Source organism: Sinohyriopsis cumingii, chromosome 3 (assembly GCF_028554795.1).
Source record: "Sinohyriopsis cumingii isolate HCF-2022 chromosome 3, ASM2855479v2, whole genome shotgun sequence".
NCBI lineage: Eukaryota > Metazoa > Mollusca > Bivalvia > Unionida > Unionidae > Sinohyriopsis > Sinohyriopsis cumingii.
In genome coordinates, this window is record NC_142963.1 from 109,390,716 (window position 1) to 109,679,073 (window position 288,358).

A 288,358-nucleotide genomic window follows, 5' to 3' on the forward strand; every position below is an offset into this window, starting at 1 on the left:
TTTAGGACGCTCGGTACTATGTTCCGTATAGTATCTGAGAAGAAACTGTCCATCGTATCCCGAGAAATTGTGAGCCATCACCGTGGCATGACGATGACAATCTCGGTAACATTGGATGTCCTCTTGGCTCCATGTCTTGTCGATGGGGTCTAAGACCTATCGAGCAAAATCGGCTAGCGTGTTTGGTCTCCGAAAGATTTTTTCACGTCCTCCAGGAATCTTGCTGCAGTGAGGGCAATGACTGAAGATAGGTTCTTGAATGCACTTCTCACACGCTCGATGAGCCACGCAGAAATTAGGAATGTGAATGCCGGTCTCTTGCATGCATTCGAAATCGAAAAAGATGAAATTGCCTTTCTTCTCCTTCTTGTGACCATCATCTTTCTCTTGTTGAGGTTGGTATTTTTGCATGTAGCATTGGTGTTCAAGTCCACGATTTGGTGACAAATGTGACATTTTTTCTTTCCTCGACATACGTGTGCCTTGGCAGTATTGGTACATATGCCTTGTCCACACGTAGGGCACAATCTCAGGAGTTGACAAGTACATTTCTGCTGTGAACCGTGTGTCTTGAGATGTTGTTGGTAACAGGCAGGGCTGACAAACGTGCGCAGACAAGTAGGACAATGCACTCTTTCTCGTCCTTGGTCCAGACAGGGTTGAGAGGCCAAACATCATGAGCATTTCGATCCGCAATGTTTGTGTTGTTCTCGATTGTAATAGCCATAGTCACATTTCTCACAGTAATAACTGTATCCCAGGAATGCGGTGATACTGGTAATGGTATCGAAATGTTCATCGTGATGATAGAGACGAATGTATTTTCCATCTTTAAAATCTTGACCTCTAAACAACAGAGGTCCGCGCACTTCTTGAGGGTGCACTTTCAAGGTGTAGCGTGGAGCTAGGGCAACTTGCAATTTTTGCATTTCAGGAATGCCACAGGCTGTGTATTTGGACAGACCGGCTTGTTGTAACAGGAGTTCTCCTTCATTTCGTTGTTTGGCTTGGTCCGATTTTTTAATAGTTTTCCAGTCTCTTTTCCATTCTGCCGTGTCGTTCTTGTTGGCATAGGTTCGTCCCACCACAATAGCCCTGGCTAAACACATCTGGTCTTGAATGTTGTGAATTTGGACGAGGCTACGCTTAATGCTGCGAAGGCCGTTCACAAATATCACTTTTTTGCGTTGTCCAGTCCCTTGAGGAGGAGAGACGTGGGTCATGGACAGGGTAGCTTTTCCATCGGTGATGTCAAATTGGTCATTGGATTGTTGCACGTGTTGAATCTTGTCCATGACTTTGGAAGGGGTCAATTCTGCGGGACTAGTAAATTCGATCCAAACAGGGGATTTCAAACCGTCGTGTTCTACGGAAAGTCTCAAGCGATCGTATTCTTCGGGTTGACATTGTCGCTTGAGTGTGGTGAGCAAAGAATCCCACATCTCGGTGATGAACCCTTCTGCTTTCTCCAAGGGTACGTCGGCCTTGAAATCTTTGAACTTCACCCTGTAAGTGTAAGCCGTGGTTCTAAATTTTCTAGAGGGGCGCTTTTCCGTCTCTAGAATGTGATAGTACTTTCCAGGGTTGACTGGTGAACTTGGGCTAGATGTAGACTCTCTGGGTTTGGATTCTGGTTCACTCATGTCCTCTTCAAAATCACTGGCATGAATTTGTGCCAAGACTTCAGCAATGGTAAGAGGCAATAGATCAAGTTTCTGTCTCTTACTTTCTTCTCCTTTCTTCACGAATGAATTGGATCGTTTCATCTTGACTGCAAAAGTCAAATGACTAAAGTTTAAACACCATGGGTCACTTTATATCCATGACATGCCAGCATATATAAAGGGTGTGTGTCTTGTCCTTCCACTATTCATTTCACTCTCAAACCGAGCAGAACAATGGACGAGACTACACAGATCGAACTTTTCATCAGAGCTTTGCGATGGGTCATCAGAAAATTTTCTTCAGACCAGCCGACGAACTACTCACCCTCCTTTCGAGATAAAAGTCAAGATACTTGCTATATCTGTAAGAAGAAAGGACATTGGTCTTCAGAGTGTCCAGACCGTCAAAAAACAAAACAGGGGTTAGAAGAAACAAAAGTCAAGATACCTGTTATCATTGTCAAGAAAAAGGACATTGGTCTCCAGATTGCCATAAGAAGCAACAGGAGCAAGAAGAAGAAGAGGGGAGTTATGGAGAGGAAGAAGAGGAAAAAAGCAGACAGGTGAAGAAACAGGAACAGGAGAAAAAAAAGGAGGGAAGAAAGTGAGGATGAAGAGGAGGAAAAAGCTGTGAAAGTGAAGACATTTTTTAAAAAAAAAGAGAGAGTGAAGACAGAGAAAGAAGAAGTCTATGAACTTTTTAAAATGTTATGTTGTGTTGTGATTTGGATTGTAAAATTTGTACCAGAATAGACAGTCTATAAAAAGTAAGTGTCTCTTGGTTTTGATTTTTAGAATAAGAATCTACACTCACGCACTCAACCATTCACACGTACTATAGGGGTAATAAAGGGGTTTTTGAGTTTTAATTGATGTTGGCAATTGAAATAGTATCTCTTTTCGAGAGACATGGGTGGCCCTGAAAAGGACCTTTGGGGTATTTGTTGATTCAAACAATCAACTTTAACTGTCTTAAGCCTTTGCCACGGCCAAGGCCTACTTCTGGAATGCGTACTGTCGATGATTTGGTAGAAATCACTAAGGGTGGTATGGTAGGTGTTGTCACTGGGTTGGGTTGTTTAGCTCGGGAAGGCCTTTTTCTCTTCGGTCGTAATAAAGAAGTCTGATACATTTGTTTCAGACTTCTTAACTCCGCAAAATGTCTAACAGTACCGTAACGGTGTGACTTTCACACCCTTGTTTCTTTACTGCTTCTTCTTCTTCTTGTTGTTTTTTTTTTTACCTCTTCTTCTTGCTGCTGTTGCTATAGGAGAAAAGCTTGTTCTGCTTCCTTTTGCTGCTGTATAAATTTCTCCAATTCTTCTTTCTGTCTCTGTTTAAAATTCTTCACGTGTGGTAAAGAAGGAAAAGGTGGCGAAGGTACTGAGTCCGGAACAAATTCTTGTGAGGTAAGAAAATCCACAAAATCCCAATTGACCTCTTCTGGAAGTAAATCCGGGTTCCCATGGGTAATCCCCACGGCCGGTGCACCCCAATTCATTGTCTTCTGAGTTTGCGCCATGTTTATGCTAACTGTCGCATGGATTGACTGCGCACAAGCGCTAGTGCCTCTATATAGGGAATGTGACGTCACGGACTGCTCTCTTCCGATTGGACGAATGGTGACTGAATTTTGTAACGCGTGTTTGGATTTGTCAATCAACTCAATCCGTTTCAATCCTCCCTCTCCCTATAAATAATCGCAGTTTGCTGCATTCCTTCACCTGTTCTCGTCACCAAGATGTGGACCGACGTAGAATCCTTTACTCTCGTCTCTTCAGTGCTGTTTAGAACGGACTTACCCATGCACGTACGATCCTCGTGGGTCATTGTCAGGAGGACGGATACCTGTGTGTGGAAAAGAAGAATATACGTAGAAAGACAAGGTTGTTTAAAGAGAGTGATGATTGATCTACGGTCCAGAAGTAAGACAGAGTGTAAGGACAAGAAGGAGACCAATGCGGTGCCATCTATGTTAACAGTATGGTATGTTAACATAAAACACAAAGGCCCTTTTCAGGGTCACTCCAATGTCTCGAAAAGAAATTACCTTTCATGCCCCAATTTTTTTCTTTTTTTTAAAAAAAAAATGTTAAATTTCCCTTGACACTATACAGTCCCACCATGTTCAATTTCCCTTGACGCTATATAGTCCCACCATGTTCCATTTCCCTTGAAGCCATAGTACAAAGTCACATTTCCTCCCATGTTCCATTTCCCTTGTCGCCATACAGTCCCATATTCCCATGTTAAATTCCCCTTGTCGCTATAAGGCATTCAAAATTTTCCCATGTTAAATTTCCATTGTCGCTATAAGGCATATCCCCTATTTTAACATTAAAGTCCCCTTGTCGCTACATCGTCCCTATTCACTACTAATGGCGAAGAAGTTCTCAAGTAGTGTTGATGTCACTGCAGAACTGCTAGACTAAGGGACAGAAGCTGAAATTAGAAAGGAAAAATATTTGTAGATTGTTAATTTGTTGAGTCTACTGTATTCGCACGCCCTCCCGTTTGTTTGTATCCCCTGCCGATTATAAAAACAAACGGCATCAAGGGTACTAAAAATGCACAAAACGTAGTCATTTCATTCACTGACTTTTAAGTTATAACCAAACATTCAACTTGCTCGCGTTACAATTCAAACAGGAGTTTCTTTATTAACACGGTCGCCGGGGGGCCCCGAGTGGCCGAGTGGTCTAAAGCGCTCTCCGTTACGGATCACTGCCATCTCACCTCTGTCTGCGTAGGTTCGAATCTCGGTTCGGCCAATGTGGGAATGTGAGAAAGCTTGCCAGTAGCTTCTCGAGGGTCGGTGGTTCTTTCCGGGGATTTCCCGGGTTCTTCCTCCACCATTAATACTGGCCGCCATGTATAGCCTATCTTGCGCTGAAAAATGGCGTTAAAACATACAACAACAACAACAACTGTCTGCGTGGGTTCGAGTCTAGGATTCGGCCAATGTGGGTACGTGGGTGAGCTTCCCAGTAGCTTCTCGTGGGTCGGTGGTTCTTCTCGGGGTTTTCCCGGTTTCTTCCTCCACCATTAATACTGGCCGCCATGTATAGCCTATCATGTGCTGAAAAATGGCGTTAAACCCAACAGCAACAACATTAACACGGTCGCCATATTTGTCTGGGCCATACTCTGTTTTCAAATAACAAATGTGATGTAGTTCACTGAATTGGAAAATCTCAGTATTTCAGTAAATTTTGGAGTTGAATCTTTTTGAACACATTTATACAAGAGTTCTTCTTTTTATCTGTTCAGTTTGTTTTAGAAATACTGAAACAAGGTATTGCAATTATTGGTCAGTAAGCATTATGCTTGATTACATCGAGAGCTTCCGTTTGATTTGAAACGCCAAGTCGACAGTGTTAGTGACCTCTTGCTGACAGGTTAGAAATTATTTATCAATGAATGGAATGACTAAATTTTGTAAATTTATTTTAATATCCTTTATGTTTTTCCTTTTTAAAATATGTAGGGGTGTGTACAAATAAATGGGAGGGTGTATGAATAATGTAGTTAGCTTACAAAGATTGTTTAATATGTGAATCGAATTGCAGTTGATAGTCAATTTCAATTCCTTGCATTTTCACAATTTCTTCACAGTTATGACAGCACTTTTTTATGTTAAGTACAGGCTTCAGACTGAATGTCTTTTTACCCCAGCTAGTGCTCCAAACTTTTCGGGGTGGACTTGCATTTTGTTTGCCTTGAACCTGTCAGTCAGAGTGTTGGACTATTAAGTGTATCAATCTGAGTGTCAACGTCCGGTGAAGAAAAGGGAAAAGTTTTATCATCAGCATAGTTATATAAAGAGCCATATTTAACGTAATTTTTTTTAAAAATGTCATTGATAAAAACATTAAAGAGTAAAGGTTCATAGATGACCTCTGCAGAACACCTTTTAGAATTTCCGTCCAGCGACTCGAGACACTATGCATCATACTTTGCTGCTTTCGATTTGACGGATAGCTCAGACACCTAATGTGCCAGCTGACATTCCATAAGCCCTTAGCTTGCAAAGCAGAATATCATGAGGGAGACAAAGAAAAGCCTTTGGTAAATCCGTCAAAACCACAGCTAGATTTTTGTTTTCATCAATCCTTCTTCCAGTCTTCTAGTAAACGTAACAGACTGGTCTGGCATCCAAGACTTGCAAGCACCGTTATTATCTGCATATAATTATGGTGGTAACCCTCTCCATAAAGCTGTCCTGTCTCATTTTACATCAGTTGCGTTATGTATTTAATACACGAACATTCCGCTTACCATGCGTGAAGAAGGTGAGTCAAGATGGACTGTCTCATTCAACACTGGGGGGGGGAGGGCGTATCATAACATTCCATTTACCATGAGGGAAGACGGTCAAGCTAGACTTGCTCATTTAGTATCGGTTGTGTATATTAGAACATTCCATCTATAATGAGTCTATATTTGAAGATTATATTTGCATTTGAAGTTTAATTTTAAAAGAAATGCCTTGCTAAATATAAAACATTTATAAATTCTGTATGATTAACATATCAATGAGTAACAAGTAATATTTTTTTCTTCAAATTTTTAAGGCCACGAACATATAATGAAAACTATACTTACATTGTTCATTTAGTTTCAGAAACCGATTATACATTATTGTGTCATAATTATTTTCGAAATGCTTTGTTCTTTTCGGAAAAAGAGAAACAAAATCTATCGCATTTTGTGAAGTTGTTCACGTAATCAGTCCCATGGGAATTCGATGAATTATTTTGTTTAACCAGCCATGATTAGAATGTGCAGTGTACCTGGTTCGCATCACTATTTTGATTCGGTTATCATGGCGCCCTCTGTTGTCGTAATGGGCCATTAATCTATATTTCATCTTGCGTCGTGTTAACAGCCAGCTTGCAACTTTGATAGTGCTACATTATAATTTTCAGTTTACATGAAATGCATCAAACAATAAAAGAAAGAAGAAAAAGAAAGAAAAAACAGCTTACATTGCAGCCATTATAGCTCCATAGCTACCAGGTAGAACATACGTTGTCACATCTCACAAAATATACTGGTAGCATTTTTATTGAAGTATTGGATGAAATATTTATTATGTCATAATCTAGCAACAAATGTGTGTATCTTGGTTCCCATGATAGCCAGGTGAGAAATATAATGTTCACGTCTTCAAAACCACTTTATTTAATATTATCAAATTGTCAAGAAATGTTCAAATGCGATATGGTTTAGTTATTTTTGTTTCGTATGCCTCGATAGCAACCAAACATCTTTGACATCAGCCAGGTAGAAACTTGTTTTAATATTTGTAAAAAATTTAGTGATAATTTACGTCAAGCTTTAGAAATAGAAGAAATACATTTTAGATTCTTCTACAATTGTTATATGTATTGAGAACAAAATATTCTCTGATAAGAGAAAAACAAATTATATTTTTCTGGCAGGAAGGAGACCTTGGATTTATTTTCAAACCAGAATTTTTTTCTCTATTACCTCAAGATACTAGTAGTTAATTCTTTTCATCTAATAAAACTGGGTATGATATGTTCTTTTTCCAGAAATTAGAGCGAGAATTTTTAAAAGCTATCTGAAGGCTAGAAATGTAGAGTTTTGGTGTTAAAATACCCCACCCCCAACAAAAATAAACTAAATTGGCACTCCTCGAGTTTCATGCACAAAAAAAGAGGGGAAGAATGTCTAAACCAAGACGAACCTGCACATTACTCATTTTCTTTAATATTATATTAATCTAAGCCTAGTGAGCCATACTTTGTTCCAGGCGTCAAGAGTTACAACCTATTAAATATAGCTCTGTTTATAATATCATGCTATTATGTTGGCGGCATAACGGATTTACTTTGTCCATCTATTTCAGTTGAATCATTTAAGTCCGTGGATCCATCTGTCTTATTTACCCATGATAAAACTCCTCTAAAGCTTCACTTATAGTACTGTGTGTGAATGGGGACAAGTATGTTTGTGTACCTTGTAAATAAACAAATAAGAGGGCTCATCCTTTCATTATTTTATTGAGAGAGAGAGAGAGAGAGAGAGAGAGAGAGAGAGATGGGGGGGGGGAGATGTTACAACGATCCCATTACATAACAAACTACTTGCTTTATCTACTGCTCTAAAACTTCATATCAAAATCGATATTCTTAAAGGAGGGCACATTACTATGTAACAAAACTATTTCACCCCATCCGTGACACCTACACATTGTTACAAATTTGATTTGATCCTATTAGCGTAGTCAAGCTGTTTTTAGACGAGGTTACCCCATGTACGTAGAAGTTTGGCTGTCTTTCAATGCAATTTTTAACCCTATTATAATGAAAATGACCTGGATTTTTCTACATTTAGAATTAGACAGAAAATGAAAGCAAAGTTAGGTTTTTGAAAATATATGCAGTAGAGCCTCTTTAACATATTTATTGATTCAAGCTAAAATACAAAATGTAACCAGAGTCACTGAAGCAATGACCTGCTTTTTCAATGAGAGTAGAACTCATTATGATGCATTCCTTCACCATGTTCATGTTTTAAGGTACAACATGTGTATACTGCCTGCAAAACCTACTTGGTCATGAACTCAACATAGAAACCAAACCCATGCCAGTAAAACGTGAATTGCAAGCCAGAGACCTTTTGTTGTAAGAATATTCATCTTGATGATTCTAGTATGAGCAGTACTTGACAAAATAAACTTAAAACAGAACTGAAAGTGTCAGTTAAGCAAGAAATAAGGAAACCATGTGATCATTTTGTTGAACTCATCAAGATGCATCTCCTCACAATATTTCATGATTCTAGATATAAAAGTAAGTACAGAAAGCAACAACAAAAAATATAATAAAAAAATTTGAATTTCCTGAAAGTGTACTTTCTAAGATTGTTCTGCAAATCCAAACGACTTGACCCATGTCGTGAAAAACATGATACATACCATAACTGTACTGTAATTTCCAACTGAAATCTTTCTCTTTACAGCACTGAATTGACCCAATAAATCCAGTCCATCATAATCAGAAATGCAAAATGGCGTTGGATCAAAAGAAAAATAGAATCCATCCATTCCAGACCAATTGGAAAAGTTTTTCAATGAACATTCTTCCAAAATATAACTCTAAATTTCAATTTTAAGTAGATCAAAAGAAGAATTTTTTGTAACTAATGTTGAGCACGCGATAAAGTCCAAAGGTTGCTGGGTGGTGCTATGTGCGAATTAATATTGTTACTGTCTATTAATGAATCTACGGTTGTGTGATTTGGATTTTTAACATAGCTTTAAAAAAAAACTTTCCCCCGTCATATCGCTACGATGTCTGCAGTGTGAAGTTTATAGGAATGTCTACTAATGGGACATCATGCTGCCGATATGTATTGTTATGTCGCCCCCTGTCATATTATTCTGATACTAGACCGACCAGTCCTAACACAAACCTCTTAATGCTGAGCGCCAAGTGAGTTAGCTGTTAGTACCATTTTTATAAGTTTTTGGTATGACTGGAAAGGGGTTCAAACCCGCGACCTCCCACATCCAAGACGGACCCTCTAACCACTTCGGCCACCGGAGCGGTCGTCAATCAGATGCGAAGAACTCTTCAATATTATGAGTGTATCTTGCTCATAACTAGTCCGAGATTCTGACGATATAAACTCACATACCAAATCCGATTAAAAATATGGGACCGCTAATACAAGCCTATGTAATCAATCTGATCAAATCCTGACCAGAAATATGGCCTCAACAGGTTTGCATGTTTGTCCAATTAGATGCAAGACAACCCCACTAATAAACATCGATGTTGCTTATATCTAAACTCATCTGAGATTATGACGGTATAGTTAGAAAGTGTTTAGAAACTATGCCAATAATAACCTATAACGCTTTATTAATGAGTGGTTGTCACTCATAATCGAACAAATCTGAGGCTTTGTCGAGGACGTCCATACAAGCTTACATCCGAATTCTGACCCAAATATGATCAGAAACGAAGCCTCAAGCGTGTCCACAAATGTGGATGGATGGATGACAAAAGATGCAGGGTCATACCATATGTGCTTGGCCTTCGTCCAAGCGAGCTAAAAATAGCAACAGTAGTTTTCTAATTTTGCATCTATTCTGTTCTTTCCAGGATTGTTACCGACTAGAAAATAAAGGTTAAAACTATTAAAGATCTTTGCTTAAAACAGTTCAGTTTTGCTTACACCTTGTACACAGCTCCCAATTTCTGTTCCTAGACCAATCGCGGTGATTTCATCGGGGTGGTGATGCCACGAGTGACAGTACAAACTGTTCCCATTTCACCAGCATATCTATTCAAGAAACGCGAAAGCCGTAGATTTGCTACAACTGAAATGCATTTTACAGATTCAAAGGCCCCATGCCAAGGTCGATTGCTATATAGGATCTAGTTTCCATTGCTAAGATAGAAACGTATTTTACAGATTAAAGGACCAAGGCAAAGGTCAATGGTATAGAGGAACTAGTTTCCATTTAACGAGAGTTCCATTCATTGGGACATCAGCCCTGTGAACAGCATTAAGCAGACAAGACAAATCTTTTCATGTCAGTTAAAAATTGATGGCATACACTAGTATTATCCTACATTTTCAGTTCAATACAACTGATGCAGAATATACAGCACATGACTTTAAAAAACATTAAAACAAAATCGTTAAAACTGTGGATACAGACTATAGGGCGATATAAAGGTCCGCTATTCAACAGTAATTTGTATACAATGAGTATTCCCTTCAGCTCTACTAGAATCATGATATTCCAAACAGTTAAATTGAAGTTTTCACAACAAGCAGACATCCTGAGCAAAAACATGACAAACTCGGTGGATTCATTGATAAGTTGGAAAATTATCTAATTTTCTATTTGGGTATTTGTCAAACAAAAGAGACATCACAACACTTCTGAAATTTTGAAATAGTAGATTTTTATTTTGCATTATTATAATTCTACCCTTATTAAAATGAAATAAAAGTATACAGTCATTTCATAGTCTGTTCACTCTTGCATTTCGGGCTCAAATTCCATGAATGAGCTTTAATCAGCAGAACATAATAGATGTTGAATCTTTATAAATATTGTACACTCCACATAACTGCCATCAAAAAACAATATCAAACCTCTAGACTTTAGTCCTTTTGGGTTTCCGATTTCTGTACAATCTGTATATAGGTAATGAATCTTTCATATTTTATATCACACAATTTTTACAGCATAAAATTTTGCAAATTTAGCAAGAAACTAAATTTGTGAATATATTATTAATGTTAAATAGTGATATAATTGTAACTGTATCGCTAACAAGAAAATCCAGGAAAATTTCATGATGCAGCAAAATACACACTTTTCATTAAGCCAGCATTTAATTCAGCTTAGTAAAAAAAAAAATCTTTAACAATGAGGTTAATTTAACACTTTAACACTGAGTTTAATAAAAACTTGAGTTCCAACAAAAATGATTTCTAAATTAGAAAAAATTAGTGACAAAAATTTTATTTTTTCCAGCATGATCTAAAATAAGTACATTTAATCCATCACATACATATTACAATGAACTGGAAATAAATTCACAATGATTCATACAGTGTTGAATATTTTTTCTCTCTAAATTTTGTACATCAGTAGAAAAGTCACAAACTTCATATTTGTTAAACAGGGGTTTCAAGGGTGGACCCATGATTTTTCCTACTTATATTCCATTTTGAAAAGGAATGGTTTGCTTTGCTTAAAAGAGCCAACTTTCTCCATTTTTTTTTAGTGAAAAGTGTACTATTCTAATTTGAACAGATCTCCCTGAGCCCACTCTGGATCTGCCACCATTCATTCCTAAAATGACAGCTTCATTTTACATAATCTACTAATGAGTGCAGTCTGCAATGTATCTGTAATGACATTTTAAATAAATGTCATTCAGATTGCCAGCAGCTGTTGTTAATGATTAAATGAAAATTCAAGTTTACCATAGCTATCACAACCAAATGCAGAGCATTTGAAAAAATGACAAAATGTGAACACATAAGATGAATAACTTTAACAATTGTAGTTACTCATGTCCAATCTGAAACAGTACCAATCTGAATGCTAATTGCACCGTGTTATCTGTAATTTGTTGAAATGTTCAAAATTATGATCAAGAAAATCTTTCAAAAAGATTCATTTCCTAAAGAAAACTTGCCAAACTGTGTAATTATCTACCAGCAGACCAGGAGAACCTGCAGATCCTCCTCAAATTTGTACAGTATCTTCAACAAGGAAATACTATACCTGTTCCCTCATTCAGGTCTTGTAAATATGTTAGAATGTTCTAATGAGAAAGAATTTACCAATATGCAATTAAAAGTAAGAATATCATGAAGGGCTCACACCACTAAAATATTTTCAAATTTTCATCACAGGATGCTGCAGAATACATTTGTTTATGTAAGAGAAAACTTTCTGAACAATCGAAATTAGTTGAGTCCTGGCATTTGTTTTGTATGTTCTTAAAGCACAACACTGATAAAAGCTGCCTTAAACAGCAGTCGTGTCACATAGGCAGCAGCTAAATTTAGCTTCCCAGAAATTAATAAAGACTATAAACACATACATAATATATGTAATTTAGTGGTTGAAAGTACTGAGAAATGTCTTAGAAAATTAATAAAGACAAATTCCAGGGTGATATTGCAGCTAAAGGCCTGATCTCGAAATAGTACTATCACTTAGAGGTTATCTTGCTCAATAAATAATTAGTGGTCTGAGTCCTATACCAAAAATGCCCTTTTACAATAATCAACCATATTAAAGAACATGTCATAATCAAACTGTGTGCAAACAAATGTATCTAGCATTCAAGGTTTTCTATAAATTTTAAGATCTGTGCAATTTTTTTTAACCCGTTTTGTAGAAACCAGTTTTAACATCTACTTCTAGAAACAACACATCTGGTCCTCCACTTGCTCTAAAAATGTAAATACAAGGATTTTGCTCTTAATGTTGGTTGTGTCTTGCAAAAGACAGGTTATGGAGCTAGTAAGCAGAAGACATCAACAAAGAGAGGTAATCTGCTAACTTTTTACTGATCCATCAGTGTAAAATGTTGCCAGCTGTGATGTGATTTAGCAACTATTCAATGCCATAGATGCCCCATTTTGTGTGTTAGCAAAATTCAGCATTCCACACATCGAGGTGTATACCTAGTTTACAATGGTGTCAGATATACACTTGTGAATGAGCTCTTAAGAGGGAGATAACTCTTCAAGACCACAACTCCCATCTCTCAAGAAGTCAAATACCACTCCATCTATAAAACTATGATGCTTTTGCAGCCTAAATAAAGACTATTGTGTGAAAGCATTATTATGAACTTTAGTTCTGTATTATGTTGCTACAAGGAGGACATCCCTGATACTGATCCACTCATAACATGGAAAAATTGGAGAAGGCTTAATGAAAAAAGGAAAATATTCACGAAATTCTATTTACATTACATGACAAATTATACCACCAAGTATGTATTGTAAGACCATAGATACTAACAACTATTGTTTAATATTGTTGTTATTACCATGTAATGGCCACCCATTTTCCATAAAAGGTTGAAAATGCAACATTATTTTAGCATTAGCATAAAAATGTGTTATTTTGAACTGCTTTCTTAAATTAAGTTTTGAATGGTGGACACAACACATTTTAGAAACAAGATTAGTATATTTTGCCACAAGTTTAGCTATGAGATCTCACTGAAGAATTCTATCAGTAATATAGCTTTCAATATGCAGGACAAGTCTTCACATATCTGTGCTGTAGGTAAAGAATGACTAGATTTTCATATTAAACAAAATCATATTTTGAACACTGCGCAACAAAATATGATATCTATATTTAAATAGATTACTACAGACAGTTTTGCAATGATTATCAGCAGGCTGGATCCATTTTGTCTGAGATGTGGTGAATGGCAGGTCTTTTTGCTCAGGGTAACCACTTGTTTATATTCCAAAGGTATCACTGTTAGAATTAAAGAAAATCAAACTAATTTTTTCAAACTAGATAACCCAGTACACAGCATTGGTTTTTCTTGATTAAAGCGCAAGTTTTACGAACAATCAAAACTAAGTGCTTGGCAGCTTTTTCTAGAGATAAATGACTCTAACGCAATGTACAAATAAAAGCTACTTTAATCAGCAGTCTCACACCGGGTAGGCAAGAAATAATTTTCACCTGCTGGAAGAAAAATTAATCATGTACATGTACCAACAGAATCCATTTTAGAAGCTGAAAGCACTGCTACAATTAAAATAGAAAAATTCCATGCTCATATTACAGCCAAAAGGCCCAATCTCTAATCATTAAGTGCATCATCCTGTGTCCTCTATTTCAAGACTGGTAACATACTTGATAAATTAGGGGTCAGAGTATTATACACCCTGACAGTGTTTGACATTCCTCTATGTAGGCACAAGTATGGTATCGATGACTCAGGAGATTAATGAACCAAGGATCTCAATGACCTGGGCCTGCAGTTTTGAACTACATTCACTTTGAAGAAATCATTTTCTTATTGGACTTACCATGACCATAACCTCCGACTTTCAGACCCAAGAATCTATATTTTTTTTAATGCCCAACACACATGGCAGCCACAATGTTTGCTCAAGGAACTACTCTGCAAACCCAATTTTCTTTTAGCCACAATAAGTCTTTTTCATACCTTAAGTGCATATCCTCCACAACTTTGGTCAATAAATGACTACAAGTCAAGTTCTTTTAAAAAAATTTTTTTTTAGGTTTTTTAGCTTTACTTTTGACAATAGGTTTCTTTATTACCTAATCAGCAAGTCATCTACAAAACTTCATTTCAAGGGCATGGTTAAGAAAAAATACATTTTGGTGCAGAAACCATTTTTCTTTTATTCAAAGACCCTGACCCATGATTTTTTGAACTTCAAAATTATTAGGCTTCTTCATTACCTCCAACTGCAAGCCATACACAAACTTTGGTCCAGTTCTACGATTTAAAACTAATGTTATTAAATAAAAACCCTTTTTCTTTTTTCAGTTTGTGACCTTGACCTTTGACTCAAAAACTAATACACTTTTCCCTTACCTCAAATATAATCCATCCACCATGTTTGGCCCATGCATATTTAGAACCAATATCACTGTGAAGAAACGATTTTTCTTTGTTCGGTCAGTGACCTTGACCTTAAATAAACTTTTTCCTTACACCATGTACAAGCCATGTACCTAGTCTGGTCTGTGTATATGATATATAGCTAATGTCATTGAGCAGAAAGCATTTTTCAGCCAAAGTGAACCTGGCTTTTGGGCCCCTAAAATTTGCTCTTTTTTTTAAAAACTCCCAAGTGCAAGCCGTCCAAGTTTGGTAACAGCAGATGTTTGAGAACTCAGAAATTCAAGCTGTTGTGCAAAGTGAATCTGGTAAGAGATGGCAGCATAACATCTAATAAAAATCCTAAAACACAATGTTCATATCAAAGTCAAGAACACACTTACTTTCCTGAGAATGGCCAAGAATGTGATGTAATCAATATTGCAGTGGAAAAAAAAAACAATGCTTACATTGCAAAAAGCCATCCTGGATACTTCTGTTGTATTCTTGGTGTTCTATTACTTTTTCAGAGTTAAAACTCACTATTGATGTGGTTACTGACCTATGCTTTCATAAATTGAACACAAATATTAATTAATTGCATCATTTTTTTCAATTTTTAAATGACAATTAAATGTCTACAGCGAAGCAGTATGAACAAGTTACAGAGCCATCAAAAGAAGGATGCTTCCACATATTAATCATCTTGAAACTGTCCGTTTTGACTGAAAGGAACTCAATTAGTCAAACCTTATTTATACACATGTATGCCTAAAGGCTTTGTCTACACAGGCAACCAAAGCACATGACTGAATCTATGACCATAAATACCTATTTAGTGGTGTAAACTCAAGAATATACAATATTCTGCAGCAAAATAATAAATACTGCAAGTAACAAGATATCCTTAACCTTATCTATTTGTATATCTCTTTTGATATTAATCACTTATTTATACAGAATTAAGTGCATGAAGATTGCCTAATTTTGCTCATTTATGTTAGTTGCATGTACGTGATGACATGCTGAAAATGTTTAAATGAAAATAAAGAAATACAAGAATTAAAATTTCAGTAATAAATTACCTCTACAACATGTTTCAAATCACTGCAAATAGAATTAGATAAAGACAAGATTAGAACCATTAATCCATTAAATATTCAACGGTTAATCAACTGCCCAGAGATTTTTAAAAGTACAGTTATAAAATACATGTACACCTCAAAATGTACATACATACACAATGTTGGTATACAAGTGCAATATCTTGTGAATAAATGTCATGTGAGCTGGGTTTGTGCATGTCAGTACTTCCCAGAAAGTTGATGGTTAAATCCACAACATTGCACACTGTTCATCATTCAAACAGTAACAATACATCTCTACAAAATGTAAGAAATATTTCATGTTTCCACATGAAGGAGCTACAGTAAGAAACGATGACATTTATTCAACAGTGAAGACAGTCAGTAATCAAGCTCATGCCAAAAATCAATGATGCTAAGGAAAAAGTTTCTCCCGAAATCCTGAAGCATGTGCAAGTAATCCATTCTTGCATTCAGCCATAATCAATTATACTCGAACAACAGATTCAAAAGTGTCTTATTCTATAACTTTTAGCACCTTCCCAATGGCTACTGTGCGACCTGAAATAAAAGAAAGAATTAAGATTACACTCAATGTGTAAACCAAATTTTGTTATAAATTTCAAACAATACAAATAATTTATGGTTAAGGAGGCAAGTCAGAACTAATTGCTTTTACTGTAAAGACCAAAATGTGGACACTTTCAATATCAATTATTTGACTGTTCTTAAAAACTTACTATGATTCATATGTATACAGGGTCGATGGTGCAATGCCATTTTTATAAAAGAGCAGATATACAACTATTAAGTATATAACTCACTAATGATTATACTAAACCATACAAAATCTGACAAAGACAATGATGTTCAACCATGTCAGTGTCATAAAAGATGTCAAGATATGCTAGCAATAACTTGCAGTTAGTAATGAGAACGTTTTCAGTTTACTTCTGAAATCCAGCTTCCCCACCCATGCTTTATGTTCATTCAGTTCCAGTCCAATTCACCTACCCTTTAACTCTTTACATTCTGCAAAAACTGAGTACTCTAGCTGCTGAGCCTGCTAACAAGTCTGCATTATAAAAGCTGTTATGCTTCTCACTAATTTGCTTTCTGCACATTTGTTAATATCAATTACTAAAGACATTATTTCCTTTCTAAATTTGATACGGAATAAATTTAAATCCTTAAATTTTCACTTCAATGAAATTTTATTCCTAAAACAACAGTCAGTCTGTGTCTTTTTGTTTTCTAAGCATACATTCTGATCATCATGATTCATAATTAGAGTCACTTAAATCTGAATGTCCAATCCTTCATATTGAAAATCAATGCAATTTGCAATGTCATCACTTTCAAATCCTTTAAAAAAAAAAACTTGTATCTGAATCAACAAGGTCACCATTTTGTCTCTCTCTACTGTGTCTGACCTCATTTAAAGTGGGAATTCCATCTGAAAACATTACCAATAATTTCAGAGTACATCCATTTGGTTGTAACTATCATTCTCTGCCAATTCCATTTCCCCACTATTCCAGAATGTGTAATTAACAATGTTTTCTATGACATCAAATTTCTCAGCTATGATCACAAACTCGTTCATTCTAATTGCTTTAACCTTTCCTTCTGAACTGAGAATGACCATATTTTGCACTTCTGCAACAACCAATTCCTTCACTGGCAATTATGCCACCATCAAACTAAAATGTGTTATAACACTAAATGCTGTTCACAAACAAATGAGTTCATCACATGATCAACAGTTTAAAGACTGGTACCCTTTCAAAATAGAAGAAAGACCATACAGTAAATAATGAAAAATAAAATGGGAACAATTTTTTTCTAGTAAATTGATGTATTTGGTATTCTGCATGACTTTAAAAGATATTTATTGGGACAGGGTCTCATCATCAGTCTCTGAAAACCCTCTTTAAAACATCTCAAAAGTCTTTCCTGATATCTGCTACTATGTCTAGTAAAATAACCATCTGTTAGAAGACATTCAAGTGAGGTAATTACCTTGGTTTATGGCATCATCATCATTTATATGAAACCTATTTGCAGAAAAGAAATGCAAGCCTATTTAAAATTTTACTTCTTGGCAACTGATCTTTCACTAGCCCAGAAAACATTTTAATAAGGAATTATTTTTTAAATTTGCTATGCAGTTATCTTCACTGGCAAGATGGATATAATTTGTTTCTTTCTTCATTCTCTCCATTTTTTGACAGCAGAAAAATGTAATAAATGTAATTACTTAGACACATACCTTCATCCCTCAATGTAAATCTTCCCATTTGTGGAAACTCTTTGAAGGTTTCCATACAGATTACTCCTCCATTGACTTCAAGGCGTGCAATTCCTATCTGGTCTTGTTTTATAAACTTGGGATTTAATTTAGTTTTTTCTCCAGTCTTCTTGTCAATGATACAAATAAGTGCTTTGATTGTAACCTCCTCCGCACAGCTGTGGATGTGCATCACAGCGCTGTACCCAGCACAGATAATTGATTTGTGTTCCAAGATCACAATCTGCAAAAAGAAAGGTATGGATTTATTAGGTGTGAGAGTATTTAAACTTAAACAGATTTTGCCAGATCACTTTGGCACTTTAATGTACCCTACATCCATGACTTACAATACTGAACAACCTATTTGGCATTAACTCTAAAAACTAAAAGAATGACCTTACTCTATGGCATGGACAGAATATATATATATATATATATATATATATATATATATATATATATATATATATATATATATATATATATATATATATATATATATATATATATATATATATGGACATTAAAACAACAAGAAAGAATAGAGGCATACTGATCTCTCCCCATCCACCAATCTCAATGGAATCAGTCCCATTTTTTCAAAATGTAACATTTTTTAATAAATTGCATTTTAGATATACTATAAAGATCCACCTTAGGTGACATAAAGCATTATTTTAAGCTAACAATAAATGCCAAGAAGAAATGTCCTATGTAACCAGTGTAATCATTACATCGCTCACCTCTGCTTTAGTTAGTCACTATGAACATTATCATGCAAAAAACCAACCAACAGACTAAAGTGATACTGACCCCTTTCCTAACCAGATTTGTTGGCAATTTGTTATCTTTACAGTAGAACTTTTAATCAACTTAAAATATGAACTCTGAATTGGCATTATATAACCAGTATTGTGCTGACAGCTCTTCCAACATATAAAACGTGAAACTTCTCTTGCTAAATAATAAAGACTTGTGCAACCAGTGTTCCAACATGTACTTGCTAATTTGGTTTCCAATCTGATCTGTGGCTGTGGTCTCAAATTCAAAGTTGACATTTTTATAAATATTGTTGAAAAGGATTCCAAATTTTGTTACAAGTTTAATAACTAGACCCCATCAAATGAGAATCATGCTCTAATGGCCAAAAGAATTTCCAAGAATCCAAAATAAAATAATCCAGTCCTAACACTAACCTCTTAATGCTGAATGCCTAGTGAGGCAGCTGTTAGTACCATTTTTGTAAGTCATTGGTATGACTCGGCCAGGGTTCGAACCCACGACCTCCTGTTTCCGAGGCGGACTCTCTAACCACTAGGCCACCGGAGTGGTCAAGACAAAGTGTATGAATATGGATAAGACAGTGTATGCATATGGATAAGACAAAGTGTATGCATATGGATAAGACAAAGTGTATGCATAGGGATAAGAAAGTGTATGCATATGGATAAGACAAAGTGTATGCATATGGATAAGACAGAATGTATGCATATGGATAAGACGGTGTATGCATATTGATAAGACAAAGTGCATGCATATGGATAAGACAGAATGTATGCATATGGATAAGACGGTGTATGCATATGGACAAGACAAAGTGTATGCATATGGATAAGATACCAGTCTTATTACAAAAAAAGATGGACAAATCTTGTCGATATTATCCTCAACAATAAATCATTTTTATCTCAACTCTCACATCCAAAAATATTTAATGATTTTATATGATAATTTTAGGTTTTTTTTTAAAACTCTGGTCCAAAGTCGTGGTTTTTACAGTTAAAGTTAGAAGAACTACTTTGATTCTGCATTCTTCTAGGCAGGCTGAGTCCCACATTTCCTCTTTGCCAAGCCACTATCGAAACACTGTTCTATCCAACAACTGTCTTTTCTCATGTTCAATCTTTTTTTTTCATTCTCTCAGATGAACCATCACTTTTCTTAACAAGCTATAATTAATTGTTCAGATTACACTTCAAGACAAAGGACTGGAGAAAAAAAAAACAAGACAAAGGGCAGGATGAAAAAAACTAAGATAAAAATCAGCTTGCAGAATACTTAACCTTCGTGTCTCAACTGTTGCACTGAGTAGTATCTTGCTGTATTACAGTTGTCTTTAACTTGAGCTTACTATGCACATGCTGGTATGATGAAACAACTGAATTTATATATAGTCATTACCTTCCTTGTCATCACTATTACAACAAAAGTGCCAACACTAACTACATACACGTAGTTCCTTTACCCAACATATAGTTATTTACTTTGTACATGCAAAGTATACATTACACATTGTAAAAACAATATAACTACTGACTATATAACTACTGACTATATAACTATTGATTTTATAAGTTTCTCTTATAACATGAAACTTCATTTAAAACTCGCTGCATTTTGAAGATGCAAGAAACAAAAAGAAAACTCACCTGAGCATCAAAAACCTTCCCTGTGTGACAAACATTATCAACTGGGCACAGCACAAAACCTGATGATACATCCTGAAAATAAATTCAGATAAATGTTAATGTCAGAGCCAATTTATATGTAAAAAATGTAAACTTAAAACCCATGAATAAAACCAATACAACAGACAAAATACCACAACTAATGTTCTTAAATCTTCCAATAATGACTGTTCCCATTTTTACTTCATTTTAAAAGCCATTTAGAGCGGTTCATGTTGACAATTATTTTATATCTTCCATACCTAAAAACCTTATACAAAAAGTCATTGTTCTTATAAAATTGGATTATTTATTCATTATTCCCTTTCAAAGTGTAAATCTAGAGATATGCCCTGCTGCTCCACTTCAATGTCACCATTTATCTTTTAACAGAATCTTTCACGTTTCATTTTATGTGTGCTACTCTTCTTTTTGGTTGATCGCTAAAACAAAATTTGAATGACACTGTGTTTTTGCAATTAATACTTCCATACCCTCTAAGATGGGACGAGTTTATTCCAATGTTCTACTTCACTTTCATTTTCCCTCTAATTATTGTCGGTATATGTCTAGATCCAGTTTCAATGTTTAGAAGGATTTGTGATTATTTAATTGCTTGTAATGTCCTGGGAAGAAAATTCAGAATAAGCAATCTTGCCAAGCTTTTTATCATAACTTCCCAGTTGACACATAGTATTAGCAGACTTCCATTTTCTACATTTTTCATCCAACAGAAATTTACGAAAGTAACAACTTCTTTCTTGCTCCTTTTGATTACAATTTGTAACAATATTTTGCAGAAGAAAAAAAGCAACATACTTTAAATGACTTTTTAATCAATACTACACTTCCATGATAGTCAACAGCCAGTTCATTCTGGTATGCAAAATATATCAAGAAACTGTGCTTAGGGAAAGGGAGGTACTGCATTGTACAATCTGACACTATAATTCTAATTTAGCACTAAATCTCAGCAATTTTGGTGGGAATTTATTTCACTGGATAAGGATGCTTTCAGGTGGCTGAGTGTCTAAAGCACTTGCCTTTACAGATCACTTGCACATATTACCTCTGTCAATGCAAGTTCGAGTCTCAGGCCAACGTCGGTATGTAAGAAAGCTTGCAAGCAACTTCTCATCGGTCAGAGGTTTTTACTGGGGTCCTTCTCCATGAAATATAATGGCTGGCATGTACAAACCTTCACATGGTAAGTGAATATACTAAACCTGAAAAAGCTACTTAAGATTTTCTCCATATTGTAAAATTTTAAAGAGAGATTGTGAAAAGAAAAATTTCATACTGAATTACTATGCTTAAAAGGGAAAGAGTTAGGTCAAAATATCATCCGAATTTGTGAGAATTTGTTAAATTTTCTCTCTGGCAGACCTGGGGAAGCACTCTTCTGGATGACATAATAGGCAACTAATGAAGGCAGAAGCTGCAGGGGCTGAGATTATCATCCTGGACTCGTGTCAAAGAGGGTGCAAGATTGAATGCTATCATCGGATCAGCCTAGGTCAGCTACAGTGGTGGGTCCATGGGCAATGCGCTTAACTCCAACTGCCTTGGCACTGGTAACCTACTTGTGTTGCTGTGCCATTAAACACCAAACAAAACCTGACACAAATTTTGAAGTTTTCCAAATCAGATAGCATCTGAATTTTACAGTATTGCTAACGTATATGATGTGCCTAAATGCAGATCAAAAGCTTTGTTACTCTACTTATTGTTATTCTACTTATATGAAGCATACCCCCCTCCCCGGATCTAAAAAGGTCATGGTAATACCCCCCCCCCAGTATTTTCCATGTTTCAAAGGTATTCCACCAAAAATGCTGGAGGAAAATCACTGAAATGGTCTTATTCAGTACTGATTTTTTTTCTTTTTTTTTCATCATTCCTTATCAAAAGATACAAGTGGCAATAACACTTTTTCAAAGGTAACAGAATGCATGATTAATTACATGTACCAATCTAAATTATACCAACAGTAATAAAACTCAGTAATTATTGTAAATATAGGAAATTTACAAGAAATTTTCAAATTTTGCTAGGCTTATGTTTCTTCTTCCCTCATGTGCTCCTTAAATTCCTTGGTTGAAATTTGATTATTAAAGGGCAGGATCTGTGTATTTGAAGGTCTTTTAAAAAGGATGCAACAACCAGTAAGTAGCTTTTAGTGTACTGTTTTGATTTTGTCCTTTTAAGAATGTAGTACTGCTAAAATGGCAGCAGTGTTAACTTGTCATTTGATTTTCAGATTTAATTTTGAGCAATAAAGTATAATAAGGTAATTATTTTAATTGACAACTTCTGAAACCTGTCAGAACTATTTGCAAAATAAATCTTTCTGGTAGACTGGGGATTCATCACATTGCTATCAGATGTTAAGTATGGTAACTTCTTGGATATGTGGATAATAATCAGCACATCATTTAGTATAAAAAAAGAATGACCCAGATAATGACAGCAAAGACAGTTCATGTTGGAAAAGGAAAGTCACTTCAGCCATACCCACTCAATGGCATGTCAAAACATTGTCCAGTGAGTGTAATCAGTGCTCTGAGCAATTCAACTTCTGTAAACAAAGACCTTCACAATAAACAGTCTTAGCTCTGGGCACAGGTGTATTGCCTTTTATGATCATAAAAATATTGAAATTAAACTAAGCACACAAGTACAGATTGGTGAGAAAAAGGCCAGGCACTTGTAAAGAATGACCTAGCGTGGGAAGGAAAAAATTGCCCAGCACGTGGGGAAAGAACAGCATGGCAAGGTGCAACTGTAAAATGATCCAGGGAAAAACAAATTTTTATAGCTGGTTTCAAACAACATCATGAATAGTACCTCCTACTACATTTAGAAATGTCTAAAAGCAAATGGTTTCACAGTTGAGCAAGAGTTCCTTTTACAGAAGCTCTAATAATGTCATAGTCCTATTTTCTGTTAATGCAGATAGTGTAGATTCGACTTACTTCAAAAAGGTCAAGACCATCTTAATGTTAAAATTGCTGCCATGTTATCATTTGGATTCATGGTTTACACATCTTTAGATAGTAATTTTCTCAGGAACTTTAAGAACTTCCAAAAGAATTCCTGGAGTTCTTTATCACTGCACACACACGCACGCACATGCACACGCATGCACACACACACACACACACACACAATTTTATATAAAAAAATGCACTGATGCTCTACTGGCCAAAACAAACTTCCAGGAATCCAAGATAAAACCATTTCTGCATTTTTAATTGGTGACCATATTACATTCTTATATTTGAGTTAACAAGTTCACAAAATAACTATTATTCAGAACAAAACTCTTTAACATGACCTTTGGCTTTGAACTTGTTATCATGGATAAAGGATTGACGAATTGTCTCTGACAATATCAAGATATAACCACATGCCATGTTTGCTTTAATCTGAAAGTATTAATTTTGGGGAAAAAAAAGAACCCCAATGCATTCTTCTGATACATCCACAAACAGAGTCAAAAGATACAAATCCATTCATACTCGTTTATGTTATCATGTTTACAAATCTGAACAGCTAAAACCAATTCACGACCTTTGATCTTAAACTCCATGTCAGAGTAATGACTACCAACTTGTTCACTGGAACACAAGTAAAAATGTTAACTTGTTTATGTTCAAGTCCCTGTGTGTTTATAATCTCAGGTATGGTATGGTTTTTAAAACTCCTTCACAAAAATGCAGTATTATTAGTGGTCAAATGTTCACAATATTCATTCAGAAGTAACTGAATATTGCAAGAAGAGCTTTAATAACAAGCCAATGTCAATACCACTATTAATGCACAAGCAGTGACAGAAGACCATCATTTTCAATAGAACAGTTACATATTGCTATAGTGTTTCTGTGATAATCCAATACCAATATGACGATTTAGGAGATGAGTCCATCGAAAGGACTGATGCTCTACTAAATGAAAAGAAATACTGGGAAGTCATAATAAGACCATTTCTTCCTTTTAACTAGCGTGTTGAAACTATTTTTTGATATGCTTCAGCAATAAAATAAAACTGAAATTAGCTCTTGTGGTGGACATATTGGATTAATTTTGACGTTTTCATTCAGGACCAACAAGGCATCATGCAGACAAGATTTTGGTCTTCCATAAAAAAAAAAAAGCTGAAAATTTTGTACGGGGGTTTGGGGGTCCTCCCCTGATGGGATCTTGAGGAGCAGTGCCCCTAATCCAGTTGGCTGAAGGACCCCGACCAAAAATGCATTTTACACTCATAAAAACTGCTCCTTGTGCAATTTATGATCATAAAACAAACCAAAATAATCATTTGAAAAACTAATAAACTTACCAAAAATGTTCAACTTTACTTCAATAATTTTAAAACAAATATATTGTCACAGGAATTTGTACTCCAATACTATTGATGCTGAAGTTATTTCATGTGCATATCAGTGTTAACATCGTAATTACAGACCTGTTTACCCATTCATTTTCTTCTCAGTATTTTAAGCAATGCCTGTCAGTATTTTTAGAAGGCAGTCAATATTTTCATTCAGTGTTTCTAGCATCTTAACACAGCACACATCACCTGTGAAACAGGACACAAATAGTAGACACTATAAATACACTATAATTACCATTATATAGTATTGCACGACATACTGACGATACAATATTCTACAAATAACTCCTGGTTTGTAAAGACACCCAATATTCAGGTAACTCTTGTGTTCTAGGCAAAATCTGCAGATATTGACCATTGACTTAAACATGTTTATATTATAGTGATAAAAACCACAAAGGAATACCTCCACACACCCAAATTCTTTGTTATTTACCTCTGTCACTTTCTCTAGAAAATGTTTTCTCAGCTTCATACATATCCAGAACATTTCAAAAAAAGCCAAATCTCTACATTTTACATGGTTAAGGAAGACTTAATACAAAACATTATGATAGAAATTTTTACCACCACCCATCCTCTCAGAAAATAATAAGTTCATCTAGATAGGTGAAGGCAATTGTATTTATTTCATAAAATCTGGTATCAGCTTTGTTAACATATACAGTAACAGATTGCTTCTAAATACCGTGTGCAATTTTGGAATGTGGGAACATATTTTTCATTGCTGCTGTTAACTTGTAAGTTCTACAATGTAAGACACAGCTTATATTGTTTTTGTTTTAGTGTTTTTCTGATGCCCACAACATAAATATCAGCATCAAGGTCTTACATGTAGGACTATTAACTTGTCAGCTGTGCTCAATGACAAATTCATATTTACGATCAACTCACATAGAATCGCCTCAGCACGTGTTATTTGCCTTTGAAATATGTGTGGATCACTGACTTGCTTTCCCTTCATCATTGAGAAAACATTTCTATTTCCCTTCACTAATGATTTCAATTTTGCACGATTTTCTGATTCCATGTGCTGTGAACCGTCATTCCTTCCACCATGTGCACAGGAAAGGTTTAAGGCATGGCCAGAGTATTACAGACTGGTAGAAAATGCTGCTCCATTTTCATCATCAGTTTCATGCTGAAACTTTCTCATCAGCGACAATTTTCTTTGTTCAAAAAACCAGATGTTGAGAATGTAAAAATCAGTGATGTGGCACAGACTGGACATGGATGCAGAGTGAAGAGACAATACGGCGAAACAAAATGGGATAAAAACACTTCAAAATTAATTTTAAAAATATTTCATCCTCAAATCGTATTTTCAGATCAATGATCATATGACCGTACTGATGGAGGTTATTCCGTACAAATACGGTAAATTACGGATGGGTAAACAGGTCTGTAATTAAGTCATAATAATTTGTCAATTTTTGCAGCAAATGTACTATACTTCTCTCTTTTCATAACAAATCTGTAAAATAAACACCCAAGTATATAAACTATATACAAATAATCACATACATTCACTTGTCTTTTTCTCCAGTGGACACAACCTGTTGATATGCCAGTCCAGCTTTTTTTGTGCTTTGGCAAAGATTTCTTATGCCTTCCTTTTTGTTACCACTAACTTTTTTGGCTTAATGTGCAATCGTTTCTTTTCATTCTCAATGACAACCTTTTTTCTTTCAAGCTGGTGCTTGTATTGGCAACATGCAGTGTGCATGTTCTGACAGAGGGCTACATCTGTTCTCTCATGCAATAAATCTTCCTTCTTAAAGTAATTAACTGCACTTTGTCCAGATGCCTTCTGAGCTTCAATTTTTCCGTATGCAGCATTTACTGTAGGTGCTGTTCCAAACTCTTCCAACCACGATTACCATAATTCAGATCTTTTTTGCAGAGGTCACAAAATGCCAGTCCTCATGCATTCAGTTTTCTTATAAATCAAAAAACTAAATTTCCATCAACTTTCTGCTCCAGCCATTCCCATTTCCATATATTTTTAAACCTTTATCTACACTTTTTGTGTCATGGCCTCCCTCAACAACTCTGGACAACATGTTTTGCAAACATGCTTCTTCTTTCCATTGCCATCAGTTTCCATTACACAAAGATTCATTAGATAAATTTAAACCTTTGACCAATCAGAATACTTTTTATGAGAGTCGTGTGCTAACTAATATGGAACAAATAATTTAAATGGGTTGTTGCGAAATGAGACCAGACAGACTGTTTTAAAAATTCAGATCGGAGATGATATAAAAAACAGACTATATCTAGTAAAATCTGATTCAAGTCGGCAGAAAAGTGGACTTCAGCTTTAAAACAGAAAAATCATGTCTGATCATAACAAGATTTTCCATTGTGGTCATATTGGCTATCAGAATGGCACCATTTTTATTTAGTACCAACCAGACATCATAAAAAGTCTTTTGATGAAAGCACATTTTGATATGACCAGCCATAAAGAAGCAGTTTTCAAGATGGCCATTGTGGCAGTTTAGAAACTGGATTGGCACCATTCATTTACAACCAACAAAACATCATAAGAAGTATTTCATTGAAAACTCCAGGCCAATATGACCATTCATTTAGGAGAAATAGTGATATGAAGATTTTCATGGTGGCCACTGTGTCTGGCATATTAAATGTCTGAATGGCACCATTAGGACCAGCTAGACATCGTAAGAATTTGTGCAGTGAAATGATCGTCCATTCTGGAGAAGTGACTATATTTTCAATATGGCCTCTGTAGTGGCCATAATGGACATCTGATAGTTTCATTTTGGACCAATTATGCACAACCAGTCTTCTGGTGAAAACTTCATGGCAATATTACTCTTCACTCGCGAGGATTAGCAATAACAAGATTTTCAAGATGGCTACTGGACATAAGATTGTCACTATGTAATGTGTCCTTAATGATCTCGAGTTCAGTTTCAGAAACTATATTTTCAAACACCATGGTCTACAATGAATTCATGCTACATATCAGCTTGACGTAATCTTTCTCTCTCTCAATTCATGTGGTGGTGGTTATTGCTGAACTGAATATTCAGATATTTACTGCATCATTTCTGTATGAGTGTGTTCACTTTTTATGTGCATAGCATGTCACTCAAACTTTGAGATAGCCCCCCCCCCCATGTAGTATCACTTAGAGACCATACTATGCACATACAAATTACATGCGTCTCTGTAAAGTTGGCTACCCAACAGGAGCCAAGTTTTTTTTCTTTATCAATATTCACAAAACACAAGAGATTAAATCTTGGCAACAACAAGAGTCTCTGAAGCTTGACATACTTAATAATAAGATCTGCCAAAAGAGGATTTGAGCCAAAGGACTGACCTTTTGGAGAATTCAAAAATGTCTGAAGGGTAGTCCAACAACCTTCGACTGCTGAGACTGAACAAGATCTTTCATCATAAAGGAAGAGTAGACAATCTGCTACTTCTGCAAGAAAGAGGGAGCTAGGCTGTCATAGGCCTAGATGCATAATGTCTCATGGCCTTGACAATGGAGTCAGTAACCTTGCTAGAAAACTTTGCCTGGCATAATGATCATTTAAGATAGGTAATTGGGAAGGTGGAGAGGACCAATATGAAACAAGAGTACCATAGTGTTACGAAAACGATTTCTTCCACATAGGTAATATCGTGGGTTGGTTGATCAGATGGTCAAGAAGATCGTTGAACCAAGACCTTTGAGGTCACAGAGGTGATATCTGGATAATCTGAGCTTTGGATGTCTCAACCTTGTAAAGTACCTGTGCAATGAACCTGAAAGGGAGGGAATGCATAAAATGGACAGTTGATCTTACCTCAGGCTGAAGGAGTCCACTGCAAAGTTTCTTGTCTAAGGTTGGGAAAACGTACATGGAGGTTTGATGGGTTTCACTACAAACAAGTCCACTAGAGGTTTCTCCAACAGAATGAGCACAACCTCTGCAACTGTTAGGACTACCTTGCCTGTTGTGGACAAACTGTCCATATTTCCTTTCTTGGAATGTGACAAATGAGTATAATTCCCTTCCAACTCTGCTCAACACAGAAGGTTCCAGTATAGCACACCTCCTTGTTGTCTGAGGAGACCATAATGCATGGTCAATACAGAGATTTAAAGTTGATTAAGATTTGTACACTGTGTGAGGTAGCTGTTACAGAATCATGGTGTCAAGTAGACAACCAAGACAATGCATTTAATGAAGAGCATCATAATAGTTATGTTGCTTTGCAAAGAACTAACAAGTCAAACCAAATCTGGTCTGATAGTAAGATTATTTTTTTCTTGTGGTCCTAACAAATAAATCGGTACATTTCAGTTTGCTTTAGTAATGCTGCTTACCTCTTCCTCTATTCCTGAAACCTTGATTTTGACATTTTCTCCTGGATTTGCAGAGTCAGTTTCCTCATCATCAGACCATAAAGTCATTACTTTCACAGGCATCTGACAAATATATTTAAAATTATATTTGGCACATAGCAAATGCACATATTCTTTTAACTTTCAAACTGTAAATAAAAAAATAACGTAAGAAATTTCAACAAATAAATTGTGTGAAAAGTGCAAGTTTTACAAATGTGCATGTTTAATTTTTGCCATTTTACAATTGTCCAACAATCTGTGGTCCAATTTGCATGGTAAAAGTTTCACAATTAGTGATGAGGTCAACAAAATCACAGAACTGAAACCATACTGACATTTTCCCATGTCTTTCAGTTAGGATTTTGGGAAAAAATCTGATATATAGTAAATCTGTATATAAATGACAGTTTGGTATAGTTTTTTTCCCCTTCTGAAAGTAAAGGAAAAAACATATTTTAATATTGTATTTTGTACATATTACATGCACATACAATTTTATTTCTTCCTTTCATTATTAATTCAGTAGAGAATGTCTTTACATTTTTATTTCCTAAACAGTAAATGCTAATGCAAATGAAAGCTCATATTTTTTCCTTGAACAACAAGAGTCACTTTTCTTGTAAAGCCTGCCTTTGAGCTAGCAGGAAAGTAAAAACAAACTTTGTCACTGAGCAAGATCTAGCATGGACAAACAAACAAACATGCACATTGACATTAAAGTGATTGCTATGCAATGAATATATGGAGTAACTTGGTTTAGCAGCTCTATATAATGAACACCTGTTTATAACATATTTATGAGTTCCTTTTCTGAACTTCTTTATGATTTACAACTTCAATATATAACAAACATTTCCACAAATCATATCATCCCTTAAGTACCTTTAATACATATATTTATGACAATGCCACATAAAACTGTCAATATTTATGCATTTATATATTTATCTATATTGCATGTGGAGGCCATGTGCCTGACAAATACCAAGCTCAAGGTTACAGTGCACAGAAAATTCAAGTTTTTCATTGACAACTGCCTACAGTGTGTGTGTGTGTGTAAAATGCTCATAAGCTTAATGAAGTATAAAAATTGCTTGAAATAACTTTTTACTTGCCCTCTGGGGTCAATTAGGTCTGGTTTTCAAAACTATTTTTAAAAAAATGAAGATAAATTGTTGCTCAGATCTGCATCATTATCATTCAGAATCAAATAATTGTTCGGAATGAAAACCTGCAAGAGCAGTAGGCTATGACAAGGTACTGATATGGTTCTATAGTGCCAAGTCTGAGGTCAGATGAATACCATTTTCATTCAAAACCAGCTACATACTGCTACATCATTTAAAGAAAAAACCCCAAGACATATAAAAATTTTTGTTACAGCCATCAAATTAACGATTTTGGCAGTTGAAGTAGCACTGTTTCAATACAGAAACAAATATAGACGGCAAGAAACAATAATTTTAACGAAATTATGGTAGCCATTCGTTTAGGAGAAGCTGTAAGGAGATTTGTCTTATTCTGGGATGTTACATTGGCATCATTTTCATTTAGGCCAAATTACATACAGGAAGAAGTGTTTTCATTTAAAAACCCCATATCCTTTAAAGATGTTCAGTGGTAACAAAACTGCTGGAGGCATGATCAGCACCAATTTTTTTTGAAGCAATTTTAAAACAAGTCTTTTAGTGAATCCTAAATCGAGTGCCAATACTGAGATAAATAACTTTATTATTGATAATATAAAATACTGACATTGAGATTAGCCTTGGGTATGGACAGACATACATATGGGCATAAGGATGGACATGCATGCCAATGTGATTGCTATGTCCAACTTTCACCAAGGCAGGTTCAACGTAAATATTATTTAAAATTGCATTTGATGTCACAAAAATAAAACAAATTTCAACAACCGTGTCAAAAACTTCAAAACGAGACAGGGTTACAAGACTTAGTAGGAAAAAAGGCTTACTCTGTTGGGCATGAGGAGCAGTGTCTGGTTCCGACTTACTACACCAGACTCAACCTTTCCTAATAAAATAGAACCCATATCCTGAAACATAAAGAACATAGTGATAGAACAAAGCACAATATTACTTGCTAAACCAATACAATACTGTAGAAAGCTGCCTTATTCTCTTCAAAGAAAGTTGAAAAATTGTCATAGTATTGACCCAGAGATTTTGTTTCCCAAATGACTGGATTGAAAACCTTTTCTTCTTTATAGGTAACCAGCATGTTCTTAAACTGCATGTCGCAATAATTTTATTTGAAAATCACACCTATGTAGCTTTCAATAATCAACATTCTGTTCATCAACATCCTCTGAACTGTAATTAAGCAGTGATGTTCCAATAAAATTTCTATTAACTCTGGCAGAGGGTTGTGCTTTTCTATCTAGCTGTAGATGAATTCGCTCTTGTCATATAAAATCCATTTATTTCCAAGAGGGCCTAAGACATACAGCTATGTGGATGCAGCCATTTAGTATTTGGTAATTTAGTCAATACCTTTTCGAAACAACTCTCAAAATTGTAAGAAACCAAGATTACATCAATTTTAGAAAATTATAAAACATAGACTTTGACATGAACTTCTTTCTAAAGCAGTCATTACTTGGCTCCTTTATGTCTGTGCTTGTTGCTATTCCTACACAAGTGCCAAACAACTCATTGTAGCTACACAGTAGTCCCCCTCTTGAAAGGCCCCCCTGACTAGCAGCCACCCGCTCCTTACAGCCAGAATCCATTGGCACCGATGAGTTTGTGTTCAAAAGTACCCCTCATGAAAGGCCACCTGGCTAAAGCGACCAGCATATTAGTGCAATAATATAAAATTTACCCCTCACAAGCGACCACATTTTATTTTAATATGCATCCAGAACCAGTATTTTATTCATAACGTGTGTTAAGTAATCCGATTTCTGTTTTCCAATGTCAGGTTTTCGTTACTGAAAGAAGTTGTTGACTAAAGTACATGTACCACTAAGGTTAATATTATATCATTTATGCCTCAAGAGAAGCCACATTTATTCCATAAAGTCGAGAAAGACTCAAAGAGCAATGATCCTTGCAGAAAACTGATGTCGGATCGTGAAAGATAAGGAAACAATTCTGCAGAAGTGGGAAGGTGAAATGGATGGAGAAAGGAAGATTGTTTGAGCCAGGAGATGTTTGTATCCTGATTTGAATGAAAAGAAAAGGCAACAATTTTGTAAGTTGAATTGGGATACGACAACTTTACTGCAAGTAACAGATGGTTGCACAGATTTCAAGTGCATCACAATATTAAGTGTTCTGCCCTTAGTGGAGAATCAGCTGATGTTAATAATGAAGTTGTCGAAGATTGGAACAAAACACTAACGATATATGCAGGGGATATGACAGCAAGGATAATTTTGCGACGAGACTGGTTGTTTTTTTTTTGACTGTTACCAACAAAGTGACAGATGATGTGATCTGTAACATAATTATAAAGACAGTTTTAAAATTAGATCAATGTTTATTCACAACATTCTTTTGAAAATGATGAAACAGTTTGTTTTACATTTATCTCACATTATCTCACTTCCCTGCTGCAATAGGGGTAACCTTATAAGAGAGGGACTACTGTACTACAGTCATGTCTAAAATCTCGATATTAATTTTGGTCAAGGTATGTGACCCAGAACAAATGAATGCAAAACACTTAAATTGAAAGCTGATGCAGAAATGTAAAAATAATTATTAGCTTTTTAGTGTGTGTGTGTTCTTGTTTTTTTTTAACATAGCTTTAACAATTTTGCAGTCATATTGCTACGATGTCTGCAGGGTGGCAGTTTATAGTGATGTCTAGCACTGGGGCATCATGCTGCAGACATGTAGCATGATGTCCCACCCAGTCACATTATCCTGACACTAGGCCGACCAGTCCTAACACTAACCTCATAATGCTGAGCACCTAGTGAGGCAGCTGTCAGTATCATTTTTATAAGTCTTTGGTATGACTCGGTTGGGGTTCAAACCCATGACCTTCCGCATCCAAGGCGGACACTCTAACCACTACGCTAATGAAGCAGTTGCTTTCAGTATTGGCCCTTGTAAAAAAAATCCAAAAATCCACACATAATTCCAAGAAATGTATTGCATATAAATAAGACACAAATACATACATAATTCCAAAATTTACTGCAGACTCCACCAGAATAAAAAATATAACCTTCAACACTTCTGATCAAAGAGTACTACGGGGAATAAAGCTACTTGCATTTATGGGCCAAAATTCTTTGGACTGGTGCTGGTCCTATAAATGGTATATTGTCAACACAAGTTCTGTCATTAATGATCCATTCGTATTTTTCTTTCTAGATCTTCTTAACTCTCATTATCACATGTGTCTTCTTTCTTGGGTGTTTGTACCTTTACCTCAAGCTGGTACCACATAACCACTATTGTGCTGAGGTGCTGTAAAAAGCTACCATGTACATATATTCTTCAATGGGTTATTTTAAGATCTCCGCTGCTGAAAATTCCAACAAGACTTCACCAGTATGTGATGCAAACACTTACTTTATATCTATCTACAATTGGTACTCGGACTGGCTGGTCTTGTGCTCTGCTTATTGGTGGAAGACCGTCAAGGTAATCTATCAATGAAGGTCCTCTAGAGAAGACAATAAAAAGAATTTTTTTTAAAAAAGTCATAGACAAATATAAGCTATACTGATTTAATAAGGAAACTCAATTTATAAGAATATCTGTAAATCGAAATGGAATTGTGCTCTACAGTTTGATAAGAATTTCCAGGAATACAAGACAAGACCATTCTTCCTTTTAACTATCGATTGTTGAAACCATCTCTGACATTCTACATCAAACACAAGATCGTTAAATTATCTGCTGTCATGGATATACTGGATGTCAGATTGGTACCATTTTCATTGAGGACTAACAAGACATCATTTAGGACCAATAGGACATGAAACAAAGTCTTCAGGTGGAACACCCACGTTGATATTATGTAGGGTTTCTTTGGAGTAACAATAACAAAAGTTTTAAGATGGCTGCCTTGATGGTGATACTGGATATCAAATTGGCACCATTTCCATTTTGGACCATCTGGTCATCAGGGATCTTTTGCATAATATCAATACGAACACCCAGCAATAGCAAGACATTCATAATGGCCATTGTAGCAGCCATATTCAAAGTCAGATCAGCACCATTTTCTTTTACAACCAACAAGATATCATAAGAAGCCTTTCAGGAAAAAAAACCCATATTAATATAACCATCCATTCAGTAGTAATAGGGATACAATTTTGAAGCTGGCTGCTATGGTGGCCACAATGGATGCACAAGAGGCATCTCTTTCATTTATGACAAATTAGACACCACAAGTCTTCTAGAGAAATATAAATTTTCTTTCAGGAAAAGTAGTGATAACAAGATTTTCAAGACAGCCGCTGTGTTGACTATATTAGATATCAGATTGGCACCATTTTAATTTGGGACCAATTGGACATCACAAGAGATATTTTAGTGAAACTCCCATATGGATACAACCATCCATTCAGACCAGATTGTCAAGATGGAAATCCTCCAAGTAGTTAGAAGTAACGACAACAAAGCGGTGATAACGGCTGGATGAAAGACATCAGATGACAAACAAAAGTCAATCCCGTGAGCTCTTCTACTCTATGGCCAGCCAAGCTAAATGTGTTTGCATACCAACAATTATATTCAAATTATTCTCATTTCAACTAATACCAAACAGCTTAGATGGAGATACATAATCAACAACATTTATGCTGATTTAAGTGTCAAACCTGCAAACAAAATTATGATGCAGACCGGCTTGTTGTAACAGGAGTTCTCCTTCATTTCGTTGTTTGGCTTGGTCCGATTTTTTAATAGTTTTCCAGTCTCTTTTCCATTCTGCCGTGTCGTTCTTGTTGGCATAGGTTCGTCCCACCACAATAGCCCTGGCTAAACACATCTGGTCTTGAATGTTGTGAATTTGGACGAGGCTACGCTTAATGCTGCGAAGGCCGTTCACAAATATCACTTTTTTGCGTTGTCCAGTCCCTTGAGGAGGAGAGACGTGGGTCATGGACAGGGTAGCTTTTCCATCGGTGATGTCAAATTGGTCATTGGATTGTTGCACGTGTTGAATCTTGTCCATGACTTTGGAAGGGGTCAATTCTGCGGGACTAGTAAATTCGATCCAAACAGGGGATTTCAAACCGTCGTGTTCTACGGAAAGTCTCAAGCGATCGTATTCTTCGGGTTGACATTGTCGCTTGAGTGTGGTGAGCAAAGAATCCCACATCTCGGTGATGAACCCTTCTGCTTTCTCCAAGGGTACGTCGGCCTTGAAATCTTTGAACTTCACCCTGTAAGTGTAAGCCGTGGTTCTAAATTTTCTAGAGGGGCGCTTTTCCGTCTCTAGAATGTGATAGTACTTTCCAGGGTTGACTGGTGAACTTGGGCTAGATGTAGACTCTCTGGGTTTGGATTCTGGTTCACTCATGTCCTCTTCAAAATCACTGGCATGAATTTGTGCCAAGACTTCAGCAATGGTAAGAGGCAATAGATCAAGTTTCTGTCTCTTACTTTCTTCTCCTTTCTTCACGAATGAATTGGATCGTTTCATCTTGACTGCAAAAAGTCAAATGACTAAAGTTTAAACACCATGGGTCACTTTATATCCATGACATGCCAGCATATATAAAGGGTGTGTGTCTTGTCCTTCCACTATTCATTTCACTCTCAAACCGAGCAGAACAATGGACGAGACTATACAGATCGAACTTTTCATCAGAGCTTTGCGATGGGTCATCAGAAAATTTTCTTCAGACCAGCCGACGAACTACTCACCCTCCTTTCGAGATAAAAGTCAAGATACTTGCTATATCTGTAAGAAGAAAGGACATTGGTCTTCAGAGTGTCCAGACCGTCAAAAAACAAAACAGGGGTTAGAAGAAACAAAAGTCAAGATACCTGTTATCATTGTCAAGAAAAAGGACATTGGTCTCCAGATTGCCATAAGAAGCAACAGGAGCAAGAAGAAGAAGAGGGGAGTTATGGAGAGGAAGAAGAGGAAAAAAGCAGACAGGTGAAGAAACAGGAACAGGAGAAAAAAAAGGAGGGAAGAAAGTGAGGATGAAGAGGAGGAAAAAGCTGTGAAAGTGAAGACATTTTTTAAAAAAAAAGAGAGAGTGAAGACAGAGAAAGAAGAAGTCTATGAACTTTTTAAAATGTTATGTTGTGTTGTGATTTGGATTGTAAAATTTGTACCAGAATAGACAGTCTATAAAAAGTAAGTGTCTCTTGGTTTTGATTTTTAGAATAAGAATCTACACTCACGCACTCAACCATTCACACGTACTATAGGGGTAATAAAGGGGTTTTTGAGTTTTAATTGATGTTGGCAATTGAAATAGTATCTCTTTTCGAGAGACATGGGTGGCCCTGAAAAGGACCTTTGGGGTATTTGTTGATTCAAACAATCAACTTTAACTGTCTTAAGCCTTTGCCACGGCCAAGGCCTACTTCTGGAATGCGTACTGTCGATGATTTGGTAGAAATCACTAAGGGTGGTATGGTAGGTGTTGTCACTGGGTTGGGTTGTTTAGCTCGGGAAGGCCTTTTTCTCTTCGGTCGTAATAAAGAAGTCTGATACATTTGTTTCAGACTTCTTAACTCCGCAAAATGTCTAACAGTACCGTAACGGTGTGACTTTCACACCCTTGTTTCTTTACTGCTTCTTCTTCTTCTTGTTGTTTTTTTTTTTACCTCTTCTTCTTGCTGCTGTTGCTATAGGAGAAAAGCTTGTTCTGCTTCCTTTTGCTGCTGTATAAATTTCTCCAATTCTTCTTTCTGTCTCTGTTTAAAATTCTCCACGTGTGGTAAAGAAGGAAAAGGTGGCGAAGGTACTGAGTCCGGAACAAATTCTTGTGAGGTAAGAAAATCCACAAAATCCCAATTGACCTCTTCTGGAAGTAAATCCGGGTTCCCATGGGTAATCCCCACGGCCGGTGCACCCCAATTCATTGTCTTCTGAGTTTGCGCCATGTTTATGCTAACTGTCGCATGGATTGACTGCGCACAAGCGCTAGTGCCTCTATATAGGGAATGTGACGTCACGGACTGCTCTCTTCCGATTGGACGAATGGTGACTGAATTTTGTAACGCGTGTTTGGATTTGTCAATCAACTCAATCCGTTTCAATCCTCCCTCTCCCTATAAATAATCGCAGTTTGCTGCATTCCTTCACCTGTTCTCGTCACCAAGATGTGGACCGACGTAGAATCCTTTACTCTCGTCTCTTCAATGCTGTTTAGAACGGACTTACCCATGCACGTACGATCCTCGTGGGTCATTGTCAGGAGGACGGATACCTGTGTGTGGAAAAGAAGAATATACGTAGAAAGACAAGGTTGTTTAAAGAGAGTGATGATTGATCTACGGTCCAGAAGTAAGACAGAGTGTAAGGACAAGAAGGAGACCAATGCGGTGCCATCTATGTTAACAGTATGGTATGTTAACATAAAACACAAAGGCCCTTTTCAGGGTCACTCCAATGTCTCGAAAAGAAATTACCTTTCATGCCCCAATTTTTTTCTTTTTTTTAAAAAAAAAATGTTAAATTTCCCTTGACACTATACAGTCCCACCATGTTCAATTTCCCTTGACGCTATATAGTCCCACCATGTTCCATTTCCCTTGAAGCCATAGTACAAAGTCACATTTCCTCCCATGTTCCATTTCCCTTGTCGCCATACAGTCCCATATTCCCATGTTAAATTCCCCTTGTCGCTATAAGGCATTCAAAATTTTCCCCATGTTAAATTTCCATTGTCGCTATAAGGCATATCCCCTATTTTAACATTAAAGTCCCCTTGTCGCTACATCGTCCCTATTCACTACTAATGGCGAAGAAGTTCTCAAGTAGTGTTGATGTCACTGCAGAACTGCTAGACTAAGGGACAGAAGCTGAAATTAGAAAGGAAAAATATTTGTAGATTGTTAATTTGTTGAGTCTACTGTATGCGCACGCCCTCCCGTTTGTTTGTATCCCCTGCCGATTATAAAAACAAACGGCATCAAGGGTACTAAAAATGCACAAAACGTAGTCATTTCATTCACTGACTTTTAAGTTATAACCAAACATTCAACTTGCTCGCGTTACAATTCAAACAGGAGTTTCTTTATTAACACGGTCGCCGGGGGGCCCCGAGTGGCCGAGTGGTCTAAAGCGCTCTCCGTTACGGATCACTGCCATCTCACCTCTGTCTGCGTAGGTTCGAATCTCGGTTCGGCCAATGTGGGAATGTGAGAAAGCTTGCCAGTAGCTTCTCGAGGGTCGGTGGTTCTTTCCGGGGATTTCCCGGGTTCTTCCTCCACCATTAATACTGGCCGCCATGTATAGCCTATCTTGCGCTGAAAAATGGCGTTAAAACATACAACAACAACAACAACTGTCTGCGTGGGTTCGAGTCTAGGATTCGGCCAATGTGGGTACGTGGGTGAGCTTCCCAGTAGCTTCTCGTGGGTCGGTGGTTCTTCTCGGGGTTTTCCCGGTTTCTTCCTCCACCATTAATACTGGCCGCCATGTATAGCCTATCATGTGCTGAAAAATGGCGTTAAACCCAACAGCAACAACATTAACACGGTCGCCATATTTGTCTGGGCCATACTCTGTTTTCAAATAACAAATGTGATGTAGTTCACTGAATTGGAAAATCTCAGTATTTCAGTAAATTTTGGAGTTGAATCTTTTTGAACACATTTATACAAGAGTTCTTCTTTTTATCTGTTCAGTTTGTTTTAGAAATACTGAAACAAGGTATTGCAATTATTGGTCAGTAAGCATTATGCTTGATTACATCGAGAGCTTCCGTTTGATTTGAAACGCCAAGTCGACAGTGTTAGTGACCTCTTGCTGACAGGTTAGAAATTATTTATCAATGAATGGAATGACTAAATTTTGTAAATTTATTTTAATATCCTTTATGTTTTTCCTTTTTAAAATATGTAGGGGTGTGTACAAATAAATGGGAGGGTGTATGAATAATGTAGTTAGCTTACAAAGATTGTTTAATATGTGAATCGAATTGCAGTTGATAGTCAATTTCAATTCCTTGCATTTTCACAATTTCTTCACAGTTATGACAGCACTTTTTTATGTTAAGTACAGGCTTCAGACTGAATGTCTTTTTACCCCAGCTAGTGCTCCAAACTTTTCGGGGTGGACTTGCATTTTGTTTGCCTTGAACCTGTCAGTCAGAGTGTTGGACTATTAAGTGTATCAATCTGAGTGTCAACGTCCGGTGAAGAAAAGGGAAAAGTTTTATCATCAGCATAGTTATATAAAGAGCCATATTTAACGTAATTTTTTTTAAAAATGTCATTGATAAAAACATTAAAGAGTAAAGGTTCATAGATGACCTCTGCAGAACACCTTTTAGAATTTCCGTCCAGCGACTCGAGACACTATGCATCATACTTTGCTGCTTTCGATTTGACGGATAGCTCAGACACCTAATGTGCCAGCTGACATTCCATAAGCCCTTAGCTTGCAAAGCAGAATATCATGAGGGAGACAAAGAAAAGCCTTTGGTAAATCCGTCAAAACCACAGCTAGATTTTTGTTTTCATCAATCCTTCTTCCAGTCTTCTAGTAAACGTAACAGACTGGTCTGGCATCCAAGACTTGCAAGCACCGTTATTATCTGCATATAATTATGGTGGTAACCCTCTCCATAAAGCTGTCCTGTCTCATTTTACATCAGTTGCGTTATGTATTTAATACACGAACATTCCGCTTACCATGCGTGAAGAAGGTGAGTCAAGATGGACTGTCTCATTCAACACTGGGGGGGGGGGGGCGTATCATAACATTCCATTTACCATGAGGGAAGACGGTCAAGCTAGACTTGCTCATTTAGTATCGGTTGTGTATATTAGAACATTCCATCTATAATGAGTCTATATTTGAAGATTATATTTGCATTTGAAGTTTAATTTTAAAAGAAATGCCTTGCTAAATATAAAACATTTATAAATTCTGTATGATTAACATATCAATGAGTAACAAGTAATATTTTTTTCTTCAAATTTTTAAGGCCACGAACATATAATGAAAACTATACTTACATTGTTCATTTAGTTTCAGAAACCGATTATACATTATTGTGTCATAATTATTTTCGAAATGCTTTGTTCTTTTCGGAAAAAGAGAAACAAAATCTATCGCATTTTGTGAAGTTGTTCACGTAATCAGTCCCATGGGAATTCGATGAATTATTTTGTTTAACCAGCCATGATTAGAATGTGCAGTGTACCTGGTTCGCATCACTATTTTGATTCGGTTATCATGGCGCCCTCTGTTGTCGTAATGGGCCATTAATCTATATTTCATCTTGCGTCGTGTTAACAGCCAGCTTGCAACTTTGATAGTGCTACATTATAATTTTCAGTTTACATGAAATGCATCAAACAATAAAAGAAAGAAGAAAAAGAAAGAAAAAACAGCTTACATTGCAGCCATTATAGCTCCATAGCTACCAGGTAGAACATACGTTGTCACATCTCACAAAATATACTGGTAGCATTTTTATTGAAGTATTGGATGAAATATTTATTATGTCATAATCTAGCAACAAATGTGTGTATCTTGGTTCCCATGATAGCCAGGTGAGAAATATAATGTTCACGTCTTCAAAACCACTTTATTTAATATTATCAAATTGTCAAGAAATGTTCAAATGCGATATGGTTTAGTTATTTTTGTTTCGTATGCCTCGATAGCAACCAAACATCTTTGACATCAGCCAGGTAGAAACTTGTTTTAATATTTGTAAAAAATTTAGTGATAATTTACGTCAAGCTTTAGAAATAGAAGAAATACATTTTAGATTCTTCTACAATTGTTATATGTATTGAGAACAAAATATTCTCTGATAAGAGAAAAACAAATTATATTTTTCTGGCAGGAAGGAGACCTTGGATTTATTTTCAAACCAGAATTTTTTTCTCTATTACCTCAAGATACTAGTAGTTAATTCTTTTCATCTAATAAAACTGGGTATGATATGTTCTTTTTCCAGAAATTAGAGCGAGAATTTTTAAAAGCTATCTGAAGGCTAGAAATGTAGAGTTTTGGTGTTAAAATACCCCACCCCCAACAAAAATAAACTAAATTGGCACTCCTCGAGTTTCATGCACAAAAAAAGAGGGGAAGAATGTCTAAACCAAGACGAACCTGCACATTACTCATTTTCTTTAATATTATATTAATCTAAGCCTAGTGAGCCATACTTTGTTCCAGGCGTCAAGAGTTACAACCTATTAAATATAGCTCTGTTTATAATATCATGCTATTATGTTGGCGGCATAACGGATTTACTTTGTCCATCTATTTCAGTTGAATCATTTAAGTCCGTGGATCCATCTGTCTTATTTACCCATGATAAAACTCCTCTAAAGCTTCACTTATAGTACTGTGTGTGAATGGGGACAAGTATGTTTGTGTACCTTGTAAATAAACAAATAAGAGGGCTCATCCTTTCATTATTTTATTGAGAGAGAGAGAGAGAGAGAGAGAGAGAGATGGGGGGGGGGGAGATGTTACAACGATCCCATTACATAACAAACTACTTGCTTTATCTACTGCTCTAAAACTTCATATTAAAATCGATATTCTTAAAGGAGGGCACATTACTATGTAACAAAACTATTTCACCCCATCCGTGACACCTACACATTGTTACAAATTTGATTTGATCCTATTAGCGTAGTCAAGCTGTTTTTAGACGAGGTTACCCCATGTACGTAGAAGTTTGGCTGTCTTTCAATGCAATTTTTAACCCTATTATAATGAAAATGACCTGGATTTTTCTACATTTAGAATTAGACAGAAAATGAAAGCAAAGTTAGGTTTTTGAAAATATATGCAGTAGAGCCTCTTTAACATATTTATTGATTCAAGCTAAAATACAAAATGTAACCAGAGTCACTGAAGCAATGACCTGCTTTTTCAATGAGAGTAGAACTCATTATGATGCATTCCTTCACCATGTTCATGTTTTAAGGTACAACATGTGTATACTGCCTGCAAAACCTACTTGGTCATGAACTCAACATAGAAACCAAACCCATGCCAGTAAAACGTGAATTGCAAGCCAGAGACCTTTTGTTGTAAGAATATTCATCTTGATGATTCTAGTATGAGCAGTACTTGACAAAATAAACTTAAAACAGAACTGAAAGTGTCAGTTAAGCAAGAAATAAGGAAACCATGTGATCATTTTGTTGAACTCATCAAGATGCATCTCCTCACAATATTTCATGATTCTAGATATAAAAGTAAGTACAGAAAGCAACAACAAAAAATATAATAAAAAAATTTGAATTTCCTGAAAGTGTACTTTCTAAGATTGTTCTGCAAATCCAAACGACTTGACCCATGTCGTGAAAAACATGATACATACCATAACTGTACTGTAATTTCCAACTGAAATCTTTCTCTTTACAGCACTGAATTGACCCAATAAATCCAGTCCATCATAATCAGAAATGCAAAATGGCGTTGGATCAAAAGAAAAATAGAATCCATCCATTCCAGACCAATTGGAAAAGTTTTTCAATGAACATTCTTCCAAAATATAACTCTAAATTTCAATTTTAAGTAGATCAAAAGAAGAATTTTTTGTAACTAATGTTGAGCACGCGATAAAGTCCAAAGGTTGCTGGGTGGTGCTATGTGCGAATTAATATTGTTACTGTCTATTAATGAATCTACGGTTGTGTGATTTGGATTTTTAACATAGCTTTAAAAAAAAACTTTCCCCCGTCATATCGCTACGATGTCTGCAGTGTGAAGTTTATAGGAATGTCTACTAATGGGACATCATGCTGCCGATATGTATTGTTATGTCGCCCCCTGTCATATTATTCTGATACTAGACCGACCAGTCCTAACACAAACCTCTTAATGCTGAGCGCCAAGTGAGTTAGCTGTTAGTACCATTTTTATAAGTTTTTGGTATGACTGGAAAGGGGTTCAAACCCGCGACCTCCCACATCCAAGACGGACCCTCTAACCACTTCGGCCACCGGAGCGGTCGTCAATCAGATGCGAAGAACTCTTCAATATTATGAGTGTATCTTGCTCATAACTAGTCCGAGATTCTGACGATATAAACTCACATACCAAATCCGATTAAAAATATGGGACCGCTAATACAAGCCTATGTAATCAATCTGATCAAATCCTGACCAGAAATATGGCCTCAACAGGTTTGCATGTTTGTCCAATTAGATGCAAGACAACCCCACTAATAAACATCGATGTTGCTTATATCTAAACTCATCTGAGATTATGACGGTATAGTTAGAAAGTGTTTAGAAACTATGCCAATAATAACCTATAACGCTTTATTAATGAGTGGTTGTCACTCATAATCGAACAAATCTGAGGCTTTGTCGAGGACGTCCATACAAGCTTACATCCGAATTCTGACCCAAATATGATCAGAAACGAAGCCTCAAGCGTGTCCACAAATGTGGATGGATGGATGACAAAAGATGCAGGGTCATACCATATGTGCTTGGCCTTCGTCCAAGCGAGCTAAAAATAGCAACAGTAGTTTTCTAATTTTGCATCTATTCTGTTCTTTCCAGGATTGTTACCGACTAGAAAATAAAGGTTAAAACTATTAAAGATCTTTGCTTAAAACAGTTCAGTTTTGCTTACACCTTGTACACAGCTCCCAATTTCTGTTCCTAGACCAATCGCGGTGATTTCATCGGGGTGGTGATGCCACGAGTGACAGTACAAACTGTTCCCATTTCACCAGCATATCTATTCAAGAAACGCGAAAGCCGTAGATTTGCTACAACTGAAATGCATTTTACAGATTCAAAGGCCCCATGCCAAGGTCGATTGCTATATAGGATCTAGTTTCCATTGCTAAGATAGAAACGTATTTTACAGATTAAAGGACCAAGGCAAAGGTCAATGGTATAGAGGAACTAGTTTCCATTTAACGAGAGTTCCATTCATTGGGACATCAGCCCTGTGAACAGCATTAAGCAGACAAGACAAATCTTTTCATGTCAGTTAAAAATTGATGGCATACACTAGTATTATCCTACATTTTCAGTTCAATACAACTGATGCAGAATATACAGCACATGACTTTAAAAAACATTAAAACAAAATCGTTAAAACTGTGGATACAGACTATAGGGCGATATAAAGGTCCGCTATTCAACAGTAATTTGTATACAATGAGTATTCCCTTCAGCTCTACTAGAATCATGATATTCCAAACAGTTAAATTGAAGTTTTCACAACAAGCAGACATCCTGAGCAAAAACATGACAAACTCGGTGGATTCATTGATAAGTTGGAAAATTATCTAATTTTCTATTTGGGTATTTGTCAAACAAAAGAGACATCACAACACTTCTGAAATTTTGAAATAGTAGATTTTTATTTTGCATTATTATAATTCTACCCTTATTAAAATGAAATAAAAGTATACAGTCATTTCATAGTCTGTTCACTCTTGCATTTCGGGCTCAAATTCCATGAATGAGCTTTAATCAGCAGAACATAATAGATGTTGAATCTTTATAAATATTGTACACTCCACATAACTGCCATCAAAAAACAATATCAAACCTCTAGACTTTAGTCCTTTTGGGTTTCCGATTTCTGTACAATCTGTATATAGGTAATGAATCTTTCATATTTTATATCACACAATTTTTACAGCATAAAATTTTGCAAATTTAGCAAGAAACTAAATTTGTGAATATATTATTAATGTTAAATAGTGATATAATTGTAACTGTATCGCTAACAAGAAAATCCAGGAAAATTTCATGATGCAGCAAAATACACACTTTTCATTAAGCCAGCATTTAATTCAGCTTAGTAAAAAAAAAAATCTTTAACAATGAGGTTAATTTAACACTTTAACACTGAGTTTAATAAAAACTTGAGTTCCAACAAAAATGATTTCTAAATTAGAAAAAATTAGTGACAAAAATTTTATTTTTTCCAGCATGATCTAAAATAAGTACATTTAATCCATCACATACATATTACAATGAACTGGAAATAAATTCACAATGATTCATACAGTGTTGAATATTTTTTCTCTCTAAATTTTGTACATCAGTAGAAAAGTCACAAACTTCATATTTGTTAAACAGGGGTTTCAAGGGTGGACCCATGATTTTTCCTACTTATATTCCATTTTGAAAAGGAATGGTTTGCTTTGCTTAAAAGAGCCAACTTTCTCCATTTTTTTTTAGTGAAAAGTGTACTATTCTAATTTGAACAGATCTCCCTGAGCCCACTCTGGATCTGCCACCATTCATTCCTAAAATGACAGCTTCATTTTACATAATCTACTAATGAGTGCAGTCTGCAATGTATCTGTAATGACATTTTAAATAAATGTCATTCAGATTGCCAGCAGCTGTTGTTAATGATTAAATGAAAATTCAAGTTTACCATAGCTATCACAACCAAATGCAGAGCATTTGAAAAAATGACAAAATGTGAACACATAAGATGAATAACTTTAACAATTGTAGTTACTCATGTCCAATCTGAAACAGTACCAATCTGAATGCTAATTGCACCGTGTTATCTGTAATTTGTTGAAATGTTCAAAATTATGATCAAGAAAATCTTTCAAAAAGATTCATTTCCTAAAGAAAACTTGCCAAACTGTGTAATTATCTACCAGCAGACCAGGAGAACCTGCAGATCCTCCTCAAATTTGTACAGTATCTTCAACAAGGAAATACTATACCTGTTCCCTCATTCAGGTCTTGTAAATATGTTAGAATGTTCTAATGAGAAAGAATTTACCAATATGCAATTAAAAGTAAGAATATCATGAAGGGCTCACACCACTAAAATATTTTCAAATTTTCATCACAGGATGCTGCAGAATACATTTGTTTATGTAAGAGAAAACTTTCTGAACAATCGAAATTAGTTGAGTCCTGGCATTTGTTTTGTATGTTCTTAAAGCACAACACTGATAAAAGCTGCCTTAAACAGCAGTCGTGTCACATAGGCAGCAGCTAAATTTAGCTTCCCAGAAATTAATAAAGACTATAAACACATACATAATATATGTAATTTAGTGGTTGAAAGTACTGAGAAATGTCTTAGAAAATTAATAAAGACAAATTCCAGGGTGATATTGCAGCTAAAGGCCTGATCTCGAAATAGTACTATCACTTAGAGGTTATCTTGCTCAATAAATAATTAGTGGTCTGAGTCCTATACCAAAAATGCCCTTTTACAATAATCAACCATATTAAAGAACATGTCATAATCAAACTGTGTGCAAACAAATGTATCTAGCATTCAAGGTTTTCTATAAATTTTAAGATCTGTGCAATTTTTTTTAACCCGTTTTGTAGAAACCAGTTTTAACATCTACTTCTAGAAACAACACATCTGGTCCTCCACTTGCTCTAAAAATGTAAATACAAGGATTTTGCTCTTAATGTTGGTTGTGTCTTGCAAAAGACAGGTTATGGAGCTAGTAAGCAGAAGACATCAACAAAGAGAGGTAATCTGCTAACTTTTTACTGATCCATCAGTGTAAAATGTTGCCAGCTGTGATGTGATTTAGCAACTATTCAATGCCATAGATGCCCCATTTTGTGTGTTAGCAAAATTCAGCATTCCACACATCGAGGTGTATACCTAGTTTACAATGGTGTCAGATATACACTTGTGAATGAGCTCTTAAGAGGGAGATAACTCTTCAAGACCACAACTCCCATCTCTCAAGAAGTCAAATACCACTCCATCTATAAAACTATGATGCTTTTGCAGCCTAAATAAAGACTATTGTGTGAAAGCATTATTATTTCTTAAATGAACTTTAGTTCTGTATTATGTTGCTACAAGGAGGACATCCCTGATACTGATCCACTCATAACATGGAAAAATTGGAGAAGGCTTAATGAAAAAAGGAAAATATTCACGAAATTCTATTTACATTACATGACAAATTATACCACCAAGTATGTATTGTAAGACCATAGATACTAACAACTATTGTTTAATATTGTTGTTATTACCATGTAATGGCCACCCATTTTCCATAAAAGGTTGAAAATGCAACATTATTTTAGCATTAGCATAAAAATGTGTTATTTTGAACTGCTTTCTTAAATTAAGTTTTGAATGGTGGACACAACACATTTTAGAAACAAGATTAGTATATTTTGCCACAAGTTTAGCTATGAGATCTCACTGAAGAATTCTATCAGTAATATAGCTTTCAATATGCAGGACAAGTCTTCACATATCTGTGCTGTAGGTAAAGAATGACTAGATTTTCATATTAAACAAAATCATATTTTGAACACTGCGCAACAAAATATGATATCTATATTTAAATAGATTACTACAGACAGTTTTGCAATGATTATCAGCAGGCTGGATCCATTTTGTCTGAGATGTGGTGAATGGCAGGTCTTTTTGCTCAAGGTAACCACTTGTTTATATTCCAAAGGTATCACTGTTAGAATTAAAGAAAATCAAACTAATTTTTTCAAACTAGATAACCCAGTACACAGCATTGGTTTTTCTTGATTAAAGCGCAAGTTTTACGAACAATCAAAACTAAGTGCTTGGCAGCTTTTTCTAGAGATAAATGACTCTAACGCAATGTACAAATAAAAGCTACTTTAATCAGCAGTCTCACACCGGGTAGGCAAGAAATAATTTTCACCTGCTGGAAGAAAAATTAATCATGTACATGTACCAACAGAATCCATTTTAGAAGCTGAAAGCACTGCTACAATTAAAATAGAAAAATTCCATGCTCATATTACAGCCAAAAGGCCCAATCTCTAATCATTAAGTGCATCATCCTGTGTCCTCTATTTCAAGACTGGTAACATACTTGATAAATTAGGGGTCAGAGTATTATACACCCTGACAGTGTTTGACATTCCTCTATGTAGGCACAAGTATGGTATCGATGACTCAGGAGATTAATGAACCAAGGATCTCAATGACCTGGGCCTGCAGTTTTGAACTACATTCACTTTGAAGAAATCATTTTCTTATTGGACTTACCATGACCATAACCTCCGACTTTCAGACCCAAGAATCTATATTTTTTTTAATGCCCAACACACATGGCAGCCACAATGTTTGCTCAAGGAACTACTCTGCAAACCCAATTTTCTTTTAGCCACAATAAGTCTTTTTCATACCTTAAGTGCATATCCTCCACAACTTTGGTCAATAAATGACTACAAGTCAAGTTCTTTTAAAAAAAATTTTTTTTAGGTTTTTTAGCTTTACTTTTGACAATAGGTTTCTTTATTACCTAATCAGCAAGTCATCTACAAAACTTCATTTCAAGGGCATGGTTAAGAAAAAATACATTTTGGTGCAGAAACCATTTTTCTTTTATTCAAAGACCCTGACCCATGATTTTTTGAACTTCAAAATTATTAGGCTTCTTCATTACCTCCAACTGCAAGCCATACACAAACTTTGGTCCAGTTCTACGATTTAAAACTAATGTTATTAAATAAAAACCCTTTTTCTTTTTTCAGTTTGTGACCTTGACCTTTGACTCAAAAACTAATACACTTTTCCCTTACCTCAAATATAATCCATCCACCATGTTTGGCCCATGCATATTTAGAACCAATATCACTGTGAAGAAACGATTTTTCTTTGTTCGGTCAGTGACCTTGACCTTAAATAAACTTTTTCCTTACACCATGTACAAGCCATGTACCTAGTCTGGTCTGTGTATATGATATATAGCTAATGTCATTGAGCAGAAAGCATTTTTCAGCCAAAGTGAACCTGGCTTTTGGGCCCCTAAAATTTGCTCTTTTTTTTAAAAACTCCCAAGTGCAAGCCGTCCAAGTTTGGTAACAGCAGATGTTTGAGAACTCAGAAATTCAAGCTGTTGTGCAAAGTGAATCTGGTAAGAGATGGCAGCATAACATCTAATAAAAATCCTAAAACACAATGTTCATATCAAAGTCAAGAACACACTTACTTTCCTGAGAATGGCCAAGAATGTGATGTAATCAATATTGCAGTGGAAAAAAAAAACAATGCTTACATTGCAAAAAGCCATCCTGGATACTTCTGTTGTATTCTTGGTGTTCTATTACTTTTTCAGAGTTAAAACTCACTATTGATGTGGTTACTGACCTATGCTTTCATAAATTGAACACAAATATTAATTAATTGCATCATTTTTTTCAATTTTTAAATGACAATTAAATGTCTACAGCGAAGCAGTATGAACAAGTTACAGAGCCATCAAAAGAAGGATGCTTCCACATATTAATCATCTTGAAACTGTCCGTTTTGACTGAAAGGAACTCAATTAGTCAAACCTTATTTATACACATGTATGCCTAAAGGCTTTGTCTACACAGGCAACCAAAGCACATGACTGAATCTATGACCATAAATACCTATTTAGTGGTGTAAACTCAAGAATATACAATATTCTGCAGCAAAATAATAAATACTGCAAGTAACAAGATATCCTTAACCTTATCTATTTGTATATCTCTTTTGATATTAATCACTTATTTATACAGAATTAAGTGCATGAAGATTGCCTAATTTTGCTCATTTATGTTAGTTGCATGTACGTGATGACATGCTGAAAATGTTTAAATGAAAATAAAGAAATACAAGAATTAAAATTTCAGTAATAAATTACCTCTACAACATGTTTCAAATCACTGCAAATAGAATTAGATAAAGACAAGATTAGAACCATTAATCCATTAAATATTCAACGGTTAATCAACTGCCCAGAGATTTTTAAAAGTACAGTTATAAAATACATGTACACCTCAAAATGTACATACATACACAATGTTGGTATACAAGTGCAATATCTTGTGAATAAATGTCATGTGAGCTGGGTTTGTGCATGTCAGTACTTCCCAGAAAGTTGATGGTTAAATCCACAACATTGCACACTGTTCATCATTCAAACAGTAACAATACATCTCTACAAAATGTAAGAAATATTTCATGTTTCCACATGAAGGAGCTACAGTAAGAAACGATGACATTTATTCAACAGTGAAGACAGTCAGTAATCAAGCTCATGCCAAAAATCAATGATGCTAAGGAAAAAGTTTCTCCCGAAATCCTGAAGCATGTGCAAGTAATCCTTTCTTGCATTCAGCCATAATCAATTATACTCGAACAACAGATTCAAAAGTGTCTTATTCTATAACTTTTAGCACCTTCCCAATGGCTACTGTGCGACCTGAAATAAAAGAAAGAATTAAGATTACACTCAATGTGTAAACCAAATTTTGTTATAAATTTCAAACAATACAAATAATTTATGGTTAAGGAGGCAAGTCAGAACTAATTGCTTTTACTGTAAAGACCAAAATGTGGACACTTTCAATATCAATTATTTGACTGTTCTTAAAAACTTACTATGATTCATATGTATACAGGGTCGATGGTGCAATGCCATTTTTATAAAAGAGCAGATATACAACTATTAAGTATATAACTCACTAATGATTATACTAAACCATACAAAATCTGACAAAGACAATGATGTTCAACCATGTCAGTGTCATAAAAGATGTCAAGATATGCTAGCAATAACTTGCAGTTAGTAATGAGAACGTTTTCAGTTTACTTCTGAAATCCAGCTTCCCCACCCATGCTTTATGTTCATTCAGTTCCAGTCCAATTCACCTACCCTTTAACTCTTTACATTCTGCAAAAACTGAGTACTCTAGCTGCTGAGCCTGCTAACAAGTCTGCATTATAAAAGCTGTTATGCTTCTCACTAATTTGCTTTCTGCACATTTGTTAATATCAATTACTAAAGACATTATTTCCTTTCTAAATTTGATACGGAATAAATTTAAATCCTTAAATTTTCACTTCAATGAAATTTTATTCCTAAAACAACAGTCAGTCTGTGTCTTTTTGTTTTCTAAGCATACATTCTGATCATCATGATTCATAATTAGAGTCACTTAAATCTGAATGTCCAATCCTTCATATTGAAAATCAATGCAATTTGCAATGTCATCACTTTCAAATCCTTTAAAAAAAAAAACTTGTATCTGAATCAACAAGGTCACCATTTTGTCTCTCTCTACTGTGTCTGACCTCATTTAAAGTGGGAATTCCATCTGAAAACATTACCAATAATTTCAGAGTACATCCATTTGGTTGTAACTATCATTCTCTGCCAATTCCATTTCCCCACTATTCCAGAATGTGTAATTAACAATGTTTTCTATGACATCAAATTTCTCAGCTATGATCACAAACTCGTTCATTCTAATTGCTTTAACCTTTCCTTCTGAACTGAGAATGACCATATTTTGCACTTCTGCAACAACCAATTCCTTCACTGGCAATTATGCCACCATCAAACTAAAATGTGTTATAACACTAAATGCTGTTCACAAACAAATGAGTTCATCACATGATCAACAGTTTAAAGACTGGTACCCTTTCAAAATAGAAGAAAGACCATACAGTAAATAATGAAAAATAAAATGGGAACAATTTTTTTCTAGTAAATTGATGTATTTGGTATTCTGCATGACTTTAAAAGATATTTATTGGGACAGGGTCTCATCATCAGTCTCTGAAAACCCTCTTTAAAACATCTCAAAAGTCTTTCCTGATATCTGCTACTATGTCTAGTAAAATAACCATCTGTTAGAAGACATTCAAGTGAGGTAATTACCTTGGTTTATGGCATCATCATCATTTATATGAAACCTATTTGCAGAAAAGAAATGCAAGCCTATTTAAAATTTTACTTCTTGGCAACTGACCTTTCACTAGCCCAGAAAACATTTTAATAAGGAATTATTTTTTAAATTTGCTATGCAGTTATCTTCACTGGCAAGATGGATATAATTTGTTTCTTTCTTCATTCTCTCCATTTTTTGACAGCAGAAAAATGTAATAAATGTAATTACTTAGACACATACCTTCATCCCTCAATGTAAATCTTCCCATTTGTGGAAACTCTTTGAAGGTTTCCATACAGATTACTCCTCCATTGACTTCAAGGCGTGCAATTCCTATCTGGTCTTGTTTTATAAACTTGGGATTTAATTTAGTTTTTTCTCCAGTCTTCTTGTCAATGATACAAATAAGTGCTTTGATTGTAACCTCCTCCGCACAGCTGTGGATGTGCATCACAGCGCTGTACCCAGCACAGATAATTGATTTGTGTTCCAAGATCACAATCTGCAAAAAGAAAGGTATGGATTTATTAGGTGTGAGAGTATTTAAACTTAAACAGATTTTGCCAGATCACTTTGGCACTTTAATGTACCCTACATCCATGACTTACAATACTGAACAACCTATTTGGCATTAACTCTAAAAACTAAAAGAATGACCTTACTCTATGGCATGGACAGAATATATATATATATATATATATATATATATATATATATATATATATATATATATATATATATGGACATTAAAACAACAAGAAAGAATAGAGGCATACTGATCTCTCCCCATCCACCAATCTCAATGGAATCAGTCCCATTTTTTCAAAATGTAACATTTTTTAATAAATTGCATTTTAGATATACTATAAAGATCCACCTTAGGTGACATAAAGCATTATTTTAAGCTAACAATAAATGCCAAGAAGAAATGTCCTATGTAACCAGTGTAATCATTACATCGCTCACCTCTGCTTTAGTTAGTCACTATGAACATTATCATGCAAAAAACCAACCAACAGACTAAAGTGATACTGACCCCTTTCCTAACCAGATTTGTTGGCAATTTGTTATCTTTACAGTAGAACTTTTAATCAACTTAAAATATGAACTCTGAATTGGCATTATATAACCAGTATTGTGCTGACAGCTCTTCCAACATATAAAACGTGAAACTTCTCTTGCTAAATAATAAAGACTTGTGCAACCAGTGTTCCAACATGTACTTGCTAATTTGGTTTCCAATCTGATCTGTGGCTGTGGTCTCAAATTCAAAGTTGACATTTTTATAAATATTGTTGAAAAGGATTCCAAATTTTGTTACAAGTTTAATAACTAGACCCCATCAAATGAGAATCATGCTCTAATGGCCAAAAGAATTTCCAAGAATCCAAAATAAAATAATCCAGTCCTAACACTAACCTCTTAATGCTGAATGCCTAGTGAGGCAGCTGTTAGTACCATTTTTGTAAGTCATTGGTATGACTCGGCCAGGGTTCGAACCCACGACCTCCTGTTTCCGAGGCGGACTCTCTAACCACTAGGCCACCGGAGTGGTCAAGACAAAGTGTATGAATATGGATAAGACAGTGTATGCATATGGATAAGACAAAGTGTATGCATATGGATAAGACAAAGTGTATGCATAGGGATAAGAAAGTGTATGCATATGGATAAGACAAAGTGTATGCATATGGATAAGACAGAATGTATGCATATGGATAAGACGGTGTATGCATATTGATAAGACAAAGTGCATGCATATGGATAAGACAGAATGTATGCATATGGATAAGACGGTGTATGCATATGGACAAGACAAAGTGTATGCATATGGATAAGATACCAGTCTTATTACAAAAAAAGATGGACAAATCTTGTCGATATTATCCTCAACAATAAATCATTTTTATCTCAACTCTCACATCCAAAAATATTTAATGATTTTATATGATAATTTTAGGTTTTTTTTTAAAACTCTGGTCCAAAGTCGTGGTTTTTACAGTTAAAGTTAGAAGAACTACTTTGATTCTGCATTCTTCTAGGCAGGCTGAGTCCCACATTTCCTCTTTGCCAAGCCACTATCGAAACACTGTTCTATCCAACAACTGTCTTTTCTCGTGTTCAATCTTTTTTTTTCATTCTCTCAGATGAACCATCACTTTTCTTAACAAGCTATAATTAATTGTTCAGATTACACTTCAAGACAAAGGACTGGAGAAAAAAAAAACAAGACAAAGGGCAGGATGAAAAAAACTAAGATAAAAATCAGCTTGCAGAATACTTAACCTTCGTGTCTCAACTGTTGCACTGAGTAGTATCTTGCTGTATTACAGTTGTCTTTAACTTGAGCTTACTATGCACATGCTGGTATGATGAAACAACTGAATTTATATATAGTCATTACCTTCCTTGTCATCACTATTACAACAAAAGTGCCAACACTAACTACATACACGTAGTTCCTTTACCCAACATATAGTTATTTACTTTGTACATGCAAAGTATACATTACACATTGTAAAAACAATATAACTACTGACTATATAACTACTGACTATATAACTATTGATTTTATAAGTTTCTCTTATAACATGAAACTTCATTTAAAACTCGCTGCATTTTGAAGATGCAAGAAACAAAAAGAAAACTCACCTGAGCATCAAAAACCTTCCCTGTGTGACAAACATTATCAACTGGGCACAGCACAAAACCTGATGATACATCCTGAAAATAAATTCAGATAAATGTTAATGTCAGAGCCAATTTATATGTAAAAAATGTAAACTTAAAACCCATGAATAAAACCAATACAACAGACAAAATACCACAACTAATGTTCTTAAATCTTCCAATAATGACTGTTCCCATTTTTACTTCATTTTAAAAGCCATTTAGAGCGGTTCATGTTGACAATTATTTTATATCTTCCATACCTAAAAACCTTATACAAAAAGTCATTGTTCTTATAAAATTGGATTATTTATTCATTATTCCCTTTCAAAGTGTAAATCTAGAGATATGCCCTGCTGCTCCACTTCAATGTCACCATTTATCTTTTAACAGAATCTTTCACGTTTCATTTTATGTGTGCTACTCTTCTTTTTGGTTGATCGCTAAAACAAAATTTGAATGACACTGTGTTTTTGCAATTAATACTTCCATACCCTCTAAGATGGGACGAGTTTATTCCAATGTTCTACTTCACTTTCATTTTCCCTCTAATTATTGTCGGTATATGTCTAGATCCAGTTTCAATGTTTAGAAGGATTTGTGATTATTTAATTGCTTGTAATGTCCTGGGAAGAAAATTCAGAATAAGCAATCTTGCCAAGCTTTTTATCATAACTTCCCAGTTGACACATAGTATTAGCAGACTTCCATTTTCTACATTTTTCATCCAACAGAAATTTACGAAAGTAACAACTTCTTTCTTGCTCCTTTTGATTACAATTTGTAACAATATTTTGCAGAAGAAAAAAAGCAACATACTTTAAATGACTTTTTAATCAATACTACACTTCCATGATAGTCAACAGCCAGTTCATTCTGGTATGCAAAATATATCAAGAAACTGTGCTTAGGGAAAGGGAGGTACTGCATTGTACAATCTGACACTATAATTCTAATTTAGCACTAAATCTCAGCAATTTTGGTGGGAATTTATTTCACTGGATAAGGATGCTTTCAGGTGGCTGAGTGTCTAAAGCACTTGCCTTTACAGATCACTTGCACATATTACCTCTGTCAATGCAAGTTCGAGTCTCAGGCCAACGTCGGTATGTAAGAAAGCTTGCAAGCAACTTCTCATCGGTCAGAGGTTTTTACTGGGGTCCTTCTCCATGAAATATAATGGCTGGCATGTACAAACCTTCACATGGTAAGTGAATATACTAAACCTGAAAAAGCTACTTAAGATTTTCTCCATATTGTAAAATTTTAAAGAGAGATTGTGAAAAGAAAAATTTCATACTGAATTACTATGCTTAAAAGGGAAAGAGTTAGGTCAAAATATCATCCGAATTTGTGAGAATTTGTTAAATTTTCTCTCTGGCAGACCTGGGGAAGCACTCTTCTGGATGACATAATAGGCAACTAATGAAGGCAGAAGCTGCAGGGGCTGAGATTATCATCCTGGACTCGTGTCAAAGAGGGTGCAAGATTGAATGCTATCATCGGATCAGCCTAGGTCAGCTACAGTGGTGGGTCCATGGGCAATGCGCTTAACTCCAACTGCCTTGGCACTGGTAACCTACTTGTGTTGCTGTGCCATTAAACACCAAACAAAACCTGACACAAATTTTGAAGTTTTCCAAATCAGATAGCATCTGAATTTTACAGTATTGCTAACGTATATGATGTGCCTAAATGCAGATCAAAAGCTTTGTTACTCTACTTATTGTTATTCTACTTATATGAAGCATACCCCCCCTCCCCGGATCTAAAAAGGTCATGGTAATACCTCCCCCCAGTATTTTCCATGTTTCAAAGGTATTCCACCAAAAATGCTGGAGGAAAATCACTGAAATGGTCTTATTCAGTACTGATTTTTTTTCATTTTTTTTCATCATTCCTTATCAAAAGATACAAGTGGCAATAACACTTTTTCAAAGGTAACAGAATGCATGATTAATTACATGTACCAATCTAAATTATACCAACAGTAATAAAACTCAGTAATTATTGTAAATATAGGAAATTTACAAGAAATTTTCAAATTTTGCTAGGCTTATGTTTCTTCTTCCCTCATGTGCTCCTTAAATTCCTTGGTTGAAATTTGATTATTAAAGGGCAGGATCTGTGTATTTGAAGGTCTTTTAAAAAGGATGCAACAACCAGTAAGTAGCTTTTAGTGTACTGTTTTGATTTTGTCCTTTTAAGAATGTAGTACTGCTAAAATGGCAGCAGTGTTAACTTGTCATTTGATTTTCAGATTTAATTTTGAGCAATAAAGTATAATAAGGTAATTATTTTAATTGACAACTTCTGAAACCTGTCAGAACTATTTGCAAAATAAATCTTTCTGGTAGACTGGGGATTCATCACATTGCTATCAGATGTTAAGTATGGTAACTTCTTGGATATGTGGATAATAATCAGCACATCATTTAGTATAAAAAAAGAATGACCCAGATAATGACAGCAAAGACAGTTCATGTTGGAAAAGGAAAGTCACTTCAGCCATACCCACTCAATGGCATGTCAAAACATTGTCCAGTGAGTGTAATCAGTGCTCTGAGCAATTCAACTTCTGTAAACAAAGACCTTCACAATAAACAGTCTTAGCTCTGGGCACAGGTGTATTGCCTTTTATGATCATAAAAATATTGAAATTAAACTAAGCACACAAGTACAGATTGGTGAGAAAAAGGCCAGGCACTTGTAAAGAATGACCTAGCGTGGGAAGGAAAAAATTGCCCAGCACGTGGGGAAAGAACAGCATGGCAAGGTGCAACTGTAAAATGATCCAGGGAAAAACAAATTTTTATAGCTGGTTTCAAACAACATCATGAATAGTACCTCCTACTACATTTAGAAATGTCTAAAAGCAAATGGTTTCACAGTTGAGCAAGAGTTCCTTTTACAGAAGCTCTAATAATGTCATAGTCCTATTTTCTGTTAATGCAGATAGTGTAGATTCGACTTACTTCAAAAAGGTCAAGACCATCTTAATGTTAAAATTGCTGCCATGTTATCATTTGGATTCATGGTTTACACATCTTTAGATAGTAATTTTCTCAGGAACTTTAAGAACTTCCAAAAGAATTCCTGGAGTTCTTTATCACTGCACACACACGCACGCACATGCACACGCATGCACACACACACACACACACACAATTTTATATAAAAAAATGCACTGATGCTCTACTGGCCAAAACAAACTTCCAGGAATCCAAGATAAAACCATTTCTGCATTTTTAATTGGTGACCATATTACATTCTTATATTTGAGTTAACAAGTTCACAAAATAACTATTATTCAGAACAAAACTCTTTAACATGACCTTTGGCTTTGAACTTGTTATCATGGATAAAGGATTGACGAATTGTCTCTGACAATATCAAGATATAACCACATGCCATGTTTGCTTTAATCTGAAAGTATTAATTTTGGGGAAAAAAAAGAACCCCAATGCATTCTTCTGATACATCCACAAACAGAGTCAAAAGATACAAATCCATTCATACTCGTTTATGTTATCATGTTTACAAATCTGAACAGCTAAAACCAATTCACGACCTTTGATCTTAAACTCCATGTCAGAGTAATGACTACCAACTTGTTCACTGGAACACAAGTAAAAATGTTAACTTGTTTATGTTCAAGTCCCTGTGTGTTTATAATCTCAGGTATGGTATGGTTTTTAAAACTCCTTCACAAAAATGCAGTATTATTAGTGGTCAAATGTTCACAATATTCATTCAGAAGTAACTGAATATTGCAAGAAGAGCTTTAATAACAAGCCAATGTCAATACCACTATTAATGCACAAGCAGTGACAGAAGACCATCATTTTCAATAGAACAGTTACATATTGCTATAGTGTTTCTGTGATAATCCAATACCAATATGACGATTTAGGAGATGAGTCCATCGAAAGGACTGATGCTCTACTAAATGAAAAGAAATACTGGGAAGTCATAATAAGACCATTTCTTCCTTTTAACTAGCGTGTTGAAACTATTTTTTGATATGCTTCAGCAATAAAATAAAACTGAAATTAGCTCTTGTGGTGGACATATTGGATTAATTTTGACGTTTTCATTCAGGACCAACAAGGCATCATGCAGACAAGATTTTGGTCTTCCATAAAAAAAAAAAGCTGAAAATTTTGTACGGGGGTTTGGGGGTCCTCCCCTGATGGGATCTTGAGGAGCAGTGCCCCTAATCCAGTTGGCTGAAGGACCCCGACCAAAAATGCATTTTACACTCATAAAAACTGCTCCTTGTGCAATTTATGATCATAAAACAAACCAAAATAATCATTTGAAAAACTAATAAACTTACCAAAAATGTTCAACTTTACTTCAATAATTTTAAAACAAATATATTGTCACAGGAATTTGTACTCCAATACTATTGATGCTGAAGTTATTTCATGTGCATATCAGTGTTAACATCGTAATTACAGACCTGTTTACCCATTCATTTTCTTCTCAGTATTTTAAGCAATGCCTGTCAGTATTTTTAGAAGGCAGTCAATATTTTCATTCAGTGTTTCTAGCATCTTAACACAGCACACATCACCTGTGAAACAGGACACAAATAGTAGACACTATAAATACACTATAATTACCATTATATAGTATTGCACGACATACTGACGATACAATATTCTACAAATAACTCCTGGTTTGTAAAGACACCCAATATTCAGGTAACTCTTGTGTTCTAGGCAAAATCTGCAGATATTGACCATTGACTTAAACATGTTTATATTATAGTGATAAAAACCACAAAGGAATACCTCCACACACCCAAATTCTTTGTTATTTACCTCTGTCACTTTCTCTAGAAAATGTTTTCTCAGCTTCATACATATCCAGAACATTTCAAAAAAAGCCAAATCTTTACATTTTACATGGTTAAGGAAGACTTAATACAAAACATTATGATAGAAATTTTTACCACCACCCATCCTCTCAGAAAATAATAAGTTCATCTAGATAGGTGAAGGCAATTGTATTTATTTCATAAAATCTGGTATCAGCTTTGTTAACATATACAGTAACAGATTGCTTCTAAATACCGTGTGCAATTTTGGAATGTGGGAACATATTTTTCATTGCTGCTGTTAACTTGTAAGTTCTACAATGTAAGACACAGCTTATATTGTTTTTGTTTTAGTGTTTTTCTGATGCCCACAACATAAATATCAGCATCAAGGTCTTACATGTAGGACTATTAACTTGTCAGCTGTGCTCAATGACAAATTCATATTTACGATCAACTCACATAGAATCGCCTCAGCACGTGTTATTTGCCTTTGAAATATGTGTGGATCACTGACTTGCTTTCCCTTCATCATTGAGAAAACATTTCTATTTCCCTTCACTAATGATTTCAATTTTGCACGATTTTCTGATTCCATGTGCTGTGAACCGTCATTCCTTCCACCATGTGCACAGGAAAGGTTTAAGGCATGGCCAGAGTATTACAGACTGGTAGAAAATGCTGCTCCATTTTCATCATCAGTTTCATGCTGAAACTTTCTCATCAGCGACAATTTTCTTTGTTCAAAAAACCAGATGTTGAGAATGTAAAAATCAGTGATGTGGCACAGACTGGACATGGATGCAGAGTGAAGAGACAATACGGCGAAACAAAATGGGATAAAAACACTTCAAAATTAATTTTAAAAATATTTCATCCTCAAATCGTATTTTCAGATCAATGATCATATGACCGTACTGATGGAGGTTATTCCGTACAAATACGGTAAATTACGGATGGGTAAACAGGTCTGTAATTAAGTCATAATAATTTGTCAATTTTTGCAGCAAATGTACTATACTTCTCTCTTTTCATAACAAATCTGTAAAATAAACACCCAAGTATATAAACTATATACAAATAATCACATACATTCACTTGTCTTTTTCTCCAGTGGACACAACCTGTTGATATGCCAGTCCAGCTTTTTTTGTGCTTTGGCAAAGATTTCTTATGCCTTCCTTTTTGTTACCACTAACTTTTTTGGCTTAATGTGCAATCGTTTCTTTTCATTCTCAATGACAACCTTTTTTCTTTCAAGCTGGTGCTTGTATTGGCAACATGCAGTGTGCATGTTCTGACAGAGGGCTACATCTGTTCTCTCATGCAATAAATCTTCCTTCTTAAAGTAATTAACTGCACTTTGTCCAGATGCCTTCTGAGCTTCAATTTTTCCGTATGCAGCATTTACTGTAGGTGCTGTTCCAAACTCTTCCAACCACGATTACCATAATTCAGATCTTTTTTGCAGAGGTCACAAAATGCCAGTCCTCATGCATTCAGTTTTCTTATAAATCAAAAAACTAAATTTCCATCAACTTTCTGCTCCAGCCATTCCCATTTCCATATATTTTTAAACCTTTATCTACACTTTTTGTGTCATGGCCTCCCTCAACAACTCTGGACAACATGTTTTGCAAACATGCTTCTTCTTTCCATTGCCATCAGTTTCCATTACACAAAGATTCATTAGATAAATTTAAACCTTTGACCAATCAGAATACTTTTTATGAGAGTCGTGTGCTAACTAATATGGAACAAATAATTTAAATGGGTTGTTGCGAAATGAGACCAGACAGACTGTTTTAAAAATTCAGATCGGAGATGATATAAAAAACAGACTATATCTAGTAAAATCTGATTCAAGTCGGCAGAAAAGTGGACTTCAGCTTTAAAACAGAAAAATCATGTCTGATCATAACAAGATTTTCCATTGTGGTCATATTGGCTATCAGAATGGCACCATTTTTATTTAGTACCAACCAGACATCATAAAAAGTCTTTTGATGAAAGCACATTTTGATATGACCAGCCATAAAGAAGCAGTTTTCAAGATGGCCATTGTGGCAGTTTAGAAACTGGATTGGCACCATTCATTTACAACCAACAAAACATCATAAGAAGTATTTCATTGAAAACTCCAGGCCAATATGACCATTCATTTAGGAGAAATAGTGATATGAAGATTTTCATGGTGGCCACTGTGTCTGGCATATTAAATGTCTGAATGGCACCATTAGGACCAGCTAGACATCGTAAGAATTTGTGCAGTGAAATGATCGTCCATTCTGGAGAAGTGACTATATTTTCAATATGGCCTCTGTAGTGGCCATAATGGACATCTGATAGTTTCATTTTGGACCAATTATGCACAACCAGTCTTCTGGTGAAAACTTCATGGCAATATTACTCTTCACTCGCGAGGATTAGCAATAACAAGATTTTCAAGATGGCTACTGGACATAAGATTGTCACTATGTAATGTGTCCTTAATGATCTCGAGTTCAGTTTCAGAAACTATATTTTCAAACACCATGGTCTACAATGAATTCATGCTACATATCAGCTTGACGTAATCTTTCTCTCTCTCAATTCATGTGGTGGTGGTTATTGCTGAACTGAATATTCAGATATTTACTGCATCATTTCTGTATGAGTGTGTTCACTTTTTATGTGCATAGCATGTCACTCAAACTTTGAGATAGCCCCCCCCCCCCCATGTAGTATCACTTAGAGACCATACTATGCACATACAAATTACATGCGTCTCTGTAAAGTTGGCTACCCAACAGGAGCCAAGTTTTTTTTCTTTATCAATATTCACAAAACACAAGAGATTAAATCTTGGCAACAACAAGAGTCTCTGAAGCTTGACATACTTAATAATAAGATCTGCCAAAAGAGGATTTGAGCCAAAGGACTGACCTTTTGGAGAATTCAAAAATGTCTGAAGGGTAGTCCAACAACCTTCGACTGCTGAGACTGAACAAGATCTTTCATCATAAAGGAAGAGTAGACAATCTGCTACTTCTGCAAGAAAGAGGGAGCTAGGCTGTCATAGGCCTAGATGCATAATGTCTCATGGCCTTGACAATGGAGTCAGTAACCTTGCTAGAAAACTTTGCCTGGCATAATGATCATTTAAGATAGGTAATTGGGAAGGTGGAGAGGACCAATATGAAACAAGAGTACCATAGTGTTACGAAAACGATTTCTTCCACATAGGTAATATCGTGGGTTGGTTGATCAGATGGTCAAGAAGATCGTTGAACCAAGACCTTTGAGGTCACAGAGGTGATATCTGGATAATCTGAGCTTTGGATGTCTCAACCTTGTAAAGTACCTGTGCAATGAACCTGAAAGGGAGGGAATGCATAAAATGGACAGTTGATCTTACCTCAGGCTGAAGGAGTCCACTGCAAAGTTTCTTGTCTAAGGTTGGGAAAACGTACATGGAGGTTTGATGGGTTTCACTACAAACAAGTCCACTAGAGGTTTCTCCAACAGAATGAGCACAACCTCTGCAACTGTTAGGACTACCTTGCCTGTTGTGGACAAACTGTCCATATTTCCTTTCTTGGAATGTGACAAATGAGTATAATTCCCTTCCAACTCTGCTCAACACAGAAGGTTCCAGTATAGCACACCTCCTTGTTGTCTGAGGAGACCATAATGCATGGTCAATACAGAGATTTAAAGTTGATTAAGATTTGTACACTGTGTGAGGTAGCTGTTACAGAATCATGGTGTCAAGTAGACAACCAAGACAATGCATTTAATGAAGAGCATCATAATAGTTATGTTGCTTTGCAAAGAACTAACAAGTCAAACCAAATCTGGTCTGATAGTAAGATTATTTTTTTCTTGTGGTCCTAACAAATAAATCGGTACATTTCAGTTTGCTTTAGTAATGCTGCTTACCTCTTCCTCTATTCCTGAAACCTTGATTTTGACATTTTCTCCTGGATTTGCAGAGTCAGTTTCCTCATCATCAGACCATAAAGTCATTACTTTCACAGGCATCTGACAAATATATTTAAAATTATATTTGGCACATAGCAAATGCACATATTCTTTTAACTTTCAAACTGTAAATAAAAAAATAACGTAAGAAATTTCAACAAATAAATTGTGTGAAAAGTGCAAGTTTTACAAATGTGCATGTTTAATTTTTGCCATTTTACAATTGTCCAACAATCTGTGGTCCAATTTGCATGGTAAAAGTTTCACAATTAGTGATGAGGTCAACAAAATCACAGAACTGAAACCATACTGACATTTTCCCATGTCTTTCAGTTAGGATTTTGGGAAAAAATCTGATATATAGTAAATTTGTATATAAATGACAGTTTGGTATAGTTTTTTTCCCCTTCTGAAAGTAAAGGAAAAAACATATTTTAATATTGTATTTTGTACATATTACATGCACATACAATTTTATTTCTTCCTTTCATTATTAATTCAGTAGAGAATGTCTTTACATTTTTATTTCCTAAACAGTAAATGCTAATGCAAATGAAAGCTCATATTTTTTCCTTGAACAACAAGAGTCACTTTTCTTGTAAAGCCTGCCTTTGAGCTAGCAGGAAAGTAAAAACAAACTTTGTCACTGAGCAAGATCTAGCATGGACAAACAAACAAACATGCACATTGACATTAAAGTGATTGCTATGCAATGAATATATGGAGTAACTTGGTTTAGCAGCTCTATATAATGAACACCTGTTTATAACATATTTATGAGTTCCTTTTCTGAACTTCTTTATGATTTACAACTTCAATATATAACAAACATTTCCACAAATCATATCATCCCTTAAGTACCTTTAATACATATATTTATGACAATGCCACATAAAACTGTCAATATTTATGCATTTATATATTTATCTATATTGCATGTGGAGGCCATGTGCCTGACAAATACCAAGCTCAAGGTTACAGTGCACAGAAAATTCAAGTTTTTCATTGACAACTGCCTACAGTGTGTGTGTGTGTGTAAAATGCTCATAAGCTTAATGAAGTATAAAAATTGCTTGAAATAACTTTTTACTTGCCCTCTGGGGTCAATTAGGTCTGGTTTTCAAAACTATTTTTAAAAAAATGAAGATAAATTGTTGCTCAGATCTGCATCATTATCATTCAGAATCAAATAATTGTTCGGAATGAAAACCTGCAAGAGCAGTAGGCTATGACAAGGTACTGATATGGTTCTATAGTGCCAAGTCTGAGGTCAGATGAATACCATTTTCATTCAAAACCAGCTACATACTGCTACATCATTTAAAGAAAAAACCCCAAGACATATAAAAATTTTTGTTACAGCCATCAAATTAACGATTTTGGCAGTTGAAGTAGCACTGTTTCAATACAGAAACAAATATAGACGGCAAGAAACAATAATTTTAACGAAATTATGGTAGCCATTCGTTTAGGAGAAGCTGTAAGGAGATTTGTCTTATTCTGGGATGTTACATTGGCATCATTTTCATTTAGGCCAAATTACATACAGGAAGAAGTGTTTTCATTTAAAAACCCCATATCCTTTAAAGATGTTCAGTGGTAACAAAACTGCTGGAGGCATGATCAGCACCAATTTTTTTTGAAGCAATTTTAAAACAAGTCTTTTAGTGAATCCTAAATCGAGTGCCAATACTGAGATAAATAACTTTATTATTGATAATATAAAATACTGACATTGAGATTAGCCTTGGGTATGGACAGACATACATATGGGCATAAGGATGGACATGCATGCCAATGTGATTGCTATGTCCAACTTTCACCAAGGCAGGTTCAACGTAAATATTATTTAAAATTGCATTTGATGTCACAAAAATAAAACAAATTTCAACAACCGTGTCAAAAACTTCAAAACGAGACAGGGTTACAAGACTTAGTAGGAAAAAAGGCTTACTCTGTTGGGCATGAGGAGCAGTGTCTGGTTCCGACTTACTACACCAGACTCAACCTTTCCTAATAAAATAGAACCCATATCCTGAAACATAAAGAACATAGTGATAGAACAAAGCACAATATTACTTGCTAAACCAATACAATACTGTAGAAAGCTGCCTTATTCTCTTCAAAGAAAGTTGAAAAATTGTCATAGTATTGACCCAGAGATTTTGTTTCCCAAATGACTGGATTGAAAACCTTTTCTTCTTTATAGGTAACCAGCATGTTCTTAAACTGCATGTCGCAATAATTTTATTTGAAAATCACACCTATGTAGCTTTCAATAATCAACATTCTGTTCATCAACATCCTCTGAACTGTAATTAAGCAGTGATGTTCCAATAAAATTTCTATTAACTCTGGCAGAGGGTTGTGCTTTTCTATCTAGCTGTAGATGAATTCGCTCTTGTCATATAAAATCCATTTATTTCCAAGAGGGCCTAAGACATACAGCTATGTGGATGCAGCCATTTAGTATTTGGTAATTTAGTCAATACCTTTTCGAAACAACTCTCAAAATTGTAAGAAACCAAGATTACATCAATTTTAGAAAATTATAAAACATAGACTTTGACATGAACTTCTTTCTAAAGCAGTCATTACTTGGCTCCTTTATGTCTGTGCTTGTTGCTATTCCTACACAAGTGCCAAACAACTCATTGTAGCTACACAGTAGTCCCCCTCTTGAAAGGCCCCCCTGACTAGCAGCCACCCGCTCCTTACAGCCAGAATCCATTGGCACCGATGAGTTTGTGTTCAAAAGTACCCCTCATGAAAGGCCACCTGGCTAAAGCGACCAGCATATTAGTGCAATAATATAAAATTTACCCCTCACAAGCGACCACATTTTATTTTAATATGCATCCAGAACCAGTATTTTATTCATAACGTGTGTTAAGTAATCCGATTTCTGTTTTCCAATGTCAGGTTTTCGTTACTGAAAGAAGTTGTTGACTAAAGTACATGTACCACTAAGGTTAATATTATATCATTTATGCCTCAAGAGAAGCCACATTTATTCCATAAAGTCGAGAAAGACTCAAAGAGCAAGGATCCTTGCAGAAAACTGATGTCGGATCGTGAAAGATAAGGAAACAATTCTGCAGAAGTGGGAAGGTGAAATGGATGGAGAAAGGAAGATTGTTTGAGCCAGGAGATGTTTGTATCCTGATTTGAATGAAAAGAAAAGGCAACAATTTTGTAAGTTGAATTGGGATACGACAACTTTACTGCAAGTAACAGATGGTTGCACAGATTTCAAGTGCATCACAATATTAAGTGTTCTGCCCTTAGTGGAGAATCAGCTGATGTTAATAATGAAGTTGTCGAAGATTGGAACAAAACACTAACGATATATGCAGGGGATATGACAGCAAGGATAATTTTGCGACGAGACTGGTTGTTTTTTTTTTGACTGTTACCAACAAAGTGACAGATGATGTGATCTGTAACATAATTATAAAGACAGTTTTAAAATTAGATCAATGTTTATTCACAACATTCTTTTGAAAATGATGAAACAGTTTGTTTTACATTTATCTCACATTATCTCACTTCCCTGCTGCAATAGGGGTAACCTTATAAGAGAGGGACTACTGTACTACAGTCATGTCTAAAATCTCGATATTAATTTTGGTCAAGGTATGTGACCCAGAACAAATGAATGCAAAACACTTAAATTGAAAGCTGATGCAGAAATGTAAAAATAATTATTAGCTTTTTAGTGTGTGTGTGTTCTTGTTTTTTTTTAACATAGCTTTAACAATTTTGCAGTCATATTGCTACGATGTCTGCAGGGTGGCAGTTTATAGTGATGTCTAGCACTGGGGCATCATGCTGCAGACATGTAGCATGATGTCCCACCCAGTCACATTATCCTGACACTAGGCCGACCAGTCCTAACACTAACCTCATAATGCTGAGCACCTAGTGAGGCAGCTGTCAGTATCATTTTTATAAGTCTTTGGTATGACTCGGTTGGGGTTCAAACCCATGACCTTCCGCATCCAAGGCGGACACTCTAACCACTACGCTAATGAAGCAGTTGCTTTCAGTATTGGCCCTTGTAAAAAAAATCCAAAAATCCACACATAATTCCAAGAAATGTATTGCATATAAATAAGACACAAATACATACATAATTCCAAAATTTACTGCAGACTCCACCAGAATAAAAAATATAACCTTCAACACTTCTGATCAAAGAGTACTACGGGGAATAAAGCTACTTGCATTTATGGGCCAAAATTCTTTGGACTGGTGCTGGTCCTATAAATGGTATATTGTCAACACAAGTTCTGTCATTAATGATCCATTCGTATTTTTCTTTCTAGATCTTCTTAACTCTCATTATCACATGTGTCTTCTTTCTTGGGTGTTTGTACCTTTACCTCAAGCTGGTACCACATAACCACTATTGTGCTGAGGTGCTGTAAAAAGCTACCATGTACATATATTCTTCAATGGGTTATTTTAAGATCTCCGCTGCTGAAAATTCCAACAAGTCTTCACCAGTATGTAATGCAAACACTTACTTTATATCTATCTACAATTGGTACTCGGACTGGCTGGTCTTGTGCTCTGCTTATTGGTGGAAGACCGTCAAGGTAATCTATCAATGAAGGTCCTCTAGAGAAGACAATAAAAAGAATTTTTTTTAAAAAAGTCATAGACAAATATAAGCTATACTGATTTAATAAGGAAACTCAATTTATAAGAATATCTGTAAATCGAAATGGAATTGTGCTCTACAGTTTGATAAGAATTTCCAGGAATACAAGACAAGACCATTCTTCCTTTTAACTATCGATTGTTGAAACCATCTCTGACATTCTACATCAAACACAAGATCGTTAAATTATCTGCTGTCATGGATATACTGGATGTCAGATTGGTACCATTTTCATTGAGGACTAACAAGACATCATTTAGGACCAATAGGACATGAAACAAAGTCTTCAGGTGGAACACCCACGTTGATATTATGTAGGGTTTCTTTGGAGTAACAATAACAAAAGTTTTAAGATGGCTGCCTTGATGGTGATACTGGATATCAAATTGGCACCATTTCCATTTTGGACCATCTGGTCATCAGGGATCTTTTGCATAATATCAATACGAACACCCAGCAATAGCAAGACATTCATAATGGCCATTGTAGCAGCCATATTCAAAGTCAGATCAGCACCATTTTCTTTTACAACCAACAAGATATCATAAGAAGCCTTTCAGGAAAAAAAACCCATATTAATATAACCATCCATTCAGTAGTAATAGGGATACAATTTTGAAGCTGGCTGCTATGGTGGCCACAATGGATGCACAAGAGGCATCTCCTTCATTTATGACAAATTAGACACCACAAGTCTTCTAGAGAAATATAAATTTTCTTTCAGGAAAAGTAGTGATAACAAGATTTTCAAGACAGCCGCTGTGTTGACTATATTAGATATCAGATTGGCACCATTTTAATTTGGGACCAATTGGACATCACAAGAGATATTTTAGTGAAACTCCCATATGGATACAACCATCCATTCAGACCAGATTGTCAAGATGGAAATCCTCCAAGTAGTTAGAAGTAACGACAACAAAGCGGTGATAACGGCTGGATGAAAGACATCAGATGACAAACAAAAGTCAATCCCGTGAGCTCTTCTACTCTATGGCCAGCCAAGCTAAATGTGTTTGCATACCAACAATTATATTCAAATTATTCTCATTTCAACTAATACCAAACAGCTTAGATGGAGATACATAATCAACAACATTTATGCTGATTTAAGTGTCAAACCTGCAAACAAAATTATGATGCAGACCGGCTTGTTGTAACAGGAGTTCTCCTTCATTTCGTTGTTTGGCTTGGTCCGATTTTTTAATAGTTTTCCAGTCTCTTTTCCATTCTGCCGTGTCGTTCTTGTTGGCATAGGTTCGTCCCACCACAATAGCCCTGGCTAAACACATCTGGTCTTGAATGTTGTGAATTTGGACGAGGCTACGCTTAATGCTGCGAAGGCCGTTCACAAATATCACTTTTTTGCGTTGTCCAGTCCCTTGAGGAGGAGAGACGTGGGTCATGGACAGGGTAGCTTTTCCATCGGTGATGTCAAATTGGTCATTGGATTGTTGCACGTGTTGAATCTTGTCCATGACTTTGGAAGGGGTCAATTCTGCGGGACTAGTAAATTCGATCCAAACAGGGGATTTCAAACCGTCGTGTTCTACGGAAAGTCTCAAGCGATCGTATTCTTCGGGTTGACATTGTCGCTTGAGTGTGGTGAGCAAAGAATCCCACATCTCGGTGATGAACCCTTCTGCTTTCTCCAAGGGTACGTCGGCCTTGAAATCTTTGAACTTCACCCTGTAAGTGTAAGCCGTGGTTCTAAATTTTCTAGAGGGGCGCTTTTCCGTCTCTAGAATGTGATAGTACTTTCCAGGGTTGACTGGTGAACTTGGGCTAGATGTAGACTCTCTGGGTTTGGATTCTGGTTCACTCATGTCCTCTTCAAAATCACTGGCATGAATTTGTGCCAAGACTTCAGCAATGGTAAGAGGCAATAGATCAAGTTTCTGTCTCTTACTTTCTTCTCCTTTCTTCACGAATGAATTGGATCGTTTCATCTTGACTGCAAAAAGTCAAATGACTAAAGTTTAAACACCATGGGTCACTTTATATCCATGACATGCCAGCATATATAAAGGGTGTGTGTCTTGTCCTTCCACTATTCATTTCACTCTCAAACCGAGCAGAACAATGGACGAGACTACACAGATCGAACTTTTCATCAGAGCTTTGCGATGGGTCATCAGAAAATTTTCTTCAGACCAGCCGACGAACTACTCACCCTCCTTTCGAGATAAAAGTCAAGATACTTGCTATATCTGTAAGAAGAAAGGACATTGGTCTTCAGAGTGTCCAGACCGTCAAAAAACAAAACAGGGGTTAGAAGAAACAAAAGTCAAGATACCTGTTATCATTGTCAAGAAAAAGGACATTGGTCTCCAGATTGCCATAAGAAGCAACAGGAGCAAGAAGAAGAAGAGGGGAGTTATGGAGAGGAAGAAGAGGAAAAAAGCAGACAGGTGAAGAAACAGGAACAGGAGAAAAAAAAGGAGGGAAGAAAGTGAGGATGAAGAGGAGGAAAAAGCTGTGAAAGTGAAGACATTTTTTAAAAAAAAAGAGAGAGTGAAGACAGAGAAAGAAGAAGTCTATGAACTTTTTAAAATGTTATGTTGTGTTGTGATTTGGATTGTAAAATTTGTACCAGAATAGACAGTCTATAAAAAGTAAGTGTCTCTTGGTTTTGATTTTTAGAATAAGAATCTACACTCACGCACTCAACCATTCACACGTACTATAGGGGTAATAAAGGGGTTTTTGAGTTTTAATTGATGTTGGCAATTGAAATAGTATCTCTTTTCGAGAGACATGGGTGGCCCTGAAAAGGACCTTTGGGGTATTTGTTGATTCAAACAATCAACTTTAACTGTCTTAAGCCTTTGCCACGGCCAAGGCCTACTTCTGGAATGCGTACTGTCGATGATTTGGTAGAAATCACTAAGGGTGGTATGGTAGGTGTTGTCACTGGGTTGGGTTGTTTAGCTCGGGAAGGCCTTTTTCTCTTCGGTCGTAATAAAGAAGTCTGATACATTTGTTTCAGACTTCTTAACTCCGCAAAATGTCTAACAGTACCGTAACGGTGTGACTTTCACACCCTTGTTTCTTTACTGCTTCTTCTTCTTCTTGTTGTTTTTTTTTTTACCTCTTCTTCTTGCTGCTGTTGCTATAGGAGAAAAGCTTGTTCTGCTTCCTTTTGCTGCTGTATAAATTTCTCCAATTCTTCTTTCTGTCTCTGTTTAAAATTCTCCACGTGTGGTAAAGAAGGAAAAGGTGGCGAAGGTACTGAGTCCGGAACAAATTCTTGTGAGGTAAGAAAATCCACAAAATCCCAATTGACCTCTTCTGGAAGTAAATCCGGGTTCCCATGGGTAATCCCCACGGCCGGTGCACCCCAATTCATTGTCTTCTGAGTTTGCGCCATGTTTATGCTAACTGTCGCATGGATTGACTGCGCACAAGCGCTAGTGCCTCTATATAGGGAATGTGACGTCACGGACTGCTCTCTTCCGATTGGACGAATGGTGACTGAATTTTGTAACGCGTGTTTGGATTTGTCAATCAACTCAATCCGTTTCAATCCTCCCTCTCCCTATAAATAATCGCAGTTTGCTGCATTCCTTCACCTGTTCTCGTCACCAAGATGTGGACCGACGTAGAATCCTTTACTCTCGTCTCTTCAATGCTGTTTAGAACGGACTTACCCATGCACGTACGATCCTCGTGGGTCATTGTCAGGAGGACGGATACCTGTGTGTGGAAAAGAAGAATATACGTAGAAAGACAAGGTTGTTTAAAGAGAGTGATGATTGATCTACGGTCCAGAAGTAAGACAGAGTGTAAGGACAAGAAGGAGACCAATGCGGTGCCATCTATGTTAACAGTATGGTATGTTAACATAAAACACAAAGGCCCTTTTCAGGGTCACTCCAATGTCTCGAAAAGAAATTACCTTTCATGCCCCAATTTTTTTCTTTTTTTTAAAAAAAAAATGTTAAATTTCCCTTGACACTATACAGTCCCACCATGTTCAATTTCCCTTGACGCTATATAGTCCCACCATGTTCCATTTCCCTTGAAGCCATAGTACAAAGTCACATTTCCTCCCATGTTCCATTTCCCTTGTCGCCATACAGTCCCATATTCCCATGTTAAATTCCCCTTGTCGCTATAAGGCATTCAAAATTTTCCCATGTTAAATTTCCATTGTCGCTATAAGGCATATCCCCTATTTTAACATTAAAGTCCCCTTGTCGCTACATCGTCCCTATTCACTACTAATGGCGAAGAAGTTCTCAAGTAGTGTTGATGTCACTGCAGAACTGCTAGACTAAGGGACAGAAGCTGAAATTAGAAAGGAAAAATATTTGTAGATTGTTAATTTGTTGAGTCTACTGTATTCGCACGCCCTCCCGTTTGTTTGTATCCCCTGCCGATTATAAAAACAAACGGCATCAAGGGTACTAAAAATGCACAAAACGTAGTCATTTCATTCACTGACTTTTAAGTTATAACCAAACATTCAACTTGCTCGCGTTACAATTCAAACAGGAGTTTCTTTATTAACACGGTCGCCGGGGGGCCCCGAGTGGCCGAGTGGTCTAAAGCGCTCTCCGTTACGGATCACTGCCATCTCACCTCTGTCTGCGTAGGTTCGAATCTCGGTTCGGCCAATGTGGGAATGTGAGAAAGCTTGCCAGTAGCTTCTCGAGGGTCGGTGGTTCTTTCCGGGGATTTCCCGGGTTCTTCCTCCACCATTAATACTGGCCGCCATGTATAGCCTATCTTGCGCTGAAAAATGGCGTTAAAACATACAACAACAACAACAACTGTCTGCGTGGGTTCGAGTCTAGGATTCGGCCAATGTGGGTACGTGGGTGAGCTTCCCAGTAGCTTCTCGTGGGTCGGTGGTTCTTCTCGGGGTTTTCCCGGTTTCTTCCTCCACCATTAATACTGGCCGCCATGTATAGCCTATCATGTGCTGAAAAATGGCGTTAAACCCAACAGCAACAACATTAACACGGTCGCCATATTTGTCTGGGCCATACTCTGTTTTCAAATAACAAATGTGATGTAGTTCACTGAATTGGAAAATCTCAGTATTTCAGTAAATTTTGGAGTTGAATCTTTTTGAACACATTTATACAAGAGTTCTTCTTTTTATCTGTTCAGTTTGTTTTAGAAATACTGAAACAAGGTATTGCAATTATTGGTCAGTAAGCATTATGCTTGATTACATCGAGAGCTTCCGTTTGATTTGAAACGCCAAGTCGACAGTGTTAGTGACCTCTTGCTGACAGGTTAGAAATTATTTATCAATGAATGGAATGACTAAATTTTGTAAATTTATTTTAATATCCTTTATGTTTTTCCTTTTTAAAATATGTAGGGGTGTGTACAAATAAATGGGAGGGTGTATGAATAATGTAGTTAGCTTACAAAGATTGTTTAATATGTGAATCGAATTGCAGTTGATAGTCAATTTCAATTCCTTGCATTTTCACAATTTCTTCACAGTTATGACAGCACTTTTTTATGTTAAGTACAGGCTTCAGACTGAATGTCTTTTTACCCCAGCTAGTGCTCCAAACTTTTCGGGGTGGACTTGCATTTTGTTTGCCTTGAACCTGTCAGTCAGAGTGTTGGACTATTAAGTGTATCAATCTGAGTGTCAACGTCCGGTGAAGAAAAGGGAAAAGTTTTATCATCAGCATAGTTATATAAAGAGCCATACTTAACGTAATTTTTTTTAAAAATGTCATTGATAAAAACATTAAAGAGTAAAGGTTCATAGATGACCTCTGCAGAACACCTTTTAGAATTTCCGTCCAGCGACTCGAGACACTATGCATCATACTTTGCTGCTTTCGATTTGACGGATAGCTCAGACACCTAATGTGCCAGCTGACATTCCATAAGCCCTTAGCTTGCAAAGCAGAATATCATGAGGGAGACAAAGAAAAGCCTTTGGTAAATCCGTCAAAACCACAGCTAGATTTTTGTTTTCATCAATCCTTCTTCCAGTCTTCTAGTAAACGTAACAGACTGGTCTGGCATCCAAGACTTGCAAGCACCGTTATTATCTGCATATAATTATGGTGGTAACCCTCTCCATAAAGCTGTCCTGTCTCATTTTACATCAGTTGCATTATGTATTTAATACACGAACATTCCGCTTACCATGCGTGAAGAAGGTGAGTCAAGATGGACTGTCTCATTCAACACTGGGGGGGGGGGGGGGGGGCGTATCATAACATTCCATTTACCATGAGGGAAGACGGTCAAGCTAGACTTGCTCATTTAGTATCGGTTGTGTATATTAGAACATTCCATCTATAATGAGTCTATATTTGAAGATTATATTTGCATTTGAAGTTTAATTTTAAAAGAAATGCCTTGCTAAATATAAAACATTTATAAATTCTGTATGATTAACATATCAATGAGTAACAAGTAATATTTTTTTCTTCAAATTTTTAAGGCCACGAACATATAATGAAAACTATACTTACATTGTTCATTTAGTTTCAGAAACCGATTATACATTATTGTGTCATAATTATTTTCGAAATGCTTTGTTCTTTTCGGAAAAAGAGAAACAAAATCTATCGCATTTTGTGAAGTTGTTCACGTAATCAGTCCCATGGGAATTCGATGAATTATTTTGTTTAACCAGCCATGATTAGAATGTGCAGTGTACCTGGTTCGCATCACTATTTTGATTCGGTTATCATGGCGCCCTCTGTTGTCGTAATGGGCCATTAATCTATATTTCATCTTGCGTCGTGTTAACAGCCAGCTTGCAACTTTGATAGTGCTACATTATAATTTTCAGTTTACATGAAATGCATCAAACAATAAAAGAAAGAAGAAAAAGAAAGAAAAAACAGCTTACATTGCAGCCATTATAGCTCCATAGCTACCAGGTAGAACATACGTTGTCACATCTCACAAAATATACTGGTAGCATTTTTATTGAAGTATTGGATGAAATATTTATTATGTCATAATCTAGCAACAAATGTGTGTATCTTGGTTCCCATGATAGCCAGGTGAGAAATATAATGTTCACGTCTTCAAAACCACTTTATTTAATATTATCAAATTGTCAAGAAATGTTCAAATGCGATATGGTTTAGTTATTTTTGTTTCGTATGCCTCGATAGCAACCAAACATCTTTGACATCAGCCAGGTAGAAACTTGTTTTAATATTTGTAAAAAATTTAGTGATAATTTACGTCAAGCTTTAGAAATAGAAGAAATACATTTTAGATTCTTCTACAATTGTTATATGTATTGAGAACAAAATATTCTCTGATAAGAGAAAAACAAATTATATTTTTCTGGCAGGAAGGGGGACCTTGGATTTATTTTCAAACCAGAATTTTTTTCTCTATTACCTCAAGATACTAGTAGTTAATTCTTTTCATCTAATAAAACTGGGTATGATATGTTCTTTTTCCAGAAATTAGAGCGAGAATTTTTAAAAGCTATCTGAAGGCTAGAAATGTAGAGTTTTGGTGTTAAAATACCCCACCCCCAACAAAAATAAACTAAATTGGCACTCCTCGAGTTTCATGCACAAAAAAAGAGGGGAAGAATGTCTAAACCAAGACGAACCTGCACATTACTCATTTTCTTTAATATTATATTAATCTAAGCCTAGTGAGCCATACTTTGTTCCAGGCGTCAAGAGTTACAACCTATTAAATATAGCTCTGTTTATAATATCATGCTATTATGTTGGCGGCATAACGGATTTACTTTGTCCATCTATTTCAGTTGAATCATTTAAGTCCGTGGATCCATCTGTCTTATTTACCCATGATAAAACTCCTCTAAAGCTTCACTTATAGTACTGTGTGTGAATGGGGACAAGTATGTTTGTGTACCTTGTAAATAAACAAATAAGAGGGCTCATCCTTTCATTATTTTATTGAGAGAGAGAGAGAGAGAGAGAGAGATGGGGGGGGGGGAGATGTTACAACGATCCCATTACATAACAAACTACTTGCTTTATCTACTGCTCTAAAACTTCATATTAAAATCGATATTCTTAAAGGAGGGCACATTACTATGTAACAAAACTATTTCACCCCATCCGTGACACCTACACATTGTTACAAATTTGATTTGATCCTATTAGCGTAGTCAAGCTGTTTTTAGACGAGGTTACCCCATGTACGTAGAAGTTTGGCTGTCTTTCAATGCAATTTTTAACCCTATTATAATGAAAATGACCTGGATTTTTCTACATTTAGAATTAGACAGAAAATGAAAGCAAAGTTAGGTTTTTGAAAATATATGCAGTAGAGCCTCTTTAACATATTTATTGATTCAAGCTAAAATACAAAATGTAACCAGAGTCACTGAAGCAATGACCTGCTTTTTCAATGAGAGTAGAACTCATTATGATGCATTCCTTCACCATGTTCATGTTTTAAGGTACAACATGTGTATACTGCCTGCAAAACCTACTTGGTCATGAACTCAACATAGAAACCAAACCCATGCCAGTAAAACGTGAATTGCAAGCCAGAGACCTTTTGTTGTAAGAATATTCATCTTGATGATTCTAGTATGAGCAGTACTTGACAAAATAAACTTAAAACAGAACTGAAAGTGTCAGTTAAGCAAGAAATAAGGAAACCATGTGATCATTTTGTTGAACTCATCAAGATGCATCTCCTCACAATATTTCATGATTCTAGATATAAAAGTAAGTACAGAAAGCAACAACAAAAAATATAATAAAAAAATTTGAATTTCCTGAAAGTGTACTTTCTAAGATTGTTCTGCAAATCCAAACGACTTGACCCATGTCGTGAAAAACATGATACATACCATAACTGTACTGTAATTTCCAACTGAAATCTTTCTCTTTACAGCACTGAATTGACCCAATAAATCCAGTCCATCATAATCAGAAATGCAAAATGGCGTTGGATCAAAAGAAAAATAGAATCCATCCATTCCAGACCAATTGGAAAAGTTTTTCAATGAACATTCTTCCAAAATATAACTCTAAATTTCAATTTTAAGTAGATCAAAAGAAGAATTTTTTGTAACTAATGTTGAGCACGCGATAAAGTCCAAAGGTTGCTGGGTGGTGCTATGTGCGAATTAATATTGTTACTGTCTATTAATGAATCTACGGTTGTGTGATTTGGATTTTTAACATAGCTTTAAAAAAAAACTTTCCCCCGTCATATCGCTACGATGTCTGCAGTGTGAAGTTTATAGGAATGTCTACTAATGGGACATCATGCTGCCGATATGTATTGTTATGTCGCCCCCTGTCATATTATTCTGATACTAGACCGACCAGTCCTAACACAAACCTCTTAATGCTGAGCGCCAAGTGAGTTAGCTGTTAGTACCATTTTTATAAGTTTTTGGTATGACTGGAAAGGGGTTCAAACCCGCGACCTCCCACATCCAAGACGGACCCTCTAACCACTTCGGCCACCGGAGCGGTCGTCAATCAGATGCGAAGAACTCTTCAATATTATGAGTGTATCTTGCTCATAACTAGTCCGAGATTCTGACGATATAAACTCACATACCAAATCCGATTAAAAATATGGGACCGCTAATACAAGCCTATGTAATCAATCTGATCAAATCCTGACCAGAAATATGGCCTCAACAGGTTTGCATGTTTGTCCAATTAGATGCAAGACAACCCCACTAATAAACATCGATGTTGCTTATATCTAAACTCATCTGAGATTATGACGGTATAGTTAGAAAGTGTTTAGAAACTATGCCAATAATAACCTATAACGCTTTATTAATGAGTGGTTGTCACTCATAATCGAACAAATCTGAGGCTTTGTCGAGGACGTCCATACAAGCTTACATCCGAATTCTGACCCAAATATGATCAGAAACGAAGCCTCAAGCGTGTCCACAAATGTGGATGGATGGATGACAAAAGATGCAGGGTCATACCATATGTGCTTGGCCTTCGTCCAAGCGAGCTAAAAATAGCAACAGTAGTTTTCTAATTTTGCATCTATTCTGTTCTTTCCAGGATTGTTACCGACTAGAAAATAAAGGTTAAAACTATTAAAGATCTTTGCTTAAAACAGTTCAGTTTTGCTTACACCTTGTACACAGCTCCCAATTTCTGTTCCTAGACCAATCGCGGTGATTTCATCGGGGTGGTGATGCCACGAGTGACAGTACAAACTGTTCCCATTTCACCAGCATATCTATTCAAGAAACGCGAAAGCCGTAGATTTGCTACAACTGAAATGCATTTTACAGATTCAAAGGCCCCATGCCAAGGTCGATTGCTATATAGGATCTAGTTTCCATTGCTAAGATAGAAACGTATTTTACAGATTAAAGGACCAAGGCAAAGGTCAATGGTATAGAGGAACTAGTTTCCATTTAACGAGAGTTCCATTCATTGGGACATCAGCCCTGTGAACAGCATTAAGCAGACAAGACAAATCTTTTCATGTCAGTTAAAAATTGATGGCATACACTAGTATTATCCTACATTTTCAGTTCAATACAACTGATGCAGAATATACAGCACATGACTTTAAAAAACATTAAAACAAAATCGTTAAAACTGTGGATACAGACTATAGGGCGATATAAAGGTCCGCTATTCAACAGTAATTTGTATACAATGAGTATTCCCTTCAGCTCTACTAGAATCATGATATTCCAAACAGTTAAATTGAAGTTTTCACAACAAGCAGACATCCTGAGCAAAAACATGACAAACTCGGTGGATTCATTGATAAGTTGGAAAATTATCTAATTTTCTATTTGGGTATTTGTCAAACAAAAGAGACATCACAACACTTCTGAAATTTTGAAATAGTAGATTTTTATTTTGCATTATTATAATTCTACCCTTATTAAAATGAAATAAAAGTATACAGTCATTTCATAGTCTGTTCACTCTTGCATTTCGGGCTCAAATTCCATGAATGAGCTTTAATCAGCAGAACATAATAGATGTTGAATCTTTATAAATATTGTACACTCCACATAACTGCCATCAAAAAACAATATCAAACCTCTAGACTTTAGTCCTTTTGGGTTTCCGATTTCTGTACAATCTGTATATAGGTAATGAATCTTTCATATTTTATATCACACAATTTTTACAGCATAAAATTTTGCAAATTTAGCAAGAAACTAAATTTGTGAATATATTATTAATGTTAAATAGTGATATAATTGTAACTGTATCGCTAACAAGAAAATCCAGGAAAATTTCATGATGCAGCAAAATACACACTTTTCATTAAGCCAGCATTTAATTCAGCTTAGTAAAAAAAAAATCTTTAACAATGAGGTTAATTTAACACTTTAACACTGAGTTTAATAAAAACTTGAGTTCCAACAAAAATGATTTCTAAATTAGAAAAAATTAGTGACAAATATTTTATTTTTTCCAGCATGATCTAAAATAAGTACATTTAATCCATCACATACATATTACAATGAACTGGAAATAAATTCACAATGATTCATACAGTGTTGAATATTTTTTCTCTCTAAATTTTGTACATCAGTAGAAAAGTCACAAACTTCATATTTGTTAAACAGGGGTTTCAAGGGTGGACCCATGATTTTTCCTACTTATATTCCATTTTGAAAAGGAATGGTTTGCTTTGCTTAAAAGAGCCAACTTTCTCCATTTTTTTTTAGTGAAAAGTGTACTATTCTAATTTGAACAGATCTCCCTGAGCCCACTCTGGATCTGCCACCATTCATTCCTAAAATGACAGCTTCATTTTACATAATCTACTAATGAGTGCAGTCTGCAATGTATCTGTAATGACATTTTAAATAAATGTCATTCAGATTGCCAGCAGCTGTTGTTAATGACTAAATGAAAATTCAAGTTTACCATAGCTATCACAACCAAATGCAGAGCATTTGAAAAAATGACAAAATGTGAACACATAAGATGAATAACTTTAACAATTGTAGTTACTCATGTCCAATCTGAAACAGTACCAATCTGAATGCTAATTGCACCGTGTTATCTGTAATTTGTTGAAATGTTCAAAATTATGATCAAGAAAATCTTTCAAAAAGATTCATTTCCTAAAGAAAACTTGCCAAACTGTGTAATTATCTACCAGCAGACCAGAAGAACCTGCAGATCCTCCTCAAATTTGTACAGTATCTTCAACAAGGAAATACTATACCTGTTCCCTCCTTCAGGTCTTGTAAATATGTTAGAATGTTCTAATGAGAAAGAATTTACCAATATGCAATTAAAAGTAAGAATATCATGAAGGGCTCACACCACTAAAATATTTTCAAATTTTCATCACAGGATGCTGCAGAATACATTTGTTTATGTAAGAGAAAACTTTCTGAACAATCGAAATTAGTTGAGTCCTGGCATTTGTTTTGTATGTTCTTAAAGCACAACACTGATAAAAGCTGCCTTAAACAGCAGTCGTGTCACATAGGCAGCAGCTAAATTTAGCTTCCCAGAAATTAATAAAGACTATAAACACATACATAATATATGTAATTTAGTGGTTGAAAGTACTGAGAAATGTCTTAGAAAATTAATAAAGACAAATTCCAGGGTGATAATGCAGCTAAAGGCCTGATCTCGAAATAGTACTATCACTTTGAGGTTATCTTGCTCAATAAATAATTAGTGGTCTGAGTCCTATACCAAAAATGCCCTTTTACAATAATCAACCATATTAAAGAACATGTCATAATCAAACTGTGTGCAAACAAATGTATCTAGCATTCAAGGTTTTCTATAAAGTTTAAGATCTGTGCAATTTTTTTTAACCCGTTTTGTAGAAACCAGTTTTAACATCTACTTCTAGAAACAACACATCTGGTCCTCCACTTGCTCTAAAAATGTAAATACAAGGATTTTGCTCTTAATGTTGGTTATGTCTTACAAAAGACAAGTTATGGAGCTAGTAAGCAGAAGACATCAACAAAGAGAGGTAATCTGCTAACTTTTTACTGATCCATCAGTGTAAAATATTGCCAGCTGTGATGTGATTTAGCAACTATTCAATGCCATAGATGCCCCATTTTGTGTGTTAGCAAAATTCAGCATTCCACACATCGAGGTGTATACCTAGTTTACAATGGTGTCAGATATACACTTGTGAATGAGCTCTTAAGAGGGAGATAACTCTTCAAGACCACAACTCCCATCTCTCAAGAAGTCAAATACCACTCCATCTATAAAACTATGATGCTTTTGCAGCCTAAATAAAGACTATTGTGTGAAAGCATTATTATTTCTTAAATGAACTTTAGTTCTGTATTATGTTGCTACAAGGAGGACATCCCTGATACTGATCCACTCATAACATGGAAAAATTGGAGAAGGCTTAATGAAAAAAGGAATATATTCACGAAATTCTATTTACATTACATGACAAATTATACCACCAAGTATGTATTGTAAGACCATAGATACTAACAACTATTGTTTAATATTGTTGTTATTACCATGTAATGGCCACCCATTTTCCATAAAAGGTTGAAAATGCAACATTATTTTAGCATTAGCATAAAAATGTGTTATTTTGAACTGCTTTCTTAAATTAAGTTTTGAATGGTGGACACAACACATTTTAGAAACAAGATTAGTATATTTTGCCACAAGTTTAGCTATGAGATCTCACTGAAGAATTCTATCAGTAATATAGCTTTCAATATGCAGGACAAGTCTTCACATATCTGTGCTGTAGGTAAAGAATGACTAGATTTTCATATTAAACAAAATCATATTTTGAACACTGCGCAACAAAATATGATATCTATATTTAAATAGATTACTACAGACAGTTTTGCAATGATTATCAGCAGGCTGGATCCATTTTGTCTGAGATGTGGTGAATGGCAGGTCTTTTTGCTCAAGGTAACCACTTGTTTATATTCCAAAGGTATCACTGTTAGAATTAAAGAAAATCAAACTAATTTTTTAAAACTAGATAACCCAGTACACAGCATTGGTTTTTCTTGATTAAAGCGCAAGTTTTACGAACAATCAAAACTAAGTGCTTGGCAGCTTTTTCTAGAGATAAATGACTCTAACGCAATGTACAAATAAAAGCTACTTTAATCAGCAGTCTCACACCGGGTAGGCAAGAAATAATTTTCACCTGCTGGAAGAAAAATTAAATCATGTACATGTACCAACAGAATCCATTTTAGAAGCTGAAAGCACTGCTACAATTAAAATAGAAAAATTCCATGCTCGTATTACAGCCAAAAGGCCCAATCTCTAATCATTAAGTGCATTATCCTGTGTCCTCTATTTCAAGACTGGTAACATACTTGATAAATTAGGGGTCAGAGTATTATACACCCTGACAGTGTTTGACATTCCTCTATGTAGGCACAAGTATGGTATCGATGACTCAGGAGATTAATGAACCAAGGATCTCAATGACCTGGGCCTGCAGTTTTGAACTACATTCACTTTGAAGAAATCATTTTCTTATTGGACTTACCATGACCATAACCTCCGACTTTCAGACCCAAGAATCTATATTTTTTTTAATGCCCAACACACATGGCAGCCACAATGTTTGCTCAAGGAACTACTCTGCAAACCCAATTTTCTTTTAGCCACAATAAGTCTTTTTCATACCTTAAGTGCATATCCTCCACAACTTTGGTCAATAAATGACTACAAGTCAAGTTCTTTTAAAAAAATTTTTTTAAAGGTTTTTTAGCTTTACTTTTGACAATAGGTTTCTTTATTACCTAATCAGCAAGTCATCTACAAAACTTCATTTCAAGGGCATGGTTAAGAAAAAATACATTTTGGTGCAGAAACCATTTTTCTTTTATTCAAAGACCCTGACCCATGATTTTTTGAACTTCAAAATTATTAGGCTTCTTCATTACCTCCAACTGCAAGCCATACACAAACTTTGGTCCAGTTCTACGATTTAAAACTAATGTTATTAAATAAAAACCCTTTTTCTTTTTTCAGTCTGTGACCTTGACCTTTGACTCAAAAACTAATACACTTTTCCCTTACCTCAAATATAATCCATCCACCATGTTTGGCCCATGCATATTTAGAACCAATATCACTGTGAAGAAACGATTTTTCTTTGTTCGGTCAGTGACCTTGACCTTAAATAAACTTTTTCCTTACACCATGTACAAGCCATGTACCTAGTCTGGTCTGTGTATATGATATATAGCTAATGTCATTGAGCAGAAAGCATTTTTCAGCCAAAGTGAACCTGGCTTTTGGGCCCCTAAAATTTGCTCTTTTTTTTAAAAACTCCCAAGTGCAAGCCGTCCAAGTTTGGTAACAGCAGATGTTTGAGAACTCAGAAATTCAAGCTGTTGTGCAAAGTGAATCTGGTAAGAGATGGCAGCATAACATCTAATAAAAATCCTAAAACACAATGTTCATATCAAAGTCAAGAACACACTTTCCTGAGAATGGCCAAGAATGTGATGTAATCAATATTGCAGTGGAAAAAAAAAACAATGCTTACATTGCAAAAAGCCATCCTGGATACTTCTGTTGTATTCTTGGCGTTCTATTACTTTTTCAGAGTTAAAACTCACTATTGATGTGGTTACTGACCTATGCTTTCATAAATTGAACACAAATATTAATTAATTGCATCATTTTTTTCAATTTTTAAATGACAATTAAATGTCTACAGCGAAGCAGTATGAACAAGTTACAGAGCCATCAAAAGAAGGATGCTTCCACATATTAATCATCTTGAAACTGTCCGTTTTGACTGAAAGGAACTCAATTAGTCAAACCTTATTTATACACATGTATGCCTAAAGGCTTTGTCTACACAGGCAACCAAAGCACATGACTGAATCTATGACCATAAATACCTATTTAGTGGTGTAAACTCAAGAATATACAATATTCTGCAGCAAAATAATAAATACTGCAAGTAACAAGATATCCTTAACCTTATCTATTTGTATATCTCTTTTGATATTAATCACTTATTTATACAGAATTAAGTGCATGAAGATTGCCTAATTTTGCTCATTTATGTTAGTTGCATGTACGTGATGACATGCTGAAAATGTTTAAATGAAAATAAAGAAATACAAGAATTAAAATTTCAGTAATAAATTACCTCTACAACATGTTTCAAATCACTGCAAATAGAATTAGATAAAGACAAGATTAGAACCATTAATCCATTAAATATTCAACGGTTAATCAACTGCCCAGAGATTTTTAAAAGTACAGTTATAAAATACATGTACACCTCAAAATGTACATACATACACAATGTTGGTATACAAGTGCAATATCTTGTGAATAAATGTCATGTGAGCTGGGTTTGTGCATGTCAGTACTTCCCAGAAAGTTGATGGTTAAATCCACAACATTGCACACTGTTCATCATTCAAACAGTAACAATACATCTCTACAAAATGTAAGAAATATTTCATGTTTCCACATGAAGGAGCTACAGTAAGAAACGATGACATTTATTCAACAGTGAAGACAGTCAGTAATCAAGCTCATGCCAAAAATCAATGATGCTAAGGAAAAAGTTTCTCCCGAAATCCTGAAGCATGTGCAAGTAATCCTTTCTTGCATTCAGCCATAATCAATTATACTCGAACAACAGATTCAAAAGTGTCTTATTCTATAACTTTTAGCACCTTCCCAATGGCTACTGTGCGACCTGAAATAAAAGAAAGAATTAAGATTACACTCAATGTGTAAACCAAATTTTGTTATAAATTTCAAACAATACAAATAATTTATGGTTAAGGAGGCAAGTCAGAACTAATTGCTTTTACTGTAAAGACCAAAATGTGGACACTTTCAATATCAATTATTTGACTGTTCTTAAAAACTTACTATGATTCATATGTATACAGGGTCGATGGTGCAATGCCATTTTTATAAAAGAGCAGATATACAACTATTAAGTATATAACTCACTAATGATTATACTAAACCATACAAAATCTGACAAAGACAATGATGTTCAACCATGTCAGTGTCATAAAAGATGTCAAGATATGCTAGCAATAACTTGCAGTTAGTAATGAGAACGTTTTCAGTTTACTTCTGAAATCCAGCTTCCCCACCCATGCTTTATGTTCATTTAGTTCCAGTCCAATTCACCTACCCTTTAACTCTTTACATTCTGCAAAAACTGAGTACTCTAGCTGCTGAGCCTGCTAACAAGTCTGCATTATAAAAGCTGTTATGCTTCTCACTAATTTGCTTTCTGCACATTTGTTAATATCAATTACTAAAGACATTATTTCCTTTCTAAATTTGATACGGAATAAATTTAAATCCTTAAATTTTCACTTCAATGAAATTTTATTCCTAAAACAACAGTCAGTCTGTGTCTTTTTGTTTTCTAAGCATACATTCTGATCATCATGATTCATAATTAGAGTCACTTAAATCTGAATGTCCAATCCTTCATATTGAAAATCAATGCAATTTGCAATGTCATCACTTTCAAATCCTTTAAAAAAAAAAACTTGTATCTGAATCAACAAGGTCACCATTTTGTCTCTCTCTACTGTGTCTGACCTCATTTAAAGTGGGAATTCCATCTGAAAACATTACCAATAATTTCAGAGTACATCCATTTGGTTGTAACTATCATTCTCTGCCAATTCCATTTCCCCACTATTCCAGAATGTGTAATTAACAATGTTTTCTATGACATCAAATTTCTCAGCTATGATCACAAACTCGTTCATTCTAATTGCTTTAACCTTTCCTTCTGAACTGAGAATGACCATATTTTGCAGAGAATCTTTGATTGTATTTTGCACTTCTGCAACAACCAATTCCTTCATTGGCAATTATGCCACCATCAAACTAAAATGTGTTATAACACTAAATGCTGTTCACAAACAAATGAGTTCATCACATGATCAACAGTTTAAAGACTGGTACCCTTTCAAAATAGAAGAAAGACCATACAGTAAATAATGAAAAATAAAATGGGAACAATTTTTTTCTAGTAAATTGATGTATTTGGTATTCTGCATGACTTTAAAAGATATTTATTGGGACAGGGTCTCATCATCAGTCTCTGAAAACCCTCTTTAAAACATCTCAAAAGTCTTTCCTGATATCTGCTACTATGTCTAGTAAAATAACCATCTGTTAGAAGACATTCAAGTGAGGTAATTACCTTGGTTTATGGCATCATCATCATTTATATGAAACCTATTTGCAGAAAAGAAATGCAAGCCTATTTAAAATTTTACTTCTTGGCAACTGACCTTTCACTAGCCCAGAAAACATTTTAATAAGGAATTATTTTTTAAATTTGCTATGCAGTTATCTTCACTGGCAAGATGGATATAATGTTTCTTTCTTCATTCTCTCCATTTTTTGACAGCAGAAAAATGTAATAAATGTAATTACTTAGACACATACCTTCATCCCTCAATGTAAATCTTCCCATTTGTGGAAACTCTTTGAAGGTTTCCATACAGATTACTCCTCCATTGACTTCAAGGCGTGCAATTCCTATCTGGTCTTGTTTTATAAACTTGGGATTTAATTTAGTTTTTTCTCCAGTCTTCTTGTCAATGATACAAATAAGTGCTTTGATTGTAACCTCCTCCGCACAGCTGTGGATGTGCATCACAGCGCTGTACCCAGCACAGATAATTGATTTGTGTTCCAAGATCACAATCTGCAAAAAGAAAGGTATGGATTTATTAGGTGTGAGAGTATTTAAACTTAAACAGATTTTGCCAGATCACTTTGGCACTTTAATGTACCCTACATCCATGACTTACAATACTGAACAACCTATTTGGCATTAACTCTAAAAACTAAAAGAATGACCTTACTCTATGGCATGGACAGAATATATATATATATATATATATATATATATATATATATATATATATATATATATATGGACATTAAAACAACAAGAAAGAATAGAGGCATACTGATCTCTCCCCATCCACCAATCTCAATGGAATCAGTCCCATTTTTTCAAAATGTAACATTTTTTAATAAATTGCATTTTAGATATACTATAAAGATCCACCTTAGGTGACATAAAGCATTACTTTAAGCTAACAATAAATGCCAAGAAGAAATGTCCTATGTAACCAGTGTAATCATTACATCGCTCACCTCTGCTTTAGTTAGTCACTATGAACATTATCATGCAAAAAACCAACCAACAGACTAAAGTGATACTGACCCCTTTCCTAACCAGATTTGTTGGCAATTTGTTATCTTTACAGTAGAACTTTTAATCAACTTAAAATATGAACTCTGAATTGGCATTATATAACCAGTATTGTGCTGACAGCTCTTCCAACATATAAAACGTGAAACTTCTCTTGCTAAATAATAAAGACTTGTGCAACCAGTGTTCCAACATGTACTTGCTAATTTGGTTTCCAACCTGATCTGTGGCTGTGGTCTCAAATTCAAAGTTGACATTTTTATAAATATTGTTGAAAAGGATTCCAAATTTTGTTACAAGTTTAATAACTAGACCCCATCAAATGAGAATCATGCTCTAATGGCCAAAAGAATTTCCAAGAATCCAAAATAAAATAATCCAGTCCTAACACTAACCTCTTAATGCTGAATGCCTAGTGAGGCAGCTGTTAGTACCATTTTTGTAAGTCATTGATATGACTCGGCCAGGGTTCGAACCCACGACCTCCTGTTTCCGAGGCGGACTCTCTAACCACTAGGCCACCGGAGTGGTCAAGACAAAGTGTATGAATATGGATAAGACAGTGTATGCATATGGATAAGACAAAGTGTATGCATATGGATAAGACAAAGTGTATGCATAGGGATAAGAAAGTGTATGCATATGGATAAGACAAAGTGTATGCATATGGATAAGACAGAATGTATGCATATGGATAAGACGGTGTATGCATATTGATAAGACAAAGTGCATGCATATGGATAAGACAGAATGTATGCATATGGATAAGACGGTGTATGCATATGGACAAGACAAAGTGTATGCATATGGATAAGATACCAGTCTTATTACAAAAAAAGATGGACAAATCTTGTCGATATTATCCTCAACAATAAATCATTTTTATCTCAACTCTCACATCGAAAAATATTTAATGATTTTATATGATAATTTTAGGGTTTTTTTTAAAAACTCTGGTCCAAAGTCGTGGTTTTTACAGTTAAAGTTAGAAGAACTACTTTGATTCTGCATTCTTCTAGGCAGGTTGAGTCCCACATTTCCTCTTTGCCAAGCCACTATCGAAACACTGTTCTATCCAACAACTGTCTTTTCTCATGTTCAATCTTTTTTTTTCATTCTCTCAGATGAACCATCACTTTTCTTAACAAGCTATAATTAATTGTTCAGATTACACTTCAAGACAAAGGACTGGACAAAAAAAAAAACAAGACAAAGGGCAGGAAGAAAAAAACTAAGATAAAAATCAGCTTGCAGAATACTTAACCTTCGTGTCTCAACTGTTGCACTGAGTAGTATCTTGCTGTATTACAGTTGTCTTTAACTTGAGCTTACTATGCACATGCTGGTATGATGAAACAACTGAATTTATATATAGTCATTACCTTCCTTGTCATCACTATTACAACAAAAGTGCTAACACTAACTACATACACGTAGTTCCTTTACCCAACATATGGTTATTTACTTTGTACATGCAAAGTATACATTACACATTGTAAAAACAATATAACTACTGACTATATAACTACTGACTAGATAACTATTGATTTTATAAGTTTCTCTTATAACATGAAACTTCATTTAAAACTCGCTGCATTTTGAAGATGCAAGAAACAAAAAGAAAACTCACCTGAGCATCAAAAACCTTCCCTGTGTGACAAACATTATCAACTGGGCACAGCACAAAACCTGATGATACATCCTGAAAATAAATTCAGATAAATGTTAATGTCAGAGCCAATTTATATGTAAAAAATGTAAACTTAAAACCCATGAATAAAACCAATACAACAGACAAAGTACCACAACTAATGTTCTTAAATCTTCCAATAATGACTGTTCCCATTTTTACTTCATTTTAAAAGCCATTTAGAGCGGTTCATGTTGACAATTATTTTATATCTTCCATACCTAAAAACCTTATACAAAAAGTCATTGTTCTTATAAAATTGCATTATTTATTCATTATTCCCTTTCAAAGTGTAAATCTAGAGATATGCCCTGCTGCTCCACTTCAATGTCACCATTTATCTTTTAACAGAATCTTTCACGTTTCATTTTATGTGTGCTACTCTTCTTTTTGGTTGATCGCTAAAACAAAATTTGAATGACACTGTGTTTTTGCAATTAATACTTCCATACCCTCTAAGATGGGACGAGTTTATTCCAATGTTCTACTTCACTTTCATTTTCCCTCTAATTATTGTCGGTATATGTCTAGATCCAGTTTCAATGTTTAGAAGGATTTGTGATTATTTAATTGCTTGTAATGTCCTGGGAAGAAAATTCAGAATAAGCAATCTTGCCAAGCTTTTTATCATAACTTCCCAGTTGACACATAGTATTAGCAGACTTCCATTTTCTACATTTTTCATCCAACAGAAATTTACGAAAGTAACAACTTCTTTCTTGCTCTTTTTGATTACAATTTGTAACAATATTTTGCAGAAGAAAAAAAGCAACATACTTTAAATGACTTTTTAATCAATACTACACTTCCATGATAGTCAACAGCCAGTTCATTCTGGTATGCAAAATATATCAAGAAACTGTGCTTAGTGAAAGGGAAATACTGCATTGTACAATCTGACACTATAATTCTAATTTAGCACTAAATCTCAGCAATTTTGGTGGGAATTTATTTCACTGGATAAGGATGCTTTCAGGTGGCTGAGTGTCTAAAGCACTTGCCTTTACAGATCACTTGCACATATTATCTCTGTCAATGCAAGTTCGAGTCTCAGGCCAACGTCGGTATGTAAGAAAGCTTGCAAGCAACTTCTCATCGGTCAGAGGTTTTTACTGGGGTTCTTCTCCATGAAATATAATGGCTGGCATGTACAAACCTTCACATGGTAAATGAATATACTAAACCTGAAAAAGCTACTTAAGATTTTCTCCATATTGTAAAATTTTAAAGAGAGATTGTGAAAAGAAAAATTTCATACTGAATTACTATGCTTAAAAGGGAAAGAGTTAGGTCAAAATATCATCCGAATTTGTGAGAATTTGTTAAATTTTCTCTCTGGCAGACCTGGGGAAGCACTCTTCTGGATGACATAATAGGCAACTAATGAAGGCAGAAGCTGCAGGGGCTGAGATTATCATCCTGGACTCGTGTCAAAGAGGGTGCAAGATTGAATGCTATCATCGGATCAGCCTAGGTCAGCTACAGTAGTGGGTCCATGGGCAATGCGCTTAACTCCAACTGCCTTGGCACTGGTAACCTACTTGTGTTGCTGTGCCATTAAACACCAAACAAAACCTGACACAAATTTTGAAGTTTTCCAAATCAGATAGCATCTGAATTTTACAGTATTGCTAACGTATATGATGTGCCTAAATGCAGATCAAAAGCTTTGTTACTCTACTTATTGTTATTCTACTTATATGAAGCATACCCCCCCTCCCCGGATCTAAAAAGGTCATGGTAATACCCCCCCCCCCCAGTATTTTCCATGTTTCAAAGGTATTCCACCAAAAATGCTGGAGGAAAATCACTGAAATGGTCTTATTCAGTACTGATTTTTTTTCATTTTTTTTCATCATTCCTTATCAAAAGATACAAGTGGCAATAATACTTTTTCAAAGGTAACAGAATGCATGATTAATTACATGTACCAATCTAAATTATACCAACAGTAATAAAACTCAGTAATTATTGTAAATATAGGAAATTTACAAGAAATTTTCAAATTTTGCTAGGCTTATGTTTCTTCTTCCCTCATGTGCTCCTTAAATTCCTTGGTTGAAATTTGATTATTAAAGGGCAGGATCTGTGTATTTGAAGGTCTTTTAAAAAGGATGCAACAACCAGTAAGTAGCTTTTAGTGTACTGTTTTGATTTTGTCCTTTTAAGAATGTAGTACTGCTAAAATGGCAGCAGTGTTAACTTGTCATTTGATTTTCAGATTTAATTTTGAGCAATAAAGTATAATAAGGTAATTATTTTAATTGACAACTTCTGAAACCTGTCAGAACTATTTGCAAAATAAATCTTTCTGGTAGACTGGGGATTCATCACATTGCTATCAGATGTTAAGTATGGTAACTTCTTGGATATGTGGATAATAATCAGCACATCATTTAGTATAAAAAAAGAATGACCCTGATAATGACAGCAAAGACAGTTCATGTTGGAAAAGGAAAGTCACTTCAGCCATACCCACTCAATGGCATGTCAAAACATTGTCCAGTGAGTGTAATCAGTGCTCTGAGCAATTCAACTTCTGTAAACAAAGACCTTCACAATAAACAGTCTTAGCTCTGGGCACAGGTGTATTGCCTTTTATGATCATAAAAATATTGAAATTAAACTAAGCACACAAGTACAGATTGGTGAGAAAAAGGCCAGGCACTTGTAAAGAATGACCTAGTGTGGGAAGGAAAAAATTGCCCAGCACGTGGGGAAAGAACAGCATGGCAAGGTGCAACTGTAAAATGATCCAGGGAAAAACAAATTTTTATAGCTGGTTTCAAACAGCATCATGAATAGTACCTCCTACTACATTTAGAAATGTCTAAAAGCAAATGGTTTCACAGTTGAGCAAGAGTTCCTTTTACAGAAGCTCTAATAATGTCATAGTCCTATTTTCTGTTAATGCAGATAGTGTAGATTCGACTTACTTCAAAAAGGTCAAGACCATCTTAATGTTAAAATTGCTGCCATGTTATCATTTGGATTCATGGTTTACACATCTTTAGATAGTAATTTTCTCAGGAACTTTAAGAACTTCCAAAAGAATTCCTGGAGTTCTTTATCACTGCACATACACGCACGCACGTGCACACGCATGCACACACACACACACACACACACAATTTTATATAAAAAAATGCACTGATGCTCTACTGGCCAAAACAAACTTCCAGGAATCCAAGATAAAACCATTTCTGCATTTTTAATTGGTGACCATATTACATTCTTATATTTGAGTTAACAAGTTCACAAAATAACTATTATTCAGAACAAAACTCTTTAACATGACCTTTGGCTTTGAACTTGTTATCATGGATAAAGGATTGACGAATTGTCTCTGACAATATCAAGATATAACCACATGCCATGTTTGCTTTAATCTGAAAGTATTAATTTTGGGGAAAAAAAAGAACCCCAATGCATTCTTCTGATACATCCACAAACAGAGTCAAAAGATACAAATCCATTCATACTCGTTTATGTTATCATGTTTACAAATCTGAACAGCTAAAACCAATTCACGACCTTTGATCTTAAACTCCATGTCAGAGTAATGACTACCAACTTGTTCACTGGAACACAAGTAAAAATGTTAACTTGTTTATGTTCAAGTCCCTGTGTGTTTATAATCTCAGGTATGGTATGGTTTTTAAAACTCCTTCACAAAAATGCAGTATTATTAGTGGTCAAATGTACAAAATATTCATTCAGAAGTAACTGAATATTGCAAGAAGAGCTTTAATAACAAGCCAATGTCAATACCACTATTAATGCACAAGCAGTGACAGAAGACCATCATTTTCAATAGAACAGTTACATATTGCTATAGTGTTTCTGTGATAATCCAATACCAATATGACGATTTAGGAGATGAGTCCATCGAAAGGACTGATGCTCTACTAAATGAAAAGAAATACTGGGAAGTCATAATAAGACCATTTCTTCCTTTTAACTAGCGTGTTGAAACTATTTTTTGATATGCTTCAGCAATAAAATAAAACTGAAATTAGCTCTTGTGGTGGACATATTGGATTAATTTTGACGTTTTCATTCAGGACCAACAAGGCATCATGCAGACAAGATTTTGGTCTTCCATAAAAAAAAAAGCTGAAAATTTTGTACGGGGGTTTGGGGGTCCTCCCCTGATGGGATCTTGAGGAGCAGTGCCCCTAATCCAGTTGGCTGAAGGACCCCGACCAAAAATGCATTTTACACTCATAAAAACTGCTCCTTGTGCAATTTATGATCATAAAACAAACCAAAATAATCATTTGAAAAACTAATAAACTTACCAAAAATGTTCAACTTTACTTCAGTAATTTTAAAACAAATATATTGTCACAGGAATTTGTACTCCAATACTATTGATGCTGAAGTTATTTCATGTGCATATCAGTGTTAACATCGTAATTACAGACCTGTTTACACATTCATTTTCTTGTCAGTATTTTAAGCAATGCCTGTCAGTATTTTTAGAAGGCAGTCAATATTTTCATTCAGTGTTTCTAGCATCTTAACACAGCACACATCACCTATGAAACAGGACACAAATAGTAGACACTATAAATACACTATAATTACCATTATATAGTATTGCACAACATACTGACGATACAATATTCTACAAATAACTCCTGGTTTGTAAAGACACCCAATATTCAGGTAACTCTTGTGTTCTAGGCAAAATCTGCAGATATTGACCATTGACTTAAACATGTTTATATTATAGTGATAAAAACCACAAAGGAATACCTCCACACACCCAAATTCTTTGTTATTTACCTCTGTCACTTTCTCTAGAAAATGTTTTCTCAGCTTCATACATATCCAGAACATTTCAAAAAAAGCCAAATCTCTACATTTTACATGGTTAAGGAAGACTTAATACAAAACATTATGATAGAAATTTTTACCACCACCCATCCTCTCAGAAAATAATAAGTTCATCTAGATAGGTGAAGGCAATTGTATTTATTTCATAAAATCTGGTATCAGCTTTGTTAACATATACAGTAACAGATTGCTTCTAAATACCGTGTGCAATTTTGGAATGTGGGAACATATTTTTCATTGCTGCTGTTAACTTGTAAGTTCTACAATGTAAGACATAGCTTATATTGTTTTTGTTTTAGTGTTTTTCTGATGCCCACAACATAAATATCAGCATCAAGGTCTTACATGTAGGACTATTAACTTGTCAGCTGTGCTCAATGACAAATTCATATTTACGATCAACTCACATAGAATCGCCTCAGCATGTGTTATTTGCCTTTGAAATATGTGTGGATCACTGACTTGCTTTTCCCTTCATCAATGAGAAAACATTTCTATTTCCCTTCACTAATGATTTCAATTTTGCACGATTTTCTGATTCCATGTGCTGTAAACCGTCATTCCTTCCACCATGTGCACAGGAAAGGTTTAAGGCATGGCCAGAGTATTACAGACTGGTAGAAAATGCTGCTCCATTTTCATCATCAGTTTCATGCTGAAACTTTCTCATCAGCGACAATTTTCTTTGTTCAAAAAACCAGATGTTGAGAATGTAAAAATCAGTGATGTGGCACAGACTGGACATGGATGCAGAGTGAAGAGACAATACGGCGAAACAAAATGGGATAAAAACACTTCAAAATTAATTTTAAAAATATTTCATCCTCAAATCGTATTTTCAGATCAATGATCATATGACCGTACTGATGGAGGTTATTCCGTACAAATACGGTAAATTACGGATGGGTAAACAGGTCTGTAATTAAGTCATAATAATTTGTCAATTTTTGCAGCAAATGTACTATACTTCTCTCTTTTCATAACAAATCTGTAAAATAAACACCCAAGTATATAAACTATATACAAATAATCACATACATTCACTTGTCTTTTTCTCCAGTGGACACAACCTGTTGATATGCCAGTCCAGCTTTTTTTGTGCTTTGGCAAAGATTTCTTATGCCTTCCTTTTTGTTACCACTAACTTTTTTGGCTTAATGTGCAATCGTTTCTTTTCATTCTCAATGACAACCTTTTTTCTTTCAAGCTGGTGCTTGTATTGGCAACATGCAGTGTGCATGTTCTGACAGAGGGCTACATCTGTTCTCTCATGCAATAAATCTTCCTTCTTAAAGTAATTAACTGCACTTTGTCCAGATGCCTTCTGAGCTTCAATTTTTCCGTATGCAGCATTTACGGTAGGTGCTGTTCCAAACTCTTCCAACCACGATTACCATAATTCAGATCTTTTTTGCAGAGGTCACAAAATGCCAGTCCTCATGCATTCAGTTTTCTTATAAATCGAAAAACTAAATTTCCATCAACTTTCTGCTCCAGCCATTCCCATTTCCATATATTTTTAAACCTTTATCTACACTTTTTGTGTCATGGCCTCCCTCAACAACTCTGGACAACATGTTTTGCAAACATGCTTCTTCTTTCCATTGCCATCAGTTTCCATTACACAAAGATTCATTAGATAAATTTAAACCTTTGACCAATCAGAATACTTTTTATGAGAGTCGTGTGCTAACTAATATGGAACAAATAATTTAAATGGGTTGTTGCGAAATGAGACCAGACAGACTGTTTTAAAAATTCAGATCGGAGATGATATAAAAAACAGACTATATCTAGTAAAATCTGATTCAAGTCGGCAGAAAAGTGGACTTCAGCTTTAAAACAGAAAAATCATGTCTGATCATAACAAGATTTTCCATTGTGGTCATATTGGCTATCAGAATGGCACCATTTTTATTTAGTACCAACCAGACATCATAAAAAGTCTTTTGATGAAAGCACATTTTGATATGACCAGCCATAAAGAAGCAGTTTTCAAGATGGCCATTGTGGCAGTTTAGAAACTGGATTGGCACCATTCATTTACAACCAACAAAACATCATAAGAAGTATTTCATTGAAAACTCCAGGCCAATATGACCATTCATTTAGGAGAAATAGTGATATGAAGATTTTCATGGTGGCCACTGTGTCTGGCATATTAAATGTCTGAATGGCACCATTAGGACCAGCTAGACATCGTAAGAATTTGTGCAGTGAAATGATCGTCCATTCTGGAGAAGTGACTATATTTTCAATATGGCCTCTGTAGTGGCCATAATGGACATCTGATAGTTTCATTTTGGACCAATTATGCACAACCAGTCTTCTGGTGAAAACTTCATGGCAATATTACTCTTCACTCGCGAGGATTAGCAATAACAAGATTTTCAAGATGGCTACTGGACATAAGATTGTCACTATGTAATGTGTCCTTAATGATCTCGAGTTCAGTTTCAGAAACTATATTTTCAAACACCATGGTCTACAATGAATTCATGCTACATATCAGCTTGACGTAATCTTTCTCTCTCTCAATTCATGTGGTGGTGGTTATTGCTGAACTGAATATTCAGATATTTACTGCATCATTTCTGTATGAGTGTGTTCACTTTTTATGTGCATAGCATGTCACTCAAACTTTGAGATAGCCCCCCCCCCCCCCCCCCATGTAGTATCACTTAGAGACCATACTATGCACATACAAATTACATGCGTCTCTGTAAAGTTGGCTACCCAACAGGAGCCAAGTTTTTTTTCTTTATCAATATTCACAAAACACAAGAGATTAAATCTTGGCAACAACAAGAGTCTCTGAAGCTTGACATACTTAATAATAAGATCTGCCAAAAGAGGATTTGAGCCAAAGGACTGACCTTTTGGAGAATTCAAAAATGTCTGAAGGGTAGTCTAACAACCTTCGACTGCTGAGACTGAACAAGATCTTTCATCATAAAGGAAGAGTAGACAATCTGCTACTTCTGCAAGAAAGAGGGAGCTAGGCTGTCATAGGCCTAGATGCATAATGTCTCATGGCCTTGACAATGGAGTCAGTAACCTTGCTAGAAAACTTTGCCCGGCATAATGATCATAGGTAATTGGGAAGGTGGAGAGGACTAATATGAAACAAGAGTACCATAGTGTTACGAAAACGATTTCTTCCACATAGGTAATATCGTGGGTTGGTTGATCAGATGGTCAAGAAGATCGTTGAACCAAGATCTTTGAGGTCACAGAGGTGATATCTGGATAATCTGAGCTTTGGATGTCTCAACCTTGTAAAGTACCTGTGCAATGAACCTGAAAGGGAGGGAATGCATAAAATAGACAGTTGATCTTACCTCAGGCTGAAGGAGTCCACTGCAAAGTTTCTTGTCTAAGGTTGGGAAAACGTACATGGAGGTTTGATGGGTTTCACTACAAACAAGTCCACTAGAGGTTTCTCCAACAGAATGAGCACAACCTCTGCAACTGTTAGGACTACCTTGCCTGTTGTGGACAAACTGTCCATATTTCCTTTCTTGGAATGTGACAAATGAGTATAATTCCCTTCCAACTCTGCCCAGCACAGAAGGTTCCAGTATAGCACACCTCCTTGTTGTCTGAGGAGACCATAATGCATGGTCAATACAGAGATTTAAAGTTGATTAAGATTTGTACACTGTGTGAGGTAGCTGTTACAGAATCATGGTGTCAAGTAGACAACCAAGACAATGCATTTAATGAAGAGCATCATAATAGTTATGTTGCTTTGCAAAGAACTAACAAGTCAAACCAAATCTGGTCTGATAGTAAGATTATTTTTTTCTTGTGGTCCTAACAAATAAATCGGTACATTTCAGTTTGCTTTAGTAATGCTGCTTACCTCTTCCTCTATTCCTGAAACCTTGATTTTGACATTTTCTCCTGGATTTGCAGAGTCAGTTTCCTCATCATCAGACCATAAAGTCATTACTTTCACAGGCATCTGACAAATATATTTAAAATTATATTTGGCACATAGCAAATGCACATATTCTTTTAACTTTCAAACTGTAAATAAAAAAATAACTTAAGAAATTTCAACAAATAAATTGTGTGAAAAGTGCAAGTTTTACAAATGTGCATGTTTAATTTTTGCCATTTTACAATTGTCCAACAATCTGTGGTCCAATTTGCATGGTAAAAGTTTCACAATTAGTGATGAGGTCAACAAAATCACAGAACTGAAACCATACTGACATTTTCCCCATGTCTTTCAGTTAGGATTTTGGGAAAAAATCTGATATATAGTAAATTTGTATATAAATGACAGTTCGGTATAGTTTTTTTCCCCTTCTGAAAGTAAAGGAAAAAACATATTTTAATATTGTATTTTGTACATATTACATGCACATACAATTTTATTTCTTCCTTTCATTATTAATTCAGTAGAGAATGTCTTTACATTTTTATTTCCTAAACAGTAAATGCTAATGCAAATGAAAGCTCATATTTTTTCCTTGAACAACAAGAGTCACTTTTCTTGTAAAGCCTGCCTTTGAGCTAGCAGGAAAGTAAAAACAAACTTTGTCACTGAGCAAGATCTAGCATGGACAAACAAACAAACATGCACATTGACATTAAAGTGATTGCGATGCAATGAATATATGGAGTAACTTGGTTTAGCAGCTCTATATAATGAACACCTGTTTATAACATATTTATGAGTTCCTTTTCTGAACTTCTTTATGATTTACAACTTCAATATATAACAAACATTTCCACAAATCATATCATCCCTTAAGTACCTTTAATACATATATTTATGACAATGCCACATAAAACTGTCAATATTTATGCATTTATATATTTATCTATATTGCATGTGGAGGCCATGTGCCTGACAAATACCAAGCTCAAGGTTACAGTGCACAGAAAATTCAAGTTTTTCATTGACAACTGCCTACAGTGTGTGTGTGTGTGTAAAATGCTCATAAGCTTAATGAAGTATAAAAATTGCTTGAAATAACTTTTTACTTGCCCTCTGGGGTCAATTAGGTCTGGTTTTCAAAACTATTTTTAAAAAAATGAAGATAAATTGTTGCTCAGATCTGCATCATTATCATTCAGAATCAAATAATTGTTCGGAATGAAAACCTGCAAGAGCAGTAGGCTATGACAAGGTACTGATATGGTTCTATAGTGCCAAGTCTGAGGTCAGATGAATACCATTTTCATTCAAAACCAGCTACATACTGCTACATCATTTAAAGAAAAAAACCCAAGACATATAAAAATTTTTGTTACAGCCATCAAATTAACGATTTTGGCAGTTGAAGTAGCACTGTTTCAATATAGAAACAAATATAGACGGCAAGAAACAATAATTTTAACGAAATTATGGTAGCCATTCGTTTAGGAGAAGCTGTAAGGAGATTTGTCTTATTCTGGGATGTTACATTGGCATCATTTTCATTTAGGCCAAATTACATACAGGAAGAAGTGTTTTCATTTAAAAACCCCATATCCTTTAAAGATGTTCAGTGGTAACAAAACTGCTGGAGGCATGATCAGCACCAATTTTTTTAGAAGCAATTTTAAAACAAGTCTTTTAGTGAATCCTAAATCGAGTGCCAATACTGAGATAAATAACTTTATTATTGATAATATAAAATACTGACATTGAGATTAGCCTTGGGTATGGACAGACATACATATGGGCATAAGGATGGACATGCATGCCAATGTGATTGCTATGTCCAACTTTCACCAAGGCAGGTTCAACGTAAATATTATTTAAAATTGCATTTGATGTCACAAAAATAAAACAAATTTCAACAACCGTGTCAAAAACTTCAAAATGAGACAGGGTTACAAGACTTAGTAGGAAAAAAGGCTTACTCTGTTGGGCATGAGGAGCAGTGTCTGGTTCCGACTTACTACACCAGACTCAACCTTTCCTAATAAAATAGAACCCATATCCTGAAACATAAAGAACATAGTGATAGAACAAAGCACAATATTACTTGCTAAACCAATACAATACTGTAGAAAGCTGCCTTATTCTCTTCAAAGAAAGTTGAAAAATTGTCATAGTATTGACCCAGAGATTTTGTTTCCCAAATGACTGGATTGAAAACCTTTTCTTCTTTATAGGTAACCAGCATGTTCTTAAACTGCATGTCGCAATAATTTTATTTGAAAATCACACCTATGTAGCTTTCAATAATCAACATTCTGTTCATCAACATCCTCTGAACTGTAATTAAGCAGTGATGTTCCAATAAAATTTCTATTAACTCTGGCAGAGGGTTGTGCTTTTCTATCTAGCTGTAGATGAATTCGCTCTTGTCATATAAAATCCATTTATTTCCAAGAGGGCCTAAGACATACAGCTATGTGGATGCAGCCATTTAGTATTTGGTAATTTAGTCAATACCTTTTCGAAACAACTCTCAAAATTGTAAGAAACCAAGATTACATCAATTTTAGAAAATTATAAAACATAGACTTTGACATGAACTTCTTTCTAAAGCAGTCATTACTTGGCTCCTTTATGTCTGTGCTTGTTGCTATTCCTACACAAGTGCCAAACAACTCATTGTAGCTACACAGTAGTCCCCCTCTTGAAAGGCCCCCCTGACTAGCAGCCACCCGCTCCTTACAGCCAGAATCCATTGGCACCGATGAGTTTGTGTTCAAAAGTACCCCTCATGAAAGGCCACCTGGCTAAAGCGACCAGCATATTAGTGCAATAATATAAAATTTACCCCTCACAAGCGGCCACATTTTATTTTAATATGCATCCAGAACCAGTATTTTATTCATAACGTGTGTTAAGTAATCCGATTTCTGTTTTCCAATGTCAGGTTTTCGTTACTGAAAGAAGTTGTTGACTAAAGTACATGTACCACTAAGGTTAATATTATATCATTTATGCCTCAAGAGAAGCCACATTTATTCCATAAAGTCGAGAAAGACTCAAAGAGCAAGGATCCTTGCAGAAAACTGATGTCGGATCGTGAAAGATAAGGAAACAATTCTGCAGAAGTGGGAAGGTGAAATGGATGGAGAAAGGAAGATTGTTTGAGCCAGGAGATGTTTGTATCCCGATTTGAATGAAAAGAAAAGGCAACAATTTTGTAAGTTGAATTGGGATACGACAACTTTACTGCAAGTAACAGATGGTTGCACAGATTTCAAGTGCATCACAATATTAAGTGTTCTGCCCTTAGTGGAGAATCAGCTGATGTTAATAATGAAGTTGTCGAAGATTGGAACAAAACACTAACGATATATGCAGGGGATATGACAGCAAGGATAATTTTGCGACGAGACTGGTTGTTTTTTTTTTGACTGTTACCAACAAAGTGACAGATGATGTGATCTGTAACATAATTATAAAGACAGTTTTAAAATTAGATCAATGTTTATTCACAACATTCTTTTGAAAATGATGAAACAGTTTGTTTTACATTTATCTCACATTATCTCACTTCCCTGCTGCAATAGGGGTAACCTTATAAGAGAGGGACTACTGTACTACAGTCATGTCTAAAATCTCGATATTAATTTTGGTCAAGGTATGTGACCCAGAACAAATGAATGCAAAACACTTAAATTGAAAGCTGATGCAGAAATGTAAAAATAATTATTAGATTTTTAGTGTGTGTGTGTTCTTGTTTTTTTTTAACATAGCTTTAACAATTTTGCAGTCATATTGCTACGATGTCTGCAGGGTGGCAGTTTATAGTGATGTCTAGCACTGGGGCATCATGCTGCAGACATGTAGCATGATGTCCCACCCAGTCACATTATCCTGACACTAGGCCGACCAGTCCTAACACTAACCTCATAATGCTGAGCACCTAGTGAGGCAGCTGTCAGTATCATTTTTATAAGTCTTTGGTATGACTCGGTTGGGGTTCAAACCCATGACCTTCCGCATCCAAGGCGGACACTCTAACCACTACGCTAATGAAGCAGTTGCTTTCAGTATTGGCCCTTGTAAAAAAAATCCAAAAATCCACACATAATTCCAAGAAATGTATTGCATATAAATAAGACACAAATACATACATAATTCCAAAATTTACTGCAGACTCCACCAGAATAAAAAATATAACCTTCAACACTTCTGATCAAAGAGTACTACGGGGAAAAAAGCTACTTGCATTTATGGGCCAAAATTCTTTGGACTGGTGCTGGTCCTATAAATGGTATATTGTCAACACAAGTTCTGTCATTAATGATCCATTCGTATTTTTCTTTCTAGATCTTCTTAACTCTCATTATCACATGTGTCTTCTTTCTTGGGTGTTTGTACCTTTACCTCAAGCTGGTACCACATAACCACTATTGTGCTGAGGTGCTGTAAAAAGCTACCATGTACATATATTCTTCAATGGGTTATTTTAAGATCTCCGCTGCTGAAAATTCCAACAAGTCTTCACCAGTATGTAATGCAAACACTTACTTTATATCTATCTACAATTGGTACTCGGACTGGCTGGTCTTGTGCTCTGCTTATTGGTGGAAGACCGTCAAGGTAATCTATCAATGAAGGTCCTCTAGAGAAGACAATAAAAAGAATTTTTTTAAAAAAAGTCATAGACAAATATAAGCTATACTGATTTAATAAGGAAACTCAATTTATAAGAATATCTGTAAATCGAAATGGAATTGTGCTCTACAGTCTGATAAGAATTTCCAGGAATACAAGACAAGACCATTCTTCCTTTTAACTATCGATTGTTGAAACCATCTCTGACATTCTACATCAAACACAAGATCGTTAAATTATCTGCTGTCATGGATATACTGGATGTCAGATTGGTACCATTTTCATTGAGGACTAACAAGACATCATTTAGGACCAATAGGACATGAAACAAAGTCTTCAGGTGGAACACCCACGTTGATATTATGTAGGGTTTCTTTGGAGTAACAATAACAAAAGTTTTAAGATGGCTGCCTTGATGGTGATACTGGATATCAAATTGGCACCATTTCCATTTTGGACCATCTGGTCATCAGGGATCTTTTGCATAATATCAATACGAACATCCAGCAATAGCAAGACATTCATAATGGCCATTGTAGCAGCCATATTCAAAGTCAGATCAGCACCATTTTCTTTTACAACCAACAAGATATCATAAGAAGCCTTTCAGGAAAAAAAACCCATATTAATATAACCATCCATTCAGTAGTAATAGGGATACAATTTTGAAGCTGGCTGCTATGGTGGCCACAGTGGATGCACAAGAGGCATCTCTTTCATTTATGACAAATTAGACACCACAAGTCTTCTAGAGAAATATAAATTTTCTTTCAGGAAAAGTAGTGATAACAAGATTTTCAAGACAGCCGCTGTGTTGACTATATTAGATATCAGATTGGCACCATTTTAATTTGGGACCAATTGGACATCACAAGAGATATTTTAGTGAAACTCCCATATGGATACAACCATCCATTCAGACCAGATTGTCAAGATGGAAATCCTCCAAGTAGTTAGAAGTAACGACAACAAAGCGGTGATAACGGCTGGATGAAAGACATCAGATGACAAACAAAAGTCAATCCCGTGAGCTCTTCTACTCTATGGCCAGCCAAGCTAAATGTGTTTGCATACCAAGAATTATATTCAAATTATTCTCATTTCAACTCATACCAAACAGCTTAGATGGAGATACATAATCAACAACATTTATGCTGATTTAAGTGTCAAACCTGCAAACAAAATTATGATGCATTATCTACAGAATATGACTCATAAAAACTTGTAATAAAAAATTTCAAAACACAATTCTAACACTACTGATGCTGCCAATGACATAATCATGGGCAGAAATGTGAGACCATAAAGGATGCTTTTTCTCCTACAAGCATCCATGTATGTGTCTATACACACAAACACAAAAAGCTCGCGACACTCAAACATAACCAACGAATATGTACCCTGCCTCTATCAGGTTTTACTACTTTAAACATTATTTACTGTGCAGAAAATAAGATGAGACTAAAGTGATCCTCACAACAAAACGCTGGCCTCTTTTTTAAATCAAGTAGGTTTTTCCTTGCAATTTGTTCTCTTTACATGAAATTTTCATTTCTTTTAAATTTTAAAGTTTAATCAGAACTACATAGTACTGTTCTGACATACCAACCAACCAAAACCAAACTTCCTAACTACAGACATCAAATATAAAAACAAGCCCATTCTTATCAACATCAAAGGAGCGGAAATATAACAAGTTGGCGAAAACCATACATTCAAGTTACATCTGTAGCATTTAATTACAATTTAAAGAAACAAAATCAGTCTTAAAATCTGCTGATAAAGGCTATTTATTACTGTCCACCCACAGAAACCAGATCTGACTGGGTGAAAGTCACAGGCTTGGAGTAACCCTGTAGTGACAGCCAGGTGAACAAACAGTGCATTAATGAATAATGACCTTGTTTAGCCACACCAGATGTAACTTTGTGTTAACATCACTACAGCATGCAATCCACTTACCTAATTCCTATACTTCTTCATATGTAATATAAAAAGGTTAACCTATCACAATATACACTCCAAACTTTTGCCCAGGATTTAAAATAGTTTACAAGTTAAAATAGTGAAAGTTTCTGAATATCTTGCCCATGATATAATAAGCAATATTCACACAAGACTTGGAAGAAAACAAAACTAACAACCAAAAGTAACCTTAAAAATGGTCGCAACCCTTAAAAAAAAAGAAAAAAGAAAGAGTCACAACCCAAAATTTTGTAGCCCCAATAATTATATTCCACCTTTGCAATAATGATGGCATTATGAATATTGTCACAACATTAAATGTCATCAGATTGCTACTGCTCATTCAGTATGAAATATACAGTATTATTTTAGAAGAATGGAAATCTAGGGCAAATGACAAGATAGTTGTAATTTCCTTTTATGTCACAACAATAACATGACTGAATGGCCATACATTGGCATTCTTTCATTGTGTGTGCAGCAAGAAGAAATCAAACAAGTGACTGGGGTTTTGTCTGGCTGCAACTGAATTTTCTCTTCAACAGTTGCAATACTGTGCATAGAGCTAATGAAGTCCCATTGTTTTCTTCTTCTGCAGTCAATGGAAATGTATATTTTCAAGATTCATTACATGATTTTCTCAGTCCCAGAACTGTTGTTTTCATTCTGTAAGCTAGTCTCACAAGACTGAGGCTCACATACTTGCAATGGATACCAAAACATGTTGCCAAGCGCTACTGAAAAAGTATGTGAAGGGCAGTATATGGAGTTTGAGTTTGCTATTCCTATCAGTATCTTACCTGTACCATGGGCAGATTTTTTCGTCTGGAACGTCTTTGAGGAAGGCACCATTCAATCCCGATACAGGTAGAAAGTACAGGTCTGTCTTGGGATTGAAACCACACTTCTTTAGATAAGGAATAAGCTTGTCTCTGCATTCAATGTATCTGCAACACACAAGAATACCTTGAAAGCATGCATAATAACATAATTTCTATTAATGTTTAGAATATTCAAGTTTAACAACAGCAAAAAATTGTTAAACTGCTCAATAAATGAAAAACCATGTGACCAAACTAAATTTTTAGGTTTGAGAGATCTGTTCAGTTTCTGAGGGTTTCACATATGTGAAAAAATATTTTAGCAAGCACTATTTCTTTCAACCAAGTAAACCATACAATACCTGCATGAGTCTAGCTTGTGGTCAATGTTTCCCCTATTTCCTAGGACCTCAAAACAAGACATCATCAACTGAAGGGTTCTTAAATAAACAAATCTGACCAAAAAAGAATTTGTCTAATTAACTAACACTTATATTTATATCCTAATTTAACATTTGCATGGTTTTTGTTGCTTCACATTTGTATGACCCATGTGAAAGCCTTTCCAAGCCTGGCCGAGTGGTCTAAAGCGCTCTCCATTACGGATCATTGCCATCTCACCGCTGCCTGCGGTGGTTCGAGTCTCGGATTCAGCCAATGTGGGTATGTGAGAAAGCTTGCCAGTAGCTTCTCGTGGGTCAGTGGTTCTTTCCGGGATTTTCCCGGGTTCTTCTTCCACCATTAATACTGGCCGCCATGTATAGCCTATCGTGTGCTGAAATATGGCGTTAAACCTCACAACAACAACAACCTTTCCAAGCCATATGTTGGTACTTTACACTACATACCACAAAACAAAATCCAAACATCCAATACAAAGAATTAATCCCATCTCAAATTGACCTTACGCTAGATGATAGATTGCTCTGCCTATCAAATCATGTGACATGACCACCTGTTAACTTCCAATAAGCATGCAGTAATTGGCAAGGAGAAATGTTTCAGTTGAGGTGATTTGTTTATGCATGTGTCTAATCTGCATTTTTAATGTAGCTTTAACAATTTTTCAGTCTTATTGCTACGATGTCTGCAGTGTGGCAGTTTATAGTGATACCTAGCACTGGAGCATCATGTTGCAGACACATAGCATGATGTCCCACCCAGTCACATTATCCTGACACCATGCAGACCAGTCCTAACACTAACTTTTTAATGCTAAATGCCAAGCGAGGCAGCTGTTAGTTCTATTTTTTTAAGTCTTTGGTATGACTCGGCCACTGGAGTGGTCAAATGATTTCTTTATTAAAATAGATTTGTATTATTCTTAAACATGTAAAATTACAAAGTTGCATAAATTATTCAACAGTAGACAATATTTATATTTATAGTTCAAGTTCATATACCAATAACCTAAGTGTTTCATTTCAGTAAAAAAATAAAAATTAATTTTAAAGCTGCTCAAGAAAGTATTCATGTATATAATCTTGCCCTTATTAGTTCTATCTGGCTTATGTCTCTGCTGCCTTGGAAGTAAATAAATCAAAAATTTATAATAAAAAAAAATAATTGCTGTTTAGAAGTATACTGTTGTACATATTTTAAACTACTTCTGTGTTTGTCAGATGGAATTTTGATCAATGATGTCTGCTGATGGAAACATGTAAATGCATGCTTAATATATCAGATGATAATTATCTGAAACCATTGTTTTTGTATTTCATTATTACATTTGTATATCCCCATCCCTCCTTAAGCCCAGTGAAAAAGTAGGATCACTCAATTGTCTGAAAGATAAGACGAAAAATCTTTATTTGGGGGTTGGGGGAAGGAGAGACAAAACATTAATGTGTAAATTTTCAAACTTTAAAATACTGCAATCTGGGGTTCAGTGATTCCTATATAAGAAAAATTATATACATCAAAGTCCAAAAGTTAGGGGGTGAGGTGGGTGGTCCATGCCATTATTCTAAAAACGTATATTTTTACATATTTTTTCAATTTCAATTTCTTTTGTTTCTCTTCAAGCCACTGATGGGACATGCTTTTCCACACTTTTATGCAAACAAACATAATTGCCATCAATTCTTTCCATATTCAGCTAATTGTACATGCGACCACAAAAAGTCTTGATCCTAAATTTTTTGTTTCAGGTAAGGACTAATTCTAGTTCCTCCATTTAGGCGATCTAGATATTGACAGTCAGAATTATATAATTCTAGTTCCTCCATTTAGACGATCTAGATATTGACAGTCAGAATTACAAGGCTCCCACCGACTTCCTTTAACCCTTATCGATCAATCAACAAATCATTGCAATATTTGTAAATACTTATCATAATTTATTATTGCCACAAGCAGCTTGCCAGAGGAAAATGGAGGACGAAAACAATGCCTGGAGGTGTGTCTGATTTACGCTCACTGATTGGTTAATTGATCAGCATGATTGACAAGCAGCGATAGGTCAATTACTAAACACTTTTATATGAAAATACTGGAATCCTGATGTTAAGAAAAAATTAGAGAGGGTCTATTCTAAGAAACTAATCCATGTTATCATAAAGTCTTGTGAATACTGATGATGAATACTCTTATTAAGTGGCTAATTACCTGGTCTGACAAATATCTCCTGAACAAACTCTCCATAATCAAAGAAATAACCAATAAAATCTAACAAACCTCTGAACAGAGAAGGAAAATACAAAAAGCATGTACCTCATTCTTTTTTTACAATAGATCCTTTTTATAAGCACTTATGTGACGAGAGAGAGAGAATGTCTGTGCATGTGTGTTTAACACATTAACCCCTGGAGGTTTTTGCCATTTTTGCCTGAAAATCGAGTAGGAAACACATTTTGAAAGTTATTTCTGAACAGACTCAAAAACACCAAATCCCCGGTCATCTTTCAATAACATATTGCCTAGTTGTGTTAGAAACATCATTTTTCATTGGCTATTTGACTCACACATGAGCAGAAGGGTAAAAGTTGGACTTGGATTTTTTTGGTTTTTTTTGCTAAACGGAGCCTTTATTTTTGTATAGAGACCACTCTTTATTCCAAATGCCCATCTTATCCTACTTTTTGCAAAGACTCATCTGTTTGCAGTTCATACTGGTTTGCCTTAGATCTGAGACCAAAAAGTCTAAAATCCGAAATGGGATTCTGACCACGGGCGAATTTTGCGTAAAAAAGTCGGGTCCAAAAAATGAGGTTTTTCTATCTGTATTTTGCAGTGCAACTAGATATTCCAGATTATTTGGTATCATTGTAGAGCTACATCTGTCTACCTTTCTATAATACCATCCACTTTAGTGTATCATGCATGACCATGACACTACAGAGCTCGGCAGTAGGCTACTACCTCCTGCCCCATAAAGTCGTCACTAGGGGTTAATGTGTTAAGAGTGCACAAATTAAGAAACCAATTTGTTTTTTTTTTAAAAATATTTAACAAACAACAATCCCTCAAAAGGCCTGAAGCTCTACTGGACAAAAGGAATTTTCAGAATTGACGATAAGACCATTTCTTCCTTTTAAATGCAGTGTGAAATTATCTCTGATATTCCTCACAATAACAAGATTTTCAAATTTGATGCTGTGGTGGACATATGTCAGCTTGGCACCATTTTCATTTAGAACAAAGCCAACATCATTAGAAGTCTTCTAATGACCCAATGTCCATGTAATCATCAATTTAAGGGGAATTGTGTCAACAATATTTTTAAGGAAGTCATCCTTGCAAAATATAGTTATGCATGGCTGGCACCATTTTCATTAAGGACCAACTAAATATCATAAGTCTGCTGGTGAAAACCTCATTTTGATATAGCCATCCATTTGGTAAAGAATCAATATAACAATATTTTCATAAAATATGAAGTTTACTGATGAAGACAAGATTTTCAAGACTGCCACATCAGGTCAGCACCATTTTAATTCAGGATCAACAAACAGTATGATTTTTAGTAATAAAAAACATGACTGACCATCATTCAGCAGAAGCAGTGATAACAAGATTTTCATGCTGGCCACTGTGGAAGCCATATTAGAAATCAGAATGGCACATCATAAGAAGTTTTTTGGTGAAAAAACAATGGAGTAGTGACAAGCTGGCCACTGTGATGGCCACAATGGACCTCAAATAGGCACCATGTTCATTTAGTACATTACAGCAAATATTTTGGTGAAAACCCCATGTCAATGCGACTTTCAGTTTAAAGTACCAAAAAGAAAATTTTCAAGATGGCTGTTGTAACGACCATAATGGATGTCATATTGGCACAATTTTCATTTCTGACCAACCCGACATCACAAGAAGTCTTTTTGTGAAAACCTTATTTTGATACAACCATCCAGTGAGGAGGAGTAGTGACAAGATTTCGAGATGGCCACTGTGTTGCAAACACAATGGATGACAGATTGGCACCATTTTCATTTAAAATGAGCTGGACCTCACAAGAAGTCTTTTGGTGAAAACCTCAAGTCAATATGACTTTCTCTTCAGGTGGAGCTGTGACAAGATTTTCAAGATGGGTGCCATGGTGGTGTACCTACTAGATGTCTGATCAGCACAATTTTATACAAGACCTGCTAAATATGAAGTGTTTAATGAAAACCCATTGTTGATATGATGATCCCTGTAGGACGCACTGTTCTAATGGTATGGAAAAATGGGAACCAGCCTGGAAATGGATGAACATAAAATAAGAGTATATTTGGGTTAGGCTGACCAGGATTGGTTAATAATGTAAGTTATGTTGTAGGAAAAAGAATCTTTTGAGAGCCTATCCTAGTTGTAAGTGAAAAAAATAATATTGTTTTATTGATGCAATTTCAGTCATTTAAGTCTTGAGTTTGGAACACTCATTACTAAAATTAGCACTGACTCTTTGGTGCAGAATTGAAAGCACATCTTTCAAACACATGCAGGTCCAGAAAATGCTGTGGCTCATATCCTTTCCTCTACACAGAAGCCGACATACAGGTTTCATCTATACTGATAAATATAGGTTTGATCATGAGCACTCAAAAAGTTACTGAATTTTTAATAATATGGTGTTTGCATAGGTTTACTATGGGAACTGAATTAGTACCGTGAGTCCTGTAGGAGTAGCGATAACACGATTTTCAAGATGGCCACAACAATGTTGAATGTCAGATCATCACAATTTTCATTTAGGTCCAATTAGACATTAAAAAAGTCTTTAAGTGATATGACCATGCATTGAGGAGGAGTAGTGTTAACAAAAATGTTCAAGATGGTCACTGTCAGCCATAACTGATGTCCATAAAGAACCATTTTCAATTAGGATCAACCTGACACCATAATGAATCTGGTAAAAAGCCTCATGTTGATATGACTTTCCATTCAGGATGAGAATCAATAACAAGATTTTCAAGATGGCTGCTATGGTGGCTGTATTGAACATCAGATCAGCACTATTTTCACTTGGGGCCAACCAGGCATCATGAAAATCTTTAGTAAAAACCGTATGGTAAAATGACGATCCATTCAAGAGAAGCAGCGATTACAAGATTTTCATGATGGTCTTTCTGGATGCTTATGCATCACCATTTTTATTCAGGACCAGCTAGGCCTTGGAATGAATTTGTGGTTCAAGTTTCATGGCAATCCTCCAAGTAGTTTAGCAGTAGCAAAACAAACACTGTGCTAATGGATGGATGGACACTAGAAGATGGATGTCGGGCAATGTATGACAATCAACAGACCATCCCATAAGTTATTCTGGTCTATGAACAACAAATGAATTCACAAGACGACCTGATGTCATTATAAATTTTACAAAACTGGTGATCTAAGATGACACTCAGATAGTACTTGGAATAGACAGGAGAGTATATATCTTGTATTGGGATGACGAGAAATAGGCTCCATGATGCTCTCAAGTCAAATGACATGTTTTGGGGTTGCATCACTTACAACGGCATACAACTTCTTGAAAAAACCTGCTGTCAGCTGTTACCAAGGTATTTCTGCATGGCTTGTTGATATTTCAGGACAATAAAGCAACCCCACACACCTCTAGATATACAATGCAGTGGAAATGGAACAACATTACAACCATGATGTGACCAGCACAAAGCCCAGACAGTAACATAATAGAAAATATTCAGAGAAAGTTTAAATTTTGTTACAGAAGAGAATAATCAACATTCATTCACAGCAAGACCTTATCAATGTTGTCATTGGCATCTCAGAATCTTTCATACAGGTCTACATAAGAGTTCTGTATGCATCTATCCATTTACATTTAGGCATGTACAGCGAGTTAATTAATGCATGTATCTATGTAAGGAATACATCATTAATTAAAGAGGATTTATTTTTTAAGTAAGGTGCTTAATCTTGAGGTACCACATGTGGCAATAATTTTGTGGCAATACTTTTGACCCGATAGTACATATGGTTTTACAACTGATAAATTAATACAACTGCACAATTTTAGAAATGTTTGTCTGGCACACAATTAGGTTGAAAACAAACCTATCTTCTGCCCATTCCACCGTAGGATCATCCATTTTATTTATCACTACTATTAAGTGTTTCACACCCGATGTCTTGACCAACATGGCATGTTCACGTGTCTGTCCACCTCTCTCAAAACCTGTCTCAAACTCTCCTCGTCTTGCTGATATTACCTACAGTAGGGTAAACAAAGTTATTAATTACATGCTATAAACCAATTCAGTGAATTTCTGTCCATCACCTATTATGTTGAGGTCATAAAAGTATATGATCATGAAATCTAACTTTGTGAAAAAGCTGTGGAGCTACTGTATAGATATCAAACTTGACAAAGTTGAATGGGTTAATCTCCTAGGACAATGGAGCAAACATGCATAAATTAGCATCTACAGTATGGTATGCAACAAAGTGATGGCAAACAAGTATATACAAGTTTCATCCCTTAATTTCCAACCACTCTTTAAAAAAACATGTACAGCAGAGTAAATTAACTACCTGTGACTTTGAACATGAACTCAGGAACCCAAATGGCGGAAGCAATACAACTTCTAGTGATAATATAAAGGAGACAACGTTTCATTGTTTAATTGCAAAGAGTTTTAAGGTTATAGTGATTGAAGAAAAGTGTAATGGAAAATTTAAAATTACCTGCAATCTTACTTTGAAGATAAGATCCCCAATGTAAAATGTGTCAGCTTATTATAATGATGTATAATTAGTACAAGAAGTTTCAATCCTTATTCTCAAACGAGTATAAAAAATGGATACAAGTTAAATGGAAAATGTAAAATATTAAATTGTGACATTGACTTTAAAGACAGGACCCCAAATGTGGAACAGGACAAACCTTCTGATGATAACAATCCCAAATGTTATTCAAAATTATAAAGAATCAAGGAATGTGTGATGGAAAACTTAAAAATGTTGAACTGTGACCCTGACTTGAAGAAAAGACCTCAAATGTGGTACATGCCACACATTCTAATGATTAGGTATAACAAGTTTTATCCCTTAAACTCAATTTAGGAAAAGAAAGTGGAGCAAAATAATCTGAGACAATGACCTATTACCTTGATCTTGAATATAAACCCTCTACCCCTCCTTTGTGCAATGTGGCACATCTTCCAATGATGATATATAATATATATATAAGCATACCAAATTTAATCCCTTAATCTCATCTGCATGGAAATTTTAGACAGCAGAATGGATAATGGATAAACACAAAGCCCAAGTAAGCCTGATATCCCCACCTGGATTTTATAACAGTCAACCATTTCACTATGTAGGATAAAATTATAACTTTTGTAAACACATCCCCCAAATTTTATATAATGATGACTGCACCAAATATATTTTGATTACAATTATTTCCAAAGATAAAAGCATTATGAATATACATAGCTTCTTGCTTATGATCAACTTCTTGCTCATAATAAAATTCATCCACAACTGAAAATATAAACCTTTTCACCACGTTATCGAAATTAGATCAGAAATTTAGTTTATACCTAATAATTTTGTTTATTTGTTTCACCCTGGGGGAAAAGTGCTTGGGTTGGCTGACCGGAAATACACGCATTTGTTTTTGTTGACCTAATCACAATCAAAGAAAATCATTTTAATATAACCCTATTTGTAAAAATAGTCATAAGAGTGGCAAAAAAAATATCAGCCAATCAGATTCAAGAGCACTTCATATATATGCACAAGTCTCACACATAGTATGACACAGCAACATCTTGATAATATTGTTTTTTTTCCCCTAAGTTTGATTTCAATCAGTTCAGAACACTGTCTCTTAACCACACTAAAACTCAGCCATTCAAATGCAAGATAATAATAGTAATATGCACAGAACCCGTAACCCATCTAAGATTTTGATGAGCTGAGTCTTCTTACTATGCAGCATCAAAATCAGAATAAAATTAGTCCTGAAAGTCTAACAAACTCTGCTAATCAGTCTGTCAACTGCAGCAAAGCCATACTCTATGAGGTAAAAGGTTAATAAAAAGTAAGCATATTGCCAATTTGTAAGGACGACTATGAACCATGAATAAGATTTATCACATGCCAAATTAACTCATGGAAACATTATCTGGTTAATCTAATGGCTGCATCAAAAAAATTTAAGTGAACATTCATTATCTCTCACCATTTATTATAATAATTAACTAAGTTTTCAGAATAACTTTTCCAAACTAATAAAAAATTAAACAATAAATTACATCGTCCTTGCCATAAGTGACATTTTAACCTTGAAAATAATTACACTATAGGCCATCAAACACTTTACATTGGCCAACTACCTCAAACTTTAAATGTTTTCATTGCCATCATCATCTTACAGTTTTATCACAATTCTGTAACTTTGGACAATCATTGTGCCAACAGAGACCTGGCTAGACATCTACTCAGGAACAGTTTTAAGCATTATGACCCTAGTCTTAAAATATGTAACGAACGAAGTGATACCAATAATTTAGCTAAAGTCAACAAATAATTTCCAGAGATTAATGTCAATTTCTGAGTTACCTAAAATAAAGTTACAAGTTATGGTGATCGAAAGGTACGATGTATAATCTCTCAGCCCTGCATAAAACAAACTCATTTTATAAAAAAAGGGAAGAGGCTTCTTTTAAACATGTCATAGTTATTTGCTTCTGCAAGAGCCTTCTATTCTCTGTAATGTTTCAAAACATTAATGGAATAAAGAAAAATTGTATATACTGTAGTTTACTTTATGCACTATAAGGAAGGAATTCTGCACAAAAATATCACAACTTAACCTCATTGTGTTCCTCGGTTAATATTATTAGTCCAGAAACTTTTGGTTTTGTGACCAGAAACATTTTCATTCCAAAGTAAATTTTTCTTTTGAACAATCAGTGCTAAAAGTAACATCGAAGTGGGACACCTTCTTCTGACTGACCACTGTTAACAAGTGTTGCAGATGACTTTCAGTGTGTGAATGTCACTCGTCAGCAAGTACTTGATCACAAATTCATGAAAAATATGAAAAACGAAATAACCTTTTTCATGAAAATCATTTCATTTTGACATGCAATTATAGAGTGGCAGCCTTCATACAGTATAAAAGAATTCACACATTAAAAATACTCAGTTTCTAAGTTCATGGATAAAGTTACAGGACATATTTTAGCATAACTAGCATATTTGTTTTGTATTATGTCAGCATACAATGCTATATTGTTCTTAATAAATAAATTTGAGAAATAACTGACAAATGTAGTTACATTATTTGTACTTCATCATTTATGTGCTTTGTAATGCTGTTGTTGTTGTGGTGTTTAACGCCATTTTTCAGCACACAATAGGCCATACATGGTGGCCAGTATTAATGGTGGAGGAAGAACCTGGGAAAACCCCAGAACCCAGAAAGAACCACCGACCCACAAGAAGCTACTGGCAAGCTTTCTCACACACCCGCATTGGCCGAATCAGACACTCGAACCCACGCAGAGGCAGCTTTGTAGTGCATGTTGGTTGTAATTATTAGTCTTCATTTCCAAAAAATAATTATTGTTGCACACATCTCTTACATTTCTTAATTTGATACATTTAATTAGGTAGGTCACTTGATATAAACCTGTTTCAAAGCTTATCTAAAGGACTAAAGCATTAAATGATAACTATTTTACAAGACCATCTTACATATTTGTAATAAGATGGGGCATTTTCTTTTTTTTGTAAACTGCTATCAATCATTTGTTTAAAGGGAGCTATAGAAATAGGAAATTAAATGGCAACTATGACAAATCAACAAGCACTTTTGTGAAACACCATTAACTGAAGAAAAAAAACATCAAAATTAACACTTGATGCAGAACAGTGTATTGCATATATGCAAATGCTAACAGTTGTATGTACACTGTAGCTAGGTAAATATTTCTGAATTGGAAAGGTGCAGCAGGATATCCAAAACATTTGTTTCTCTGTTACATGTTAGTCCGTGTGTTATCTGTTAAAAAAGTCAAAAGTACTACGATGTTCTTACTGGATCATTTGCACTGGTAAAGAAACCTTCTATGATTGGGTTACTGCCTAAGGGTTTCTCCCATCAATTTGAACAGTAAGTTAACATATTGGGCAAGTACAATAAAGTCGGTGAGGGTGCAATCAAATCCAATATGGCTCCAATAACATCCAAAGTGACTGGATATCCACTAGGCTGAGTGGACATCCACCAAATGAAAAGGACATACACCAGATGACGAGAACAGATGATATTCGTGGACACTTAAACCTTTGATTTTGTCCATATCCGCTGTACAGAGTTTACAATTCTAATCTGCAATACATGTAGGTAGGCATGCATGGAATTTAACAGCACATTACTACAATCTAGACTATACAGTGCCAAGAACATTTCAGCATCGCAAAATTGGCATACAAAACAAAGACAAAAGCAACAGGGTTAAAATCCATTTTCTTATGTTGTTAAACATTTTGCTATATTAAGAAGCAGCAGCCTAAGTTGGCATCAGCTGTATAAATTGAAAAGCCCTTGATACTGTAAAATTGTATCAAATTCTAGCTTTTGAGAAGTTATTAATATTTTTTTTAATATTCAGTAAGGGTGGCAATATTTGCATAACTGCCAACACTGAAAGATCTCAAGAAGGAAGTCTATTTTTCTGCAAGACCCATTTTCAACATTGTCAATAAACAGCCTTCCCTAATGAAGCTGTTCACTTTTGTGCATAAATTACCTTTATTTTCAAGATTACCAACCTCTGAAAGAGTGTTAACATTACTTGTATAGGTTTCAAGCACTGTGTATTGCATCATATGAATTTCACCTATTCAAGCAATGTTGTCAAATCATAATAAGATTTTCTTTTCTAAAAAGTAGGAGACTTTAAAAACCGTCAATGTCAAAACTGGACTTTTTATTGTTCTAATAGAATTAAATACTGATGCTGTGATTTCACTGCAAACAATGGTGAGATTTGTGCTCTCATCATTGAGCAAACCTCCGTGAGTCAATTTGTGAATTTTAAGCTCACTACAAACTCTGGAACTCGCCTTCCAAAATGAACTGTACATGTGAAACAAAGCATTTGATGCACAGAGTTCTCCTTTCTATTGGGTCTCTTGTCATTCTTAATCACATCTGTGAACGAGTAGGATAAACCAATAAAATTAGATACTTTAATTATGTTACTTACATAATACTGACAACAGGGTTTGATTAGTCAATTGAAATGAATTGACCCGACTCATGACCATGAAATCTAGCTCTCACACGAGTAAGACATGCATACCTTTCACTTCTTTGTCATTATTCCATCTTCGTTACTTGTTTTCATACACAAGACATAATTAACGTGATAAAACAAAAAGGTCTGCTTTTAACTGATTCTAACAATACAAACACTTCTGCAAGTCAGATATCAAAGCATATTTGGTACTTGATTAGGTTCTCACAAATGCTTGCAGACACAGTTGTGATCTAAGATGGGCACTTTTTACATTTGAATACGAAAGGTCATATCACAATTAATGATTAAAACTGAAATCGAATAAAAAATTTTAAACTAAAACAAAAATTACACTTGATAAAACTTATTTAACAGGTGTTCATTTCTTAAAGTGCTGCAGCCAGTACGCATTACTGACATTTTATAAAATATTCAAATTTACAGTGTTATGAATTTTTTAAAAAAATATAACAAAATGAACTTATTAAAATGTGCAAATTTCATGATGTTGATTCAAATTTCCTGGCATTAACCACCATTTTCATTTACACTAATTAAAGTTCTTTTTTTCGTGAAAATTATACATCACGAAAACAAAAATCCATCTGAGCAACTGATGTTTCCAAGTCTGTGTCGATTCATAAATATGCAGACCAATGACTTATGAAAATTAACTGAACTGTAATTGTAAGACTTAAGAGAAATGAGCATGTTAATCCCTTGAGTAAGTACTGAACTCTGTTCTTTATTTCAATGACAATTATTAAAAAGCAACAAAAAAAAGTCCATGACATTACTGTACTCACAAATGTAACCGGTCTCCTTTGAAACAGCAATTCTGAACATTCAAACATTACAAGAAGTCAGTTACTAGTAAAACTGACATTTTAAATCTTTGTAAAATTCCATACGTACCAGAACAGCAACATCTGCTTGTGAAGCCCCACCAATCATATTTGGGACAAAACTTTTATGGCCTGGTGCATCCAATATTGTGAAATGTTTACTCGCTGTTTCAAAAAAGGCTCTCCCCACTTCTACAGTCTTTCCCTTCTCTCGTTCTTCCAAGTTTGTGTCCAAGGCCCAAGAAAGATACCTGAAAGTAAACGGTACCACATGGTGATACATCTGGGATTTTTCTCTGTAACTCTAGATAAAAAGGGCAAGAAAGTGAGGTGGGGTACTCAATATTCATTACAAAAGCTAACCTAAATACAAAGACATTATTACAAAAAAATTAATCATTGGATTGCCACAAATATGTATCTCCACAGACATGATATGATACTTGTGTTTATCACCCTAACTACTTCTAAGCTATGTCTACAATTTTTATTCTTAAATTCATACAATCCTTTTAAAGTCCATAAATTCAGTCTTTCACAATTTCAGCAATAACCATGCACATTTTTTTCATATTGAAACAGGTTAGTGCTAATGAGGTGGGAACACTCAAATTAGTGAAGCTGTTGTCTGTTTTCAAATGAACCAATTACTTTCATATAAGTGCATTCATTACCAAATCCATCTTGAAAATAACTTACATACTTAATGATCCTTCATCGGTGAAATTTTGAGTTTATGACACAAATAACCACTTTGTTTTCCACTATACTATCTCCCAATTTGTATATTCAGAAATCCAAAAATTGATTAGTAAAATCTTAAAAATTCCATGAGAGTTCGACTTTAAATTCATTTGTTAACCAATGTTAAAAGAAAAGTTGCAAAAGGACTAATTTATGTGAATTAAAATAATGTGTACATTTTCGTCAATGCAGCTTTAAAAAACAGAAACTTTTATTTTCTTTATGCTCAAAAAGTCAAATTATATGCATAAATATGTCCTCTGCCCCAAAATACTTATATACAAAATCTTTAAGCACATTTGAATGTCAGGATCAACAGTTTTTTTTCAAGCAAGAACATCCAAGTGAAAGTCTGTATCACATGCACATATCGAAAGTTTCTATCTTTATGGGTAATACTTCAGTTTCAATGAAACATTATTCCTGGCATAGATCAAATTAACAAAATAATTGCACAGAAAAGGTTCTGAATACTGAATTACCCATGAACCTAATGAAAAGGGATGCAACTAGTATCTTTTCTCAAAGACTGTTCAGTCTTTGACTATAATTTTATCTTCCGAGATGGCTTTAATTCAAAGTCAAATAGGTGCAGATATCCAACTATACCTTTCACACAGTAACAAAAGCTAACTTCCATTTCTGCTGCAGTGACACAACTACTCTTCCCACCATCCAGCAAAAGAATTGCTTCAATCCTCTACCCTAAAAATTGCAATGCTTTTGAAGGGGACATGTTGATACATACTAGTTTGACCGACAGTATCCAACTGAGACATGAAATGCTTAAACACTGACTCACACAATATGCATTCATCTAAACAATGCCTTGGCCATCAAATAAAAGATGTCTAACTTGCATACATAAGTGGTCATTGCTATACACTCCAATGACTGCTTAAGGAAGGGTGAAACCATTGGTCAGGAAATACCTGGCCACTAATGCCTTAGGCAGGTGGCAATTACATACAGGGCATGTATACAGGAAATTTGCCCGTGGGTGGGGTAGGGGGTAGAATGGCCATTGTGACCAGCTGAATCCCGAACACAGGTTACTGTTAGGATCCATATTGCAATCTGCTAACATATGCAATGAAAATCTAAAATTTGTAGAATGATCCACTTCAAACCTGATTACAAGTGACCCCCTTTTTGCTGAGCCAGTCTTTTATATAACTAAGCAAAAGTTATGTTATAATCAGGCTGGTGGATGGATGTAGATACCGATGAACCCACATACACATGCCAAACTGTTTTCTGCAAAGCAAGTCACATGAAATTTTTTCCTTGTCGTAAACCTGTATAGAACTTTGAAGACTGAAAACCTAAACTTCATCAATTATACTTTTTTTAATGATCTGGCAAGGTCTGAACATCCAGACTTTTGTTGAAATTTAAATAATTCTTTCTCAACTGAAACTCCTTAAATGCAACAAAAAAGGATGAATCTGAGTCTGGCACTGACAAGTATTTGTGACAAAACAGCACACTGGAATTCTCATCATGTTAGTTACATCAGTTAATCAAATTAGGCAAGCTATGACTACTGAACAGTTCTCTTGTGTTTTGAAGAATCTTACTCCTTTTTCTTTATTGTACCTGTACCTTTAGGTTTTCTTCTTTCTTTTCTTTTATTTATCTAGCACTGAAAAATCTGTAAATGTCTGATATGCCTACTGTTCAAATAATTATTAGTCACAATCACCAATAATATTGCTATATGAATGCACATGAAATTTACTTATTTCATCTGATCTGACAGAAATAATAACATGGCGTATCAATCTGTATTGTCTTGTTCCTTTGCACAAGTATTAAATAAAAGGCAAAGTATGCTGCCAGTGTTTTTTTAGCATGAAAGCAAGTTTTAATGAAGACATATACAGAACATTTGCTGCTACATGTGTCAACAGATACCATTGGACAGCTGGTACCATGTGCTGAAATGGGCTATTAACAAGTAAAAATCCAGGACAATCAAGGACTGTTCATCTACAAAATCCTACACTAGCATGTAAACAAACATTTAACCTTTGAAAATATACCACTGTGGTATTAAAACCACATTTGTTGATTCAAACTTAAAAGGGAAATTACTGAACTAGCCCTCCAAAATGACACTATCTCCCACTATGGTCTTCCCCAGTACGATCGGAGTTTCTAATAAGAAAGTTTGATGGTGTACTATATTCTTTCACTTATACTTACCAGGTTTCTCTGTTCTTTTCTTTGGCTTCTCTCTCATATTTTTCAAGGGTTCGTTTATCTACCTGTCCAGTTAAATACCTGAAGGAAGTGAAAGACAGAATTTATGTTAAGCAATCAAAATGGAATGCTGTGTAATACAAGACTATGTAATGGTATAATCTTAACTAAACAAAAAATAAATATTGCCAGGTTCATAATACAGTAAGGACAGGAAATCTTCTAACCAAGAAAATTGTTCTGAAGCACCTTTGCAAATACAATTTTCTTTTAGAATGTATACAAACTTGGTCCAACGAATGACAATGAAAGAACAAGGGTACAGTGAAAGGCACATTGTATGCATGACCATTGCTTAATAGTCCTCTCTGTAGACAACAGAAATTTTACCTTGGACCATATAACCCTAAAATCGATAGGCTTCCTTACCATAAATGCAAGGCATCAACATGGTCTGATCCAGGTCTGTAATGTAAAACCAATATTGTGCAGAAACCAATTTTATTCAGTCATAATGACCCTGACCTTTGACCTCAAAATCAATAGACTTCTTTACCACATGTGCTAGCCATCAACAACGTTTGGTAAATGACATAGAACTACAGTTTTTGTATTTGAGCCATTTTTTCTTTCAGCCACAATGACCATGATCTTTGACTTTTTGATCACAAATTCAATTGGATTCCTCTTAGTACAAGTGCAAGCAATCCGCAAAGCATGGTCCAGGTATGTGATGTTGAATCAAAGTTATTGTTCAGAAACAACTTTCTTTTCTTTCAGTCAAAGTTACTGGTTAGGGATCTTCTTGATCCCAAAACTGATGAGCTTCCTTATCAAGTACACACCATGAACAAAGTTTGGTAACTGTTGATAATGAGAGTTACTGTGCAGAAGATTAATTTCTTCTTTCAGGTAGTGATCCTGACCTTTCACCTTTTGATGCCAAAATTTGTAGGGTTCTTTCTTACCTCCACTGCAAGCCATCCACTGGCAAATGTAGATAGTAGACAATTGAAGTCATTATGTCAGAGTGAAAGTGGCAACAACAGACAGATGTACACTATTACATAAAAAATCTTATGGTTGGGCATATAAAAAACGAAAAGTAAATAAAGAAAAAGCAGTACAAATCTGAACAAGTGAAGTGAAAAGCTAAATCTCAATTATCAACTTACATAATGTGTCCTCCAATGGTTGACTTTCCAGCATCTGAAAAAAAAAGAAGCAAACATACTTTTACTGTGTATAAAGTAGTTAAGTGGTGAAAATGAAGGTGAGTTTTTAACAAGGTTGCTCACACAATATTTTAATATTACAATGTCAAGAAGTGTTATAGAAAATAGCCTCATCTATGTACCACAGTGATGCAGTAAGCCTGTTTATGTGCAGCCCACTACTTACGATCAATGAAAATTCCTCAAAATAGTTCACTGTACAGATACTCATTCGTAAAACAGTAGACATGAAAAGGATAAGTGTATACTGTGTTAAAATGCAGACATGAATAGTCTCAGTAGCCTAAATTTCCACTAATCCATTCTAATGCTAACAGTGGAAATACAAGAGGCATAACTGGGAGTGCAATGTTCACCTGACAGACATCTGCCTAACAGCAAAATCACGAAAGACTAAAACATCTGGGTCTATAGGATGCTTTCTCTATACACTTCTTCCAATACTGTTCATTACACATGTTATGAAGGTGATAGTTTCAAGTTTCTATTCTTCTGCATCTTTATAATATTTGTTGAAATGTTTTATGCCAGTGTGCTTAATTGTTAAAGTTGGTCAAATGTGTTGAGCAGTTTGTTTAAATGTTGTTCAGTTTCTTTTAGAGATAAAAGCTGCTTCTAATGGCAGATTTGCAGCATTTTTATAAAATTAAAAGGTAATTGAACTACGATACTTTCTGATAAATATAGTCAAATTCAAAAAGATCATTTCCAGGCTTGTCTATCTTAATGGTTGCTGCATTTGAGAGCTAAGCATTATCTGTACAAACTTGGAAGTACTTCATGCCAGAATGCTTTCTTTCGAACTTAGTCCAATTCTGTTGTTTGTGAAGAAGGTACTTAAAGGTTTTTTTTTCCCTGCTTTTAATAATGATGCCAATATCTAATAGGAGATCTGCAACACTGTAAATGATGTAGAAATCTAATGACCCATCATGTCAGATTTGGTCAAATTCTATTAAACACTTAAAGTTTTATTACAACATTATTTAAATAAAAGGAAAGCTCAGATTATCGTCCAGCATGTACTCTATAATAGTTCACAGCTGTAAAATAGAAATCAGCCTTTAATTTCTCAACTTTTTCTGATGCAAGAGGTTGGATTCTTCTAAACTAGTGTGTTGCACTTCTAAGGTATAAATGAATTGTGGTTACACCTGAATTCATTCCACCAGATCTTCAGAGCCAAAACAGAAAGTGTGAAGAACGTGTGTGTGTGTGTGCATGTGTGTGTGTGTGTGCATGCGTAAACATGTACACTAGTGTTGTAAAGAATGAGTACTGTTTTCCACAAATTTCAGAAAATTCATGTCAACAATCACTAAAAAATATTGTCCATCACAAATGATGTAACCATGTAAAATGACATTTTCTATCTTTGATCAAATCTGTTTTCTGGCTTTATGAAAACACAAGTCAACATATTAGATCCAAGCCTACTCAAACTAGTAACAACAAATGCAACAAAGCATTCATATTTACCTAATGATAGGGATGTATAGTTATAAAAAGCATTAAACTCCAGAAAATTGTGTGAATAAAATATGTCATCCGATGATGACCGTAATATGTACTAAGTTTCACAGAAATCCACCAAAAGCTTCTTATGTACTTAAATGAAATTATTATCAACTTATAAATATACACTGACTAGACACAGAAAAGAAAGAATACATTCTTCCATTATCAACAGCAACATCTGAACATCAGCTTTATTTTAAAAAACGTTATTTTTGTATGCTGTGAAATAGGCCCATATTGCTACAGCTAAAGTTAATTTTTATCGAACCATGTCTTTTTAGAATTTTCTAATGAACCTAACAATACTAAGATAGTTTTTTGTGTGGAGGAAAAGTTGGGACGTGGAAGTATGCAACCTAAAGAGCAATGGAAATTGCCCAGTAAGCCAGTTTGACAGCATTCTGAAATGAAGCTGGAATTTCCATCTTGAAAGTAACCTCTAGAAGAAATTTATTTAGGGAGGAAAGATCTATAATCAGCTTCTGTTTTTGACCCTTTTAAGGGATAAGAAATATCCAGGAGCAGAAAGCTGACTACTGTGTGTCCTGAACCCATTCTACTGTGCCCTTCTGAAGAAGGTTTTGCACTTCTTTCTTTAACATGTTTGATTGATGGAAGACAATGGGTGCCCTTGATATGGGGGGTTTGTGAAGCAAAGATATAAACCCTCCTTCACTATAGATAGGACCCACCAATCTTCCATGATATTCAACCAGGATCACCTGTGTGTACCAAAAAAATGAGGTATGAACTGCAGGAGAGGCGATGTTTCACTATGGATGACCTCTCTTCCCCACTCCACTTGCCTATTTGGGAAAGGGGGAGGCAAAAGTAGACATCTCTGCTAAGCCCTTGCCTCTCCACTTACTCTATTTGTGGAGTGGACTTAAAAAGCAGGCTAATTTATTGTTGTGGTTGTGTTTCAGAAACCCTCAGCCACAGCCTCTAATAGCCATTTCAAAGTCAGCAAGTGAAAGAATGATTACTAATAATCCAGCCTTTGACTCTTTAAGTCTGTAAGGATTTAACTGAAAGACAAGCAAAGGTACCCAATGAAATGCCCACTAGCAAAGCTTTGGCACTGGATGAGAAGGGAGTCACTGACCAAGAAGATTAAAAAAACCATGTAGCTCAACACCGATATATGGGTTCTTCAAGGGGGTCTGATTGATTATTTCATCTCACAGAGTCTTGACCTACATGCACAAGCTTTTGGCAAAGTCTCAAATGTCATCTGTCCATAATACCAAACAGGAGGTAAGTCTATTTGTGTACATTATGTGCATGATATACAAGTTAATGTCCCAAGGGCCTTTCCTATACGCACATTTAACAACTTGTCTGAGACATCTGAAATAAACTTCTGAAAATGAGAAACTTTAGCATGATAAAAAAAAGCAGGTGAAATAAAATAACAAGGGTTGCATCAGCCTCATGTTTTTCTAAGAAGTTTACTGATCAGTACTGTAAACAAGAAGAGTTTATTAGCTTCATTTGATTTATGAATCATAAACACAAAAACATCATTGTTGGATAACAGTATTGTTATAAAACAATACTGAGACACTTGGGGTGGTTGGATTCTCTATTAAATGGACAATTTTATGAGGACCTGTAACAATGATTACATATTCCAATTGCAATGTTCTACTCACTTATGTAGAAGGATGGAGGATAGATGGTTTGTCATGCAACAAGACATGAATTAAAATATTATCAATGTTATCTAATCAAACAATAACATTTCTGGAGATAGGACAGAAGATAATTTCACTACAAAGAATCACTTGTTGATATTTTCTCTCTTCATAGTGTTTTTTCCCACATGTTGACTAAAATGTTGTTAAAAAAAAGAATGACATGCTATAGCGCACGGGCTGATGGCATAGGTCAGATTGGGTTTATGCACATTATAAGAAATCTCTAGAAATGTGATGAGGTGTATCTAGCATCCATGACATATCTATATTGTAAAAGTTGTATTTATATTGTGAGAAGTTTAATATGGTTTTTAAAAGTTACTTGAGAACATGTTAACAAATAACGAGAAAAGTGGCTTCATTCTCGCATTACTGTGCTTAATTTATCTCAGTCTTTCACAATTTCAATATATTTTGGCATACACTGCAATAGTGCTAACTTGATCTAGGATATAATACATTTTTATTTCATAAGTTAAGGAAAACATTTTCTCTTATAAGTGTTCAGTAATTTCTGGCCAGTATTATAATGTTATGCCTTCTCTTCTGAATGAATACAATTTGTCTCCATCCAATTATGAAGTCTCTTATTTTCCACACTTACCTACATGACCTATGAAGACAACATTAACATGCTCTTTCTTCACTTTAGGTGGGCCTTTGTTTGCATCTTTCTTCTTAGGTATGGCCACTGCCTGCAACTCGGATTGCATGGTTACATCTCCTTCCTCCAGCCCCTCCATCTCTTCCAAGTCCAAATCGTCATCCACATCTTCATCTTCCCCTTTAGCCCAAGCATCATCATCTGTAATCAAAATTACGAACATATACATAGGAACAACTGGTCTAGAATGTGTCAAACTTTTTTGTGTGGGTTTTTTCAAACACATTACTCTGGGTTCAGTTCTTACAAATCTTATGTCTATTCACAGACAAGTTTCAATATTTGCAAGACTAAAATACTACATGACAAGAAATCAAAGTGAATAATATCAAGCAGTTATGTGTATTAATTTTGGAAATATTTATGTTTTCAGTTTCAAGTCCATTCTTTATCTCAGAACTTTGTGAATTCATGGACTGAATTTATTAACTGTCTTTTGAAAATTTTAGTGAAGCTAGTGACGTTCCATATGATGAATAGAATTTCCAGAAATTCAATCTGATATCTCAGAGCAATAAAAAATTAGCCACTGTAACAGTGATCTGGATATAATTAATTGAGAACCAACTAGATATCATATAAGTCTTTTGCTTAAAACCCATTTGAAAATGGCCATCAATTCAGGAGGAATAGCTACAATATTATTTCAGGAATCTTAATTGGGGGCAGGGGGATTTGCACGACCGCACGTCCTAGATGCAACCCTGCTATTACTGTGAACAGGTGAATTTGAAAGAAAACCTTATGTAAATGAGAATCCACTCCTATATTATATTACACCCGATTTTCACAAAACTACATAGTAAATGACATAGTAACAAAAGTATAACACAGCACATCTTGTACTGGCAATATCAGCATGACTCTCTAAAGTGCAGGTCTGCACATGCATAATCAGTATAGGTTTGGCATGTGCACAATAGCTTGTCCACCCGTTTTTTCTGGATGATTCTCTTTATGTCAACATAAATATTCATGCTTTGACAGAGCCAAAATGTTTTATCCAATACGTATTAACCCATTATGCATGGACATGTACAATAACAATACAAGGACAAAAGAAACAATTTGTTTCTTTTTGGCTGACTGTTCCTGTCTTTCATTGCTGACCCTAGCACACACCCATCCTAATTTGATTTGTGCATCAAATTGAGCTGGTTTAGCCCAGTACTTGAAATGCTTAGCACTAATTATGCTGTCAATGGATACTCGTATGATCCAACAAGTCAATGTTAGGATTCCCTTGTTTCTCCCTCTATCCATCACATCTTAGTTTTGAATTCAGGTCAGTTTTCAGGCACTGCATGCAGCGAGGCATCCATGTTCCATAAAAAAAACTTCTTGTGAAATATTTTCTGGGTTTTCAATTTAGAACAAAAATTATAGCTTACCAGCCGTTTCTTGGTCTTTTTCTCCACCTGCAAACAACACAAGATTTGCACTTCAATGAAAGCAATACATATATATATATATATGTATGATACATTTTTAATTTGACTTTTAATTAGAGAAGACAAAAACTAGTGAGCCACTGCTGTGAAGGAAGGGTTTGATGCCATCATAAATGTTACATTACATCAAGGCTGGACAAAATAAACGCAAAAAGGTCTCTTTTATGATAACCTTTTATTTGAAATAAATCTGAGTAGATTTAGACGGATTCAATTTCTGATAATGTACAAGAAATTGTAGCTTACCAACTGTTTCTTGGTCTTTGCCTCCACCTGCAAAAAAGACAACAAAGATTTGCAATTTCTTCAATGACAGCAATACATACATATATGGTACATTTTTTTATTTGACTTAATGAAAAGACAAAAACTAATCAGTTACTTCTGTGAAGGATGGGATTGGAGACATGTTACATTTCATCAAGGCTAGGTTTTGTGTTACTGATCACTGCTACCTTTGCTTCATAAAAACAGAATACCATATTTACATCTCATTTGTCATGAAATTTCACCAGCAGTGAATTGTCCTTTCTGCAAAAAATACTCGTGTAGGTCTAATTTTTCTTCACCTTCATTGCCTCTGCAACACCTAGCCTATTTGTTCACAAGGTTCCACATGCACGTGTTTTGCAACTCGAGTTTGTTATAAAGTTCAGGTAATGAATAATACTTATGAATGGGGGCTTGACAGACACGCCAGGGGCCCGGAGTGGCCGAGTGGTCTAAAGCGCTCTCTGTTACAGATCACCTCTGTCTGCGTGGGTTCGAGTCTAGGATTCGGCCAATGTGGGTATGTGAGAAAGCTTGCCAGTAGCTTCTCGTGGGTCGGTGGTTCTTCCCGGGGTTTTCCAGGATTCTTCCTCCACCATTAATACTGGCCGCCATACATAGCCTATCATGTGCTGAAAAATGGCGTTAAACCCCACAACAACAACAGACACGCCATCTTTTTTTCATCCAGCCTGCATGTACATCAGACTCCTGTTCCACATCAACTCCTAGCTCAAAGTCACTCATAGGTATTTCCATCAACACTTAGCCAGTTCCGATAACCTCATCTTCTTTAATTCCTTCAAAATCTTTGTCAACATCTCTATCTCCAACCAGTATTTGTTGAAAGAGTTCACCATCATAATCTGCATCAAACATTTAAAGTTTTTCCAGGTACCTCGTGTTCAGAAGAAAGCATTTGTAAAACTTCTTTGTTAAATGCATAGTAAAGTATGACAATGCTTGTTTTGGTCAACAATGTACCAATCAAATATGGTTTTACAAGCAGTCATGTGAAGTTGAACAGGATGTGTACATTGTTGAGTACCTCAAAACTGATTTTACAAGATAACTACCAGCTGCGCAACTAATGTCACAACTAGCACTTTAAGGACTAAATATCTGTCCCTCTTCTTCCAACTCATCCATGTTTGGTCTCTGTTGAAATTAAAATCATTACAAGAGTCTCTATCTAGTTGTATATGCATGATTTGTTGGGTGTTTCTAAACTTAATTTGTTCCTTTATCATGTTCAGTACTGAGAATTCCCTTTCACACATCTAAGGAAAGTGTTCTTTAAGGTGCTTTTGTAAAATTTTCCAGTTTAAAGTTTGATTCATGGTTATCGCTGCAGCAAAATGCATGGGAGATGTTGCCAGGATTGTATTTAAAGGGGGATCTCCTCCCTGTCACCAAAATAAGGCAGAAAAAGAATGGGGTGGGGAACTGCGATAGTTAAATATTTACCCAACATTTACATATAAATTAATCTCTTCCTGCCTGCTCCACTCTGTGATGTGCTTTCACACGAAGTTAAATTTTTAAACAATTTTAACTTGAGTTGAGAATCAATCTGAATTAGTATTAAATCTAATTTTCATTTTTACCTTCCAATTTCTATTCTTTCTTTCATTTTCTATAATACCTTTTTGAATACCTTGTACTTTTTCTTGTTTATTGCTATCCTTATGTATCTCAACATAATGACTTAAGGCAGTTAGTGGAAATCAGCTATTTTGAGTTTTCTAGGTGACCCATATTTGGACTTTCTACGTTACCCATATTTTAAACAAGCATCTCCAAAACTTTCTTAACAATGCAAGAATTGAACTGATGGAATGCTTGTTCCAGGGCTCAATGAGTAGCAACCCCAGTCTAACATCGACAAGATGCCAGTTTACCTGGTTATCTGATGAAACTGTACCAACTGCAGCATAAATAAATGTCATCTGATTGCAACACATTTTATATATATTGTAAAAGCTAATAAAATTATCTGTAATGGGCATGTTTTCTTTTTATGTTTGACGTTCTATTAATGGAATTATTACTTTATAATCATCAAAAGTAACAGATCTCACAAGTCGTAAGAAAAAAAGAATGACACCTTTCTTCTTTGTTACAAAATGTGGGTTATTAAAACTTCAACGAATCAGAGATGTAAATAATTCAGTCAGTGTTTATAGCATGTTCCTATGATATTCCAACACACAGAAACAATCCCTCAAACTTCATGTAGATTTGGCTAAAAGTCTGGCAATTTAAATAAATGCATTTAAATGGCATATTCCAAACATTAGTTTGCTACCAAAATTATACTTCGGAAATGTTTTTAAACCGCGTGGAACATCAAATCTGTAAAACATTTGAATCAACATGTGTTGACATTATCCGCCATATTTGAATTTTCTAACAGCTGATAATGGTGTCAGATTTTCCACAAATGATGTTCCAAAACTAAACTTATTTTGTACAAATTGGTGTGCCCGAAGAACATGGTAAGATGATTTTTTAAAATAATTTTTATCATATCAACGCTTGTATGATTTAAACAGTATAGTCACAAAATGAACATGCAAGGCACCAGTTGTTGATGGTGTAAATATCTGAACTGACAAGTGGTTTTAAAATAAGTTTAACCTTATATTCATTATGCTATTGTATTTGTTTAAATTTTGTCATGGGACCGTGTCAGATCAAATGATTAAAAAAATCACATCACTCTCAGACAAATGCAAAGTTTCAGTATGACATTTTGTTTTGTTGTTCATAAATTACTTTGCATCGATAACATTTGGTAGAATCAATAATGTTTTCAAAATACAAAACCAAAACAATATACCAAGTCTGAAAGTGATAATTTTTTTGGCAGGTACACGATAATGAAGTGAAAGATGGCTGCATTCCCTTGTCCATTCTGTAAGGAGTGAAATATAACATCACAGGATTTAGAAGACGAAACCAACTTGAATCCTATTCATGAACTAACAAATGGACTTGTAATTGAAATAAATGCATACCAAAATAGCAGAAACTTGTATGCCTTGTTCAGCAGCTTAACAACTCCAACTTTGAATGTGTGAATGTGAAATCTCTTACAACAAAAGTCAATAGAGTATGTGAACAGAAAAAAACAATTGTCACCAAAAATAAAGTTCCTGGGTTTAAAAATGTAAAGGAGTTAATGAGTGCCACATTCAGCCCATATTTGACCACTAAAAAAAATGAATATTGTTTTTTGATGAAGCAGTTCCAAAGAAAACTATTCAGCAAATGGAAAATGAAAATGTAAGTGAAAACAATTTTTGCACTAAGAAGAAGCCTGTTGGTGTTCATGCAAGTGGTAATCTTGTTGACAGTGATGACAATGATGACGATGATGATGAAACCCTGAAAAAAGAAACTAACTTAAGTATTCAAATAAGAAACAGTTGAAACAATGCCAAAAACTTCAGAAGAAAATTGCAGAAAATACTGAGAAGTTAGAAAACATTAAAGACAGGATTGGTCACTAGAGTTTTGTGTGGAACGTAAATAACAGATGCGGCCTCAAAGAAACACGTGCATGTTTGTGTGACCTGATATGATTAGTCAGCAGACAAGAAAAATAAAATTAAGAAGAAGACTGAAAGAAAGTGAACTAAAGCTTGAAATTGTGACTAACGAGAACCAAGCATCAACTGACAAAATTACTATACTGACAGAGTTATTTCTAAGAATAGAAATACTGAGAAATCAAAGATGTTTTGTCCCTTCAGAAAAGCAACAGTTATTTAAGAACTGAAATTAAAACTCTCTACTTGAAACTAAAACAGAGACTCGTAAATACCTGATGATGCTGAAAGAATACGAAATGTACAATTGTGAAATGATTAGATCTCAAATACTAGATAAGGAGAACAAAGTACCAGAACTTGAAGATGTTGATGAAATTATAAATGAAAATATAAAGACCGAAAATGAAGATCAAGCTACAGCCATAAGGTTCATCTTTTTGTGACAGAACTAGTTGGGTTAGAAGTTGCTGTCGGCAATGGTTGCAGCAATCAACAAACAGCTGATAAGACTTTCTTGATGGTGCAAAGTTCCAAGCTGATGCTGAAACAATCAGTGAAATGGAAGGAGAGAACAAATTTTGCGCATGTTACTAATCTTGGATGTGAGCATCACTTTGGTGATCTGGACAGCAGTCAGAGGAGGCGACCTAGTGCATCAATGCACCACCACACATCTGTACAGTTGTTAAAATGGAAAAGAATTCCCATGATGAAATGGCTAAGTGAAATGAAGAAAATGTGCCTCAAATTCACAAAGATATGGTCACAAAGAAAGACATAAAAAGGATAGGTTCTGCTAAACAAATTTCACTAATTCAATTTTCTTGTTAAATTTACAAAAAATTTACACTTGTGACTGATTAGATTATGCTACCCACCTTTATCCTCATCTGTTTCAACTGCTTCCATGTTCTCTGTATCCTGCTCTGTGACTGGCATGGAATTATCACTTGCTTCAGTTGCCTCTGGTGATTCTGCAACAAAAAAACATTTTCAATCAATATCTGTACAAAACAACATACAAAAGTAAATCATATAATGTCAACCTTACTGCCAGTCCATTATGCAGGGATCTCCCCAGATGAATCAGACAAGTTTGCAAGAAAAATATAAGATATAGTTAAAATGAATTCAATTTTGAATGGGTCAATTAAAATAAAAAGAATTTATTCCAAGACAATATGGTACATTGTTTTTCTTAATTTTGCATTGCTTTATTAAGAAAGTAGGCCACTGTCTCATCACAGTGGTACCATGGTTTTCTGTTTTGAAGGAGATCTCTGATTATGAATTGGCATATTGAGATCTACAGCTGGATGAATGGTTTACATACTAGAGTTGGCAGCTGATCTCACTTGCATCAATCACCTTGTCTAGAGACAAATACTCCTCGAGACTCCTGGTTTACCTAATTGTCCAACACTATTTGGTCCATGAATGTGAGCTGCGTTTGTTCTAGGACTTGACCTATCAAATTTGGTTATCTGCATCAATACCACAATGCAGATTGAGAGAGAAAGATGTAACATGATAGTTTATATATCATGGATGATTCCATAAAAACAATTTGGGTCGCCCTGTTCAGGAGTAGAGGTAATATGTCAATATGGCAACCATGTCATCAATACTGGATGTCTAAGGGGTGCCATTTTCAATTAGAACCAACTAGATGAATGCATACAAAGTTTCATGGCAATCCTTCCAATAACATGTATGCACTAAAGCCATCTCGTTTTAAAGTGTGAATGAGATTATCCTGTTTTAATCCTCATTTTAAAGTGTGAATGAGATTATCCTGTTTTAATCCTGTAAAAGTTTACAAAACCTGCTATTTAAACAATAAAGTGCAAAAAATAAAATTATGTAACTTTGTATACCAGTCTTATTTTAAATGGCTGAAAGGAAGCGTGGCAAACAATCTCCAATTTGGAAGTATTGCACAACTGTTGATGCTGAGGCCAATAGAAAAAAAATTTAACTGATGACTTAAAGAGATTACCTACAATGGGAGTAACACCAGCAACGACTAACCACTTGAAACATGTACATCTCTTGAAAGTGAGCAGTTGGTCTCTGGCAAAAAGTACTAAAAGATCATCCGACTGCCACATTTAAGTCACCAGTGGTACCCTCAATGTCCAAATTGTACTTGTAAACTTGCCATCGAAGTGTACACGTGATCTCTGACCACCCAGTACAGCTGAGGGGGAGGGGATTCAAAAGTTATTTTTCTTAATTAAATCCTATTGTACAAGGTGCTAGGAAAAAAGCCATTTCCAAACACGTTTCTGTCTGCAATGACCAACTAGGGAGTAACATTCGAGATCTTCCTCTCATGTTGGACAAATGCCAAGCAAATGACTATTCTGGTGAGGAAACGCTATGCATGGTGTATTATTTTTGCATATACAATAACATTAGCCAATTTCCACCTATCGATACCATTCACAAATAGCAAAAGAGAAAATTAATGTGCCATTGCTCTTTTAAATTCTTGGGGATTCTATTTATAAATCAATATCATGGTCAGTGTAACTTTTTTTATATATCAATGCATCAACGCTTTTGTCAAAGCGATACTCATATCGATACAAGTGGTGGAGAACTGAAACAGAACAATATTTACCCTATACAAGTTACTTTAATATTCAGCAGTAATTTAGAATTATTCATCTTTTACCTTTTCATTCTTTAAACTGAGAATTCATCTAAGGCAGATGTTGCAGGCACAGGCACTCATTTTTGTTAGTAAAGAAAGACCTATTGACAATGCTTGCTCGCCTTCTACAAATTAACACAAAGTGACATGGTTTGTAATTTACCCCCAAACACCTCGCTGATAACATACTAATCATCTTATCCCAACTACATTTTCAGCATCAATGAGACATTCCAAATGTGTTCCTCATGTATAATTTATACAAGTAAATATCTCCTCATTTAATAAACACTTTTACACAAGTTACTCTGGTGACTGTATGCTGTCAACTAAGGTCTAATTTTATGGTTACATTTCCTGTATGTCATGCAGTGAAATATAATTAATTCTGATTGGTGGTTACTGTTTGTTCCTGCCTTGGGCAAGCAATAACCAAAAACTGAGAACTTAATGTAGCTTATTTCCTGCATGACACAGGAAATACTGGCGAAGCAACAAAGAAACTTAGTGCAAAATTGGTTATTAAATAATCTGAAAAGTACTTAATTTGTACAAGGTCAGCAAAACTGGTATGTCTCTTTTTGTTGACATATTTAACTCATTAACCCCTGCCTCCACAATAACACACTGTACTTTACCTCTCTCATCTCCTGAGTGTTGTTTTTGAGTGGAAGTATTAGTCTATGCATGTATCCTGCACAACGAGTTAAAGCAGCACAAACCATTGTTTATTTAAATTTTTACTTATCTTGCATCAATTTTACTCATCCTAAACTGTATATAATACTGAATCTGCTTATATCCACATGTCTAATCAGATAATCTTCTTGCCCTTTTACAGCCAGTACTCAAATATTAGCAGACAGTAGCAAAATTCCAATTTTTTATTTGTCTATATAAGCATTTGGCTACTTTAATAATAATAATAATGAGGACTTTGTATAGTGCCTAATCTTTAGAAGCTCTAAGTGCTTTACAACATTAGACAACACCTATAAGAAAAAAAATATAATGATATGATTACAAAAACAAACACCATGAAATTAGAAAACATTAAAAAACATGCTGAGAATATTTAAGGTAGGAAACATTATTAGGTCTTTACATGAAATTGTACTAGCCCAGCAGTGATTTTTGTACACAGGCTAGCTGGAAAAAGGTATTTGTCAATCCAACTTTATGGCATATATACCAAGTTACATTACCCTGCAGACATGAAAGGTTATATTCCAAGCTAAATCCAAAGGTCAACATGGGTTATCATGATGTCATGCAGTTTACAGTTACCAAGTTTAGACTAAAGGGTCTAGAACCCACATGATGCAGTTTTTTCTCTCCAATTTACATGGGTCCATCACACACTACAAGTTACTAAAATATGAAATATAGGTCAGTTATCTAGTTTTTATGGATGATTGACATAATTACATACCAAGTTATATTACTCCAAAGGCAATATTGCCAAAGAAAATGGACTAATGCAAAGACTAACAAAATTACTGGGCTGTGAAATATAGGTCATAGTAACTCTAAACAGAAAGGTCTACTGCTACATAAGATACATGAATGAGTAATACTGTGTAAGAAATGGATTTATTTGCAAACCCTAGCCCAACAAGACTGAACACAACAAAAAGGCAAGCAAAACTATGTCAGTGACTTGGATTTTGCTTAATGTTAATTATTTTCATTCTGATTATCATTTCAACATAAATGTTACCCAAGCTCGTTCAAAGAAAACTTGTTTATTTCAAAAGCAGGTAAACATGTTGACATAATTTTCATGACATCTACATTGTACAATTTTAAAGATGTTTGCTTATATACCGCTGCCATCATTATTAGAAAATTAAAAGCAACCCGTCACATCATTATCAGGAGTGTGCATTGCTTAAGGTGTTGTGATACAATACTTAACACGATAAAGATGTTAATACATCTTTGCTAGCCAAGGTTCTTTATGTTAACTCTATCTACACCTTGGCAGATCAAGCAGATATTTCAGTGCTTTGTCCTAGTGACATCTATTGGATTTCATGAGTTGCATCCCTTAGTATTTAATGACAACTAACCAACAGAGTGTAAAAGTGGTGCATTATACATCTGCTGAAAATGGTGGAGGCAATCAACTTCAAAATGATACTTTGTAAGTTTAACATTGTAAGTATGTCTATGTACAAGAAAAAAGCCATTAAAAGTGTACTAGAGTGGAAGGTGTTTGTACAAATATGGACCTTTGGTTATTTATATAGAATCCATTCATGCTGTGTGCTCCCCTTGTCTCGAACATGTAGGAACAGTGTTGCGTTGGCTTGCCGCCACATCCAATGAAATTTACAGACCCAAAGCACAGAAATATCTCCTCAACCTGCCATGGAGTAGATAGGGTTAACATATCAGAACCTTGGCCAGTGAAGATGTAGTCAATATAATATACTAAATGAGTTAAGAAGTGTCATGTCAGCTTATCAGCCAACAAACAAACTGAATTATTTACCATGACAGCTTTGTTCCTTGTACCTGTGAGGACATGAAGCTAAATGAAAATTTGCAGGAATCAAAAACAAAGAAGTTGATTATAAAACAAAGCATTCACAGATCTGATGTGTGTATCCCCCAATAAAATGTACAGGGTTAAAAGGAAATAAAATTTTAAAATTTCAGATTTATTTTAGGTCTTTATCAAAGATTTAAATTTTCTGAGAGTCAAGACACAAAGCAGTTACAAATGTCTCAATGGTTAGCATAACATTTATTAAAAATTTGATAAAGTATACTTTTGAGTTGGTTTCTAAATAAAATGAAAATATAGTGAAAAGTACTAAATTAAAAAAACAAATAACTAAGTGCTAATAAATTCCACTAAAATGTCTATTATACAGTCAGTATGCAATACACTGTACACTATATATAATATCCTCAGGGATCAAGCTAGACTTGAAATTTAGATAGTAGTAGCTTCTCCTCAAGGACAGAACAGGGAAAGTGGTACCTAAGCAAGGCGAAGTAGGAGCGAAAACAAGAAATACAATGTTTCTTATTTTAATTTTAATTATGACCTAAATTTTTCAGTATGCATTTAACATTATTTTTAAGCAATACTTTATTTTCAAGTTGAAAAACTGTTACGTTTATTATCAATATATTTTGAACGTATATAAAAATTACTATATCCATACACATTTGTAATAATACTTATAGTCATATATAGATGATTCAAATGGGCAATGATTTATTACCGAATTTATGAAACAAGCTGAATAATGTCCAGCTTTTGTGAGCCTTGGCCAGACGCTATTCAATGAATTTCATAAATTTAATATTAAATCATTACCCATTTGAGAGTCTTTTATCATAATGTTTTTATTTCTGTGACAATTTTTTCATTATGACAGATGCTACACCTTTCCTAGTCCCAAACAATGTTAAACTAGTATTAAAGTTTTAAAGTAAATTATAATTTTCTTACAAACTGAAAGTCAAAGAACAAGCATCCTTCCGAGAAAACAGAACATTTTACAGACAAAATCATTTTTCAACAGAGATTGTCCAATGCTCATGAGGTGGCATTGTTTGATGTAGCACCCATTAGATTGCAGTAGATAAAAAATGTTTACGTAACCTAAAGTGTCAAAGGTTTACTGGATGCAAAATTTCCCATATTTACTGTAATGTATGACCAGATATTTTTTTCAAATTCCACAACACAGTCTTGTCCCATATGTTTCTGACTTACATGATTAAAATAATCCATCACATAAACTTTGTTTTCATTGAATTATATATTTTCCTGAATCTATTTGCCAAATTATTCACAAATACAGACAATCAAATGAAGTGTTTTCACAGATGCAGCAATGTCTGCCATTACTGGTTCATAAACATTGCAGTTAAAAACTCCATTAAATTTTTTTTTAGAGAGTGCTCTTCACCAATTAAACTTAAAAAACAAAACAAATTACTATTTACATAGTGATGTTTCAATATGCGAAGTAGGTAAATTTCATCATCAATTAACCTAGTGTAGTAGGCCTAATTTCAGGAGTCGGCCTGGTGTCAGGATAATGTGACTGGGTGGGACATGCTACATGTCTGCGGCATGATGCCCCAGTGCTAAACATCACTATAAACTGTCACACTGCAGACATGTAGCAATATGACTGCAAAATTGTTAAAGCTACGTTAAAAATCCAAATCACACACCCACACTAGCTTCAGGAAATCAAGCAATGTTATTTTACTCCGGATAAGGTTAATTGTCAGCTATTAAAACACACCCGTGCATGTTCAAGTTTGTTTGTCAGCAATTGGTATCAAGAATGCATAAATACATTTCGCATTTGGCTACAAGAAAACAGTCAAACTCCCTGGCCACAGTGAGAGACTGTAGTTACTGCCAGTCATTGTATGTCTGAAAAAATCAGTGTTGTTTACGCTTTCCAAACGGGAGAAAGACCTATACATTTTCTTTATATTTGTACGCTCTTGAAGTATCTCATCCAACTGCTTTTCAAGAGCCTTGTTTTTCTCTAATTTTTCCCTTGCATACTTTCTATTTGAATTGCACATAAAAAAAGGACACTGTCCTTTACAACCATCATGCATACTACAGTTTTCTGAGCCAACTAAGCTGGAAACAAGTTTTACTGTTACTACCAGCTATGCTCAAAGTATTTTGAATTATGTCTTTTTAAGAAGTTGTTGTTGTTGTTGTTGTTGTGGGGTTTAACGCCATTTTTCAGCATGATAGGCTATACATGGCGGCCAGTATTAATGGTGGAGGAAGAACCGGGAAAACCCCGGAAAGAACCACCGACCCACGAGAAGCTACTGGCAAGCTTTCTCACATGCCCACATTGGCTGAATCTTAGACTCGAACCGCCGCAGACAGAGGTGAGATGGCAGTGATCAGTAACGAAGAGCGCTTTAGACCACTTGGCCACTCGGGGCCCCTTTTAAGAAGTAATATGACATCTGTTTAGATCTACCAGAGGTCTCATTATTACATATTTTTGTTTTTTCCCCCCATAAACCCTACCAAATTATGCCAAGAGGTATCAATAGTTGACATTTAAAAATAGCATATAATCAAAAAATATAAAATATCTTTAATAGTACCTTGAACTAAATAAATGTTGTGCTATTCCATATTTCTTCAAGTTAATTAAAATGATAACATCAATATGTATCTCCCATGTTTTTTCCTGTCAAGGGCAATTTGAGGCTAAATCATACCCTATTATAAATCTGAATTACCTTGCCCTGATTTACTCCAAAATTAAAATAATCCAGGCAAGTCAGAGATTGTAATGTGTGTTACTGTTGTTTCAATTGCACACTCTTGTACATGAATACTTAGTAATAATTCAAAATTGAAGAACATACTTAACATCACTTCAAGAAAATGAAAAGATTAGTTCGTGTTTATACATCTACAAGTGATGCTACTGATCGCCAAAGGTGTAGTCCAGAAGTCTGTACTCCTTAAAGCTAGTGATCAGACCTATTAAAATTAAATACATGGTCACTGAAAAATTATGAAATTGTAATATGGTGTGCCAATTTTAGTCCGAAAGTTTACATACTTTGGCAGTGGAACATATTTTTGTGCATTTATGTCAATAATCACATGTTTTCATGTTCCAAGAGTTACAGCCATTATGGTAGTCAACAAAAACATCTTAAAGCCCTTCATGTTTAGACCATGGCCCTCGGTTAAGCCACCCACCCCTTTCTTCCAGGCCTTTAAATTTTCCCTAAATTATTTGGCTTATATGCAAGTACATACAGTATGTGTTACTGTGTGTATATTTTGTATATGCAATAGAGGATTATTTTATACTTTATTATATTTTCAACATCTCGCACATTCTATTATCAACTGCACAAATTATTTTATATGCAAAAATATACAGTACATTTATGAAGGCTGAATATTATTCAGAAATCAAGGATGTACATCAAAGAATTGTCAGTTCACTTTTTCCATTCATCCTTAAATTTTCTTAACTCTGCTTCTCCTCCTCAGAACAGACACTTATCTATTTATTTGTTGTCTGCAGGTCAGAAATTCATCACTGGCAGGTCGTTTTTGAGACTGAGAAAAGAAAATATACTTCTCTCGAGCCACTGTGATTTTAAAGTTCTGATATATGCACTGAATGTTATGTCCATTCAATTTTTTTTCTGAACGATCCAATAATTAAAATACTCGAGGTTTTAAATGTTTGCCAAATGAAGCAAATTAATTGCTAATAAAACCATCCCATGTTGAAAACCGGCTTTGCAAAAAGCCAATATATTCCCATTTTGTCTAACTGGTTACAATTTAAACCACAACCAAATATATACTGATATTGTATCAGAAATGGATCCACTGAAGTCATCAATGATCCCAAATTTTTAAACATTCTGCCAAATGAAGCAAATTGCCAATAAAACAATTTCAGTTGGTCAACTAACTTTGATAACCAGCTTCATGACCCACCAAATGCTCCAGGTCTGATCAGTCGATTATAATTTGATGTTCATACCAATGCTGATATTTGATCAAAAAGCAGTCCATTCATATCGTAATTGTTTCGTCTTCCTCCATCATAAACTTCAAAACGTAATCTCAAAACACTCCAAACTAATTCAGATGCAATTAGCCTGATTTCAGTGAACTGTTAGCTCTACCCAGTTCATATGTATCTTCCATTGGTGCAATATTATTGGCCATCAAAGTGTAGACTTGTTGAGCAGATGTCAATCAGTGCCTCCTACAGTAAATTTGTACGGACAGTGTACCCTTAGTAAGAAACAAAGCTGGAGGCCAATCAAGGGTAATTAAGATTGATGCTCCAGCCCAAATCTGCACAAGCTGAAATACAAAAAGGTCATATGTAATTTGACCCGTTGAAACTTGAGGGTAAAGACTATTAAAACCCTGTTAGTTCATTGTAACTGCTGTGTTGGAACCATCTCATACAATGATATTCTTCAGCAATAACAAAAGTTTCAAATAAAATACTGTGGTAGACACAATGACTCAGTTTGGCACAAATTTTCATATAAAACCAACAAAACATTTAGAACCAACACATCAAAAGAAGTAGGGGTGAAATGATACACCTGTTGATACAATTCACAACACACAGCCTATGCTACAATACATCATCGATACACATCAACTTGATTGATGGTCTTTTCTTTTTCAAAGTTCTGGCAGTGGTAGGGTGGTTCAATTTTTTTGTGTTGATATCTTAGTTGTACTTCCAGAATGCAGAATACTGCTACGGTCCACAGTGTGGCAGCTTATATGATGTCTAGCATTGGGGCGTCAGTGGCTAGTACCATCTTGACAAGTCTGGTATGATTCAGACAGAGTTAGCCTGTGAACTCCCGTACCAGAGGTGGATGCTCTAACCACTTGGGCCACTGGAGCAGAGATACTGATTATAGAGACACTTCTGTTTATATGCCATTCTCATCCTTGACAAGAAAGAAAAAATTCCAAGCATACTACTTGTTATTTGTCAGTATCTGAATTCAACCTTTTCAGCAATTTCAGGCTGCTACATTTGATCAGGTGTAAGACTCCTTCTGGTCACCATACCCTTGTTTTGTACTTCATCAACGGTTTATAAGCAGCTTGCCCATCGCTTAAACCGTGAAGGCATTACTGTCATATTTCTAAACAGAAAAGATGTTGTTGTTGTTGTGGTGGGGTTTAACGCCATTTTTCAGCACAATAGGCTATACATGGCAGCCAGTATTAATGGTGGAGGAAGAACCCGGAAAACCCCGGAAAGAACCACCGACACACGAGAAGCTACTGGCAAGCTTTCTCACATGCCCACACTGGCTGAATCTTAGACTTGAACCGCCGCAGACAGGGGTGAGATGGCAGTGATCCGTAACGAAGAGCGCTTTAGACCACTCGGCCACTCGGGGCCCCCTAAACATAAAAGAGGAAAATCTTATCTAGAACAAGCCTTAGTGTGGAAAAGTGAAGGGGACTAACAACCAAATCAAACACTTACTGCATATGCAAGACAATAGCTGCAGTCACAGGCATTCATTTCTACTGGTGGAAAAGGGATGCATGAAAGAATGAATTCAGGGACATGTGAAAGAGAGCCACCATGACTGAAACATCTGTGAATAATGACAGGCAACTGTTATGCATATGGTGCAAAGATGTACAAATGAAAAATCCATTTGTCACATGGAGGAACACTAATGTATAAAAAGGTGCAACACAATATGTGATGTCCAAATTTCCTCCAGATATTTTCTGTTATAACCGTGTTGTCTGTGTACTATGCACTAAACAAAGCTTTTAATGCTGTGTCTGACAAGAAATGTAAACAAATATAAAGTGTTTTATCTTTGTCCATGCTATTCTCAGGATCAACAGGTCTCAAGATTTTAACTTGATTGCGGACTATTGGATATTTGTCCAGATTCACAACCCTTCAGATTCTGTACATATTGCCAAAATGACCCTTCAACTGACCGCAACTCCAGAGATGCAAGAAACACCAGTACCTAAAATGTATACCTTAATGTTCTGGTTAGAGTTGTCTGCAAACAATTTTTCTATTTTATGAACAGGTGCTCCCAGACCCAAAAGTAATCCAACAGTATTGACAAAGATTTGGGGGTCTGATTTATCGATCTAGAACTACATAGTAATCCTTTATATTATTTTGTAAAAGATGACATGTAATATCAGAGGAACAAGCCGGGATTCACAGTATTTCATTTGTAATGCAACATGCGTAATTTTGATGATGAATTTACAGGGTTGTTAGCAAATTTCATGGATACTTAGAGATGACAATTTTTTTTTTTTTATCTTAGAAAGAGGGGCCTGGTATTATCTTTTTCAAGTAACATGATATATATAATTATAGATCTTTCAGCTCTACATCAGGAATAATAACTGCATCTGTAACTGAATGGATTTTCTTATTAGAATGTAGATATGTATATAAAATTACCATATATTACATACAAATGACTTAAATACCATTTATATCAACATAAAGAGCAGCACCTATCACCCAATTCAAAGAGTCATCTGTGTCATTTTGATTGTGTGGTTAGTTCGGTTTTGTGGATTTTAAGGCCCTTTCTTCCGCACATAGTGGGCTATCCATGGCTGCCAGTATATTTAGTAATGAAAGAATGCAGGAAAAACCAATGATTCACATGAAACTAATGGCTTTCACAAATAACATTCCTACAAATGTTAAATTTTCATTTTAAAAATGGACTCTTCCAACATTACAAATTACTTTTATACAGACCACAATTTATCAGCATGTACCAAACTAGACATGCTCCACTATTTCAATACAAATGAGTTTTAATCATTTGTGCACAAAATGAATTCGGTCATTTCATCCACATTATGGGACACTGATGTTAAATTTTCTCTGAGCTACAGAAGCAGATATCATTCGCAATGTTGTTCTGAGCAAACTGCATCTTTCTGCACATCTGAGCAAAAATAAATTTGTTTGGTCATTTCATTCACATTATGGGACACTGATGTTAAAATTTTCTGTGCTATAGCAGCAGATATCATTTGCAATGTTGTGAGCAAACTGCATCTTTTCTGCAAATCTGGGCAAAAATATATTTGTTCAGTCTTTCTAGTAAAACTTCCCAAGTCACTTTGGACTCTACGCTTAATTATAATCAGCATGTCACTAAAATTTGTCAGAAAGTATCTAAACAATTAAATGTGCTCCAATCAATTGGAAAATACCTTAAAACCAAAGGAAGACTAGCTGTGTACCACTCTTTCATCAAGGCAAACTTCAACTTGTCCACTAACCTGGCACTTCAAGAGTCTCACTAATATGAACAAGCTTGAAAACCATAATGAAAGAGTGATCAGATTTGTCTTCAATGATTTCATGAAACCTTCCTCATTTCCCATGGATTATGCAAATGTATCAACTCTCAATATCTGAAGGATGAAGATACTGGCATCTGACATTTTCAAAATTTAAAAGAAATGTCCAGTTAATTTAAATGATCTGGCAGATTTTTTAAAAAAGAAATTAACTCTTATTCTGAGGTCTATGAACAATGGACATCACAAATGTAAGAACATCAAGGTATGGGCTACCATCTTTCAGGTATGCAGCATCATAATTGTCTTCTAAATAAAATCAGGAGGTTTTTCACTATATTTTTCAAAGTCTAGTTTTCACTAAATATTGTCTGATCTTCTGGGTTGAATATACGTGAAATTCTTAAAGTATGTGCAATTTCTCCGTGACATGCATTTTTTTCTCCCACAGGTTATACCCTCTTTTCATAGTCTCATCAGCTTAAGTCAAACGACACGATAGCTACAGGTTAGTCTCAAGTAAACAAGCAAGAAAGCCAGAGACTAATTAACAGTTAATCCTTATACTTGCAATTATCTTGTAAAAAGGATTGGCACTGGACACAATTCAAAGAAGCCATATTCTACTCTGTTATGTAAGCACCAGCAACTTATTGGCAAATAAACCATGCTCTATTCCGTTGTAACTAGCAGTGCCTAAATATGCAGTCTGAAGCTAACGGACATGTGGTAACGATATTTCCCATCTTTTATATCCCACCTTATTTCCTTAATTGTCAACTTGACAGGCATTTAACATTGTTGACTAAATAACATTTATTCTGAATTAGGATTTTGAAGGCACTTAGTCTGCGTGGTATGTTTCTTTGCTCCTTTTACTTTAATGATGGTAATTAACATTTGTATATATGGTACAGTAATCTCACTCATTGAAGTTTCTTTGGTGGAAATAGAGATGCATCAGCAAAGACATCAATACTTTTTGGATTTAAACTAATTGCTAACAAATTTATTATTGTGGCTTTTTTTGTTGTTGTTTGTTGTGGTTATTTTCTGACTTTTGTATCGTAGGATTATAAAATTTAAAAACTGACTCAAGAAATAAATTCTTTATAGTATATTTGATCACAACAATATTCAAAGGTAATAAAATACAACATGGCTTCTGTGAATTGCACAAGATATATATATTTATTTTTAGTTGAAATGAAAATCTACAGACATAATGGACAAATCGGGAGTTCTCTCCAAAAATTAGGAGATAAGCATGGAACCCCAAAAATCTGGAGGTTTTTTCCTCCCGTCACGAGAGTTGACCAGTGATTTGTGATTTTGATTTTAACATAGCTTTAACATTTTTTTCGGCCATATCGCTATGATGTCTGCAATGTGGCAGTTTATAGTGATGTCTAGCACTGGGACATCATGCCGCAGACATGTGGCATGATGACCCACCCACTCACATTATCCTGACACCAGGCCAACCAGTCCTAGCACTAACCTCTTAATGCTGAATGCCAAGCGGGGCAGCTGCAAGTACCATTTTTGTAAGTCTCTGGTATGACTCAGTCAGGGATCAAACCCATGACCTCCCACATCTGAGGCAGATGCTCTAACCACTAGGCCACAAGAGCAGTAGTTGACCAGTATGCAGCTGGATACTTGGCTTCATAATGCTTGTAGCTATTGGATTGCCCTAAATGTTGCATATTTTAAAGTAGCTACTGCCTAAATGTTGGCTTGTGGTGATTACTCACCATAGGCGGCATTTGGAGTATGCTGGGCCTATTGGGCCTACCATGAACGTGCGAGGCCAGAGTATCGGTATCTCAATTGGTGTGCTATTGCAAACAGTGATTATGTCTAAACTATATCAACTTACGCGATTTGGCACACGAATTTAGTTTTTTCACTACAGAAAACGGGTTTTTAAATCAAAATAATAACATGACAACAATGCCTTTGGCCTAATAAGCAGACTGAACTAAGTTGTTGTGATACCTATAGACTATCCGGGTAGCTGGACAGGAATGACCATAGACTAGAGATAGACGGGACATTGCCTGCCTAGCCCAACAGCTCCCGCGCAACCATGTAAAAATTTGAAAAACTGAGATCCAAGTTATCGGACAGCCATTGCCCGCTAGTGACATTGAGAAAATGGCTGCATCTGTGCTGCCACCTGTTAATTGTGTTACGAAGTTGACTGTGCAACTTTGCATGCATTACATGCCGCCTGTATCAGCGTTTCCAATTTACCTGAGAATATAGCTTGACAAACTCATAAGGACGACCTTAGGCCTAAAGCGCTGGGCCCCCTCAAGAGCGGGGCCTGGGGTGGTCACCCAACTTGCCATGTTACTCACGGTGATGGATTAAACATGATATATGTGTGCACAGTATGTTTTACATTGTCTGCCTTTGTCCTTATACATTTAAATTCAGCATTAATATGTAAATGGTATCTTAATGATGTTCTTGGCCAGCCATTACTTTAACCACACTCTTAAACACTGTAACATATTTATAGGAACTGGCTTCTCTGCATTTTTTAATCCAAGAATATCATTTGGGGTAGGGGAATAAGCTTAAATATGTATTGGACACCCATTAATGTCTTGTAACACAGACTTAATATAAACATTTCTGAAGAAGAAAAAAAAAACAGAAAAGTACTTTATGCACGATTGTTGAATTAACTGTTATATTACTGTTTATAGTCGGTAAAACTGCTCCGATCTAACATTGCTCATTATGCAATACAACTCCGTATTGAACATTTCTCTACGTCTTTGGTGAGCCAGAATTTTGCGACAATATAATTCCCCGTTTCCCTACCAGAAAATTCAAGTTTTCCCCCTAATACAATACAATAAACTACAGAAGAGCAAACGAATTTAAAGGTTCCTGGCCAACGTACCATCAGCATCTGATGGCGACAATTTTGGAACAAACTCTCTTGCGAATACATTTTTTCCTGGGACAAATGCCGGTGCATTTACGTTTAATGCGGAGAGTGGCTTGCTCAAGTCATTGGCATCTGTATTGCATGTTTCATCCTTTATATCTTGATCCCAAGAATCTGGCGCATTTGAATTTCCATTTTCAGATGCCATGTCTGGTGTTAACTCGACTGAAATTGGATGTGATTTCAACACTAACAGCAAGACAGCATGTGGACTTCATCTGACGTCACGTAAATTCACGCTGAATTCACGTGTTGGTAACTCACGAGACAGTGAAAATTTTACTATGTAGCATCCTTTTCCTTGTTATATTTCAAGAAATATAAATAAAAGTAACTTTAATCATCATTAAAGATACATAAATTAATTAAAAAAGGTACATTTGCATGTGCCCAAAAATAGGCTGGTTTCTAAAAACAGATAAAAATAATTGAAATGAAAGATACTCATTGGTCAATCAATCCATTTCTCGACTGTGTACCTATTCAATTAATACATAAAATGTTAGACACGATGTGTACTGCAACAGAAATTGGTCGACATTGGAGGGTTTCAAATAGCGTTTAGATTATTTTCATCTATTGTGTTGCCTAACTCATTCTAAATGTTTCAATTTCGCGAAATAATACATTCAATGAAAATTTTATGCTTTATAACTAAATACCCACAAAAACTGTTTTTATGTATTGCTATTATCGTTAGGATTGCTTCTGCTATTATGTCTATACAACATTTTGTTGTTGTATTTGGTGTTCTTAAAAACCGTTTGTGTTATTTATCCATACTGCTTTAAATTCGCCCTTTATTTATAACCGCATTAAACGGTACATTTTTTTATATATAAAAAGCATAAAATTTCGATGTGCATAAACATAATATGATTATACTTGATGGCTTTCTTGGCTCGTCAGAGATAGAAGTTTTCTACCCTAAAAATAAGAGGAAACCACTTCCTTCCCCTTTATTACTACAAATTACGCAAACCACCCACCTCGCCTATCCCCCGAACCCCAACTCCCCAACAACACTTGAAAAATATTTTAATTTTTTTATATTAAACATGAATTTTTATTTACAATACGTTAATGTTAATATACAACGCATGTACAAACAAAATAACAATACCAGATGCAGAGCCCCTGCTATAATTATACCGATATAATAAGATGTTTATGTATGATTTTTTTTGTTGTTAGGAAATAGGTGATAACGGGTTCTACCATGGCATAACAACGTCTTCGCCAAATATATTGGGTTGTTAAACAAAATTCTTTCACTGCACAACAACTTTGAACAACTTTCACTCAATACAGACAATGCTATGATATGAAAGTTTGAAGAAAAAAGGGACAGTAAGTAATAATAATCTTTGAATGCTTGCAAAGAAAAATAATTTTTCAGACTACCGAACATAAGTTTTATTTAACACTGATGAAAACAAATATTTTAAATTTTGCCGCCAACCCAAGTCACAAATAGTATGATTCTAAGCAGCACCAAAGCATGGGAATGTACTCCCCAGCTACCAAGATAAGTCACTGAATTTACTTTGAGTCCAATCTGATTAAAATACAGATCTCCGCTGTTATACATTAAGATCTGACAGCGACTGCTTAGGGGTCATTTTTTGATAACCCATAGCATTACCAAATGAGCTTATTTTAATTTTATCAGCCAATCAGATACAGATTCATATCTTCGCGTTTGGAGACAGCAATGTGGATGAATAGCCTCAATGTGTACTTTAATAATGATTCGATTCACTTTAAGATTTTTTAAAGCTGCATTTCCATTGGCTAAGTCAATGGTCACCAGAACATGAACCCTAAGCGGTCGTCGTCAGATCTTCACGCAGGACAGCGGAGATCTGATTTTAATCAGATCGCTTTGAGTCGGTTAAAAAAACAGAAGTGGGAGTGTCTCTTAGAGTACCGCTAGCCAAGATTTAGGCTTTGTCGACTTGATCGGTTTACTCTGTGTTTATATCATAAAATTTGATGTTTGTAAGATAAGATAAGATAAGAATTCTTTATTTCAGACTACAAAGTCCATACCTCTAAATTAAAATATAATTATAAAGTAAAAACATTGTAAACATAAAAGAACATATATATCTTACATACAAGGATACAGATACATTTAAAACAAATAATTGTGCCATGCAGTGTTAAGATGGAAATTAAACGGTACATTTAAATAGTAATTTGTTCCATCTACTAATAATGTGAGAATTTAAATGAATGTCATAGTTCCAAAGAGATTTCAATATACAGTTCTTACTATTAGATATTCTTGTCATCATTGAGAAAACATACTTTCTCATTACTTCATCAAAACTGAACACATTATGATTTACAAACATGCTGGAGGCACTGTTCCACCTAGGAAGACCTATTAGAAAACGAAGACTATTGTTATAACAAATAACTAGTTTTCTTTTCATAGATTCACTAAAGTTTGTCCACAGAGGAGCACAATACATAGTGCAGCAATAAGATTTGAATAATCTAATTTTGATTTTCAATGAACAATTCGTAAATTTACGTAGAAGTATGTTTGTTCGAGTACACAATGATCGGTAATGTCTCATCATATCTTCATTATCCGACCGATTGGATTTCAAAATATGACCCAAATAGGTATAACTGTTGACGTACGTAAGAGCATTGCCATCAAGATGTACAGGGAGAGGAGATGGTAATTTGAAAGAAGTTGGCTGAAAGACCATGCATACTGATTTTTTTTTGTATTATAGATGATATCATTCTCAAATGCGTATTGTTCACATATCTTTAATAATTTCCTTAAACCTGTGATAGAAGGACTTATCAATGACATATCATCAGCAAAGCTAAAATTGTTAAGAAACAACGCATTTGGTGGCAGACGTAACCCCACGCAACACTGACCAAGCTTACGATTTAACTCGTCTATATATATATATATATATATATATATATATATATATATATATATATATATATATATATATATATATATATATATATATATATATATATATATATATATATATATATTAAATAACAAAGGAGAAAGAATACCCCCCTGCCTCACCCCATTGGTTACATGGAAAGCGCTGGATATTACACTTCCCCATCGTACACAATACAACTGTTTGCCATACCAGTTAACTAAAATATGAACTATGTAGACAGGTATTTTAATATCAATCAACTTTTTAAAGAGTGTCCAGTGACTGACCCTATCAAATGCCTTGCTAGCATATAAAAAGCATGCAAATACTGGGCTGCCTTGATCCACATAATAGCTAACAGTTTCCTTAAAGGCATATATGCATAAATCTGTTGAATGCTGCTTTTTAAAACCAAACTGATTATCGGAGATTGTGACTTTGATTACTTGTCTGCCTTTACGTTTCATACTGAACATATTTAAAATCTTGTGATAAAGACAATCAGCTTCTTTTATATATAAAAAAAATTGTCATCACAGCTCGTGTAAAAATCAACCGGCACTATCTCTTCCCATTTACACAACAATGCTTTGAAGAATAGATATTATATTTTAATTTGTTAGTCATTTTCTTTCTTTATTCTGTCTAGTGTGATATTGTCAGGTGTGCTTCCATTTGTTAATGTCGCAAATGTTAACATCATCACCTGAGAATTCATTTCACGCTTTGATCACTCTATTTGATCAGTGTGTGTGATTTAGATTTTTAACGTAGCTTTAACAATTTTTCAGTCATACCGCTACGATGTCTGCAGTGTGACATTATAATGATGTCTAGCACTGGGACATCATGCCGCAGACATGTAGCATGATGTCCCACCCAATCAACATTATCCTGACACCAGGCCGACCAGTCCTAACACTAACCTCTCAACGCTGAGCGCCAAGCGAGACAGCTGTTAGTACCATTTTTGTCAATCTTTGGTATGACTCGGCCTTGTGATCGAACCCACGACCTCCCGCATCCGAGGCAGTGGCTCTAACCACTAGGCCACCGGAGCGGTTTTTCTAAAATCAGTCATAATTGGTCAAACATATGGCGTGGTGTGTGTGATAATTTAGTTTCTGAAGAGCTTTTTTCCGGTTTCAGTTCCATTTCACATCCGTAATGGGAAAGACAATATTATTTAACTGCAAAACCAGTCTTATGCTGAAGCCAGAGAACGGACGAAAATGGCGACGCAAGCCCTTGCACAAATGTTGGATGAATTAATGGGACGAGGCCGTAATCTCGCTCCGTCAGATCAAAAAAGTGAAATACGCTGGACTGATAAAGAAGTAATTTCATTTAATTTAGAATCAAATAACGTAGCATAGTTCCAAACAAAGTTAAAATTGAAAATAGGCCATGAGGTGTTGCTAACGGAGGTGTGAAATACATCATGACAACATTATCGTTCTACTAATTGTTTGGATTGTGAGCCAATTAAACTCAGTTGATAACAATAAATGCAAAAAGTATTTTGTCAGAAATATTCTAACTTGGAATGAAATTGTTACATAAAAAAGTATCGGTTGATAAACAGGATGTAAGGAATGATGAATATAATTTCAGTATGCACCCATTTTCGTAGTCCTACAACGTAAGACACATCACCCGATATTTTTGTTCAGGTTGGGGTGGGGGCTGATGGGTTTTACGGCTTAACTAACGGTGCTGTGTAGCGTGTTTTGGTGTCGGCTAAGAGTATATTATAACTAAAGTCAAATTTTCAGAAATATCACACAATTGGCGACCAATAACGACACTTTCCTACAAAGTTAAGTTATGATTTTGTCAGACTTTACTTACCTGATGTCTATTCTCTAATAAATTCAAATTCTCACAAAAGAAATGGACCTGTTTTCAAGTTTTGTTGGCCTACATTTCAGTTGGCTGGAGAGCGATGAAAGCTGGGAATGCCGAAATTGGGTTAAGTTGAAATATTATACACTAATGAAACAAATAAAAATATATTATGCCTATTGGAACTGCAAAGCAATGTTTTATTTCATTTAAGAAACTTATCCGCCACATGAACCTACTTAAACATACTTTGGCATACCTCGACTACTGTTGCATTGCAACAAATTGAAATGTATGTCAACGGAACGTGAAAATGTGTCCATTTGCTAGTGTCATATTTTCATTCTGCCAGGATAAAGACAGCACAGTAAGTATACTAATTATACATAAATTAGTAGAAGAGTGTCTATATATGCTGCCAGATGTGTGAGATATTCCTGAAACTTTGACTACTCATTCTCTACAAGCTATTTATTTGGATAGTAAGACATAACACTTGAACAGAAACATGTGCTATGTCTTACATTGAAGGACTACCATTTTCGATTCATTGCTTACTTTAATTTGGATATAGAATGCACACTATTTTATAAATCTTTCCGATAATTGTTTGCATTTCTTATCTTTTTGCAGAATTTAACAATGGCCATATTTGACCATTTGTGTAGCATTATTTGCCTTGATTTTCTTCATTTCCACAGGATTAGCCTGGAATGCTGAATAATGCGGTACTTATTGTTCTTATCAGTACTTAATTGAAAACAGTACTGTTATTGCTGCATTGTTACAAATTGTGAAGATTCTCTCACAGGGGCTTGTATCATTGTTTACAATTGGCCTGTTACACATGTACTGTAAAATAACTATATAATAACTACAAGGGAGAACACTTGTCACCTTGCTCACGTGACCCGTTTAAGAATAAACACTGACATTTCAAGCTACGTTTTGGGTAGCTTATTAAATTTGGTACCAATATTTAGCTCAGGCATTCAACTGTGTATCCCTGTCAAAAGTTTGACTTGATATCATACCTTTAAGAAATGCCAAATCATTTTCCCATGCTACCGCTCAACATGGTTTCTGAACTACATGATAACATTTTTAAGCTAAATCATCTATCACATAAAATTTAGACTTTGCTTTACATGAAGTGTATTTTTTCCTTAATCTATTTGTTCCGTGATTTATGAAAACTGACAATCTAATGAATTACTTCCTAGACATAACAATGTTTAGTTTCAGACTGATTTTGTAAAGAAAATAATTCAAACACAAAAGAACAAATCTTCATTCTTTGTGGTTTAAATTAGAAAGTGCTTTTCACCAGTTCCCTTCATAAAACAAAAATTACTATTTACATATTAATGTTTGTAAACAGAAGATGGTATGTTTTTTCATCATCAAATAGTAACTTGCTTGGGAAAGGGTTAATGTTAGCTATTGAAACTTATACCTGTGAATATGCAAGAGTATATTGGCATAGTTGGTATCAAAACCACATGCAATACATTTCGCATTGTACTACAATACAACAACACTGTCAGAATTTCCTGGCTATGGTGAGAGAGCATCTCAAAAGTCAGAAACATCATTTTCACTTTCCTAACTGAAGAATGTAAAGTTTACATTTTTTAGGAGACTTCAGGGATGGTCCTGGCTTTTAAAACGTTATCACCAAAAAAATTGCCAACCTCATTATTTTGTCGCCAGTTTTCAAAAAATGTTGCCAGAACAAGTAGTGAATATTTTTTAAAAGTCTGTTAATGTAAATGGCAATGAAAAGTCTATCAATGTAATAGGCAATGAAAAGTCTATTACTGTAATAGGCAGTGTATACCCCAGGGGGTGTAAAATTGAGGGTAAAAAAACCCTTGGTGTCAGAACTGGGGGTCAAATAAAAAATGGGGGGGTCAAAAATGTACTCACAAATTTTCACCTCACCCGTACTTTTTCAGCTTGAAATAGGATATTGCATCTTGCACAACATCGTCTCTTTCTCTCTCTGTCTCTCTCTCTCTCTTGGTGGCGAGTGGTTTAATGCGCTCTCCGTTACGGATCACTGCCATCTCACCTCTGTCTGCATGGGTTCGAGTCTAGGATTCGGCCAGTGTGTGTATGTGAGAAAGCTTGCCAGTAGCTTTTCGTGGGTAGGTGGTTCTTTCTGAGTTCTTCCTCCACCATTAATACTGTCGCCATGCATAGCCTATCGTGTGCTGAAAAATGACGTTAAACCCCACAACAACAACAACTCTCATATACAAATAAACATGCACAATTAACAAACAAATGCATTGTCCTTTCAAAAAATAATTTTATTAGTTCATTTTTCTTTTAGTTTAAAGTCGTACTTTTAACAGTCTCCTTATGATCTTTTTGTAGCAATATTATAGACCAACACAGGATATATAAGCCAATACAAAAAGCCAATTAAATCTTTTTAACCAAATGGCAGTTAATTTACTGCCTGCCATAAAATGTGTACTCTCATCAGTTTCATTGTACTTCGTCCTAGAGCACATATTTCCAAAAATCAAAAGGCTAATGATTAATCTTTTTTCTAATAAGTTACACTTGAACTTTAAGATCTTTCTTTTATTGCAGCAAGTTAAAAACCAACAAAATCTGCAATGACCCCCTGACTTTGTAATCCAAATAACGCATTTGTCTCAGCAAGTTTACAGATGTCTTTGTTGTGAAAGAATGTCTTGGGTGGTAATGTGTTCACCAGATATCTTGTGGAGAACAAGGGCAGATTTTTTAACATTCTTAAACCCTGTCACGAAAGGATTATTCACTTTTGCAGTCTTCACAATCAAAGAAGTCACACCGGTAATCCTAATGGATGTGCCATATTCCAGTCAAGGGAATTATTTTCTCCGTGTTTCATTGAAGTTAGGTCCACAGTTACTCTTTTGTGTTCTGCTTCTTTCACTTTCTTCACTAATGATTCTTAGTCCAAGCCTTTTTAATCTGGTGATCACTTTCTAGTGCAACAAGCATTGATATTAAACATCTGGATGATATCTTGATGAGCTCAATGAAAATCGCATGAGAGCTTGCAATGTATGGGGAAGCTACTTTGACATAACATTGCCTATGCTAGTCTGGTTCCCTGTTTTGTATGCTCCCTGGGAGCATACAAAGCAGGGAACCATACTATGCCTATGCTCGAAGTATACACGATGCCATCCCTCATCCAAAGCATTTGATATTAAATAAATCCTGATCGGTTTATGCGAATCCTTAGCATTAAAAAAACGCATGTCAACAAAACGTGTGCGTCAGTTTTCTCAAGCGTGTGTCACTGATGCACAAATGTGCGTAAAGGGAAACACTGAATAGGCAATGAAAATTGCAAAAGATGGGATAGTTATTACTTTATTAACCACAAGCAATACAGCTATAATATTACAAAATAAATCATTACATGACTGTTTTGCACTATTAATATGTTGTAGAATGTCAAATGATGATCCATCATGATCTTATTGCTACCCACTTGTTGTATGCATACGATGTGTGCATATCTACTCTAAGGTCTGAGAGTTGGGTGGTGCCCTGAAATGGAAATAATCATTCATTTTTTATGCCATGAATATTTCATTTATAATTATACATCAGAGATCTCGGAAATGCTTAATTACACATATTTGGATGCCAATTTTTTATCTGGGACGCATAAAATCACTGAGGCGGGAGTCCTCCATATGCATGTAATATGTGTGCGGCAAAATTCAAAGACTTGCCAGTCCTGCTTCAGCCACCTGCTTTGTGGGAAAATGTGTTGATCAATTAGCTGTGCTGATATTTACAATGATATAATTCAGTGACTGAAAGACCCCTTGATGTACATACATGTTGCCATTATAAGAGTACATCAGAAAGAACATGATGCAATAGCTGGGCTGCTAGTTCAAAGGCTTTGACTGGTGACCAGGTGGGAAAATGTACTGTTATTTACACTAATTTAATTCGGAGTCAGAAAGACCCAGAGATGTACATGTGGTCATTTAAAAAGTACATCAAATAAACAACTTTAGCTTTCATTATTGTGTTCATTTCCGAATGTGTCGGAATAAGTAGTGCACGAGAATCAAGACATGTTGAGACTTAGACAAAATGCCATTCGTAAATTTGGATAAGTATTTTGGGGTTAAACAGCAAACTTACGAAGATTGTAATGAGATTGAGAATATTGCTAAAGCTGCTAGAATTGATAGTTTCAACAGGACAGTAGCTAAGTGTAAGAAAGTGTGTGATGCCTAGCTTAGTGTTTGGAATAAATCCTTACTTAGATTGACAAAATTCAGTATCACTATGATGGACGAAAAAGAGCTATTTAAGAGGTACATTAACTGACCATACTTTTTTGAAAATGCCCCTCGCCTTAGCCCGGTTAGTTCTAGTGTTTGTAGCGAAATGTATTCATCAATAGATCAGTAGTTAGGCCAAGTTTTGATATCAGTTACGTTGACAAACAAACTCCTACCCATTCACAAGCATATGTTTTGCTAGCTGATTGACCATTAACCCTTTTTCGAGTAAGTTAGCAACTATCAATTTCCTGCATGATATCCTTTGATGATAAAACATACAAACATGTTTTTTAATATCAGAATCGGTGATCTGGATGTATATTAACTACCTCTTGTACACTTTTTCGTCATAAAATTAGTTTGAAACTGTAAGTGAACCAGTAGGCCTAACGGGAAATAATGGCGGACTTCGCTAAGTCTGGGATGTACCAGTTTATTCGATTGTTTTCGTACATCATTGGGCAAATATATTCAGAAAAATATACAAATCATTGAAAGCAAAGCCACGGTATTATTTTATTAAAGATTTCACTTTAAAATGCAAATTATGTATGTCAGAAACATAGAGGACAATGCTATGTTGTGGAATTCACGAGATGCGCTATATGGTCTAAGCTGTTTTCTGACTTGACACATATTGGTGAAAATACAGAAAAAACAGCTAATCAGATACTATTTAACCATTCCTAAAATTACTAAAAGGACGTAGACAAATAAACCATAAATTTGCAATCCTTTCAATGGACTGTTGTAATGAAGCTGGATTTAAGTGAGTGATTACATTACGGAAACCTCTCCATCTAAAAATAGATGCACTCACGTCTGTGTTGATTCTGTAGGAAAGAAGGGGGACTGCAACTTTTGATGGTGGGACTCCTATTTTTACCAAACTGGGAGTCCTGTACTCCTTGTTTTAAAATCCTAGCGAGATCTCTGATACATGTTCTGATTATATATATATATATATATATATATATATATATATATATATATATATATATATATATATATATATAATTAACAAGAAGTTGGCATTAATGCAGCAATCACAGGGTACCACAGGTGTAACATCACAATAAATATTTTAAGACTGTACACGTTTTTCCCCATATTTCTGTCATTTAAATCCGTAGAATATTACAGTTAACAAGCTATAGAATAATATTCTCAATACCTGTGTGATACAAAACTGGTGCAGCTTTGGAACAATGGTGGTGGTAGTAAGCCGCAAAGAAAGTGTTCATCATGGCACTGATAATGGCATTTTTACTTTTACTAATATCAGCGATCTTCGCCACTTTCATGGTCTTTGCATCCTGCATCACCGTTAGTGCATAGGTATGACTGCTGTCACCTGAAAAAAATGCATTATCAAATGTAAAATATCTACTTTGCTGACATCTACAGTATCTCAGTCATTTTTAAAAAATAGATACATTGGATATTAAGCAAATCTGTATTGTGTATATTATTTTCCAATAAAATTCCAGGACAGTACCTGGACTTGGTCAGCCACTTGGCCTGGTAGCATGTACCCTGGTATATATATAATTTACTTGATTGTTTCTGCATCAGTTACAGCCACGTGCATGTTTTATTTACACATTTACAGATTTTGTAAACATTTACAGGCAGTAAACCAAATTTAGCAGTTTACACATGTAAATGTTGCATCCCTAATGGCCACCATGGCAGTGATTCTAAAAATCTTGCAATTGCTACTCATCCAAATAGTCTTTTTAGCATGGTATTTCACTATCAGACTTCGTATGGTATGTGGTTGGACCTAATGAAATGATTTGGATCATACATCAGACATAGACAAAGTGATGTGCATGTTGAAAATGTTATTATTGCCCCTCCTCCTGAATGGATGGTCATATTCACACGGGGATTTCACCAAGAGATTTTTAAGATGTCTTGTTGGTCCTAAATGAACATGGTGTTGATCTTATGTCTAGTCTGACTGCCATATTTTGTAACTTGAAATCTTGTTATTGCCAGATGGTTTCAAAACTCAGCAATTTAAAAAGAAGAAATGGTCTCGTCTTGAATTCCTGGAAGTTCTTATCAGTCAGTAAAGTCTCATTCCTATCTAGGGACTCTAGTTGTTTAAGCTATTCCATTTATTTTTATTTTGTAAAACCTGTGTTTGATTTTCTTCATACCTGGGATGAATCGTTATGTAGCTATTCATTTTGTGACATGCTTGTTCTTTCCAGTTTACCTAGGAGCCAAGTTTAGTCAAAGAAACTTTTAATTTTAGGTTTGGATTAAATTGTTGTAATTTCCTTTGATTTGCTATGTCTCATGATGGATTTTTATCAAACATTGCAAGAATCATTATGAAGCAAAGATAATTAATTCTGTGACATGCTTTGTATTCCATTTTACTTTGGGATCATGGTCACATTTTACACCAATGCAAATGCAGGATGGCCTGAACAAGAAAATAGGCTCCAGTAATATAAATATTAGCAAGCTGTTAAAATGTCACTTAATGAAAAATGGCTAAAAATTTAGTTCTAATTTGAACCTAGCCATTACATATTTATAACCTCCATATCACATGTCAAAAAAGGACAGAATATTGTGGTCTCATGAACATCCATTAGTGACAGGTTTTATGGTATTTAAATGTAGTTGCTTTCAAACTTGTAAATAATGTTACATTTTTCTGTATCTAGGTCTGCAAGTACTTCCTATGTGGTTTTTGTCCACATGAGCTGTTTGTTAACACGAGAGCTGATCTTGGTAAGTATTGCCCTTTTCCTGCAATCTGCCTCTTGAAAATGATTTAACTGATAATTTGAAAACTTCTTAATTCATAAAAATATTTTTTCTTTTTCTTGATATTAATTTATGTAATTTGTTTCCTTTACAATTTCAGGAGACATAATAATTTTAAAAAAGACAAAAAAATTCTCACCATGTAGCTATAAGGGTGAAACATTAAACCTGTTCCATGTACTAATATTACTGTATCACAATAAATTGCCATTGATTTGATACATATCAATAACTGTTTAAAGATTAAACAGGCAGCTAATAATTTTATTCATAGCCTTTAAAGATTGCAATAATCTTTCTCTGAAAAATTGCATTGTTTGTACTGATTATCCACCCTAGGTATACATGTATGCATCACAATTGCAAAATTATCTTATGTGTTGTTGAATTGTTTCACCAGTACATAAGTATCACTTTTCTGACTTGACTTCCATGGCTGTATTCATTGTTAACGTTTTGTGTTCGTGTTTTAACAAGTCTGGTTCTTTGGGAGTATATCAGTGGTGTGACAGTTCAGTGCGCCAAGAAATTTTTTTGGGACACAGGCCTTGGGTTGGTGACTTAAATAAACTTACAAGTCCTGACTGAGATTCCACAAGCCCAGGCTCCAATTTCCAGATGCCCATTTTTATCCTTTTAGTAAGATTGTCACACAACGTTGCAGTAGCTACATTTCGATTATAAATACAATAGGATTCAAAGGGGTTTGAAGGTAATGCAAGTGTTGTTAGTGTTCATTGCTATAATGCCGTGCTTCACAAAGTAAAACTCAGTCCACCAAGAGTTCTGAATTTATTTTTGTTAGCCTTTGCTGATAGCTAACTGCTTCCTAAATCAGCTTCTAAAATGAATTACACTGGAACACTTTTCTGAAGTGTATTCCCTAGGTGTGAAAGACTGAGAGTCAAAATCACCTTGGTGTCAGAATTGAGGGTCAGACTGAATACTGAATGTAAAAAAAAAAAAACTTTGGTAACAAATTTGGTGGTCAGATTAAAATTTTGTGGGTCCATGAAGAACCAATGAGGGTAAAGGGAATCACTGATTCTGACTATTGATATGCTTTGCATTCTATATATGCAGTAAAATTAGACTTCAAAGAAATGTTGCTGCTGTTCACAAACTTGTCAAAAGTATAATATATATAAAGTATAATATATATGATCAGATGTCCCATATGACCACAGCTGTTGTTATCTTGAAAATCTTGTAATTGCTACTCCTTTTGAATGGGTGGTCATATTGGCATGGGGTTGTCACCAGAAAACTTTATATGGTATCTAGTTTGTACTAAAAAAAAAAGGTGCCATTCTGACATCCATTCTGAAAATCTCGTTATTGCTACTCCCTGAAATGATGGTTATATTAATGTGGATGTTGCAGAAAACTTTGTCTCGTTGGTCCTAAATTAAAAAAGAAAATTGTGCCAATTTGATGTCAAATATGACCACAAAAAGCAGCCATCTTGAAACTTGTTATTGCTGCTCATAAAAAGAACATAATATTGGTATGGGGTTTTGACCAGAAGACTTCCTGTTATGTCTAGTTAGTCCTAAATGAAAATGTTACCATACATCATTAAAATATTTTTCTGTCACTAGTTCTTGTCACTAATTCTCCAGAACTTTCATTCTGATTGATATATGGTTTTCACCAAAAGGCTACTTAGAGTACAGCACATGAAGTTTTTCAATTCCTTACACTTCACAGCTGGGGGCTTAAGTCCCATCTACTTTTGCTTCATGGTGGGGTAATAAATAGCTACATATCACCACCACACCTCAGCAGGGATGCAGATTTCAGTCATATATTTGGACCATGAAATTTTTTCCCAAAGTCTTGTATATTTAGTTCATGTATATTTAGATAAGGTTGATCAACTTTATTTGCAATAATTGTATGCTTTTACTTTATTCAAAGAAATCTGAACAAACTTATGCACTGACTTGATGAGAGGCACACCTTCTTGAGCTTCTGTTGAACAGCATAAATTTATCCCATTGTTATAAAGAAAAAGTAATCCTTTGAGATATGGATAAGTAAGTTTAACCCAAAACAAACAAACAGAAAGCACTGAATTTGCACTAAAATGCAAATGACATGCTTAGTCACTAAGCTGTAATGGCACAGTCATGAATCTGAATAGACATAACTTCTAACTGGTTGGATTCTGACTGTGTGTACTGTTAAGCGACTGATGGCTTCTGTTGTACTGGGTTATTAGTTTGCAAACATGCATCTATCTTCAAAATGTATTTTGAATCTTCATGTATCTAGGATGACATTTTGCTACAACAACCACTAATACAAAATAATAAAGTTTAAATTAAAGTAGAGATACAAAATCAAAATAATGCTCATTTTGATATACATGTATATCTTGAGACTAACATACATGTGTGAGGAGCACCTGTTCATGCACACAGATCTTCTATTAAGTGCATGAAATTCAGTGTGAGAATAAACTTAGCTGCATCATATTTATTTTTCTGGAACAGACGTAGACAGTTCTCATTTAGGAATTCTTTTTGTTTTTTGTATGTTCATACAGCAACTGCCAGTACTATGCTTTCTCAACTTTTAATTTCACTTCCATAATACTGTAATTGGCTGTCATAAATAATCATGCATTATATTGATGAGAACTCATGCAGATGGTTGCCATCAGAACTTGTGCAATTTTCTTTCACTTCAGTCAGGTATCAATGTGATTGTATTTTGTGCAAGTTTGTTTCACTTCAATCAGGTATCAGTGTGATTGTGTTTTTAGTTTGTTTGATGCTTATCATTCTTTTTATTGGAGGGAGTACAGTATTACCGACTTGCATGTGATCATTAAAAAGGTACATTGCATGAGCTGCAGCAGAAATAAGGTCATGAAAAGTATATGAAGATTCTGATAACATAGTATTAAAAAAAAGGCTTCAATTCACTTCACAAGATGTATTAGTATAGTTTGAAAGGCATTGTCATGGTGTTAATATCATCTCAGATTTGATTGTCATTATGTATCATGTATTATCTTCATTAAAATTTGAAAATATTTCTAATTATCTGAATTATCGCACTTTTTATTATAAGAAAAGTAAGCAAATGGCTTTTGAAAGAGATAATGATGTAGATAAAACAGTTCCTCTATATGTATCTGATCTGTGTCACACAACTTCAGTTTATTATCCTGTGGCTTTGTTTATGTAACCATTATATTAATTACCAGATGATCACGTCAAAATTGGGTCCCTGACCTTGATTTCACCCATCCACAACTTTGAGATATGGTTTTAGCTTCTCAAGCAGTCGTACTGGTTTGATTATTTATCTTTGTGTGGATACCTTGTAAAATATATGACACCTTCATTATAAAACGTGTAGGTCTCTGTGCCCTATATTTCATGGTTAATTTGCTTCTCTTAAAGTTGTATTTAAAATCAGTTTTTTCTGCACTATTGACTTTGTACATGCATGTACATGTCTGTGAATTGGTCATGGTGAATAGTAATCAGCAAAATCCCCTTTGAGACAATGCTTTGTCTGCTTGCCCCCCTTTCTACAGCTGATGCTATTTGCTAAAATTCTAAAAGCAATTTCCTAGGTGTGCACAAGAAAGCAAGCTATGTGGTGGTCATGGTCTTATTATGCTAAATTTTTATTATGAAAAAAGTTAAAAAGTAATTTCCCAGCAAGCTTGGATTTCTTTAGAAATCTAAATGATTTGGTCCACATTGAATGTTGCTAGTTTGCATTGGTGTTCATTTGACCTGTGCTGCCTTCTGATAGCTCTTGTTGAAGTTGGAATGCTTAATGTACAAGTGTCTTGGTCAAAGAGTATAATTTATGAGTAATATTCATAAAAGTACAGTATGGTAATTAAGAAATGGAGAAAAAGCTTGTAGAAGTTTCTTTGCATCAGATTAGTCTTCAGATGTATGTTGATCAGATTAATCTTAGAAAGTATGTTTTTTTCATATGATAGAACCCTTAAAAGGTGTGATCTAGCAATGAAGGTGTTATGATATCATTGAAATGCCAGCTGAGACAACATGTAAAATTCATATTTCTGTAATTCTGAAATTGTTTACCCTTTTTTTGTAGGACCCTGTGATAAGATCCATGATGAAGCTCTAAGAAATGAGTAAGTATTTAATTTTAAAGGCAGAGTGGTTTCTTTTGGCAAAACATTTTCATGTTTGTAACATACACCCAGAGTTAAACTATGTAAGCTCATGTATGCTGACAGATAGCTGCCTGACGTGTCTACCTTTAAATCTTGTAGCAGAGTTGGATTGACAATACAGTAATACCTCGTGCATTTGCGTTTCTGGATTCGCGAATTCACGGATTCGCGAAATTTTCATTGGTACCCTCTATGTACATGTTTTCTTTATTTTATTGAATTGTACCTTCATTATATGACTTCTGTGACATATGAAGTTTACCTAGTTTACCTTCCTGACAATGACAAAGAAAACGTCAGTCATTAAGTTTCCAGTCCCATTCGTTACTTGGTTTTACCTTACTGTGAGTGCAAAAGAAAACAGCAGCCAATGAATTAGTGTAGGGGTAATATTAGTATGCATGTACCGTACTGTAAATGCGCTAGTGTGGCAAATACCTATTAGGCGATACTGTACTCTGTTTTTACGTCAACCATTTATTTCTCTTTTTAAGGGTAATGTATTAAGCTAACTTTTAAATGAAATTAAAGTGCTTTGGGAGCATGATTTGGGTCATATTTAGGGTTTAAACCCTAGAAATAAGCATTTATTAGCATTTTTAGTGACTTGTACCAAATATTCGCAATTCCTCCTGATCCGCGACTGGTTCTGGAACCTAACCTCGCGAATTACTGTATAATGATAAGAACATCTAGCATGGATCCTTCATTTAAAGTGGATCATGGTGCTGAAACTGAATAACTTGCTGTCTTGCACTCATAATTGAAATACTAAATTAGTATTTAAGCCAGAGAACAGGAAAATATATAAACTAACTCATTTGAAAAACTAGTTTGCAGATGGTAGAGTCAGTGCACAAAGATTATTTTTTTTTAGACACAGGCCCATGGCTTGTGACATAAAGAAACTCACAAGCCTTGACTGACATTTCACAAGCCTGGACTCCAATTTCCACATGCCCAAAATTTCCCCTGTTTAAATATTGTTACACAATGTTGCACTACCTTAGATTGGAATATAAATTCAATAGGGTTCAAAACGGTTTGAAGGTAATGCAGGCGTCATTAGTGTTCATCACTACACTCACTAGGGACTGGATGGTCCTGGTGTTCAAACTTCTGCTGGATTCTCTGAGTGAATCCTGGTCAGAACCATGTTGATGTATGTCAATGTATTTTGTGCTGTATGTGCAAATAATTAAAGGTTGCCCCCCCCCCCCCATTTTTTTTTGTTTGTTGCTGTTGTGCTTCACAAAGTAAAATTCTGTCGAACAAGATTTCTGAAAACAAAATTGTTGGGCTTTTCTGATAGTTAATTGCTAATTAAGTCTTCTTCAAAAATGAATTACACTTGAACACTATTCAGACAACTGAAATGATCATGCTTTGCATACTATATGCAGTAGAAGCCGACTTCAATGAAACATTGCCACTGTTCACAATTTGTGAAAAATATACATTTGACTTCAACATTCAAAGCAATGATATGTAATAACTTTTATTCTTGTACATGCATCTAGCATCTCTTTGATTTACCTATAATGGGTTCCATTTCTTGATCCTAGCTATGCAAATGAGCACCATGGGTTAACCCACTGCAGCCTTAAAACACATCTCACTAGCTATTGTCAGCCAGTTAAGTAATATGTGAAATGGTGGTTTATACCTGACCTCTTTTCCTTTAATTGCCACTATTTAAAGTGCCCAAGGGATAGTTTTACATCAGCTCCAAACATGACTGTTTACCGTTGATACATGCCACATGTAATGGGAACATAGTGAAAGTAGTGTTTTTTTAGAAGAAAATTACTGAAAATTTTGTTTTCTCAAAACATGACCGTGTCAGAGGGTTTGGAAGTATGAAATCATATTTTTAGTATGAAAAACCATGCTTCAATTTGATTAAAATCATATCTCGATTTCACGTAGGACTGGTTTTCTGGATTAGATTGTACCATGTTATGGCAGGTATGCCATCATCTTGAAAATACATCTACACATTTCATTAGCATGATCAAAGTTTCGTCGGGCAAATTCAATTTTTTTTTCAACAAGCCTGATGGGCACCTCACTTACAATACAGGACAGGCCCAATCTAAAATTAGAGGGGTGCCAGTCATCAGGCTATCAGATTTTTTGAGCACTGGTAAAGTGCAGTATGATGTAAAGCTTTTGGGAAAATACTGAAAAATAGTTTCTCTCTAATGTTGCATGATGAAAGCTGAGAATTTAATCCCAAAATGTAATAAAATAAGGATCATATACATTTTAATTTCCATTTTCCTTTTCATTTCCATCCTTTTGAAGGTGAGGGACTTGCAGGAGGCTGGGGACTCCTGAGTTCCATGAGCGAGAAGTCCATGACTTCTCATATTTAAATCTGTTAAGAGCCCAGCCATTAATATGCTACTTAAATTTAAAAGTAAACACATCAGATTTGGATGTTAATTTCAAGGGTAGTTATGATTATGCATCCATATTTGACCAGATTTAACAAAGATTTCACTGTTTACTACAAAAAAATTGTATAAAAATACATTTAAAAGTTGTTTTTTTTATATTAAGCTACATGACTAATTTTGACCAAATCATAAAAATGCAACAATAAAAATGTGTCCAGTTTGGATTGAATTACAGGCTGAATTTTCAAGGCAGCAATTGGTATCAAATCTTGTGTATGTGTGTTCACATACAGTGAATCTGTAAGTGACTTCTTTCACTCCAAAGTTTAAGCAGCACTGTTTCTTGCCTTTTTCTCATTTTTGATTTAACACACTTCAGCAACAACAAAAAAATAACATTGGGTTGATGGTAACATGTTGACAGATGACATCAGGAGCTCTACATCTTGCATTTTTGTGTGAAAAAAGTAAGCCAGAAAATGACAAGACCAGTTTTGACCAAATGTGACCCAGATATTCTTATCATCAAGACATAAAGATGGTGCAAATGTAAATATAAAGTTGATTATCACATATGGCCACATAACTGAAGAAAAAATATATTTGAATTCTCATCACAATGCATCAAGTCAGTTTTAGCCACAGTTAAGGATCATCCTGGCATTAGTTCCCTTCAACCCAAATTATGTAATATTGGAAATTATTGTATATTTTGATTTTTTGGGCAATAGACTCAAAATTAGTGATCTTGGGCTCACTTTTTACTTTAATTATTTACCCAGTACGAGCAAGATTGATATCATTATCACTTGTTTGGTTTTGAAAACATTAATCCTTAAGGGATATATCAAAACTGGAAATATTCTCCACTTTTCTCTAAGCCAAATATGCGGACATTTGTAAAATTGTACAGTTTAAAAAGAAATAGTTTCATTATATTCCTAGTAAAGTTCTGGGCAAGGAACATAAAATGTTACTTCCCTAGTAAAAGTTTCTGTTCATCTTTGAATGCCCCAGAAGACATTTTCTACCCCTGTGTGAGTTTGTTATTTCATAGGACACCTTGTTTATTGCAGGTATGTGAAGAGTGTTAGATTTGAAAAGATGGGCTATGAGGAAGATTTCTTGAGATTTTTACAAGGACTCATAAATGATGTTGAGAAGAGAATCCGAAGAGGACATCAGCGATTGGCTCTCAATAGTCAGCAGAATGCAGTGAGTACAACATAGAGTGTATTTAGCTCTCCTGGTTATACAAGCAGGTGAGCATATGATATGGCAGGGTTGCACCTAGGATTTGATTCCAGCAAAATTTGTTAATACGCTTAAGTTTTTTTTTCCTCTATACACTTAAAATGGTTCAAAAATGAGCATTGTTTGCAAGCTTATAGAAATCATGCAAACCATTTTTCATGTTCAGTGCTCCATTTATTTTTTTCTGACACCTGTCCAGGGCTGGTGACTTATAAAAATTCAAGCTAGGATTCAAATTCCATGTGCCCAAAAGGGCCCTACTTTTTTACTATTGCTTTTCACTGTTGCAAACACGGTATGCTCTAAATATGAACAGAAGTGAAGAAAATCAAATTTTGTTGCCAGTCTCTCCTTTTTATCTGACTTTGCCAAAGGATGGCAGAGTTTTATTTAAAAAACTTACACGTCATTGTGGACCACTTTGATCCATTTATTATTTGTAACACCTATATAAAAAAAAAACATCTGCATTTGGCTTAATTCTCCAGGTTACAACAGTAAGGTAGTCAATTAACAGCTTACTGTGTACACATGTTAGTCATAATCTGATCAGAAAGTCACACATCTTTGCACCAGTCACAACAACTACCGGAACAGTTCCGGTCCCAAGTAAATTACAACTCACATATGTCATGTTCTGGCTCTGAGTCACTTTTTGCAGCCTTAGGTGTCATTTTGGAGAACCTGATTACATATACCTTTAAATGGCATTTATTCACTTTATTTCATTCCTTGTCCATCAAAATTCCACTGAAGATTATTGTATAAATTCATTGAGAAATGCTTAACGGCAAATTCATTGATAGTGTACATCAACAATTTTGGACACAATCACCAATCCTGTTTAATTTGGTTTCTGTCATGCACTGTGATGTAACAGGGAATGCGCCTGCTGTTGGGAAGAAGTTGTACTGCAAATATAAAGAGACGTAACAGTGTTATCTTTCATAAACAAAGCTTGCAGAAAACACTGGTAGGAAAAATACAGCACACAAGTCAAATAAATTGGAGGTATTTAATTAACTTTGTATATATCTTATGTATGGTATGTCACATCTTATATTTCAGTTCATACATAATACCTATTTTCCCCATAAAAATATCTTCCTTCATACCAGTAAAAGACAGCACAAACGCGGCGGTCAAGTCAGATTTATTTTAGTTAAATTTTGTATTATGTTAAATTATAATTTTGAAGAAATGTCATATGTAGAAGTCAAAATTAAAACATACTTTTATGTTACTCCTTTGTCCCATTCATAGTTGAACATTGGTAAAGATGAATGAAAATGCGTGTTACTTCTTGTTCACGTGACTGTACCTTGATTCCTGCTGTACTAGTAGTAGTTCAATTCAACATCAACTTTCTTGACTTAGTTTGATGCCAAACTGCCATTGTAAAAGTCCATAGTGATTGATAATTTTTGTCTAGAATTTTTTTATGACAATTATTGTGAAGATAACTCAAAAATGATGATTGAATAAACTTTGTTAGAACTGTATTACAATTAAATTTTAAAACTAAAATTAAGTTTTATATTTATACCAGTAAATATACTTAAATGAGCTTTAGACTTTTCCTATAGACTGGTTCTTGCTGGTTTCAATAATGCATAACAGTAATGTTTTTAAAAAAAAAATTCCTTGTCTTCTAATTTGCAATTCAGTACTGTTTTTTAAGGGTATTTCATAGCTGCCAACCCTCACAAATTTGGTGTGAATTTCACGACTTTTTCAGCGATTCACTGATTCAAGCTGCAAGCCAAAAATTCACGAATTCTCCAATTCTCAATTATTTTAAATCTTTAATAAAATAACCGATTTCCCGTTAAGTGTTAGTTGTGATATTCACAGTTGCCGAAACGGTCCGGCACTGCTGGTCGGGATATTAGTAGAACTACAGCCGATTAGTACAGTTGGCCCTGTAGCAAGCATTTTAGCCTATTTTAATCTATATGTATAAGAGCAATTTTACAAATGCTTTTGAGAGAAACTGGGGCCTAACCGGAATTTTGCTCTGCGCATGCGTCACCAACACTGATTTGAGTTACCGTTCAGCATCGCATGTAAGATCTTGAAAATGTCTTCACCACCAAGGAAAAAGAAATGTATTGCTCAAAAAGTGAAGTTTAATTTGGAATATACATGATACGGGATTAGTTCGTAGCCTCAACCACAACTAATCAGGCTACGACATCATAGCTTGGTCGCAGAGACAATGTTAGGATGCAAATCGGTTGCAAAAAACACTTAGAAGTTGGGAAAATTAAGAATTTGCAGATTTCAGCTCTGGAATATTTTAAGCCATTTGCGGAAGACCAGCAAGCTACCAAAGCTGAAGCATTATTTGTGAGTTTTCATGTTGAACACAATCTACCTTTATCAGCTGGAGACCATGCTAAATATTTGTTCCGACCAATGTTCCTGGACTCGAAAATCACTTCCAAATTTTCCTGTGGAAGAACCCAAAAGTGCTGCAGCTCATGTGCATTCCTCACAGCAACGGTGACAGCGAAAGAGTATTTTCTGTAGTGAGGAAAATTAAGGCAGACTTTAGGGCCTCCTTAGCTGTAGAAAATTGTCAGCAATTTTAGTCACTAAGATCAACCAACAGGCAAGAAGTCTGAACTGTTTAGAAAACAAATTTACGATCAAGCAGTTGAGGAAATTCAGGTCTGCCACAGTATCATGTCTTGATAAATAACCACAAGAACAAGTGAATTTTACGAATACCATAATAAATAGAAATGAAGATATATTTCTGCATATATGTAGTGTTTAGCTTTATATTGCGATCTTGATATAGTGTAGTATGGATAGTCAGAGTGGATGGAGTTATTGTCATGGTATTTTTCACTAATTCATGTCCAAATTCACGACTTTTTGTCCCTATTTTCACTAATTATGAGCCTGGAAGGTTGGCAGCTATGGTATTTTAATCCATTTAGTTCATAGACTTGGTAGCCACTGATAAACGGAGTGTTTTATTTACTTGTGAGACATTCATAGCACTTTGACATGAACCAATTATACAACTTTAAGCTACTGTTTTTACTGACTAATACAACATTCAGAGACTTCATTTCTGTTTTAAACTTTGAGAAACATGCAGAGAGTTTTGCAGTGTTCAGAAAATGAAACTATGGGATGGTCTGTTATCCATCATCTTTTGTCTGTCTGTCTGCTTTCAAAGTTTTTTTATCACTACTCCTCCTACGTTTAGGATTGACTTAAAATTGTACACACCCCATGGTCTAATTGGTCCTAATGAAAATAATGCTGCTTGGACATTTAATATGGCCCAAACAGTAGCCAGCATGAAAAGCTTGTTATTGCCACTTCTGAATGGACAATCATGTTAGCATGGGGTTTTCATTGAAAATAATTTTTATGATGTTTGTTGGTTGTAAATGAAAATGGTGTTTGTCTGATGTTCAGAATTGCCACCACAGCAACCATTTTGAAAATTGTGTTATTCCAACTCCTTCTAAATGGTTGGTCTTATCACTATGGGGTTTTCACTGAAAGACCCCATATGATGTTTACTTGGTCCTAAATGAAAATAGTGCCATCCTGATGTTAATATGGCTGCCACAGTGACCTTCTTGAAAATCTTGCTTTCACTACTCCTCTGGAATGTAAAGTCATATTGCCATGGGGTTTGCTGAGGAAGACTTCTTTTAATGTCTAGTTGATCCTTAATGAAAATGGTGACAATCTTTTTCAATATGGCCACCAGAGTGGATGTCATGAAAACTCGTGAATGGATGGTCATATCAGCATTGAGTTTTCACTAAAAGTCATCTTATGGAATATTGTTTGTCTTAAGTAAAAATGGTGCCAATCTGATGTTCAGTTATAGCTGTAACAACATGGCAGCCATCTTGAAAATCATGTTATTGCTTCATCTTCCGAGTGGATGGTCATATCAGCATGGTTTTAGCACTCCTTATTTCTTTTTGCCCATTAGACCATCAGTCCCTTTGAGGGACTCTTGTGTTAAAGTATAACAGTTTCAGCATTATGTCAAAATAAATGTTCAAAAATACATATATTGTCAAGTCAAGCAAATGGATTTTGAGTTGGGACAAATGATGTTTTTAAAGCCATTTGCCCTGAGCTTGTGTCAGAAAAAAATTCCTGTCGGCACTCCCCATGTTGTGTTCATGTCAGTAGAAAATTTGATTAAAAATGATTGAAATCAAGAATAGCAATTAGTTTGAGATAAAAGAAACTTAGTCTGTTACCAAAATAATCGCACTGATCAGCTTTTTAATTGGCAGTTACCTTGGTACTAAAGTGTAAATGACCTCAGTGATGATTGTGATGGATCTCAAGAGTTACGGGTAAAATGTGAGAAACTTTGTGTTAACAAGTTTCTTGTATACTTTAGCATGAAGGCTGATTGAGCTCAATGTTGACACTGAATATCAATGATTTTCTTGTTAGAGACAACCACTTTCATTATCGTGTACTTACTTAATGTAAGATAACATGCTAACAGAACTATTTCATGTCATGAAAGATGTGTAAACCTTGACAATTGTGTGTAAACATGACAGCCCTAGTATCATTCAAAATAAGATGAAAGGTATCATATGATCATTTGTTTACTGTAATTTACAAGTCTTGTAATAAGTTAGATGTATATTGACATTAAATTCAGAGCATAATGTACAATGACGGGAGGATATATGATGGCTCCGAAGGAAGGACAAGGAGGTCACATTTTCTACTAGTGTGCACAAAAATTTCATTTTTGTTGGTGACTTTTTTGAGTGTAGTTTTGTGAAATTTAAAAACAACTTTGCTGTTTATGTGTTCGAAGCATGTATTATTATAGATGAGTTTTTAAATGCCCTAAATAATAATTTTTGATTGCTTTATATACTTAACGAATATCCTGTATTTTCAACAATGGAAAAGTTTCTCTAGAAAATCCAATTTCTTGACTCTATTTATTCCTAGCAATTCCTATATTCCTGTGTTTGTGACCTAAAAACTGACTTGAAAGCCTGCATGTTATACTTGGATATAAAAACATCTACTGGTAAGAAATTGAATGCATAAATCATGCTATGAGAGTGTGATAGTTAAGTTTAGAAAAATCAGTATCTTTCAGAAACACCCTTTTGCAGAAATATTGTGATACATCATGTCTGTCAGTCCATTAATGCTTGTGTCTGTTTCTCTGTTATCCTTGTGACTAGGGCATAACCGACTTTTGATCCGGAAATTGGATTCCACCGGATAGTATGAACTTCCGATTAATCGGAGTCGGACAAGGCAGGAACGACCGATTCGGATAATAAAAATAATAAAGTTGAATTTCTATAGCACCGTGTCTAACACTGCGTGTCATTCGATAGTGCGTTAATAAAGTTAAATAAGAAGTCAGAAAAGTCCAATATGGTCAACACAACGGGGTGAAACAATAATACTTGAGTTAGACCGAAAGATTTAAATTTATTAAAACATACAGTCCTACCCGTTTATGTCAACATCCTCAATAATGAAGGCATAATATTGAATACATTGACACATGCTAATGAGGTATTAAAAGAAAATGATTCTTACAATTGTAAATATAAATAAAGTTAATAACGAAACTTTCACAGCACAATAAACTTGTTTCAATCACCGATCACTTTGGAAAATGCAAGAATCGATCAGATTTCATTGCTTTTATTTAAATCGCCGCAAGAGGCCAACTTTATAGGACCAAACAAAAGCCTGTTTTATTTTTATTTGACCGCGACATTAAAGCATGGCGGCAAGATCAACTAATTGTTGAATAACGTACAGGATGGAACTGGCCACTTGCCGACATAAATGATTAAGGCGGAAAATTAAAGCCTGGCGGCAAGATCAACTAATTGTTGAACAAAGGATGGGTCGGAACTGGCAGCTGGTCGACATAAATGATTAGGCGGGAAAATTAAAGCGTATATGGTGCGTGGATGCATTGGAACTGTATGATAATGTAAATGAAATTTATATTAGCATACAGTGTGAAAAAATTGTGTGTAACACGGTTTAAAAAGTTAATTTGAAAAACCTTTTAATTTAGCATTTCCGATTAATTGAATCGTATCCGGAATCGGAAAAATTTCATGCCCAAAATCCAGAATCAGAAATCAGTAGAAAAATGCTAATCGGTTATGCCCTACTTGTGACCACAACCCGATCCACACCAGCTGAGGTATGGTTTTAGTACTTGGTTCGATGTTTTGAGATGATACATATCTACTTGAGAGGATTGATTAACTGGGGTTTTCTGTTGAAGTATGTATCTATAAACATGTCAAATGTGGCATTGCTTGGAAAAAGCAGAAAGTTGACATTACTGTACAACATTACAGATCAGGTTGATATGCTCTTAACAGTTCCTTTAAACTACATTAGTTACCTTAAATAATATGTTTGTTAACATAACCTTTGATTACTAACATTGTGTCTTTAAGAAAAACTGTTTTAGGTTTGTAACCTACTGCATAGTTTCTTTGTAATTTAAGATCCTGCAAAAGCATCCCATGCAGATGTTTGGGCAGTTCATGCAGTTCCATTATCAATGTTATTCATCAGTTACAAATATGTAACAGTAGGAAACAGTATCATGGCAATTCTGTGGCTGTTTGACTGAAACCATCAGATCCATTCAACAAAGACGTGTGTTACAAATTAAATCCTGATAAAGTAAGAGGTAAAAGACATACAGGAAATAAAACAATCACAAGATGAGTGAGATATGGCATGCACATTATAATAGCTGTCATTTTTGCAGTAAGTCTAGCATGTAGATGGAGAGGCTGGATGAGTTTCTGATCATTTCAATTAAGCTGCATCGTTTTGGTTATTGTAAAACATGTACATGTATAGAAATTTTGCTTAACATTGGAGTCTTTTTTGCCTGTTCTTGCATTAATAAGTAAATGTTACTTCATTTGCAATAGATGAATGGCAACCCTTTAAGCTTGAAAGAGGAGAAGATTCAGATGCTGACAAAGAGGATAAATGAACTGGTGGAACAGGTAGGTCACATAGTACTAATTACACAAATTATGAACAGTTGGAACAGGTAGATGACATTGCACTATTTATACCACAAAAAATGAACTACCGTATTGGCCAGTCTATAAGTCAATGCAGAGTATAAGTCGAATGAGCAAATTTGGTACATTTTCCATCTTTCATCCATATATAAGTCAATGCTGAGTATTAGATGAGGCCAGATCAACACCTGGATGTCTTTTTCACTTCATTCCACATAGCATCATGAATTTTATCTGTAACTTAGTAATCTTTCCGGTTTTAAATGTAACTGAAGTACCTGATTTATTTCACATAAAGTATTTTAAATGCATTATGTACTTCTAGCTGCATATAATTACAGAGACATGAAAATTTATTGAGTTACAGATGGGATAAAATTTGCGATGCTGTGTGGAATTAAACTATAATAACTTCGTTTCATAAATATTAAAAGTATCAATGTATGCTATTTCAGATTACCAGCAATAGGGAAATTGCATCATCGAGGATAACATGCTTTCTCCACATTTTTGGGAGGAAGAGAGATACATGAGATACATAGACAGATGCATAGATGCATATGTATTCTATCGCATGTTTTTTCTTGTGCCTTGTGATCCAAATAAAAATCAGGCCATATATATATATATATATATATATATATATATATATATATATATGTATATATGAGAGGAGAGAGACAGAGATTCCAGCTCATCATGTTTTTTTTTTGGTTTTTTTTACCTTATTGCCCCTGTTTAGCTAAAACTTTTTTCAAAGAGAAAACATTAATGAAGTAAATAGTTAATGTAAACTTTAAAAATACACACCATACTCCTTTATGATTTAAATATTCACAATAGTTATATCTTTATAGACTCCATTTAGGTTAAATCCCAAGAGTGACCATTTTGCATGTTAATTTTCTTTGCAAGTATAACCTCTCCATTTCCAACAAATTACTTTTTTTTAATGTGCATGTACTCTTCCTGTATTTAGGCGGTAATCATTATTGATCTATGCCCATACTATATGTTACTGTAATTGCTGTCAGTCCTATCGGCAAGTTCAAAAGATTGAGAAATATAAATGAATAACCACCAGACATTTCCTTTCATTATACAGTACTGTATTCATAATACTCATGAGTAGCATCATTTCCCTATTGGTAGCCTCACTAATCTGATCTGGTCTGCCGAATCTTGACCTCAGACAGGTGTTAGCTTAAGCAAACCCAACTACAGCTTTAGCATAATTAATTAGCATGTAAATACCACTACAAAGTCACATAATTCTTGGACAGTCGAAGTGATAACTAAAACCAGAAGGAATTGCTTACCTAGTGGTATTAATTGTTCTGCACTTTTGCAAAGAAGAAAGATAAAAGACATCAAGCAAGTGAACTGTACAAAACGTATTTCCATACAATCTCTCTCATAACATAATAGGGCATAATTTTTATTTGATCATGAGGTGCAGTAAGAAAATTGTGATGGAATATATGTCTGTGTCATTGTTATTCATCTTCTAACTTGTCAATTCGAATGTACATATATTTAAACCGCATATTACAAACAATGTATATTACTAATGCATGCTTCTCATTTACATTTGATGTACGTTAATTTTTAAAACTGGCTATCATGCAGTTGTTTAAAATCCTTTTATATCTTTTCATACACAATCTCTTCCCCAAAATGAAATATTTTACACATTATTTTTCATACTTCTGGAGACTTTTTCCATACAACAAATTATGTGACATACAATACAGCAATTTGGATGACAAAACCCCACATATAAGTCAGAGTATAAGGCGAAGCTAAGATTTTTCTGGTAAAAAAGTATCGTCTTATAGCTGGTAAAATACAGTAGTGGAATGGGTAGGTTAGATTGCACTATTTAAACAAAGCCCTATAGGTCGTGGATGTAGAATAATAGGTCCAGTACACTCTTGCACGTCACAGGAGGTGACTAATGTAAGATGGAACTGCAGCGGCTCAGTGGTTAGCGTTCCAGACAAGGATGCACGTTCAAATCCTACCTTGGAATCAGCCCATGTCAGCTACTATTGTGTGGTCTTGTGCAAGGCACTTTACTCATGTTGCCTCAGTGCAAAAAAAAATCTGCTTCTGTTGCTTTCCCATAAAACACAAAACCAAGTGGAATTATTTAAACATGTTTATAATACACAGTCTTCATTTGCCTAAGTGTTTACCTTTCTTTGCTGTCAAATATTTCACCTCGAATTCAGTTTACACTCTGTGAAATCAATGAAGCATGTGGAACCTGCTTTACCAGCACATTTTGTAATGTCATATCCGAGTTCATCCAGTTTGTAGTTTGGTACTAATAAGATTAAAAGAAATACACTTTTCATCAAGGTAGAATTGTAATCATCAAAGATATCATTATTACATGTCTTATTTTCCAAGTTGAAACTTCTGATGTTGTTGTTGTTGTTGTGGGGTTTAACGCCATTTTTCAGCACACAATAGGCTATACATGGCGGCCAGTATTAATGGTGGAGGAAGAACCCGGGAAAACCCTGGAAAGAACCACCGACCCACAAGAAGCTACTGGCAAGCTTTCTCACATACCCACATTGGCTGGAAACTTCTGATAAGTGATAACATCCTTAAATAAATTGAAAATGACGTATTTGTTTAGCACTTTTTAAAATAGTTTACAAAAATGAAATAAATATTGCAGATTTTGTTTGGAAAAATACAGAAGCCTGTGTAAAATATTGTGCATTTGTACTTGTGATCTTGTATATTTGTCTGGTTTCTGCAGGCAGAGGAACTTGGCTGTCAGGGGAATGTAGACGAAGCCCAGGGGGTCATGAAGCTGTGTGACCAACTGAAAGAAGAGAGAACTGAAATAGAACTTGTAAGTACAGGCCAGAGTTAGAATGTTTTATCAAGCCTATGGGCACAAAACCAGCCACTGTAGAAAGGGGCTTTTCTTTGCATGACATCTAATTATCTAGCTTTATCATTAACCAGAGACAAATTTTGAAACTTTTATAAGATGCTTCTCAGAGAAAGAAAATTTATGTACCTGTCAGAAAAGTAAACTCCATACTCCAAGTCTTCTTTCTTGAGGAAAAGAGTTTTCTTAGCAAGATACTAAAAAATGTTTTATCCACAAGATACAAATATAGTAACTTGAACCTTCAGCTGGATTTATATAGGAATCCTCATGTTCATCCTTACTTAAATTCATCACACAATCATATGAACACAGTTCTGTAATTTGTTATGGATTACCAAGAAACTTGGAAACTATTATGGCCATTATGTCAAGATTCAAATTTTAACAAATCAGTTTGCTTCTACAATTTGTTGCTCTAAATTTCATGGAACAGAAGAGCTTACATGATAAACTGTTTTGTCCCTCATCAGTCAGCATAAGTCTGTTATAGATAATCCTAAATTATTGGGAGGATTGACATGAAATTTTAGAAAAACACATACATCCCAAATTCTAGTTGGTCCTAAATGAAAAAGTGTCCCGTGAACATCCTTTATGTTCTGTTTAGTAGCCATCTTGAAAATCTTGTTATCACTGCTGCTTCTGAATGAATGGTTTTATCAACATAAGGTTTTCACTGAAAGACCTCTTATAATGTCTAATTAATCCTAGAATGAAAATGTTGCCAGAATGACATCCAATATTCCCACAGAGGTGGCCATCATAAAAATCTTTTTATTGAATAGATGGTTGTTTTAGCTGTTATATTAATATTAGGTTTTAGGTGAGAGACTTCTAATGATGTCTGATTGGTCCTAAATGAAACTGGTGCTAATCTGACATTTTAGTATGGCTGCCATGGCATTCATCATTAATTGATAAAATGTCTAATTGGTCTAAAGAAAATGATACTGATCTGATGTCAGTCATGCCCACACCACTGCCATCTACCCCTTCTGAATGGATGGTTTTATTGAAATGTTTTTTTTTTATACTGAAAGACTTCTTATGGTGTCTAGTTGGTCCGATATAAATTAGTAGCTAGTTCTAATGAAAATGAGGCTTATTTGACCTCCAGCTCCATGAGAGCTCAAGGATGGAGCTCAAGGTCAAATGTGCCCTGCTATATATCGTAAGAGGCCACTAAAAGAGATGGGACCTGTGGTTTTATAGTGGTTAGCATGCCAGACTGGCAACAAAACAGGTGAAGGTTTATATCCCACTGTTGGATCAACTTGATTCAGCTACTGTAGTGTGTCCTTTTGCGAGGTACTTTATACCAATTGCCTTGGCACTCAATGACCTACTTCTCTTCTTGTGTCATAAAACACCAACCTTGCACAATTGAATGTGTGTACATTTTCATAAAAATTATCTCGATTTGTAGCATCGCTTATATCATTGATAAAGAGTATCTCAAGAGTGCATAGGTCAATGTAAATAAAACAGCTATTACTGACTAGCTTAAGTGTTATCTGGAAGAATTCTATTTAGTATAAAAAATTCAATAAGGCAAAACTGTTTCTAAAATGTTTGGGGAAAAACAAGGATTGAAGTGGCACTAGGCACAATTTGTACTGTGTAAGTACTCTACATTGTAGTACAGCCTGGTCTCCTGGGTAAACTTGAACCGGTCTGTGAATTATGAAATCTTTACTTACCTTTAATTTATTTCGTGTGGGAGAAATCAGAAAATGTGCACATGCAAAATAATAATAAAAGCAGTTATAGTAGTTTATAACAGTTTAGTAAGTATTGGGACACTGGAAATGTATTATTTCTCAGATACATATGTCTTAGGACGTGGAAAAAATTATTTTTAATCCCATGTTTTACGCTATTATTATTAGTCAACAAAATATCTTAAACACTTTCAAGTTTAGACTTTGGCTCACAAATAAGCTGACCCCCCCCCCTTTCTTCCAAGCATTTATTTTGTCTTAAAATTTTCTGTCTTTTTGCGAGTATATACATTACATAATATAGTTTGACCATTTTTGTTCGAGAGCATCCTGGCTTGTTGCTCATTCACTATTTGACAGATGATGTTGACGTGCCTTCAAATATGGATGAAGAAAAGAAAACTCAGAGAAACCTTTAAACAGTATTTTTTATAACACATACAACCTACAGCATTGGAAGAAATTTCAGCAGAAACTATCGAACTAACCCAGTTTTCTTGACCAACTGCATTTGGCTATGAGGTAGATGACAGCCACGTGAGGGATTTCAGGCCCCCTTGTGCTTCATTTTGTTTCATATGCATAAGCTCTGTTTTACTCTTCACCTTCATTACTAGACACTCCAAAATAAATTGCATGTTACGTTCTTGATTTACAGGACTTTGAAATTGATCTTTCTCTTTTTCATTCTTTCCAGAACTCCACCCTTGACCCCTTCTCTGAGCCCATGAAGGCAATGGAAGTGTGTAATGTCTGTGGAGCCCTGCTTGTTGTTGGAGATGCCCAGCAGCGAGTAGATGAACACATCATGGGAAAACAGCATTCAGGATATGCCCGAATTCGGGCATTTGTAGAAGGCAAAAAGGTAAAATAGTGCCAGTATATAGTGTTATTTTGAAATTTATTATATTCAGACTATTAATACTTGTGACATTGGTAAATTAAAACAAATACAATCCAGTCTCCTTTATTTAACAAAATACAATTCAGTCACTTTTATTTGACAAATGGTTTCTGGTAAATTTGTCAGATAAACAGCAAATACTGGATAAACAATACTGGATTATGTTTGTTGTATGTTTATTATCTCCTTCACATTGCAAGCTGTGTATAGAGATATATGAAAAATGGAGAATAAATAAGGAAATTTTTTTATAAGGATCAAGCTAGACTTGAAGTTTAGGGAGAAATTACTTTTCCTTTTGGTCAGAATAGGGAGAAATGGGAGTGTGTGTGTGTGTGTATGTATATATATATATATATATATACACACACACACACACACACACATGCATATATCTGTATATGTGTGTATGTTTTCATTCTTTTATTTGAATTATGTCTGCTATTTGTCAGTATGCATATCTGCATTTAACATTGGTTTTAAGCAATATTTTATTTTCAAGTAGAAATATTATAAATACATCCTGTATGTGCATACATATTGACATAAATATGTGTGTTTTTGCCATATGACTTTTGAAGATCACAGTATATATTATAATGAATTTTAATTGATAGGAGTAACTAGATTATAGTATGGTAATTGCAAGTTAGTAAAAATACATAAACAACTAATAAACAACTACCCTTAAACAAGATCATTTTTACTTTCTGAAAGTTCACTATAAAATAGCATTTGAAAAAATTTATAAAGTGGTTTGAAACAACACCTGTAAATTACAGTACATTACAGTAACTTTTAATAGACAATGCATGAAAGGATTAAAGTTGATATAGTAATAAGCTAGTCCCTTCTTTCAAACCGTATCAACACAGTCAACATATGAATGCATCTATTTTTAGAAAGAGGGGTTTTCTTGATATAACCACTCATTTTCTAGTGTTGTTACAACATTCCATTGATAGGATAACAAATTTATGATTTTATTATATGCCACGTACTTGTTGCTGTAATGTCAGGCATTGGTTTTGTAGTGTTTGCTTCATTGCTTTTTTTCCTATTTTAACAAAATGAGCGAGGTCAGAAAACAACCTTGACCTTACATGTCACTTCTTGAACTCCAAAACTTAGTATTGTCTCATGTTTCTGACCTACATCATTGCATTTGTGTTATGAAAGAGATAATGGCAGAGAGTTTAATGTGTGTGTGCAATTTGTATATGCCCACTTTAAGGCAGAGTGTAGTATATGATTTTTCTGTCCATCCATATCTGGTGCAGTGTCAGTAGGGTCTATTGATTATCTTTCAGTGCATCATAGACTATACTGTCTATAGTAGATGGTCCAGTTCCTATTTTTGTACAGTTTTCAGCTACAATATATGCTTGAATATTATAAACTCAGTTTCATAATAAAAATACAAGAAATGATAAGAGGATTTAAAAAATTCTTTGTCTTACATTTGCGGGTATCTCATCATTCTGATGACCTCTACAGACTTTCAGATTGTTATTTTTTTGGACATGGTTCAGTTAGTGTACCAGGGTCTAGCGCTTTAACGAATGTGTATGCTATCTGATCAGAGTTTCACTCACATGCAGAATAAATTAATCTCTCTGAGAGTTAGACTTTCATTATATGATGGATATTAAAAGTCAGCAGTACATGTAGTGTTCTATTCCTTCACATTTCTAATTTTTTTAATCCCTTCTCTTATTTGCAGAAAGAACAACTTGATCTTGAAAAAGAAAGAGAAGCAAAACTGTTGAAGGAAAGAGAAGAAAGGGAAAAAGAAAGAGAAAAGGAGAGGGAAGAGAGAAGAAAGAAGGAAGAGGAAAGAGAAAAGGAGCGTGAGAAGGAGCGAGAAAAAAGACGTGAGATGGAGAGAGAAAAGGAGAAGAAAAAAAAGAAAAGAAGCCGTTCTCGAAGTAGAAGTCGTAGATCCCGAAGCAGAGATAGGTAAGTTATATTTGGGAAGATCAACTTATTAGTAAATGAAATAAAGATAGATGGAGTGTTGGTATTTATGTTCGTAATATTGCAAACTTTTATTAATGTAATTTTAAAATAAAGCTCCAAAATAATTTTGTATTTTAAAGTAAAGCTTTAAGCTGTAGAAATCCCAAATTAAATTTTCTCTCCATGAATCTTTGTGATATATCAAATAAACTACATCTTGGACTTATGACCATCTTGCTGCATTTGTATTTGATTTTGATTTGTACATTTTGCCTAACAAATGTACTAGTTATGACTAAATAAAAGTTTCATGTTTCCTGTGTATTCCTTCAAGAAATGTTTCCATTGAATTTATTTGAAAACTTGTGTATCTTTTCAGGAAAAAAAGGTCACGAAGTAGAAGCCGACATCGTCGAAGTAGATCCCGAGAGCGTGGGAGAGAGCGTGACAGGTCTCATAGAACCAGAAGTCGTAGTCGAAGCCGTAGCAGACGTTCCAGTAAGAGCAAGACTAAACATACCCGTAGCCGAAGCCGAGATAGAAACCGGTCCCGCAGCAGAGACCAAGGAAGGTCCAAGAGTAAGGAGCAAAGTAAATCCAGTGAGTCTTCCTAAACTGACACAAACATTGCTGTACTTCTGTAATTAAGAGGAAACATTGACCATGAATTTTCTTTTATTTAAATTTACAATGGAGGGTTAAATACCTCTTTCTGTACAGTATGACTTCACAGAACATACTGTCATATTGAAAAAAATAATAAAGTATTGTTTCTTGATTTAACCTTTATTGTCAAACATTTGCTAGACTCGGGCATAGATAATAGTAAACATAAAATTCATGGATGTTAATAAAATGATGACATGTTCATGTATGTTGTGATCTTCTGATTTTTTGTGGCATACCAGTTTTTATGGATTTTGTGATTTGTCAAGACTATGAATTCAAATACCAAATGAAAAATTATCTTTCTTTTTATATAAAAAATTGGACCCCTTCCCCAACTACACAAATGTAAGTACAAACTAAAATGATATTTTGCAGAAAACAAAATTGTTCCTTCTGGAAACAGAAATGTTCCTAGGGCATGTGATTGCATGATTTGCACAAAATGTGTGCAAATTTGCACACTTGGAAAGCAGTGATGTGCAAGAACTTTTGCAAATTAGTTTCAAGTCATACATACAGAAATATACTCTGTGCAGTATACAGTTTTATCCAGCCATTAATCATGTCAAATCAAGCTGGTTGAAGTATTGTAATGCTTGTCGTTATGTGCATTTTTCATAATTTATCATGTCTGGTTTCTTTGGCTTGACACAAATAGTTGTTAAACTAAATTTGTTTGTTACATTGGGCCTCATAACAAGCATTCTGTCATAGTTTGAGCCTTGCATCATTGAAGTTTTACAAATGTGTGCTTGGGGGCCCCGAGTGGCCAAGTGGTTTAAAGCGCTCTCTGTTACGGATCACTGCCATTTCACCTCTGTCTACGTAGGTTCGAATCTCGGGTTCGGCCAATGTGGGTATGTGAGAAAGCTTGCCAGTAGCTTCTCGAGGGTCGGTGGTTCTTTCTGGGGATTTTCCAGGTTCTTCCTCCACCATTAATACTGGCCGCCATCTATAGCCTGTCGTGTACTGAAAAATGGCGTTAGACCCTACAGCAACAACAAATGTGTGCTTGTAATATGGGCTATCTAGAAGACCCAAAATGGCTGATTCCCAGTGTGTTCATCTTTAGATGACATTTTAATTCAGCAAATGCTGGCTGGTCATAGTGATGAAGGCAAGTTATTTTTTAAAACGGGAAGTATATCAAATTATTGGAGCTGGAAATGTGTTAGTGGAGATACCAGTGAGTGATTTTGAACCCCAAAATAGCATTATATGTGAGTCAGATGCCCATGCGGGATGGACAGGAATGGATGGCATGATGGTCAACTCCTCATTTCAGCTGTATTTCAAAATAAAAAGTGGAAAAGGCAGACAAACCAAATTAAAATACAGATGATTTAAAAGTAGAGTGCACTTTTCATTTCTTTTCTCATCACAGTTTAGCCCTGTGGGATAATGTGCCACAAAACCATATAGCCCTTGCATAAAGGTTACAGTAAATCTAATTGTTGTTGTTGTTGTTGTAGTCGGGTTTAACGCCATTTTTCAGCACACAATAGCTATACATGGCGGCCAGTATTAATGGTGGAGGAAGAACCTGGGAAAACCCTGGAAAGAACCACCGAACCACGAGAAGTTACTGGCAAGCTTTCTCACATACCCACATTGGCTGAATCCGAGACTCGAACCCACGCAGACAGAGGTGAGATGGCAGTGATCCGTAACGGTGAGCGCGTTAGACCACTCGGCCACTCGGGGCCCCAGTAAATTTAATAAATAAGAATATAAAAATGAAATTAAGATCTAAAGATATTTATTCGATCAAAATACCTCTGTTTGAACAAGTAGACAATGGCATTAATGGACTTAAATCCTAATACAGCATTGTGAAAATATAAATCTGTCATAGTAGTCAATAGATTGCTAATTCAAGAAAGTTAAACTTTGGTGGAGCAAATGCAACATCTTATTTTGGAGCGGAAGTATCCTACAGAATACCTTTGTCAGTGAGCTGTGGAAAATTGTACATGTCAGCCATAAAGAAAAATTTTAAACGTTAAAGAACAGTTTTCAAACTTACTCCAGCTGACTAAGCTTGACATGTAATTGCCCCTTCAGACAGCAGACTGTGAAAGGTGGTTCTCAGTACAGAACAATTTCATATATATTTCATATATAGATCAGGAACAGGTTAAGCTATGAAAGAGATTAATGCTTACACAATTGGAGGCAACAGCTTTTAAAAATTTTGATTTCAGTAGAGGTTTTGCAGATTGGAGCAGGAAGAAAAAGAGATGGATATTGAAGTGTGATGTAAATATTCGTCCTTCCCCTCATTATTGTTCTACCACCCCCTTATTTATTTAACAAGGGGGGAAACCACCCTTATGATAAATGTTGTTGTTGTTGTAGGGTTTAACACCATTTTTCAGCACAAGATAGGCTATACATGGCGGCCAGTATAATTGGTGGAGGAAGAACCCTGGAAAACCCCAGGAAGAACCACCGACCCACGATAAGCTACTGGCAGGCTTTCTCATGTACCAACGTTAGCCGAGGCTGAGACTCGAACTCACGCAGACAGAGGTGAGATGGCAGTGATCCGTAACGGTGAGCGCTTTAGACCACTCGGGGCCCCCCCTTATGATAAGTCATGGGAGCATCTCTGTAGAAGTAAATGAATTCACAGTAGTTAAGATTCTGCTCTTTACAATATGCAACAGCACAAAACCACAGCTTATAAATGCCTGTGAAACAAGTGCAAGAAGTATGCCTATATTCCCATTGATTTTACTTCCATATATTGTTTCCCCCTTTTTCTCAAAGCTTTAAAGATATTTTCAGGTGTCATCCTATTGATGACTAGTTTTACAGTTGCGAGAAAAATAATGTTACCTGTGAAAGAATTTTTAGCTCACTGCTCAGTTTTCTTGACTAAACTATTTTATTTTCAAGGCATTTTCCCCTGTATGGTGTCTCAGATTTGATCTTGTTTGTTTCCATGACAGGGAGACTACTGAAAGGACTTTAATTGAATCCTCTTTATTTGATATTTATTACACTCAATAATTAGTTGTTCACTAATGTGTAGACAGTGCCCGTCTTGGGCATAGATCAATCAGGTGATAAATACAGGGTGAACTCTGGTGCCTTACACATTTATTAACGGCACTGTTCCAAGTTAAACAATTAACCTACTCTTCAAATATGTTATGCTTTATTATGAAATGAATATTATGAAATGAAAAATCTGCTCACTTATTATGTGTATTCATTAAATTTGGGAAGCCATTGCTGCACATATTAAATAATATTCTTTGTATTTATATTCATTTACCTGTCTCAGTGATATGTAAAGCAACAGGTAACAAAATTGGTGAAGAGTGAAATATGATTCATAACTTTTAAGAGAAAAGTAATGTACTCATCAAGGTACAATCCCTTCATTAAGTTTAATGTTTGCAGATATAACAGTACATTTATGGGGTGCCAAAAATACCTATTCATGAGCTAAGCACCAAAAGTTGACCTATGTAAGTAAAATGAGAAATGTAGGGCACAGTGACCTTTTAATGGGAGCAGTACTAACAGATACAAGTAATCATTTAATTTGATGATTCAAGCATAAACAGAGCTCCAAAAATATAGTTCAAACACAAAATTTTACCCAAGTGAAGAGTGAAGTGTTTATCGCAGTGACCACCTTTTGAGATGAGAATGTTGCACTCATTAAAGATGCATCCTCTCACCAAGTTCCATGATTCTTGGTATGACAATATTTGTACTGGGTGCAAGAAAAACTATACCTAAGGCAGTAAAATGTAGTCACATTTACATGCTTTTGTTGTAAGGGTGTTATTAAGAGAGCTGCAATAGTCATCTGTAATCATCTATATAATTATTCTCACACCATCCTGTTTGTTTGTACTAAGATGCCTGTTGAAGTTGTGCATTTTGTGAAGAACCTGTTTTATTCCAGGCAAGGACAGGAGCACATCCCAGGACAAAGAGGAAGATTCCAGGTCCAAGGACAGCAGACAAGGGCGGAAGGAGAGGCAAGAGCAAGATACGTCCAGGGACTCTATGGAGGAGTCAGGGGCCTCCAAATCAGAAGGTGACACAAAATAACCTGTCTGATCAGCAGAAACTGCAGGTAAGTGAATGTTACTGACAGTGCCTCTGTGTCCTCACTGGACTGCACATTGTTTTGCAGGTTTCAGAGGTAAGTGATCAATTGTGGTCAGGATGTCACGGGAAAAATATTGTTGGATTAATATCATCATTACAATGGGGACAGGGAAAGGGACTGGTAGAGGTAGTTTTCAGAACCAGTCTTAGTCTAATCTGCCATCTCTGGTTAAATGTGTTCATCATTTTTTGGGTAAACACTTGTCACTTCAATGAACTGGAGAAATATTTTGTCATGTATTCAGTACTGGTTCAGAAAATCATATTTTAACTCCTGTAGATCTTTTGATTCCATGTTTGCATTAATTTGACTTGTGGAAATGTTTGATTTTATGAATTTTTTTTTATTTTTATAAAATCAGTTATGATACACATCTCTGATAGATGGTTGACTCAGAAGATTGGGCATTTATTCCAAATGAGGTTGTGACAGTTTAATGACTTCACCAAAAAATCCCCAACCAGGAACAAAATTATGCAATCATTTCATGATTTAAAAAGTATTAATTTACTCATTGCTGTTAATATCCTTTAGTGGAGATAGGACTGAAGCATTGTAATTTCTATATCTGGTACATAAATAATCATAATGGCAATAGACATCTGTCATGGGATGTCCTTGTGTAATGGCAAATCTCTCAGACAATGGTGGGGGTCTTGATTGGTTAAGAAAGGTGGGCCAAATTTGTGTATATTTTCATGCACCTTTCCTCTCCCATCAAAATGTTTGGATAGAAGAAACATGCTACCATCTAGAACAACATGCTTGTGTAGTTTGGCATACATGTTTTCCATCAGCACACAAAAGAGTAGACAGATTTCTTCCATTGCGTCGGGATAACAGCAGATGCACCAAGTCACCAGACTGCCGCTTGCACAATCAGCATCAGATGGAGATAATGTTCCTTACAGGTGACAACAATTTGTCCTCTTGAACTATGTTACATTTTACTTTGTCACACATGTAAATTTCATACTTGTAAATGTGTATGAATTCAGTTCTGGATAAGTTATACCATACATGTATGGACATTTGTTAAAGAGGGCATGCCTTGATAATTTTTTTGAAAAAATGAGGGTTTATTTCTTCAGCATTGCATAGTTATTTTTTATACATGTGTGTCAAATACATAGATCATTGAGACAGACTGTTCATTGCTGATAAACCACAAAAAAATTTGCTTTTTCTCCACAATAAAATTATGGTAGAGAAGACACATTTCCTTTAGACAAAGTGAAAATAATAACATTGTGAAAAGAAGGATAATTTAGAAGTAGTTCCGATAAGTATGGTCTAGTCTCAAGATTTTAGAGTGAGATATTCCAAAAGAAGCAGGGGAAGGGATGTCAATAGTTGAAGTAAAAGTGCACTCTGGAAGTAGCTCTCCACACTATTGAACAATGAGATTCAGCCAAGCCTGACTTTCAACACCTAACAACCACTTGTCATACACATCAGTCTGTTTTGAGTTAATACCACAGTCATATGTGATAAATTTATGTATAATTAATCTAATAAACATGATAACATGTGGATGCATGTTGATGTACTGCATAAATACCGTAATATGTAGTGGTATATAGGTAACTTCTGGACAAAGTACCTCGAATTGCAGTGAATGCCTGCATAGTTTGAAATTTAAAGTTAAAGTTAAAATGCAAAAGAACGACTATGAAATACATAAAATATGGTAACTCCTTGTTGTTTGAGAGTCCATTTACTGTGAAATCATGTGTTTTTAAGGCTATACATTTTTAGTTCTACTGGTCATAGATCAGAAGAGCTTGTGAGATTGTCTGTTGTCTGTCATCAGTTGGTTGTCTGTTCATCCATTAGTTCAAGTTTGTTATCGCTACTCCCCCTAACTACACCATTCCCTTGATAACTCGCACCCAGATAACTCAAGAACCTGCTTATAACGAGGGGTCAGGTGTGGATCCCATTTTTAAAACCAGACAATACTTCAAAAATTGATCCCTGTTTGTTGAACTTGAAGAAAATTGCAAACAAAATTGGGAACGGAAACTTTGATATATCACTCATTTTATTGTCAAAAACAGAAGACAGGACCTTGAAATTTTAATCAACATTATGAAATATCAAATTTAAAAATACATTTTCTTTCCAAACTACATTTTTAGTACACTGCAGTTAACAATATGTAAGTTAATTTTGATCAGTGAAAGTGTCACTTACTCTGAGTGGAGGCAGTACTTTAATAAATAAATACAAATTAAATAATTTTTTTATCAATTGAAATTTGTTTTAGTTACATCCTTTAGTTCATTTTCAGTGTAATCGTTATAAATGCAATGTGTCCTTTTGTAATTAAACGTAAAATGCATCAATCTACTGTAACATCTATGTCTGCGAGTGTCTCTGAGAATCTAATTAAGTGCCAACCATGTTTTGATAACTGACCTGCAGAAGTATTTGTTGTATTGTTGCACTGAATTAAAAGCTGGCCTATTTTGTATTATCATGTTAATTATGTCTCTGGAATCAAATAAATGAGGTGGAATAAAAGAAAAGTTAAAAGGCACAAAAATCCTACAAACTTAAAATCTAGAGGCCCCGATCATGACGGTTGAACTCACTTCATTTGATCAATCGAACACTCTTCTTGTTGTTGAGTTTAATTATAGTGGCGTGCGCACAATTGTGCATGTGCCACTTTTTTCTGACTGCACTGCAGTCTGCTAGTTGTTCCTGGGGAAGGGGATGGTGCCACCTCCCCCAGGCTTTTAATGATTCAAGGAACCCTGATAGTTTGGCCTCAATCTGTAGGTCCATAAAAGTCCCTACAGTTGAATGGTTGGCTGTCATTAGTGGGAAGGAGAGCTTGGGAACGGTCCTGCTTGCTTTACATCGCTGGTTTCTTGTTGCATTTGCCTGGTGTTTCTTGTGACTTTTTTTTTTCTTTTTTTTCTTTTCGATTTTTTTTTTTTCTTCAAAATGTTCTAAAAGGAGGGGGGATGTTCTATGCTGTTTATAGAGGTTCTTAGTAGAAATCATGTATGAAGAGTGATTTTCTAGGTTATTATGGTATTACTAGTCAAGGTGTTTAGGGTGTGTTTCCTACGTTATGTTATTTATAAGATTTTAGATATTACCTCTTTAAGTTATTTATTAATTAATGTTTTTAGAGATTGAATGTTATTTATACTTTATTTAGCAAGAACTAACTTCATTTGATCAATCGAACACTGTTATAAATATTATTGTGTATGTAACATAAACTACCTTAAATTAACTGACTCTTTCATAACTGTGATAAAATTAGCAAGGCAGCCAAGCGAAATGAATACTTCGTAAAATAAAAATCTTGATTTCACGATACGGACCATTGTGGGTAAGCGAGTCACTGAGAATTCTTGAAATGGCACTTAGAGATATCCTCAGGGATGATAAGAAGTTTCATTATTACTTCCAATTAAATCATGACATCACTATTGTACTAATTGAACAATACAAAAATTGAGATTCAACATAGACGATTGTCTCACAAAATAAATGTTGTGTGTTTTTTTTAAAAAAAGGAATCTCGTTTGGTGGTGTATCAACATTTAGTCTAGTTCCCTGCTCTATGGATCCCTCGATTTGGCAGGATACTATTAAACACCTCTACGGAACCAGACTCACAAGAAAACAAAAAGCAGTGACATAATACAGATTTTTTCGGGTACACATAATGATTGTTGAAGCCAGTTGGAATGATCTTTCACCTGTTGAACATTTTGAAAATAAATGTTATTTAAACAGAATAATGAATAACTTCATTAGAAAAAGTGCATTATTAAAAATTATTATTGATGTGATTGTAAAATGGGTATTCAGTCATTAATCAGCCCAGTTCTCTAACGCTGCACCCCCCCCCATTTTTCTTAATGTCAAAGCGAATTATTTCAGTTTTTGGAGGTCCCTCAGTAATTTGTGCCCTTGCTTATACTGCAGTCTATGTTTGTGGACCCCATTGTGCACGAGTTATGGAGGGAGAGGTGTACTTGGAGGGTTGCCTTGAAACTATATACACACATTCATCTCACGGTCTAGTTTGTCTGAAATGAAACTGTTGCTGCATGGACATCCACCAAAGTGGCTATCTTGAAAATCTTGTTGCTGCTCCATAATTGAAAGTCATATCAACATGGGGATTTCTCTGAAGACCTATTATGATATCTAGTTTGTCATTAATGAAAATGGTACCAATGTGAGGTCCAGTATGGACACAGTGGGAACCATCTTGAGAATCTTGTCACTACTCCCCCTGAATGGATAGTCATGTTAACACATGGTTTTCATTAAAAGACTTGTTATGCTGTCTAGATGGTTCTAAATGAAAATGGTGACAATCTGGTGGCAACTATTTTGAAAATCCTGTAATAATTACTCCTCCTGAATGGATGGTCATATCAGCATGGCATTGTCACTAAAAGACCTCATATGGTGTCTAGTTGGTCCTGACTTAAATGGTGCTGGTCTGAACTCCTATAAGGACACCATGGCAGCAATCTTGAAGATATTTGTTATCAATGCTCCAACTATTTGGATGGTCAAATCAACGTGATTTTCACTTAAGGGCTTGTTATGCTGTTTAGTTGGTCTCAAATGAAATGGTGCTGATCTGATGGCCATGATGGCAACTATTTTAAAAATCTTGTTATTGCTACACTGAGTTGATGGTCATATCAACTTGGGATTTTCACTACAAGACCTCTTATGATGTGTAGTTGGTCCTAAGTGCAAATGGTCACAGTCTGGTGTCCAGTTTGGCCATCATGGCAGCCATCTTGAAAATGTTGTCATCACTAAATGAAAATGGTGCCACAGCAGGTAATTTGAAAAGTTTTGCTGGAGAATGTCAGAGATGGTTTCAGCACTCTTTAGTTAAAAGGTACACATAGTTTTAGCATGCAATCCTGGAAATTGTTTATGCTCAATAGAGTATCAGTCCCTTCGAGGGACTCTTGTTTTACATGGTTTTGCAACAGTGACATTTTTGTTGATTCTTAAATTCATAAATGGTTCATTTTTTTCCACAAAAGGGTCTTCATTGAACAAGTTTTTAAATTTGTGATTGTTAAAACTATGAAGTCTAAAAAAATTATATGCTGTAAAAAAATAGTGTATTGATGGAATTGTATTTAATATCTGTTTGTATATAAACTGTTTTATCTGCATAGTTCCATGAAAACCATGGACTATTTTTGTTATTGTGGATTGCCAAACTAAGTGTTTTCTTACAGCATGAAAGAAAATTCACATGTCCTCCTACTACACTCCCAACGTGGGCATGAAACCACAAACAATTTGTTGAGAGGTATTTCCTCTGGACCTGCTCTCTAAAAAAACTCAGCCATTTATACTCAAATTTCACAGGACAAAAAGTTACACAAATTTACATGGCTGCAGGTGCTTGTACAGTCTGTGTACGTTTTACAGGTCCTCTATATTGAAAAGGTCAGAACAGGTAAAATTCTGGACATTCACATTGTAACTTTTGAATAAAGTCACTTCAGACAACTCTGTAGTGTAAGTAGGACTGCTATGCAATTGATGAGTAATCTATAATATTGACTTGCTATAGTATTTGCCAGATAAGTCCATATTTGTTTTTGTTTTTTGGATGGGGTGGGTGGGGTGTATGCACCAGTTATGACCAGTCAGTACTTTTTACAATAAGCTGAAATGCAGGCACACCTGCAGCAAATGGTTACAGCAGTCCTGAAAATCAACTTTTCTTAATTTATCTAAAGACCACCAAAAACTACAAAATGAACTGAATAATTTGATCCTATATGATGTGTAATTCATTTACATCAGATTGCACTCTAAAGTAAGCAGTACTAGAAATCACTGGTACTGTATGGTTGCACTTTATGTACTTTTGAGGTTTCACAAAGGCATCTGCTCACTTGCCACTTGATTGAAGATAATACCATGGGCCCATTTATCACATGTATTCTCTGGGATTATGAGCATTATGTTTGTGGCTTTACTTGAAATGCCAAAATGTAATATCAAATAATTATTTTTGTGAAACATTTATATTTTTATGTTAGCCTCTTAAAAAGCTGAGTTTTATCAAGTACTCCCTTTCTAATCATTCCTTCATAAAATTATGTTGGTTACAACAACTTAAAAATAGGGGCACCCTGCAATGTTAGGCTCCAGGTTGGTCAGTACAGAAACCCAAATATGTATGGCCATTTATTTAACTTCACAAGTGCAATTAATAAATTACATTTAGATACATTCATAAATAGAACCAAGTCTTCTAAGTTCTACACTGAACACAACTGTCTTTCATGAAGTAGATTTGTTCTTGAAGTGAGTAGATTAATTCCTATGCCCAAGTTCAAGATTATACAGGCCCACTTGCAGCGTTACTACCACTGCAATCAATATGTTAATTTATTTTTTAAAAATGCCTTAAAATGTCTCCTGCAGTCTGTATCAGAGAGTGACTTTATTATAAAATATTAGGATACAAAGGGAATTATGGTATTATACAAGTATAAATTATTCCTATTATTGCCAAAAGCAAATTCTTAGCTGTCAGCTGGGATCTTATTGTTCATGTGTGGTGGGCTGTATAGTGTTGTAACTACAGGTTTCCAGAATGTCCAGCTTTAGTCAGTATGTATATCTTTACCATGTGTACTTATTCTGTTGAATGTACGTGTAACACAGTACATTGTTGGAGTCTTTAAAAAAGATTTGCATCAAATCTTCATGAAAAAAGTAATATGCACAAAAAATAATTCTGTTGGTCAATAATTGAAGAGAACTGTTTTATCTGATGCACAAAATCTAGGGATATCTTAAAATGTAAACCAAAAAAACCTCATATTTTATTAAGTATATTCTGCCTTTAGCAAATAAAGAAATGCCCAGCTCTAAGCAATGTTTTCTGAAAAATCTCAGTTTACTTCGTATCAAGTCTCTCCATCCGAATATAATGCCAGATAAAGATGGAGCAGCTTGCCACAGGAATGAAATATGCCGGGACTGGACTTAGAAGATTAAGCGTTTAATTCTGTGACACCCATAAAGGTATTTCTATACACTGTACATGGTGCACAAAAAAGGCAGCATTTAACAGGTATTTATGACCTCACGTGTTCAACTGAGTGTAACCTGACATTGCTGTGGCCAAATACAAAGGTATTTCTAATTTATTGAATATGAGCCATTTTTTTTATTGGTATATGGACAAATTCATGACATATTTTCATGACAAATTTTGATTTTAAATATATATAACAAGTGATCTTTGAATCAGTGTTATTTTTTTCCTGTAGTTTCTCAGTTATTTTGGGTTTTTACATGACTTTACCATACTCAAGTCACCACTTGTGTTATTGAAAGTCATTTGTGAATAGCTAGGATGTTTAAAAAAAGTGAACACTGATTGCTCCAAAAGAGATCATTCAGTCACTTGTTGCTGATAAAAATCATGATTATATCAACTAATTTACGTACAGGTGAGCAGTCTTGCTCTCATCCGATTATTACGTGTTGAAGGGCAACTAAATTACATCCAGTCTCAATTATCTGATTTGAGTTTCATCACACATTTTAAGTTTAGTATGTACTTTCACCTTCAGCATTTTACAACCAAGGAAACTTTCATAAGATCAGATATATAGTCAATATGTTAATTTTAGGATCCAAGATGGCAAGCGTGTGTTAAATCTAGGTTTAATGTTGTGTTACTGCTTTACCTTGTAAATAATCAGCATTAAAAAATTGATTTGAGAACTTACTGTATATTTTGTAAATAATAAGTATCAAAAGATTTATTATGAATTCATCCTCAAAGTCAAGACTTACGGAAGTGAGCTTGGTTTTCATTTATTTATCTGTGAATGTGGCTGTTGGAGCACCTTTGTTCTATTATGTTACAAGTAAGTATTAGCGCCACTTGTCTTAGATGATTTGCTTGTTGCAGTTATTTACAGGTGAGCTGAATTCTGGACTCATTTTATCCATTCCATTAATTAGGGCCCTACATGAATACATTTTTTGTCTGTCTGCATTTCTTGTAACCACCAAGCTATGCACTCCTTACATTAAATTGGATGCCAAATAGTAGGTATATTGCCTATTATAGGTTGGTGTGCCTTGCAAATGTTTAATTCTTTCATGTCCGGATATAAGAGTTAATGTACTGTCTCCATCAAGTCTAAATTTCCACAATAGCAGATCCTTTGAACCAACATAACTCAGACACCATTAAATATATTCTAATGCAACTTGGTATGTACATTTTCTCATCAACTTAGATGTACCTTTTATGGATTTTGTCAAATCCATTCTAGAAAAGGATTATGGCCCTTGACATGAGGTATTCTTTGTGATAGGTATAGCTCAAGAACTGTTCAACATCTCTGATGAAATTTGGTTAAAATATTGGCTGATATTCTTGTGTTTATGTTTAATAAATTCAATCTTGTCTACACCAATTTGGATGGATTTGTGACCTGTGTTTATCAAACTCAAAATCTTCATGCTATGCCCTGTGTCAAGGAAAAACAAAACAAAATTCTTGTTTTTACATGGAAATTTGGAATGTTGCTTGCAAGCCAAATAACTATTCACTTTATTCAGATGGATGTGGCTATAACATTGTCTATTAGACAAAGATGTGACCGCTCCGGTGGCCTAGTGGTTAGAGCGTCCGCCTCGGATGCGGGAGGTCGTGGGTTCGATCCCCGGCCGAGTCATACCAAAGACTTACAAAAATGGTACTAACAGCTGCCTCGCTTGGCGCTCAGCATTAAGAGGTTAGTGTTAGGTCTGGTCGGCCCGGTGCCAGGATAATGTGACTGGGTGGGACATCATGCTACATGTCTGTGGCATGATGTCCCAGTGCTAGACATCACTATAAACTGCCACATTGCAGACATCGTAGCGATATGACTGAAAAATTGTTAAAGCTACGTTAAAAATCAAAATCACATCACATCACATCACCAGACAAAGATGTGTATTTTATGGTTTTGTCTCGTCAACACCATTTTCGACAGAGTTATGGCCCTTATCTAACATGGGATATTGCTTGTAATCAGCATAGCTCAAGAACCATTCAGCATATTCTGATGCAATTTGATGTGGACATTGTTTCAGTTACCTAGATCAGGCATGTGCAACTTCCTCTAGGATGTGGATGGGATAGCAGTTTTAAAGCCATTGTATGATGTAAAGGTAACCAGGTAAAACAATATCATGGGCAGGATGTGGCCATGCGTTGTAGGTTGCATATGCCTGACCTAGATGCATCTTTTGGGTTTTGTCTCATCTAGGGCTATGGCCCATGCCAATCAACTTTATATATTTACATGGGATGTTGCTTGTGTTAATGCATCTTTGAAGGAGCTTGATTTCAAGCATTCCACATTATTATTTGAGGAGTCGTGGTCCCATAATACCTATTTTCTCCATACTTCAGTTTCTCAGCACAAGTACCTCTAGTTAAAGCCATAAGGAGCAAATTGTAGTTAGTGGGGCACTTTGTAACACTCCCATTTCTAATAGCTTTTCTTGTGCTTTTGGTTACTCAGGGCCCATGGTCAGTATTGAAGACCCTCAGGTTAGTGAGCTTGTATTTACAATTGTCTAGTTTACCATTCTGTGTAGTACTTTACAGACACTCTGAGAAAATAAACAACAGAAGACCAGTCTCAGAGGTTAGTGACTGTGATAGTGTTGCATGAATTTTTTATTTTAATTTTGATGTAATGATGGTAATGATTAATCATTTATTTATCAATTTGATACAGTGATGGAATAATACTTCATTATCAGCCAGTCATCATTGTCTCTGTTCCATATGTAAAGCTCTTTTACAAGGGGATAAAATGATGGAAATAATAATCACAAGAACTCTCAGCTATGATAGACTGACTCTAACATAGAAAATGTATAGAGTGGATGCTGATTGGAGCTTTCATACCACATTTTTAATTTTTATTGCTCATTGTAATTTTTGGAAGCCTATTTGACAAAGAATTTTTATACCCTGCCATCTTGTGTCAACAGTCCATCTTTCAGTCCATTTTACAATCACTGTCTCGCAGTTTTTAGCTTACCTGGTTGTATGGTTAAGTGAGCTTATGGTATGAACCCTTGTCCACTCTATATCATCAGTTCATTCACATTTACCTTTTTCTTCTCAAAGACTAATGAACAGAATTTGACCAAATTTTTCAGAAAGCATCCTTATATGAAGCTCTTTCAAATTTGTTGAACTAATTCCAGTCTGTCTTCAGATATTGCAGCTCTTACTCAGTATAGAAAAATTGTTCAAAGAATTTAACCAGATTTGACAGGAAGCATCTGGGCATGAAGATCTTTCAGCTGTTTAATTGATGCAGATCTGCCATCAAATATGGCTGCCATTACTAAAAATAGATAAATTAATAAATTAATTTTCAAAAACTGCACAACAGAATTTGACCAAATTTGACAGAAAGCTTGATGGTCGTTGAACTTTTATACAGATGGTTATTATTTAAAGATACACATGCATAGACAAATTACTCTGCTCCCACAACTATATTTTTTTTTCTATTACCTTAACCACAAAATCTATTTCATGGTATGCTTTGATGCAGAAATTATTTTATTGACAAAGAAAAGGAAAGAAAGAAAACAACCTTTTGTCACTGAAAAGTGATTGTTATTTCCATCATAAATGTTTAGCAGAGCATGTATCCACAGAAACTTTTGCAAATGATAGTTTAATTAATATGTACGTATATAATATATGCTTATATGTATGTATGTATATATATATATATATATATATATATATATATATATATATATATATAGTAAAGATTGTTAATAATGTTTCAGAGGGTACTGGGATTTAGGTCAATAAAACCGAGAAACATATCCAAATTTATTAATTTTTCAAAATGTTTGATGTACTTTATATCAATATTAAAGACTTACAAAAATGGTACTAACAGCAGCCTTGCTTGGCACTCAGCATTATTAAGAAGTTAGTGTTAGGATTGGTTGGCTTTGTGTCAGGATAATGTGACTGGGTGGGACATTATGCTACATGTCTACAGCTTGATGCCCCAGTGCTAGACATCACTATAAACTGTCACACAGCAGACATCGTAGCAATATGACTGAAAAATTGTTAAAGCTATGTTAAAAATCCAACTCACACACACACACACACACATATGTTATTATGATGAAAAAAAATGACAAATCAGCATGTTTTACCATCTGATCAAATTATCAAAATATATGTGCATGCATCAGCCAGTGAATCATAAAAACAATTTTATGTGAAACCATCTTCATTTAAAACTTTTTGACTAGTAAGTTGGATGGAAAGAAATTGTCAGTTTTTGTTTGTTTTATATTAATCTGAAAATAGTCAAGTTTCTGCTGAAATCATTTTTGATCGATTTTTCCTTTTTATCTCATGTCCACAAAAGTACAGCCAATTTTTAATGATAGACTCCAAAATCATCATGGACAATGTTTGACCTCTTTATTACTTTTGACACCTCAAAAAAAATCCAGCATTTGGCCTCAACTCTCCAGTTTACAACAATAAGGTTAGGTAATTAATTAACAATTTGTTATGTACACATGCTAGAATTAATCCCATTACACAGCCATGCATCACAGCACTGGTTGCAGCAACTGCTGGAACAGTTCCAGTACCAGCAGACTTATTCTGACAGGTTTCTGTCAGGCAAATTATTTTTTGTTGTTGACAAGCCTGTTTTGAACATAAGATACAAGATTCGCCTGATGTGATATTAGAAGGCCTATGGATTTCGGGCTATTGGACTTCTTTTTAGTACTGACTGCCATTATTTATCTTGCTTCATTGCATCAGGTGGTAAAACCATAATGGCAGACCAAAAAATCAGAAACTGTAACCAATTAAATGTCGTAATAAAGGAATGTTATAACAAATCCTTTGGAATACATGTTACAGTAGTTAGGAATTTAGCAATGAAATTTATCTAAGATGTTTTAACAGAGGAAACGCTCTATCCAAGAACTTATAAACAATCTTTACTGTGTATATTTAAGTATTACATATATATATATATATATATATATACTGAGGTGACATGGTACAAAATTTGATGAATTTGCATTAATAAGGGTTTTGTGGATACCTGTCAGATTAAGCAACTGTTGAAGGTATGAAAATGGTAGAAAACCACAAGCACGTTGACATATTAAACTTGACAAATTCTTAAATTTGATGGAATAAGAGACATTTGAAAATTATTATATAGTAAAACAGTCATGTAGTACTAACATGGCAAATGCTGTATGGAAAAATTTAAACTCTTACCAAACAAAAGCATTGACATTTTTCAGTGATGTGCAAGAACACAGCACATCAGTGGTGGATCCTATTGGATTTGAGGGGTTCCCAGGTAAAATAGGATACTTTTCCAGTAAAACAAACAATTGGCAATTAAGCAAAATGAAACATTCTCTTTCCCAAATATAAACTTTAAAGATAAAGTATCCTGGATCTTACCCTGCATATGCTGACAAAGGTTCATTTTATTCCATCATGTTAAAAGACATCTTTGCAGGAGATTAGAGCAGCATGAAAAAGGTAACTCTTTTACTGTTCTTTGATTAAAACAATTATTTACCAGTACTAATTCCCAACTTTTCTTTAATTTCAGGTGGACTTCCTGTAATATGCTTCACATATTGTGTGCAGGTGCTGCAGTCAGACAGATCACCATGCTTATTTCACACTGCATCCAATTAGCCTTACATAAATGATCACAATTTTTTGATCTTGAGGTATGTGTCCAGCATGACATGAAAATGTTAATAAGGAAAATAATCAGTTTTAACCATATTGAACAGTTGTAATACACACTGGTCAGTCTTAATGAACTGGCAACAATATTTAAACTCACTGGCAGTGACATATATCATGGAAGTAGGAGCCACAGAGATGATTCCTGATTTATTTCTTTTTAGATCATATAAAGACAGTAATCCTTCTGCTTGTTATATTCACACCCAGGCAGGCAGTCCCAGTAACAGAATCATTGTTCATGCTGTTGCAGTTAAATCTCAGACACGAAACAATAAATACACATTGTCTAGTAATGAAAACTGCTATATGTTGAATCTTACAATTTTTCATGGCAAGTATTGAAATTTACTGCAGGTCTTTAATTAATTTTTGAAATTCAGTTATCTTTATTGAAATGGTAAATGTAACATGTCAAGCAGTGGCCAGTTTTGTAGACAAACCGTAAGGATTTCATTATTATGGAGAGTAAGAGTCCGAATGTAAATCTTGTAGATATTCTGTGTGACTATTACCAGTAGCAGGAAGATTGTTTTGAAATGAATAAAACAGTTAATGATGAACCCTCTCCATGGCTCCTGCATTGACATTATTCTTGTTACATTATGATTAACTAGTGTGTAATAGGCACAAGATTGTTAAAGAAAGTTTTCTGTCTGTAATTTGTTTTAGTGGTAATTCTATTGAATTTAAACTTTTAAAGTGTAATAGATTTCTGTACTTGTAAATAAACAAGTTAAATATTGTTATTACTTATGTTTTCTGTGAGCAAGAAGTGAAAATTCAAAGTTCTTCCATATCTAAGTTTGCATACACTCTCCAATTCAGTTTGACTTGTAGAGTTTGACCCATGCACCCAGTTCCACAAAACATCTCAAATTATCTTTCTTAATAAGAGATTTTACCCTCGTAGTGCGGGAGCCATATATTTATGGATGATGCCACCTGCCTTTGTATACAGGAACCATATATTTATGGTCAAACATCACCTAGCTGTGTGTGTGGATACAATATTTTTATGGCACAGGATAGTGACGTCTATAGACGTCCAGTCCAGGCCAGTCATTAATTGTGTGCTAAAAATAGCAGGGAGGTAGCATTTGTAATAGTCCAGTACATCATGTCTCTGTATCATTGTAAGTGAAACAAATATTACAACAGACTTATTTGTCCAGGAAAGTCTGCTGCCAGCAGTGGCTGTTTGTAAACAATATCATGGCTGTTAAGTTGTTGTAGTCTCGCAGCCATCTTGTAGCCAGTTGCTGATGATTACTATATATATGTATTGGATAGCCCTAATTAGAATAAAGTTTGTTAGGGCTTTGTGTGACAGTGAAGAGGTATATATAGCAATATGCAGAGTTTTCCAAATCTGAGAATTAATTTCTGCAGGAATATACCACGTGTTGATATGAAAGTGCTCTGATACTATCACATGTTGATGTACAAATCAGGCTTAAATTAGTAACCAGTTTTGTTTATCAATGAGTCTGTCTTGTACAGAGCCTTTTCTTGTATGGGGGATACATTGTATCATCATCAGTGACAGCTGCACAAGCTTGAAATGGAACAACCGGTCATTTTTCAGGTGGTGTCAGATGTTGACTATGCCTATCAAACTTTTTAAAAAATTTCTTTTCATTTAAAAAAAAAAAAGACAAAACAATACTTTTATTGTACTATAAAATTCATTTTTCTCTTATTTTCTGTCGGTCTCTGTGTCATCAATCAAGTTTAAAATTAATCGGATGAGAGAGAGAGAGAGAATTAATTAACCCACTCTTTTGACAGAGGTGTGAAATGTGTGTGACATGGGAATCTAATAATCAATACCTTCATTTAATAATTGAACTTTCTATTTGGTGGAAATCGTTTTTTCCCCGTCATCAGTTTCATTTTTACAGAGCTAGTGTGAAAGGTTGGTCAATGAACATATACAGTTTTCTTCCCTCAAATATTAGACAACATAGAAGTTAAAATATGCTGAGAAATTACTTTATTTAAAAAAAAAATTGTTGGCTGCAGTTGATAATTATTATTGAAAACCTCACAACTCTTGCTCTGTAACTTATGATCAGTGATAAATAATTATGTTAATTTTTGGCAATAATGACTTTCAGGCCTATCCAATCTACAGCTCCACTCAAAAGAATAACTGACAAGCAATGTCACTATCATACATGTGTACTGGACACAAGAGCTACAATCCAGTGTTGCAAACTCACATCTCAGTGTTCATACTCTTGTTTGTTTCTGCCTCACTAGGCAGTAAAGATCACAGTTCACTTGGCTTGGTAACATGCCATTTTTCAGCTCATGTTTCATTACCATATATAACCGAAAATAGTACACTATGTGTTGAGACAAGACCCAAAACAAATGGCTGAGATATATCATTAAAATCATTCGGATGTAGATGCTAGAATGTTACAAAATTAAATACATCTATTTGGTTGGCCATTGACAGTTTGGCTCAAACTAGCTAACATTAGAAGATGTATTAAAAATATGATTTTAAAACAACTTGAGGTGTAAATCTGTATGTGCTGTCATATATTAAAGAATGCATTAATTATAAAAGCTATTAAAGACATAATATCTATCTCAGGACTAAAGTTTATTCAATGCATTTTAGAATTATTGTTTTGTTGTTGTGGGGTTTAACGCCATTTTTGAGCACAAGATAGGCTATACATGGCAGCCAGTATTAATGGTGGAGGAAGAACCATCCATAGATGATCAGAGATGCTACGATGTGCTTAAAGATTTTGACCTCGATGGATTTATTAATAATCTCTTAGCATATGATGATATAATGCTGGACAAACAATCAATTCCAGCTTGGATATTTTCTCAATCGAGAGAGAGAGAGAGAGAGAGTTGTTGTAGGGTTTAACGCCATTTTTCAGCACACGATAGGCTATACATGGCGGCCAGTATTAATGGTGGAGGAAGAACCCGGGAAAACCCCGGAAAGAACCACCGACCCACGAGAAGCTCCTGGCATGCTGTCTCACATGCCCACATTAGCCGAATCCGAGACTCGAACCCACGCAGAGGTGAGATGGCAGTGAAATGTAATGGAGAGCGCTTTAGACTACTTAGCCACTCTCATTGCATGATTTATGAAGTGGATGTAATTATGAGTCACAGTGCAGAGTGTGACATCAAAATGCGCTTGAAAAAAAAGTACAGTGAGTTATCTTGCAAGTTAAATTCAGATACTAAGATCACTACTTTTTACATCAAAGTTTTTTTGAGTGCAGACACGAGTCTAATAAATGCATACCGTAATAGAAGTCCAACTGAAAACTGCACAGACCCAGATCTGACAGATTGATACGAGTAATCAGTAGAACAAACAACATAGACCTGGATCTGCAGTGCAACAAGCTATGGCAGATCAGTATCTTTGTTGTTTGCAGTTTGACTACTTATAACTGAGTATATACATGTATATGGCATGTTTATTCAGATAGCATGGAGTTTTCTTACCTGGTACAGAATACACTGCCTATGTTAAAACTGATGATCACAGGTTAAAAAATTGCAAAACAGTATGATTAGCATGAACAAAAGAAATCTTGTATTTACCTCTTTTTTATTTAAAAAAAAAAAAAAAACTATAGCATATCAGTGGTCATAATACGTTGAACTCGCATTGTTGCCATGATCTTTCATTACCATAATAGTAGCTTACATTTTTTTGATACTGAATTTAATAAATTATGAAATGAGTTGGCAGAATTGTGGTTGGCTTTGATGCTGATAATACGTCAGCGATGATGGGAATTCTTAAGGGAGCTGCTTCCTATATTTAAAAATGGTACCATTTGTGTATATAAATTTATATACAGTTATAAATATATTTGAACAGAATATACGTTGCTGAATTCAGAACTATAGTTAATTAATGCGAAGTTGCAGTCTGAGATCCTAGTTTTATGAAAAGTTTTTCTTGTCTTTTTAAATCTTGATTATTTTAATGTGTTAGGAGTAATTAACAACCGTCAAAAGTACTTGGTAGTTTAAAAGACTCAGATTGCTCGATATTAGTAATGACCATACCCATTTGATAGATAAAATTAAAAGCCTGCTTAGTAATAATATGTGTGTGGATTGGATTTATAACTTAGCTTGAAAACTTTTAAACATCACTTCGATCTCTGCAGTGTGGCAGTTTATAGAGATACGTAGCATCAAGTCCCTCCCAGTCGCATTATTCTGACACCAGGCCGACCAGCCCTAACAATAACTTCTTAATGCTGAGCACCTAGCGAGGCAGCTGCTAGTACCATATTTATAAGTCTTGGGTATGACTTGGTCAGGGTTCGAACCCGCGACCTCCTGCATCTGAGGCAGACGTTCTAAACACTTCGGCCACCGGAGCAATGTTTACTAATAATAAATTGACTTTTAGATTAACATCGAGCAAGAAAGGCTGCCTGGAAGTTAGAAGTGGCTATTGGTAATCTTCTAACTGATATTTAGAAAAGTAATGAAAGAAAACAAGAGCTTAAGCTGCTGCAAGATGAGTTATAAAGCATGCATGTATAAGGTGGTTATTCCTTGGGAATTGTACCATTTATTTGAGTTTTGGCCAGCCCTATTATATGTCTTTCCAAATGAAAGCGATTATGTAAATGAGAAAATGAAGAAAAGGATGAGGAAGACGCACTTAAGCTAATTCTCTTAATAGTAGTCAAAAGAGAAAGACATGAAAGTAATGGTGAAAATAAGAGGAATGAAAAAGATGGATCACCAGAAAATATAGTACGAATCTGATATCCAGTTTGACTGCACCAAAAGTGCCGATTGGACATAAAATATGTCCTCCATTGTAGCCATGTTAACAAAAATCTTGTTATTGCTATTTCTCCTAAATCTAAGGTAACAACAGCAAAGGGTTTTCACTAAAAGACTTTTGAAGATATCTAGTGGGTCCTAAAGAAAAGAATCGATCTGACATCCAATATAGCAGCTATTATAACAATTGTGTTATCACAAGTCTACCTGAGAAGAAAGTCATACTGAGGAGTTTCACCAGAAGACTTCTTATGATGTCCAGCTGGTCATTAAAAAAAAGATGCCGAACAGACATCTTGAGAATCTAATTATTGCTATTCCCGAATTGATAATTCTATCAACATGTGGTTTTCACTAAATGACTTCTTATGGTGTCTAGTTGGACTTGAATGGTACTTATCTGACAACCAATATGGCCACCACAATAGCCATCTTGAAAGACTTTTCATTGCTACTTCTGAGTGGAAGTCAAATCTTGAACATATCTACTCCTCCTAAATGGATGCCTATTTCAGCATGGGGTTTTCTTGTGATACCTAGTTGGTCCTAATAACAATTTTACCAGTTGTACATCCAGTATGGCTACCACGGCTGTCTTCAAAACCTTGTCGCTACATCCCGTGATTGTGTTATCATTATGGGGTTTTCACCAAAACACTCTTATTGATGTTTACTTCTCTTCAGTGAAAATTGTGGCAAGCTGATGTCCGGTATGTGCACCACTGAAAATGTCGTATATTAAAGACTATCTGAGATGGGTTCAACATTCGACAGTTAAAAGGAAGAAATTGTCTTGCATTCCTGTAAATTCTTTTTCCTCAGTAGAGTGTCAGTCCCGTCCACACTACACCAAGTCTGATGAATATTTCGCAGAGTATATGTATGGACTCCATTAAACAGAACTAAAATATTGCAGTTATCTCTGATCACTTTAGATATTTGTGTATATCGCTGAGTAAGATATATACCATCAGTGTTTTTTTTTTCTTTTTTCTCTCTCTCTCTCTCTCTCGGGGGCCCCCGAGTGGCCGAGTGGTCTAAAGCGCTCTCCGTTACGGATCATTGCCATCTCGCCTCTGTCTGCGTGGGTTCGAGTCTCAGATTCGGCTAAAGCGAGAAAGCTTGCCAGTAGCTTCTCGTGGGTCGGTGGTTCTTTCCGGGGTTTTCCCGGGTTCTTCCTCCACCATTAATACTGGCCGCCATGTATAGCCTATCGTGTGCTGAAAAATGGCGTTAAACCCTACAACAACAACAACTCTCTCTCTCTCTCGATCGAGAAAATGTCCAAGTTGGAATTGATTGTTTGTCCAGCATTATATCATCATATGCTAAGAGATTATTAATAAATCCATCGAGGTCAAAATCTTTAAGCACATCGTAGCATCTCTGATCATCTATGGATAGTCCCACACTAAATATAATTTATCCCAGGCGCTTTTGTCAAATTTTAATACCTTTTCGGTATAAATCATTATGGAGTTTACAAAATCTATTTAACAGGAAGAGACATCAGATGTGAAAATAATCTGCCTGAATATATCAAATGATTATGAAATTGAGATCCAGGAGAGAAATGGTTAAAGAGCTAAATGTGTCATAATATCTTTCGTCATAATTTTTTTCACATGTTGGACGGTTCATTTTGGATCATTCTTCACAAAAACGATGAAATCGAGGATTGGATGTCAGATTCTCTTATTGATATATTCAAACATGCGACAAGAAATCTTAAAATATCATTGTAGATATAACGGTTATATTTTCTGGGGCTTCTGTAATCAAATGTGGAAACTAAAATCACAGAAATTAACGATCAAGAGATTCGTAGAGAAAATCAACGAGCTTAGTTCATTCCTGTGTCTCTGTATTCTAGATTTCTATCGTGTTGCGCCCTTTCTGAGTTATTTCACCAGTAAATTAATGTATGTAGTAAAAATGTGAAATTGCTTTTTACGTGTTCATTCAGGAAGAAAAATCAAATCAAAATAGACAAGTAGGAAAAACAAGTTTCAGTTCAGATGTGTGGCTTTGTATTATGGTTTCCTATAGTGTCACACCTTTTCTGAGCTATTTCCCTTGTCATCTCACAAACATTTTGGTTTGGTTTGATTTTTTACGGCACATCTGCACAAATGGGTCTTTTATATATGGTGTCTACGGTATCAACATCCATACTAGTGGGAGGTAAGGAGGTAATCAAAGTGGATCACAAAAAGCAACGGCTACTGTAAACCCACTTGATTCAGAACACCTTTTCGGAAAATTCAAGTATTCATTGTTCGCCATAAATAATAAAACTGCTAAAAAGTAGCAAAATTCACAACTTAAGAATATTCGATTCGGGTGTGATTGTCACATGTTTGGCAAGAGGTTTTCGACAGATCCGCTCAAAATAGGAAACTGAACACAGATTTTAAACAAAACTAATTATGCTGCTTCTGTGAAAGGATACAGAAGAGGTGCGATGGCAATCGGTGCGCCATTATTTCCTGCGGCTGGCTCTGGTGGCACGGTAATAGCAGATAATCGCATAAATTAAACAGCATGCAAACGAGAGCAAACAATGAGCAGAGCAAGCGATATAGGACAATAATCTAAAGAACGAATGTAAGATATGTGGTGCACTCCACCTCGTATCAGCAAACACGTTAAATTCATGTATATTCCTACCTGCGATTGTCAAAGGTGGGAGATGCTGTATCTTTGGTCTCCTTTTAACACGTTGATTGCTGGACCAAATGGCTCACGCAAAGCCGAATTTAGCAATTGTTTAATCGAGCACTTTTTACTTTTGTTCGATCATCATACATAACGCAATGTGTTACGTTGGATACAGTTGCAGTCAGCTTAATCTGTACTAAAAGAAAATCAACGATAATCTACTTCGTTTGTAGAAGACAATGGGTTGTGTCTGTCTGGGGTCAAACTTGTCTCATCTTCAATGAAGTATTAGGATATGAATAAGTTAATCATTGGTTTATATTTAAAGGATATAGTCACAATGCAAGTATTATATACATTACTCTCAATTTATTTCAACAAAAGAAAGTGCAGCACACGATCACTTTCACTGTTCATTACGTGGTGATGTTTAAATGTCCTAGAGACAAATCTCGAGTCCAATTATTGACTAAATAACTAGGAACACTGGCTGAATTATGCTTATGACCATGCCACTCATTTGCCACAGGCGTATTTACAGATTGATTTAAAGTCTACTGCCTTAGATAATTTCAGATTTATTACGGATCTGTTTCATGACTGATGTCAAGTAGGAGGTCCAGTAGTTTACACTTCGCCTTCCTCGTTTTCGTATGCCTAAAATATAAACATATAAAAGTAGCATTAATTTCTTTCCACGTCGAGTTGTGGTTATTCATTCCCTATTAAGATGGGATTCCCAATACCACAACCAAAGTACCCCAACCCCGAAAAAAAAACTTGAATAAGTTAGTCCCTTGACAACACCACATCGTCCAGTGGTCAAGATGGTACTACATCCTGACAAAATGAGGATAAATTCCAGTATGAAAGAAGTGTTACATAAGATGTCTACTTCTTTTTTTTTCTTCCCAAGACTTCCCAACCATTGCATCGTCGTCTGGGTGCAGGCTGTTTTTGACCAGTCTCATTCGAACCAAGAGTCCGGTTGATTTCTACCATGTTGCGGGCTGGTTCGGACCATATGAACTATAGAGTTTTGTGTTAGATACAAATGTGACATTTATGGTTGTTTAATATATTATATTTCTCACTATTTGACAAGTGCACTGAATCAAACGAGATCTTGAAAGACAATCTTTGCTTTTCCAATTTAATAATTAAATATTTTCAAAGCATTAAATTTATGATTCAGTTCAACACCAGATCATATGTCAATATTAAATGTCCATTTTCTGCTAATCATGTGGACATCTTATTAATTATACTAAACAAAATGATAACGTTATGGAAATAGCGTTATCTCTGTTGAGAATGATGACAAAAGTGTTTCTTCCCCATGTTTGAAGGAGTGCCTGTTTGATCAATGCTGACAAAATTTTCTCATCATATTATCAACAGTTGATCAATAGTGTTCCACATCAATAAACCCATAATAATTTTAATTGCAAACAATAATAGTTAGATCATCTATCAATTTAAAAAACCAGTATGATCAATGTTGCTTTTAAAAGACACTTTTATTGACATTTTCCAATTTGCTGAATTTATTACTATTCTACAACACAAAATATAAGGTTTATTTTAACTTTGTGATATTTAGTTATATGGAAAATTTATTCTATTAAAATAGTTAATATAATACAACATGTGTTCTGAAATCACGCTTTTAATGGATTTGATAACGAGCTTAAAAATTAAGTATTTACTTTCATTACTATTTGCATAATGTTTCAAAGGCGAGAATTAATATAACGTAAGTTGGTTTACTGGTTCGGGATTTTAATGGAAGATAAGCTTTCAACGGTAACAGTAAAAGTGTAAATATTTTTTACTCATCAGTAACATTTTATGTGGTAAATATAATGCAAAGAAAACGTGATTTGCATGAGAAATCAATGAAAGCCATGGGGCAGTTAATATGCATGACTGCTTAGTATTTTTGATAGTGGGTCATACTGGCCGCATTTATGAGAAGTTTGAAAACGTTTTTTCAAAGATATTAATTCAAAGAATAACTGTCTGTTTTGTAGACATTGAAAATTAAGTTTGGTTTTAAAAAATCTAAATGCGAAAGCTCATCTCTATATTTTGCTCAGAATTTCGGCTAGAAATTTATATAGAACTTTCTTATGTAAATTTAAGAGATGAAAATCAATCTTTTACATTGTTCTACTATGCTTTCGAAAATACTAATAACTACTGATACAAATTAGTTAAGTGTTTTCCTTTTTTTCTTCAAATATTCACGTGATCCAAGTCATGTTGGCATTTGGTCCGAATCGGCTCATAATTTGGTCCGAATCAGCAGTGGTCCGAATCCCAAGAATCCTCAAAAAATTAAAAAGAGAAAAAGGCCATTCTTCCTCGTTTAGCCAAACACTAGCAGGTCTAGAGAGTGTTCACCAAGCGAATTCCCCTAATTGAAAACATATTATTAAAATGTGCCCATGTAAATCATAGATATCGTATGTGCATGCTGTTTAAACGTATTGAAAGGAATGTTACACAAACCTATTCGACGCTAATTTCCAAGAAGTGAAAGGAAAGTAGATGGAATCATCAATGGCAAGTCGAATCAGCAAAGTTGTTTCACTTGGCTTTGTACAATCCTGGTTATTTGCGTTATTGATGTGTTTTCAAAATCAGCAAGAGCTCTAAAATTCGTCTTGAAACAGAACTGTCAACACCCACAGCGATGACATACCGACTAAATGCATTGATATTCTCAATCAACCATTTAAAAAGAATTTAAACAAATGACAACTTAAATTTTTTACTCCTGAAAATCCTCAAACCAAATCAAGTGTCCTGGAAGTTTACACAATGAACCTTGAAAGAATGTCTTTGGTAATACTGTACGCATCAACATTCTCTCAAATGATCGATGTCTTACATCGTATGATGAAAGTCATCAATCAATCGTACCATCTCAGTATCGGATGTACCCAGCGTAAGTTCCTTCTCAAAAGGAAGTGGTACCGTTTGATCGATTATTTGAACTTTCTGAAACATCCAAGGTGAAAGTTAAGCACAGAAGACGATATGTTATTGGACAGGTGCTTAAGTGTCACCAGTCTGTCTATAAATTAGAAGATGAACGGAGACGTGTTAAAAGGTACCGTTGCCGACTTAAATGAGCGAACAAAACAAACGAGGACCTGTATAATATCGAAAGCATCATCGATTAAATAACAACGTAAAATGTGAAAACTCTCGTATCCAAGAACTCTGTTGGAAAGAATACAGACCCAAGTTCGAGTCTTAGATTCCCGTGTTGCAACTGATCATCTGTTAAAAAGAAACAAAATTCATGAACATGCCTTTAAACACTGGGTCCTCTTTTTGACTTCATCACTCATGAAGTTTCAGAAACAAAACAACAACAACAACAACAACAACAAAAAACAAACTAGGTGTGGTGTGGAGAACGTGTTTCTTAAAATCAAATCGTATTTTTCAGTCAGATATTTGATTTAGTGTATCATTGAAGCACCATTGGAAACTTGAGTTTGCAACAAGAGTAGTATATAGGGACGATTCAGCCTCAGTGGGAATTAGCATTACAGACCCCCCCAGACCCCCCCCCCCCTTTTGGACTGTTTAGCCTCAATGGAAATTTAACATGGAGCAAAATCGTGGGACTGTTTAGCCTCAAGGGAATTTAACATGGAGAAAAATCGTGGAACTGTTTAGCCTGAAGGGAATTTAACATGGGAAATAGATTTTGGGACTGTTGAGCGACAAGGGGAATTGAACATGGGAATATGGGACTGTATAGCGTCAAAGGAATTTAAACAGGGTGGGACTGTATAGCGTCAAGGGAAATTTAACATGGGATTTTATTTTATTTTTTTTTAAAATAAAAAAAGGGGTAGGCAATGGAAAGTCATTCTCTTTTCGAGACCTATGAGTGGCCCTAAAAAGGGCCTTTGGGTTTATGTTAATGTATCCATTAACATAAAGGGCACCGCATTGGTCTTCTTCTTGTCTTTAGGCTGTTGTTGTTGTTGTTGTTGTTGTAGGGTTTAACGCCATTTTTCAGCACAAGATAGGCTATACATGGCGGCCAGTATTAATGGTGGAGGAAGAACCCAGGAAATCCCCGGAAAGAACCACCGACCCTCGAGAAGCTACTGGCAAGCTTTCTCACATACCCACATTGGCCGAATCCGAGACTCGAACCTACGCAGACAGAGGTGAGATGGCAGTGATCCGTAACGGAGAGCGCTTTAGACCACTCGGCCACTCGGGGCCCCTGTCCTTAGGCTGTGTCTCACTGTAGGACCGTAAATCAGGACTCTTTTGAGGCATCCTTGTCTTTCTACGTAGAACCTACGTATCCACAGACTGGTGTCTGTCCTGTGGACAACTGTCCACTTGGATCGGACATACATGGGTATGTCCGTCCGGAACATCATTGAAGACACAAGCGTAGAAGATTGCACATCGGTCCACATCCTGAGGCACCGAGAACAGGTGAATCAATGCAGTGAACTGCACTTATTTATAGGTAGAGGTAGGATTGAAACGGATTGAGTTTGTTGACCAATCCAAACACGCGTTACAAAATTCAGTCAGCCCGCATCCAATCCGAAGAGAGCAGTCTGTGACGTCACGTGGTCTATATAGATTCGCTAGCGCCTGTGTGCAGTCAATCTATGCGACAGTGATTCAACATGATGGAAACTCAGAAAACGATAAATTGGGGTGCACCAGCAGTGGAGACCGCCCAAGGGAACCCGGACTTACTTTCAGAAGAGGTAAATTGGGATTTTGTGGATTTTCTTACCTCGCAAGAATTTGTTCCGGAACCTTCGTCACCTTCTTCATTACCGCAATTGGAGAATTTTAGACAGAGACAGAAAGAAGAATTGGAGAAATTTATACAACGACAAAAGGAAGCGGAACAAGTTTTTCTCCTACAGCAACAGCAGCAAGAAGAAGAGGTAAGAAAAAAAAAACAACAGCAAGAAGAAGTAGCAGCAAAGAAACAAGAGGGTGAAAATCAAACGGTCACGGTACTGTTGGACATTTTAGCGGAGTTAAGAAGTCTGAAACAAATGTATCAGACTTCTTTATTACGACCGAAGAGAATACGACCTTCCCGAGCTAAACACGTCAACCCTGCGACTAAGCCTACCGTACCACCCTTAGTGATTTCAACCAAATCATCATCATCAACAGTACGCAGTCCAGAAGTAGGCCTTGGCCGTGGCAAAGGCTTAAGACAGTTAAAGTTGATTGCTTAAACTCACCCCTACACCAAAAACCAAAGGCCCTTTTCAGGGCCACCCACGTCTCTCGAAAAGAGTTAGACTTTCAATTGCCAATAACTCAAAAATCAAGAAAAAAACCCATTTTACCCCTATAGTACGTGTATATGAGTGCGTGAGTGTAGCTTCTTATTTAAAATCAAAACTCAAAGACACTTACCTTATATAATTAATGTATTCTTTTATCAATATTTACAATTCAATTCACATTTCATAACCCAACACTTTAAAAAGTTCATAGACTTCTTCTGTCTCATTGTTTAGTCTCTCTGTTTTTTAAATTTCTTCACCGTCACAGTCTTTTCCTCCTCTTCCTCCTCACTTTCTTCTCTTCTTCTTTTCTTCTCCTGTTTCTTTTACTTTACCTGGCTGCTTTCTTCCTCTGAAGAATCCCTCTCTTCTTCTGACTCCTCTTGTTTCTTTTTTGGGCAATCTGGAGACCAATGTCCTTTTTCTTTACAATAATAACAGGTATCTTGAGCTTTGTCTTTTCTAACCCCTTTTTTTCTTTTTTGACGGTCTGGACACTCTGAAGACCAATGCCCTTTCTTCTGACAGATATAGCAAGTATCTTAACTTTTATCTCGAAAGGAAGGAGAGTAGTCCGTCGGCTGGTCTGAAGAGAATTTTCTAATGACCCCTCGCAAAGCTCTGATGAAACGTTCGATTTGGCTAGTCTCTTCCATCGTTGTGCTCAGTTAGAGAGTAAAATGAATAGTGAAAGGACAAGACACACACCCTTTTATATACTCTGGTCTGCCATGACTATAAATTAGCCCATGGTGTTTAAACTTTAGTCATTTGACGTTTTTCACTCAAGATGAAACGATCCAATTCATTTGAGAAGAAAGATGAAGAAAGTAAGAGGCAGAAACGTGATCTATCGCCTCGTACCAGGGCTGAAGTCTTGGCACAAATTCATGCCAGTGATTTTGAAGAGGACATGAGTGAGCCAGAATCCGAACCCTCTAAACAAAGTTCATCACCCTTAGTCAACCCTGAAAAGTACTATTCCATTCGAGAGACGGAAAAGCGCTCCTCTAGAAAATTTAGAACCACGGCTTACAAATACACAGTGAAGTTTAAAGATTTCAAGTCCGAAGTACGGTTAGAGAAAGCAGAAGGGTTCATCACTGAGGTGTGGGATTCTTTGCTCACCGCACTCAAGCGACAATGTCAACCCAAACAAGACGATCGCTTGAGACTTTCCATACAACACGACGGTTTGAAATCCCCTGTTTGGATCGAGTTTAGCAGACCCGCAGAACTAACTGCTTCCAAAGTCATGGACAAGATTCAACACGTGCAACAATCTAATGACCAGTTTGACATCACCGATGGAAAAGCCACACTGGACATGACCCACGTCTCTCCTCCTCAAGGGACCGGACAACGCAATAAGGTGTTACTGGTGTACGACCTTCGCAGTACCAAAAAGAGTCTCGTCCAAATTCACAATTCTCAAGACCAGATGTGTTTAGCCCGAGCCATCGTGGTGGGACGAACCTATGCCAACAAGAACGACACGACAGAATGGAAAAGAGCCTGGAAAATTATTCGACAATCGGACCGAGCCAAACAACGAAACGAAGCAGAACTCCTGTTGCAACAAGCTGACCTATCCAAAGACACACCCTGCGGCATTCCTGAAATGCAAAAATTGCAAGATGTCCTAGCTCCACGCTACACCTTGAAAGTGCACCCTCAAGAAGTGCGTGGGCATCTGTTGTTTCGAGGCCAAGACTTTAAGCATGGAAAATACATTCATGTCTATTATCACGATGACCATTTCGATACCATTACCAGTATCACTGCATTCCTGGGATACGGTTATTACTGTGAGAAATGTGACCATGGTTATAATAATCGAGAGCAACACAAACATTGCGGATTGAAATGCTCAGGATGTTTGGCCTCTCCACCCTGTCTGAGCGAAGGATAAGAAAGAGTATATTGTCCTGCTTGTCTGCGCACGTTTGTCAGCCCTGCCTGTTACCAACAACATCTGAAGACGCAAGGTTCACAGCAGAAATGTGCTTGTCAACTCCTGAGATTGTGCCCTACCTGTGGACAAGGCCTATGTACCAATACTGTCAAGGCACACGTATGCCGAGGAAAGAAAAAATGTCACATATGTCACCACATCGTGGACTTGGAACACCAATGCTACGTGCAAAAATACCAACCCCCACCAGAGAAAGAGGACGGTCACAAGAAGAAAGGCAATTTCATCTTTTTCGATTTCGAATGCATGCAAGAGACCGGCATTCACATTCCTAATTTCTGCGTGGCTCATCGAGCGTGCGAGAAGTGCATTCAGGAACCTATCTTCAGTCATTGCCCTCACTGCAGTAAGATTCCCGGAGGGCGTGAAAAAATCTTTCGAGGACCGAACACGTTAGCCGATTTTCCACAATGGGTCTTAGACCCCATCGACAAGACGTGGAGCCAAGAGGACATCGAACGTTACGGAGATTGTCATCGTCATGCCACGGTGATGGCTCACAATTTCTCCGGATACGATGGACAGTTTCTTCTCAGATACTATACCGAACAAGGCACCGAGCGTCCTAAAGTGACTTTGAACGGAGCCAAAATCATTTTCATGCAAGTGGGACAAGTGCAGTTTAAAGATTCGATGAGCTGTTTGGCCATGCCTTTGATCCGAATGCCTAAAACGTTTGGAATGACAGAAATGGCTAAAGGGTACTTTCCACACTTTTTCAATACCGAAGCCAATCAACATGCCGTTCTACCCCATTTACCTGAGGCTCACTATTACGACCCCGACAACATGCCTACCGAACAACGAGAAGCTTTCTACGCTTGGTACCAGGCTCACGCCTCCGACCCTTTCGACTTTCAGGAAGAAATGCTAAAATATTGTCGTTCCGACGTGGACATTTTACGACGTTGCTGTGGAAAATTTCGAGAACTGTTCATGGAACACGGAGGGGTCGATCCTTTGAAAGAAGCTTGCACCATTGCCAAAGCGTGTTCCTTAGTGTATCGACAACGATTCATGCCTGAAAACACCGTAGCTGTCATCAGTCCTCAAACGACCAACTAAGTCAAACGTCAATACTCGGTCAAAGCCCTACGTTGGTTACATTACTTGTGCGACAAGGAAACAAATGGATTTAGCATGCCCGCAACGGAGGGGGTGAAAAGACCATCGGAACGTATTCGGTCGATGGCTGGGACTTAGAAAACCCCAAGATCGTGTACGAGTTTAACGGTTGCTGATTTCACGGATGTCCCGTCTATTACCCTGATCGTAGCACTAAAAATCAGTTTTTACAACGAACCATGGAAGACTTGTACCAGGACACTTGTCAGCGACGCCTAAAGTTAGAACAGGAAGGATACCAAGTGGTGGAAATGTGGGAACACGAGTACGATCACCGTTTGAAAACCGATCCCGAGTTTAAACGCCTCGTGGAAAGTTACCAGTTCATGGACCCCCTGAACCCGAGAGATAGTTTGTACGGAGGAAGGACCAGTGCCACCTGTTTGCTGTACCAAGCCGACGAAGAGAAAGGAGAAGAAATGAAATACTTGGACGTGTGTTCGCTGTATCCTTACGTGTGCAAATATTGTCGCTTTCCTGTAGGGCACCCACAATTGTTCACCGAACACATCGACCTGAAAAACATTCGACAATACGAAGGCTTGATCAAGTGCAAAGTCCTGCCTCCCACGGACTTGTACCATCCCGTCTTACCTCACCATTGCCAAGGCAAACTGATGTTTCCTTTGTGCCGTACTTGTGCCGAAACGTGCAACCAAGACCAACCTTGTCAGCACACCCAGGAAGAACGGGCTTTGACGGGAACCTGGGTCAGCGTAGAATTGTTCAAAGCTCTGGACATGGGATACCAACTGTTAGAAGTGTACGAAATTTGTCACTTTCCCAAGACACAACAATACCACAAGGGTGACCCTACTCAGAAAGGCATTTTCGCAGACTACGTGGATGCCTTTTTGAAACTGAAACAAGAAGCCAGTGGCTATCCTTCCTGGTGTCACACTCCCGAAGACCAAAATACATTCAAAGAGAAATACTGGGCACAAGAAGGCATCACTTTAGACTGCATCGAGAAAAACGAAGGCAGGCGATCGTTTGCCAAAGTGATGTTAAATTGCTTGTGGGGTAAAATGGCACAACGACCGTGTTTACCCAAGACGGAATATTTGACAGAACCTTCCCGCTACTTCCAGATGATTCACGACAAAACCAAATACATGAAACACGTGGACGTCGTTCGCGAGGATTTGATCTTGGTCAATTACGAAGAAGATCTGGACTTTGTAGAAGCCGATGAATTTGGAAATGTCATCATTGCGGCTTACGTGACAGCTCATGCTCGCTTAAAACTGTACGAAGCTTTAGAACTGTTAGGGGAACGTGTCCTGTACTTTGACACAGACAGTTGCATCTACATCGAGCGCACAGGTCAACATCACCCTGACATCGAAGGAGACCGTTTAGGTACCTGGACAGACGAGCACACCGACGACAAAATTTTACGTTTCGCAAGTGGCGGTCCAAAAAATTACGGCTACGAATACCGGGACCCACAAGGAGAAGTGCACACGAAGTGTAAAGTGAAAGGATTGACTCTGAATTATCGTACCAGTCGAGTGGTGAACTTTGGCGTACTGAAAGAAGCCTTGCAGTCTGGAAAAGATCAACACTTTAAAGTGACCACCTATCAACCGAACAAGATTGTACGTTTACCCACTCACCACATCGTCAGTCGACCCTTGGAAAAAGTCTATCAAATCGTGTACCAGAAGCGAGTGCGACTACCCAACCACTTTACTTTGGTATAAAACATTGGTTGTAAGAGGATAGCCACCCACCAGAAGGATGACTTCGCCACAGCAAGAATCGAGTGAGAAACCCGATGAGAACTCCAAGTTCAAACCCTACCATTTTTCAGTCTTCTTACCTGACTATTGTGATTGTGCCGTCGATTGGACACGTTTCAGAAATGGCCTACGGATAGGGAAGGATTACCTTCTTCGCATGTTTTAGCTAGAACAGGATTTGTCTACTTGGGACCTGAGTCAGGATTGGGATATGAAGTACAGTGTTTCGCTTGTGGCCTGAAGTTACGAATGGATCTATGTATCTATAAAGATTCAGCTATTTTGGAACATACTCGATGGTCTGCGCACTGCCCTTACCTTTCTATGGCCTTTCCACCCATGACATTACGGTACAATGATGACGGTACCTTAGAGACGGTACCTTCCAAAACAAGACATAAAAAAAACATAAAAAAGGAACGATGTACAAGCTTGAGACTGCATTGCGACTAGTATAAAAAGGGGCTATGGTCAAGATCGATAGTTCATTGTGACTACCAAGATCGAGCGAACAAGATGAATACTTTCAGAGAAGCACAAAACAAGTTTAGACAGGCACAATGCAAGTGTGGGGCTTCGGAAGTGGAATGCGATTGTGAGCCTTGCGATGGGTACGATGCTGTACGTTGTGACCTTAGTGATGCCGTAAAGCATCATGGGAACTTTGTTCTCACTACCCCTATCATGGAAAGTGATGCTGTGCGTGTCAAACCTGAGAGATGCGAAAGCGATGCCGCTCGTCCTCTTGGACATTTTACTGGGTTTCGTTTTAAAGGTGGATGTTCACCTTCACGTCTACCCCTCTACGGATGTCATCCAGCTCTGAGCAAACTCCTGTCCATGTCACCCAACCCTCATCGAAACGAACCTGTGAAAGACGAATATTCGTTTCCTGTGCGTTTGTCGGAATACTGCGACTTTGAAAATCGTCTTCAATCGTTCAAAGGAAGATGGCCTAAGTATCTGGGAGGCCCGACCCCCGAAGAATTAGCCAGAGCCGGATTGTTCTACTTGGGCGAAGGAGATAAAGTCAAGTGCTTCAGTTGCGGTGTGTCACTTCACCACTGGAAACCGCGAGATTCGGCCTACGTAGAACATGCTTGATGGTCACCGAATTGTCATTACTTACCCTTAGTGGGACCGAGACATTAAAGTAACTTACCATGTCGTTGACGAAGAAGAAACCAATTTGGCTAGGAGTCAAATGTTGGACATCAACGAGACCAGTATTTAAACACATTTCAAAAACGATATTGAATCATTACCTAAAGAACTGCAAGAGAAGATTTACAAGGAAGTTTGGCAGGGGTTTGCCAGAGTGAAATCTCAATGGGTGACTGTAGAACTTTTGTGCCGAGAAATTCACAAGAGGAAAGTGAAAAAAGTCAACCAGTGTGTTAGATTTCTTTGGGTCAAGTGTGCATTCGTCCTATTGTATTACTCTAGACCGTTTACATCAAAAGAGTTCAGTGACATTCTTGGACGTTACCCTGAATGGCAGTGGTCAGAAATTACTCACTATGTGGATTACTTTTGCTCTAGGAGAAGATTGTGAATTGTGCGGACTGACCTATTCATGGACTTTACAAGAGAACATTCGTGCTTTGCCTGTTGAGTTCAGAGAACACATTTACCGAGAGCTGGTGACAATACAAGTGAAACGTAAGGAACAGTTGCATCCGTTACGTCACCAGATCTTTAACCACTGGTACCTGAATGGTATAAGAGAACTGATTCGTCAGAAATTGTTTCAGTGGTCAGACCTTGTTCAATACTTCCAGGCCCCCGATGATCCACGTGTTGATCATTTTGGTTACTTCGAGATTCACCTAGTGCAACGCATTGAGGAAGACAAGGTAAGGATTACCGACATATTTTACGTGGAATCTACTTAGCGGAAGAGGAAACTTCTAAACGAACTCTGACGTTTCGGTTACAGTATGCAACATTTAAATTCCCCACTGGAAAACGAAGATCTCTGGCTAGAAAGTACGTGTATTGTTTCCGAAACAAAGAGACTATAAAAACAGGCTGCCATGCCACGACTTTTATCGTATGTAATCCAACAGATTCCGTGGAAGGAACTCAATGACCATATTCAAACCGTGGATCATTACCATCGATTATTACAAGAACTGTATCCATTCAACTTGGGTCGACAAATGGTGTGTCTTAGTGACTTGTTTTCTGGGATTTCGTTTACCAGCCGATTTCTTGTGGACTCTTTACGAACAGTATTTACCACCCATTCAACATGAAAGTGGTGCCTTTAAATGTTCACGAGAGACTCCTTTATCTCAAAGCCTTACGTTTTCATCTGGATACTTCTCGACCTCTACGGGGAAAAAAGAGTCGTCAACTTTTAGCTACCCAAGACGTGTATGACGATGTGTGTGTAGCTTGTGACTTAAACCCCCACTGGACAGATGTCCGTGCCTGGAAAAGATGGGATCCTAATGCCCCCAAACTTCTCCCCAAGAAAAAAGTCCAACGAAGCTCCAAGAAGAAGAAAAAGACCAGGTCCCCAAGGAGAACTTCTCCAGTGGCGGGACCCTCCTCTTACCAGACACCACCCCGGAAAAAGGAAAGAAGCCCCCAGAAAAAGAAACAGAGAAAAAGTCCCCAGAAAAGAAAAGTCCACAAAAAACTAGTCCCAAGAGAGGCACTTCGGCCAGCACGCAACCTTACACTCGCAAACCACGACCTGCCACGGCGGTGACTGCGTCTCCGGCAGCCTCACGTTCATCCACTTCTCCCTTGATGACACCAAGAACTGAAGAGTACTTGGAGACGTTGATCACACCAAGAACTTCTCCGTTGATGACCCCAAGAACTTCCCCAGTGGCAGGACCCTCCAATTTAGTGGCAGTGGCTGCTGCTCACAAAGTACCTTCTCCCAAAATCAAAGTCCAAGAATGATCGGGCATGTTACAAAGTTTACTGGATTTGTCCAAGCAAGAACTGGCTCGATTTAGTCCGTTGCGTACCCCTGCACGACGTGTCATGCCTGTCCTGAAGTTGATACGACGTAAAGACAATCAGTGGCGACGCGTTCCAGTATAAAAAAGGCCTGTGACCAAGTCGGGGTATCAGTGTTTTTGGTGCTGAAGACTCAAAGATGTCACCCTCCAGAAAACATCCCTCTTCTAAACAGCCCCAAGGAAAGAAAAGAAAAGGACTGCCTCCTCGTTTAGTCAAACATGGGGACATGTTATCTGTCCTGTCCAAAGCTTCTCCACCTCTACGAAAAAAACCTCATTCAATCAGTCTCCAAAGAGGTCATCGATACCGTGTGCGAATGCTGTTTGAACGTCTTGAAAGGCACGATCCCTTTGTCCAAACACCAGAAACAATGCTTAGGCAAACATCGTCACGTTCTTCGCCAAATGGTTCAAAAGAAAATTCCCCTTCGTCAAAAGAAGAAGATGTTGGTCCAACGTGGAGGCATTTTACCCCTCTTGTTAGGCCCCTTACTGAAAGGAGTCTTGGGAACCATGTTGGGAGGACTGGTGGGAGCAAGATAAAAAGGCCTCGGAAGTCCCAAGATCTCAGAATCGACTCCTGACAACCCCATGGAAGGACGAAAACTAGTTTTAGTGCCTTACAAACGATGGATGGAATACCATCGTTGGCAAGAACAACACACCCCGCATTTACTCCCAATCCCCATTTGAGCGAGATGTCCCAGTTACAACACGAATTGCAGTCCTTGATGGATCGCCAAGATTTGTCCGAAACAGAAAAATCGCAAAAGTACGGTCAACTCTTGCAACAACTGCAACTCTTTCACCAGAAAGCTTTAGACGAAACAGCTCTACCCACTCTGAAAAATTTTAAGACCTTGATGAAAAGTCCAGCACCATCACCAGTACCAGTACCACCACTACCAGTGACCAAGACAGAAAAAGGAGAAGAAGAAGAAAAATGGTTTCAAACTCCACCAGAAAAAGTACGCAAGTTAACAACACCACCTACCTCCAGAATTGGATGGATTAAAAAGATGATGACCACCCCTTCTTCATCACAAGAGAAAAACAAAGTGAAGACAGAAGTGAAAGAAGAGAAAATATCCCTTGTTCCGACATCCTCCTCGACACCTATTGCCGGTCGCACATGCAAAGCATTGCAATCCAAGAAAGTACCCCAAGAGAAAAAGAGTAGCATCTTCCAAGAGTGGGTGCCTTATTAACACACAAACACAAAAAAATGGAAAAAGTGTTAGCCAGCATTTACTACGATCCCTCGCATCGTGCAGGTTACGCAGGAGTTCAAAAATTGTATCGTGCTGCCAAAACTCGACTGAAAAGTCTCCGTTTACCTCAAGTGCAACGATGGTTACAAGAACAAGCTACCTACACTTTACACAAACCCATTCGACGCAAGTTTGCCAGAAGTCGCACCCGAGTGGAAAGCATCGATGATCAATGGCAAGCCGATTTAGCCGATGTCTCGCATTTGGCCAGCTACAATCGTGGCTACAAATATTTGTTTTGTGTCATCGACGTCTTTTCCAAATTTACCTGGGTCGTGCCCTTGACTTCCAAATCGAGCAGCGAGTTAGTGCGAGCCTTGCAACGGGTGTTGAAACAAAGCGGTCGTCACCCTCTTCGATGGCAAACGGACAAAGGTACCGAATTTTTGAACCAAGCTTTCCAAAAAGAATTAAAGAAACGTGATATTCATTTTTTTACCACCGAGAATCCCGAAACCAAAGCCAGCATCGTGGAACGTTTTCAACGCACTTTGAAAGAACGCATGTGGAAATATTTTACGCATCACCACACTCTGAAGTACATCGACATCTTACCGCACCTGGTGCAAGCGTACAACCAATCTTACCATCGAAGCATCGGACGTGCCCCGCAAGAAGTGACTCCCGACAACGAAGTGCTGGTGTTTGAGCGCCTGTTTGGTACGTCCCCGATGAGGGCTGTCCCCAAGAAAAGTGGAGAGTTGACCGTAGGAGATTGGGTGCGCATTGGCAAAACCAAACGCACTTTCGACAAAGGTTACTTACCTAACTGGACGACCGAATTGTTTCGTGTCACTGGACGAGTGCATGGCCGTCATCCTGCCGTCTATAAATTGGAAGACATGAACGAAGAAGTGCTCAAAGGAACGTTTTATTTGCCCGAGTTACAAATTGTCACCAAAAAAGAAGACGACGTGTACGACATCGAAAGCATTCTCGAACGCAGAATCCGTAAAGTGGGCAAACGACGTGTCAAAGAAGTCAAAGTACGTTGGAAAGGATATCCACCCAGTTTTGATTCTTGGATTGACGCTTCGCAAGTCATCGACTATAAAAAGAAGTGACCATCATGCCCTTTCACACAGACGCAGCTACGTCGACCACTTCTTCACCCAGTTCTTCTCTGCAAGATTTACAAAAACAACCCTTGTGGGTGTGGTGTGGATAACGTGTGCCTGAAACGCAAATCGTCTTTTTCTGCCAGATCTTCCTGGTGTATTGTGTCATCGGGGCAGCCATCGCCAATTTGAATTTGCAACAAGGAGACAAACAATTGTGGACCATTTTATTGAGCAGTTGCATCGGTTACCTGCTTCCCAATCCCTCCCTGAAATTCTCCTCGAACGGGAACCACGGGAACCTTGTGTCCAGTGCCAGTGTCAGTCACCACTCGAACAACAACAACCCCATTTTGGGCGGAGACACGCCTCTGACGTCCAGTAACCCCTCGGACAGCCACAGAACTCTGGAATTATGAGTCACCAAAACCAATTTTACTTAACCTTACCCAGTGACAGTTCCATGGAGGTGTTTCCCCACAACACGTTGTGCTGTTACACGGCCAAATTACCTCAGGCCATCCCATTAGATCACGAAGCCCATTGGGAAGTGGCTTTGGTAGAAATGATTTACCCAACACAAATCAAAAACATCACTGAAACTCAAAAGAATTTTGAGGTCGAAATTCTGGACCCAACAGTGCAGCAAATCATGATGACCACTCCTCAACATAAATCACTTGCGAAGACCCCAATACCCCGTCGCAGCAGTGACACTTCTCCTCCTTTTTACGTTTATGAATTTAAAATTAACCCAGGCCATTATTTTAGTGGTCAACATCTGGTGGAGGCCATCGCTGACAAATTCTATGCAGCATTTGACAAAGTTCTGACCAAACTAAATAAACGTGTCACCACTGAGTACCACAAACTGTCTCACCGTCTACTCATTAAATTTGAAAGTGAGGAAAAAAGTATACGTATTAAATTTTGTCTGAATTGTGTGACATTTTGGGTGGAGACCTCAATATGGTCACGGATAAAAAGACCAAAAAGATTGAGAAAGCAGAGATTGACAACAACGTGCATTTTGCGAGGTATTTTCGTTTCCCGGTAGAACTGAACCAGGGACTGAATTTGATCTTCGTGTACTCCGATGTGGTGGAGTACAACGTGGTGGGACACACCTCCGTGTCGTTACTGCGCGTCATTCCTTTCAAAGTAAATTCTGCCACGAACACTGACGAGGAAGGTGGAAACACTTATCACGTCCACCGCGAATTTGTACATCCTCACTACCTGCCCGTCAGCAAGTCGTATTTGGACACGGTCAACATTGCTATAAAAGGAGATCTGGGACAAAATATTCCATTCACCAAAGGAAAAGTCACGGTGAAACTCCATTTTCGAAAACGGTACTCTCACGACTCGTAAGTCATGTATCCAGTGTACCGAGGTGTTGCTCGACAGCGAGGACACGGTTTAGGAGATATGTTGAAATCCGCCTTTCGTTCGGTGGCCCCGGTGTTGAAACCGATGGTGACACGCGGATTGCACGCCTTGAAAGATGCGGAACTGACACAAGGCAAATAATTTCTCCAAAATGTCATCATCGACAAACAAAACCCTAAAGAAGCCTTCATGAGGGCAGGCAAAAATGTCTTGCTGCAAACGGGCAAAGACCTTTTGGGCCGACGAGAAACACCTATAAATGCCCTGCACACTACCGAGTCAGGCATTCAGCAAGGACAAGGCAGAAAGAGACGACGAAGAAAACACCCTTTCACCAGACTTCACACTTCTAAAGCTAGAAAGGCAAAGAAAAGAAGAACCGTTCGAGACTTAACGTTTTCGATTATTGAGACACAGCAACAACAAAAAAATGATGCACCGAGAGTCTTGTACCTGTTCCAAGTCGGAACTGGATCTGTTTGCCATGCCACCTACCATGATGACGATGCAAGAATCCCAATGGGTGGAATTTCACCCTGTCTCCTCATTGACAGATTCCGCTCCCATCGAGTTTGAAATCAAGGGACAGCCCGAAGATTACATCGATCTGAATAGCAGTTACTTGTACTTGAAAGTCAAAGTTCTAGATAATGGAGGAGATACTATAGTAGACGAGAAAGTAGCTCCCGTCAACAATTTCATGCATTCCTTGTTCAGCTCAGTGGACTTGTACTTGAATAACAAACTGGTCAGCAGCAGCATGGATACTTACCCTTACCGTGCCTACCTGGAAAATCTGTTGACGTACGGAATAGACGCCAAGAATACTCATCTCAATCCCTGCATACTATGGGAACCTGACGATGCGGGCGAGATTAACGAATTCGAACCGGATGCATCCAAAACACCACACAATGAGGGATTTGTAGAACGAAGAGACAAAATATTAAATGGACAGAGTCTAGAACTGATGGATCGTTTGCATTTAGACATGTGGTTACAAGAAAAGTATTTGCTGAACGGTGTAAATGTCCGCTTGAGACTGAATCGTAGCAGTACCGCTTTCCATTTGTTGGCTGATAGTGCTGGCGTCAATCCCAAAAGCAAAATCGAGGAGGCCAAACTCTACTTACGACGCGTGGAAGTGTTACCTAAAGTGGGCAACGACATCAGTCAAACGTTGAGCAGAACGACCGCCAAGTATCCCATACGACGTGTGGAAGTGAAAACATTCACCATTCCCGCTAGCCATCATTCCATGATCGAAGATCATCTGTTTCAAGGACAGTTACCCAAGCGTTTAATCCTTGGTATGGTCGAGAATTCAACCTTCAGCGGAGCCTTCACTGAAAATCCTTTCCACTTTAAACACTTCGACGTGAAGAAAATCGAAGTCAGTCGCGATGGCAAGACCTTGTGTACCAGACCTTTCGAACCTGACTTTACCAAGAAGAATTACTTGAGATCGTACTTGTCCCTGTACGAAGCCACCGGACAATTAGGGACCAACACCAGTCACGGTATTACGTACGAGGATTACGCAGGAGGCTATGCTTTGTGGGCCTTCGACTTCACTCCTGACCAGGGCAGCGACGAGGGACATTTCCACCCTATAAAATCTGGCCAGATTCGTGTGGAACTTCAGTTTGCAAATCCTCTGCCAGAGACAGTGAACGTCATCCTGTATGCAGAATTCGATAATACGATAGAAATCAACAGTTTGAGAGAAGTCATTCTAGACTATTAGAAGCTATGGAAGACTGTTATCCCTCTTTACCTAGTGGAGAAACTTTGGAGATGGAATGTGAGGAGACCGTGGAAGAAGAAGAATCCCAAGACGATGAAGTTATGATGAAGTCAAGATGGCCAGAACAAGAAGCGCATTTAGTCTCCTGTTTTGCCAAACACTTGGTCGAAAAAATGACAGAATTGATCAAAAAAGAGTGCTATGGATGTCAAAACGATCATCCCAGTCAAATTCAACACGATAAATGCCTGATGCTAAGTCAAGAAGAAAAATTGGACGAGTATCTGGACGAAGCTTGGAGTCTCATCTCGGACGAAGTCGTGTTGCATCAGTGGTATAAAGACTTGCGTGAACATTCTTGTCCACCATTAACCACTCAAGAGATCCATCGTATCGAAGCTCTCCTGAATCAGAGTGAGGAGACGAAACGAAGAAACGGTTATTTGTCAAACATTTTCAAGCAAAAAGTCAGGATCGAATTGATGACTTATTATTACCTGTGAAGAAGAAAAAAACCACACAAAAAATGGATGCCTGGGAACTTTATTACCTTTTGAACCAAAGTTCGTATACGGCTTCTTGGAATCCTGTCGTCTGTGCTAAAGATGAACTCCCTCATCGCAAACCTCAAGACCATCTAGCTTATGTGATCAACACGGACGACAGTCATCTCCCAGGAACCCACTGGGTAGCCGTTTACTTTCCTCAAGAAGGATGTGTGGAATATTCCGATTCGTACGGATTGCCCCCTTTGGAAGACGATATCATTGACTTTATGAGAAGAAATGCTCAGACCACCCGATTCAATAATGTGAAATTACAAGGCACAGATTCCTTGGTGTGTGGACAATATTGCGTGTATTTTCTGCATCATCGCAGCCTTGGCTATTCCTTAGAACATTTAGTGACTCATTTTGATCCTCGTTCTTCTTCTAGAAACGATGTGAAAGTAGATCAATGGTTTTGTGACCATTATGCTTATCTTTTGTCTCAAGCTAGGAAACGTAGTGTCCATCAATGGCCTAATGACTTCCAACAATGGAAATCACAATTTCATTCACAACGTTGTCAGCCCTGTTTAAAGTAGAGTGTTAATTGAAAAGAAATGTTTGTCATTTCAAAAAAATGTTTGATGTTATATTGTTAGATTATCGTTAAAAATGTTAGAGTTGTTGTTGGTTAGTGTTAAGTGATTTTGAATAAAAAATGTTGTGTTTTGAAAAAAAAAATGCCTTTGTGGTTTGCTTGGTTATAAGAATTTTGATTCATGCTCTTTGACTTCTCTCTATCTCTCTCATGACACTCATTGAACGTTCCGGCTCAAAAACCGAAGAGGGATGTTTTCCTTCACGTCCGCGCTTTGACTTTAAAGCCGGGGTAGTTTACAGTCTAACCATCCATTGTCGACTCATCCTCCTACGAAGATGTGCTCCAAACTAGCTAAGCTAAACGAAGCCTACGTGAATTTGCATAGGGTCAGACACAGTCTGATACCGAAGCCAGAAGAGATAGAGAATGTGAGAATGTTAAAAGTCACTGAAGACCTGATAGAAGAGCTCTTCAGAGAAGAAGTGAACAGGGAGAAAGAAGAATGGACAGAGAAGTACAGACTTCAGAGACAGCAGCAACAGCAACAACAACAGCAGCAGCAGCAAACTGAACCTGACAGAGGCTTTGTCGATTGTCGTATCGACACCAAAGAGTTCTTCTTCTCTTTCCGAAGAAGCAGACCTATCGTCAGAAAGTCTATCCTCAGAGGACGTCGCATTCTTAGAAACTAAAAGATTGCCATAGCAAACAAACAAAAAAAACAGCCCTTTTCAGGGCTACCCAATACTCTAGAAAAGAAATAACAATCGATTTGCCAATGTGTATATGTAGAGTAGTGTGAATATAAACACTGGCTCTTTTTTGTAGTGTGAGTGTATGTGTTTGTGTATATGATTGTGTGTTTGTAAGTGCTCACGTACGTTTGTGTGGATAGTAGATTAAGATCATGTTTTTGGCTGTTTGAGGTGTGGGGAGAGTAGATTTGGGGTTTGATTGGATTGCTTTGCGTATGTGAATAGCATATTGAAGTGATTAATGAAAATTTTTTAGAATAATGATGGGCAATATAAAAAAGTGAGTGAGTGTTTCTTTTAGGTCCGCGCGTTTGTTAAGTTATGATCTAGGTAAGATCAATTTTGTTTCAGGGGAATGTTTTCCATCACGTGCGCGCTTTTAGTATAAATTTAAACTCGTTCGGCAGTCTAGCTACCCTTGTTGATTGATCAAGAGAATGAACACCAGACTAGCAAAACTGCTTGAACTTCATGTACACCTGGAATATGCCAGGCGTATAGTGAATGAGCTGACTGCAGAGGCCCTAGTAGAAGAGGGAAGGATGAAAGAGGAGGAGAGAAGAAACAAAGAAGAGGAGGAGAGAAGAAACAAAGAAGAGGAGAGAGGAAATTTCAGAATCCCAGAGACAGTTAAATTGGGATTCTGAAGCCACTTATCCCGCCTCTGCTCTTCCCCCCAAAAAAGTGAAAAGAGACTGGGGAAGAAGATGTGTGTGTGCTGCCAGGCCTGGAAGGTGCCATCATTAACCAGGTGTCATGGAGTTAAAAAAAAAAACAGCCCTTTTCAGGGCTACCCAAACCTTTAGAAAAGAAATAACAATCGATTTGCCAATGTGTGTAGGTAGATTAGTGTGAATATAAACACTGACTCTTTTTTTTATAGTGTTTGTGTTTGTGTTTGTAAGCGCTGACGTAGATTTGTGTGGATAGTAGATTTGGGTTTCATTTTAATGCTTTGCGGGTGTAAATAGTAGATTAGGGGTTTGTTTATTGATGCCTCACGTATGTGGATAGTAGATCATATGAAATGAGAAAAGTAGGGGATGTTTTCCTTCACGTCCGTGCGTTGTTCGGTTATGATCTAGGTAATATCAATTTTATGTTTTAGGGGGGATGTTTTCCATCACGTCCGCGCTTTCACTATAAGAACCCACAATATTCGTCGTTCAAACCATTCTACAAAGAATAAAAAAGAAGATGGCTTCGAACCAGCTTGATAAAATGAAAACATTGCAAGACGTCCTGGACAATTTGGGTATGATGGAGGAAATGTTAGTGAGGTTAAACGAGGATCACTATTCTTATAGCCCCCATCGAGTGAAGATGGAGATTAACAACTTAAGAAAAGTAAAGGAAATGATAAGTGCTGTGATGAAAGAAATAAAGGAGGAGAAGGAGGATGAAGAGGAAAGGATAAGGATAAGAGCATGGAATGAAAAAATTGAAAAAGAAGAAGAAAATGAGAAGAGGAAGAAAGAAGAGGAGGAGAAGAAGAAAGAAGAGAAAAAAGAAAGGAAGAAAAGAAAGAAAAGAAGAGAAAGAGTGTAGGACAGAAAATAAGAAGTTGGTGGAGAAATAGAAGAAATTAGAAGCAGAAGAAACCCAAAGGCCCTTTTCAGGGCCACTCATAGGTCTCGAAAAGAGAATGACTTTCCATTGCCTACCCCTTTTTTATTTTTTAAAAAAAAATAAAATAAATCCCATGTTAAATTTCCCTTGACGCTATACAGTCCCACCCTGTTTAAATTCCTTTGACGCTATACAGTCCCATATTCCCATGTTCAATTCCCCTTGTCGCTCAACAGTCCCAAAATCTATTTCCCATGTTAAATTCCCTTGAGACTAAACAGTCCCACGATTTTTTTCCATGTTAAATTTCCATTGAGGCTAAACAGTCCCGGGGGGGGGGGGTCTGTAATGCTAATTCCCATTGAGGCTGAATCGTCCCTATATACTACTAACAAGGGATACACAAGTGTGGACAATTACGCACAGCTATTTTAATCCCGACCCCATGTTGAGATATACCGAAAGTAGTAACAACAGCGGTAACCCCACCAACTCATCACAGCAACACTCTGGAGCCACTGGGGGAAAATCATTCTCCTTTGATACCGAGTGACTTCTTGGAGACAAGAACCATTGAACTATAAATATAAAAAAAATAATAGACTTTACCTACTGGTAATTCTATAACAACACAAACTGTTTTTGCAAGTCAAAATTAAGACACGCCATACAGTCATGGGGAAGAGGCGTTGGTAGAAACTATTCATCCCATACAGGTCTTGAAAGTTGACATGGATCAAACCACTTTATTACCAAAAATAATGAACGCTTGGGCAATTATGATCCTTGCTATTACAAAAACTATAAACAATGTGCCAGCCAATTCCCGGTTGAATATCTATGACGCGAGAATTCCAGTAGGTTATTATTTTGAATGCTCGACATCTCGTCGATTCGATTTTCAAAGGTCAGCTTGGGAAAGCACTCGACAAAACAATGTGTACTGATCGAGTACCATCCACTATGTAATTACCTAAATTGGTATTTTTCTGAAAGCAAAATGCTGTCCATCACATTTTCTTTCAGCTTGTTTTGGTAATCTGGGTGGAAACAGAGGCCTCACTCCAACAAAAGACACCAACAACAACCAATTATTCAAGTGCTTCGATACCCTATCGAACTAAACAAAGGACTCAAGCTGGTGTCGAGTACAACTTGGTATGAAAAACAGCCGCTTCGTTGTTGAGAGTCATTCCTTTCAAAGATGATTATGCAATAACTTATTATGATGAGGGAGGAAACATATACCCCGTTCACAAAAAATGTGTGCATCGTCATTATATTCCTGTCAGTAAATCGCATTTTGACATTATGAATATTGGTATAAAAGGAGATCTTGAACACAAGATTATATTCTCAAAAGGAGAGGTCAGTGCGAAACTTAATTTCTGACAATGAAGACGTGGTTTGGGGAGTATGTTCAAATCAATATTTCGTACTGTGGTACCAGTCTTGAAATCTATGTCTCGCAAGGATTGCATGCTTTAAAAAATGTTGCTTTAATGCAAGGCATGGTGTGATTTGGTGTTTTATGATACAGCTACACAAGCAGGGTATTCATTCCTGAGGCATTTTAAATCAAGTGTCTTGCTCAAGGAAATTCCATAGTAGCCACACAAACTGATCCTAGGCTAGGATTCGAACTTGCATCATTTCGGCTCCACTTTGATGCAAGGAAAAGACATGATCCAAAATGTGCTTATCGACAAGCAAAGTGTTACTCAGTACAAGGAGAAAAGGTAAGACAGCGAAAAAACTCCCGAAAACCAGATAAACACTTATAAATTCACTTCATACTCCTGTCAAAACCAGTGACTTCATCATTCATGCAGCAGCAAGGACAAGGCACAAGAAACGTCAAAAAACATTAAGACCTTACAGACACAACAAGAAAACGAGTAAGAGTTTGACCACAACAGGGAATATTTTTTATTCCAGTGGATTACAACCTATCGTAGATGATTGCCCAATCTTATGTTATTTGTTAGGCTCGAATAAACAGCACCACAAGAGTGAAAACAACAAGCTTTTAAAAATTTAACAAATAATTTATTTCTCTGGAAAAATACTGTAAAAATGAAGAAAGAAAAAAGAACTTAACGGTTTTAAGAATCAAATCCAAAAATAATCCAAGAATAATCCACGAATTAAATTTTAGAAGTCTTAATAATGAAATGTTCTAATGAATTCAAGTTCGAGTCCCGACGAAAAATCCATAATGAAAGGCGATGACGTATACTGTATCCTTTGTGGTGTTGCAAAGTCTACAGTTCTGTATTATTCACAAACAATAATCCGGTATTTTAATTTCCCAATAAAACTTAAGGAAATGTCTTTGTCCAAGAATTCTGTATGAGCACTCATATATTTCCAGGAAAAAGAATTAATCCTTTTGAATCCAAATAATTCGAATAAACATTAAAATGCAATTCCCAAAATGACACAACAAACGAAATACCTTTACGTTCCAGTGTTTAGAAGCCCAACTGACAAAAATCTATATAAACAATGATTATACAGTAACTCGAAACGCAAAATAAATTCGCGGATGAGGGTCAACTTTCCAGAACCTTCGAGAAGTATTTACGTATAAAAGCACGTAGTCCCAGTATGACCTTGACAAGAACCAACCATTTTATTCTAAGAATAAGATAAAAATAAAAAGTTGCTTACTTCTCTCACTGATTTCTGAATTAAGGTCGGGAACTAGGTCAGCTTTAGGTGTTTACAAATGAACAGTCAAGATAAAACTATTTTCTGGAAAAGTATTGAGTGCCTGGTAAACAAAACTACATTATTTTGACATATGAAATTAAAAAGAAAAAGATTTTAAAACTTACAAACAATAAAATTAAATAAAATATAAATTAAATCAAATATACGTTAACACCAACCTTTATGAGAAGAAATACTATCTTGATATCTCCATTCAATTCAATAATGCGAGATTGCAGTGGTCAGATTTCTTGGAAGCATGCTTTGCTCCCTCATACCATAATGTAACGTTGAAAGGCTGAGCCTGAATACTTGCTCGTCTTTACAAAAAATAAATAAATAAATAAAAACATTACTCGCATACATTCGGCATGGTCGTAAACATAAATATCTAATTCTTTATTACAACCCCAAAAATTGAATTCCAATCGTTGATCACTCTAAGTGAATCCAGCCTATAATTCTTCTTCAATTGCTTGTATTTGTGACTCCTTGCTGCTGATTCTGAGAGTGAAGAACTTATCTAAAGAAACTCCAACAAGCCCATTCAACACATTTTACGCATTCGTCTGTACTGCAGTGAGTGCATGTTTAGGGTTTTCAGTCTATCCTGATATTCAAATCATTTTAGGTCTTTAACAAACGTTGTTCCTCTGTACTCCCTCTAAGTTATCCATATCCATCTTGAACCTTGGGGAGTGGATTTGGTTCCAATACTCTTAGATTTATCGAATCATTGTCGAGTAGAGCTTTGTTAGTTTGGCCCCATCAAGGTGATGAACATTTTCTTGATCACCTTAAGATACTTGTCTTTCTTAAGTGGTTGTTTGTGAACAATACTGCGTTTTTCTTAATGAAGTATTGGATTTCCTTTGGAACATTCATTTAATTGCTCTGGACTTGACTTTCATAGAAACGGAGGGGGAAAAAAAGAAAAAAGAAATGTGGTGGAGTGATAGTTATGGATATTTGTTTTCTTCAACTGAGGAATGTGGTGTCCATCGATGGTAAAATGACAATGTCTTAGACCATTGAAGTCAGGTCTCATTATCTCAACCATAACAATACATTCATGTTAAAATTTATGCATTTTATTTGAGAAAGAATGTTTGTGTATGTGGTTTTATCGCAATTTTTTCAACACACGATATACATGGCGGCCAGTACATTTTGTGGATGAAGAACCACCTACTTATGAAAAGCTAATGGCAAGATTTCCCAAATAACCATGTTGGCAGAACCGAGACTCGAACCCACGTGGACTGATGTGAGATGTTATTGGTATGTAAAGCCGAGCGCATTATGGTAGTCGAGTTTGAAAATATTTGATCTATTTGTACATAGTGCACATGAAGATGATGGACGGCCCTAATTTTGATTATTTTATTATCAATATTCCTTTTAAAAATTTGTGTTTCTAAAAAATCTATTCTGATGCTTTTTCCTTTCTCTTTCTTTCATTCGTGTTTCTATATACTAATGAATCCAGAAATATATAGGTTTCTCAGATGTTAATTTATTTTCTTTCTCTTTTGCATTATCTGTCTAAAGTACTTGAATCTGAAAGTTGATGCACCTTCTCCTGTTTTCTGAATGTAGTTAGGAAACATGCCGTGACTGATAAAAATATAAAAGGCATTCTGATTGGTGGAGATTCAAATTCAGCTTAAAATTGGGACTAGTCTATAAAAGGAAGTACATTTTCCTATTTGGCATTCTTCAACAATTTCATCAAGAATGAGTGTTATGTGGGAAAGCTTACATGACCTCTTGGGCTGGATGAAGGAGTATTACCCCAGAACTGGATATTTCAGTGGGAAGTGGTCTATTTTTATTTTAAAAAGGTTTGATCCGAGGATTCATCAGAAGAGAACAATAGGATCACGAGACCATGGGTAGAGAAGCAGAAATGGGAGCACCATAAACGGGTGAACGAGCAAGAACACCTATATGAAAGTTGGGAAAAGTACAGCAGAACCTTTGTCAGAGGGAAACCCAAGTTTAAGAAGAGCTGTGGCATCAGCAGCTCCTGCAACTTTGCCAGCAACAATTCCCGATCTCACAGGATGATAACTGGGAAATGGAGATAGATGAGCTTAAGTATAGGCTCTTTTTCTATATATCAATGGAGTTATTGTGTAGTATGTAGAGACCAGTCCAAGTGCAGTTCCTTAAGGCAAGTGTAGGAGAAGAAACAAAATCCATGTCTAAACCAATTTCCCACCTATTCTATCAGAAATAGAAATACTATTTTAAGAGTGCCAACACTGTTTTATGCATTTGTTTTGTATGTGTTTTGTCGATTATTTTATCTTCCACACAAAACTAGCTTGATAGAATTTAATTTTGATTATAGGGGTTTGGTTTCTAGAATTTCAATTTTGATTATAGGAGTTTGGTTTCTATTCAACCCCATTACTTTACATTCTACCCATACACCTATAGATAGTACGATTACTGGCCAATTGGTGTAGGCATTGGTTAGTAAATATAAGTACTTGCATATAGATTAAGGTTTTGGTCAGTAAGTGTGGGTGCTGGTCAGTATAACTGTGTGTAGGTCAGTAGATGTAAGGATTGTTCACATTACCTTCTCCCCTAGATCCCATTCTTTTCCACCATGTACAACCTATGGACATTTTACTATTACCAATTCCCATGTACCAATACTTTTCGATCATATTAACTGAATGGATGTTTTTAGCATTATATTTCCTCTTTTCACCATACAGTCCCATGATATTAAACCTATTAACTAACATTCAACTTACCCTGCAGCCACAGATGAACTTAATGCTTATAAAAACCATACATTCTATCAAGTAACTTTGCTATGATCATGACATTTGGGCTAGGAAAATGAATATGCTTCAATCACTTTTGTATTAATACATTCCCTTTTTTGATTTGTTATTTCACACCCAGTTCCATCCTTCAATCAAACGTTAGTGGCTCCATATTTTTGCTTACATATGTTTGAATGTTTTCAATGGTATCACATACTGTATCATTTTTTTCTATTTCAATTTTATGAACATGGGTGTTTCTGTTGTAAACTTTCATTCCAAATTATTAAAATCTTTTCTCATATGTTTCATCTTTTGTCTATGAATACCACCCTGTACCAAACCAATATATATTATTATTTTTCAATTTCCACATAGACTTTTCTATTAGTTTTGTTTAATCATAGCATGTAACAAGTTGCAACAGTCAGTAAATATAACATCTTGTATTATTTTGATTTTATTACCTGACGTGGAATAGCTAAGTTATATCTTGTCTTATTCTGTTTATCATAATTTCATTACCATGTATTTTGTTCCTGTTGACCACTGAGCAGCAGGGGGGGCGAATCGGACATTTTGTCCAATCGTTATTTTGCTTAATTATTACTTTCTGCACTCAACGATCTAGTGTCGTCAGCGCCTGGTAAAAAAAAAACGACGTCGGTCCATCCTACACGATGGTGACGTCATTTGGTTTAATTAACACCTTCTGCGCGCCGATCCCCAGCGTCGTCAGCGTCCGGTAAGCACATCGACGACCGCGTCGATGTCATCGCCCCCTCTGCTGCTAAGAAGTTATTTACAATGATCTTACAAACAGAGTGATCACTAACTCCTCCTCCTGTAGATCAATTAGGTTATTTGACTGATCGGTGAGTTTAAAATTAATTCTCGTTAAAAACCGATCATGGCATCGCATATAGACCGGATTAATCGGATTCTCAACGATTAAAAATCCCGGAGGGGCTGCTGGTGAAAATGAATAAAGGATATATCCCTGTTGAGCTTGATTTGATTGATTGGTATCTACCTGGTAACTCCCTTCGATAACATCACACACTAGATTGATTGCTATCACCGATGCGATATTTACGTTGTATGGAGCAATATGCATACCATCATCCCCGTTATCGTGTCTGAGGATATAAGTTGATGGACTGAGAAAATCATTAAGAGACTTTCTTAGTTCTGGCGCGTTGTATCCTGGAAACTTGAAATCGGGTAAATCGGCTTCTGTGATATTATACCCGGTTAGGAATTTTTGTTTATTATCATCGCTGCTATCGGATATTGTCTTAACGATTCGCTCATTAATATATTCCATGTCTGATATAAGTTGATTTAACACCTCAACGTGTTTTCGTGCTTTTGTTTTCCGTAGCTGTTCTAGTTGTGATTGGTAATTACGATTAATCTCGGCAAACGCACCAGTGATATCATCTAAACGAACTGTGACCTTGGCTGACAATTCAGGAGTTTTCTTATACGGAAAAAACCATTGCATGGTATTCCTGTCTTGAAATATAAACTCGCTGGGTAATAACGTGTTTCTTATAATAGACAAATCATTCAGATAACTGGGATTAATCTCATGATACGATTGCACATTTGTGTGCAAATCCGCGGGTGGATTCTTAGGCCATCCTAGTATGGTTCTTATTGAACTGTTATAAATATCAACCATATACCCCGGTGTGCTTATTTCAATCGTCGATGATAACGTCGGTTCATGAACCGTAATAGCGATTTTTGATTCCTTTCCTGTGATCGATTTTATTCTGCGTTGAAATTCTTTATTGATTTGCTCTATTTGGTATGACCCAGTTGGTATTGTAACCTCCTCCCAGTCTGGGGTCCCATCGGGTTTATTTTTCCGTGCAAAAACCAGCGAGTTATTAGGTTGTTGTCCGTTAAATGCGTCCGCTCGAATATTAGGCCAACTGTGATATACTCGCAATTTTGCCAGCGCTATTTCCTTCACTGGAACCGGCGACGGGAAGTTCACACTGAATTCGGGTTTCGTTGACGTTATTGATATCATATTTGTTTGTACCGGAGTGGTGTTCTCCGCGATCCGCTGAAGTAATTGAAACCCTTCGGGGTTCAGCGACATTATTATTATTTGTTGTCTTTAGTGTCTAATTTCAACAACCAGGTGGTTCCGGCTTCCAGTTGAAAATCCTCGATTTTTGACATCGCGGAGCTATACAACTGGACCATCGTGGAGAATTCAACATCGGATACGAACAAATTATCAATTGACAACGAGATCAACCCGGATAATTTCGAGTACGCGTCGGATACTATTTGATGTTTTACTGTATACTCGTTGAGTTTTTTCTGAAAACACGATGATATCTTCCTAGTGATTGCGTTGGCGACTCCAGCAACTGTTGTCATCGCGGAGACAGCGATTGGAACAGCGATCGGGGCTATCGTGGTCACCGTGGATAAAATAACACCGGTACCGGCCACTATACCCGACACCGAGTACACGACCGCGTCGATGGCGGTTATTTTTCGGCGGTATTTTTTTATTTTTGCACGGTATTGTTCGGAAAGCGTTTTCAAGTTCGCGGAGAATTCTTTTGCGGTATCGAATCGATATTGATGTGACGTCGGTGATACCTCTGATTCAATTTCCTTGGTGGTCATTTTTATTTTAAAAGAACTAGTGTTTTTAATTACTTAGATTCGCTACAAATTCCACATACCATGTAATGTTTGCCCCGGCTAGATTTCTATCAACGGCATAAATTGTAAACTTTTCAGTTGCGTTCTTGTCTATAATTGTTGATATTGTATTGTTAAACCCGGATGAACTCGACGATAATATATTAAACTGCATCATTGAAATCAGTGTCAATCGATAAATGCCCTTAACAGTTGCGGTGATATTTACTGTATTCTGTGTAGGAGTCCAATCGAATGATCCATGCCGAATTGTGTATACTGTGTTGATGATGTTCTCATGAGGGATTTTTATTTTTTCAAATTGCTCTGCTACTCTCGGTAGCCCGTCTTTAATCGCTTCAACATCAGTTCTGATTATTCCTACTTCCTGCCAATGCGCGTCTATATTATTCTTGTTCGCTGCAACATTAGTTTTGATTGTTTCTATTTCCCGTGTATTCTCGGTCATACTTTTTTTGTTTGCTGCAACATCAAGTTTGATTGTTCCTATTTCATATGTATGCACGTCTATACCTTTTTTGTTCGCTGCAACATCAGTTTTGATTAATCCTATTCCCCGCCAATACGCGTCTACATTTTTTTTGTTCGCTTCGACATCAGTTTTGATTGTTCCTATTTCCTGTGTATGCGCGTCCACACCCTTTTTGTTCGCTTCAATATCAGTTTTGATTGTTCCTATTTCCTGTGTATGCGCGTCCATATTATTTATGATCGTTGTAACATCAGTTTTGATTGTTTCTATTTTCCGTCCATGCGAGTCTACATTATTTATGATCGTTGCAACATTAGCGCCGATTATTTCTATTTCCCGTTCATGCGCGTCTACACTCCTTTTGTTTGTTGCAACATCAGTTTTGATTGTTTCTATTTCCTGTCTATACGCAATGATATCATTTATAGTTATTGTGATTTCATCCGGTTTGGTATTTTTTTTACCAAAGAATTTATCAACGGCGTTATCAACCCTGTTAAAATTTTTTCGTATCGAGGTAAATTGGCCCGACATCGCCGTAAGTTCCGAAATAGCATTTTTTATTATTACAAGATTTGGTTCGGTTACCGGCGGGGTCCCAAAAAAACTATTGACAATGTCTCGCATATCGTCGAAATGCGTTATCATCGACCTGAACTGTTCTCCATGAAAGTTAAATTCACCACGTAAACCCTTTAACGAATTTGACATGGTTATATAACTGTTGCCAAGTATACTTATTCTTCCATCTATCATCGATATATCTTCACCCGGTTTGAGTCGTCCGTCGCTGGTATACAGCGCGATAGCGTTCTCGGCGACATCACGCTGTCGTATTAAAACGTCATTCAGCGACACATTACTGGATTTCAATTTACCCTGGCGGTCTTGAAATACAACTATTTCATCTGGGTCAACACTGGTTAAGTTCAACGTATCAGCGATTTCATCCTCAATTAGTTTTTTATGTCATCGGTGGCGGGCGTTTCCGTGGGCTTTTTCAGCGCCGAAACCGGTCGTCCCCAGATATCAATCATCGTTATTGTAAAAAAAACCAGCGTTTCTAATTAACCCGCCGGGCCTCTACGACCCCACTAGTATATTCGTTTACAACCATATGAGGTGGTTTTCGCGATGATGAAATCGCCGCGAGTACGTTCAATACCTCACGGCCACATATCGGCGGGTCACTCAATTGCTGTGTTGGCAGCGTGGAATAAAAAACCCGGGCTGAACACGCCCGGGCTGAACACGCCCGGATATACCGCATAAACTCTTTCGGCGGAGCTAACCCGTATGAATCAAAATAGACGATCGCACGCGGATCAATCGCGTATGCAACCCAATGAGTTCCCGCTCCGGAGGACCCATCGAGGTTAATTATACCGGTTTCAATATTCCTTGGTTTTGTCGGTAATTGATCCCTCATAAAAACACCTCTGAAGTTTTTTATCGCTAACGCGTTTGCGGCGTCTATTAAATCAAAATTAGACATGGGAGTCATTGACTCCTGCGTTAATAAACGGTTCCCGGTAGTCTTAGACCCTTTCCCGAGTACCATGAATACGGGGTTCCCGGTAGTCTTAGACCCTTTCCGGCCACGGGTCGTTTTTTTTTGTAGCCTTTCCCGGTTGCCTTCTTCAATGCCATCCCCGCCGCGGTACCAACGGCTCCTAACGCCGCCGCCTTAGCCACTGCTGGTGCGGCCGCGGCAATCAATGCCGGAATCGCAGCTAACAGCGGAAATATCCCACCGGTCTTTTCCATGTTTTTAATTGCTGCGGCTGAAAAATCTATTTGAACACCCTTTTTATTCTTCATCGCATCATTGAAATGTTTTATTTGACGCGCCGTCAACGATATCTTATGATTACCACCCGCCATCTGTGACGGCTTCAGCGTTATTGTGATCCCGCATTGTTTAGCCGACTTTGATCGTAATTTCTTGACTTGACCATCAGTCAACTCTACATTGACGACACTATACGACATTTTATTGTAAACGCGTTTTGTGCTTTCAATTACATGTTTTCCACTGGCGCATCAACGATTCTCATTCGTCCACCAACACCTTCTAGCAGCATTGATTTATCGCTGAGAATGACAGCGACCGCTCTGTAATTAACACCAGCTGGGGCTATACGAGCTCGGAAGTGTATATCAACGACGGATTGTCTCGTTAAATCAAGATGTTCCAACGAAAAGTAATAAATCGGATACAGGTTTTTAAAATCAAGTTGTGATATTTGCAAACCAGTGTCGACGTTTTGATCACGACCCATATATGACAGCAATCGATGATACACACGTGCGACATGGTTGTCACCGTAATTAAGCTGTATATCCTCGGATGGTTCCTGTTGTCCGTTTATTCTCAGCGAAACCTCCATGACTCCTAATCGATCAAATATCATATGGCTGCGTTCTTGATTACCCAATCGTTCCCTATTCTGTAGCGCTATGAATATATGACGCGGGGCTGAAACACCCTGTTTTGATGCTAGGTGCCATGTAAACGTATCGGCGACGTTATCCTCTTTAGCATCAGTTGTTACCGCTAGCCAACTCAACAACGATTTCCCTCCCTGTTCCATAAATGCTAACAATCGTGCTTCCGTGGTAACTGATGGAGTCAGCACCGGCATCCACAATGCCATTTTAGTTAAAATGACTTTACCGGCAGCGACGCCAGCAGCATGCCATATTGCATTGTTATCATCGCCCCTTCGCGTCAGCGCGATTGTATGCTTAGCCCCATAGACAACTTTTCTAACATTTCTGCAGAATCCAAATATGTGATGGAGTGGAATCGCGCATGAAAACTTTCGGCGTGGTCCTTGCAACATTCCTATTCGTGTTGCAAACCCTAGATTAAAATTATCGTTAGTACTTTTTATGATATTGAACTCAGCACCCGGTCTTGTTCTGCGGTCTGGGTTGGCTGCTTCAGCTTGATTAGGAACTGAAGTATCTCTTTCCACCAGCACGTTAATGTACTGAATATGATCAGCGTTATCGGTGGAGTCCTTTGCGAACATTATAGATGGGCCCGCCGATCTTGTATAATCATCCGAGTATCTCGCCAACCCAATTATCGTCGTTGCAACATCAACCTCGCGTTCTATTGATTCAATTTCTCGCCCGTCAATAAGATATCTGGCGCTCTCAAATAACGCCATGATACCGTTGTTGACGAAGCCAACTCGAACACGATGGTCATCTGCGTATGGTGCATTATCGGCGGCATTTGTCACGAGTTCTCCCTCGATTTCGATAAACGCTTCACACGGCAAAAAATATTTACTGGTATCTTGGACTTGAAGTTCAATTCGCGATCGTAGGTCAGGTTGCGCTGCATAATAAGAATAATATTGATAATCACGGACAGAATCATCCCTGCGTACTGGGGCGTCCATATCAAACGCGGGATCAGCGGTACGCGCAAACATTCTATTATTTATCATGTTGATGTTTTCAATTGCGATTTTTTCGTCGTAAATTCTTTGAATTTAAACCACTCCCCGCTATCGCGTTCATGAGCGCGTTGGTTGCCGCATCGGCGGATGGCGAAGTCGTCGCCAACGACTCTAATTTTTCTTCCACGGCGTTATTTATTACTTTACTGACATTTGCAGGCATCACTGTCGTTGATGGCATTACCGGTGGTTTCTGTTTTTTTCTCCTGAATTTCACCAATGACATTAGTTTGTCCCGCGCGGCTGAAAACGCCCTTCCGGCAACATCTCCAATGGCACTAATACCCTTATCACGAATAACATCAATAGCCTTCATTCCTAATTGTTTGGCTAACGGCGCTACTTTTGGAGCCATTCTTGTAAATAACCCCGCAATGGTGCTACCGAGACCATCTCCATAGTACGCGCGGTAAACAGGCAATCGCGAGTTTACCACGTAGACGAGTACTGGTTTATCATGGTTGTAGTGTATGATCATCCTTATTAAAAACACCAGTTTTCCAATTAATCATCCACGAGTTCGTCTATGAGCGTTCGATATGCATTAATGTCCATAATACCGCCTGCAAATAACCGCTTGCAAATATCAGCGGCTTCATTGATTATTTCCGGAGAGTTATTTCCGGCTCGTTTTCCTCCAATTAGTACCTCTAGCCGTGATATATCACTGAGAACACTACCAGGACAGGTAACGCCGTAGGATTCTTTACCAACAGAGTATCCTTTTCCTTTTTTTGGTGTTATACTCTTAACTTCCTTGTGGAATTCATCGTAATCGGGATCACCACGATGTGGTAATGCTTCTTTATGTTTACTCGCTAAATACACTATTCTTGCCCAGTCCTTTAACGACTTTATATTTTTCTCGTAACCGCTATTGATATGCTTCTTATCTCGTATGCTCTTAGCAAAATTGTTGGCAGCAAAATTAATTAATTCTTCCCTTCTGCTGAAGCCTCTAATTTCATCTATTGTGCTCTTCTTGAGTACAATACGGGGTATATTCCCCTCTTTTTCTTCCGGTATTTCTTCTTCTGGTATTTCTTCTTCTGGTATTTCTTCTTCCGGTTCTTTCGCAGTAGCACCTAGTTCTTCTTCATCGGCCATTGTAACATAGGGTTCTTGTGGTTCGGTTATAGCGAGTGGTGGCGGCCTCCGTGTTGTAGCAGCCGCTATTTTTGCAGGAAGTGTTTCTAAAGACCTTTTTGTTTGTTCGGTCTGAGCCGCTATCTTTTCAAGCGCACCAAGAACGGGTACAGTTGCCGCCGTAACATCTTTGGTCGCTTTAGTTACCGGGGCAAAGAGTTGCTCGCTTCCAACAGTAAAATCGGTTTGTAGTTGCTGCCGCGTTTGAAGTTGTTCTCGGACCCTATCTCGTAACGGTATAAACTTTTTAAGCGCTGCTAGCCGCTCTCTGGCTAGCCGAGTAGTAAGTGATTCGCCTACCATTATTGCAATTGCGAAGCAATTTCTAATTTCTCGCCGGAGTTTTCGTCTATAATCCTTCTAATGTTTTTGATCTTGCTAGAAATCTCCCGGCGTCGTTCATAAACACGTCCGAGTTTTTTTCGTATTATTTCAACGGCAGTGAATAGTCCAATGAATGCATTTGCGTCATTGTGGTACAGGTTCTCATTAATCGTATGTTGTAATCGTTTTATAAAAAAGTACTCGCGGGCCAGGGTAAAACGCCCCCGTTTCGACTGTTCGTTAATAATCTCATAATCGGATAATATTTTTTCACTGTCGAGACCATCAGATAATTCAATTCCTTGATTTTTTAATTTTGAAATCTCAGTTAATATATTATTGATGTCTTCGATATTCATTATTCTTATAAAACATCTTATTTCTAATATCAAAAATTTTAATAAAATTTAATAAAATTATTGGGGGTCATTTTTGACCCCGTTTTTTGTATGGACAGTACAATGCCGTAAATCTCCACTCGAGTGTTGTGGCAGATTACAGGCATACATGGACGGTACAATGCCGTAAATCTCCACTCGAGTGTTGTGGCAGATTACAGGCATACACATATACTTAATTAAGGACATTCACATCTTGGAACCCTAAACATACATCTCCGGGAGGGGAGGCCTAGGGTGACAAACGTCATCGTAGACCTCCCAGAAGATATGCTTAGGGACATCACTACATGGATGAATATATTTACAATGAAATGATTGATGGATGATGGGACGGCACAAGACAGCACAAACATAAAACGGCGGGGCGGAACTCTACGGCCAATTCAACCAATCAAAAGCAACCCAATTAAATTAACCCGGTTGCATGATTGTGAACAAAAGACAACCACACGCCCGGGTCAAGAGCGTGGGTTAGTTTTGATTAGTTGAATTGGCTTTCGAAAGCCCCAGGCTTATAACGAGTCATCTTGTATATAAAGTGACTAATACAGCGGCGTCAGTCACAAGGTGTGTGTTAATTTGAATTCCCTTGAATCGTTAAATCCTTAAATACTTATTAATGGTGTTTCACGGCATTTAAATGAAACCAAATACTCAAATAAAACATTAAAAAAAAGAATACAGCTGTTAGATAATAGCGTGTATTTCATTAGTTTTCATCGTAAAATGATTAATTAATCGCAACATTAATTGGACTACAAGGGACATAACTCTTGTCATGCGACGCTATCACAAAACGAGTTATCTCCCTTTGATGTTATATATGAAAATCGAATTCTGTGACCCGTCTTTTTTGAGATCGCTGTTTTAGTTATATTCTCCGCAACATCTAGAACTGATTTACTACAAATATCGAAGTATTTACCAGCCGCATTCATAGAGCGAAATATTTTTTCCTCGTGCGTTATTGTATCAAATGACTTTACGGGTTTTGCCTTTCTCATCCCTCCTGTTTTTCCAAATTTGGAATTTTGACTCGGTGTAACAGCTCTTAGATTACACAGTCTGTTATTTTGAGGACATCCATCAATGTGATCAATAACGAGACCGTCGTTGATCAGTCCGTTAAACGCTTCATACACCATCCTGTGAATAAGACAGATTTTTTTCCCAGCATTAAATCGCAAGTATCCGTGATTATTTACGGTACCAACCGGCTTCTTCAGTCTGCGGTTTCTAACAATACCGTCGCGAGATGCCTCGTAATTAACAAACACAGGGTGAGGTCTGAACTCTTGGTCCATTTGTATAATAATACTACTTGTCTAATTTATTATTTGGTTTAATTATAAACCTTGCAATGTAGTCTTGGGGGGTTTTGATGACGAAGTCGGCGGTGGGGTCAATGACGGCGTTTTTAATTCGCTTGTCATAATAGCGTTTTAGTTCCCTGTATCGCTTTCCGCCACAATTGATACACAACTGCGATTTTCCTCTTACACCGACGTGGCAAACCAAGCACGGTAGGGGGCCAAGAGAACCATTACGAACGCTTTGTAAATGATACCCGCAGAATTCACCTCTACATGATTTATTGCACGGGGTTGTCGACCCAATCATCAACCATTTGCATTTATTCATTATACTATATTCTTTTATTTAAATACTTGTTTTAATTATATGGATGAGTTTGAGAGATTAGCAGTAATTAAGCCCTGGAAAAATATTAAGTTCAATCTCGATAGAGTCCTCAAGGACACACCAAAAGCGTTAATAAACGATAAAACCCTGTTGAATAAAATACGCGATTGTATCAATGAATTCAAACGTGATGGTGCATCTCATAGTTGGTCAACATTTCGAATTGATGGTGTTGTTGATGCTACCATGAACGACAACCGCGCAGCAATGATAATATCACAACTTGACGGTAAAAGGTATTTCTTCAGAGTAAAATTCATTGTCCGGGTGGAATCAGGCGATTGGATCATACGTGATAAATTTGAACCAGTTTTCACTGTCAGCCGCGACTCCAAGCCGGGGTTGTTAACCGGAATTGACAGACCATACTATGAACGAGCGTATCCTGAAACAGCAGTTGTTTATGGAATATACCCGTTAAATAAGAAACCTGATATCGGAAAACTGAAACCGATGAAACAGTCAACGGGGATAAATTGTGTAGCAGAACGAATAATAGAGCATTTTACAAATGCATGTCGAGGAAACAAATTGACTGATTTACGACGTAGCAAAATCAACCAGTGGGAACTAACCGTAAAAGAGCGTGGAGCGACCATCAGCGACATAGCGAGATTAGAAACATCGCTGAGATTTCCAATAACCGTTACAACGATAACCGGTGAAGTATTATACGAATCGAAGTATAAATCGAAGGGAGCCCCAATCAAAATTATTGATCATAACGAACACGCATGGACGCCCGCGATCACAATATTTCCACGGGATAGAACAGTAAAGTATATACCCGAAGAATTTTTAGGAGAACAATTCTCCAGGGATGGTTTTCTCGCGGAGAGGAAACTATTTGATGCTATTGCCTACTTGTGTAAAAACGACCCTGTATCAGTGTGGTTACTTCGCAGCGCTGAAAACGATGTGGATACCTTTGATCAGTTTGTAAGACCAAACGGCGAATTATATCGCACTGAAGCATTTCACAACAGGATGAAAAAAACCGCCATAGAATTTGAGGAGCATGATGAACAACTGCTAACAAATTGTTTTACGATTCCATCGGTTGTAGCTCATGTTGCAGCAAGGAAAAATGCGTGGAGACCAACGCGCAAGGAATTTCTGCCGGATGTACAATCCAGTTGTTTGGAGTATTATCACGGTGGATTATGGAACACTGAATACAACCGCGACGCTATGATCTCGGTTGATATGGTTGCCTGTTATCCAGCGAGTTTTCTCGGGTATGGATCCGCCGCTGAATATTTCAAACGATTTGGACACCCCAGTCATGAAATGACTCGTGTTGCTATTAATGGACCACTGCCTGATTTTGATTTAACCGGATTCGCTCGCATAGTATCATTTGAATTCGCAGCAGGACTTCATCGCTGTTGTTATATTTGGATCGGTAGACACATGGCTGAAAAGAAGTGGCTGCCAATAGCGCTGCTACGGTATATGATTGATTGTAGCATGCTAGTTTCGTTGATTGTCAGTGACGCGATTATATCATACCGGGCGCAGACTGAAGTCTGGTTACCAGAACCGGAGCGTCTAGATAGCATAATTGACGAGTCCAGAAAAAACATTGATGCCGACGAGGAATATATCATCGAATGGTCCAGGAGGATATTTAACCAACGAAACCGCGAGGCAAAAGATCTCGGTAGAAGAATAATCGGTAAGTTCACACAAGGTGGAAAAAACTGCGACTACAAACGATATTGCTCACGGCTGATTATAGATGACGCAGAATATGATTTCGTAATCAAGGACGCAGTGGCAAAAAATAGATACGTGAACTGCAAAACAGCTTTTTTGTCCAATGGAACGAGGTTGGGTACAGTTGTTACCTACAGCGACGGAGACAGCCCGGCGTATCCACATTTGAGGGCGTCTATGCTGGGTTATGCCGCTATCAATTTATTCTCGATGATAAATAGATTCCCCGATACCGCGGTTAGAGTAGCCGTTGATTCGTTTTATGTTGACGTAGCGTATAAGGGAAACGTAGCCGAGTTTACTAGTCCGGACGAGAGTTGGGGTACATGGAGAATTAAAAATGAAATACGACGCGATTATTCCCCGTCAGCAGATGTCACCGTTGAAAACAACTACTTACGCGGTGATAAATTGTCAGAATGGTCTAATGCACCATCGTGTTCTGATCCAATTTGTAGACACAAAACAGTTTATTTAAGCGGCTGTGGCGGGTCAGGAAAGACGACTCGGGTAATTGAATTATTTCGTACGCGGGCAAGTATAATCGTGCTTACACCGACCCATAGACTAGCGCGAGAGATAAAACAACGAAATGTTGACGCCGTTACTTATCACAGCTTTTTTCGATACAGCGGCGGTGAGTGGACTCCTGATCGAATGGGTGAAAAATTTATTCCTGAGGTTATCATCTGGGACGAAATATGTACTGTTTCGTTAGATACTTTACAAATGTTTCTTGAGTGGTTGCTGCGCGCGAATACAGCGGTGATCATGTGTGGCGACCATGGCCAACCACCACCATTTGTCGGCGAGGGTCCACATGATTGGTTAAGGGGTTTTGTGGACTATTATGAAGAAACCGATACTGATTACCGAGCACTTGATGAACAACTGCGCGAGGTTAAGAAATTAATCAGATTACAGCCGGATAGAATTCAATGTGAAATAATCCGCGAGGTGATTCCGGAAACGCCGTTAAATGAATTCTGGGAAACATGGAGACCAAACGATTTGATTGTAGCGAGCAGAAAGATAGTCAGAGACACACTTCAGCGGAAGTTGTTTACGTTGCATAAGGAAAAGTTTCCAACGCGTCCAGTGCCGTTATGTTATAGACCCGCGGACACACGGCGGCAGAACATTGAAGTTGAAATTCCAGCCCCGACAGCGTCGGGGACAAAAAAACAAATTCTCGTGCTGAATGATATCGTGCTCGTTGATATCGGTGTCGTCGAGGACGCGCTACGTGCTGATAAATCCCCGTGGACGCTAGGATACGCAACAACAATACATTCCTCGCAGGGACTAACCATCACGGACACAATTGTTTGGATGGTTGATAATCGCATCGAATGGTCGAATCTAGTCTATCTTGCAGTGTCCCGAGTACGGAGAATAAATCAGCTTCGAAGAATTGTTATTGACGAAGCCAGTGACGGAGTCACCAACGACAACGACATTATCGATGCAAGCGTCATTGATAGAAAACTCTCGGGTTACCGCCAACAGGATAAAAAAAAACAGCGGCGTTTTGATATTGATGCCGAATTAATAATTGCGTTACGACAACAACAGAATAATCACTGCGCGAGTTGTAATTGTGTAATGCGCTGGCGTTATTCGGATAAAGACGCTCGCCAATTTACCGTGGACAGAATCGATAACAGTCTCGGTCATGTTAAAAACAATGTGAGGTTGACATGTCTTGAGTGCAATAGACGCAACGGCGCTAGTTAAGACCACGCGGGGGTAATTGAGTATCGTCAGGTATCACTTGTAGTTGCTCGCGTGTAAATCCGCGCTGAGGAGCAGTTGAATCCAGTCTGTAGATCGGTGGTCTACCAGTTGATCGTGTTATCGTTGATATGTTATGTGTGGTAACACTCCAAATAGGATCAGTAGCTCTTTTTTTACCGCCTTCAAGCTCTCCTGGTTCATATAGATATCTAACAGTGACATCGCCAAGAATCGGCTTGGAAACGCTATTTATTTTTGATTTTCCGGGTATATACTCGTATTTAATCGCGACGCTGGGCTTCATGTTGATTGCTCGGGTAATCTCGTTATTTAACGCTGCAATTACGCCTGGCAACCTTTTAACCCATTCACGAGATCGTTTTTCTTGGATGAATTCCTTCGCGTATTGATATCCAAATAATCGTTCAGCGAGAGTCCGATTGAATCGTTCAACAATTGCCTGATCACGATGTAGCGCAGTATGACCTCGTCGTATCGCGACGCTATGATGTTTCAGCGTTGATAGAACAGCGCCGCGAAATTCACTACCAGGATCAACTTGTAATAGATTTGGCCAGCGCAGAGGACCCCTTCGATAAATCCGCTCAAACGCATCGGCTACTTCAGTTGCTGACTTTGTTTTTAACGGCTCCGCTTGTTTGTATCGACTCGCAACATCAACTACGGTTAGCGCGTATTTGTAACCGTTGTCATGCGGCAGAAATAGTATATCAGCCTGATGAACTTCATTGGGTACGCTGACATCAAAGCGCGAAAAGTTGATTTGTTTAGGTGGCGGTAGATAGATTTGCCATATAGCCTGTTTGGATAACCAATTAGCCGCAGTGGCCTTTGTTACCTTTGCAGCGCTTGCAAGCTTACCAATTGCGGCCTTCCCCTTCCAGTATCCTCTCGGAGAATAATAGATGGATTCCATGTTGTTATTATAAACGCTAGCGTTTTCAATTACCAGCGCGAGAAGCTCCGCTTCCAATCATTAATTTACCTTTCATAGCCGATTTTACCAACCATGAAGCCAATTTTTCTTTGAATGATTTATCAGGAATAGCATTTAACGCGTGAATTAATTTTACATCCGCGATATGACGCTGTTGCAGATCGCTACTTTTGTAAGCAACATCATGAGCATGACACGCCTTATCGATAGCGTTTATTGGGTACTCACCGGGTCGCGGCTGATTTTGATCATCGAGTCTAATATCTAATCGCGTTCCGGGGCCACAGTAGCTATATCCTGGGAGGTGTTTTTCTCCTGGATACTTTGCCCACGGGGTTCCGGGGAGTTTTGATAACTTGGCTGCAATATCACCTCCTCGCTTTTTTTTAAAACATCTCCGGGTCTAATAGAAATAAATCGAAATTTCTTTGTACCGCATTGTGCACACTTGCCAGTAAGGGCCGATCTGTTATTTCTTGTTGTAACGGTTGTCATATCATTTGTGCCAGTACGCACTCTACACTTTACACAATATAGATCCATAATTTATGTATAGAGACATGAATATAATTGATTTTTCGGCGACTAAAACAAGAGAACCAGTTAAGCATGTTGCAGCGTTACCAAACTCGATCCGGATGATTATCATCGGACCATCTGGATCCGGCAAGACGCAATTGTTACTCAATTTAATAATGAGATGGATGAAGTGGGATAAGTTGTATTTGGTTGCTCCTAGCGTAGATGATCAACGATGCTACGAGGTGTTGAAAGATTTCAACGAGAATGCATCAGCGATCGCTAAAAAAAATGTCATCGAGTTTATTACAGATATCAATGATGCACCGGGTATTGATGATATTGATGGCGACGTTAACAATCTAGTCGTGTACGATGATGTTATGTTAGACAATCAAAAAAACCCAGCTAGGATATTTTCCAGAGGCAGGCATAAAAACACTGACGTGATATATGTCACTCAACGATACACTCAGATTCCAAAAGTAATTAGAGACAACTGTAATATTCTTGCTGTATTCAACGGCGTTGATACACACACGCTACGAAATATTTGGCAGACATGGTGTGGCGGTGACATGGACTTTAATGGTTTTCGAAACTTTTTTAGTCATGCTCAGTCGACCCCACATGGATTCGTAACGATAAATTTACATGATCCTCGGACACGATATCGTATCGGACTTGACCAAATATTCGGTTAGTTGTAAATAATTTTCATTGTAAATAACCACTTAGCAGCAGGGGTATGGGCAGCCGTCGCCGCCAAAATTACATTAATCAAATGATCTAGTATGAAATCAAATGATTTAACCTAGCAAATGAAATGATCAATCCAGATTCCAAATGATGTAGTGTCACATGAAATGATTTAACGAACGAAACCGAATGATGCTTTTAGATTTCAAATGACGTGGTATTAAATGAAATGATGTAGAGTGAAATGAAATGATTTAACCCATCAAACGGAATGATGAATTCAGATTCCAAATGATGTTGTGTGATATGAAATGATGTAGCATGAAATGAAATGATTGAACCCCAAAAATGAAATAATGAATTCAGATTTCAAATGATGTGGCGTTAAATGAAATGATCTGGCATTAAATAAAATGATTTAAAGAACAAAATGGAATGATGATATATGCTTCCAAATGACGTGCTATTAAATAAAATGATGTAGTCTAAAATGAAATGATTTAACTCAACAAATGAAATCATGAATTTAAATTCCAAATGATCTGGTATTAAATAAAATGATTTAAAGAACAAAACGGATTGATGAAATCTGCTTCCAAATGATATAGTATTAAATGAAATTACGTAGTATGAAATAAAATGATTTAACTCAACAAATGAAATGATGAATTCAGATTCCAAATGACGTGGTATTAAATTAAATGATTTAAAGAACAAAATGGATTGATGAAATCTGCTTCCAAATGACGTAGTATTAAATGAAATTATGTAGTCTAGAATTAAATGATTTAACCCAAAGAAAGAAATGATGTATTCAGATTCCAAATGATCTGGCATTAGTTGAAATGGTCTGAAGAACAGAATGGAATGATCAGCTCATATTCCAAATGATGTGGTATTAAATGAAATGTATAGAATGTAAACGGTCTGATCAAAGTGTAAATCAGCTAGCGTAAATCCAAACAAACACAGGGGGGCGCTGTTAGGCAGACTTACAATCGACAGGCGTATTTGCAGAATTCGGTTGAGATTTCTGCAGACGACATTTAACAGCTAAGGTTAGTGTTTCTTCTCATTTGATATAAACAAGAACTGTGTTTTCCAATCAGGATAAAGTGACTATCCACATTAATGAATGTCTGTGTGTATTTTATTTTAAAATCTTCCTTGTACTGCACGAGTTTTCAATGCTTCATCTCAGCTAGAACTATCAGCTTAGGAGATTAAATCTTCATCGTATTTGATCAATAGTAATTACCATGTTTAATGACCTAACGTAGCATACGCACTAAACCAACAATTTGTTGTCCGCAACTTTTTGTATGTCTCATGTTACCGGCCTTACGTACATAGGCATTATTCGTCCAAGTTCTGTATGTAAGAGATCTTCTTTTTCCTCCATTTAATCTAGTTTGCATTAACATATTACTGCTGTGTGTTTTTTTTCCTTTTAGTTTTCTTCTGGGAGATCGAATATAATTTTATTAGAAATCATGATTCGCGACTCTTAGTGCATTTGAAACACCACACTCCTTTCCAAATGTATTGAAAATGGGGGGTGGGGGGTGGGGGTGGGCTTAGTCATACATTTTGAAAGACTAATACGTGAACAATAAACAGTTGCCTTCTTGGAGTGTTTATGGCGAAGAAGAAGCACAGATCATGCTTGAATAAACCCAAAATTTAGCTAATGATGTATGAAAATAACAACGAAAGGCGATGGATTCTATCAAATTTTTAAAAATAAAACAGCATCACCGATTTGTAAGTGATACCCTTAGGGTAATACATCAACGTTAATAAATCGTCATATGTGTGTTCTAGTATAGATCAAAACTTCCGTTGCTTTCTCCCCGAAAAGGGATTGAAATTTTCCATCAGGCGGACGTGATGGAAAAAATGTTTGTTAGAGTGGATATTGTCATCAGTCTGTCGTCATGCCCATATTGAGATCGTCTAGGGGAAGAGATGTCATTTTTGTTTATTTATTGTCATTAGTTCTCAACTGGACGGTTGCAGAATTCTTTCATAAAATCTCATTGGCGTGCCACTTCTGAGTGGCTTGTTCACTGTAGAGTCCTGTTTCCGTTTACTATTATGTCACAAATTGTTTTATTTCTTTATTTCTATATTTTACCATTTTTTTTTCTTCTATTGTATTACAGTTGCAAGACTCTCACTTTCGGGGAGTCCTGCTCCTGATTTTCCATTTTTCAAATATTTTGTTAGGTATGTAGTTATATATGAGCCAAAGTGGTCACGATGACATTGTTATTAATTACATCAACTCATGTGGGTTCTTTTAGATAGCAAGCTTCGGTTGCTTTTGCCCTGGAATGGGATTGAAATTTTTCCGTCATGCGGACGTGATGGAAAATATGCAGATCAAAAGAGTCTCTGGTGTAATTTTACTAGGCACCTAAGACGGCTTTTCAGAGACAATATGATTTTTTACTTTGTTTCTTTGTAGGCATGATAAGGAAAAAAAGTTGGCTAAGTTTCATTAGCTCTTGTTCTGCCCTGTGTTTAATAATTATTTTGTATTTTTTTTTTTTTTTGCTCTATTTCCTGGTCATTTACTGCTAATTCTCCCCTGTGGTATTTAATATGAATTACTCGTATGTGTCCTTATGTTAGTCCCTTCTGTGTTAACCGTTTCTCATTACGTTGCAGGTTTATGTGGGCACGCTTTTCGGTCTTGTTTGGTAATTTAATCACCGCCTGCTGTCTTCTATCTGTCATCAGCTGGCGGGATTTCGGTCCAGTTTCTCCCGCACTTTGTTTTAGAGGAACGGTAAATCTCTCTGTCTGAAATTAATTTCTAATAGTCTGGTTTAACGAGTCTATTTCGGCTACATTTGTTTCAAATGCCGAAGTCGGGTCCTTGTCTGTTGGTTGGGGTGGGTGGGTGGGTCTGTCGGTGTCCTTATAGCAAGCTCATTATAAGTGGCTTTTCCGGGGGTTAGTTTCTCAAAGTTAGTTTGTTTTTCTGATGGAGTTTTTGCTAGCCGCTTATAGGCTTTCCAGAGTATATAATTCAGTAATCCAAAGCTGTTATCTTCTATTTTACATAGCATTATAAATGAAGTCTATCACTTCTCTGTACAAAATGTTGTCTGTTATTTTAGGGGTATAAGGAAGATTTTTTGGGCTCAAAATTGCCTAATTTGCTTATACTTTTAGTTTTTATATTTGTCTTTGTTTATTTAAGGATCTGTTGTATAAAATTATGTTTTTTGCTATGTGGTCCCTTGCACATGGGACAAGGAGGGATGTTTGAGATAAGGTGTCTCTTGTGGGCATTTTCACCTGTCCACCCTACATCATGTCGATATTGGTAAATGTTCGTTTGTTCGCTTATCTCTTTTATTTTTTTCCAATGATTTTCATACTATGTTCAAGTCAATTTCTAAATTTAGTGTTTCCACCTTGTTTGGCTTTACTTTTGTATTGTGTTTTATCATATTCTCCAATTCATTCCTGTTAAACATGGTCCAATATTCTTTGCTTGTTTTGTAATTTTATATAGTTTGTGTTATTCTTTACGCTATTTTGGGGTGCACTTGCAATTTTGTCATGCTATTTTACTGGATAGAAGAAAGCCAAACCAGTAAAGGTATATGCCCTGCCAGTGATATTCTGGATTTTCCTGACGTTTATTCAATCTGGAAATATAATTTACTACTTATTTAACTCAAGTCCATGAGATTGAGTCCTTCTTTTTTCCTATCTTTTTATAATGTGTATTTTGGTAATTTGTGGATCCCATTCTGTATAAATTTTATTATTAATGATTCAAATGTATTTAGATATATAAATTCAAAGTCCGATACGTCAAATTCGTACCAAATCGAGTTGTATAAATACGATTTCGCAATTTGTATTTTTCCAAATAAATTTATTTGCCTATCATTCCATATTATAGCATGTTTCTCTACTTTTTTCCTAATTTGTAGAAAATTTAGCATTTTACTGACTTTCCCTAGATTTATTCCTAATCCTTTAACTTGATTTCTTATGACTTCTGTAGGGAGCGCTTGATAATTCTCCTTCCATTTGCCTATAAGTAGTATTTCAGTTTTAATTCGGTTTATCTTTGAACCCGAGGCTAATCCAAAAAGGTTGTACTGCTGCATTAAATACTTATACCATCGCTTTGAAGTTATAAAGTTGGAGCAATCGTCCTCATGTTGGAAGGTTTTACACTCCTCCCTCATGTCAGTTACTCTTACTCCTCGGATTCTTTTATGATTTTGGATTGCATTATGTAGTGCCTCTATCCCTGTTTCGTACATTAACATAGATAGTGGACAACCCTGTCTTACATAACCGTTTACTGAGAACGGATTGGTTTTTGCACCATTGGTCTGTACCAATGATTTTATATTCTTATAAAGTGTTTTGATCCAGTTCTGGAATACATTTCCAAATCCAAATTTATGCAATATCTGCAAAATATAATTCATTTCTACCCTATCAAACACCTTCTCCTGATCAATGAGGATTAAAGCGCCATCAATATTAGATGTTTCCGTATAATCTAGTATTGTCTTTATTGAAAGTATATTATTCTGTATATTTCTGCCTTCTTCACCATACGTTTGGTTTGGATCTTTTATGTACCCTTATTATTGGTTTAACTCTATTTGCTAAATATTTACTGAGTATTTTGCAATCAATATTAAGTAACGAGACTGTTCTCCAATATTTTAGGCCTGAAGTCTAGCCTTTGTTTGTGAAGATGAGTGTAATAACTCCTGTTTTCATGCTTTCTATCATTTCTTGATATTTTTATAAATGGTATTGTTGAGAATTTTCATTATTGGAATTAAATATTTTTTGAACTTTTGATAAAACTCGGGCGTTATCCCATCTAACCCCGGAGCTTTATTCCTAGTTAATTGGTAAATTGCTTTATCTATTTCTAATTCTGTTATGCTTCTTCTTCTTCTTCTTCTTCTTCTTCTTCTTCTAATAATAATAATAATAATAATAATAATAACAATAATGATGATAATAATGTTATTATTATTATGATTATTATTATTATTATTATTATTATTATTAGTCGTGGTAGCTCCTAACTTTACTATATGTATAGCTGTACTATATGTACACATTATTTTGCTCTACTGTATGTACATCTTATTGTGCTGTACTATATGTACACTTTGTTGTGCTGTACTATATGTACATCTTGTTGTGATGTACTCTATGTACACCTTATTGTGCTGTACTATATGTACACCTTGTTGTGCTGTACTATATGTACATCTTGTTGTGCTGTACTATATCTACACCTTATTGTGCTGTACTGTGTGTACACTTTATTGTGCTGTACTGTGTACAATTTATTGTGCTGTACTGTGTGTACACCTTATTGTGCTGTACTATATGTACACCTTATTGTGCTGTACTATATCTGCATCTTATTATGCTGCACTGTATCTACACGTTATTGTGTTGCACTGTATCTACACCTTATTGTGCTGTACTGTATCTACACCTTATTGTGCTGTACTGTGTACAATTTATTGTGCTGTACTGTATGTACACCTTATTGTGCTGTACTATATCTACACCTTATTGTGCTGCACTGTATCTACATCTTGTTGTGCTGTACTGTATCTACACGTTATTGTGTTGCACTGTATCTACACCTTATTGTGCTGTACTGTATCTACACCTTATTGTGATGTACTGTGTGTACACTTTATTGTGCTGTACTGTATCTACACCTTATTGTGCTGTACTATATCTACACCTTATTGTGCTGCACTATATCTACATCTTATTATGCTGCACTGTATCTACACGTTATTGTGTTGTACTGTATCTACACCTTATTGTGCTGTAACGTATATACACCTTATTGTGCTGTACTGTATTTACACGAATACTAATCATATTCGAGTTTGTATTAACATACTTACGAAAGCAAAACATATTTAATTTTACTTTGAATAATCCAGCAGGTAAGTGTGGACATCTGCGCTTCGCAAGCACAAAATGTTATTTGAAATTTTTTACTGAAACTTCATCTGATGTTGTGGGTGAGGGCAACGTTCCCTCTGAGATAATGCTGTTTGGGTAGATTAAGTGTGTTGAGGCAATTTGGATAGTAATTCTTTTCCAATTTTAGCTTTGTACTATATTATGTTTTTTTTCTTCTTTTTTCTAGCTGGTCAAATTGAGAGTGTAAGGTAAATTTTGATAGTAGTTCCTTTCCAAGTCATAGCTAGGTGGTTTCTGATGGCTGTTGGACTGCTGTTAATTACTTGGGGGGAGGGGGGAACCAGACAGATGCCCCCCCATTTCCAAAAAACTGAAAAGGTATTTTATGTTTTTGTGTTTCCCCCTCAGATATGTAGTATGTTTTATTTTAAAATAGAATTTTATATAAAAAATTTAGTCTTAGAATTTTTGATGGGCTATTTATGTTTCCTTAGTGTTATCTAAATGGTTGTTCGTCCAAGCCTGGGTTTTTTCACCTTGTTCGAAGTTCCTTCCCTTGTATTTTTTTGTGACCTTTGCTACAGGTCGCCTAGGTCTCAGTATCTGCTATATGTAGTGGTGCTGTATTGTGTTTATGCTATTTTATATATATGTTTGAGACCGCAATTTTAGATTCAGTGTTATTTTTCCCAGTTGTATTTCTTTTCTACTAATTTGGATCTAGGATCCGATGTATTATATTATGTTATATTCGATTAAATAGTTTTGGTTTTTGAATTTTGACGCTGAAACGGTGTACTATTGTTTTTTCCCTTGTTTTTTGTTGGGAATTTTTTTTTTTGTTTTAATCTAATTTAATGTGTCGTTCCTCGTGGTAGCTCTAGGAGTATCAATAGGTAGGTTACGCTCGATTCAAGGTCCACACTTCTTTATTTTCATTGTGTTTCTCCTGAGTTGAGTTAGGCCTCCTTTTATTAATTTATCTAAATATTTTATTAGAAAGAATCCAAAATTGTTTATTTTCCGCATGTGGGTTGGTCAAACCATACAGTACGGGAGCTGTATGGTTTTAAGATAGATAAAGAGTAAGTAAAATTTTAAACTATGAATTAGCCCCTGTTTGTGTTTTATGTCTGAGTTTGGTCTGTTTATGTTCTACATGGAGAATTTTTTCAAAACTATTTCATGGGCCTGTCCACTTCGCGTAGCGCCATGTGACTTAGCCCCATGATGTCATAGTCTTTACTTTCCCCATGTAGGTTCCCTGTATCTTTGTATATTGTGTCATTAAGTTTTCTAAGTTAGGTAAGAATTATATATATATATATATATATATATATATATATATATATATATATATATATATATATATATATAAAGAAAAAAAGAATAAAGAAAAAAAACCCCCAAAAAACAGTCCAAAAAAGATAGAAAGAAAATCACTTTTTCCCCCTTATACTTCTCTTTATCTCTTTACCACAATTATTTGCCCACAGGCCATCATGGTGTCTACTATGTACTCTGTAATTTTGTATAATTTTTTTTTTTAATGAAGTCTCCATCCATGTATAATATATTTGCCTTTTGATATCTCCCCCCCCCCTTTGTTTATTTCAGTTTCAATTTACATGTTTTCCTGCTCTCGCACTGTATCATTGTGTGTAGTTTACTAAAAGGGGCTTTTTCACACAGTGAACATTTTGGCGATACTCTGACCATGTCCCGTCTCACTGCTACCTCTCCTATCAATCATGCATTGTGCATGTATTTGAAGCAGAGGCTTTGTATTTTTAGGGAGCGTAATTTGGTCCAGTGCCCCCATGCTCTTTTCCAGTTAATCTCTATGTTCTCCTGTTCTACTTTACTTTTAGTTTTTCTTTTGTTATTTCCTCTCTAATGTATCTATATGTTAGTTTTCCTCCTGGTCCCATAAAGTTTTTATATCCCTATATTTGGTTAGTATTTCTTTGATATGTCTAAATTTTCTTGGTATTTCTAGTTTTTTTTTACAAGTTTATTATTTTTATAAATGTCCCCCCTGTTTCTCATTGTGAACCCAAACTAGTAGATGTATATTCCATCCCATGGTGATGTTGGTATTGCTTTAATCTTTTTAAATATATTTATAATATTTGCAGTCTTTATCCAAATGGGGTTGGAGAGTGCTAGTCCCCCCTCTCTTGTGCTCTACAGAAAGTTTCCCTATTGACATAGTGGGTCTTAAAATCCCATATGTAATTAATAATCTCCTTATCTAGTTTTTCTAAACTTGTATTTTCTATGTCCATATACTTGGTAATAAAATTTATATTCGCGTATATGTACGTTTTGGCCACTTGGGCCCGTTCCATTAGACATAATGGCGTAAGTGCCCATGTGTTCACATTCGTTTCTAATTTCTGTTTCATATTTTTATAGTTTTCTTGTTCTTCTCTTATCCCAAAATAAATGCCCAATGCATTCGCTCTTTCTTTAATTAGGTGTGGTGGTAATCCTGAGTGATTTCCTCTCTAGCTCCCTATTTTCAGTATTTCATTTTTTTCATGATTTATTTATGACCCAGAGGCCTTACCAAAGTTTTCAAATTCCTTCTCTATGTGTTTAAAGGAATTTTGGTCTTTAATAAAGTTCGTACAATCTTCTGCATGCTGTAGCATTTTTATTTCGTATTTTACATTTTTAACTGTAATACCTTCAATCTTCTTATTAAGTCTTATTCTTATACTTAGAATTTCAATTGCTATTACGTATAATAGCATAGATAGCATTCCACATAGTCTGGAGTTATGTTTTCAACAGTCTCGTGATTTAAAAGTGATATTTTAAAAATAACATACGAAAGTGATTAAATATGTTGAATTGGAAATACCACCGTAATATTTAGCATTTCTCACAATTATTCACTCGTTGGTCCAGGAAAAACGCTTTATCCACATGTAATAGCTTCACTACTTGCGATGAATGTGTGATTTTATAACTATTGAAACATTTATCACTTCCAGTTCATTGCCTCTTCAAATCAACACAATTCCATTGCCTGAAATGACAAATGAACACAATCGACTCTTAAGAAAGTTTTGCCATTCTTGATAATGGGGTACTTTTGAATTCCATTTCACTCTGATGATATGTTACCACAAAAATGTATTCTGGCTCAACAGGATTGGTGTCGTTAGTAAACTTTATCATGGAAGAATTGAGAAAGTGTAAAAAGCGCATGTCAAATAGAATGGAAGCAGAGAACATTATAAGGACTCAGGTACGTGGAATTGAGATTTTAATGGAGGACTCCCTGCAGGATGTATCAGTGCCTGTCGAAGTGATTGAGCTACTTGGACAAGCTCGTAGTATCCTTGATAAAACCGATATCAATTCTATGCCAGTCAGCGAAGACCACCGGTACAGGGCGTCGCAAGTCTATACTGGGCATAGGGGCAGACCTCTTTATGACATAAGAAAGGAACAACTACAATTTTTCATCGGTAATTTCTTAACTCAACTGACACACTGATATGCTGTATATTATATTTACATGTTCCATTGTTATCCCCTAACACATAAGCAGTGTTTACTGCTTCCAATTTCTTTTTTTTTCTGATGTTCATGCACAATATTTGATAATGCTTCCGTATGCAAGCAAATCATTGAGGTGTCATTTTTAAGCGTTGATAGTTTTCAATATTGTAAGACATGACATTCTTTCTTGAGTATCATTATCTGTCCGTCTGGCTAAATGATTTCGTTATCCTGAATATTATAAGGTATCGGGATTTAAGCTGTTTATGCAACAACACTTAGGAAATGATAAATGGTAAACATCAGTTAGGTAATGCCACTGAGTATATTATTCGCACACCACCCCGTTTGTTTGTACCTCGTTACAAATTTTACAATAAAAAAAGTATCAAGAACATAAAGTAGCACGAAATTAAGTAATTTCATTCACTGATTTATAATTTCTAACTTACAGTTGAGAATAGTTCCCTAACACTGCGGACCTATTGGCATTTCAAATCAAACGTACGCTCTCCATATAAACAAGCGACAGATTGCTCACTGACCTTTTCTGGTTTATAGAACGGTCCATTTCATTAAAAATGTCTATGTTTAATATTTCGTGACCAAACTGAGCAAATAAAAAGGACAACTCTTGTATACACGTTAGAGACATGTAACACCAAAAATGTCCGGAATTACTGAAATTATCAAAGACGGTGAACTACATTACCCCGTTGCTTAAAACATAGACTTACCTATGCAAATATGGCGACTATGTTACTTACAAAACTCCCGTTTGATTCGAAACGCCAACAAAATGACATTGCATGGCACTCTTTGACAATCAGGTTAGAAATTATGAATTGAATGACTAAGTTTTGTGAATTTTTTTATATCCTTGATGCGTTTTCGTTTTAACATCGGTGTGTGTGTGTGTGTGTTGGCAGGTTTGCAAATAAATGGGAGCATGTACGAATATTTTAGTCCTTAAAGAACCATGTATTGAAATTTAATATATAGTACTGTCAAAGACTTCACATGATATTCTACAATCGATACTTTTACCACCATACATTATAAGAGAAATTGTGTTTTCTTTGGTTTGTTTGCATGATTCTTTATTCCACATGATATATATATATATATATATATATATATATATATATATATATATATATATATATATATATATATAGTCATGTAGTGCATTTTTTCAAAATTAATTGAATTATTTCATAACGCAAAACTTTCCTCAAGTAGAAAGTATAAAAAGATAGGATATTATTAGAAACATATATCCTATGCGTCTCAAAATAACCATTGCTTTTATTTTCGTTTTAATTAAATAATATTTTTATTACCAAATGCTGTAAAACATTATTTTTTTTAAAAAAAAATCTGTCTGACAGTTTATATTCATATGGTGTTTGCATCACGTTATAAAACATCACATTTGATTGGGCAATCTCAGCGTGCTTTGACCTCATGTCTTTTTATTGACGTCATCAGTTTTCATGCATCAGAATTACACGCGCAGTTTCAACATTATTATTTTCTTTTACTGTTTGAAACTTCATTCGTTGGGTATTTGGAATACAAGTTAAGTGGCTAAGACTTCAGCGTGTAAGAATAACTATACTACATACCTTATGATGTGTGCACACGTTTGCCCAAGAACTCAGATGATTTTGAACCATCGTGATCGCGCTCGGGCTCAAAACGTCTTCCTGGTGCAAATTTTGTATTATTATACACATATAATTAAAATGTGTCTATAGTGACTGTTAATGCTTTTTATACGCTGAAATTTTGTGTTTTAGACATTACTAACCGATTTATATTCTCTCTATTATATCCACATAACATAAACCTTTATATGGAAAATCTTTCTCGTGCTTTGGAAAATTATTTGTAATCACGTCTGTATTAATTTTTCTCCAGAAAATTACTTTACATCAGGAGATATGGCAAGTTTGCTTGGGATAAGCAGGAGAACTGTAGAGCGGAGACTAGCAAACTTCCGCTTGACTCATGGGATACGATTCAGTGATATAAGTGATAATGAGTTAATATCGATGGTGCATTCAATAATCAACAACTTTCCTCGTTCAGGTAAGAGTTCTTTTTCTTCAACTAAATGACTTCTCTGTGTACAGTAAAATAGTTGTAATTTATGTTCATTGATGTGTATATTGTTATATCAGTTTTGAAATTTTTATTGGGGATGGGGATTTGCTTTTCCGCAACTGTTTTTAAAGATCAATTAACGACTCTAACTTTGTAGTGACTCCTGGTCATTTTTCCATACAGCGACTTTGCCCAACATAGCCCAAGCGCCGACTAAAAGATATTTCGGCATGGGGCTCAAACTGTAGATAATAACTGACGTGTGTTAAAAACTCTCATTTTTATTTGCAACAAGAATGGTATTTAAACAGATGAAAACATGATCAGTGCTTTCATAAACTGTGCCGATACCGTTTAACTGCCGGTGATTGTCATAGACTAACAAGTGCAGTTCGATTTGCATGTAAAACGAAATCTTGGAAAGCTTAAAGGCATTTAACTGTCTTGAAACTATTGGTCCGAAGTTAATCAGAGTCAACAAAGAAGCGATCTTGCATACATTTATCCTATCATATTTCAAATTCAGTCCAGTGGCCTGCTACTTCTGCAGCGACCTGAACACTACTAAGCTTGAAAAATACAACAACAAAAGCGTGCTTATAGGTGTGAGTATGATTATTTACACAAGCATTTATCATTAACTCTTAAGGCAAATCTGACAACCCTGAAAGTGTGCAACTTAGGTCATGACTTTAGAGACTTTCAAATTCTGAATAAGTGTGCGCTTCCCAATGTTTGGATAATTTTATATGTTTTAAGAATATAATAAATATTTGTTTAGAAATACAATTTTAGATAGTGAATTATGTTAATTGCCCCAACATTGAAAACCTCATTGCATGGCAAACATATAGTTTATGTATGCAACTGTCATTCTGTGGAATGAGCTACCGAATCACCTAAGAGACCAATCACATTTTAATTCATTTAGATCCTTAATTATATCCTGGAATGGTACCGACTGTAAATATTATATATGCAAATAAATAAATAATTTTTTTTTTTATGAAATCAATGCTTGTAGTCATGTTTTAAATACATGTTTCTTTAGGTTTAAAGACAATCGAAGATCATCTCATTTCACAAGGTATCCATGTACAAAGAGAGAGAATAAGGAGAGCAGTTAGAACTGTAGATCCGGCTGGACAACAACTGAGGCAGTTACGGTGTATACAGCGAAGGGTTTATTCAGTTCCGTCCCCTCTTGCCTTGTGGCATATGGATGGCAATCACAAACTGATACGGTAGTGTTCCACTCAGTTATATGACATGTGCTAACAATAAAGTTGTGTGTAATCTCTAATTCTCAGTACCCAAAGTTTTGTTAATTTAATTTCCTAGGCTCCGAAATCCTAAAATTAAGACACATAATTTTACTCCAAATTTTCTATATCTTAGCATCTCCAAGATAAAACCTTCAATTCTAAACACATTTTATTGGAAGGAAAAAAGTTACAGCATAAAAAATTCAATCAGTTCTCTTAAATAGTTCGGACGTATAACATGAAAATTCGGCAAGGACATCATAACATCAGATCAATCAATGGCAGTTAGTTACTTGTTAATGTAAGTATTATTAACGATATTCAATTCATGTTGATCTTGGACGTTGATGGTGATTAGATAAGGGTAAATTTGGTGCTTATTTTCCCGATTTTTACAAGTCTATCATGTTGGAAATGACATATAGTAGTGGGTCAAGTTGATGAAATAACGCATATACAAATAATCTCTCAGACATGTTTTGTTCCTCGTGTAATCTTGTCGTGTTATATGATATTCATATTAATTGCTTAATGTGCGCAGATGATTTGATAATATATGCATCTAAAAGTAATGGCTTGCAAAATGCCGACGGAGACGGTGTCTAACTCTTTAACACTAACACAATTTGAGGTAATATTTCATGAAGTTGGTAAACTTATCAATAATTGGCAATTAAAATAAAATTAATTGTACTGAGGCTAGCAGAACATAATAATTATTTAATGCTCTGGTAAGCTTGAATATTTTTGTCGAAGTAAAAAGTAGCCATCGCAGACAAATACGAAGGTAGGGGGCTAAATTTATAAACTCTATTCATCAACCTATTACAACTTACGATCATGAAATTTGACATAATAGACTCTGATTGATGTAAAGAGGTTAAATGACATGAATGTTTATGACTAACTATTCATTAGGATTTTGACATTTTGTTTTGGACATTAAAACGTTTAGCAGCATCGAGTTAGGGGAGTATTTCCATCTCATATGCAATGTTGAACACATAATGCCGGGTACATCTATCGGAACACCTAAAGGACTCCCTTGCATACAAATGTGCACATGAAAACACAAAACAGTGACACGACTATATAGTGCAAGATTCTAACAAGCTTAATCAGATATTTAGGATTTGAACATGTTTGGGAGATAAATATTAATAAGCTTGGAACAGAAACAGCTTCAAACATTGGTACAGTTGAAACTCGCGGTTGTCTTACAGTTATTATTCCAAGAGATGCTAAATATTACTCCATTTGTGTAAACAAAGCAGAGGCCGAAAAACATTTTGCCTGCATTGGTTATAAATATAAAGACAAGAGAGAAATATTATTTCATAGTTTTGAGGAAACTGGGTTTGATATTCATATGGACATCAATAAGTTATTTGGTCATTTAGTATTCATGTTTAATTAAGATATGACACCAATAACTATGAATCTTACAAATATCTGAGCAATACAATGTTTAATAAGAATGAATCAAGAATGTGTTGACATTCAGTTGCTTAGCAAACTTTATAGGAACATTTGGAGATTTTCTTCAGTTATAATGCATTTCTTAGCTACTTTCAAATATCTTAATAACGTGAGTTTACATTTAACACTTATGTATGTGGAGTGTAAGGTATGATGGTCGACATTCGAGAGTGAGAGATCAAGCAATGTGTTAGTGATCTACTTTATATTAATAATAAAACGCGCGGTGTTATCATTGTTATATCCATCTCTTGCAGGAAAGCAATTCATTTTCTTGTCTCATATAACGTGGAAAGCGATATACATATATTCTGCAGATGGCGTTTTGTAATACACGGATGCATCGATGGTTTCACAAGACTTATTGTCTACCTAGCTTGCAACTGTGATAATAGAGCTTCAACAGTTTTAAACCATTTCACTGAAGCCGTTTCCAAATGGGGCCTTCCTTCCCGAGTGAGAGGGGACATGGGTGTGGAAAACCGTGAAGTTGCTCAGTACATGCTCTCATACCCTCGTCGGGGCCTTAATAGGGGAAGTTTTCTAACTGGAAAAAGTGTCCATAATTCGAGGATAGAGAGGCTATGGCGTGATGTGTATAATGCTGTGCTTTCTTTATTTTATGAGCTTTTCGTATCATTGGAAGTCAAAGGCTCTTTTGATCCAGATTCGGAGAAATATGTCTTCTGCTTGCATTATGTGTACAGAAATGTGATAAACGACAGACTATTCCAGTTTATGAATTCATGGAACAATCATAAACTGAAAACTGTGAACAACAAGACTCCCTGCCAGCTATTTATACTTGGACTGCAGCGTATATTTAACGAGAATCAAGTAATTGCTAACGAATACTTCGAAGAATTAGATCAGGTGAGAAGCTTGTCTCATTTTAAGCAATGTGGCCTATTGTTAAAGAAAAAAAACCAGAAAGACTGAAGAGATTTGAAACTGGGCACTATACAATCTGCACGTTCCTTAAAATACCTACCATTATTTTATCAATGTCTCTGTGTGTGTGTGTGCTTCTGATTAGCAGTGTATTTGATTACCAAAGTCGTAACAAATGACTACAACTTCACAGTGTGCTACTTCGTTAAGTGGAAAGTACCTGTATTTTCGAAATATATTCTATCAAGCTCATAAAACATACCAAATTTACAATCAGCGAAACATTACAATAACAATATAAAGCAAAATTCCATGCATGCCAATATAAATAGCATTTAAAGGACATCTGATTGTAACATTTCTGCTTTATATAACTTAACAGACAGTATTCGACAAAATTTTTAGAATTTCAGAAAACTGTTTGTCCAATATCGAGGAACAATTTCTTTTAGCACGGAAAACTTTCGGGCCCCGAGTGGCCGAGTGGTCTAAAGCGCTCTTCGTTACGGATCACTGCCATCTCACCTCTGTCTACGGCGGTTCGAGTCTAAGATTCAGCCAATGTGGGCATGTGAGAAAGCTTGCCAGTAGCTCCTCGTGGGTCGGTGGTTCTTTCCGGGGTTTTCCGGGTTCTTCCTCCACCATTAATACTGGCCGCCATGTATAGCCTATCGTGCTGAAAAATGGCGTTAAACCCCACAACAACAACAACAACACGGAAAACTTTCATGAGTTTACCATGCAGAGACCAAATTACAAATTTGTTTATTGCCGGTTCTGCAAGACAGTATATGCTATTCTCTTAGCCTAACATTTGTTGGTGATATTTGGAAGTTAGAACTGAGCCACCGTAGCTCATTCTCTTAAACGAATTCATTTCTTAAGAGCCAAACTTAATTGTGTCTTTGAATCAGTTTTTTTTAACTATAAAAAATGAATGAATACATTGCAGACAAAATTATTATTAGTATTATTTTCTTCATTTAGGACGCTCTACCAGAGTATGGAATGGATTTAGATGCACCGTTACCTGAGCCAAGTGATGAAGACAATATCGACGTGCCATCAATAGAGCTACTTAATGAGGAACAGTTGCATTCTTTCAATGCCAAAATGCGTGGAATTCACGTAGCTGACCTTTCTGACATTGAACCATATTTGCATGCTTTAGATTCTGTAGATGAGGTTTTGGAAGTTTGAAGTCGATAATTCATGTACTCTACTACATTTCCGTTGATTATATGGGGCGATTTTACTTTCTGCAATTGCTCAAAGCAGTATCTTGTCATCAGTGACAACTTTTTTTCATTCCTCCATTTGTAATTAAATTCATCTTAACTCCCTATTTGTAAGATTACAAATGTATTAATAAACATAATCTTTGTTCGTTATTAAATAGACTGTGATCCAATACAGCTCTATGTTTAAAATAATAAATGAATAACTTGCGCAAGACTTCGTCAACTGAAATCTGAGTATCAAATCTACTCCTAATAGGTATGTCCGACTGTACTAAAATCTAATTAATAGTGTTGATAGTTTTTGTATTATAAAGATCCAATAAGCGGTAATAGAACATGCTTTTGATTTAATTCAACTGAAATCTCCGCAGAGTACGCATCTTACCTGTATTTATTCGTATTTATACAAATTCTGTCAGTATTATCAAGCATTTTTCTGTGTAATTCAGGGATGGCACTTTCCGTTCTGTTTGGTGTATATTTGTAATCCTCCATGATTGATTCTATGTACCCTGATTTTTGTCTAAGTTAATTTCAATCAATGAAAATGTCACTTAAGCCGAGTGGAAGCAGTACTTTAATAAATAAATACAAATTAAATAATGTATTTATCAACTGAAAGTTGTGTTCTAGTTCTATCTTTTAGTTTCTTTTAAGTGTAATCATCATAAATGTAATGTGTCCTCTTGTAACTAAACGTAAAATGCGTCAATCTTTCTTAGCAGCTATGTCCTCGCGCGTTTCTCCGAGAACCTAATTAAGTGCCGACCGTGTTTTGATAACTGACTTGTGGTGCATTGAACGAAAAGCTGGCCTCCTTTGTATTATCACGTTAATTATGTCTTTTGAATCAAATAAAAAAGGTCGAATAAAAGAAAAGTTAAAAGGCACAAAAATCTTATAAACTTAAAATCTAGTGATCCCGGTCGTATATCGTGTGAACTCGCTTCATTTGAATAATCGAACACTGTTATAAATGTTATCGTGTATGTAACATAAACTACCTTAAATTAACAGACTCTTTCATAACTGTTATCAAAGATAGCAATGCAGCCAAGCGAAATGAATACTTCGTAAAATAAAGAGCTTGTTTTCACAGATACGGACCATTGTGGGCAAGCGAGTTTCAGAGAATTTTTGAACTGGCACTTAGAGATATCCTCAAGGATGATAAGAAGTTTCATTAATACTTCCAATGAAATCACGACATCAATATTGTACTAATTGAACAATACAAAAAATGAGTTTCGACATAGAAGATCGTTTCACGAAATAAATGTCGCGTTTTTTTATTTTGTTTTTTAAAAAAGGATTCTTGTTTGGGGGTATATCAACATTTAGTCTAGTTCCCTGCTCTGTGGACTCCCGATTTGGCAGGATACTATTAAATACCACTATGGGAATTAGACTCATCAATAAAATAAAATGCATTGACGTGTTACACAGATTTTTCACGTGATGGTTGTTGAAACCAGCTGGAACGATCTTTTACAAGTTGGACATTTTGAAAATAAATGTTATGTATACAAAATAACGAACAACTTCATTAGAAAAAGCGCGTTATTAAAAATTGTTATCGACGTGATTGTAAAATGAGGATTCAGTCAGTAAACAGCCCAATTCCCTAACGCTTCCCCACTCCCTCGGTTTTCTCGATGTCAAAGCGAAGTTTCAACAATTTTTGGAGGTACCTCGGTAACTCGCGCCCTCGCTTATAATGCGGTCTATGTTTGTGGACTCTGTTGTGTACGAGTTATCGAGTTATATATATATATATATATATATATATATATATATATATATATATATATATATATATATTGCTATGTCCGTCTCACATTAAATTATACCTATATTGTTACGTATATATTGTTTTTTTCCTTTTTGGTGCATTACTTAAGATTGCATTGAAGGTACATTAATATGTGCTGACTCATTTCAAAATCAATCTTAATAATGGACCTGTTTACAAGTTTGGGGTAATTTCACATTTGATGATTAAGCCTGATGAGCTCTGTCGCAGTGAGAGGTATTGTGAAACATGTGAAATGGGAGGTGTTGATAGATAGATCTATATCGAGTAGGAAATTAATTCAACGTAGAGCCTTAAAGTGTATACAAGGTATAGGAGTTGAACAATGAATTCATTCCGATTTTTCTTTGTTCTTATTTAATGTTATTCTGCAGATATATTTAATGTTTTGTTTAGATATAATTTGAGAGTTGGATTACTCATCAAAATTACAAAGATCTCATTGACTTTTCACTAAAATATTATTCTGTGATTATTGTTATTATTGTGAATTCATTCAAAAGAGTTCTAGACAATGCCATTGTTATACATTAATAATGTTAGTACATCAGCACATTCAGGATATGGAATTCATATGAAACACCCTATTCTTTTGGACTTGGAGTATAACGTTTAGTATTTGTAACGTTTCCCTCTTAGTAAGAGGGGTATTCAATTGGATTTGGCTGGAGTTATCTAGAGGATGACCTCCCTCGATATTATAGCCCGGCGGGAGTGAAAGAAGAATATAATTTCAACAGAGAACTGAGCGAGAATACCTGGAAGAAATAAAGCAAAACGAGCCCCCTTTGACAAGAAAATAACACATTTAATTAGAACAAATTAATAACGTCAATTCCAATTCAAGTTAGATTATATCAATAGAATTTAACAGGCGCGTCCAAATTGTATTTATTTCATCATCATAACAAAAGTTGAAAAGAGCGCAATGTCCACGAATGATTTGCATCACCACCTTCCTATCTTGACCGTATATCCACGTCTCCTAGTTCATCCTCGCTAAGCTGTGTGCTTTGACCATTCATGGACTTACTGGTCCTTTTATTCTGACTTCGTCATTCTTTTCCTCAGACTTCTGTCTTCAGACTGTCCAATCTCTATCCCATAAAGATGTTCCTTAAAAGACAAAATTACCCCTAAATTTCTGTATACCCCACTCTCTAGACGTACACAACATTCCCTCACGTTACTCAGAGCATGTTGGCTATCCACACACTGTGTAAATCCTGACTTAGTATGGTAGGACAATGACCTTGCTTCCAGTTGCAGGTCTTAAATTACCACGCGAGCGTCTATCGAATATTGCCGTATTCTTTTACATATGCTACTACATGTTCGATTGATATTGCATGAAATTCACAAATTGTAACTCGCAGCAATCCTTAACCTACAAGATTATTCAAACATTACAAAATCAGATATAATTAGGTAAGTATCGTCCTAACAAACAAAGGAAGTTATTGCAAATAATCCTTTGAAATCCTACATATATGAACATTTGGATCGCATGCAATCAATTCTACCAATGAACTAATAACTGTAAAATTGAAAGGTAAATTGCATAACAATTCGAGCATAAACACTTTCCATGAAAATGAATAAAAATTAAATCGCATAACATCTCTAGCATCAACACTTTCCATGAAATTGAATAAAATAAATTGCACAACAACTCTAGCATCAACACATTTCCATGAAATTAAATAAACGATACATATATGGAAAACTAATCATAGAAAACACATTTGTATAAACAAACAATCAAACAATAGAATATTACGTAAAACTAAAATTGCGTACCTTGTTGATGTTCTCTTTCAGAACATACGCTTCCGAGCATTAAAACCTGTCTTTCTTTAACAAGACGGTCTCCTGGTCCTTTTCTTGTTGAACAAGGAGAGCAATATTCTCTTTAGGCCTCCTCGGAAGTCTAGACTCCTCTTTCAGCAAATTTTAGACTTATGAATTTTGACTAGGTCGTCACTTTAAAGTCTGATTGCTTCTAAAGTGCACGCCTTAATTTATTCTGCCCAATCGTAGGCAGCGGTCCCTAATTTTTCCCAAAGAAATAATTCCTTTTATCAGGTTTAGACAGGTCGGAATCTGTGAATGACGGTGCGTAACTATTTCCCTTTGAAAAATGATAAGTGGACATAGGTTCCTACCAAGCGGTTAGGGTTGGTAGTTCAAATGTTTACTTAGTAAGGGCCGTGTTAAGATAGCCCGGTCAATTTCACTTAGTTGGAATGCTGCCCCTTTGAAGTTTACACTGACATGGGCAGAGATGAACGAAGAAAGGTCGAAGTCATCTCTCACAACACTTTTCTGGCTTAAACGCGATAAAATATTAATGACCAATACATTCAACTTTAAAGTTCACTGCAATTCAAACTTCGACACTTCACAGTGTTATTTTCGATTTAATTCATAATACTATAAATTCCTCTTAAAGTTTCATTTCATAACTTATAGAACTAAATTATTTGTAAATTGTCATCATCTCTGTGAAGTTTATGATAAAACAAATATTCAATGCTAGTAAAATCAGACAAATAAATTGCTTTTTTTTCCATTCCCTATCTCCAAGCAGATTTTGACTGAGGTGAAAAATGTCAGATTACATTTTTCCGAAGTATTCGTTCAGAAATGCAAAGTCAAAAAAGAAAAATAATGCGGCATCATCTGGTAAATGTCCCAAAGGTAAATAAAGGACATTTATGCAAGTAGAACTTCTAGGAAGCATACTTCCATCATCAAAAGATTCAATCTTGGGTGGCATGTAGTATCCTAAAACTGGTATCTCTGCAGATGCCATCACAAACTGTAATATTTTCTCCAATGTAACTTTGGCTTTCTCCGTTCCTCTTCTACCACCTATAAAAAGCAATAGAATTATATATATATATATATATATATATATATATATATATATATATATATATATATATATATATATATATATATATATATATATATATATATATATATATATATATATATATATATTCAAATATATGGTCTTAAACCAAGTGACAGAACAACGCGAAAACCAGCAAGTTTTGTAAAATTTAACAACTAATTTACTTCTCTAGAATACGAAATGAAAATTTAAAAAAGAAAACTTGCAGTATAGTGAAATGGATGCCAAATAGTCATAAATGTTTTATCACAAGGCCAAAGATGTAGACTAATCGGAGTGAATTCCAGTTTTGAATGTGCTGATGTACCAATAGCCGCTCGCTGATATTGAATGCCGTTCACAGTGCGGTGAATACAAAAATAGGGGATGGTGGTTGCGTGCTGAAGAGTGATTCTACTAGCATTCTGTTCAGGAGTAGGTTTCATACAATAAACATAACATCAAGTCTGTTATTTAATAAAATTAAAATGTTGTTTTCATGTGTTAATGCCGAATATATTTCATGTGAAACAAAAAGCAATATATTTTATATTTGAACATGTGAAGCTCGCTGAAATGGAAATGTCACGTTTTTTATACTACACAATGAGATATAACCGGTATTAACACATAGAAAAGGATATATATATATATATATATATATATATATATATATATATATATATATATATATATATATATATATATATCTGTGTTTGTGTGTGTGTTTATCGGTTATGCAAACCTAGCTAGCTGCCACAAAGAAGGACTGAACATATTGTTTTACAATAAGTCGTAGAAATGTGAATGTAAAAGAAGAAAATGTCCACCTCTCTTTAGAGGCTATATAAACCTTTCACATCGAACGTCTCTCAAAATGTGTATGTATTGGAGTCCTAGTAATCATGTTAATCTAACACAACATAGGTACAATGGACTGAACACAGATACAATTTAGACAGTATGGAGTAATTCAGGAGTAAACATGTAATATCATTATGTTAATAATAATCTTTAAGAAACTAGTTCAATTATAACCATGGCACAAACGAAAAACATTTACCACATATTTCATTTTGATAAATGTATATCTATAATCTATGCAATCAGAACGACCTCTTTCTTGTTATCTTCACAGATGTTATATATTTACCTGAAACTTCTTTAAAGGAGACTAGAAATCAAAATTTTCCTTTTACGTATGTAATTCTCTACAGATTTTAATTCGACTGCAATGTTTATAAATTAAATATCGTAAGCGGGTAGTGATTTTATTGCATGGAAGATACCACGATTCCGTAAATTGCCGAGTTTTTCCGAGTTTTGATGAGACGACAGATCACGTGGTACCGTGACGCTATCTAGCCAGTCCTCGAATACAAACATAAACATTGGCGAGCGAGGCAGACAGGAAACCGCATTTGGGTTGCACATTCAAAACTTGAATCTGCACTCTGATATAATAGTTTATATACTGTACTGGTCAGTGCTAAAAGAAATTTTTTAGGCACAGGCCCCGGGCTGGTGACTTAAATAAACTAAAGTCCTGAATGAAATTCCACAAGCCCGGATAGTTCATACCTGTCAACTCTCGAGTCGGGAGAAAAAACCTCCCGATTTTGGGGGGTATTTCCTCATCTACCTCCCGATCTCGTAATATCTCTCAATTTTGCGCAGCGAAGTTCTGATTATTACATTATGTCTGTCAATTTTCATTTGTCAGAAGAAAAAACCACAACCCCAAACCATTTATAAATAGATATAACGTATGCAATCCACAGTCTAAACTGCCACACTGCAGACATCGTAGCGATATGACTGAAAAATTGTTAAAGCTACGTTAAAAATTCAAATCACACGCACACACGTCTAAATCCGGCACTGGACGAAATAATTAATATCATACAACAGTTTTTTTCTTTTTTTTTTCTTCTTCTTCAGTAAATAGAACGTGAAGATTAAACATTATTCAAGTAAATTTCAGATGTTTTTAAACAACTACAACAGTACTATAGTATAAAAAAAATTAAAAGAATAAAATTGTCACCAATTAGCTTAAATGAATGATCACTTTGAAATTTTCTCTGCAAACAAAATCACATATCCATTTCTGCCAAAGAAACTCGGCCAGTTACCACCTGACATTCCTCTCCCATATATGAAAAGTTTAATTACCATGATTAAATTACAAGAATAAAACAAAATATACCATGCAGTATATGTGGCCCTAAAGAACTAATTCTGAATAAATATTTTATTCATCAAACAGTGTTACATGCATTAAGACTTAAACCTAAGGAAATAAGATGGGGCATAAAACTTGAGAAAAACAGTTGCCAGATGTACGGTAACTTGTAACTGCAGATTTGAACTGTTAAAATGAAGTCCATGGCATCGTAAGTAACAACAAAATAGGCATCGTATATTTGGTAATCAATTGCTGGTGCTTACACATACACACACTGTCGAACATGGTTTCTTTGAAGTATGTCCGAAGGGCAGTCCTTTTCACAAGATCAATGCAAAGATAAGGAGTATGTTCATTAGTCACACCGGCTTTATTGTTTGCGTACTTAAATCAAAACTTTAGCTATTTTGCTATTTAGCCAGAGCTGACCAGAATATGCAAAAGGGGCTTGTCATGGGGGAATAATAAGGCGTATCACAGGGAGAAAAGGCATGTCCCATGGGCGGTCGCACATTGGGGCAAGGGGGTTGGGGTCAATAGCCTACCCCCCCCCCGTTTCTATTGTCAGACAGTTAATGTGAAACTTTGACCTCTTTTCTTTTAATCGCTGCTTTTTAAACTGCCCAAGGAATAATTTTATATCAGTTAAAATTATTACACATTACCGTTATACATACTACATTTTCTTAATTTTAATTTTTATAAGATTACTGAAAATTGTGTTTTCTCGAAACACGACAGGTTTAGAATCTTATTTTTAGAAAAACTTCTATTTGATTAAAATCAAATCTAAATTTCACCTAGGACAGTGGTGATTTGATTTAGATTGTGCCGTGTTAAGGCACGTATGTCAACATCTTGAAAATACATTTACTCATTTCACCAGCGCGATCAAAGTTTCCTCAGGCAAACAATTTTTGTTTCGACAAGCCTGACGGGCACCTCACTTTGAATACAGGATGGGCCGGGACTAAAACCAGAAGGGGCCCAGGGTGTCGGGCTATCAGATTTGTTTTTAGCACTGCTGTTTTAGATAAAAGATATGTGGATTGATTGTTGCATTTTGTGGTCACTTACTCGTCCTTCTGCCATTTTCGTAACTCACACGTTTAACACTTTTTCCCAGGATTTAAAATGTCCAAAGGTATGTCTGGAACAGAGCCAACTTTTAGTCTAGGCCAAGCATTTGCGTATTTTTGAGCTGCCATTTTTTTATGATCCCTCTCGTAACATTCTGTTGAGAAATGTAACGAGCACATAGTGCTGTATGGTGTTGCCTTGAAATCGACTCGTTTGTAATAATGTACCCATTTTTTCATTATGCCTTTATCTTTCGCAAAAAAAAATATGTCCACAGGCTTTTCTTAATGTTCTATTACACCCGTAAGCAACGCAAAACGGTATTGTCTTTTACTATGGCAACTCCCACTTGGGCTGCTGGAGTCGCTACTATGACGTCACATCCCGAAAGTAACCGAATAGGCGCGGAAATTTTGCATACGAGGTCACGGAAATTCAGCTCCTAGAAGATAGGCCAATATTTAAATATTGGCATTACGGTCGCAGATGATACTTCAGAATAAGGTTTTCTGCTATAGTACTTTTATTATTATTCTATATTTCCATTGGTTTCTGGTCTCCTTTAAGGTATGCTATGATTTTTTGATATGTACCATCCTTCTTTAATCTTCTGTTAGATCCGATATCTGAGAATACTGGTTTTAGGACATGGATCAATTTTCTCTGTGTCAGAGTTGACCATGCAGAAGGCCTGAAGAGATATTTAATACACGGCTTTCGGCGCATTAACTGAAAAGTAACATTTCAATAAGTAAAAAAGTTGTAATCGACCCAAACTATTTCATTGGCAAGGTTGCAATAACAAAATGGACTTTGTACCATAACTTCTATTTGCACATAAGACTTTATTATCAGTTTGATTCTTATCTAGTTATGCGCATCTTCAGTTTACCTCTCAAGAATTGGAAAATATGAGGGTTACTAAATTTATAAAGCTTGATGAGATTAGCTGATATTCACATAATCTAATACATGCTAAGCTTATGCTTTTAAAATAACTTAACAATGTTTACAATCCTTATTTAATAAACAAGCTATATTGTATATTGTGGTCCCAAAATCACTGCCAAGATTTTTAGTGTATAATGATAACAGGTTACAAGAGTTTTATAGGTCCGGGTTACAGCTGTAGGTTTGGGAAAGTTTAGATACTCATTTGTGCTTACATCAACAAAACCAAGCCGATTTAAGCCATATCTAAATTGTGCCTGGACTGGTGTTAAGTTTTGGGACAGGAGCGTTTCCAATTCTTCTTCTGTTAGGAAACATGGTAGAGGCCCGTTCTGCATCAATGACAAACCTAAAAATATTGTTAACAAGAATAGAATGGGTACTTTAGAAAAGTACCAAAGATGACGCGCGTGTGATATTAAATGAAAGATATATTTAAACCAAATGAATCATTTTTCTGTTTCACGCTTATTAACTCCAAAAACGAGGCACAGCCTGTTAAGCAAGAAATGTGGGTCATCACAATCACATCTTACTAGTGTTGAAATACGTGTGACATATAAGTGCACGCCAAAAATAGCAATGTATTGACCATGCATGCAACAATGTCGTGTAAACTGAAACTGAGGTATAGGAGTTAAAGAATGTCAGAAATATTTTTGCTAAAACAGTTAGGATCGCTTTATATGTCAAGAGAGAGAGAGAGAGAGAGAGAGAGAGAGAGAGAGACAGAGAGAGTATACTTTCGTTCAATAACAGAATGAAAGACCTATACCATTAATTTACACGACAGACGATTTGCTTTATCGATTGCTTACCAAATTGCAGACCAAAGCTATTTATCACAAAAATTAACATGAAAGCATATTGTGCTCTGCCTAATTTTCACATCGCAAATATGTTGTCCATTGATAGCCGAATTATGACCAGCATAGTAAAAATTAAATCTACAGCAAGTAACGAAAATATAACACTTACCACAAACTAGTCCTGCACCAAAATAGTATTTCCTTTCAAGTCCACCGGAGTCATCTTTCAGTGTGTATGCACCCTCCTCAGCCATTTCAAAAAGTCTCCATTCTTCTTTTATTATCTCTTGCATCATATGAGTGAGGAACTCCTTCCTTGGTCCCCCTAGCTCGGAAGCCTCTTCTCCATAAAATGTCACCTCAAGGGATACCGGAAGGTTGGGCGCTTCCAAGATCTCCTCCATTCCTGTTGCAAACATATTCATCCGCGACACATAGATGGGTTGGGTTTCACCCCCCAGCGGTTCTGTTAATGATGTTTGGTCTAATTGTCTTCCAGTCATTACAGATTTTTGAAAATAGCGCAAGACAACTACTGGGTCATGAATGTCCTTGCTGTGGCAACAAAAAAGAGGAAGTCAAGGTACTTAAATTACTAAATTCAGGTGGAATTTTGTAAACTAAGAAGGCGTCAATATATACTGAAACAAGAGAAAAGAAAAGCAACGGAGTCTAATAATGGCATCCGTCCGTCTACGGGAGACGATGGCATAGCTCCAAAGTACGCTTTTGCTTATCCTTCTTTTTTCTTTTTAGAAAAAAAAAGAAAAAAAAAAGAAGGATAAGCAAAAGCGTACTTTGGAGCTATGCCATCGTCTCCCGTAGACTAATTCAAAGGGCAAACACTCATTCATGTGCATGTGGCAGTGAGAAATAAAGATATCCACTGTAAACATGTAATTGAAGCCAAGCTATATACATGAATTAATATATTTTACTTGGATAACAAAGCAGAAGATATTCAACAAGATTAACTAGTTAATAGATATATTAGCAATCGGTGCTTATCGGTGTGCGTGTGTTTGTGTTAAACCAGTCTTTAATGTTAAGAAAACAGTTACCTTTTTGCAGATGGAAACATAAACAGGTCACTTGGCACAAAAATACAAGGTCCAGCATGTAAAATGAACTAGTTAGAGTTACCTGCATCTTATTATGCATTATTATGACTCATCTAGACAAAAGAATTTCCACTATCTCATATAAAGTAGTGTATCGCTGAAAAGGCACAGATTGGCCTCAAGAAGGAAATTTTGTTTTTCATATACTTTGATCAAAGACTTTTGATCAATTTTTTTCTAAGCATGAATGCATACAGCAACCATACAACGTGACATCTCATAATTGGATCTTTCCGAAAAATATTTTTTTAAAACATCTTACACTTCTTCCAAAATCACAGCCATGTTGTCAACTAAACAAGAAGACCTGTAATTTGTCATTACAGTATGATACAGATCACCAATGTTGGGATGTCCGGTTACATCATTATGACGTTCAGTGTTTCTTGATCCAGCACCATGCTCTTCACTGGTACGTTGTACTATTGCTACTATGCCAGCATGCTCGCTAGTCCCTGAGTTGGGAAACATGGCCACGACATTATCCTGTTGTCTGATAGTTGGAACTGTGGGTACATTACTGTACATTGCACCAGTGTTGAGAGGTGGGTCTACGGTACTGGTGTTGTTGTGTGTTGTTACAACACTAGGCTGCTCACTAACGTTAGCTGGATCATCGCTGAAAACACATAAATATATTTACAACATTTGACAAATCAGATGATTATAGATCGATTCAGATTTATGTCGTCCTGTAAGTTTCATAAAAAGCATATGCATTCTACAAGACATATATTTTAGATAAGAACTGTACTGTAATAGTTGAAATATATGTAGGACATAACTGGAATGACTATGAAGTGGCATATTTATTAATCAAGGATGATTAAATTCCATCATCAGACTCTGTAACATGCAAGAGGATTGACAATGAAGCAAAACATCGCGTAAAAATCCACCAACAGGACATTTAGTTAGTTTACATGGGTAGTGACCAGTGGACTGAGTAAAGGGGACAATGTATAATGTATGATCAATCTGCACTGGAGCCTCACTTTCTTTTTCACTAAAGTGATGCTCTATTGTGATGCTTAGTGGATTCCATACATTTATATGCAGTCTACTTCCAGTAAATCACATATCAAGTTTGCAGGAACTGTACGAATGTAAATCATGTATCAGTTGTACGTGCAACTATACTATACTCTACACAAATATGAATCATTTTTCAAATTTACAGGGAGTTAGTTACACACTCTACACAAATATGTATCATTTATCAAATGTAGAGGGAGTTAGTTACACACTCTACACAAATATGAATCATTTATCAAATGTAGAGGGAGTTAGTTACACACTCTACACAAATATGAATCATTTAAAGCAAATAATCAAGCATTGAAGGATGGACAGAAGACCGTCACACAAATTGTCTAGTCCTGAGTCAAGTAGATCTAAAACCGAGGTTCAAAGACATACAACTTGCTTGAAAATTTCAGTGAAATCTGCATCTTCTCCTGATTTCTGAAAATCATAAAAAATATGTGGTTACGTTTTTAGCAATAACACTCTCAATCCCCAAAATTACGTAAATACTCTGCACACATGATACCATCGCATAAATTTAGTGATCTAAACAACAGGCACTTTCTAACCAAACGAAATGCATACCCTTTGATTCTGTCTAGGTATCAGTAAAGTTTGTAAAAAAATACTCTCAACAGAAAAGCAAAGCAAAACTTCATTTACACAGCACTTCATCTTCGCTAGCCAAGCTTCCGATATGATAATCCTATCTACACCTTGGCGGATCGAACATATATACTGGTGCTTTGTCCTAGCGACATCTATTGGATTTCCTGAACTGCCTCCCATCGTACATAATGCCAAGTAACCAATAGTGTGGTGCATTCTACATTGGCCGAAAATAATGGAGGCAATTGACCTAAAAGGATACTTTGGATGTTTAACCTCGAAAGTATAACTATGTACCAGAGTGAAGCCATTACAGGTGTATTTGAGAGAAAGGAAATTGTGCAAACACGGACTGGGACTAGAAAATTGCTTACTTATCCGTCCATTCTAGCTGTGTGCTCCCCTTGTCCCAATCATGTAGGAACAGTGTTCACATTTGAACAACTTAATTTTATTTGGATGCGGTGGCTTGCCGTTGCATCCAGTGAAATTCATAGACATGAAACACAGAAATATCTGCCCGATACGTCGAGGCGGTGATAGGTTATCATATCGGAACCTTGCCTTGCGAAGATGACAGCCCTTAGAAATTGCACCTTTGTCTAATATACATGAATTGTATATAAACGGAGGTAACATACTGTTGGATTAATGTTAAAGCTTTAACATGAGCAAAATACCTGATACAATTAATTGATAATCAGACTACCTTACCTGACAAGTTTGCATGTGTTCTCTCAGGTCCTTTATAGGTACCATGCTTGAACAAGACAAACACTTTTCTTGCTCTTCAAAAGAGTCTTCTATGTCAAATTATAGCGATACTCTTCTGAATCGGCCTGATGTATATGCGACCTGTACCGAACTCCCTAATGTCTTCTGCACTGCATCTTCCGTGACTTACTGTGGTTAAAACTTTTTTGGAGTTACTTTTTAGCGTTAACAGCTCAAAACCACCACACTGATCTCAAGCCGGAAAAGAGCTGGAAAACAGATAATGAATATTACATTTTTTTATTTTCGAGTACGGATAACACTTTTATATCAATGTTCACTTTTAAACTCAATTTTAAGACAATTATGTGATGTGTTTGTTTGGCGTTAGGATTTCAGGAATAAAGATATGGTTAAATTTATTTAAAAGGTAGGTTCAAGCTGGAAATATTGAATGGATGATGTTGAGTGCTGAGAGGAATCGTCATCGAGTATTATATTTCAGTAATTTCTTGAATATCATTCAATTATTTTTACTCAGATAATATTGTTTTGTGAACGTATCTAAAATTTGGTTTATACTTTTACTTGATTTTGACAAGTAAACCGTAGGACATAGCTTGTTCAACCAAATCTTACTTGTCCGCATAAACGTTAAGAAAAACACCTGGTCTTACAAGTACAGTATTAAAACTAATCGCAAAAGGGGATACAGTTAAGTCTATAAATAAAATAGACAATATCTACTGAATCTGTACATTTCAAATTTTACATAGTGTTTCTGAACTTTTATTTTGTGGAATATTCTATTTAAAAATGCAATAGGAGCTTAACGCATAATTTATGGTCCAACAAATATTAGCTTCCACCACTCCCACTCACACATAAGCTTGATGGTTTAGCAATAATTACTTAATTGTTTGATTTACCAAGAAACAATATTCTAAGTAAACATTGGAGAAAAACATTTCCAGCTGGAATATTCTTTTCATGTTGAGGCTTGGAACACCTTGAAGATGGGAATTTGTACATGTTCGCATTGTTGAGAGGAATTTAAGTTCTATGACTCAACAAATCTGTATATTGTGAAATAGAAGTGCACACATTAATACAATTTGAAAGAGACATTTGCATCAAGAAAAACAGTAGATATAACTCACATCAACAAGCGATGGAGTATCTTCTCTATTATGACTTCAACTGTAACTAGATGAGCAACCTAGAGGCGGAAACCGAGTTGCACAGTGCCTACCTGCTGTTGCTTTTTTTTTACAGTTCATTCTCTATAGATTTAGAACGTAACATACAAGCATTTATTCGCATGCACTTCACTCGTTTCCTTCATTCCAAAAATTTGCCGATCACCTTTCATTACTTTTTCTAAAACATAATTACCTTAGTATGGCCTGTCTCACTTGGTCATGCAAAGCATCAGCAGGAATAATAACTTTCTTTTCCCCAAGGCCATTTTTACGTAGGATTCTCCTTTCTTACAGAAATGGAATATTTGTAGAAGTATTGGAACTCAGACAAACAAAAGATCGAGTCATAGTGCGACCTAAAATAGAAATATGTATCACCGCAGTTTACTTGTTTTGGTGACTTATCAGGACATAAAAATGAGCAATATTTCCTAAAACTTTATATAACTTTATGTTGCATGAGTGAAGCAGCTAGGTATGTGTTTGTGAGACATGGATGCCCACACGCTCCTGTTGAACAAAAATTCAAGTAAGAAATAAATATGCATGTATTTATAAATCATACTTAGGTTTCATATTCTCTGTTGCAATAGTGTGTGAAAAAATGTGATAAATTCCATTTTGTAAATTTTAAATGTAGGCATTTCATCAAAATCGAACAATGTAAATTTGTGAATCGTCAAACACACTAACGAAAAGACATAGCAGAACAGAAACAACAACAACATAAGAGGGGAGAAACAAACACATATTAACATTTGTGCATCGTAAGACAGACACACATCACGCAGACAGTCAATACAATAGTTGGGGTACTTATTTTATATTCAAAATAGTACTAGTACAGAATATTAAAAAAGAAACAAACACTGTGCATTGTTCTAGTGGTTAACTTGAATGTTGAAGTGATGTGGTGCTGGTTTCACATCAAGACAATAAAGGCTATATATTGACTATATATATGGGATAACCTATCTGTGTGAGAGTATTTGTGTGTCTGTGTGTACACGTTCAACCTGATGCATTGTATGAAATGTATTTTTCCATTCATAAGTGTTGTCTTGGGTGCTTAATATGGCAAAAAACAAAACAGAAATAAAGCAACTATATAAAATAGTGATATATAGTGATAATGAAGGGTACCTTTTCTTCTCCCATCAGTCCTTACCAAATTGTTATCAGTCCTACCAGTTCTTGACCTATATGGATTTAATCTCTGTGAAAAACAAAAAGAACATGTGACACGTCTAAATGTACAGAAAAAAAGATTATGTGGGTTTTTCTCATATAACAAAAGATGATGCCTAGGTCATTATATTTTGGGGGAAATCAATAACATTTCATGGTGATATTCGTTTACTCTTCTATTGAAAGAAGACCTGTTTGATACACTAGGCTTCTATGAATGTTATAGGGCTTATGTGTATGGAAACACACTTTATGAATCATAACGTTTAATTAAAGTTTAGCGGATATTATATTTTTACACATTATCAATAGGACATTAGCAAGTTACGGAAAGGCAAAACTATAAATTAGTCCGTGTTAATAGTTTCATTGTTTTTCGCATATTATTTAATTCAGTTTAGTGGCTGTTGAATCGACTAAACTTAATTAAATTGATTAAATGAGACAGTTGCATAAACTTAAGTTAAAATTCAATTTTAAAATCTTCGTGGCATCAACAACTCAGGATGACAGACAGAAAGACGAAACACCGTGATGACAATGATGTAGCTCATGGAATTAAACAGTGCAAAAAGGAGAAGTTTGTTGAAATTATATACCATTGTTCTACTAAACAAGCGTCTGTGTTCCTCTGATACCGATGAAGATGATGTCTGACTCGCAAATGAACCAGATGCAGAGGATGTAAGTGATGATGGGGTGGAGGAAATCTGGTCTGCGACCCTCCTCAAGATAGATATGGCATCATCAAGGTTTGTACTCATGTCTGAATTAAGAATAAAATTGGTAATAGTTATGGAATGCCATAAACAGTACTTGCGTGCAAGCTGCTTGTATGAATCGTTTTCTGTTCTGTAATATCAATTAATTGGTTGTCACAATGAGGAATACGTGTGTGTGTGTGTGTGTGTGTGTGTGTGTGTGTATGCATGTGTGTATGAATGTATGTATGTTTAAATTTGCATTGTTTGCTTGTTAGTTTTGTTTTAAAATTTTTATTTCACTTTATACTATTGTCATGTAATATTGTATGTTGGACTTAACCCAGTAAAAATTCAGGTTCATTTTATATTCGAATTTAATTACTGATTGTATTTTAAAGACTGTGAACAAGTAATATATGGCTAAAATATTCTCTTTGTGTATGGGGTTGATATTAAAATCACTATCAATAGAAGTAGACATGTTTATTTGGGTATGGGTCTAGTTTATTGGAAATTCCCCATAAATTGCCAGGTTTTCCTGTTGTTTACTACATTTTGTATTATAATTTTAGAAATAGTTATAAATAATTACAACTAAGATTTTATTTTGTAAACATTAGGAGCCTTCTGTAAGGGTTTGTATGACAAATGGTAATTGTGACCGGAGGTCAAGTAGTGGACTATATAATATTGTCACTGGAAAAATTATTCATTCGTGATTTAAAATCTTAGTAGAATTATTCTGTATTATTGTTGTGACCAGTAGTTCATATGGGCTGGAATTTTAGTTATTCCAATTATTTCTTCTCTGGAAATACAAACGTGCTCTGATAACATTCTTGGAAATAGAGACTTGGATTTATAGTGAAATACAAAAAAGGATATAATCTCGGATTGTATTATTGTAATCCAACAAAAGACTTGACAAAACAACACTTTACATGCCATCGCAGGCACATCAACCCTTTTAGCGTTGGATTTAATTTGGATTTCCACTAAAGTTTATTCATACCTCTTGTCATCGGAACTTTTGTCTGCAATTCTTTGATTATTTTGGGATTTAATTCGCAATACCATAATTTCTTTCTCTTTATTTTCACTTTGTAATCAAGGGAAATAAAATCTTTGTTGACTTTTTCACAGTCTGTTGCTTCTCACACTTTTCTATTACATATATAAAACGACAGATTCGTAATAATGTATGTATGTATGTATGTATGTATGTATGTATGTATGTATATGTGTGTGTGTGTGTGTATGTGTGTGTGTGTGTGTGTGTGTGTAGCGTCATGTCTATCAAATCGGATAGTAAATACGTAGAATAGTGTAGAAAAAGTGTCAAAAACGGAGTGCTCATGGCTAGAAACGTGAGGTCTTGGAAGTGGGGAATCTGTAGGTAACTCTGAGTTACTGTAGTGAACAAAATGGCATCGACTTTCGACGATTGAGGAGACCAGTAGAGAAATGCTTTACATAATGAATAAATCTTCTGAAGACATTTACACAAAGGTACATATGAACTATCTTGTGTAAATGCTGTCGAACCCTAAGGCATAATGTAATGATGCGGACAAGTTGTAGCGTTGTCTGATACAATGCACAGAGTAAAGGCATCGGCGACTTTTGACTTGTTTTACTAAGATTCTTCCTATAAAACATGTTAGTCGGGTCTTGATGCTGAAATTATGCATAATTAGACGTGGACACGAAAGATTTAAACTTTATAAGAAAGATTGTTGGTCAACTGCATACAGTAAATCGCATACATAAGAAAGTCGGGAATATTATCCTTCACTTAGTAATGAAAGGTTAATTTCTAGCCCTGTTAATTATATTTTTCTTATTTATTAAATTATGGCAAATTGTTCCTTGTAAACAAGTTGGTATTGAAAGAAATCAACACACTCTACATGTATGTATGTATGTATGTATGTATGTACAACACATATACAAATAATGACAAGAATGCTGAAAAAAGACAGACGATCCTTACAAACCTATTTTGCCATTATCGTGCAACATCGTTACTGAATGGATACTGCCCTGCTGAATTACTACTGATCGGAAGAAAATTACTTTTTTTTTTTTGGGGGGGGGGGTGACCAGACAGATCCCCCCCCACTTAACCAAAGAGGAAATTGTTTATGTGTTTGTGTTTTCCCCCATATATGTGTTGTATCTGTTATTGTTTTTGAAGGAATTTAAACTTTAAAATCAAAGTTTGAATTTAGAAATTTTGATCGGGGTATTTCTAAAATGGCCTTAGTGTATCTATAAGGTTGTACGTCCGAATAAGGTTTCTGTCACCTTTTCCGGATTTCCTCCCTTAGTTCTTTTTAAGTGACCTTGCTACAGGTCCCCTATGTCCCATGAGTGCTATATGTTGGTGCTATTTGTTTTGTTTGCTATATTTGTTTACGTGTTGGGACTTAGCTCTAAATCATCTTTATAACCCAGTTGTTCTATTTCTCCCTTGATGGGATTTTTGTTTTGTTTTTGAATTTTGTCGAGAATGCGGTGTGTTACTCTATAAGTTTAAAACCTTAGTGGTTTGGGTGTGTGTTATATAATACCGCTCTCGTATGTCAGAGATAAGTAAATGTACTCGAGATGGGGTCCATACTTTATTTATTTGGTGTATTTCTCTCATCTCGAGCAGGTTATCTTGTATATATTTATTAGCCAAAATTTCCGAGACATTTTTTGATGAAAGAGTGGAAGGAAGCAAAGCAAGGTAGAAGAATAGTAAGTATTTAATTTTTTTTTTTTAATAGAAAGGAAAGAGTGTTCTGGCAGGAGAGCGTCCGTTAGTCTTTCCCAATTTTTATTATTTGTCCACATGATCTCATTGTGTCCACTATGTAATCCGTCACTGTATATAAAGTCATTTTGTCAAAATTCCCGTCCAAGTATAGCAGATTTTGTGTCTTATGTGTAGTTGTCTTTCTAATCTCGTCGATTACTTTTTGTCTTTTAGTTTGTCTTTGTTCACACTGTAGTATTGTATATGTCTTACTGAAGTTACATTTTTTACACAGTGGGCATTTAGGCGATACTCTGATCATATGCCGCCGCACTGCAACCTCTCCTGTTAACCACACATTATGCATGTATTTAAAGCAGAGGCTCTGTATTTTTAAAGATCCTAACTTAATCCAATTCCCCCATGCTAGTTTCCAATTTACGTATCTATTTTCCAACTCTACTTGGCTCATTACTTTTTCATTACTTTTTCTGTTGCATTTTCCCTAATCCACCCGTATGTTTTTTCCTTTCCTATACCCCATAAATCTACTTTGTCTCTATATTTAATTAAAACTTCCCTAATTTCTCTCAATTTTCGCGGTGTTTCTAAAAGTCTACTTAATTTATTATTTGTATATATATCTTTTCTGTGTCTCATGAGCAAGCCAAACCAATATATGTATATGGCTTCCCATGCCATATCGGGAACTGCTTTTAAAATTTTAAATCTATTTATAAAATTACTAGCTACTTTGCCACCGGCACCAGAAAACTTGCAGCAGAAAATGGCAAGATTTAAAGAAACTGAAGAAATCGGAAAACTATAGACATTTAATGCTCATGCCTACCACAGTATCAGAGCTTGTCCGAGTGATTTTTTTAAAACCCTGATACTTGACTCTTGATGAAAGCAAATCAGCATATATCGAGCAAACTTGATACTTCACACGTTTGGGAAGACTGTGAAACCCACATGAGAGACAGAACCATTTTAAATGTTAACATACGCAGGATTTGAGATGTAGCGTTAGCCTAATTCTAATTAGCTTTAAATATCACTCAACAGTGCTTGACAAAGAAATTAATCAGACATTCTACACTGGACTAGAACTGATTTACATCAACAGCTGGTTGATGTTATGCCCTCACAGGTTTTAAGATCAATGAGAAAAATAGTTTGAGGGCAATCGTGTCTCCGCAGCTTTACTGGTGTCTTGTAATTAATAAATAATTAGTATGCGTTTAATACAAATACGCCATATAGATTAAACCTATTAGTTCATATTATCATAAGGAAGCAAATATCCATTAATGCGCTGCTATCCTTTTCACCATCCAGGTTAGTATGCAGAATAAAAGCCGACTTTTACCAATTGAGTCTAGTTCACCCTTCATTGATAAATGGTGCACACCTGGAATATTCTGTTTCATTTATAACTTCGAACTAGTAATTGATAGCAGCCTATAACAAATCATTATTCCTCACCACATACTTTACTTCTTTCACACTGTACCTTACCTTCTCAGTTAATAATCGCCGCCATATTCTATATCCCATCGTTCATACAATGATTCTACATTGCATTTATCTGGTAAATCACTAGACTCCATTAAAAATAAACTTCAAATCGACTCAACAATATATCAGTTTGGTGTCATCAAAATAAAATGCATATTAACATCTCTAAAACGAAATGTATGACAATTGGAAAAAGGCAGCGTCTATCTACTAACATGGATTTACGTCTAACTCAAAATGGCTTAGACGTATCTATTGTCAAAAATCAGAAACTTCTTGGTATCTACATTGATCAACACCTCAGCTGGAATGCGCATATCGATCACCTATGTGCAATGATAGTCAAAAGAATAACTGTTAAAATTGCTTTCGAAATTTCTACCTTCCCAATCACTTGAAATTTATTTTTCGGGTTATATACTACCACTGATAGATTACGGATGTACCATATGGGGAAACACATCCAATTATAATCTGTCCAGAATTGATAGACTCCAGAAAAGGGCAGCCCAAATCATACTGAAACTTTCTGTTATGACTCCCACAAATGTTTTGTTTTCACGTATGAAATGGCTACCTATACAAAAACGTATTCTTTATTTTAAAGGAATCATGACATACAAGTCTTTCAACGGTCTTTCTCCAGATTATATCGCTAACATAATTGAACTAAGATCATCGAATACTGAGCGTAATCTCCGATCGACGACTAACAACGATCTCCAGATTCCTCTGTCGAAAACCAAGCATTACAAAAGCTCATTTTTTGTATCAGCACCTACTATATGGAATTCCTTATCAATGAGGATACGTAATTCAACTTCCCTTGCTTCTTTTAAAATATCATTAACGAAGTTTTTTCTTGACCAGCTGGAATGACATACTAAAAGCTCTGAATAGAAAAATTTATAATCATATCCATGATTGATATATCCAGATCTAATTTTATATATATATATATATATATATATATATATATATATATATATATATATATATATATATATATATAAAGTAAGACTTATGCTGAAATGTATGTACCTGTGTATTGTGTGTACTGAATATTGTTCATAGTTGTATGTTTCCCAGTATAGTCACACATAGTCAGAATGAGTGCGACGATACCTGGTTATGTGCATGATCTTATATTTTTATTTTGTACATTTTTTTTCCTTCTTATTTTTGTTTTAAATATTTAAAAAATAAATTGTAACAAAGCCGATTAAAAAAACTGAGGACCAGACGGCAGATGGGTCAGCCATCACCAAACGTGTTATCCTCGTTAAAGATAGGTAATTATTATTATTATTATTATTATTGATGCATACTTCACTGATCGCGTAACTCATATCCACGCCTGAGTTTTACATATTAATTTCACGCGTTTCTCTTTGTTTTCCACCTTTGGTTCAATGTTAATTTCTCTTTGCATAATAATAATAATAATAGTCTTATGTGATGATGGTAACACAATTAGTACCGAAACTAACCTCACTTGTGGCACTTTATTATCTACATATGTAGAGGCAAATATATAAAATACAGTTGAGAAACAAACATCGTACAGAAAAGGTTTAATGATTGATATACACAGGAACAATTAAGTGTTGATATAGCACAGAAAGCATTGTGTACACCAACATGCATGATTGAAAACTTTTCATTCACACAGAGAGAGAGAGAGAGAGAGGGGGGGGGGAAGCTGACCATAACCGGTTATAGACATTATTTAGATTGTATCCATTTCAAACGCCTGTGACGAAAGGAATGCTCTGATGGTTCTTCTTTAACATCTATAGGTAGACAGTTCCAAATGATTGGACTCATGCTATTTTTATACAATTCCATTTCGGGCTTAGAAAGAAGAAAGTTACAATTTGGCATAGAGCGTAGTATCGATAGACCAGAAACTGTATTGACATTATTTGTCCTTTTACTGAACATATTGTTTATATAGTTTGGCGTCGAATCATTAGG

The 288,358-nt window shown here is 35.9% G+C and overlaps 6 protein-coding genes and 1 long non-coding RNA gene across 8 annotated transcripts; 2 read left to right on the top strand and 5 right to left on the bottom strand.

The window, feature by feature from the left end:
* Positions 1-13,699: 13,699 nt before the first annotated feature.
* Positions 13,700-34,558, bottom strand: LOC149803555 (eukaryotic peptide chain release factor GTP-binding subunit ERF3A-like). The gene is made up of 7 exons (XM_089953946.1): positions 34,404-34,558; positions 33,926-34,019; positions 31,351-31,431; positions 29,355-29,456; positions 20,590-20,661; positions 18,140-18,401; positions 13,700-16,428 (listed from the first exon to the last, which is right to left on the bottom strand). Exons 1-7 carry the CDS (start codon positions 34,556-34,558, stop codon positions 16,385-16,387), a joined length of 810 nt encoding a protein of 269 aa, XP_089810072.1. The 3' UTR covers positions 13,700-16,384.
* A 10,274-nt stretch (positions 34,559-44,832) lies between these two features.
* On the bottom strand, positions 44,833-68,770 carry LOC149803556 (eukaryotic peptide chain release factor GTP-binding subunit ERF3A-like). Its single transcript, XM_089953947.1, has 7 exons — positions 68,616-68,770; positions 68,138-68,231; positions 65,563-65,643; positions 63,567-63,668; positions 54,803-54,874; positions 52,391-52,652; positions 44,833-50,679 (listed from the first exon to the last, which is right to left on the bottom strand). Exons 1-7 carry the CDS (start codon positions 68,768-68,770, stop codon positions 50,636-50,638), a joined length of 810 nt encoding a protein of 269 aa, XP_089810073.1. The 3' UTR covers positions 44,833-50,635.
* Positions 68,771-79,045: 10,275 nt separating this feature from the next.
* On the bottom strand, positions 79,046-146,851 carry LOC149803557 (eukaryotic peptide chain release factor GTP-binding subunit ERF3A-like). The gene is made up of 16 exons (XM_089953289.1): positions 146,571-146,851; positions 132,020-132,115; positions 127,561-127,587; positions 127,255-127,281; positions 125,804-126,004; positions 121,922-121,955; positions 120,750-120,827; positions 117,868-118,048; positions 111,746-111,900; positions 105,221-105,367; positions 102,369-102,462; positions 99,794-99,874; positions 97,797-97,898; positions 89,030-89,101; positions 86,622-86,883; positions 79,046-84,888 (listed from the first exon to the last, which is right to left on the bottom strand). Exons 1-16 carry the CDS (start codon positions 146,764-146,766, stop codon positions 84,845-84,847), a joined length of 1,797 nt encoding a protein of 598 aa, XP_089809415.1. The 5' UTR covers positions 146,767-146,851; the 3' UTR covers positions 79,046-84,844.
* A 3,913-nt stretch (positions 146,852-150,764) lies between these two features.
* On the top strand, positions 150,765-199,272 carry LOC149803558 (luc7-like protein 3). The gene is made up of 11 exons (XM_089953290.1): positions 150,765-150,888; positions 158,403-158,469; positions 162,598-162,637; positions 166,158-166,296; positions 173,289-173,366; positions 176,164-176,259; positions 178,723-178,890; positions 180,653-180,888; positions 181,268-181,488; positions 185,483-185,656; positions 198,385-199,272. Exons 1-10 carry the CDS (start codon positions 150,784-150,786, stop codon positions 185,629-185,631), a joined length of 1,299 nt encoding a protein of 432 aa, XP_089809416.1. The 5' UTR covers positions 150,765-150,783; the 3' UTR covers positions 185,632-185,656; positions 198,385-199,272.
* A 59,001-nt stretch (positions 199,273-258,273) lies between these two features.
* On the top strand, positions 258,274-266,406 carry LOC149803559 (uncharacterized). Of its 2 annotated transcripts, none has more exons than XM_089953291.1 (5): positions 258,274-258,794; positions 260,752-260,922; positions 261,989-262,181; positions 263,939-264,554; positions 265,560-266,406. In XM_089953291.1, the coding sequence occupies exons 1-5, from the start codon at positions 258,455-258,457 to the stop codon at positions 265,770-265,772; spliced, it is 1,533 nt and encodes a 510-aa protein (XP_089809417.1). In that variant the 5' UTR covers positions 258,274-258,454; the 3' UTR covers positions 265,773-266,406. The 2 variants fall into 2 exon arrangements, with proteins under 2 accessions (XP_089809417.1, XP_089809418.1); XM_089953292.1 differs by having other exon boundaries at positions 258,275-258,794; positions 263,999-264,554.
* A 2,099-nt stretch (positions 266,407-268,505) lies between these two features.
* Positions 268,506-270,491, bottom strand: LOC149803560 (uncharacterized). The gene is made up of 2 exons (XR_016419962.1): positions 269,427-270,491; positions 268,506-268,742 (listed from the first exon to the last, which is right to left on the bottom strand). It is a non-coding gene; the product is annotated as an uncharacterized LOC149803560 (long non-coding RNA).
* A 3,915-nt stretch (positions 270,492-274,406) lies between these two features.
* LOC149803561 (uncharacterized) lies at positions 274,407-282,365 on the bottom strand. Its single transcript, XM_089953948.1, has 8 exons — positions 282,013-282,365; positions 281,394-281,441; positions 280,419-280,581; positions 279,024-279,292; positions 276,937-277,293; positions 275,723-276,108; positions 274,960-275,093; positions 274,407-274,484 (listed from the first exon to the last, which is right to left on the bottom strand). The coding sequence occupies exons 5-8, from the start codon at positions 277,200-277,202 to the stop codon at positions 274,407-274,409; spliced, it is 864 nt and encodes a 287-aa protein (XP_089810074.1). The 5' UTR covers positions 277,203-277,293; positions 279,024-279,292; positions 280,419-280,581; positions 281,394-281,441; positions 282,013-282,365.
* Between the last annotated feature and the right edge of the window lie 5,993 nt (positions 282,366-288,358).

Bases quoted from the DNA above. Each gene is read 5' to 3' on its own strand.
- LOC149803555 (XM_089953946.1), bottom strand. From the start codon at position 34,558: ATGGCTGCTACAATGGCCATTATGAATGTCTTGCTATTGCTGGGTGTT. The intron at 34,020-34,403 runs GTTATTGTTACT...TGTCTTCTCTAG, and splicing joins GCAGCCATCTTAAAACTTTT to AGGACCTTCATTGATAGATT. The intron at 29,457-31,350 runs GTAAGCCTTTTT...TATATTTGTCAG, and splicing joins TGCTCCTCATGCCCAACAGA to ATGCCTGTGAAAGTAATGAC.
- LOC149803556 (XM_089953947.1), bottom strand. From the start codon at position 68,770: ATGGCTGCTACAATGGCCATTATGAATGTCTTGCTATTGCTGGGTGTT. The intron at 68,232-68,615 runs GTTATTGTTACT...TGTCTTCTCTAG, and splicing joins GCAGCCATCTTAAAACTTTT to AGGACCTTCATTGATAGATT. The intron at 50,680-52,390 runs GTATGTGTCTAA...CTTTTATTTCAG, and splicing joins ATTTACATTGAGGGATGAAG to GTCGCACAGTAGCCATTGGG.
- LOC149803559 (XM_089953291.1), top strand. From the start codon at position 258,455: ATGTATTCTGGCTCAACAGGATTGGTGTCGTTAGTAAACTTTATCATG. The intron at 260,923-261,988 runs GTAAGAGTTCTT...ATGTTTCTTTAG, and splicing joins CAACAACTTTCCTCGTTCAG to GTTTAAAGACAATCGAAGAT. The intron at 264,555-265,559 runs GTGAGAAGCTTG...TTCTTCATTTAG, and splicing joins ACTTCGAAGAATTAGATCAG to GACGCTCTACCAGAGTATGG.
- LOC149803557 (XM_089953289.1), bottom strand. From the start codon at position 146,766: ATGGCATCTGAAAATGGAAATTCAAATGCGCCAGATTCTTGGGATCAA. The intron at 126,005-127,254 runs GTAAGCTATAAT...TTTTGATTACAG, and splicing joins AAAAGACCAAGAAACGGCTG to ATGATGATGCTTGGGCTAAA. The intron at 99,875-102,368 runs GTAAGTGTTTGC...TTTATGTTTCAG, and splicing joins CAATTGTAGATAGATATAAA to GATATGGGTTCTATTTTATT.
- LOC149803558 (XM_089953290.1), top strand. From the start codon at position 150,784: ATGGCGACGCAAGCCCTTGCACAAATGTTGGATGAATTAATGGGACGA. The intron at 150,889-158,402 runs GTAATTTCATTT...TTCTGTATCTAG, and splicing joins TACGCTGGACTGATAAAGAA to GTCTGCAAGTACTTCCTATG. The intron at 176,260-178,722 runs GTAAGTACAGGC...CATTCTTTCCAG, and splicing joins AGAGAACTGAAATAGAACTT to AACTCCACCCTTGACCCCTT.
- LOC149803561 (XM_089953948.1), bottom strand. From the start codon at position 277,202: ATGTACAGTAATGTACCCACAGTTCCAACTATCAGACAACAGGATAAT. The intron at 276,109-276,936 runs GTAAGATGTTTT...TTGTTGCCACAG, and splicing joins GCTGTGATTTTGGAAGAAGT to CAAGGACATTCATGACCCAG. The intron at 275,094-275,722 runs GTAAGTGTTATA...CAATATTTTTAG, and splicing joins TGGTGCAGGACTAGTTTGTG to GTTTGTCATTGATGCAGAAC.